The 271,541-nt window shown below is 40.2% G+C and overlaps 9 protein-coding genes and 1 long non-coding RNA gene across 19 annotated transcripts; 7 read left to right on the top strand and 3 right to left on the bottom strand.

The window, feature by feature from the left end:
• The first annotated feature begins 7,042 nt into the window (after nt 1-7,042).
• ccdc15 (coiled-coil domain containing 15) lies at nt 7,043-21,849 on the top strand. 2 transcript variants are annotated; one of them, XM_020047743.3, is made up of 10 exons: nt 7,043-7,555; nt 7,655-7,804; nt 9,129-9,332; nt 10,267-10,383; nt 11,295-11,447; nt 11,711-11,830; nt 13,241-13,344; nt 13,791-13,985; nt 16,390-16,538; nt 21,026-21,849. In XM_020047743.3, exons 1-10 carry the CDS (start codon nt 7,379-7,381, stop codon nt 21,148-21,150), a joined length of 1,494 nt encoding a protein of 497 aa, XP_019903302.2. In that variant the 5' UTR covers nt 7,043-7,378; the 3' UTR covers nt 21,151-21,849. The 2 variants fall into 2 exon arrangements, with proteins under 2 accessions (XP_019903302.2, XP_010868612.2); XM_010870310.4 differs by having other exon boundaries at nt 7,045-7,555; nt 9,129-9,320.
• Nucleotides 21,850-22,286: 437 nt separating this feature from the next.
• slc37a2 (solute carrier family 37 member 2) lies at nt 22,287-33,859 on the top strand. The gene is made up of 18 exons (XM_010870312.5): nt 22,287-22,941; nt 24,178-24,259; nt 24,530-24,620; nt 24,814-24,892; nt 24,987-25,122; nt 25,711-25,787; nt 26,170-26,336; nt 26,656-26,693; nt 27,004-27,150; nt 27,276-27,366; nt 27,527-27,589; nt 29,616-29,701; nt 30,239-30,287; nt 30,621-30,694; nt 31,302-31,380; nt 31,714-31,811; nt 31,918-31,982; nt 33,470-33,859. Exons 1-18 carry the CDS (start codon nt 22,883-22,885, stop codon nt 33,483-33,485), a joined length of 1,497 nt encoding a protein of 498 aa, XP_010868614.1. The 5' UTR covers nt 22,287-22,882; the 3' UTR covers nt 33,486-33,859.
• Nucleotides 33,860-44,269: 10,410 nt separating this feature from the next.
• Nucleotides 44,270-55,491, top strand: oafb (OAF homolog b (Drosophila)). 3 transcript variants are annotated; one of them, XM_010870315.4, is made up of 5 exons: nt 44,270-44,642; nt 44,942-45,039; nt 52,994-53,128; nt 54,164-54,335; nt 54,507-55,491. In XM_010870315.4, the coding sequence occupies exons 1-5, from the start codon at nt 44,567-44,569 to the stop codon at nt 54,776-54,778; spliced, it is 753 nt and encodes a 250-aa protein (XP_010868617.1). In that variant the 5' UTR covers nt 44,270-44,566; the 3' UTR covers nt 54,779-55,491. The 3 variants fall into 3 exon arrangements, with proteins under 3 accessions (XP_010868617.1, XP_019903500.1, XP_010868616.1); XM_020047941.3 differs by having other exon boundaries at nt 44,553-45,039; nt 52,994-53,056; XM_010870314.5 differs by having other exon boundaries at nt 44,553-45,039.
• A 5,341-nt stretch (nt 55,492-60,832) lies between these two features.
• Nucleotides 60,833-78,993, top strand: pou2f3 (POU class 2 homeobox 3). 4 transcript variants are annotated; one of them, XM_010870317.3, is made up of 13 exons: nt 60,833-60,954; nt 61,311-61,367; nt 67,429-67,463; nt 68,252-68,353; nt 69,825-69,936; nt 70,141-70,229; nt 71,068-71,244; nt 72,892-73,033; nt 73,734-73,867; nt 77,158-77,322; nt 77,523-77,589; nt 78,014-78,125; nt 78,322-78,993. In XM_010870317.3, the coding sequence occupies exons 2-13, from the start codon at nt 61,319-61,321 to the stop codon at nt 78,362-78,364; spliced, it is 1,227 nt and encodes a 408-aa protein (XP_010868619.1). In that variant the 5' UTR covers nt 60,833-60,954; nt 61,311-61,318; the 3' UTR covers nt 78,365-78,993. The 4 variants fall into 4 exon arrangements, with proteins under 4 accessions (XP_010868619.1, XP_010868620.1, XP_010868622.1 ...); XM_010870318.3 differs by having other exon boundaries at nt 61,296-61,367; XM_010870320.3 differs by lacking the exon at nt 60,833-60,954 and having other exon boundaries at nt 61,249-61,367; nt 77,547-77,589.
• Nucleotides 78,994-79,311: 318 nt separating this feature from the next.
• Nucleotides 79,312-86,380, bottom strand: LOC117594719. Its single transcript, XR_004575954.1, has 3 exons — nt 85,987-86,380; nt 79,496-79,647; nt 79,312-79,400 (listed from the first exon to the last, which is right to left on the bottom strand). It is a non-coding gene; the product is annotated as an uncharacterized LOC117594719 (long non-coding RNA).
• tlcd5b (TLC domain containing 5b) lies at nt 81,130-83,316 on the top strand. The gene is made up of 3 exons (XM_010870323.3): nt 81,130-81,421; nt 81,803-82,033; nt 82,120-83,316. Exons 2-3 carry the CDS (start codon nt 81,844-81,846, stop codon nt 82,662-82,664), a joined length of 735 nt encoding a protein of 244 aa, XP_010868625.1. The 5' UTR covers nt 81,130-81,421; nt 81,803-81,843; the 3' UTR covers nt 82,665-83,316.
• arhgef12b (Rho guanine nucleotide exchange factor (GEF) 12b) lies at nt 84,495-175,152 on the top strand. 2 transcript variants are annotated; one of them, XM_013134593.4, is made up of 40 exons: nt 84,495-85,428; nt 123,712-123,732; nt 127,252-127,346; nt 138,591-138,689; nt 141,089-141,138; nt 145,774-145,831; nt 146,173-146,387; nt 147,243-147,320; nt 149,436-149,555; nt 149,657-149,782; nt 150,049-150,174; nt 150,327-150,425; nt 150,563-150,673; nt 151,295-151,393; nt 151,774-151,816; nt 152,047-152,152; nt 152,286-152,423; nt 154,389-154,421; nt 155,014-155,128; nt 156,895-156,997; nt 157,474-157,710; nt 158,626-158,779; nt 160,153-160,188; nt 162,180-162,337; nt 162,689-162,835; nt 163,087-163,172; nt 163,319-163,444; nt 163,603-163,717; nt 164,299-164,399; nt 167,072-167,149; nt 169,079-169,154; nt 169,433-169,600; nt 170,014-170,101; nt 170,571-170,648; nt 170,798-170,859; nt 170,955-171,272; nt 171,404-171,766; nt 172,640-172,875; nt 174,375-174,447; nt 174,927-175,152. In XM_013134593.4, exons 1-40 carry the CDS (start codon nt 85,397-85,399, stop codon nt 174,935-174,937), a joined length of 4,578 nt encoding a protein of 1,525 aa, XP_012990047.3. In that variant the 5' UTR covers nt 84,495-85,396; the 3' UTR covers nt 174,938-175,152. The 2 variants fall into 2 exon arrangements, with proteins under 2 accessions (XP_012990047.3, XP_028976757.2); XM_029120924.2 differs by having other exon boundaries at nt 150,545-150,673.
• An 18,574-nt stretch (nt 175,153-193,726) lies between these two features.
• On the top strand, nt 193,727-249,712 carry LOC105010755 (glutamate receptor ionotropic, kainate 4). 2 transcript variants are annotated; one of them, XM_010870324.2, is made up of 20 exons: nt 193,727-194,275; nt 201,507-201,640; nt 203,426-203,590; nt 205,118-205,215; nt 207,792-207,957; nt 209,380-209,558; nt 211,803-211,856; nt 215,530-215,694; nt 219,760-219,912; nt 220,775-220,879; nt 222,712-222,819; nt 225,296-225,499; nt 227,992-228,105; nt 231,934-232,043; nt 232,959-233,132; nt 235,375-235,540; nt 241,952-242,177; nt 245,283-245,411; nt 247,662-247,780; nt 248,691-249,712. In XM_010870324.2, the coding sequence occupies exons 2-20, from the start codon at nt 201,559-201,561 to the stop codon at nt 249,051-249,053; spliced, it is 2,880 nt and encodes a 959-aa protein (XP_010868626.1). In that variant the 5' UTR covers nt 193,727-194,275; nt 201,507-201,558; the 3' UTR covers nt 249,054-249,712. The 2 variants fall into 2 exon arrangements, with proteins under 2 accessions (XP_010868626.1, XP_019904207.1); XM_020048648.1 differs by lacking the exons at nt 193,727-194,275; nt 201,507-201,640 and having other exon boundaries at nt 203,435-203,505.
• On the bottom strand, nt 249,676-258,098 carry ccdc84 (coiled-coil domain containing 84). The gene is made up of 11 exons (XM_010870325.4): nt 257,673-258,098; nt 256,817-256,983; nt 256,351-256,449; nt 256,207-256,273; nt 255,742-255,804; nt 254,710-254,774; nt 253,812-253,926; nt 253,557-253,587; nt 251,211-251,309; nt 250,760-250,892; nt 249,676-250,213 (listed from the first exon to the last, which is right to left on the bottom strand). Exons 1-11 carry the CDS (start codon nt 257,787-257,789, stop codon nt 250,105-250,107), a joined length of 1,065 nt encoding a protein of 354 aa, XP_010868627.2. The 5' UTR covers nt 257,790-258,098; the 3' UTR covers nt 249,676-250,104.
• Nucleotides 258,099-259,692: 1,594 nt separating this feature from the next.
• On the bottom strand, nt 259,693-262,478 carry foxr1 (forkhead box R1). Of its 2 annotated transcripts, none has more exons than XM_010870326.5 (6): nt 262,238-262,478; nt 261,959-262,057; nt 261,624-261,868; nt 261,285-261,553; nt 260,406-260,638; nt 259,693-259,887 (listed from the first exon to the last, which is right to left on the bottom strand). In XM_010870326.5, exons 1-6 carry the CDS (start codon nt 262,356-262,358, stop codon nt 259,859-259,861), a joined length of 996 nt encoding a protein of 331 aa, XP_010868628.2. In that variant the 5' UTR covers nt 262,359-262,478; the 3' UTR covers nt 259,693-259,858. The 2 variants fall into 2 exon arrangements, with proteins under 2 accessions (XP_010868628.2, XP_019904158.2); XM_020048599.3 differs by having other exon boundaries at nt 261,959-262,054; nt 262,238-262,474.
• Between the last annotated feature and the right edge of the window lie 9,063 nt (nt 262,479-271,541).

Raw genomic sequence — 271,541 nt, 5'->3', positions numbered from 1 at the left:
CCGGAAATGACTCCATGTGCTGTCAAATAGCTAGCTTTACACTAACACAGTTACATTCTTTAGGCCAGTCACAGGTGTTTGAGAAGAGGTCCATTCTTTGAGCCAATTCAAAAATCAGTACTCGCTAAGGAAGCAGCATGATATCCTTAACATTAACTTGTTGTAGGCTGCACCCATCAATCAATCCATAAATAAATCTAATGTATTTACAGTTGCATAGCATCATCTTCCGCTTATCCGGGGCCGGGTCGCGGGGGCAGCAGTCTAAGCTTTTTACAGTTGTGCTCATAAATTTGCTTACCCTGGTAGAAATTGCGAAATCTTGGCCCTGATTTTGAAAATACAAATGTTTATTTTAACTGATCGTGCAAAACAAATGTATTTTATTTAAGGATAGTGACCATATGAAGCCATTTATTATCACATAGTTGTTTGACTCCTTTTTAAATCATAATGATAACAGAAATCACCCAAATGGCCCTGATCAAAAGTTTACATACCCCTGAATGTTTGGCCTCTTTACAGACACACAAGGTGACACACACAGGTGAAAATGGCAATTAAATGTGAATTTCCCACACCTGTGGCTTTTAAAATTGCAATTAGTGTCTGTGTATTAATAGTCAATGAGTTATACAGGCTGCTCAGGAAAAAGATTGTGTGGTTGTTTCAAGGAGCACAATACGACGATACTTGAACAAAAACGAGCTGCATGGTTGAGTTGCCAGAAAGAAGCCTTTACTGCGCCAACACCACAAAAAAGCCTGGTTACAATATGCCTGACAACACCTTGACACGCCTCACAGAATCTGGCACGCTGTAATTTGGAGTGACGAGACCAAATTGAGCTTTATAGTCACAACCATAAGCGTAATGTTTAGAAAGGGGTCAACAAGGCCTGTAGTGGTCAACAAGGCATTGATGCTAAAGGGGGCAATACACAGTATTAAGAACTAAGGGTATGCAGACTTTTGAACAGGGGTCAGTTCATATTTTTCTTTGTTGCCATATATATTTTTGTGATTGTGCCATTCTGTTATGACCTGTAGTTGAATGTGAATCCCAAAATAAATAAAAGACGTGTTTTGCTTTCTCTCTCATGTTTTCTTTAAAAATGGTACATATATTACCAATTCTCCAAGGGTCTGCAAACTTTTGAGCACAACTGTATAAAGCCCTTTTTCATCAGCAGTTGTCACAAAGTGCTTCTATGTCTTCATCTCTGTGAACAGAGAATGTTTGTGCCCTGCAATAAAATAAAGGGGACATGGTTTCAACAAAGTACAGTACAAGCTTGTCTTTTTTTTTGTAAATGGTCAGAATTTGTGTGCTGATACAGCCACAGGACACAAGCGTGCTTGTTTAGTGACCACTACAGCTGTCTAATTGAGTAAAAAAGTACATATATTGATTAATTCATCTGTCGGTCCCAACACACAGATTCATTCATCTGCCTATGCCAACATAGACATTCATGTGTAATTTGGAAAGCTACTGTATAACTGTATACTTTTCATTATTTACATGTAGCCAGTGGCACCTAGTGGCTGGAATGAGATGAAATTTACGCCCTGAATTGATCGCAGGGAAGGGTTGGAATTGTGAGGCATACTCCAGGCTCTAACTGATGTTGTGAGGTAGAGTCCAGGCTCTTACTGATGTTGTAAGGTAGAGTCCAGGCTCTAACTGATGTTGTAAGGTAGAGTCCAGGCTCTTACTGATGTTGTAAGGTAGAGTCCAGGCTCTTACTGATGTTGTAAGATAGAGTCCAGGCTCTTGCTGATGTTGTGAAGCACAGTCCTGACTCTAATTGAGGTTGTGAGGAACACTCCAGACTCCTATTTATGTTGTGAGGCACACTCCAGACTCTTATTGATGTTGTGAGGCACACTCCAGACTCTAACTGGTGTTGTGAGGCACACTCCACACTCTAACTGATTTTGTGAGGCACACTCCAGACTCTTATTGATGTTGTGAGGCACACTCCAGACTCTAACTGATTTTGTGAGGCACACTCCAGACTCTTATTGATGTTGTGAGGCACACTCCAGACTCTTATTGATGTTGTGAGGCACACTCCAGACTCTTATTGATGTTGTGAGGCACACTCCAGACTCTTATTGATGTTGTGAGGCACACTCCAGACTCTTATTGATGTTGTGAGGCACACTCCAGACTCTTATTGATGTTGTGAGGCACACTCCAGACTCTTATTGATGTTGTGAGGCACACTCCAGACTCTTATTGATGTTGTGAGGTACAGTCCAGAATCTTATTGATGTTGTGAAGCACAGTCCAGTCTATGGGGTCAGTCTATTGTGAAGCTAATGTCATAAAGAACATTTTACAAACAATACAGTGCCTTTTAGGTATTCTCATTCTGACCGGAATAAGAAAATACAGAGGAGAAATCATATTTATTAACAAAGGAAAAATAAGACAGCAAAGCCTACCTGTGGGGTTAGAGGCACTCCACATGTCAAAAAAGAAACATTTGTGAATGGTAAGCATTCAGCATTCAGGAATTTTCTTGAGTTAGAGGTGGTTGATCTATTCAAGTACTAGTCTACTACAAAGTTCAGATCTCTCTGACAGGGCTGGAACCTTCCTGAAGAATTATCGACGTTAAGACAAATCAGGATTTGAGTGGATATCTCTGATGAACAGATAGCAGCCATCCATACCAGCAATAGAGGTAACGTGCTGAATTCCCTTCTATATCAGAATCACCAAACATATTGCCCTGACCGCGAAGATATAGTGACAGTGAAGGTATGACTTGACCTACAAATCAACATCTCAGCCTGATATGGGAGTCCTTCTTCAGGTGGATTTCTTACATATACCTTTAAGCCATTTAACAGAAGCTCTTTTCCAGTCTGACGCTGAGTTTCTGAACAATGTGACCAGCAGAATTTTAATTCAGAACCTGTTGGACATGTTTGAAATGTAATGGAAACATACTGTATAATACAGAAGCCCTGAAGCCCAAGGGAGTAAAAATGTTTTGGGCCCAATGACTTAGTTTCTCATTTGAATGACTTAGTATCTCATTTGAACGACTTAGTATCTCATTTTAATAACTTTGAATAACAAAATCTGCCCTTTTTAGGGAGTTTTTCCTAGTCACTGTGCTTCAAGATTGTTGTTGCTTGCACCTTGGGGTTTGAGGTTGGGTGTTTTGTATAAGCACTTTGTGACAACTGCTGATATAAAAAGGGCTTTATAAAACACATTTGATTGATTGATTGACTGTCAAAACCCTGGCTATGCTGGGGGCCACCTCTTTCTTGCCGTCCTGCGTGGTTTAAACCATCGCCTCAAATTGTGCGTGCCTTATTCACAACATCCCAGCCCCATTAATACCGACCCAGAAAACAATTTGGATTGGACATGGTTTGAGTTAACAAGGAAATGGCCCCTGATACCTTGTGGACCTCCATGCCTTTGTTGGCTGTAGTAGGCCAGTGATCTTTATACTAGCCCTTGCTGCACATGCAACACTAGACTAACTGGTACCAAATGACCTTAGTCCCATGGCAACCACGCAGTAACAGAATCAAACTAACATGTTCAAATTTGCATCTTGCTCATCTGCAGTGTTGCTCTGGGCGCAGTCATTTTGCTGCTCTACCTTAAAGGTGAATAATGCAGCATTTTCCATAAAAAAAATATGATAATAACCTTTACATATCGTCAGTTAACGTTAAAAACGAGTCTCTGGCAGAGTGTCAGGACTAACACTTTCCCCACTGTTATGGTTGCAAGTTGAACGTTGAAGGACTGGACGTTCGTAGGCATGTACTTTCTTGAAGGTGTGTTAAGTGAGGGCTTACGACAGGCTTGGTTTGAGTTCATGTACACTGAAGGCTCCTGAAATGAAAATAAATGGAACAAAAGCAAAGTGAGCATCAGACAAAGTATGGAGTAAGTTGGTGACAGATGATTAATATACTGTTAATATTGTTAATATTGTGGTGTTTTGTGCAAAAGATAAAGAATGCATGCATTGTGGGTTGTTTGACCAAACCTAATGCATATGAGACTATTGCTCTTAAGAAGCAATAATTTCCTTTTAGCTAGGGTTAATCTTTGGCAATCTGGTCAAAACAAGCATATTATGTTTTCCCATCTAGAGTTATGTAGCTGGCGCAAGCTAGCCATCAACGAGTCTGGCAATGCATCTAAAGCAATAGATAGCTCAGATGACGTTTTGATTGGTTTAGCTGTTTACTTTGTTTATTCTGTACGTAGTTATGGAAAGGGCCCATCAATTTCAATCCAATCTAATATGAAAGTCTCTGTTCATTGCTCCAGCATCAACTGTTAGAGGTGACACCTTCAGACCAGTCAGTATGCTCATAGTAATACTAATGTCAGATCTTAATGGAGTTATAGAACTGATATTCAACTCACTGCCGATAGGTGACGCAAACTTGCAAAGTGCATCTTTAAGTCTTTATTCTTCAGTAGGTCCTGTGATTTAAGTATAAGCTGGCCCAGGGACGTTAAGGTGGCAAAGCCCTGGATTGACAAACCACCATTGTTTTCTGCATGGCGGGCCCCTCTCTCTCCATTGCGATATCTTGAAATTTAATTGATTTCAGTTTTTTAGATTAGATTCAACTTTGTCACTGAACAGTACAAGTACAGTACAACAAAATGTAGTTAGCATCTAACCAGAAGTGCAAATAGAGCGCAGAAAATGTGCAAGCATTAAGTATAATGTATATTACAAGTGGAATGTGCAGATGTGCAATGAAGGCAATTGCACTTGCCAATGGCAATAATAAATTGATGCCAATTGCAAATGGCAATACCTAATGTGCAATTAAGGTAAACTGAGAAGAGCAGAAGGTTTACAAGTATTAGGTATAGTGTGTGTTACAAGTGGGATAATACAAACCCGATTCCAAAAAAGTTGGGACACTACAATTGTGAATAAAAACTGAATGCAATGATGTGGAAGTTTCAAATTTCAATATTTTATTCAGAATACAACATAGATGACATGTTTAAACTGAGAAAATGTATCACTTTAAGGGAAAAATAAGTTGATTTTAAATTTCATGGCATCAACACATCTCAAAAAAGTTGGGACAAGGCCATGTTTACCACTGTGTGGCATTCCCTCTTCTTTTTATAACATACTGCAAACGTCTGGGGACTGAGGAGACAAGTTGCTCAAGTTTATGAATAGGAATGTTGTCCCATTCTTGTCTAATAAAGGCTTCTAGTTGCCCAACTGTCTTAGGTCTTCTTTGTCGCACCTTCCTCTTTATGATGCGCCAAATGTTTTCTATGGGTGAAAGATCTGGACTGCAGGCTGGCCATTTCAGTACCTGGATCCTTCTTCTATGCAGCCATGACATTGTAATTGATGCAGTATGTGGTCTGGCATTGTCATGTTGGAAAATGCAAGAGAAAGAGATGACGTCTGGATGGGAGCATATGTTGTTCTAGAACTTGGATATAACTGTCAGCATTGATGGTGCCTTTCCAGATGTGTAGGCTGCCCATGCCACACGCACTCATGCAACCCCATAACATCAGAGATGCAGGCTTCTGAACTGAGCACTGATAACAACTTGGGTTGTCCTTGTCCTCTTTAGTCCGGATGACATGGCGTCCCAGTTTTCCAAAATGAACTTCAAATTTGGATTCGTCTGACCCCAGAACACTTTTCCACAGTTCATTTTAAATTATCCTTGGCCCAGAGAAAACGCCTGCGCTTCTGGATCCTGTTTAGATACGGCATCTTTTTTGACCTATAGAGTTTCAGCTGGCAACGGCGAATGGCACAGTGGATTGTGTTCACCGACAAAGTTTTCTGGAAGTATTCTTGAGCCCATGTTGTGATTTCCATTACAGTATCATTCCTGTATGTGATGCAGTGCCGTCTGAGGGCCTGAAGATCACAATGTTTGTACTTGGGAATGGCACAATGTTTGTACTTGGGAAAAGGGGTAGTGACAAATGTGACAACTGTAAAGTTAAAGAAAACACAGAACACATCATGTTGCATTGTCCTAGGTATGAAGAGGAAAGAGAGAAGTTGTGTTATGAAGTAAAAGGGGTGGGAAGTGAGTGGAATGTGTTAGGAATTCTGGGAACAGAGGGAGAGGGAGTGAGAGTCGACAGGGAGGCACTTTTTACTTTCTTAAAAAGCGCTGGACCATAGACTGTAAAAAAAATGGACGACGCCCTTTCGCTCTTTTCCATTGGTGAAAACTGAAGCCACCAGTGTCCCGATACGGCGCTGACATCTTGGACTTGCGCCTGCGCAGATAGCGATCTTGGGACCAGTTCTGCGCAGTAGTTATGCGCAGTAGCGAGCAGGAAGTAAAGCCCTAAAGCCGCGAAATCAACGGCCCCACCCCTGTGCCCCGCCCTCACTCTCCCTCGCAGAATGCGCATACCGTAATCAATCGCAAGTCCAAGTACAGTACAACCTTTGCTTGTTAAACCTAGACGATGTGTTATAGCCTAACTTACATCATGTTTAACCTTAATTTACTGCAGAACAACCCATTATGTCCGTGTGAAATTATATCTATTATAGAAATTTAGAGATTAAATGTAAAGCTCCAATCTCCTCAGTCCTCCGAAGATTGCGAAAAAAGCCTGATCCTCGGCTCAGATAGCTGTCAATCACAGCTGTCAATCACAGCTGTGAATCACGACGTCACACCACCGTATTTAGAGCATTAAATAACTAACTAAAAACCAACTTATTTTAAAAACAAACTCTTGAATTTACATTAGCGTGATACAAACTACAGTAAATGACAGAAACCAGCTTCGGAAAAAATATATTTGAAGGGTAATTTAATTGTTTAGTTGGTCTCGCGTCCCATTGAATAACATGGGGAGGGCGGGGTTTATGACCTATACTGGGACCACTCACCAGGGGGCGATCGAGACTTTTTGGCTTCACTTTTCAGGGCTTGTGCGGCACGCTTGCGCTGGACAAATGAAATTATGTTACACACTCTTGTACAGTAGGTGGCGGTATGCACCTAATAGGTTGATTGCGATCCGCTATTATCCCCAGGGAAGCAGAAGATCGGTCGCTTTGTTAAACCGTCACCAACAACAACAACAAATCTGCGGTAAACTGGCAGTTGCGAGGCTGAACGCCATTCTAATTTCAGAACAGTTGTGGTTTTATTCACGGATGTAATATTTGCACGCGACGTAGACTCCCTCTGAACATATGATATTAATGTCAACAGCCTGTCGCTGATCGTCAAAAGTATTGTGTTGGGTCAGTTGTTAGCAAATTAGCTAGGCACAGTCAGTATTCAGTGATTACCTAGAGTAGCGCTCACTGAATGTAATTGTTCGCTAACACCGCGTAAGCAATTTAGCAAGCAAAATGGTCCCCAGACATCTTAAAGGAACCGACACAACCTGCCGCGCGGCTGTTAGCGGGAAATATGCTCAAACTAAACGTAGTCGAAATAAAGTATTGGCCGAGAGGAATCAGGCAGTTGCACCTGTGGGCGTCTGGGTGGAGAGTGTACAGGAATACTACAAGGACGAGCATCCAACTGTATGTGCTACTCTATTTAGGCTACATCTACTGTATTATACTGGAATAACAGTATGTAGATATCAAATTTAGTTTAACGCATACTTTCTTTTGAGCCAGGTTCGTGCCTTGCTGACTGAGGAGTTGCAGTTGGGGATTCAAAGGGAGAAAGAGGATAATCTTCGCCGGTTTCAGGACAAAGTGCGCCACCGCGTGGCACAACAGGCTCAAGTCCTGAAAAGGCGGCAGCTTCAGAAGTCGTACGAGATGGTGACTATTAAAAGAATAATCCATCCAAAATCACACATTTTTTGATGTACATAGTTAAATAATCCTAATATGAGAGCAATATATACTGTGACTTTTTTCTGCATGTAATTGTAAATTAGCAACCAAGATCTACACGTTGTTAAAGAAATCTGCTGATATTCATATTGACTACAAAACCCACACTGCAAAGCTCACTCTAGCATGCTCTGTCTGGTTAAGTACATTTTACATTAGTGGCTAGTTAAGTCTTAAAAAAAAAAAACGTTTCAACCAGGTAAAGCAACGCCTATACTAGCATGGGAGGTAGGAATGTTTAATACTTCCGCCAAGCAGACGGTCAACCAATCACATTCTCGTTGTCATGTGGCGTCACCAGATGTTAATCCATGTTTCCCATAATGCATTTCCGATCCCAATTGTCAGCGTCTGTTACCTCGGTCGCAGTTTGTGATTGTGTACCCTCAGCATGCATGTACCAACGGGAAAAAAGGGGTCAAAAATAGTTGTAAAATGCCCCCAAAATGGAAATATATTTTTGTAATCTATCTGTCAAACTTCTGTATTTTCTTATGAGACATTAGTCTGTTTCATGCCTCTGTCAGTGGATGTAGACCCCCTGCCTCCACAATGTCACAGTCTTAACACTAGGTCCAAGAAATACCTACGCCAATTGGCATTTGAATGTGTAATTAAAATAAGTCTTGCCATTTTGAAATCTACACCTCCTTCCATGACTTTTCCTTTGTAGGTATATTTCACGTTGTTCTCTTGTCAGAATTCTAAAATCACAAACTGAAAACTATTTAGAGACACTACCTTTTTCATCGAATGGAAACGCTACAGCCTGTGTGGTTTGAAGTCATATTTTTCTTTGTACGCTAATAAGTATGACCTTCGATACAAACACAGACTATTTAGTTTGAGAACAACACAGATTAACTGATGCTGTGGCTGGCTGGTGATGCAGCGGAGGGGAATATGCATGTTAGGGACGGTTGGTGGGCTAATGACGCTAAACAGCGTTAGCTCTAGCGCATACTGGTCTGAAAGGCCTGGTGGTTTTAGTGTTAAAATAAGGGGATAGTCCCAATACAGTTTTGATCAGTACTCCTTATGTGTTACTTAATTAATGTAATACATAATTTAATGTCTTGTCTTTATCCTCTCTTCTAATGTTAGTTCGCCCTATGTGTTTTGTTCGCAACCAAAATCCTGGTCTCCTTGACGATCAGAATCACAATGTCAAAGGCTTGTAACACAAACCAGGGTACCATGCAAGGTCCTCAATCTGTACATTAAATGACAGTGTAATTTCTCTTTACAGGCAGAGCAGGAGAGGAGAGTGCTCCAGCAGTCCAGCGATGCAGCCCAGAGATTGACCCCGAGGAAGAACCTTTTCCCCTCTTCACTACAGGGGGAACATGCCATTTACAGCCCTGACTCCCACTGGATCCAAGCACCGGGTCACAAGAGCAGCTATGAAGGAAAGAACACGACAGATCAGCAAACGCATCAGGTGGCTAAACCTGTATGGGATCATCTACATTGACATTTACTGTACATTTAGAAGTCGTTTAGAAGTGTCTAAATGTCTGACTATTCAGTATGAATACTGACCACACGTCACATTGCAAGTTATAAAAAAGCTGTACCGATAGCTCGGGCCAATGTAAGGTAGAGTATTGCAGTGGTCTCTTTTAAATATCTTGGAAATAAATGTTTTCAAGAACTTCCAAATACCTTTTAAATAACTTCCTTCGGGCTGAATTGGGCCACTGCCTGATTGGACATATCTTTGTGTCCCATTTTGAAACAATGTCAATAAGGCCAGATGAAAACATTAATGTAGTTCTTGTTTTTTTACAAATGTTTCTGATACCATAAAGCAGGGGTATTCAAATCTGGCCCTCGAAGCCAGTTCCACTCAATCTTTTCATTGCAACCCTCTAATCAGGTACAAATTCAGGGTTAAGACACCAGGTCCAATTAATGATGAGGTAGAACAGAAAACCAGCAGGCTCCAGCCCTTGTAGGGTAAGATTTGAATACCCCTGCAATAAAGTGTCCTAAAATAGAAAACAGCTTAACACTCCGTGTTAATAGAATCTTAAATATCTATGAATCCATTTGACCTCTTGACCTTATCCCCGCTTTTTTCTCCATTCCGGTCTAATGCCAGTTGTGGTGTAAAAGAAAAAGTGGTCAGCCAGTGTACATGCATCCTTGGTCTGTCAGTAATCTCCTCAACTAAGACTGCGCAGGAACCTAATTCAGATATTTTTTTCAGAAAAAAGTATTGACTAGTCAGTAATATGCCTGTGTAAAGACAACCATGCAGCTCTAGCCCAACTATACCTTGGATGGGTTTATTCCGCACATATTAAGTCAGTGTCACTGTATTATGTCTGTCATTGGCTCTATAGATAAGCTAATAATTGTATGGGTTGGTTCTGGTATTTCAGCACAGTAAAGTCATGAAGCAGGTCCGACACAGACTGGCAGCCTGTCAGACTGTCCGAAACGCGGAAGTGATGTCAGAGCTCCCTGGGGGAAGATGGAAGGTTTCTCCACCCGGAGATGTGAGTTTGCAGTGCCCTTTTCTAACTGGACAATTTAGAAAAACTGATAATCCTGGAAAATGAAATAATTCTACCTCAATGGAATTCTTATTCTGTTTCTAGGGATGTAACTGGGGAAATCTATTTGAATTCAGCCACTTTTGGATAGCGCTCCATTTATTTTAACAGAACCTTTCATAGATTTATAAATTGCTCAGAATGTGACTTCTTGGGTGTGAATATCAAAACAGCAATTTTCTGATATTTGGGCAGAACGTATACTATTCAAGAATTGTCTAATATTTTCCTTATTCAAATTATTTTTAATATATTGCCAAAGTCCATGCAATGATCAAACGTGCAACCCTGTAGATCTGAAATAATTGAAACTTGCATACAGCTGAACGGAAAAACAAGGCAGAGCTGTTCAGGCATTCTTCAAAGTGAAGTCAATCCATGTCATTATTTTTAGAGTTGGAAAAATAGATAGTTCTGCATTCCTTATGTATTCATAATGTGTTAAAGTTTGTTGCAAAAAAAATGCACCCCATCAAACAGATGAAGAGGGACATAATCCTTAGAGAATTAATACATTTTAATTTAGCTGCCATTTCCATTATAAATGTCGCAGTGTACATTTTTTGCAGCACTGCTTTTGTTTAGTTAACCAGGTCTACCTAGCAATATCGAATCAAGCATACTTTTTCCCAGTGATAAATTCATGTCTTCTGTACATTGGTTATGCCAGATATCTCCTGAATGTCTGGCATTTAACACTTCATCCAAGGACAAAGCTTGACTTATAACAAATGGCACTGTAAAATAGTGTTTGATTTTCAATTGGATTGGCCAGCTTTATAATTCTGAGCTTTCAATTATAGTAATACTGTAGTTACTATAATATTTTTATTTTGCTTTTCTACTCCAAACAGAAACCTGTAACCCGGGGGTCAAGAGTGGGGAAGGTAGAAGAAAATGTTGGTGATGAAGATATTCCTTTGATCGGGCAACATGAATTTCCTCTTCCTCAATTTGGTCCTGACGAGGGTCACGGGACCAAGACTGTCACCTTTGACAACGATCCAGTCAGTCACCACCAGGGTTCTCTTTTTAACACTTCCCCATTTTCTCAATATTCCCATTTCCCCAAAACACCAGACAGTCAACAGTCCTGTGAGGCACATGCCTGCTGATCATAACATTCCTTTAGTCAGGATATAGCGAGTTGCGTTTATATATCAGTCTATATAGTTTATTTTGCTTTCTATTGAGTAAACAAAATGCACATGTTGGAACTGCTCAAAAGAAATAAAATGTTATTCACACACCTGCGCTTATTTTGTTGCAGGTATGTGGCAGGCTATTGAGCGATCCTTATACAGCAGGTCATAGTGTTGGGATTAGTACTGACTATAGAGCTACTAAAGTGCTCTGGCCAAAAGAAGACCAGGAGGAACTGAAGAGACAGGTAGGTAATTAAGGACAGTTGGAACTACAGATAACTGCCAAAATAAACTGCCGTTAATAAGGAATTAATGCTGGTGTCATTGCGAGACCTGGGGTCCTGCAAAGCACAATGAAGTTGGCTTGCACCATCCAGATTTGGGGGTTTAGTAATCAGATATAGTTGCCTTGCCTAATTGCGCTCTACCAACTTCATTTGACTTGGGCGTCTGTGAGCTCTCATTAAGGAAGATGGCCCGAGGGTTTGTTCCTTCTGGAATGCAAAGATTCTGGAATAGACTTGAATGAACAGCGTGATGAGAATTAGAAAGAGTTTGTAATGTGTTATTCTGTTTCCTTGGGATCACGTTGAAGCAAGGTAATTACCTGTGAATATGCAATTTTCTGTGAATAAGTCCCAATAAATACCAGCAACACTATTCAGCTTTGGTGAAGCATTACTATCCAAATGACAGTGGTTTCTTCCACGATGACATTGCCCTCATACGCAGGGTAGAACTAGTCACGGAAATGGCTTCTAAAAGCTGGGCTTTAAGTGGCTTGTGAAATGGCATATTAAACCACAATCCACACAATTTGGAATTTGCAATGCAAGAATTGGTCACAGTCCTCCAACAAGAATTGGTCACATTGCTGTTCTGGTCTGTAGCCTTATTGTTATAGTTGAATATATTTTATGAGTTACCTCGAAGGTTCCTAGAGTTCAGTAACGTGTCTAGGCCCTTCCCAGATTGATTTACACATGGCCCCTCACTAATTAACCTTTATCAGTGACTTACACACCACCAAATAACCTTTATCATTGACTTGGGCACCACCAAATAACCTTTTTCAATGACTTGGGCACCACCAAATAACCTTTATAATTGACTTGGGCACCACCAAATAACCTTTATCATTGACTTGGGCACCACCAAATAACCTTTATCATTGACTTGGGCACCACCAAATAACCTTTATCATTGACTTGGGCACCACCAAATAACCTTTATTAGTGACTTCCATTCAGCCCCCAACCAAAAAACCTTTATCTGTGACTTCCATTCAGCCCCCCACCAAATAACCTTTCTCTGTTACTTCCATTCAGCCCCCCCACCAAATAACTTATCAGTAACCACCCACCACATGCACCTTGAGATAATATACTACTGTTTGACACAGATGTCAATGTATTTTTAGCAAAAATCTACATAAATTAAATAATTAGACACACAATTGGCATTTAGCAAGATTGTTTTGAAACGTCTGTCTTTATAATGCATAAAAAAATCTCCATATGCACATATTACACAAGTCACATATTTGAATCAATGTATTGCCAGACAGTGAGAATCAGAGAGAGCCATTCCCACTCCACCACAGTTCTGTGCCTTAAAAACAATGTTAAATTAACTCTAAAAATGCTTATTTGTAGCGTCAGGCTCAGTTTCTGATGTACCGGCGCCTATTCATGGACATTGAGAGGGAACAAGTGAAGGAGCATCAGAGACACAGGAAGCACCTGAGGAGAATCGCAAGGTGACTCGCCATAATTACAAGAACCTGAATCAGAACCACTTCTTGATATGCTCTGTTCATGCTTGAGCCATACATGGTCTACAGTATGAAATGCAAAGGGTGGCTACTTTGAAGAATCTAATATATAAATGTATTTGTTTTCTTTGGTTATTACATGATTCCATATGTGTTTTTTTTCATGGTTTTGATGTATTCACTATTATTTTACAACTTGGGAAATGGTAAAAAGTAAAGAAATACCCTTGAAGTATTAGGTGTGTCCAAACCTTTGACTGGTACTGTACGTACATGCATGCATACATAGATACACACATCATCAACTTCTCTTTAATAGAATTAGATTTTTTTTAAATGAAACAGTATGGCACTCAGTCGCATTATAATCCATTGTATAATAAGCACACTTCAGTTAATAAGAACCTTTTGAATTTCTTTTTCCATTCTAGGATTAAAGCTGAAAAAGAACAGAAGAGGACTGAGGAGGAGAGGAAGATGGAGAGACTACAGCGGCTGGAAGAGGACCGAGTGGAAGCGGCTCAGAGGGAGTGTCTGATTCTGGAGCGACTGCAGCTGGAGGATGATGAGAGGGCTGAGGGTTTGGAGAAGAAAGAGAGAGCACGGAAAGATAAAGAAGCCAGCAGGTAACTCCATTAAACAATCCAAATGAATAAAGAGAAGGCCCACAAGGCAATAGAAAGTGTTACTCTTCTTAGAATCAGATATGTCACTCCTGAAAACATGGCAAACAATATTTTTTGAAGAGCGAATGTCCCTTACTGAGCGAGTGACTGACTGACTGACTGAATATACCTTGTTAAATAGCGTAGTGGTTAGAGCAGTGGACTTGTAAACTATAGGTCCCGAGTTCGTATCTCATCGCAGGCGAAGCAGAGTACGCATTATGATTTATTCCGTATAGATAATAACTGACACTTTCGGCTTGCTAAAGCCTTCAGTCTCTACGTTATAGTAATCCTGAAATAAAACAGTTTACGGAGACTGTTTCTGGTGGATTTTTGAAGTACCCATCCGTGCATGCGTTTTGGGTCAGGATAGACAAACACATTTGCTGGCTTAACATACAGTAGTTACGTTATAGTAAGCCTTGTACGGTTATATTGCGACCCTTTCTGGCATGGAAAAGTTCATCTTCAGTCTTCCTAGCAGTTGTTATGATTATTCATAGGAAGATAGTTGATACTAGTAACCCTATTAATGGCTAATAAGCTGTAAAAACGGCCAGTGGAAAAAGCAATACAGTTCATAGACGCTATGGTGGAGTTAAACTGACTAATGTTTCTTAAGTTTAACACGATCCTCAATGGAGTCTAGTAACTGCTGAAACATGTAATGCCGTGGCATAGTGGTTAAATATAGTGCCTCTCATGTGCCTGTCAAGTTCAAATCTATTGAGAGCAACCACATTTATTAATTATTTCTGGTAGATTCCACGATTCTCGTTTTCATCAAGTCTTTTCACTTATTGATAGTTATTAGATAAATGTAATTCACAAATTTAAGAAAGAAGTATGTTGTTTTGCCATGAAAGAAAAAAATACGTTCTTATGCCATGAAATGAAATAGCTTTGTCAGACTCGCTAGCAATTGCTCAATTCTTATGACTATTCCTGTAAGTTAGTAGATACCGGTAAAGCTTATTACTGGCTAATACGCTGTTAAAACGGCCAGTGGCAAACACAGTACATAGACGCTATTTGTGGTGGAGGTAAACTTAGTAAGAAACTTTTAACTATAGTTTAACTATATCAGTGTCATTTATGAATGGCCAATTAACTATTAAAACGGCCAGTGGCAAAAGAGGATTTGTTCAGGATGGAGACAAGAGGCTATACTGACAGCCAACAGATGTACAGCTCCGGGGTATAGTGGTTAACGACACAGCCTTTCACGTGGGTGACCCAGGTTTGATTCTCGTCATGGCAACACTTTCTATTGCGGACTTGCTGAACCAGGCTTGTCTGGTTTCTTGTTTTTATCAGTGGTTCTCCATGGTTATCAGTAGATTTAGCAGGAACTATTTATTTGGGTGGGCCTGCCCCTTTGGAACACCACAGCTGCATCCTTGATTGACGGTTTACACAGCCACTCTGAGAGAGCCTCCACCATACGTTGTTTTTGACATGTAACCATGAAGAAAGTTGTTTCACAGCAGGTCAGCAGCAATCTACATCCATCACTGTTTTGGAGAGTCCTGGGCATTCTGCAATTGACAGCCAGAGTTGGAGGTGATATGCCTTATTAATGATAAAGCAAGCCAGTCCATACTGGAGGAACTCTTCTAGATATTTCCAAGCTTAGATGGTTGGTCAGACTGATGTTGGGCATTATCCTTGAGTTTGTAATTTACCATAGAAACCATTTTGTCAGCTGTTTCAGATGGACTCTTCTCACTTGTTTTTTTTAATGCCTTTTCTTTATCTTGTAGAGTTATAGATTAGTCAACGGTCCATTTGGAAGATTAGTTATCTAGCCAAAATTGTGTGCACAGCCAGAGCACAGTAGGGCTGAACTTTTGTGGGCTACAAAAGGCCCAGAAACGTTACCAACGAATTGTCTTCGTCAATGGAAAGTATGTACATGCTTGAAAAGTAGGTGCTGGGCTAAAAGAATAGTACATGACAAAAGAAATCATGTATACACAAAAGATTGTGTAAATGCTTCTAATTAATTGATCTATTGATAAGAGCTGGGTCTTTTTCAGGTCAAAACCAAAATAAGACTTACAAATTCATTGCATGCCTATTCTTTATATACATTGTAATGGGGCACAGCGAGGACATGGAAGCTAGAGCAGGAACCAGTGTAGTAGTAAATGCAGGAACCAGGACTGGGGCAGAGATCTTGGCTGGCGGTGAGGCAGGCCACTCGGTGTCTTCTGGAAGGAAGAGAGAGAAACATACTTATTAGTCAGGTCTCTCCCCTACCGCACTCTCTCTCTCTGTGCATGTTACCGTTTGACAGATTCGCTGCTGAGACAGGAAGTGGATCTTCTACGTAAAGTTATTGTTTTGTTTCCTGTGGCAGGTACATTGAGGCTTTGAGAGCTCAGATGAAAGAGAAGATGGCTATCGAGAAGACAGAACTCCCTCCTCTTTGTTGCTGCGGAGACAGTTTCTGGGACTCCCATCCTGACACATGCGCAAACAACTGTGTTTTCTACAACAACCATAAAGGTACCTACAGCAGCAAATGTCTCAAGCTGTCTCATACAACAAGGTTATGGTTTCAGCAAATGGTTGTCAAACTTTTTTAACATTTAACATGTTAAAACTTTTTGAATAATTTAATCTGATACTTTCACATAAAATAAACATTATATGGCCTTAGAAAACTATCACCTTAACATGAACTGCAGGATGTTACAATGTATCTGCCAGACAATACAGTGGGGAGAACAAGTATTTGATACATTGCCGATTTTGCAGGTTTTCCCACGTACAAAGCATGTAGAGGTCTGTAATTTTTATCATAGGTACTCTTCAACTGTGAGAGACGGAATCTAATTATTTGATACATCAGAAATGCAGAACTTAATATTTGGTACAGAAACCTTTGTTTGCAATTACAGAGATACTACATTTCCTGTAGTTCTTGACCAGGTTTGCACACACTGCAGCAGGGATTTTGGCCCACTCCTCCATACAGACCTTCTCCAGATACTTCAGGTTTCGGGGCTGTCGCTGGGCAATACAGACTTTTAGTTCCCTCCAAAGATTTTCTATTGGGTTCAGGTCTGGAGACTGGCTAGGCCACTCCAGGACCTTGAGATGCTTCTAACGGAGCCACTCCTTAATTGCCCTGGCTGTGTGTTTCAGTTCGTTGTCATCCTGGAAGACCTAGCCACGACCCATCTTCAATGCTCTTACTGAGGGAAGGAGGTTGTTGTCCAAGATCTCGTGATACATGGCCTCATCCATCCTCCCCTCAATACGGTGCAGTGGTCCTGTCCCCTTTGCAGAAAAGCATCCCCAAAGAATGACGTTGCCACCTCCATGCTTCACAGTTGGGATGGTGTTCTTGGGGTTGTACTCATCCTTCTTCTTCTTCTTCTTCCTCCAAACACAGCAAGTGGAGTTTAGACCAAAAAGCTACATTTTTGTCTCATCAGCCCACATGTGATTTTCTGGATTTTTGTTTTAGATTCCATCTCTCGCAGCTGAAGTGTACCTATGATTAAAAATTACAGACCTCTACATGCTTTGTAAGTAGGAAAACCTGCAAAATCGGCAGTGAATCAAATACTTGTTCTCCCCACTGTAAATGAAATCAAAAACATTGTCACTGGCCTCCGAAGTGGCAAGCAAATTAGCAAACTCAACAGAACTAACTAGTAGTTTAGAAATCCCATTCCTTTCCTGGATCATTGTGAAAGGCAACCTATCTGTCTCTAGAAAGACATCCTAGCTACCTAAATGGCCACACCCAGTAATCCTTGCTGAATTCCATCGTATATAGGATCAACAAGCTTGTTCCTTACCCGTCCTATTCAATATTCCGGTCTGTATATTTCAAACACAATAGATACAAGCTACCAGACTACTGTAGTAAGTAAAGCTTTGTACATGCTAGAGCATGCCTGTACTTAAGGAAGACTTGCAGGACAGGTTTGTTACAGTTCGTTTTAAGAGTTTCATTACATCATGGTCCAGCTTTTGTATGGAATGTTGCAAGCCAGTACTTTTTGAATCCGGGTTTATGAGTTAGATATGGAATATGAATGTCTTGCCTCATTGTGCAATATTGAATCCTTGTAGTGGCTTGGGCGTCTGTAAGCTCAATCAAGATTGAAGAAACAAAAAGGGATCAGATATGCAGACACATCTCAGCATCAACTATCCTGAGTCCACTGAGTTGCTGTGGTGAAGCAGGGCCTTGATCACATATTGGATATTGGGAAAATTGGGAGATAAACAGGGTAACATTTGTAGACTGACAAGCTCTTGAACGATAGACATCCACATAGTGGGAGTTGTAGTTCGTGTTAAGTTCCAATTGAAGCCATGATAACTTACCGGCTTCATGCTTCTTGGCCTTTGAAAGTTGCACTCCATTCACATGATTACCCATTTGAAATTGCAATGATTCTCGAATATCACACTTAAAACATCTTGTCTAAAACATGATCTCCCTCTGTCTCAAATATTTTCCCACCAATCCCATTCTACATAAAAGGTTCAGGTGAGGGGGGGGATGCACCATGTCAGAGCACCATGTCAGAGTTCACTTTTTGCCGGACCGCGTAAGCGGAGTCGGCCTAGAAGAGCGATTGTCTCTTACTGACTGAGTGAGTGAGTGAGTCCGTCCCTGACTGTCTGACTGCCCCTTGTTAAATAGCATAGTGGTTAGAGAAGCGGGCTACGGAACAACAGGTCACGTGTTCGACTCCCGTAACAGTCTGAACACATTATGCCCGAGGTTCAGGACAGACTAAAACTTCACTGGCTATAACCTTATGTTGCTACGTAATAGGAAGCCTAAAATAAAACCGTTCTGTTGGATATTATATTGGGTTTGTTCAGGATAGACAAACACTTTGCTGCCTACACTGTTCTCTCGTCTTTTCACTTGACAAAAGTCAGTTATAAATATATCGTCACCTATATAGATAGATACTCTGTTAAAACGGCCAGTGGTAAAAGAGGATTTGTTCAGAATAGACAAACTTTGCTGGTTACAACCTTCTGTAGCTACGGGAAGGCTAAAATGAAACTGTTTACTGTAGTGATGGCCAAACAAGGCTTCAATAGCGTTATTTTAGCAGCAGGATATTATGCTGGCAGCACTCAGATTTTCATTATCACACCATAATTGAAATGTATAAGGCCATATAGTTAGTAATCTAGTATGTAAAAAAACAACAGACAAGAACAACATTAGAATGGACATTAAACATAAAATGACAGACTAGATTGACAGACTAGATCAGGGCTGGCCAACCCTGTTCCTGGAGAGCCACAGTCCTGTAGGTTTTCTCTTCAGCCTCATTTGTGACTAACCTGAGTCTGCTTTTCATCCAACTACTAATTAGAATCAGGTGTGCTGAATAAGAGTTGGAGAGAACCTACAGGACTGTGGCTCTTCGGGAACAGGGTTGGCCAGCTCTGGACTAGACTAACTATATCGCCTTATATAGTTCAATGATGGCTTTTATTTTGAAAAAGAAGTTAGCGCTACTAGCATAATATCCTGGTGCTAGAAGAACGCCCATCACTAGTCTACTGTTATATTGCGACTATTTGTGGTGGAATTTCGAAGGATGTCTTAGGATTTCTTCAGGATAGTCAAACACTTCGCTGGCTACACGATACTCTCGTCTTTTCACTTGATGAAAAAGTCTGTTATCGTCACCTATATTGATACAGTAGTTATTGTATCAATGTCATTCACGAATGGCAAATAAGCTGTTAAAACGGCCAGTGGCAAAAGCCATACAGTTAATAGATGCTATTTGTGGTGGAGGTAAACTTAATAAGAAAGGTTACTAAGTTTAACACAATGCGCAATGGCATCTAGTGACATATTACTGGCTAATAAGCTTTTAAAATGGCCAGTTGCAAAAGTCATGCAGTTCATAGATACTATTTCTGGTGGAGGTAAACTTAATAAGAAACGTTACTAAGTTTAACACAATGCGTAATGGCATCTAGCGACATAGTACTGGCTAATAAGCTTTTAAAATGGCCAGTTGCAAAAGTCATGCAGTTCATAGATACTATTTCTGGTGGAGGTAAACTTAAGAAACGTTACTCAGTTTAACACAATGGTTAAAGGTGTCTAACGAAATATTCAAACTTGACGTGATGTTAATGCATGGTAATATTACATAATGTCAATATGCTATACTGACACCCAGCATGCTTCACTGACTCCCAGCAAATGGTCAGCTCTGTAGCGTAGTGGTTAAAGACACAGCCTTTCACAAGGGCGATCTGGGTTTGAATCTTGAGAGGGCAGCCACAATCAACATTTTCTATTCCGGGCTGGCTGAACTAGACTTGCCTGGTTTCTTGTTTTAAACTGTTTTTGGAGGAAGTTGGGAATTTCAAAGGGGTGACCCTGTGACCGAAGTGCACTTTAAAGCCTAATACTATTGTAATTTACTAATCTTCCACATGGGGAATAAATCCCACTTAGCACATGACAGTCTTTAGACTACTAGTGAACTTTTCATTTTGCTATTGTTTAATAAAAATGTTTTTACATTAATTGAAAACATCATTAAAAAAGACAGATGTGCAATTAAAAGTTATCCTGTCTCTGTAATCTAATTACATATTGTGCTGGTAACATAACGGGCCCCAACCTTGTTCCTGACACACCAATGTTAGGATTGTTTCATTATCAGTTGCTGGTAGTAACATCCTGCAACGAGTAATTAACACAACTAAGTTCAAGGTCCCAGTGAAACTGTGACCTCTATCAGTAACTTGTCAGTGACTTCCTGTTTAAGTATAAGCTTCCATATTATCCTTATTTTGATTGTTTTCCATTACATTTGGGTCATGTTCATTAGGGTACACAGCAGATTTTTATTTTGTAACTTTGCAACAAGAAATTATTAAATTATAGTCCTATGTAAGATTCGTTCAATTTGGTTCCTGATTAACATAATATTTAGGTTCACTATGATGTGTTAATGACTGTTTTGTCTGTCGTCTAGCTTATGTCCAGGCTCTGCAGTCTGCTCTGTTAAGCTGTGATCTGAGGGATGGGCGCCACTCCACTTGTCAGCGGGTATCTGCTCGCCGGATTGCGTCGATCCATGCTCTTTCACCTAGGAAATAAACCCGGACGAAGTCTGCCACCTCCTAAAGGAACCAAAAAAGAGGACGTTAGAATTTCTGCCCTCTTTGTTTTGTAAAATCAATATTGAACTTTAAACTGTACCATGAACTTTAATGGACATGTCGTTTGGTCATGCTATTGATTTTGAATCAAACTTCCATCTTTCACTCTTGAATACTTATCAGTTGTAATTCCTTGAAACATGATATGTATGATATGAATGTGGGTTTTATTTGAATGAAATCTGTAATTAGCTCTGGCAGTCATGAAAACTTGGTTTACTGTGTCAAATTGCTGCTTTGAGAAAACACTTGACATTTCCTTTTTTTATCTCAGTATGTTCTTTCAGTGTTGTGTAAGTTTGTGGTAATGGGCATAATGAATGTTCCTTTCTTTCACAGTATACTGTATAATTATTCAATTTCTATGGAAAATGAGTGACTGAAAAAAGCAGCTGGCTTAATTTCAAATAAAATAGGGAAAGAATGACTTGTCCTAGACCTCTGATCTATTATTAAATTAGTGCTATTTATGTTAAAGTATTATTCAAGTCTCACTCACAGCATTGTGAGGGTGACTTACAATGTTTCCTGTCATGTTCAGATGAGTGAATTTGTGTTATTGGTTCAACTAAAGAATGTTAAAGATCTACCATATGTTAATGCTTGTATACTGATTAAAACCTTTTTTGAGGCTAAACTTGTAGAATGTTTATTTTGTGTATTAACCCACAGTATTTATGCACTTACTAGAGAATATTGGAATATTCTTTCATTAAAACTTCAGTTTATATTCAGGAACATTGAAAGTAATGATTGTCTTAGTCGTGGAAATTCACAGGACTTTATAAAATAAACTAGTGTTACTAGTGTTTGCACAAATGTGGAGACACCTTATGAAGATTGTTAGGATTTCTTAACAATTAACATTCTGGAGATTTTCCTCACTGTAAGTGCAACATTTCCGTCATAGAACCTGTGATGATATGTGTTCCTTCATCGCTTTTGTTCTGTGTTGAAAAAACATGCCTGCAACATGTAGGAATCGCAACTGTTGTACAGCGTTTTCTTAATTAACATGGCCCTGTCATCGCTCTGTTAATGTGGTTACGTCAGACGTGGGAATCACATGTCCACACACTTCGGAAGTCTTCGGTTAGTTTTGTTGCGGCGGTTTGGCTTGGAAAACATTATGGAATGGCTGCCTTCAAACAATTATGGACACAGTCCGTCAATTTATGCATACATAGTGTCCATGTGACACGGTGTGTATAAAGTATTTATAGGAAACGGCTTTAAATGCTATCAGTAGACTCGAGCAAGCATGGAAATTAATGGAAATTCTACGTTTGCCGAGATTCAACTCCAGCATCAGGAAGTAGGAATTGCCAAGCGGCTGAAGCTTTTTTGATCAGTTCGCGGAGTGTTTTTATTTTATTTTTTACTTATGCAGTTTAAACTAAAGCAAGAAAACAATGTTTTTAATGAAATGAGAAAAAATATGCGCTAATTTAAAGTAACCTAAGCTTGAACCTATGTGAAAAGAAGTCGTCCCATGTATCGATTTTATTTTTTTGTGTGCGCTAATTTTAGAGATTTCTGATGTCCTAGCAATTATTTACCTAGTATTCATGCACCGAAGGCACACGAAATAACGTTTTTGAAACCATGACTGTAGAGAATTTTAATCATTTAAAAAAATAATACGAAGATATATCTACACTACCAAAGACATGAGGTCTTCTTTGGCTCCCGGCATTAGACTGATCACGTCCTTCTCAAGAGACAGCTGGTAGGTTTTCACTATCTTTTAATTCTATTGTGTGATCCATGCAAACAGGAGTATTTGCAGTGCTATAATACAGGCTGATGATGGGGGAGGCCAAACGGCTGTTTTGTACCTAATCAGCTAGACTTCAGTGATTAAGTCACTTTGGATTAAAGTGTGATAAATGGCATGACCGTATTATATTGTAATGATTTGGAGAACATGAGGCCTAAATGCACTACCGATATTCTGCTTTAAAAGTTAGAGAAGCTTTTTAAAAGTCTAGACGTAGGCCAACTATGTTTCCCTATTTATATATCTGTAAACGTAATCTGGTGTAAAACGCCATCTATCTACCATGTTAGATTTCTACAATTCCACCATCTACATTTTAAAACGAAGTTTCTTGGCTGGTCTTATAGGGGTTCTTCACGTTTAAATGTGGGGGCACATTGTATAAGTTATTCCAATAGATCTTTAAAACTTGTTATTACGTCCTGTAAGAACCATTTGGGGTAGATTTTTGAGCCAGTAGGTTCATATTTTGAGTAACAAGAATAAAGGGCTCTTTAAAATACCCTCTGACATTTTTCTTTTAATAACTCCTAAGGCTGCCCCTACAGTTTCTAAGTAAAGCTCTCGCTGATACAGTTTTTTCCATGAAGATAAGTCACACTCTTTCCTAGATTTTATAGTCAGTTGGACTGTAATGGTCAAAGCAGGGTTTGTCCTGAACACTAGCGTTCACTCTCTCCCAAATGTTTGGGTCTGAAATGGCATCCTATTTTAAATTGTAGTGCCCTAATCTTGACCATGGTCCATGATGCTCTGGTAAAAAGTAGTTCTCTAACGTGTCGTTTTGGACACATTATGTTTTGTGCACCATTTGCCTGAGGAAAAGGTTACACTAGATTGCAGAGGTACCTTTTAAGCCTATGAATCTAACTCTGAGGTAAAACCTGCCTTTCCACTCCAGGAAATGTAAACAAGCCAGTACAGAGTATTCCCTGTGTGCGGTGTAGCTAGCTACCTTCGTGCGTAGTGTGCCCCTAACATCATAAGGCCCCTAGATTCCTGTCCTACTCAAAGCAGCAAAGACCGTTTCATACTGTTTGTCAGATTTCTGCAAAAAAAAAAACAGTCAAAATAAAATGTGTATGTGCAAAGTGTCCTGAGAGGGTGTGTTTTGTAAAAAGTTAGGTTATGGTATTTGCTTTGGATGACATTAGAATGAGCTGTTCTACTCTACTTTCTGTCTAGGTACCGAGGTTTCACTCTCTTTCTCACCTTCCTCTTCTATACCAGCTATCATCTCTCCCGGAAACCCATCAGCATTGTCAAGGTGATACAGTGACTTCTCAAACCTGTATTAAACATTGTCATTTAAGTCACACCTTGTCAGTTTTCTATTGTAACACTACCTGTTACTAGCACCAAAAATGCTCTGGTGTTTTTGTCCACATGCACCACTGCACTCAAGCCTCATTAGACTTTTTACCAATATCATTTTTGATTATGTTTTTAGTTAGAGATGTAGATGCCAGTTGTGTCTTGAAGGCTGAGTGTTTGGTGCCCATTTGTATAATCCCTGGTTATTGTCATGTGTATACAGAGTGAACTGCACAGAAATTGCTCCACTGTCATTCGACCGCCAAACCTCAATGGAACTAACAATGAAACCTGGTGTGACTGGGCCCCTTTTGGTTAGTTTTTTACTTTACTTGACTTCTTTGTACATTTAAAAAAAAATATGTCCCTAAACTTTGTCCAAAGAGTTTTTTTATAACCTATATATTGATAGCACATAATGTCAGATTAATTATTCGGATGTTGCTTGTAAAGCATTGGGACAGCACATTGCACTATTAACATTTTCTGTGATCATGTTTTCTGCAGATCAGGACAACTATCAGACACTGTTTGGAGCAGTGGACAATTCCTTCCTGGTTGCTTATGCCATTGGCATGTTTATCAGGTAAGCCGAAATATGTACCTTATTTGTGTTGTTTTGTGTGTGTGTTAGACCCTACTTCAAGATGTTCACAGGTTGACGTGTTATATTTTGATAGCGGTATATTTGGCGAGCGCGTTCCCTTGCGCTACTACCTGACAACTGGGATGCTTCTCAGTGGTGTGTTTACATGTCTGTTTGGCCTGGGCTTCTACTGGAACATCCACTCAATATGGTACTACGCCTTTGTCCAGGTACCGGTTAAAACTCCTTCAATACCATTCAATCTCACTCTACAACTTAGCTACCTTAGGTAGTCTCTCTGTTTTAATCAGTTTTCTTGGACTTTGTGCATAACAGACAACATTTATATGGGGGGGGGAAACAAGAGTAGGAAGTTCATGAATAACCTTTGCATATGCATGCACATTTAGAATTTTCCAATCTGAGTTTATGCATCAACTAAACTAAACTTGAGTTGTAAGCAGAAAACCTGGTAAATGTTGCTATTTGAGCTTTAGGAACTATCACATGACAGGTCAGCATATCATATGACGATGAGCAGGAGGGAGGTGGAGAGATTATTTCCATGCCAATGCTTTTCTCAAGGCTGTTTTAAAAATGTAATGATTTGGGCAGCTCTCCCAAACATCCCTTTATCAGTGTCTTTGTATCTCTTTCAAGTTCTTTCTTGTTCTCTCTTGTCCTTGGTCTTTATTGCTCTCTTGTTGGGATACATAGTGTGTCTCTATTCCTCTCTGTCTCTCATATGGTTCAGCATAAGTGTATAGTTTATGCTAAAATCAAAAGCATTTCAAAATCTCAGTCTCTTCCTTCCCTAGGCGATGAACGGATTGGTGCAGACGACAGGCTGGCCTGCAGTGGTGGCCTGTGTTGGGAACTGGTTTGGAAAGGGGAAGTGAGTGACATACAGCCTTACTCTAGACCTGTTCAGCTCTGCTGACTACAGGCAGTATCAGTTCCTTATTTTATATTTTATTTCGGTTACTCACGGTCAGTCTTCTCCAGTTTGCACTTTTCAGCTGCTTTGATTGAAACAAACAACAAAGTTGTCTTCAGCATTTATGCTGAGTTCTTCTAATGTCTCAATCAAAGCATATAAAATCCACTGAAATAAATTCCAAAAAATGTTGAATGAATGTCGCTATTAGTCAGAGTATGTGGATTGTCTTCCTGTTCATAGCAAATTCACGTTTTTCTCAAATGAAATCCACCTCTCATTTCTGTCGTGTGTGTGTGTGTGTGTGTGTGTGTGTGTGTGCACGTCCCTCTACCTGCAGACGAGGTTTCATCATGGGTGTGTGGAACTCCCACACCTCTGTAGGCAACATCCTGGGTTCGCTGATCGCTGGCCTCTTCGTGTCCTCGGCTTGGGGCATGTCCTTCATTGTGCCCGGAGTCATCATTGCCTCTACGGGTGTGCTCTGCTTCTTTTTCCTGGTGGAGAGTGAGTGAGCCTTTATTAATTACGTTTGATAAAGCAGAGTGTGGTCGATGATCTATGATCACTTCTGCCTTTTTAGGTTTTAATGAATCGACAGAAGGATCCTGAAGTGGGCCAGTGTAATTGCTTTGAAACGCTCAAACCTTATTTAAAACTCGCCACAGCTTGTCCATAGTGCTCGATTTTATATAATCCATTAAGACCCATTGAGGCTGGGTGGGTCATAGTGTCAAAATGTAAACCGTATTAAATATTAGTGGTTTTTCGAATTAATACACTCATGTTCTGGGCAAGTTTGTAAGTGCAAGCTCTTATGTCACAGGGCCGGAAGATGTTGGTTGCAGCCCTCCACAGCATCATGTGAGTACAACCAAGAAACACCTGAGGTTAATTGTGGGGGTGCATGGAGCAGGGCTGCAATGTATGTGTCGTGGCTACCTGAGGTATGATTCTAGGGCCAGTGGCCGTCCCACTTTTCCAACCACATGGCCAACCGCCAGCCTCCGATTGGACCTGATGACTCATGATTAGTAATGACCATGGTTTTGTCATTACATTATTTCCCCATGTCTTCCAAATACTTAATATGTTAAAAGAACAGGGGGAAAAAAACATAACACAATTGACGGCCCTATGTAGAACCGCTATGCTTGTTGCTCTGTATCAACAGGAGGACGACGAGAAGGAGCCTCTCTTACAGAACTCGTCCAGTAACGAGGAGATCTTCAGCAGTCCTGACCAGTACAACTCCATCTCCTCTGAGCCAGACCTGGAGCAAACGCAGGCCATCAGCTTTTGTGGGGCCCTCCGGATACCCGTAAGTGGACGTCACCAACGACTTTCCATTTAAGCCTGGGCAACACCATGACAATGGAGGCTACGTCATGAATTCCTGTTTCAACTCTTCCAAAATGTTGTCATTTGTGTGTTATTATTGTACAGGGTGTGGTGGAGTTTTCCCTCTGTCTGCTGTTCGCTAAGCTTGTTAGCTACACCTTCCTCTATTGGCTCCCTCTCTATATCTCTAATGTTGGTATGTACTCAGTTTAGCACCTTCTGTTTGTTAAAACTTGTACTTTAAATGGATGGTTAAAATACTTATAAACTGACAATGATTTGCTTTCTGTGGAAGATGCATTGGTTTTTATTTGATTTGTTGCGTCACTCAACTTATTCAATGGTTGTTTCCTCAGCCCATTTTGACCCCAAAGCAGCTGGGGACATGTCAACACTATTTGATGTTGGAGGAATTGTGGGTAAGTCTTCAGCATAATGTTATTGACTTATGCAACCTGTTTTATGGTCCAGTAATCTGTGAGATAATTTTAGACATAAGGAAGCTCTTCTGAGTGGCCTGGATGTTTTGTGTGTACTCTGTAGTCATAACAAGGCCTACACCAAACCAAACATGCAAGGCCTACACAAAAGACATAGGAATTCTCTGTTCATGATACAGTGGATAGTGAAGGTTCACATAACACTTAAGTCTTCACATTTTGAGCGTGATGGTGTTTTTGTCAGATCTGCCCCCACTGAAAGATGTTAGTGGATGCCTTAATCTGGAGTGAGGAGCTTACACTCACCTAAAGGATTATTAGGAACACCTGTTCAATTTCTCATTAATGCAATTATCTAATCAACCAATCACATGGCAGTTGCTTCAATGCATTTAGGGGTGTGGTCCTGGTCAAGACAATCTCCTGAACTCCAAACTGAATGTCAGAATGGGAAAGAAAGGTGATTTAAGCAATTTTGAGCGTGGCATGGTTGTTGGTGCCAGGCGGGCCGGTCTGAGTATTTCACAATCTGCTCAGTTACTGGGAGGTATGCAGCAAAGCATTTGTGAAGCCACAACACGCACAAACTTGAGGCTCATGGGTTAAAACAGCAGAAGACCCCACCGGGTACCACTCATCACCACTACAAATAGGAAAAAGAGGCTACAATTTGCACGAGCTCACCAAAATTGGACAGTTGAAGACTGGAAGAATGTTGCCTGGTCTGATGAGTCTCGATTTCTGTTGAGACATTCAGATGGTAGAGTCAGAATTTGGTGTAAACAGAATGAGAACATGGATCCATCATGCCTTGTTACCACTGTGCATGCTGGTGGTGGTGGTGTAATGGTGTGGGGGATGTTTTCTTGGCACACTTAAAGGCCCCTTAGTGCCAATTGGGCATCGTTTAAATTCCACGACCTACCTGAGCATTGTTTCTGACCATGTCCATCCCTTTATGACCACCATGTACCCATCCTCTGATGGCTACTTCCAGCAGGATAATGCACCATGTCACAAAGCTTGAATAATTTCAAATTGGTTTCTTGAACATGACAATGAGTTCACTGTTCTGAAATGGCCCCCACAGTCACCAGATCTCAACCCAATAGAGCATCTTTGGGATGTGGTGGAACGGGAGCTTCGTGCTCTTGATATGCATCCCACAAATCTCCATCAACTGCAAGATGCTATCCTATCAATATGGGCCAACATTTCTAAAGAATGCTTTCAGCACCTTGTTGAATCAATGCCACGTAGAATTGAGGCAGTTCTGAAGGCGAAAGGGGGTCAAACACAGTATTAGTATGGTGTTCCTAATAATCCTTTAGGTGAGTGTACATTTAAAATTATCTGCATAGACTAATTGGGCATTTGACCAGGGTTAGTGCCTGTTCCTAACATACTGCTACAAAAGCTACCATTATACCAACCTTAAATCTTCCCTGACCATTTCATATGGTTACAATTATTGGGTCAGAGTTGGGACATAAGTCATTTGAGTCATCCTGCCTTCAGGTTAAAACATCCTATAGAACACAATTGATGCCCTGAAAAGGCTAACCTACAGTTTTTGCTGCTCTAAAGTTACATATTATTTCCTAAGGTCTACACAATTTACTTCACTTATTCAAAGTGATATAATGTCATAGAACATTAAAGAAGTTATGATTGCTGGTGTTTTGGCGACCTGATAGGGATAAGCGGATGAAGATGAGATGATCATCTGGATTTGTCGTCATGAAAGTCATTAAAAAGTCATTAAAGTTTACACTGAAAGTCTTTTACCATCACCAAATTAATTGTAAGCATGTTCTAACGTGTGCGGCGTCATTAAGCAATGGTGGCCGGCTGCAATTACATTTGTATTGGGGAAATGCTGTACAGACAGAAGTGGTCCTTAACAAAACAGACCATGGTCTTGATTGTCAGTGTAGCTTTCCAAATGCCATGGGAGAACATTTTCAGAGCGTGTGTATGTTAAATGTGGGTTGTGTGTCTGCAGGGGGTATTGTGGCTGGACTAGTGTCTGACCAAATTGGAGGCAGAGCCTTTACCTGCTGTGTCATGTTAATCGTGGCTGCTCCTATGGTAAGTATGTATACACACATAATATCAAGTTAAACTCTGGATTGTGTGGAAAAGTATATGGCCAGTGAAGGTGATTCTGATAAAGACAGGACTTTTCATTTTTAACCATGTGTAACTCTATGGGCATTTCTAGCATATCTTTAGTTTTTATAGTACTCTTACCACTTCTCTTTGACAATTTGAGGGTATTAAATACACTTTAGTTTAAGAAAGGACAAAGGCCTGTAAATTGGACACATATTCACCTGCAAATAGGGGAAATTCTCAGTCAGAGTTTTGATTCCGTAATCACTACCCAGTGTAAATATGACTTCGTAATGTATGAAATGAGGCTGCGCTTGCAACTCAGCCCAGGCCAGAGAAACATTTAGTGATAGGTTGTGAGCTCTTTGGCAGTAGTGTGTTAATCTGTTTTTCAGCATAGCTCAATGTTTTCCTTTGGTTCTGTATGTGGCTTAGAACATCATGTGAAAGTTCTTCTGAATGCCACGTTCTACCCTCAATCCAGTCTTAACGTTTGTTTTGTTGCCATTCTAGCTGTTCCTGTACAACTACATTGGACAGTATAGCCTAGCAACCACTATCGGTAAGATGAATTAAATGTGAATTTCTAGCCATAGAGACATTTTGGCGTCATTCCCTCCTGCTGACTACAGTACATCAATGCTCCAATTGTACACATTTTACAATGTTATACACTGTAATTTTTTTCCTGTGGGTTTAGCATTTGCACTTAGTCATTTTGCAGACTCCCTAATCTAGCGTGACTTAAAATCGATGCATTCAGCTTAAATAAGGCTACCATCATAACTGCATATCACAATGAAACGCTTCTACAGAAATCGCCTTAATCTGCTAACTGGCGTGCTTCACATGCCTGATTTCCCTCACAGTGCTGGGTTGTGCCTCTGCCCTGTAGGAATGCTGTTGGTGTGTGGAGCCCTGGTGAACGGCCCTTACGCCCTCATCACCACCGCTGTGTCTGCTGACCTGGTAAGCACATCAGTCCCAGACTGCACTGCAGCGTGCCTCTCACATGGGGTCCTCAGCTCTCCCAAAGTCAAACAAAGGAGGTAATCTCCTCATTGCCACATCTCACCCACAGCTCAACATGCTCTGCAAGTCCACGGTTCCTGGGGTAGTTAGGTTTGTGTTGTACTGTATGTTGAAGCAACAGTTCAGTGCTGATGAACTTCATGGACTTGCTATTGTGGCATATTGCTTGTATATATTTATATTTTATTAACAATTTGAACAACGCTGGTGTTTTGGTGTTACCAAAAAAGACTTGATACGCCCTAGTTAATGAGGTACACAGCAGGTAGTAGAAACGTACTAATTAAAATATATAATGTAAAAGGTATTAAGTCAAGATTATGAAGTTATGAAGAGTATTTCCCATGTATGCTTTTCAAAATATGTTTGGGGGGGAAGTGGGGTACAGTACTTATTGAAGATGGGACAAATGTTTTACATCCAAACCATCCGTTCTTAAATTATGTTGGAGCAGATTTAAGGGCCCTCCTGTTGGGAAAGAGCCCAAGTCTTTCATGTTTAATGACTGAATTCTGTTTCATAATGACAACTGTTCTGTTTGTAGGGGACGCATGAGAGCCTGAAAGGGAATTCTAGGGCCCTGTCAACGGTTACAGCTATTATTGACGGAACCGGGTCTATAGGTATGTGGGGAATGTCTGGGCCACTCAGAGATTGCTGTTTCTCATCTGGTTTTTGTCTTGATGCTTGAAATAGTAACTCGTGATGGAGTTCCGTGCATATGAGTCATTGCATGAAGGAACGTTTGTATTTTTTGTCACCTGTTTTGGCATTTATATTAATGCTTAATAATGGCTTTGCTAATACACTTATTAATATTGTTTTATACATTTCATGGCTTATAGCAATATAAAATAACTTTCCATTGTAAATCATATAGTTTTCTAAAGGCAGAGTTTTGATGATTGTTGTTGCAAATGTAAGGATCTGCTCTTGGTATTCTGTAACTCCTGTAGGTGCCGCACTAGGTCCCCTGTTAGCAGGACTCATCTCTCCAACTGGATGGAACAATGTCTTCTTCATGCTGATCACCGCTGATATCCTTGCGTGCTTGGTTTGTTTTTACGTTTATATTGTTGTTTTTATGTTTTGTCCTATCTATTTCATGTATGCATTTTGTTTACTTTACTTGGCTTAAAATTTCTCCCATGTGTCTCCAGCTCCTGTCCAGGCTGGTGTATAAGGAGGTGAGGGGCTGGTGTGGCCACAGCCCCAGACAAAGAGGGTGAGCAACTACACCACTGGCACCCATATTAGCAGGCAGGAAACCCAACACTGTTTATTTTCCGGATGAATATGCCCATGAAACATCCCAATAATTATATTTTTCCCAGTTATAGAGCTGATCTGATTCTTTCGTAGATCAGTTGGTGAAAAATAGATTGGAATTGGGCTGCCTGATTAAAAATGACATTACCCAGGGGTAGAGAAATGACTGGCTACTTTAGAGGCAACCTGCAATTTTACTGGAAAAATATATAGCTTTCCAGCAGGGCTTTAAATTAGCCTGACCTAAAGGTTAGTCATTCATTGTTTAATTCTAAAGTTGCTTCCAGACTAAAAATTGTCAGTTGCTGACAATTTGTTCAATCGCAGTCAGTTTTCAATCACAATCAACCTGTGACTTTGCTTCTGTCCTCTGACATGCAGTATATTCCCATAGTTCAATATAGTTGAATAATGAGTTCCATTGCTCATGATTGTCTTGAATGTTTGACTTCAGTTTTTAGCACAATTTCATGATCATGCAGATATTAATCTTCAGCAGCTACATTGAAGGGTTGGTTCATCATAATTACAAACAACATTGATTTTCTTTAATATGTTAGCAGTTTATGCTAAAGTTTGACAGCAAGCAATGTTTTGGTTTAATTTCCTTGACATAGTTTTGGCATGCTAATGCTTTAGCATTTTGGACACCCATTCAAATAATTCAACTGAAATATTTTGCAGATAATTTCATGCAAGGTGTAATTGAACATCAGAATTTTTAACTGTTTGATAATTTGGACAAAATACTAATATCTGACATTAATGGGATGTGTTCAACAAATGCTAAATGTTAGGAAATATCACATTACCCCTAATGCACTGTAAGATTTCCGGTTTTCTCATAACGCAGTATCACTAGTATCCAAGGTGTCCATCTGTTTGACCTACAAAACAGTGTTGAAGGTAAAATTAAGCTGTATCCACCCCCATATTTACAACTATGCATGTCCCCAAGCACTCTCATGCAGCACCTCTTTCTTCCAAGTCCCAAACTAACTCACACTTTGTCATACAGTACCAGTCAAAGGTTTAGACACACTTACTGTACACACTTGTGTACCAAATGGGTAAGTGTGTCCAGATTTTTGACTGGTTCTGTATATTGGTGCTTTCAAATAATTATGTCAATTATAGCAAGGCTGTATGCCCAAAACAGTGCTGCCCCCCATTTATCCCACTTCCCAAACTAACCCAATATCGTCAGCATCTCTTTGAACAAAAAAGTAGCGAAGAGCTGGAGACTCTGTTACTTTGCAAAACTTTTCAAAGTGGATATTCAATTGAAGGTTCAGTTGTGGTTTCGTTGCTTAACCGTAAGTCCTCGAATATGAAATTACATTAAATGAATCAGATGCAATGATCTGGTTCCTATCTTAATGACTGGAATGTGTTTGCATTTGGTCAATTTTTAAACAGGGTTCATCTCAACTTTTATTGCAGGTTTAAAGAAATCTGACAGGCCGTCCGGGACAGTATCTCAACTGATGCCAGGAAGGACAGGAAAAAGGAGGAAGGACTAGTCCCTAAGGCTGACCTTAATTCATATGGTGATCTTTCATCCTTTAGCATTAATGGACCCAGACCTTGTTACCAGCTAATGAAAGGAGCTGAAACAAAAGGAAGGGGACATTGCTCTTCTGGGATTGAATGAAGGAGAGAGAATTTCCCTTCTTCAAGTAGCCACAAAGCTCTTTCTTAATGTATTTTCTTTTTTTTTCTTTTTTTTTTTTTTTACTGTTATAATGCCTCTTATGGCCCCTCTTGGGGCTATGTGCATCTTTAGTCTTTTATCATTAAAATCATGTGTACACTGCATTTCCCCAATATCAACTCTGCCTCCATGATTTCTAACCGTTAAGGATTCACACCGGGATTTTTGGCCACTGGTCGTAAAAGTCTACACAGAAGCCTCTGTCAGGGTGGATGAGAAATTGTTACTTTTTTAATTGATGGACAATTGAAGAATACATTTTTATTAGATATTATACTCACTGGGTTAATACACGTGAGACCTTGGGCAGCAGCTGTAGCTGTGAGCTATTTTGGGGTACTTGCACTTACATCTGGATTGTGCACTATTTGCCCGTTATTCATAAAATAATGGGCTAAGCTCTATAGTAGATTTTAGTTAGATTTTCTTGTCATACATTTTCAAGTAGATCACTTTTACATTCAATGCAGACTGAACTATAATATAATCTTTAAAAGGATGAAATCCTTGAGTAAAATAAAAATGATTAATCAATTTCTTTAAATGAATGATGAAAAATAAATACAATTAAGATATCATGTTTGCATAATGTCTTTACACTCCATAGTACCTGGTGGAAGCAACTTTGGCAGCCATTATCTGTGAACATTTCTTAATACGGTTATACCAAGCACAACTCTTACAAAAAGTACAGTGCTCAAAAAAATTAAGGGAAGCAAGTTGATTAAACTTCAGGAATATGCATCTGTCCAGTTAAGAAGCATAAGTGATTGTGAATCAATGTCAGCTGTTGTGATGCAAATGAACATGAGAACAGGTGCAGTGGAGCGGCAACTCCCAAAAGGGGAATAGTTTTGCTGGTGGTGGCCACAGGCAATTGCGCTCTCCTTATCCTTCCTTCCTGATTCTTCTCTAGTTTTGCTAGTGTCCTTGAGGTGGTACCTGCAGCCCATTCCAGTCGCACAGGTAGTCCAACTCCTCCAGGATGGCACATCCATAATTGCCGTCGCAAGGTTTGCTGTGTCTCCCAATAGGCTACTGGTGTGCATGTTTCTGACCAAACTGTCAGAAACAGACTCCATGAGGGTGGTATGAGCCCGACGTCCTCTAGTGGGACCTGTGCTCACAGCCCAGCACCATGCAGCTTGACTGGCATTTGCCAGTGAACACCAGATTTAGCAGGTCTGCCACTGGCACCCCATTCTCTTCACAGATGAGAGCAGGTTCACACTGAGCACGTGACAGAGTCTGGAGACGCCATGGTGAATGAAATATTGCCTGCAGAAATCATCCAGCTTGACCAGTTTGGCGGTGGGTCAGTCGTGGTGTGGGGAGGCATAACCTTGGAAGGTCACCAACGGCACCCTGACTGCTGTAAGGTACCTGGATGAAATCCTCAGACCCATCGTCAGAACATTGACTGGCCCTCACATTCCTCAGACCTGAATCCAACTGAGAACCTCTTGGATGTTATGTGTTGGTGCATCCGATGCCACCAAGTAGACTGTCCAGGAGCTCACTGATGCCCTGAACCAGGTCTGGGAGGAGATCCCCAATGACACCATCCGCTGTCTAAACAGCACTGATTAATTTGTAAATCGGGGGGTCCCGGAACACACTGGGGCGTGCGAGAGACATGGATCCGGTTGGTAAATCGATGCGAATAAAGCACATCGGTAGCAAAAAGCGGGAAACAGAAAGCTAAAGCTTTCACAATCTTGTCAGGCAGTGCTGAGGCTAAAAGAGGCTGCAGGCATAGGCACATTTATGAACTCTGATCGCTTTTAGTAGAATGTTTACAGTGCATAGCGAACACAGTGATGGTCTGCGCAAACTGAGGAAAATATGAGAGGTGCTTAATCCTGTTCCGTCAGGATCTGGCTCAAATTAACCAATACTCATCAGGAGCATGCCCAGATGTTGTGGGGAGTGCTGTCATACAAGTCCTGAAATTTGTGTAGTGGAATATTGCACCAAATATTTGAGGGATGAAGGAGGTGGAAATTGAGCTTTGTGCTCCGGAACCTCCCATAAAGTTTCAATGATGTTCAGATCTGGTGATTGGGGAGGCCATGGAAGGTGTTTGAATGCAATGATGTGCAAATAATTTATCCCTATATTTAATTGAAAATATTACAAAGAGAACATATTAATTGTTGAAACTGAGAAATGTTATTGTTTTTGGAAAAATACATGCCCATTTAGAATTTGATGCCAGCAAAACTTCCTGTATTTGACATTTCATAATATGCCAAATGTTTTCAGTGGGCGACAGGTCTGAACTGCTGGGCAGATCAGTTTAGCACCCGGACTCTTATTACAGAGCCATGCTGTTGCTATATGTGCTGAATGTGGTTTGGCACTGTTTTGCTAAAATATGCAAACCCATCCCTGAAAAATACATTGTCTGGATGGCAGCACATATTGCTCCTTTACCTGTATATATTGTTCAGCATTAATGGTGCCTTCACAGATGTGTAAGTCACCCATCCCATGTGCACTAATGCACCCCCATAACATCACAGATGCTGGCTTTTGAAATGTGCACTGATAACAAGCCAGATGGTCCCTCTCCTCTTTAGCTCAGAGAATGCAGCGTTAATGATTCCCAAAAATTATCAGAATTTTGTTGACAGATGACAGTTTTCCACATTGTCTCAGTCCATCAAAAAATAGTTTAACAGGATCACAGTGATACGATTTTGGTTTTGGGGATTTATTTTCAGGGATTACTCCCAATTCTCTGAATCTTTTAATAATTTTGTGTACCGTAGATGAAAGTGATCCCCAAATTCACGTGTTACATTATTCTTGAATTGTGGCACTCTTTGCCTGCACAGAATGGTGAACCATCCTCGCTCATGACCGGCCCATTCTCTCTGGAATTATCTTTTAATACCTGTTGTCAGTTGACGTAATTAGTAGCGTGATATTCCACCAGGTTTCTTTTTATTAGCATTACACCACATTTCCTGTTTTTGATGCCTCTGTCCCAACCAGGCATCAAATTCAAAGTGAGCATGTATTTTCCAAGAAACAATAACATTTCTCAGTTTCAACATTTTCTAAGTTGTCTTGGAACAATTTTCGATTTAATACTGGGTTTAAACACATCCTTGGTCTCTGTTGCTCTTTACATTTTGCACAGCACCCAACCTTTTTGGTGGTTGTACAACCAAGGCAAATAGGGCAGGGCAGAAAATACACATGTGTATATGTATGTAAGGGTGGGAAATTAATAGTTGTGCGATGAGGCAAATGAAAGTACAAATGGCAATTCTGAATGTGTAATCGAGCCATCTGGAGGTGCCAGGTGACTTGTGCAACTGAAATGCAGGGATAGGAGCAATGATGTTCCCGAGGTAGACAGGTACATGTAACAACTGAGAACTTGTCATATTTTGCAAGGCAGTATCAGAGTCCAGTAGTTCAAGGGCGTAGTGCAGCAAGCTTTTCAAATCAAACAAGTAGAAACAAAATGTTGAAATCATCTCCAATGAAGTGCCCTCCTCTTCCACTCTTCCCAACAAATGCTATCCCTCAAATATGTGGTTTGTGTTTGTTCCAGTAGGAACTACAGGATATGTAGGGACCTGATCCTAAATCAGCACTTCTACTCTGAGACTCTTGATACATTCAACACATCTGGTCCAATTCAGTAAACACAAAACCGGCTTTAATAGCAGGTGTCCAGCCCTCTTGTGGTCATAGGTGTTATACAGCTTTATATATATATAGATAGATATATAGCTATAGATAGATATATAGATATATATGGATATCAGATACCATCAGTATTTCTGATTATCATAATTCTTAATAAGGAATTTTTTTAAACAAATGTTTATGCAAATTGTCTTTCCAAAATAAAGCAGTCCTAACAGCTGAGTCCCTAACCCGTGTTGACTCTTTTAACTTGTTGTTTTGGGCAGGCAGTGTAGAGAAAAGCAGATGGGTTGGAGAATGGTTTGCCACAATGCAGAAATTCCCAAAGCCTGCTGGGAGTGCTTGCAATGAGATAGGGCCCTAAAAAACATTGTGATTTTGCAAAATTGGGGAATGTAGAACAAAAGGGTTCCAAAGGGGGTTTCCACTGTAAGATGGAGGCCTGAGGTGTCCCAGTCATCTCTGCCAATGCCTCAGGTGCATTAATATTGCTGGAGCATGCATTTGAGTCTGCCACACAGCTGTAGAAGTTTGTATTTTATTTCTATCTTTCCTACTAATATTCCGTAGGGTACCTGTATACAACATATGAGGGGAAATGATTGTAACGTATATATGTGGGAAGCATTTCTCTGGCAAAAACCCAAAGGACCTTTAAACTAAAGATATGCAGTCTTTTGATCAGGAACACATCCAAAGAATGCTTCTCCAACCTGCTTCTGTCAATACTACTATCAAATTTATTACAATCCTTTCACACTGGATAAGCCGTGTCTGTCCGTCATTTTGTCATAGATTTATTCACCCGTCTCTTTTGAAACCTGCTTCTGTGACCTTTGATTCTATCTGATTCTATTGTGTTCCTGTTCTCATTTGACCTTTGACCTGATGTAGAAAATGTCCAGGATCACAAATTTGGAAGGTCGGATCTGTCATGTCCAAGTACTTCCCTTTGATTTGCATTTGTTGAGAGTAAGCAGGCGCTGTTGTGACAGGCTCACTGTAACATCCCTCATTGCATTCAACCAATTTCTTTGTCCAGTCATCCCTTTACTAGCCTCCATTCTTAAATGTATTTTTTTTTAATCTTTATTGATTTTAAATAAAATCCTATTAAATCCTCTGATATACTATTGTAAAAGTGTTGTAACACTTTTTACCAGCTACAGTCAGTGACAAGAAATAAAATGAAATTGAAACACACTTTGAACATTGAAAAATTATTGATGTTAACCCCAAATTCCCAACAAACTGGTAATGCCCACCTCTAGAGATGTTTGATGGTGTTTCCATTTCAAAGAAGTAAAGCGTATGGCTGAGTCTGAGCAACCATCTTGGGAGATTCCCCATTTGTGTAATCCTCGTGTACACTCTTCTCTACACGTCTCCTTCTCTAAAGCTATTGGAGGTAAAGATCTAAGGGGAGGGACAGCTGGCTTTGTCATCCAATGGGTTTTGAGAAGGAGACAAGGAGATAGGGTGCAAGGAGCAAACAACAGAGATCTTCCCCTTGCTTTGGCCATGCACCTACCAAAAAAAAAGTTAAACTTCTATTCGAATGCAACTTCCTGTGGCTATGTCCACAAGTTACTGTGTCCAGCCAAGACGAGCAGGGTGAGGAAAAGATTCATTAACCAATCAGCACCTTCTCCCCACATTCTTTGGACTTAGTCATTAATTAATTAGCATCTACCAGTGCCATTCCTATGTGAGAAAGGTTCAATTATAATGCTTGTTGTATTTACAGTACATAATGCTTTCCATTGTATGGGGATCAGGACCACTAGATTTTATGGGAATTTCAAAGCAAAGCGGAAGTTGGGGATTAGGGACACATAGCAGGTCATATAGCAGCTAGTACTTATTGAAGGATGGATATTGCAGAGAATTCTTTATGCTGAGTCTGTGTCCATATGGTAAAAAGATCAGACAATCCAGACAGTACTGAACAACTCTTGAGTTTTCTCCCTGATCAGAAGTCATACTCCACAGTGAGCAGGAGGATAAGCTTGATGACTTGTCTTCAGCAGTTTCTCCACCCATCCGGCTAATCTTGGATTGAAGGTATGTCAGTACTCCGGGCCGCTGTGGGGTCTGTCTGTACTGAAGGGCAGCTGTAAGGCCTGTCAGTACTGAGGGCAGTTGATAGGTATGTCCATGCTGTGGGCAGATGGAAGGTCTGTCTGTACTGAAGGCAGCTGTAAGATCTGTCTTTACCATGTGCAGCTGAAAGGTCTGTCAGTACTGAGGGCAGCTGTAAGGTCTGTCACTGCTTTACTGTGGGTCGATATAAGGTCTGTCGTAGCTGTGGGTAGCAGTAAGGTCTGTCTGTTCTATGGGCCACTATAGAGATCCACTGTTTCTTAGAATCTCGCTAAATGTTAACACAATTGCTGAAAATAAAATAACTGTTAACAAAAACACAGAGAATAGCCCCAGTATTTTTCAGGGGATTCAAGCAGATTATACAACTCATTAATCTACATATTATTGTTGCCATTTAAGTGCTCACACTAAAACGTATGCCTGAGTGTGTATTACTTTAATTTATTTTTCACCTTTGTTTTACAAGAAATGTATGTTAACAAAAATGTTGACAAACAATGATGGCTTGGCAAGAGGCAAAAAGACTACTGTAAAACATAACATTGGACAGGATCTAAAATAAATGTTCTCTAGAAGTAGATACTCCACTAAACCCGTAAACTAATTGTGTGTACTACACGGTACCCATGAAGTAATTGTGTGTGTAGGGATGTGCATGACAAAGACATTCACTATTAATAATTTGTTTAATATTTTATAACAATACATTCATTTTAAATTATTGTTAAAAGCTTTTCCATCAATTATAGTTGCAAATGAAATATAAACGTCGTCAAACGCGCACTGTCTCCCATGAATTAGCGCAGAGATATATATGAATTGGTTTATAGCTAACGTGTTTGTGTCAATGTTGTCTGGCCATAAAAACAAAATACAAAATGTATTATACCATCTAGCCAGCTAATTATTTGTATATACAATCCCTTAAAAGTATACTTTCCAAACGAAACGACACTTAATATATAGACTAACAATCTATAGTTACGTTACAGTCTGCATTAAGTCCAACAAACCTACCGATGCGTTCAAGTTCCAGTGAATAAAAAAATATCCTAGGAAGCTTAATAGGAATAAATTATATAAAATGAATGAAAGCCTAAACAAAATCTGACTAGCGCGTCCATAGATTCAAGAGCTTAAAAAAAATGTAAAGAATCATTAGGCAATGTCCATATCATTATGATAATTTATTCTTGTATAGAAAAACAAGCATGTGCTCCGGGACTAGATGAGTAGGCTTACGTCGTCTGTAGACTATCAGGCCCGCAGCCGAGAAAACCCTTTCAGTCCGTACAAATTTTTCCAGAATTCGCTGGTATGCTTTCGCTATAATTTCTTGAAATTGTCCGTTAACCAGATTTGTTTAGTCTATAAATGATAATCATTACTGCCGTCAAGTGACTCATCAATCGGTAGTACAGATTTTTTTGGTAACTTTCGAAAATTAGTTGAACTTGTCCATAAATCCCATCCTTGTCGAAATGTCAACTCTTTGTTCTCACCCCAACACTGTACTCGTAAACTGACAGCGTGTAGGCTACTACTCTACTTGTAAACTAATTTAGTATTTTTAGCTGTAAACAAATTGTGTTTACTAATTGTGCATATTCTACTAAAGATATTGCAGCAGTCTGATTGTTTTTAGATGAGTATTAAGTATATGTACATTAGAAGTGGAATATGCAGATGTGCAATATAAGCAAATGCAGTGCAATTGCAATACTAGATGTACAATTAAGGCAATAGAGAGACAAAACATTAGAATTAAGTATAGTGCAGGCTACATTACAAGTGAAATAGTAAATAGTTGAGTTACAAGTAAATAGTTGAGCGGGTACAAATGGCAGTTCTAGGTAAGGTAGCATGTGCAACCTTAATGCAGAAATAGCAGCAATGAGGTCCCCAAGTACATGAACCAACAAAAATACTAGTACGATGGCAATTCTAAATGTGCAATGAAGGCAAATTGAAGGTGCAAAGTGACATATGCAACTGCAATGCAGGGACAGCAGCAGTGAGGTTTCCAAGGTAGACAAATACCTGTAAGAACTGAGTCCCGTAGTACAAAAGGAGTAGTGCAACAAGGTCCCTGAGAGGCGGGGTGTGGTATGGTTAGTGATGGGTCACAAAATAGGCAGAGTTACAGCCTGCTGGTGCGGAAACACATTTTGCTTGACCGTGACTAGATCTTAAGAATTTAGCTGTCAAATTATTTCTTGTGCTCTTCCAAAACCTTAACTTTCTGTCAAAGTACATTGGAGGACAGGATCCAGTGTACCTCTCAACAGGAACTCCTCGGTAACAGTGGGTTTTAGCAGCTAGTATTAATGTTTTACCAACCCATGTAAATTCCAGGAGCTTTTGACAGAAACAGATGCTAGTCTGTTACCTTTGTTAGCCTCATTTAGAGGTTATCAATCGTCCACTAATGGAGGGTATCACACTCATCAGGCTAACAAGGGCCGAATGGATATCTTTACTCATTTCAGTGGAATGTTCAAGCAAAGACAAGGAATGGTGAATGCTTGCTATACTTGCAAAATAATTGTAGCAATTGTCTGAAGGCTTGGTGGACAATCACAAGAATGAGCTCATGCATTAAAACCTTAACTAACCATAGAGGGAAAGAAAGTATGGTATTACGATCCAATTTTAATTGACTTTAAACATCAGTCTGGTCTAGAGCAAAGATGAGGTCATCTAGTTTTCCCACTTGGTTTCCTTTTACAGAAGCTAAAGATTCACTGGGTGGTTTTGGACCAAAACCAGAGAAAAATAAAGGATATGGTTAAAGGATATCTTCAACTTAAAATGTAACCAGACCTAGCTAAACTGGTATATGGTCTTGGATGAGTGAACAGTAACATGCTTTGAACGCTGTTTCTTGATTTAAGGCCTGGGCCATGTGAACTACTACTGCTTTCAGATTCCATATTCTGTTACTACAAACACAGCAAAATATTCCCTCTGGGACTGGTTCATAGGTATTATGAACCCTTTGTACCTACACCACAAACATATGGACGAGAGATTTTGAATGATCATTGATACCACCATAACCAATTGACCTGCTGAGCTAAGGAATATGGGAACACTGACAGACGTGTGTATTGTGCAGAATGCCCAGACTTTGTGTCTGCTCACTATATGATGGGCCCCACGTACCCTGTTCCTGTCATAAGGGGTGTGGAGGGAGGTTGGGGGTAGACAGACTGCTGATCTAACCGTCCATGTTGGTATGTCTCCTCTCTGATGGGAAGTGTATTTGTAGAGACTCCGCTGAGTCTGCGACACTAAGTAGACAAATGGGATCACCAACCAGGAATGAGAAACCCTGATGTCAGCAGAGTATAGTCCCCATTAAGGAACCGTAATCAGGTGAAGATGCAACAGTTTGTTAATTTAGCTTCTGTGAAATTAAATTATATTTGGCAATCTTGGTTCAATGGTAAAATATCACTTTTAAATGTAAAGAATCTCAATTTAAGTTTTAAGCTTTCGAAAGGTCCATTAAAAAAAATGTTGTTAAGATTTTAGTGACTAAAAGCTCAGCTATTAAATTGACAATGCGCATTGACCTTGTCTGTGCAAAGATTTATTTTCATTTAGCATTGTTTTTTGTCTCTTGCACCTCAGCTAAATTTGGGTTTGCAACCAGTCCTCTAAAAAACATGTCTACACTGTTGGGTTGTATATAAAGCAGACCTAAATGAAGAGGTTTTGTTGACATTTTCTTTTTCAGATTATGCATACAATGGAAAGTATCGGTCACTGTTATACATACAGATACAAAAAAAAATATTATAAGAGATTTGGCAACAGGCTTCTCTTTTTGGCAAGACTTATTTTCAAGGTAGTTAAAACATGTAGCAGTGTCATTATATAACTGTATCACGGAAAAACCTAAGGAAGAAAGCAAACTATGCACATTCCTACAAACGTTGTTTTTCCTTTCAATTTGTGACTGATGTCATGTAGATAACCACTAAACAACACTTACATCCTGTATACTAACGTATCAGTAAGGCAATAAGGGGTGCGGTATATGAACAGTATGCCAAAGCTAAGCTCTGAGTGCATGAACACAGCGCATAGCCATAGTATATTGGCAATATATCACATACCACTTAAATGCTCCTATAACCCAGCGCAAATAGAGCAGTAAAAAGTGATGTTATATCATAACTGTGGTGCACATTCTCATATACCACGGCTATCGGCCAATCAGCATTTAGGACTTGAAGGACCCGGTTTATTTATAAGTCTATCAATAAAAACAGGTTTAAGAAAAGCACATTGAGGTTTATACTGTATATCAAACAGATTGTTGTTCACGGGAGTTTGGTGTTATGAAATTTGACAAAGGTTTTGTAATGGTCTAATCAGATTAGCATCCTTAAGTATTTTTTCGCTGCGGTTTATGTTGGAAAACCATGGCCAAAACCTTAAACCTAAACATCTGTCCAATGTTGGGTTGAAACAATCCAGGAAATTAACTAGCCTACCTGTTTACTTGAATTTTAATGTTATAGTTACGTTCAATAAAATTGTTAACAGTCTTAGCCATTCATGTACACATTTTTATTGAGTAATTTAATGTTCCTCTAATTTTTTTTGTATGATCTGCGTGGCCAATAGGTTAATCTCAATATTTACTTTTGAAAAATGTAGCATTTTGGTCAAACAGATCAGTGGTCATTATAATTAAACAGATACTTTATAGAATGTTTGCTGCACGCCCACCAATGACGTGACATGTATCGTTGTGCAAAATGTTAGATCAATGGGTAATTTAAGTGGTAATGTATTCCGCAACATTTGTCTTTGGCGCCTCTTGGGTAGCATTGTTTGGAGCGTGATAGGCCGTTTTCTTTTTTTATTGCTTTGAGAGTCTGCAATTGTCCTCATGCAAGCTACATTGCAGCAGCAAGCTTTGAGTCGTCGGAGGAAGTGACGGGGACGGGTAGCAAACTTACCAGAGAGGGATTTAACTTTTCATCAACAAGCATCGTGGTATAATTGAAATGGTCTGAAAGAAGATACATTTTACAGTAATGGTTGTGCCCAAAGAACGATACCCTCACAAAATGCAGAGGACATCAGAAAGGCTGGATTTGAACACTCCCTGCGGTATGGTAGCCCACCCACCTTTGCAGAGATTTTACGATAGGGATTTCAGTCTGTAATAGATTGAACTTTATGCAGCATTTTTGGGACTTTTTACAGACTTGCCAATTAAAGATAATTTAAACCTAGAGTAGTCAACACATTTATTAGTTGAAGTTCCATCAGTTTGGGAATGTATGCGAGGGAGATTTCTTCCGTGGCACCAGTTCTGAGTTGTCTACTAATGATAAGTGTTTTTGGGACGCTCGGGATTTGTTCAGTATTAAAAGTACGAGTGCGTTTAAGTGATGGACTAATTGCAGAGGAGATTTTGGAAGCCAACAGTGAGAAGGATACCATAACAGTCGAGTACAAGCAAGGAGATGGTACTCATAATACGGTGGTGTTTGATTTCAAACGGGTGAGTTAAATCAATATTGTGTACACTCTCACTCTTTCACACACTATCAGGCGGCCAACTATGGCTTTGACATCATTTCCAGGCCTACCGCCTTCTGTTAAGTCTTCGGTTTCTCAATTAGGAATTATGGTTTACCTTGTATTCCAACATTGCATTGATTAATGAACTCTCCCCATTACAAACACAATAAAACATTTATTAAATTGACGAGAAATTAGGATAACTGTAGCCTTTACATAACTGAATGAGTAGATATTTTATCTGCAATTGAAAAACGTAGTTATACGTACATATGACTGGAGCAAACGACGCTTTTCTGTGTTTGCATTGTGTAGCGGCCTTTATGGGCAGGGGAAACGGCAACTTTCTGAGTCCGTATTATGCCCTCTCTCTCGCCATGCATTTCCTTCAAATTCTTATAGCAGAATTTCACATTGATATTAGATGGTTCCTCAAAATGAACTAAGTCTGTGGGCCAAAAGAAACACAGATAGGGACATTTAGGGCTAAATTCCTTCCTCAAAGGCACAATTAACAACAGTTGTAAATAAGGAGCACTCAAGTGAGATCCTCACCGTGTGTGTCCAACCTGATCTCAGGGGACTACATACACTGTTTTACGTAAATACATGGCACTCGATTTCGTATATGTTAAAGGGGCCTTATGCAACTTAACGACACCTATTGGCAGTGAGTTGTATATCGGTTCTATAACTCCATTAGGATCTGATTAGGATTCTTCCGAGCAATATTCGCTTATGTGTAAGGTTTAGTCAAACAACCCTCAAAGCATGTTAAAAAAAAATAATACATATTGCTGATAACACCAGGTTGTAACACTATTTTCCAGCAAGAAATGGAATCAAGGAGTGTCTGCTCGGACACAACTTCGCTCATTAGCTTATTTTCTCAACCAAAGACTTGGGAGAAACTTTCCCAAAATGTATCTGCGCTCATACAAATAGAATAAACAAGAACACTTAATTATTTTCTATGTGGTATTATTGTTTCGCCGTCATCATGAAGTAATGTACACATAGATTTCCTTGACTATCTAGCCAACTAGCTAAATGAGACAATGTAACCTACTTGTCAAGTTGAAAGGTAGCCAACTCTGCATCACTGTTCACCCAAACTTCAGCTCTAGCCATCAAATGCAAAATGTACCCTCTTTTGTCTTGTGCTCGCGTTCCTTCCATATATTGTTGTTTCTGGAGCATTCAGTGTTGGCTGTATGAACCCAAACAAGGCTTGTCATTGGCCTTCACCTCACACACCTTCAAAGAAGTACACGCCTCCAAACGTCCCGGCCTTCTAGTTTTACTTGCAACCATGGCACTGGGCATAGTGTCAGTCCTGATACTCTGCCAGTGACTGTTTTTTTAAGGTTAACTGATGGTATGTAACGGTTATTATCGGATATTTTAAATGTTAAAAGCTGCATAAGGCACCTTTAAGTTACGTTAGGTTACATTACAATGCGCTCCCAAAACGTGTACTACATTATGATTTGGCTAAAACATAACATGTTACTAACGCAATTAAAACGTATATGTTACGAACACCAGACAAACATATCATGTTTCGAACAGTACAAAAACATATATGTTACAAATTTGCACAAAACATCCAAGCCGTGTTTCAAACCAGTAACATTTGGCTCTGAAGGCAGGTGCCCTACCCTTTGCTCCAAACAGGGATTATAGGTTTCCAGGGACAAGTAATGGCCTTACCAAGGTCACTACAATATGTAATACATGCATTTTAATGTTACAGTTAGATTAACGTTAGGCATCACAGCACTGGGGTTAAGGTTAGAGTTTGGGTTAAGGTTAGGTATCACAGTGCTGGCGTTACGGTTAGGGATAAGGTTTGGGTTAGGGTAAGAAAGCAAATCATTTGTAACATATTGATGTTGTAACACCACTACTCGATGCCTCTATCAGGAAGTTCCTATTTAGCGCAGTGGGTAGAGCACCCGTCTGTGGAGCGAAAGGACCTGGATTTGAAATTATTTGATATTATTATATTCTAATAGTTACATTTTGTACTTGTGTGTATTGCATTTCACATTACATTGCAAATTAAAGTAATTTAGCTGACACTCTTATCCAGAGCGATGCACAGTTATTGCATACATTTTAAGAACCTAGAATGGACAACCGCACAACTCAGTACGTACACAATTTTACACAATTAATTAGTTATCTGCAAAAGTTAAGGCTAGAAAGAAGACAGTGATTGAGTAGTTTTAGATTATCTTTGAAACAAAGTTTTTGATGTTTTCTGAAAATAGACAGATTCTCTGCTATCCTAGCCTCAACGGAAGGCTGGTTTGAAGGTTCAACACAATGCCGGTTGACACATTCTGGTTTGAGATATAGTGGGCCAGATGTGAGATGACATGCTGATTCCTGTGTGTGGTGTGGACTTTGCATTTTATCTACAAATGTTGTGGAGCGTGAACCTGCAGGAGAAGTCACCACCTTGATTTATGAGAAGAAAGACAAGGTGTTGTCTAGAGTTATGCCACGGTTCTTGGCAATCTAGTGCACATTTTGGAGTTCTTAACATTAATATACATGTCTTGGAGTAGACAGGCCTTCCTGGGGAAGAGTTGCTCCATCTTGTCTAGGTTGAGCTTGAGACAGAGTGCCGAGATCCAGGCAGAGATGTCAGCAGGGCATGCAGAGATGTCGCCACCTGGGTGTTAGAAGGGGAGAAAAACATATGAGAAAAACAATCATAGCAATGATAGGAGAGACCATGTGGGGATATGACAGAGCCAATGAAAGATTAGTCTTATACTATTTGTAAGAGAAATCCAAGATGTATTGATTTTGACAACCAAAAAGTTGAGCAAATTTAGTGGGGACTCCTTATTCAGGAAAAATGGGGCAAATCCCTACCAGTTATTCTGGCATTTATTTGTGTGGCCTTCTTATACACTGCTCAAAAAGATTAAGGAAACACTTAAATCACACATCGGGTCTCGATGAATGAAATATATTAAATATATCAGATTTTTACTGTACATTGTGTAATTGGTTGAGAACAAAGTGATGTAACAATGGTCAATGGAAGCCTAAATCGCCAACCAATTGAGGACTGGATTCAAAATCACACCTAAAATCCAAGTAAACAATTGAAATCACAGGCTGTTTCAACTTGTGTGAATTTCATCACGGCAACTCATAATGTGACTTAGTAGTGTGTATGGCCCCCACGTGCCTGTATGCAATCCCGACAACATCTGAGCATGCTCCTGATGAGATGACGGATGGTGTCCTGGGGGATCTCATCCCAGACCTGGATCAGGGCATGAATGAGCTCCTGTACAGTCTGTGGCGCTACTTGGTGGCGTCGGATGCACCAATACATTATGTCCCAAAGGTTCCCAATTGGATTAAGATTTGGGAATGGGAGGGCCAGTCAATGGCATCAGTGCCTTCGTCATCCAGGAACTACCTAAACACTCTGGCCACATGAGGCTGGAAATTGTCCTTCACCAGGAGGAACCCAGGGCCCACTGCACCAGCATAAGGTCTGACAATGGGTCTGAGGATTTCATCCCGGTACCTAACAGCAGTTTGTTGGCTAGCACGTGGAGGTCTGTGCAACCCTCCACGGATAAGCCTCCCCAGACCATCACTGACCCACTGCCAAACCGGTCATGCTGGATGTTGCAGGCAGCATAACATTTACCACGGCATCTCCAGACATCTGTCACATGCTCAGTGTGAATCTGCTTTTATCTGTGAAGAGAATGGGGTGCCAGTGGCGTACTTGACAATTCTGGTGTTCTCTGGCGAATACTGGGCTGTGAGCACAGGTCCTACTAGAGGATGTTGGGCCCTCTTGGCACCCTCATGGAGTCTGTTTCTGACAGTTTGGCCATCTCCTGGTATCTCCTCCATGTTCTTGAGACTGCAAACCTTGCGATGACATGTATGGATGTGCCATCATGGAGAAGCTGGACTACCTGTCCAATCTGAATGGGCTTCAGATGCCGCCTTATGGTACCAGTAGCAAAACACAAAACTAGAGAAGAATCAGTCAGGAAGGATAAGGAGAGAGCAATTGTTTGTGGCCACCACCAGCAAAACCATTCCCTTTTCGGGAGGTTGTCCTGCTGTTGCCTCTCCAGTGCACCTGTTGTCACTTTCATTTGCACCAAAACAGGTGGCACTGCTTCACAATCGCTAATGCTTTCTAAGTGGACAGACAGATATCCTTGAAGTTTAATTGACTAGGTGTTTTACTGTGATGATTACATGTTCCCTTTATTTTTAAGAGATCTATGTTAATAGCTAAAGACAATATCTCTATTTTGTTAATAGCAGTATATTTGCTCTCTTTCCCTTCACATTATTGGTTTGGTTCATTTAATTTCAGTAAATGGCCACATAGTATTATTTATAATTTCAGTAAATAACTTTTAGTATTTATTAGGATCCCCTTTAGCTTCTACCAAAGGCACCAGCTACTCCTCCTAGTATCAACACAAAACATCAAAATAATAGTGTGTGTGACTTTTTTCTATGAGGATAATGTAAATATGAGGGGCCATGGCATAATCTCTTCCCATTCAACATTATGGCTTAAATTCCAGTAAATTAGCCTGAACTGTGTCGCTGCCAGAACAGGCTTGTGGTCCGGCAACTCCACGGCTTTGCTGCCAACCAAGCTTTATGTCTGGCCTTTTTGTCCCTGTTATAGTGCATTTTATGTATGTGTGCAGTGGCTTAGCTGGCTTGCATTAAAAAAAGTCATGTTTCCCTGTCCAAGAATTACATGTTAACATTGCCACTGATCAAATAAAATCCACAATACCTTAATTATTTAAACAGAAGGTTAAGTCAATAATACATATTTTCTCTGTGTTAAGAGTGTCACTGTTGACGACTGTGGAAGGTTCTCATGTAAAAATTCTCATACATAATTTGATGTTTTCAGATGGAGAGCCAATTGCAGCACCATATGTGAATGTTTAGAGATTAGTTCTCAACTGGAGTGTCAAATGACCATCCAGAATTACTGAGTATTGACGAGACTTTCCAGTGTTGATGACCATCAGTAGTTGAACTATTGCAACCCCAACCCTCAAACTCCTAATCTTGCGTGTGTTTGTGGAATTCCATCTGTACTCCGATTGTGTTCTAGGGCAGTGGTTCCCAACCAGGGGTACTAGGACCACTGGGAGTACTTGGCCTCTCCACTGGGGATTCTTGAAAACGCTCATGACACCATAGGTTTACTAGTGAAATTCACATGTGGGGGAACAAAAATCTGTCTGTGGTACAATAAATGAAAAAGTTTGGTAACCACTGTGAGGAGTCAACTACTGTACGCATCCATCCCAAACCCTCACCTCCGGCTTTAGGCTGCCACATGGAAACTTCTTGGATTTTAGTTTTCCTTTCTTGAGCATCCATTGCAGTGTCGTTAATGGTAAAGTGCAGTCACTTAAAAAAACTACTTTTTTCATCGGATAGTGATTTTATCAGTGTTGGTGATCAGTTAACTGTTTTAATATAATACAATGCATCTGTAGTAGAGTACTTTGCTCAGAGATTTCAGTGACGAAACAATGATTTCTTTCATAATCTGGTGGTGGTATCCTCAAGGTCAAATCCCTTCTAGCTTGTCGCTCAACCCTTAAATCATGTTACACTTTCGCTATCCATTGAAGTAGTGGTCATTCTAGTCAGTAGACAGTCACGAGTCGTCCTTTGGAATGGTTATGTAGCCTGCATCTTGACCTTAAGAAACCTGCCGGAAGTCTAGTCATACACTGGACTGCTGCTGTCCCCTCCCCCACTCTGTGTACCTCCTCTGCTTTTGGTTGTTTTGCCCCCATGATGGAGGAAGTCCCTCCTCCTTGTCTTTGTTAACCCGACCCTTCCAGTTCACCTAACCTTATTATGTGCATGTCCACCATGAGGACCAGAGTGTTGTTTAAATCGTGGTACTTTGTTTACTGAGACGGCATTCAGCCCAACAGGAAGGGTAAACAGAGGAATGGACTTGTCTTCCTTTGTCTGCTCAGTCAACTGGGAGGTTGCCTCAGCTCTGAGTTTTACTGGGGGATTCAACTATGAGTATATTTCTATGCACAATCATTGTGACATTAACCTGATTATAAAATATGGCACTTTTTAATTAAAAAAAAAACCTATCTTTTTCACAATTAAATAATTAGTGAAATAAACCTAAATGGATAAAAACACCAAGTTAAAAAAATAATATTATTATTTAGAAATTATCCAGATATAAGGGAGGGACTGGGAAAAGGGAAATTTGTCCATTTGCTTGTAAGGTCCAAAGGAGATTTGGCTTCCATAATCAACATCACTTTGGTCATGCTATATTTTAATGTCCTTTTTAAGGTCAACAGCTTCAGGAACTTGCACTTTAGCACCCTACACAAGGAAACTGAGCTGCAAGTGGATTTTTCAGCAAGTCAATAACTCCAAGCACACACCAAACTCTACAAATTATCGATTTAACCAAAAAAAATCTACTTTTTCCAGTGGCAATCTTCTGTCAGGACATAAAGCGGAAGTCTACAAGCACAAAAAGAAGATATCAAAGATCTGCAAATACTCTATATCAAGGCCCTCTCATGCTATGACTATATATGGAATACCTTTCCAAGTGTGTTCTCCATCATGAAACATTTTATAAAATGTACAATTCCTGAGTTGAACATTGAACCCAAAAGTGTCTGGAATCAATGGTTCTTCCAGGAAACAAAAAAAGGGATATCCTACAGGCACAGCTAAAAAGCCCTTTTGGAACATTCTTCTCAGTATGTATCATTATCTTTGCAAGGTGATGTATTAATGAAAATAATGATGAAATAATTTCCCATTTTTATGATAATGCAGTATAAAGCAATGTAGCTCAATATTTGTAGTGTTATTACAGTATTGTTTTGCTTATCTATATCAGGTGTGCCAATAATGTTATACTTGCATTCAGTGGCGAACCATGGCTATTGGACCTAGGCCTTCTGTGGGGGGATTTCTTTTTTTTTTTAAACACTGTATCGAACTGAATAATCTAGAAAAATCACAATCACAGCATCACTAATTTATTTAATGCGCTCAATTTAAAATCCCTGACGCATGAGAAAAAAAATATTTGACACTAATCTTTAGTTTACCTTCTCTCACATAATGTGGCTTTCACTTTGGTCAGCAAGATCCCAATAGCCAACTGGATTAGACTAGCAGCAGTACCCACCAGTGCCACAAGTTCAACACACAAGTTAAATGTTAGCTATTCACTCTGTTAGTGTCCAGATCCTGAAGGCCTAGCTTGACTTTGTCTACCCAGAGACCACCAAATACAATTTCTGATTGGATATTCATTTCTCTTTGGTTTTAACTCTTTCCAACACAAAATGAAGAAATATAATAAGACCATTGAAATGAAGACAAAGATTAAATAACTACAAAAGTAATAAAATAATATAAAATGATAATATATCCAAAATATATAAATTTGTATCAATCCTTAGGCCTTCCCTGAAGGCTCTGAATGTTCCCCACTGGTAACATGATGTTACTCTTGTAGTAACTTTGTAATAACAGTATTGCACTTGAATGAGTTGGTATTTCAATCCCATTTGTTTAAGCTTTGTTACATTTATTGCTGAAATGGATGCAGCTGTGAACAAGCAATGCCAATTTTGTGATTTAAGTGGATAATTGAACATTATAACAACCAGACTTCCTGTATGTGAAATTTCTCACAGGACAAATACAGGACTACAATATCTTCAAAGCTTTCTAACTAGCTGGCGAAACTAGTTAGACCAGCCTAGCTAGCATTGTGTACTGTTGATACAATTGTAGGTAGTTTAGCAACAACCTAGCTAGCTTTGACGGTTAGTATACTAAAATATTCTAGCCTGTTTATATTTTATATTTCTCCAATCTTTTTTCAGGATGTGAGGATCGTCCGAGCTTTGATCCTGGGGGAGCCAGAGCGTGGCCAGACCCAGTACCAGGTGCTGTGCTTCGTCTCGCGCCTAAATCACCACGAGATCATTCCCACGGAATCCATGGTCCACCTTAGACAGGTGCACGTTTATAACAAAATACCTCCTTCCTTCATAATCAGGGCCTTTACTTCCATCTATTGCGTAGGGAGAGGTAGTGTACGTAAAGTACCAATGGTATTATAAAAGATGTGTCATAATAATGTAATTAGGGCTGTGTGATAACGGGACAGATACAACAGTGTGCCCTCTATGCATCTCAATGCAACAACATGACAGAGTGAGGAACTGGGTATAGTGTTTTTTCGTTTGCTAATCAGTCAAATTTAAACAGCCTTAAAATACTGATTAGTATGTATAGCTTTAAGACTGTTAAGGGCCAACCATCCAGCTTTGGAGTTGGTATTACGTTAATTTGCTTTTGAGAGGAACTGGCTAAAGCTCTGGGAAGTGTACAGTAATTGTACTATGTTAATGATGTTCTAACTTAAATGATCTCAAAACTACACAAAGAGACATAAAAATTCAGTCCATCTGACTCTGAATAAGTAGAAAAATTACCTAAATATCAAAATCTCTAATATTGCTTATAACTGCTTGACTTTCAGAGGAGATTCCCTTTTTAAAATGTTTTTCTACCCAATTGTCCTGATATTCAATTTTTGTCCTTAAGGCTCTAGCTCATTGTTTCAACTCCCAGTGGACTTGGGACAATCAATATTGAGATAAGCACATCCAGTGCTGTTCTGGTTCTTATCATGCTGCTCGCTCAAACAAGAAGTCAAGACCGCAATCCTTATGTACCAGATGGAAAGCACTCTCCAATCTTCTATCATTGTGGCATCCACTCCACCACAAATAATCAAAACAATCAAGGCCCTTCAAATGAAAATTATTATTAACCATGCTTTTTTTTTTAAGTCTACTTTTGTGTTGAAGGCCCATAGTGTTGAAATCTTGTTAGAGTTGTCTAATTTCATTGCACTTGTTGCACAATTTACACATAAAACTAACGGAGGTTTCTTCCATTACTCATTTATTTTACGAGAAATATTAATCCTCATTAGAATTTTGTCATGTTTTAAAATTACACTGTTCTGTGTTGGGGTTCTACAGAAGAACCCCCACTTGGTCCGCACAGCGGAAGAGAGGCGTGGCCTGGAACACCTCCACATGGACATGGCGGTGAATGTGAGTCATGCAGGGCACCTCAACACCCTCATCCACAATGTGTGTCAGGGGGCCCACGAGGGTTTTTATATCCGCAAATCCGACTGGCTGGATAAAGGTACGTTTGGCTTCCATTCAGATACTATTTTAGTGGTATTTGGCTATGTCAAAGGGACATCTTTATTTTAGTCTACACCTTTGGACACCTATTTCAGCCAGAGTTCATTACCATACAGTTCAACAGACATTCCTTGACTGAAAGTTAACATTCAAATCTCTCCCGGTATAGAGACCACTGAATTCGAGCCCCTGCTCCAGATAGCAGATGCCATTGGTCTGCGTCGATGCCCCTCCACTCTGGATCTGTGGCAACCCTGCATGTGCAGCTATCGCCTGCATCTAGAGTGGATTCCCTGCCTACTTAAATACTGCCACAGCCGCCGGGACACAGCGGGAAGGGCCAACCCATACAAGTGTGGAATCAGGAGCTGTAGCCAGGGCTACCGCTTTGACTACCATGTCCCCCATAGACTGCTCTGCCCATGGGACGAGGAGACATAAAGCAGTCGGTTTTTACTTCTGGTCTTTTCGTGGAAGGTGTTCAATCTAGTGTCCATGTGTAGAATGAGCACGGCAGGAAATTAACATAAGAGGCCTTATTGTGAGGAAACTGACCCTTAAGTGTAACCATGGAGTTAGACACGGCACCGTGATGCTTTTGGACAGTCTGCACAGTGTGTTTGGGTTCAACCAGACAATAGTGTATATACTGTAACAGTACAGCTAGACAGGGTTTAATGTTGGGCATTGTTACAATGTTATTGTATGCCCATGATCCCTTAGATAGATTAGCATGAGATTGTCAACTTCCTTTCAATCGCCAACCTGAAAAGGCTGGTGGTGTGAAATGTTCATCAGGCAGCTAACATGTTGGAATTCTTTATTTCCGTCTTGTTAAGATTTGTTTTTGTTTCTCTTTGATTCACAAGATTTTTCTCAGGTTTACTATCTTAATGATGTTGGATTGAATAAAGAATGTAGTGGACTGAACTTTCTGTATCCTTTATGGGCTCTTATATATTTATTTGAAGTGCCAGTCAATAGCTTATACTAGAGATTGCTGTTCTGCATGTCATTGTTGCTGTATGCTAATTGCTTGTGTTATGTATTGCCTCAAATATCTGTGATCGGGGAGCTTTTATCAATAAATGTGATCTATTGTGCATATGCACCAAAAGAAAATCTAAACCTGATGTTATTTACAATAAAACCATGTAAACCATTAGGTGATGGTAAGTGCCTTAATGTTTCACTTTGTTGTATAATTTTAATGTAATGTTTTAAAAAGAAAATAAGTTAATATCGTGCAATGTTTTCTAAAATGTGTTTAACTTTTAAATTCATACTTGCCTCCACACATGCTTCTTCCATTGGTTATCATATTACAAAGCTCATTTGGTTTGTGGAAATGTTAACACAGTGAATCACTGTGTTAACAGTTAAAAACGTGCTTTGAAAAACATTTTCAATCCTTCTAACCAACAAGTTTGACTGCCCTCTGGTGACGGCTGGACTGAAGGTTCTTTAATAAAAGCGCAATTCACTCGATTTGCTTACGAAGGCATGTTCTGGTCTACATACAGAAATACACATTATATTAAGTCCTTCGTACATCAGCAGTTATCAGAAAGTGTGTGTATATGGATACCCAGCTTAAAACCCCAAAGAGTAAGCAACAACAAGAATTCGAATCAGAACTATGATGTGTGCCTAAAAACAACTCTTAGCCGCTCTGGAAATAACCCTACCATGTTGTAACACTTACATTTACTTGACTAGTTGTTGCAGCAACTAAGGGATGGGATAACGGACTGTACAGTACTGTCTGTTTCCTAAATACTGCTTCCTTTCCTACCTATATACTGGGTATTCAGACCCTTGACCGATTCTAAAGTTTTATTGAAATACAAATAGTACATAGACATTTTGTAGTTTGACATTTTATTTGAAATCGCTGACACAAAATCAATGACTGTAAGGTGACATTGGTTTTATGTTTAGAAAAAATACACTGATCCAAAGAATTAAATCTCGATGAATTAAATATATTTAAGATCAAAATCTTTACAAAATGATGCAACACTGGTCAAATGGAAACCAAAATCACCAACCGATTGAGGGCCGGATTCAAACTCACAATGAAAATCAAAGTAAAGGCTGTTCCAACGTGCGTGAATTCAGGGGTGCTCCGATGCATAACATCACAGGGGTCCTCAATGGGATGCCAAATATGGTGTTCTCTGGCAAATGCCAGTTGAGCTGCATGGTGCCGGGCTGTGAGCACAGGTCCCACTAGAGGATGTCGGGCCCTCATCCTAGCTTCATGGAGTCTATTTCTGACAGTTTGGTCAGACAAATGCACACCAGTAGCCTGCTGGAGGTCATTTTGTAGGGCTCTGGCAGTGCTCCTCCTGTTCCTTCTCGCACAAAGGAGCAGATACTGGTCCTGCTGCTGGATTGATGCCCTTCTACGGCCCTGTCCAGCTCTCCTAATGTAACGGCCCGTCTCCTGGTATCTCTTCCATGCTCTTGAGACTGTACTGGGAGGCACAGCAAACCTTCTTGAGACAGCACGTATGGAGCTGGAAAGCCTGTGCACTCTGAATGGGCTGCAAGTACCACCTCATGCTATCAGTAGTGACAAGGACACTAGCAAAATGCAAAACTAGAGAATAATCAGTCAGGAAGAATAAGGAGAGAACAATTGTCTGTGGGTACCACATGCAAAACCATTCCCTTTTTGGGGGTTGTCTTGCTGTTGCCCCTCCAGTGTACCTGTTGTCACTTTCATTTGCACCAAAATAGGTGATATTGATTCGCAATCGCTTATGCATCCTAACTGAACAGATTGATATCCCAGAAGTTAACTGACTTACTGTGATGATTTACATTTTGCCTTAATTTGTTTCAGCAGTGTACATTTCACTGCAATAACATATTTAAGTGTTTAGATAAGTATGTACCAGCTTTGCCATGTCTCATCTAACCACAAAACTGTTTCTCACATTGCAGCTGGGTCAGTCTCATGCTTTCAGTGTAAAAAATGAATGTAATTTCATTGTAATTTACTTAAAATCTTACATGTACTTTTTTGTATTTCACATAACTTAGACATAAAACCTTCACTTAACAATAGTCCTGTAAAATAACTGGAAAAGTCTTTTTATGAGGAAACACAAGAATTATCAATTATCCATATCCCAGCATGCTTCTGCAGTATTTCATTTAGTTCATGTTTATGTTTGTTGGAATTGGTAAGAATGGTGACAGAACTTTGTTTTTGTGTCATCTTGTTATTTATGTACAGTGTTAATCTTTGGAATGTTTTTGGGGATTGTGGTTGTGTTTGGATGCCAACCACAGAAATGAAGACGATTCTGTTTGGTTTGCTTCGCTGCTTTATAACATGTTCTGTGATTTCTGACAAAGCAGAGCTTTACATATTTCTGCTTACCTTGTGCCTGGTAGACATTTGTATGTAGTCTAAATAGTAATAACTGATGTATAAACACAATTAACTTGAAAGATGAAACATATATAAAAGCGATAAATGAAAGCAACAAAAGGGAGAATTTGGGAGAGAAAATTGGTTTTTGCTGTGAAATTACAGGAATTTACTTAATTTATATTATTTATAAGTAAATTACATTTAGATAAAAATTCTACTGATTATTAATGTATTTTGTTTTACAATATAAATCGGCATCCCAGCTGCCAGAAATGTACTGTAAATGTACAGATTTGTTTTTTTACAGTGTGACAACATTTTTCTTGTCTCCTCTGTGGCATCTCTCACAATTCTCCTTGTTTGTGTGCTTTGTTTTGGCTGTGTCTGGGTGGTGTGATGCATCTTCCACTTCCTGACCTTCTATGTGTATCTGTTTGTGCACATGTCATGTGTGTTTATCTTGAAGGATCATATCCAGTGGCATTTAAGATGAAATACTGTTTCAACAAGCAAACCAAAGAGAAAGGAAAGGCAGCTGTTTACTTAGTACTCACTGCCATTTTCCCTCTGGACATATATGTACTCCTGATGTTTCTTAACTCCAGCCAACTTACTTTTCATTAAGAAATATTGTATCTAATGCTTTGGAAATTATTTTGTACCCTTACCTGACTGATATCTTTCAACAATGAGATCCCTCATATGCTTTGGAAGCTCTCTGCGGACCATGGCTTTTGCTCTGAAATGCTACTAAGAAAATGTCAGGAAAATCCTACAGGAACAGCTGAACATTGTTTGTGATTAATCAGTCACTTAAATGATGGCAGGTGTGTAATGACTTCTATTTAACATGAGTTTGAATGTGATGTTGAATGTTAATTCTGAACACAGCCGCATCCCCAGTTATAAGAGGGTGTGTACACATTTTAAATTGAATTGTTCATGTTATAGGTCACATTAAAAGTTGAAAAAGTTCTGTCATGATTTATCCTTGTCTCATTCTTTTACATCACAAGAACCTGGCATTTTAACAGGGGTGTGTAGACTTTTTATATCCACTATATGTACCAGATTTAGGAAAACGATTAGATGGAAAACAATCGTCAGCTAGTGGTGACAAAGTCAGACAGACTACTACAGGTTGGTCCACAGTGTTAAAAGTGAAACCAAAAGGGTTATGGATTGGATAAAGGGTTTGACCCTGCATTTTAGACTATGAGGACATTTGTTTTAAGAGTTACTTTGTAAATGAACAACTGATCAAAAGCACACAAAGGGCCAACGTCCATTCCTTAGAGGCTTGATTTCCTAAAGGGTCTTTGAAGGACTAAAGGATGTTTTGTGAAGGACTTTTTTCCTTTGCTTACTCACATAGTGCAGTTACAAACTATTGGCTATTTGAGTTATTGAACTATGCATTGAAATAACCCATTAGATCACTAACTATTGTCAAATTATTGGACTACACCCATTTAACCTTTAGTTTTGAGGAAGCTCCGCCATTCCCATTAGCACTGTTGACTGGCCAGTACCTAAGATACAGTATTTCATAGGTGTAATAAGAATTATAGATCTAGATTAACATTCATTGCATCTTCTGCAGTGGAAATTAGCCTGTATATGCCCTTTCTATTGAACTACTGCGTTTGTCTGTATTTTATCATCAAGTGGAGAGGCTGAGCTCACCTTTAACACTATAGACCAACCTGCAGTAATTCTACCACACCTTCTATCATTGTCACTACTTGCTGATGATCCTTTTCAACCTAACTGTTTTCCTTATAACCTTAAAATACTTGAACATTCTCCTTATGTAAGTAATCCATTTAGGAGAGCATTTTACATTTTAACGTTTAAGTCTGCACCTTAAATCCACCAACCCCATTCAACACATACTTGGACAGCCATCCTCCCCCTAGTGGATGATACATCTCACACATGTTGTCAAATCTAATCTGGAACCTGCAGAATTGTCATGTCCTTGCGAATTCTGCAAAAGAATGGTGGTGTTACATGTTGATGCACGTTTACTCGGCCAGGTATCAGAAGCTGGGCCTTTCCCCAGTGTTTAATAGCTGCTGTGACTATGTCCAGGCCAATACCGAGGAGGTGACCTTGGCTTGATGGGTTCCGGTTCTGTGCCGTTAGGAGCAGGGAGGTCTTCACGCAGGTAGAATGTTTGTCTGTCCTTGATCCATGCTGACAACATGCTTCATAGCTGTTACAGCTCTCTCCATTAGGTCAGTGAACACTAATTCCTCCCAGGGTGTTACCGTAAATGACCATGTGTCCTCAGAAAATGTACCAGGGCAAAATAAGTGTAAAAAAGAAATAACATTGGCTTCAGTTTTTGTTTGAGATGTCAACGTTACCGTGGTAACACATCTGTGGCCTTACTTTGAGATAACAGTCATGAAAGTTTTCTGTAAACATAGAAAGTGTGCATGGTCAAGATAGCATGCAAAGTTTGCAGGTCTGTGGAGATCATCACAGTTATTACCGTAATATGAGCAGAATCTCAAACAGTCTTGATCACTTTTGCTATTTACTTTAAATATAATCTTATTTTTCTAATGTTTATACTTTAACACCAGCAGACAGAACAATACAATAATTATTTTGATCACACGCTTTAGATCTCCATAAACCTCTAGACCATAAAAAAACACAACATAAAATGAGGACCCCGTTCCATAAATGGTAAACCGAATATTACCTGATTCACTGCTGAAATTGCCTGGTGTACCCAGTGGGCAAGGGCTACACCCATTTTGGCAGTCGGCCCATTTTCTCTCTCTGCTGGTAGATTTCAATCTTGTTCACAGTGACAAATTAACGTTTAATATTCCCACCACAACCTTCCCTTCTCTGGCACTATTGCAAAATTTTTAATTGCAGAAAGAATTCCACTTATTCACTCCTCTATACAAACACGTTCACACACAGGCTGAAGAGCAACTTTTGAAAGTCCGCAGTCGACCCATTGTTGTTTTATGCAAAAAAACGGAGACTGGATAGGACACACCAAGATACTTATGCAAATGACTCTGTAGCTGCCTGTGCGGGGTACTGAAAAAGGTGAATGTTCCTCCACCAACCCACTTAGGTAAATGCAGATGAGCACTAGTGGATCTTAGACAATTCTATCCCAACAGCAGAATAATTTAGAAAGATAAGGGACCTATTCACATAGTGTGATCTAATCCATTGGAACAATTCTTCAATTCAGGTAAATAATGAATGCTATTTGTTTTTAATGAAATAGATGTTTAAGTTTTACATTCCTATAATCAACATAATATAATATGTTAAAAAAGTAAGCAATTTCAGCTCTGTCTATTGACTTGATTCATTTGGTTTTGACTGAGTTCAGATAGGGAGGAGAAATGAATCAACTGTGGTGAATACTGAATGAGGATACCCTCCAACTTATGAATATTATAACAGCAATCACATGTGGGAGAAAATTTGAAAGTACACCGCATTAGAATAACCTCAAGATCATTTTACTGGTAGAGTTGAGTGCTGCATTGTCCCAGCTAAATTACAATCCTTTAGGAAAATCAGCAGTATTTATCATTACAGATATTAAGATGAGCACAGATGGAGTGGAACACTCAGAGGCTCACCATGAACAAGCAGGTAAGGATTACCTGACATTTAATGTTTATTGACTTTTTTTGGACTTTATGCTATTATCTTGTCTAGCCTATCTGACAAATTATGTGAACATATACCTTGGAAAATGATGATGTAACATGACTTCTCCATTGCACCTGCTAAACAGAGTACATTTCTTTATATTTATATTTTCATAGCCAACATTCATTTACTTCAAGATATCGTTATTGGGTTGCTTTAGGTAGCAATATTATTTGGACATGACAAAAGGAAAGATGGTGTTACTTTTATTATGTATTAATTTGTACTTTTGACTATATAATACATCTGATAAATCCTTTAGTGTTTAGTGCCCCTAGATGTGTGATAGATACTTGTACACAGACTGATTCTGTACAGCCTTTGTGCTGAGTGAGAAACTTTTAAATTGCTATGGTTGTTTTAATCCTAAAGCCTTATTTCTGTAGTTATGGTGTATCTGAACATTAATTTTGTTATCTTTAGGCTACATATCAAAAACACTGTAAATGTGTCTTAGCATTTCTTGTACAATCCTTTACTGAACTGTGGCGTCATGGTGTGTAAGCTGCCACACTGTAAATATTTCCTGGTATAATCTTTGTGGATGAAAGTATCTTGTCAACAGCCTACATCTTCCCCTGATAACACTAGGAACATGCATTTCTAAAATTGAATGTGTTGGTTTTGTCAGTTGGAGGCTCTACCAGGATGTGCTATATGTACCTCAATCTGTTTGCAGAGAAGCCGCCACAGCCCCAGGCTGTTAGGTGACATGGATGAGGTGGTGAAATACGGAACTTACCGAAAATGTGGAACTTGGATTCAGAGAGAGAGAGCAGTCTAGTGTATTGAAGCAAAGTCATTGTTTGGATTTTGTTTTAACAAAAGTTGACAAAAAAAAGCTTTTGAAGTTCCATCATGATGTTACCTCAGCTATCATTCAAGCAATACGTTGTAAATCTTGCAGGTAACTCTTTATTTTAAAGTATCTTAACAGAATCCAGACAAGTTACTCATCATTAATTAATCATTGTTCCTACCTTTGTAAATGTCAAGAAGCAATTATAAAATTATGCATTTTCTTTAGCATGCTAGGCTAATTAATTAGAAAAGCAAACAATTGGATTCCACAAGTCTGTTGACACTTGCTAAGCATTTACCCAAATGTTAGTCCTTGCAAATTCATGGAATCCAATAGGCTGTGTAAGCATTTACTAGGCTACTGTACCATGCTGGTGGAAAATATTGTTTCATTAAAATTGTGTTAGTAAATGCTTGAATTAATATTTCAACATTGTCACTGAAAACTGTAAGAATAATGATTAACATAGGGTAGAAAAAGACAGAAAACTCTTAAAAAAAAACAAAACATTAGGCTACTGTATTGTAATGACGTATACATTCTGAAAACAAAAAATTGGCATATGTTTTGAAAGTGTTAATGCATTCCTGCCCCATCTTTGAGAAAACTTGAAATCAGAGTGCAGCAGCAGTTAGTTGCATTTATCTTTCAAGTTCAATAGATATCATTCCAAAGCATATAACGATATATTACTGTATATTGTGTAAGACTAATTACCATAACACTATTTAAGACCATCATGTTTGAGAAAGAAATATCACAATTTACCAAGTAATATTATTACGCATCCTCTGACAGAGCATGCAGTTCACTGTTTTACTGTGTAATTTTTCCAAAAGACCACCAGCATGACATTTTGTTTGTTAACAAAAGTTAACAAAGACAATGTTCACTGAAAAAATATGAATAGTAATAGAATCATTATTTTATAGTATGAATTACAAGAAGAGCTTCATTTGTTGGTAAAACATAATTAAATCTATCTATTTCCTAACTAGTCAATATATTGTTATTGTGTAATTACATTATATTGATACTTGATTTAAAAACTCTCCTCACATTCAATTCTGACTGCAAAACTGGTTGAGTAGTCATCCAGTGCATGCAACAGACTATTCTAAATGTGCACCCACTCCCTACCTCAAAAACTCTTACAAAAGCAATACTCGGAATGTCACTAAAGGGTTGTAGTGCCTTCCGTACAAGGTTTAGAGTAATGCAGGAGGTGGCACTGGGCAATGACATTTGCACATACATAATAAGTACAGCCACTGTTTTTACAGTACCAGTCAAAAGTTTGAAAACACATTCTCATTCATGGGTATTCCTTAATTTTTTACTATTTTCCCCATTCTATAATAATTGTGTAGACATCAAAACTATGAAATGACACATATGGAATTGTGTAGCAGCCAAAAAGTGTTAAACGGATGAAAATACATATCATATTCTAGAATCTCCATAGTAGCCACCCTTTGCAATAATGACTGCTTTGCACACTCTTTGATTTCTCTCAGCCATCTTCATGAGGTAATCATCTGGAATGCATTTTAATTAATAGGTACAACTTGTTCAAAGTTAATTATGGAATTTATTTCCTTCTTAATGTGTTAGGGGGGTGACAAGGTAGGATGGGTATACAGATGACCATCATTATGTCTAAACTGTAGAATCCATATTACAGCTAGAACTGGTCAAATATTCAAAGAGAAAAGATTGACCATCATTACTTTAAGACATGAAGGTCAGACAATCTGGAAAATGATAATGAAACAATAATGAAACTGGCTCCCATGAGGACTGCCAAAGAAAGGAGCCAAAGTTACCTCTGCTGCCAAGAATAAGTTAATTAGAGTTACCAGCCTCAGAAATTATCTGTACCTGACATTGGAGCATAAATACATGCTTCACAGCGTTCAAGTAACAGACACATATCAGCATCAACTGTTCAGGGGAGACTGCGTGAATCAGGCCTTTATGGTTGAATTGCTGAAAAGAAACCACAACTGAAGGTCACCAATAAGAAGAGACTTGCTTTGGCAAAGGAACATGAGATATGGACATTAAACAGGTGGAAATTTTCCTTTGGTCTAATCAGTCCAAATATGCAATTTTGGGTTCCAACCAAGGTGTCTTTGTGAGACAGAGTGGGTGAATGGATGATCTCTGCATGTGTGGTTCCCACCATGAAGCATGGAGGATGAGGTGTGATGCTGTGAGGGTGCTTTGCTGTTGGATTTTATTTAGAATTCAATGCACACACAACCAGCATGGCTACCACAGCTTTCTGCAGCAATACACCATTCCAAAGGGGTTTCTGCTTAGTGGGACTATAATTTGTTTTTGAACAGGACAATGGCCCAAAACACACCTCCAGGATGTGTAAGGGCTATTTGACTATGAAGGAGAGTTATGGTGCGGATGACTTGGCGTCGACAATCCCCCGACCTCAATACAGATGAGATGGTTTGAGATGAGTTGGACTGCAGAGTGGAGAAAATGCAGTCAACAAGTACTCAGCATATGTGGGAACGCCTCCAAAGCTCTTGAAAAAGCATTCCTGGTGACTACCTCATAAAGTTGGTTGAGAAAATGCCTAAGCTGTCATCAAGACAAAGGGTGACTAATTAGAATAATCTAAAATGTAAATGATTTAGATTTCTCATGGTTCCATGTGTTATTTCATAGTTTTGATGTCTTTACTATTGTTCTAGAATGTAAAAAATTTAACAAAGAAATACCCCTGAATGAGTAGGTGTGTGCAAACTTTTGATTGGTACTCTAGGTAAATTAGTAATGCATCCTTCCTTATCATTTAATTCGGGCTGGCCTATGTGTTGGCTTTTCTTGTTGACCACCACCACCCCAGCTGCTGTTTGTACGCCCATACCTGACAGTATGGACATACTTGCCTATACACATCCATCTGTACAATATTTCAAATATTGTTGCCGTATTTGTCATTATTCAACATTGTATATCATAGAAATGTGTGGAGTGAGTGGATAACCCATTTAAGGAACACATAAAGTATTCTTTAGACAAAATAGTCTAGAGGCAGTTATAACAATGGAAAGACTTGTATTCAGTAATAGAAAAGAGAAGGAAGAGGCAGATCATATGGGAGCATTATAGTCAATGAGAGGGAGAGGGCATAGAAATGTCAACAACAGGTACAACAAAGTTGTTTTTCTGCCAGAATGCCAGAAGCACCCACTTACAGTGGATATAAAAGTCTACACACCCCTGTTAAAATGCCAGGTTCTTGTGATGTAAAAGAATGGGGCAAAGATAAATCCTGTCTGGCCCAGCCAGAGCCCAGACCTGAATCCAATTGAACATCTGTGGGGTGTTCTGAAGAGTGCTGTGCACAGGAGATGTCCTCGCAATCTGACAGATTTGGAGCGCTTTTGCAAAGAGTGGGCAAATATTGCCATGTCAAAATGTGGCATGCTAATAAACTCCTACCCAAAAATACTGAGTGCTGTAATAAAAGCAAAAGGTGCTTCAACAAAGTATTAGTTTAACGGTGTGCACACTTATGCAACCAGGTTATTGTGCGTTTTTTATTTTTTATTCTTCCCCTCAAAGATTTCAGTTTGTTTTTCAATTGAATCGTTCATGTTATAGGTCACATTAAAGGTGGAAAAAGTTCTGACATGATATCTTTGTCTCATTCTTTTACATCACAAGAACCTAGCATTTTAACAGGGGTGTGTAGACTTTTTATATACACTGTATATCAGTACATTTGCAACCTAAATATAAAAAAAAACTATTTTTAATTTAATAAGGCTGTAATTTGGAACTCTCAGAGACCTTCATCCAAACTAAATCCCCAGTTTTCTTATTTTGCGTTTAAAGATTTTGGGTGGAATAAACCCTGTCAGTTTGCTTCACTTTTTCTTTTCAACTTTGATTTGGTTTGTTAAGGAGCATGAGGTCAAGTCAGATGACATTATTCTAATGCATTGTATTACCAATAAGTTGAGGCATTCTTGAAGAAATCTTTAATGAATTACTTAACCATAGCCATTACCAACCATGGCACTTTGCATTATGTGAAGCAAATTATAATACAATTTCTTCAGAGTTGTTTTACAATGGAGGGTAATTGGGATACTACCATTATACAGGAGTTAAAGTAAATTTTCATAAATGAAAAATTGTAACGTGCTTCGGATGCATAATGTGATCAACTCCGGTCTTGGCCAAATGTAATAAAACTATGAATTAAGAGAAATTGGATGCTGCCAGACAATCTTGAATCTTGAATAATAATGGAGTATTAATACAGCAGTACAATAACGTTTTGTTCGATCCTATGTGGCCAATTCCATCACGGTTCCATGATGGGTATAATCTGAGTAATACCCCTGGGGGATGTAAACATTACAACAGAAGGTCCTCAAAAGGTTGCCACAGCTACGCAGCTGATTTGCATGGCTCCATGATTTCCATACTGGAAGTTAGGCCTGAGACGGTTGGTGGTTGGGGGGGGGGGGGGATATTTCCATACTGTGGGTCTAGCAGGCATAGTGCTTGCCACAAACTCCCAGAGGATCCATTTGAATTTCAAATGATGGAAGATTACCTGGCACAGACGACCTTTGAACTGTCTGTCTATCTCTTATGGTATCATGGCTTTGTAGAGAGTGTGCCAGTGTCATAAATTGGGTCAGATCACATGGTGGTGTATCATCCACATGGGTGCTTGGATTTTCTTTTACATTGTACCCCCAATGAAGACGTACAAAAGTGTGTTCTATTCCTGAATATTGAGAATTATTTCAGTTGCATTTATTCTATATATTTTGAAGATGCACTTTGATTTCAGTGGGAATAATGTCCCTACATGTGGTTTGCTTGTAGCACGAACTTTTAAAATATTTGAATAAAGGAGTATTTCCTCATTTGTTTACGTGCATAAACCCTTAAATATGTTATGAGCATTACAACTTATACAAATTGTACATTACAATTGTAAAATGTAAGAGTATAAAAATGTACAAGTATTTATGCCTTGTTCATAAGTCATTATGAAGTCTTAGCAATATGCTTATAATTCCCTTTTATAGCTTGATTATTTTCAAACATCTAGACCTTGACCAATAGTGTCAAACTACTAACATGCTTGGGGATGGGTGAGACATTGTAATATTTGACTGTCTAGTAATGTGTATTTACTTTCTCCTGCAGACATTGAACAACATGGAATTGACTTTAACAGACAAGTGAGTATTGAAAACATAATATACTCAGTTCAGATGAGCTCTCCATGAATGAGATTTGTTTATAGTGGGTGCAACATTCTGTCTGAAAATGAATGTATAGGTGTAGAAAGCTATGCTTATAATTTATATGGTATGGATAAACTTGAAATGTGTTTACTTCATACAATATGTCTTTACAATTGATCTTGTCCATGTAAGATTGAAAAATATTAGATTGATCTGAACTGTAGTCTGTATAAATAATGTTACAACTTCTAATATTACATTACACAAACTGAATACAACTGCTGATCAGCTGATATTCTTCCAAATTGTAACTGAGCTCCTCAGTTCTATTAAGAGAATCATATTTTCACCATTTACATACCTCAAAATATACACCAATGACTACTAATTCTGTATATTATTATTCCTAAATGATGTCTGTCCATTTGGCATTGGAATAATGTTAAAGGGCAGTTTATTGTTTTAGTCCTGGGGGTTACAGGAACTGCTGTGAGCCCTGGTGAGATATTTGCATACTGCACTGCCAGAGGGGAGGGTGTTCATCACAGTTTGTACCATGTTTAACAAGTCTGGTAGCCTAACCCAACCGGTCCAGACACACACACACACACACACACACACACTCACACTCTCTCTCTTTCCCTCTCTCTCTGTATAACAACATACGCCAAATATCAGCCTGGACTTTCAATGGGAAAACAACAAGACAGTGTAGATGTATTGTTATCTTTTGAATCATCCTATAGTGTTGTGCATAATGCCACATTGTGACTGGTTCCCAGATCAAGACAGAGGACCTCAATGATTCTCCCCATTCTGTCTCATCACACAAGACATGTCACCTGACACAAGGATCCCCAATCCCTGGCGGACAGCTGTCAGGGGTAAGTCTCTCATCATGTCTCAATAGACCGGATATCAAATGTTTCAAGTGAGTTAATGTAAAAGTGCTGATCAAGGATCAGTTTCACCTTGACAAAACAAAACAAATGTGAGTATATGGTCAGGGACTACTTGATCAGTACTACTTGATATTATGGTGATTGAAAAATAAGGTTCAAGGTTAGTCTGTCATTGCAAGTTATATTGTTCTGTTTACCTGGCTATGGAAATAAGCTGACATACTGTATATTCATTATTGTCATGAGGCAGTGTTTTGAAATATTCATATACACCTTAATCTATAACAATTTATATATGTATACAAATATACATTTTATAGGTAAAAATATATAAATTTAAATCTTGATTTATGATACATTTTCATTGTTACAAACATAGTAGAGTTGTAGAATTGTACAGCAAGATATTTTTAAATGTAAATTACTGATCAGAATGTACATTGATCAGAAAAACATTGTAGACATTGTTAATGTTGTAAATGACTAATGTAGCTAGAACCGGCTGATTTTCAATGGAATATCTACATAGGTGTACAGAGGCCTCTTATCAGCAACCATCAGTCCTGTGTTCCAATGGCATCAGTCCTATGTTCCATTGTTTGTTAATCCATGTTTATAATGTTAGAAGGCTAATTGATCATTTGAAAACAATTTTGCAATTATGTTAGCATAGCTGAAAACACTTTTGCGGATTAAAGAAGCGATAGAACTGGCCTTCTTTAGACAAGTTGAGTATCTGGAGCATCAGCAATTGTGGGTTCGATTACAGGCTTAAAATGTCCAGAAACAAGAACTTTCTTCTGAAAGTCATCAGTCTGTTCTTGTTCTGAGAAAGTTTGAGGTGTTCGGATCACAAAGAAGAACATTTGTGAAATGCAAACCAAATGAATGATACTAGAGGAGTGCTTAACACCATCTGTCAAGCAAGGTGGAGGCAATGTGATGTTCTGGGGGTGCTTTGGCAATGGAAAGATTACCTCAACAAATTGACAACTAGAATGCCAAAGGTCTGTAGTTGCTGCAAATGGAGGATTCTTTGACAAAAGCAAAGCTTGAAGTGCACAATTATTATTTAAATTAACAATCATTATTTCTAACCTTGTCAATGACCATATTTCGTATTCATTTTGTTATATTTTCTATTCAACCTCATTTCATGTATGTTGTCATGGAAAGCAAGTACATTTCAAACGTAATTATTATAATCAAATGACCCCAAACGTTTGAACGGTAGTGTATTTACAGAATTTTCGATGAAATATTTCCGTTTGACACATGAATTACCCATCACATCAATTACCCAGATTTGGCCCCAGCCTCGTTAATGACACTTGATTATAGAAATTATTTTCTTTGTGAAAGGATTAGGTCTCTCTCTTGCCGAAAACCCATCTGGCTAAATAATGGTGAAGCACACAAAGAAACGTAAAATGTAATGTTTCTCTTTCCACAGGATCTCTCCTCACTCCACACCATGCAGCAACTAGTGCTCATGCCAGGCTCTCACCACCTTACATCCCCTTCTTCCTTCCTCCTCTCACAGACACAGAATACTGGGCACCAAGGTACATAAGTGACAGGGCTGCAATAAAGATGTGTAAACATGTTTTTGTTCATATTAGTTTTAAATGAGTACATTTAGAAAAAATCTAAGATTTGCCTTTTTGTTAGATAAACCTTTTTGAAAATCGGGAAAGAATAAGATGGAACGAAACCTGTAATGTTCAGGAAAGAGAAAGAAATTTAGTTTTTTTTTCTCTCCTGTGTAGCACTTCTGCAGCAGAACATCCTCAGCTTTCCAACCCAGAGTCAGTCAGGCCTTCTCCAGCACCAGCCTGGTTTAGCACTGACGCCGCAGGTGAAAAGAAATTTCACCAGCTGACAGCACTTTCCTGATAATGCATTTCTTCATGTTTACTGAGATTACACAGTACAATACAGGTCACGCATCCGGGTCCTTGAACTTCATGACAGTATTAACCCTTTATAGGAAAACTATCTTAGGGATAAACACTGCTGTTGTGTACATTACCTTGGAAATAATGGATTACATTAACACAGAGTAAAATTTTCCAAGGTAATGTACAGAACCAAGGTGTTTCTGCTAGTACAACAGTATACAGCTCCAGAAAAAACTAATATACCACACACCTTTTTCTTTCCTTTCCAAAAAATTTGAAAAAGAAGGTTTTGAGTGAGGAACAGAAGGGTTAAAATTAAGAGACCACACGCTTCTGTTCTTCTCTCGAAACTTTCCTTTTCAACTTTTTTAGAGAGGAAAGAAAAATGTGCAGTGGTCTCTTAAATTTTTCCGGAGCTGTATAAACAACAACATGAGCAATCATTTGCTAGAAGAAACAAAGTGTTTCCATTTTTATTTACACGTTTTAGTTAATAATTAATACTTTCTAATGTTTTGTTTGCTACATTCGCAATCCGGTTATTCATTCAATTAAGTTCTAAAGTTCTATGTAAATACAGAACTAATCAAATGAAAGACTGGGTCACATCTCGAGCAATGAAATTATGAAAAAGCATACTTTCACTACTAAGAGAGAGATGACGAGTCATATGACAAATTAAATATACTATGAATATAAGAACTACAACACCCAAATGTTCAGTTTCAGTTTCTAATGTTATTTGTTTTTTATCATCCATTAAAACAAATTTCTCCTCACATCCGTCCTCTAAAGGCCATGAGTAGGTCGGGCCTAACGTCCTCATCCATGGAAGGCCATCTAGACATGTCCCACCTGCAGGTCCCAAAACACTTAGGGGCCCCCCAGCCAGATGAGCCTAATGACCTGGAAGAGCTGGAACAGTTTGCTAAGGCCTTCAAACAAAGACGCATCAAATTGGGTTTCACCCAGGTAAAAACTGAGGGCCAGTGGCATAAAATACAACTCTGTCTGTTTGTTTTTCCCAACCTGCCAGACGTACTGGTACCATACATATATGAACTACAATCCATACAAGTGTGCCCCTGGAGCAGGTTAGGGGTTAATATCTTGCTCAAGGGCACAAGGTCAGTATGAACTGACTATGAAGGAAATGCCTGAAAAGGGTAACTGAGGAAACATCTCAAATGCAGGAGTCAGATGACTTATCATTTGGTTAGTCAACAGTGGTGGCAGGTACTGTAGCCTAGCGATTAGAGCATCAGACCATTAACATTGAGGTTATTAGATCTAATCTCTGAGCTGGCTAGATAAAATGTTTGTCATTCTGTTCCTGAGCAAGGCAGTTAACCCTAATTTCTTTAAAATATACAACATTGAATACAGAAATGTAATGGTGTGTGTTTGTGTTTGTGTCTGTGTGTACTTGTGTTCAGGACATTTCAAAATGCTTTTGTAGGCTAATGGGTTAGGTTTAGGTTTGGGGATTAGTTTAGGGTTAGATGTTAAGATTAGGATTAGATATATGCATAGAATTTTGGTTATTGAATTTAGGGTTAGGTAAAGTCAGTGTTAAAAAGATTGCCCCAAAAAGTCATGGTGTGTGTGAGTGGGTATGAGTCTTTAAATGCCCTTCAGCACAGCTGTCTAACCGATTCCACAGAGGGCCTAGTGTATGCATTTTTTTGTTTTTTTCTATTGGTGTCCAACTAATCTAAACAATCTAAACAATCAGGTGAGGGGAAATCTTAAGTACTTAGTGACCTAATTCATCTTTCAAGTACAAGGTAAGAGCAAAAACCTGCAGATACCTGGCCCTCCATGGAACACCTGTTCTGTCCAGTAAGTTGCCAGTGCTGAAGATAATGTGTTTTTTAGAATACAGAACGAGCCAAATGTGCTTATAGTGGGGGAGTTGCTGATTTTAAAAGTGGGATGCTCATTGACTGCAATATGGAGTTTAGTAGGCCTTTTGCAATATGGAGTTTAGTAGGCCTTTGTTTAGTAGGCATTTGCTGTTTAGTAGGCCTTTTCTATCATTTCAAGCTTTTAATACTGATTTTTGGGAGTCTTGACAATGTTCTTCTGATTGGATTTTGATGTGGTCACTGTATCCACTACTTTAGGTTCATTGGGTTCTCCCAGAAACTTGAAACATAATAAACATAATAGACTATAAACTATTCAGGAAACCAATTATTTACTCAAGCTTGTAGGTGATACAACAGCTGCACAGTGTTCAGCAACGTGTGACATCAGTGTACGACCTCAGTGTAAGGCTAAAGTGTATGAACATGAAATTCAGTAGGAATCCTTTAGTAATGAAACATGAACCAACTCCAAGTTACCTCCACCTGACTTCACCGCAGACCATTAGTGTGTCTGTTCTTGGCTTATGGCCTATCAGACCAGTCGAATTCAGCTCCTCCGTACCTACTTATCTGGCAGGTTGCTGGTCCATGTAGGCCTTCAGGGGAAGCCTTTCTTTGTGGAGGAGGAGGTGCTCTCTTTAATCTTGAGCGTCCACACATGCATAGACTATGAGAAATATTCAAAGTCCTTGAATGAACAGTATGTTTTTTGTGGGCTTGGATTAAGTGTTTATAATGTTTGATCCAGGGTGATGTAGGCCTTGCTATGGGGAAGCTGTATGGAAATGACTTCAGCCAGACAACCATTTCCCGCTTTGAGGCCCTCAACCTAAGCTTCAAGAACATGTGCAAGCTGAAACCACTACTGGAGAAGTGGCTGAGTGACGCAGGTACAATAGAGTATTATGTGTTTTTTAATTTTAATTTTAAAGGATCGTTTTATAATGTCATTTCAGTAGTTAGAGTAAAAGACCTCCTGTTAATGAGGCACCAAGCACATGTGAAACTTGTAATTTTCCAAAAGTGTAAACATTCCTAGATAGCAAATAATGTGTCTCATAGTTAGCACAGAACAGTGTGAAGAAGTGTGCTAGTAGCTGTCGTTTGTGTCTTTCCCTAGCGCAATTCCACCGTCCGGAGTTACCATTTAACCATCTTTATTTCAAAGTATTGGCATACGGGAGAGGTATCCCAGAGCTAGCACTACTGATTAGATTTTTCAGCTAATCATCAAGCCCTTGATTAGTGTTTGGGTTCTCTGGTACAGTATACAGGACTCTCACTTTCATTAATTTGCCTTGTTGTGGCACAAAGTTGCTAAATTGGCAACACTTTGAAGTTGACTTAATATCCTGTTTAAAAAAGGGTATTGTAGTGGAAATATGGCTGTTTGTAACAACCATGCTAACATGCATTTGTTGTTACTCTTACAGTTGTTACAGACTGCAATTACCGTTAAGTTACATGTCATCACTGGTGTTGTTGTGTGTTTTTACTCTCTGCTGTCAATAGGATTTATACATATTCTACATAATTTATTTACTGCCAGGCAAATTGGTGAATCATGTCTGCTATCTCTTTCCACTTCAGAGAACTCTCCCTCTGACTCTATGACCAGTGCGGCCTCTTTACCCCCACTGATGGAAGGCTATGGAAGGAAAAGAAAAAAGAGAACAAGCATCGAAACCAACATCAAGCTCACCCTGGAGAAACGCTTTCTTGACGTGAGTGTCTGGCCACTAACATTGTGACCTGCACATCGCACCATAAATGCATTGCTTAGGAACCGAACATTTAAGACCTATTTAAATCAATGAAAGCTGATCTGACGTGTGTCTGACCTTTGAAAAAATGTATACTGTATATCTGGTGCTATCAATCCAGAATCTACAGCATAAGTGAAGAAAGCATTTGGCCGTAACTAGCAGACTATCCAAACAACATCGCAGATTATGCTAACGTGAAATCACTTGTAATGAGTAGTAAGAGATCTCTGTGGACTGCATGTTTATTGAATCCAATTAGGATACAGCGAGGAGAACAAGTATTTTGCAGGTTTTCCCACTTACAAAGCATGTAGAATTTCTATCATTGGTACTCTTCAACTACGAGTGACGGAATCTAAAACAAAAATACAGAACATCACATTGTATGATTTTTAAGTAATTAATTTGCATTTTATTGCATGACATAAGTATTTGATACATCAGAAAAGCCAAACTTAATATTTGGTACAAAAACCTTTGTTTGCAATTGCAGAGATGATATGTTTCCTGAAGTTCTTGACCAGGTTTGCACACACTGCAGCAGGGATTTTGGCCCACTCCTCCATACAGACCTTCTCCAGATTTCGGGGCTGTCGCTGGGCAACACAGACTTTCAGCTCCCTCCATCCATCCATCCATCCATCTTCTTCCGCTTATCCGGGGCTGGGTCGCGGGGGCAGCAGTCTAAGCAGGGATGCCCAGACTTCCCTCTCCCCAGACACTTCCTCTAGCTCTTCCGGGGAACACCGAGGCGTTCCCAGGCCAGCCGGGAGACATAGTCCCTCCAGCGTGTCCTAGGTCTTCCCCGGGGTCTCCTCCCGGTGGGACGGGCCCTGAACACCTTCCCAGGAAGGCGTTCCGGAGGCATCCGAAACAGATGCCCAAGCCACCTCAGCTGACCCCTCTCGATGTGGAGGAGCAGCGGCTCTACTCTGAGCTCCTCCCGGGTGACCGAGCTTCTCACCCTATCTCTAAGGGATCGCCCAGCCACCCTGCGGAGAAAGCTCATTTCGGCCGCCTGTATCCGGGATCTTGTCCTTTCGGTCATGACCCAAAGCTCATGACCATAGGTGAGAGTAGGAACGTAGATTGACTGGTGACTCCCTCCAAAGATTTTCTATTGGTTTCAGGTCTGGAGACTGGCTAGGCCACTCCAGGACCTTGAGATGCTTCTTACGGAGCCACTCCTTAGTTGCCCTGGCTGTGCGTTTCGGGTCGTTGTCATGCTGGAAGACCCAGCCACGACCCATCTTCAATGCTCTTACTGAGGGAAGGAGGTTGTTGGCCAAGATCTTGTGATACATGGCCCCATCCATCCTTCCCTCAATACGGTGCAGTCGTCCTGTCCCCTTTGCAGAAAAGCATCCCCAAAGAATGACATTTCCACCTCCATGCTTCACGGGATGGTGTTTTTGGGGTTGTACTCATCCTTCTTCTTCCTCCAAACACGGCGAGTGGAGTTTAGACCAAAAAGCTCAATTTTGTCTCATCAGACCTCATGACCTTCTCCCATTCCTCCTTTGGATCATCCAGATGGTCTTTTGGCAAACTTCAGACGGGCCTGGACATGCGCTGGCTGAGCAGGGGGGACCTTGCGTGCACTGTCGGATTTTAATCCAATGTCTTGGCCATTGTTGAGAGGTTGGAGTCTGTTTGATTAAGTGTGTGGACAGGTGTCTTTTATACAGGTAACAAGTTCAAACAGGTGCAGTTAATACAGGTAATGAGTGGAAAACAGGAGGGCTTCTTAAAGAAAAACTAACAGGTCTGTGAGAGCCGGAATTCTTACTGGTTGGTAGGTGATCAAATACTCATGTCATGCAATAAAATGCAAATTAATTATTTAAAAATTATACAATGTGATTTTCTGGATTTTTGTTTTAGATTCCGTCTCTCACAGTTGAAGAGTACCTATGATAAAAATTACAGACCTCTACATGCTTTGTAAGTAGGAAAACCTGCAAAATCGGCAGTGTATCAAATACTTGTTCTCCCCACTGTAGATTTTGATATCATAATGCAAACACCATAAACCCAAATTTGACATCACAAAAGTGTGACAGTAGTCAGGTGCAGACACAAGTATCTACTGCCTTGAAACAACTGGCCTGTGTATTTTTGTTCGCACCATAGGAGGCTGAGAAAAGATATGTACAAGACTCTGCCCTAGCAAGGGTGTGGGCATGTGAAGGATTTGCCCATTCTCTTCAGGTTAATGACTTTGTTCTAAGGACCATTACCCAGTTGTTTCATTGATCAACACATGGTTATTCGCTTAATAGAAAAAGATTGGCCTTACTGTAATCAGTAAATGATTACCACACAGCGAAGGCACGTCTATAGGAGGTTGTTGGATATTAATCACAGCTTCAGAAAGGTAAAGTTCAAAAAACAGATCCGCAAAGGCCACAGGGGGAGAACTCCACCACTAAGGTTCAGAGACACCAGAACCTTAGTGGTAGACACCAAAAGCAATAAAACAGATCAAATACCACTCCATTCTGAAAATGTTTTGTTCCTGCAGACAAAGAGCAGTCTGTCCCATTGTCCGAGATGACATAGTTTTGCGGTAGTAAAAATACCAGAGAAAAAAAAATGTTGATCTGATTGATTTGTCCACAAGGTCCATTTTGTACAAGATAGATGTTATTGGCTTTTCATTTTTCTCAGCACAGAGAACATGTGCTGATGTGTGATAACATCACAGTTATGCAGGGCATTATCCTAACTAGACGTGACAAACCTTGCAGAGTAGGGTAAGATTTTTAAATTATATAGTTGCATGGTAATTTCGAACTTTATGAGTTGCCTGCCTGGTCTCCATTATGATAAACTTCCGACTCTACAAAGTATTGTACTGATCACATGGAACAACCTTCCATCCGCAAATATTTCAAACAAACAGTTAAATGACCTTTGAAAAACTGGTAAAACAACATTTTGTGGCACAATGTAAAGACAATCACTCACACACTAACACACACAGACAATCCCCAAAAGTTTTTTTTTAGTTGTGTGGTTGTGTTTTCATTTGTGAGACTGTTGGGTCCATGTGTACATTTATCTGTGTAATGTTAGTAGTTATGTTTCATGTTTTCTATCAACCCCAGGAAGAGTAGCTGCTGCTTTAACAGAAGCTGATGGGGATGCAAATAAATAAACAATGACATTGATTTAACTTGCATATTATACCTTATTATAAAGGCTCATGCATCTGTAGAGCCCTTAATGCCTACATTTCTATTCAGAACCCAAAGCCTAACTCAGAGGAGATCACGCTGATCTCAGAGCAGCTGTCTATGGAGAAGGAAGTAGTGCGGGTCTGGTTCTGCAACCGAAGACAGAAGGAGAAAAGGATCTACTGCCCTGTGTCCACCTCACCCATTAAAACACACAGCTTCAACTCCAGAATGGTTAGGCTTATATCTCATTATAATGTTGTGGAAAAAAGTTTGAACAGTCTGACTAGCTCTAAGATTGAAATGTATTGCTGGTTATGAAATGAATACCGTTCATTGGTATATGTGATAGAATGTGTGCAATGGAAGAGTGGTGCTATAGCAATGCACTACAACACATGTTCAGTACAGTGTCTCGTGTTTTGTCTCACCAGCCTTCATGTAACACCCTGTTTCAGGCCTCTACATCCAGGCCGTACAGCCCTCTTGCTTCAGGAGGAGGCAAGTAAAACCACGTGTTCTTACATTTAGTGTGGATTTATTAAAGATGCGCACTGAGACATTAAAACCTACCATTTTGTGCTGGATGTGTATTATGTGGTTTATATGTGAATCATTCATAATTTGATTTAATACTATAGTACTTAATACTATAATACTTCAGTTAGCCAACATATTTTGTGTTGCGAAGCGAGTGGTGTTGCTGACATGGGACAAACAGTGCCACTTTTACAACCAGTGGACAAAAATCATAGACTGCATCTTCAAGACCTGTATCTAAGAGAAGTTAAAGGGCATAGAGATGTGTGTATGGAATCCACAATGTGAAGTCAAACCTTCCATCCAATAGGAATCTTTGTGTGTGTCTCAAGCTACCTTGTTTTGAGTGTGTGTTTTAACATAAGTGCATTTATCTGCTATCCAGTGTCATCGAGTTCCTCTCCCAATAGTCCTAGTCGTGACCCTTCACCTGGCACACTCTCATCGGGCTCCGCTGCCCTGACTTCCCAGGTCAACCAGTCCTTCAGTTCACCAGGGTAATGAACTCTCACCCATCACAGTCAACGGCATCTCAGCTGGATTAGTTGACCCTATTGTAGAGGGTGCTAAACATTTGACCAGAGCCCTATTGGCCCAGAAGTATTGTACTACATGGGGAATACGCCCAAAGGATTGGTCATGCAAATTGTCTACATGGTATTATACAAAAATGAAACTTTGTTTGTGTTTCAGGTCGTGGTATCGCACGTGGAACCCTACGCCCTATCACCACTGAAACATCTCGCCTGCTATGGGGGAGAACTCGGATGTTCTGTGTCAATGAAGAGCAACAGAAATAGATTCAAACCTTCCGACACACATGAAGGCCTTTAAAAATGCTGTTGAGAAACACAATGCATTTGGAATCAAATGTCATACACAATATGTATATGAGGCAGCACAAACATAAGTTGAGCCTTGTATTACATGCTGTACAGTCACCAACCAAATTTGGTTAAGCCATTTCTAGGGTAGCCATACTTCCAACGTATCTCATGCCACCTGTGTCTTTCAGCGGGGGTAGGTTAACCTTTACAGTTAGGTCTATGCAGCAATTTTTGAACTACTGTTCATACAAAAGCAATTAGCTGGTATTTAACAGTAAAGTACTATGCATCAACCTAAATGCCTGGAATTCTATTTCAGCATTATAAAATGAAATACCTGTGTCTGCATTGCACTATGCAGCTGTATGTGTTGGATTTATTTGAGATTCATTTGGAAATGCCCTTTGTTATTTATCAGGTGTTTGAGTGTGAGAATAAAATATGTGAAGGTGTACATATTAAAATGCCAGACAGCAACTTTACATAATTATGTTGTCTAATGTTTGTATTTTTATATATAATGTTTGCTTAAATGAATAAAAATGATAGAGGTGATAGAGCTTTGGAAAAATAAAGAAATAATTTGTAAATCAGCACGTTTTCTTTTATGATTCATAATATCATATTTTGTCACCAACAATGTGTATCTATGTGATCTATCAGTGGTCCAGTGGTAGTCCTTTTGGCCTGAGTACCCCGTTTCGAAATTCTACGGTGGGCCAGTGTCACGGTAAGTCTTGCGCAGGAACCCAAAAGCAGACCAGGACGAGGTAAGTAGAAGGTGAGTATTTATTTGGATTTTGAATGTGGGAAAACGATTAGGTTCCGTTGGTCGGCAGGGAGTGAGGCAGGAAGACGGGAGGCTTGTGTGCTGATCCAAAATGTGCTGCAGTGAGGTAGATGGCCAGGCAGGTATGAGTGACGATCCAGTTGAGTAACTGTAGACTGAGGTACAGGCGGCAGATTAGCGACAGGCAACAAAACAAAAACAGCAAAAGGACTTTCCAAAATTAGCAGCTTGATACGGGAGCTAAACGTACGCTAACGAACCGGCAGGGAATGGATGTCTGGTCGTGGCTTATAATGGTGCAGGGAATGGTAATCAGGACCAGGTATGCAGATCGCAGCAGGTGTAGTGGTTGGAGACTCAGCCGGGATGAGTTCAGGAAACTCAGGAAAAACGAACTTCAGACTAGAGACAAAAACAAAACACTGGCAAAACAGGCTCAAGATGCTGGTACCATGACAGCCAGAGTGATTTTATTTAAAGATATCTGCAGGCTCAACAAATAAAACTTAAGTCATGCCTGTGCTTCACATCAGGAGTGAACACAGCAAGGAAAATTGACTTGTAGTTGGGGTTAAATCCAGTATTCTTCACCAGAGAATACTGGATTTTGTGTGATTCAGGGCCTTCGAAGCTTGTATTGTTCCTATATCCTGTTCTATTCCGCCTACTCATTTGCGCTGCTCGTTAGGTCATCTCAGTTTTTGAATGTGGATTACTGCCATCTACTGGATCAAATAAATATTTCTGCTGTGATACTTAGTCTTTAGCATCCTTATTGGGGGTAGAATTTGGTCCTTTTTGTCTCAGACCTGCCTATTTAGCGGTAGCAGAGACTAAACAGTGAATGACTTGGCTGGCTGAAGTCCTCAGCAATTATTTTTACCTTTTTCTGACACTGCATGGTATAGAGGTTTGGGATGGCCTTTAAGTATTTGAATAATAAATAAGTTATTGATGGCTGTAATTTAAAATACTACGGTTCTAACACTGACTGGCTTGGGAATGTTGAGCCAACGTCTCTGTATCTATCTGCACATTCTAAAGTATCAAGCACTAATTCCCCTGTTATCCTGGTAATTAATAATCTATTGTGACCATGGGACATTTGGGTCAGCATAACATATGTGTTGGGTGAAGACGTGAAGGAAAGCTTGAGGCACAGGACTAATCATTCAAATTCAGTAGTGCAGCATTCTAACACAGAGACTACAAGAAAATAGCCGGATGTGAATTCCAGCTCAGAGGCAAAGTTTGTCCACAGGTAATTCCCACCCAAATCAAAAAGACACTCGCCAGGAGGGGTGAAGAAGGTGCTATCTGCAAGTTAACCTCCCTCATCTCGCCTGAACATCAATTTGACATCATCAGTTCTGTTGCATATAGCTCAGAATATGTCGGTGATTTAGACTACTTGTGTTTCTACATCATACTCATATTTTCCAGTATGAAGCAAGTGAGAATCATCGATATAGCCTTTGTAAAACAATTGACAACCAATGCTACCCATCATATGAATGCAGGGAGTGTAGACCACTTGTGTTATTCGCATTAGTCTGTGACTTTCACAGAGATTAGATTTCATTAAATTGTTATAAAACCAATGGTTACACTTGAATTATCTTTCCTTTAAATGCCAAGCCTGTCAATTGGAAATCCACACTGAATTTTACTTTAAAGTTAAACTAGAGAAAATGAGGTAAACTCAGTTTACTTTAAAGCTAAACTGAAACTGGATTTTAAGGCTACCTGTTTTCCAAGACTAGCCTATTCATGACAATGTATTATCTTATCCTAAAAGTTCCTGCTATAAAAACTGTTGCATGTAGTCTGCTGAAGAGACTATATGACTATAGGACCTTATGTTACTTGCTTGGTCAATAGCCAGGGTATCTGGAGAGAATGGACTAATCTGATAAGCAGACTAAAGCTGCTTGAGAACCAGGGGGAAGGGATGTAGACTAGCTAGGGGACTAATTGATTCTAGTAAGCGTCCTTGTCATTTTATTTGCAGTAAAAAAGTCAACATGAAATGCGTTTCAATTGTGCAAGGCCTTTTTGGACTTACTTCAAAAGAAAGGTCACAGCAACACCAATGGAGGCTGAAGGTGGCAGACATGTTTGAGTTGAGGTTTCTGAACTGGATTCCATGTTAGGATGCATGTGGAGTAAAAATAAGGTATGTAGACTGATATGCATTCTGGCCATATTATTATGACCACTATGTCCATGTATTAAGTGTTTTTTCTGTTTAATCCTGTTCCTAAAACTGGTTTTGGTCCAAATAAGATATAAGGTAACATATGTTACATTTCTTTCAAAGGATTGCATTGCGAATGCTACAAGTCCTAAGCCAGCTTTCCTGTACTACAACTGACACAACATAGCCATAGCTCCTGAACAAAACGTTAACACTGACTTTAAATAACAACACTACCAACAGGAATTCCAAAGATTTCAAATAAATAAAATGTAGCTTAGGCTGCAGCTGAATACAGGGCACAGAGCAGAGATGATTCCAGTGTCAGCCGGGATATTACATTGCCTCTTTTTGACACAGTACGTGAAGCTGTCCCTGGTTGCCCCTGTACGGTTACGACAATGCTACCACTGGAGGTGTGCTGCTGCCTGCTGGGCTGGATTTCACTCTACTTTGTGTTCTGTTACCTGAATGGCCAGCGGGACCAGGAATGGAACTGCCGGCTGGTGACCCTAACACACGGGGTCATCATCGTGTGCCTTACTGCATACATTTGCTTTATCGACGGTCCCTGGCCATTAACACATGCAGGTGAGGTTCATTAGCGGGCCGCAGAGCGTGGATGTATATTAAGCTTTGTCTTTATTGCTGACTGACCGTGTCCTGTTTGAACTCAGGTACGGAGAACACCCCGCTCCAGACCCAGGCCTTGGTTATTAGTCTGGGCTACTTCCTATTTGACTTTGGCTGGTGTATCTGCGTGCGCACCGAGGGCCCCATCATGCTGGCCCACCACACCATGAGCATTCTGGGCATCCTATTGACCCTGGGGCTGGGTGTGTCCGCAGTGGAGACATGTGCCGTGGTTTTCGGCAGCGAAATCACCAACCCCTTGCTCCAGGCCCGTTGGTTCCTAAGGCAGACGGGCCGTTACGACAGCCTGTGGGGGGACGTGGTGGACTTGCTGTTTATCCTACTCTTCGCAGTGGTGCGTGTCGGCGTGGGTGGTGTGATGCTCTACACTGAGCTCACCTCCCCCCGACCCAGTATCATCATCAAGGGAGGGGGCTTGGCCATGTATACCCTGGCCTGGGTGTTCATGGTGGACATTGCCAAGTTTGCCTGCAAGAAAAGCAGGACAAAGTATAAAAGGTGGCGTGAGAGATGTCATGAAAGGTGCGCGTTGAGAAAGGCGAATGGACACTCAGGGAAATCAGAATGAAGACTGGGGCGACAGAGGTGGAGGTATTTCCTGAGACACTTTGGGTGACTCTGAGCTGCAGTCATGATAACGTGATCCAGGGATCAGCCTGCAGGGTGAATGTGTGCAGTTGGCATTTTCCCCTTGTTTACATTTGATTGTTCAGTAACCTTTCAGAACTAAGCCCTGATTCAAGCTTATGCCTACAAATAAAACTATAAATTAATATGTTAACAACATGGAGTTGAGATAATAGAGGGAGGATTTTATATTCTTATTATTACTTTTATTATATTATTATAAATGTTGTACATCTTAAATATATTAATAAGCTTTTCTACATTTTAAATTATAGAATACCGTGCTTCAAAAGGTATGTGTAGCAGTTGCTTTTGACTACTTTGTAATCTACAATAACTTAAATACACAGAAAGTTACTATTTAATTCCCTGTACCTCATACCTTGAATCATTTTCTAGTATTATCCATTTACTGTTATCTAATCCAAAATGGTACTGCAATACATGATATGTCCTCTGTGTGACAGTGTATTCAAATACTATGTTTCCACTAGCGTCAACACGGTGGGTGCATCAAGTGTTCACCCCTGGATACTGTTGTTTTCGTCTACAGATAATGTACATTTGTTTTATTAAACACATTGATGTCAGAATCACTTTTGTATGGATGATTACATGTATCATAGATCTAAAGTGGTATCTATGGAGTTATTCGACCTCTGTATATTGTTAGCAAAACCTAACTAACAATTTGAATTACAGTAATGAGGCACCATTTTGTGGTTATTGAATTACAAAATAAATTAAATTGCAACATCCAATAACTAATACTGATTATATAAAAGGTATTATGTTCCCAGACAATATGCATTCATATAAAATGCATGTGAACATTCCAGGATGTAAACTCATACTGAACGCAGCTCTGATCCCAGAAGGCCACACAAAAAGCTGCATTTGGATTTATTCAACCTGGAAGAACAGGTATGTTGTCCATCACTGAACTAACTAACTGAGCTAATGATAGGCACAGCAACTGATTAAACTGAACACTTTCGGCCAAGTGTTTCAAATGGTTCTTAGTGGAACCATTAAATATATATAGTTAACCCTTCTACATTTTTCCTTGATGACTCTTTTGAGAACCACTAGCCTAAGCTGTACCATCATTATTTTAGTGTTTAGATTGTTATGCTATGATGCTATGGGCTAAATATTTGGTGAGAGATATGAGGAGACAAAGTAGGAAACGCCAGTATTTAAACACTGTTAGGCAGAATGTAGGCTACTATGTTCACAGAATTCAATTTTTGGCTCAAATAATTTGATCTGAAGCCTATAGCATTTCAGACATAAGGACATTTTATTTAACTATACAGTATAGCCTGCATAATGGTAGACAATATTTGGTAAATCATGTGCTCTGCTGAATCATAATGGCAGAGCTTGTTGATAGAATTCTATGTTGATGGCAAAATAAACACTATACAAGTTCCAGATACCTTCAGGAATGTTCAATAATTATCTAAATGGGCCATCTGGTTTGTCTTTAAAAATATATATATTCAATGTACTGGAGCTCTAGAATCATGACCACCGCAATGGCTGGCCAGCCAAACTTACATAAAGTTTTTGAAAGTTCGAGGCCAACTCTGGCGTTTTGGTTTCAACTAATTTCATTTGAAAAAAAACATCATAATTGAAACTGGGCCACAGGAACAAAATGTATAGTGACCGTGTTTCCTTTAACAGTTTTTGTTACGAATTGTGTCCTGACAGTGAGGAAAGGTGTCCCCCCCCTAGTTTTGGGGGTAGGGGTGGGAAAGCATTTCCTTTTTCCATCTGCACTCAAGTACAGTAGACTAGAGCAAAGAAGAGGCCTGTGCGAAAGTGAGGGTCATTCGTAAACTAACGGGGAGATTTGGTAGTGCTGTAACAATGTTTCACATTTTGTGAAAACATTTAGAACAGAGTGAGGATCACTTTTATTGTCAAAGTTGAAGAAATTCTTGCAGGCATGAAGGACCTAACGCGTAAAGGATCGGGAATACTACCATGAAAACATTTTGGAAGGGAAAATAAAGTTCCTACTTCGAGAGAAACCAAGCTTCAAATGATAGAACTTAACGAAAATAAAACAATGACAGTGATTATTCTGATCGATTAAGAACTAGTAAAGAAATCTGTAAATGAGCAACTTTGTGCCGTGTTATTTCACGTGGAAATAAATTAAATATATAGGTTAGCCAGTCTGCTAATAGTTCCCGGTGGTCTATTGACGAAGACGGATGCAGACAGCGGCAGGCGATGCCCATGCTACAATGCGTTCGCATTTAAGGTTTCACTTAAAGATATTGAGGGGTTAACGTTTGTTTTATTTTCTCGTAACATTTCACCATACTTAAAAGTATCTGTATAACATGCGTTGTTTCATAAACGTCCCCGTAATGGTTTTAAAGAAGAATATGTTTACAGTCATCTCAGACTTCTCTCTGGACATATTTTTTACATCAATAGCTGGAAAAACTAAAGAAACCGAATAAGCGAATTCAGATATACACTGGAATAGTCGATCTATTTTCTTCCTTTAATGGATTGAATATTTGTTCTCGTTGTGGAACGCCCTTGGACGGACATTGAAAGCTAATACGAAGTCGTTCCAAAATACAGAGTTTGTCTATTTGGTAAAAATGGTAGTTGGATAAAATCCGTGGGGAAAACAACGGAAGCCCAATGAGCAGCACACAGTCAACACTCACTGACAGGTAGGCTAATATCTTATTCCCACGATGCTTGTTATGGTAGCACAAGTCCTATATGGCTTTTCATTCAGTTGTGTTTCACCTATACCCCATTGTGTTGTTGCAATACAATGAAGTAGGCTATGGTTTCTAATGTTTCTCTATACAAAGAATGCAAAAGTAATGCAGTTGCAATTGTCCCTCTGTTGCCAAGGCTTTTGAAATTTTTATGTAGCCAGCAACATATTTTTATGTAAAATATATGCATATAATGGGATCTGTCCATGACGTTTTGATGCCCGGGAACCAAGTAATTTTTTGCTAGTTGATAAACTCCATGATGATTTGTTTGTTAAGTAATGCGATATACCATTTGTAGGGCATCTACCTATTCAAATGTCACTGCCTTACTGTGCCAGGACCATTGCATATCTTGTTCATCATAGAAAATTGGATAGCAGAGTACATACATTTTTGTGGAGGCAGTAACTTGCATTTGTTTGACCTGGGAAGTATGTGTTTGTACATGTGTGTGTGTGTGTGTGTGTGTAATGTATGTAGTTAAAGATTGAAACACAGTACCTCCGGTTTCATGCAGACCTTAACTTGGTTTTGAGAAGTTGTGAACCAGCTAAATTCTTCATGTTGAGTCTTGTACTGGATTGAATTAAGTCATCTGTTTGTTGAGGAGGGGAGGGGAGATGACAGGTGCTACTGTGGTTAGAGTGCGAAATATAGTGACATGGACAAAACAAGCTACACTAACATGGCAGAAGACTCTTGCAATGCTGTCTGATTTAACAGTATCACCAATTAAATAAATCCACCATACGACATATTTGGACAACAACAAAATACTTTGATAGTAGACTGCCATGCCCCCTTTACTTTTTTAAATTGTATGTGTCTAAGCAAGATCTTGTGGGACTGAGTCCTATTGAATCCAAAAGCATTTGTATTTTGCAGAACTGTTGTTAAATTTTCCATTGGTGCCAGTCTTGAATGCATCACCAGGCTTTCCGTTCATTGCACTTCACCAACCTAAATGTCAGGGAATGGAAAGTACATTTCTATCAGAAGTTTCCAGGACATTCACAGTACTTAATGCATTTTTACAGTTAAGAAACGACAGCATGTTTACACTATTCTATGAAAAAGATAGAAATTAGAGGCACTCAAAATTCTTCTTGCAAAGTCAGTCATTTGATGTGCTTAACCTCTGTAATCCTAACCAGATTAAGTAATAATATTTTTCCAGTTGTTATATTTAACTACAATTACCATAATCTATTCAGCCCCAGGTCAAGAAACAAGAATGGACTTTGGAAACAGAAAAGAGATTGACGGAATAAGGTTGTACTATTGATAGTTGTTGGAGTTAATAATCAGTCTTAATGTATGCCATATCTACTTTAAATAAATTGGTTGCTGAAATAATTTTGCCAGACACTTCTGCTGCAGAATAGCTAGCCTGCTTACTTACTAGTACAACTAAGAGAAGAATAGACAAACAGCATTAAATGGTTGTCTGGCTACGAGTGGGGCAGGGATGAGAGAATGATGACTGAAATTATTATGCAATTATACAAATATTCTGCATTTTAGTGGTTTAGCATGTTTGTGTGATGTACAGGAGCAATTCATTTTAAGATCCTTGCTCCAGGGCACAGTGCCATATTATCCAAATTGTGGGCTCTGTGTCACATCAACGTTTATTTTATTGTTGTCTTAGCCAACCGCTAACCCTGACAGTAAAGCTAGCTAAGCTAAACATAATACCTATGTCACTGTTTGTTTATTGTTAGCTTTTTCGCCCATTTGCAAATATTTTCACTAACAACAATGTTGTAACTGAATCTATTAATAACAGCTATTTTTTTTGGTGATAATTTAAGGTTAGACAAAAGTTTTAGCTGTCTATTTAAGGATGAAAATCTGATTTTAAGAAAATTTGTAAAAATGTGCTAGGTAATGACAAACACTAATGCTAGCTTACGATTAAGTGCTTCAAACACATACATTTAACATCTTTTTGGTGTATAGAACAAAATTAAGACATTTGTCTTTCCTAGTCCATGTGGAGATGATGAAATGTCATTTACATGTATTTTATTCTGCTATTGTTTAAACAAAACAGTGCAAGAAGAGCTGTTTGGTATTTTAACCAGGTTAGCTAGCTGGCTGAAGAATGTAATCATGATGTACATTCTATACAATGGTCTGTTTATGTTAACATTTTCAAACGAAACTGTTTCATGTGCAGTAGTTTATGAATAAAGTAGTTAGGAGAATATAGGGAGTCAAATAAAATGGTGACAGAGTTAGGTCATAGCATTCAACAAGGGATGGGTAATAATAATGTAATTATAAAATAAGAATTTCTATCCGGTTAGAAAAATACAGTATGGTTTAAAGACATTTATCTAAGCAATAAGTGTCCTTTTATTTTTGTACCCCACTATATAACATTGAAGTAAACACAAAGAAACATTAATCTGATTAAAAGAAACAAAAAGTATTGTGTTTTTTAAACAAGCCAGGATTTTGTGTGGGCTCCTTAGAATACAAAACGGAAGCAATACAAAACTGAAGCAATTCGCTTTGGTAGGCAGTGATCCTGCACAGCTTCAATTATTTTGAGATCAGGGCGCTGAGGTAGTCAGTCCAGCCTAATACTGTGAGTGTTCCATCAACAGACTTCTTATCCAAGTAGGTCTTATTAATCTTTACAGAGTTTTAGGGGTTATCGTGAAAGATAATGTTTTTGCTAGTCAGTCAAAGATGGCCAATTATTATAAGATCGTAAGGCATCCATGGCTTTGTGTCAACCGTACCTCCCAGGAATTATGTTCGTATGGAACTATTTTATGAATGGCGATTACATTAGTTCTGAACATAAATCTGTGCAATTACATTCATTTACTATCAACATATCCCAAGTGCTATCGGTTGTTAATGACTTGCTAATACGTTTCTCATTATCTCATTAACATTTTGCTATTTTGTTGGTCCTTAACATAGTGATGGCCATTCGAGGCTTCATTACCATTCTTCTAGCTGCAGGATAATATGCTAGAAGGGCTAACTCAGATTTTCTATTCAAAATAAAAGCCATCATTGAAATACAGTGGGGAGAACAAGTATTTGATACACTGCCGATTTTGCAGGTTTTCCCACTTACAAAGCATGTAGAGGTCTGTAATTTTTATCATAGGTACACTTCAATTCTGAGAGACGGAATCTAAAACAAAAATCCAGAAAATCACATTGTATGATTTTTAATTAATTCATTTGGATTTTATTGCATGACATAAGTATTTGATACATACATATTTGGTACAGAAACCTTTGTTTGCAATTACAGAGATGATACGTTTCCTGTAGTTCTTGACCAGGTTTGCACACACTGCAGCAGGGATTTTGGCCCACTCCTCCATACAGACCTTCTCCAGATCCTTCAGGTTTCGGGGCTGTCGCTGGGCAACACAGACTTTCAGCTCCCTCCAAAGATTTTCTATTGGGTTCAGGTCTGGAGACTGGCTAGGCCACTCCACGACCTTGAGGTGCTTCTCATCAGACCACATGACTCCCATTCCTCCTCTGGATCATCCAGGTGGTCATTGGCAAACTTCAGACGGGCCTGGGCATGCGCTGGCTGAGCAGGGGGACCTTGCATGCACTGCAGGATTTTAATTCATGACGGCGTAGTGTGTTACTAATGGTTTTCTTTGAGACTGTGGTCCCAGCTCTCTTCAGGTCATTGACCAGTTCCTGCTGTGTAGTTCTGGGCTGATCCCTCACCTTCCTCATGATCATTGATGCCCCACGAGGTGAGATCTTGCATGGAGCCCCAGACAGAGGGAGATTGACCGTTATCTTGAACTTCTTCCATGTTCTAATAATTGCGCCAACAGTTGTTGCCTTCTCACCAAGCTGCTTGCCTATTGTCCTGTAGCCCATCCCAGCCTTGTGCATGTCTAAAATTTTATCCCTGATGTCCTTACACATCTCTTTGGTCTTGGCCATTGTGGTGAGGTTGGAGTCTGTTTGATTGTGTGTGTGGACAGGTGTCTTTTATACAGGTAACAAGTTCAAACAGGTGGCGGTAATACAGGTAATAAGTGGAGAACAGGGGGGCTTCTTAAAGAAAAACTAACAGGTCTGTGAGAGCCGGAATTCTTACTGGTTGGTAGGTGATCAAATGCTTATGTCATGCAATAAAATTATTATTTTTTGCTATTACCAGGTTGTTTATTGCACTCATCTGGCATACAAGTTCTGAATTACTCCCTTATTAGAAAGGGAATAGGATAACCAGAAGTGCTTGGGTCCTCTAGGACCGGAGTTAAATAGCGCTGAGCTAAGGCTTGACAATTTCATCACATCTCGCTCCTTTGAAAATAAAATTAACAATGGTTTCAGCCAGGTCATCATTAAAATTTGACTGGTTAAATAACATTTAAATAAAATATTTTAATGAAACAATGCTGCCTTGCAAAGTGTAATTCCTATTGTCATCTAGGTAGAGTTAGGATATTCTGTACGTTTTTAACTATAACTACTGTTTCAGTAATGGCTGCAATAGATTTATTTTGTAAATTATTTATGTTTGTGTAGTATAGTCAATCGATTGAAAATGTTTTAATATCCCCAGCATAAGACAATACTCTTTGGTTATTAACTCCTACATTTGGTTAATGTTGTGTTCAGACAAGACTTATTTTGTTTATTAATATTGAAAAATGTGTGCATGAAAATGTAACATCCATAATGCTGGAGTTGTCCACATGCATTAAGCTATCACTGGAGGAATGTTATCGACAGTCTAAATTCTCTACACCCTACAAAATGCTGAAGACCTTCACCAATGCCTTTTATGGCTGTAGGTTCACCTTTTTTTTGCTGTTTGCCTATAACTAAAGCCCTTTGTGTTGGCACTGGCTCCAGTATGTATATATCTGGTGCATACAGAAAGGCATGATAGTGTTTGTAACTATCATGTTGTAAAAGCACTTTGTGACAACTGCTGATGTAAAACCGTCTTTATAAAATACATTTGATTTGAAGGTCCTTAACAGTGTTCAAGGAGATAAGCTCCTCCACATCCCAGCACAATCCTGCTAATTTAAAATACACTTTTGAAGGCTTCTACGGAAACAAGCACTAATCAGTCCTGAATGCTACTATGAGCTGATAGGATCTGACATACAGGCAGATTGACAAATGAGTTGTCATCCAAAAGTAAGCACCATTAACATGCATAGTTAAATTCATGGCCAACCAAGAAAACCCTTTTTAATTGCTCTTATGTCTCTGAACTCATACACTGACTTCCACAGGAGGGCCAGTACCTTCAGGGCCAATTGGACGTATCATGCAGATGAATGCCTCATGAAGGCTGGGACATTCGACTGTCTCTCTTTGCTCTTTGTCAACATTTTTAGCTGATCTGGGTATTTCTCACTCTCTACCCACTCCTCCCCTCCCTGCGGGAAGTGGTGACATCACTGATAAACAATGTCAGGCCGGCCAGGCCACCAGCCCTTCCTCACACGGCCGCTGGCCAGAGCGCTACAGGGTGGGAATGAGCCGAGTTTTGCTGTCGTTCTGTGCCTTTTATCACAGGACTTCGGAGATAGTCAGTTGTGTCCTCTCCTTGTGTCTTCAAAACCCATTGGAGGAGAGGTTCCCGAGGGGAACGTCTTTTTAATCCAAATGGTTTTGAGAAGAACTTGACATCGACTATGTGGAGTATGACTTAGTTTCTTGACTGTTAAGCATGTTTAGCTCTGTTGCAGTGTTTGATTTTGTTAGATGTTTCAAAGATGATCTTAACTACAACAAAAAATACAGGAAAAAGAGGTTGGAATAATAGAATAATAAAAATACACTAAAATAATGATTCTTTTAATTCTTGGTCGTCCTTTATGTTGCCAGTCCCAATGTACTTGGAATATATTTCTTTAGATCACTTAAATATGAGCTATTCCATGTGAGAAATTGACAAGAAACTGAAGATTAACAGAACAGCCCTAACTGTCTCTACCCAGAATAGAAAGAGGAGTGGTAGGCCCCGGTGCACAACTGAGCAAGAGGACAAATACATTAGTGTTTAGTTTGAGAAACAGATGCCTCACAGTTCCTCAACTGGCAGCTTCATTAAATAGTACCCACAAAACACCAGTGTCAATGTCAACAATGAAGCGGTGACTCCGGGATGCTGGCCTTCTAGGCAGATTTGCAAAGAAAAAGACATATCTCAGTCTGGCCAATAGAAAGAAAATGTTAAGAAGAGCAAAAGAACACACACTGGACAGAGGAAGATTGGTAAAGTGTTATGGACAGACAGATCTATTTAGGGAGGGTCATGTGAAAATACTCCTATTTTGATGGTGTGCCATCCAATTTCATATCAGAGAAGTCTGTCTGCATGTGTCTCTCATTATAAGTAATTTACATTGTTGTGTACATTTTATTTTCTGCCTGTCTGACCATTTGAAAATTTGTTGTTTAACCATTCTGATATAGACTTGCTTGTTTCAGATTGTTCATCCAGGAGCATTCATTTTCTTCTTAGCGAGCAATTGTTTCCTCCTTGCTTCTATGCCCAGTGTCTTATTGATGATCATGAACACTGACCTTTGCTGCGGCAAGAGAGTCCTGCAGATTTCTAGATGTTCTTGGGTTCTTTGTGATGTCATCCAGGACAATTTTATGTGCTGCTCTCTTAGAGATTTTGGCAGGACAGGCAGTTGTGGGAAGATTTACTACTTTCTCAAAATGTCTTTGTTTGGACAATATGGCTCTGACTGTAGTTTGGTCAATACCGAGAGCCTTCAAAATGGCGTTGTAACTCATTTTCGAAGGTGTTCAGGAACCTTTGATTTGGAGTGTTCTGACAACTTCAATCTGATGCCAGGGGTCTAAATACGATTTATATTGGGCAAGGCTGGACCAAATCAGGACTCATTATTTACCTAGGTATTCAAAAAGACATAAGTGGTGCAGAAAACAATGCTGATCTTTAAAAGTGACTCCTTATTTAGGGGCTACATGTCTACAATGCTGTGGTAAATGAATCAATCTACGAAAGCTGTTAATGTCAGAAGTGTAGAGTTAACTTGCTAGATTAACTTAGTATAGATTTGTTGTTATGGTTTATTGCATTGATGGTTCTTCAACTATGAAATGTATGGTTTGTATAATGCAAACCTATAGGACAACCTCAGTAATGTTTTATTTTGTGGTCTGCACGGGTTGGCATTTCTTCTGTGCAGCACGCCTAGGAGCTGCTCGGCCATTAACACATAGACTAAACCTTAGAGAGAACATTGCTAGGATGGCATTGTTTTCTGATTAAAGTAGTGTGTAAAGTAGTGTGATTGCTAAATAATTTATTAATCTCAATGGTTGTGCCAGATTGCTCATTCCTAAACCCTGTGGACACAACATATTCAGACACGATTTAACACAAACATGATGTAACTTAAGTACACTTAGACCTGTCAACGTTATTGCTATGTCTACAGGTAGCCCAATTCAGAGAATTTGGCATGTATTAGTCTAATTAAACTTTCTCTAATGTTTAAATGGGCAAAATATTTACACACAAACACATTATAATTTTACTATTGATTTCTTCCATATGCGGATCAGAATCCTCCATTTGCAACCTGTGCATAGATGCTCGGAACAGATTATTTGAATGAGGTTTCTTAAGTTATGTTTTGCACTTGGCCTGCCATTGAAAACCACCTTCAAATGAATACACAGATTGACTAGTCTTGCTGGGCTACACTTAGCATGCTAACACATACAGTTACATACTCAGTCATGTTTGTTTGATTGCTGCTAGTTTATTGTGAAACTATAGTGTCAGTTGCATTAATTACTTTCTTACACTTGTTAGGAGTCAGTATTCTTCCAGTTATGCATAGGGACAAGACCTTCCTTAATGGGGAATTCAAATAAATCATAGAATAAAAATGTCTACCAAGAAGGCTAACTGAAAGGTTTTTCTTTTGAAGAGTATACATGAACAGCTACAACCCTAAGTAATTATGTCCCTAGGTTATTGTTTTCCCTTTTAATAATGTGACCAGCTGTCTCCTTTACTCTCTCCCCTGCTGTCTATTTTCTCACTTCATGTCTCTACTTCCAGCATGTCTTGGCTTGAAACATAGACAAGAGCCTTTTACAGATGGGAACTGCACTCAAATCAGGAATGAATAATCAGATAGATAGTCCATTTTGGACTAAAATGGGCATTGCCATGGTCTCATCCACATAACCAACGCAGTATTATGCAGAAAGAAACATACTTATTCTAATGCACCTGGAAGCCTTACTTATAGAATATTGTGGCATAAGCCACATTTTTGCTTGAGCCAGGAGCCATTTTCAACATGCCTTCCAACAGCGAGCTGTGGTAAACAACTTTCAGTCAATCTCTCTCTCCCTCTGTATCTCTTGCTGCAATTTGCATCATGAATATAAACTGCAGTACATATGGTACTTATTTATTGTGTGTGTGTGTGTAATATCTTCAAGGGAAAAACATTAACTTTTTTGCAATATTGTATTGGACATGTTACATCATTGCGATTTCAGCTTTAATAAAGAAATGACTCAAACAAAAGTCAAGAAATGTAATCATAGTAAAATGTTAATAATACTATGCATTAAAATTCCTTATTAATCAAACGACTGTAATAACTTTTACTAAGGCAATATTCGAATGATCCTGTGTCTTCTAGTTCAGAGGCAGTAAGGATGAAAGCGTGTTATATTGATAGGTATGTCCTGCCTGAATATTGAAGTACTTTTGAGGTAATATTTATGTGCAGATGCCTGAAAAAACTACTTAAAGAGTTTCTCCATAACTATATACAGTACTAGTCAGAAGTATGAACATCTACTCATTCAAGAGTATTTCTTAATTTTTACTATTTGTGGAATAATTGTGAAGATATGAAACCTCTGAAATCATGTAGTAACCTAAAAAGTGTTAAATCAAAATACATTTATATTTTATATTCTTCAAAGTAGCTTCCCTTTGCCTTGATGACAGCTTTGCACACTCTTGACATTCTCTCAACCAGCTTCATGAGGTAGTCAATTGGAAGTAGTACCAGGTGGGGTTGTGTGCAACTACATCCTTACTTAATTGCTTGAGCCCCTGCAGCTATGCACAAAGACATGTACATGCTTGGACTCTGCTCAGAACCACATTGAACAATACTTTGCCAGTGTGACCCCCTCTATTTTAACCTGGCAACCTCTTTGCTCATCATTCCACTTGCCCTTGTAAACCTTGTCCCCTCAAAGTTTGGGTGTGGTATATGGTAAGGTAGGGTCTGTTTCAATGGAAATGTATGCAATGTGAAAGTGTTGGATCATTGTCCTGTTGACAGATTGGTTCAAATCCAGCTTCAACTTTATTTGACAGATAGCCTCACATAATACGGAATTATTCTCTGGGACAATGTGGACTTCATGGTTTTGTGGCCATCTGGCCTGGCCCTTCGGCAGCAATATAGGTTACAGGTGGTATGGGTTTTTTGTGATCAAAGATAGAGTTTTGTTATCACCAAACATGATGTTTGATATTTTAGCCAAACAGTTCTGCCTTTAACTTCTGTCTAGAAAGGTGTCCTTTCATTGAAGCTTATCGCAGAAGGCTAATTCTTTGTGCCATATACTATTACTTCTAAATATTGCAATTCTTTTGGTTTTAGTGTACTTATCAAAGCATCTCTTTCCCACCCCTATAATAAAATACTGGTATTATCATGTTGCAGCCACCACCATGCTTGAACATAAAGCATGGTGCTTTGCTTTTTGCCAAGAAGTGTATTCCTGTGCCGAGTATTTGATTATATTTATATTTTATATATTTGTATTCTTATTTTCACTCTATCATTTAGGTCATTATTGTGGAGTCACTACAATTATTTTTCATCCAGTCATTTTACCAAAGAGTGTCTGTTTTTAAATCACCGTTGCCATAATAGCAACACCCAAAGCAGTTTCATTCATGTCCTGCAGCTCAGTTCAGAAGGACTACTACCTTTGATGGGTAGTTTAATACATAACACACTGCATAATTACAGTATCAACTTGACCGTGCTTAAATGTTCCTTATCTGGCCTGTTATTGTTACCCATCTACCAATCACTGTCCTTCTTTATGAGACTGTTAATAAGCTCCTCTGTCTCTGAAGTTGAATCTGTGCTTGAAATTTGATAGTTAACTGATGAACCAAACAGATATTGATATTGTATGGTGGATAGAAGTCATAATAAAAAAAAAAACTTGTCAATGCCTGTTATTTCACACAGAGTAAGTATGTGTAATGTATTATATGAATTAAGGCCCATCCTAATCCTGAACTAATTTAGGCTTGCATAAACACAGGTTAAATATTTTGTAGTTCTTTAAAAATGAATGCATGAATGTTTCTTTACTGATAAATTATTTTGTGTAGACACAAAAAACTTTCCATCAGTTTGAATCCCTGAAAACCTTTGCAAGGCACTCTACACCAGTCCTGGGGTGCATGCTATTAAATGGGATTCTCCAGAATGAAGTAGTTTGCAGTTTCAACCTGTTTCAACATGCGCCCAAATGAATATTTACCATTTGTCTTAAAAAAACAAAAAATGTACATCAATATATTAACAAAAACGTGTAAAAAAAAAAAAAGTTCAGTTAAGAAAAAAACTATTACAAACAACATCATGACCTTCCAATAAAAATTTTTTGAAACAGGTAAGGGGCACCAACGTGTCCAGCTGCATTTTCAAGCTGCATGTCCTGATCAAGGCTAATGCATCAGCACCGACAGACATTCTGGGGAGCATGACACACAGAAACACACACGTTTTTCACTCACATAGCCCTGCCCAGCTGTTTAACACACTGCAGTCCAGTTGCCTCACGTGATCTAGCAGTAAGTCACATGGCTCCAGACTAGTTCTCAGGGAATATTATGCTTCTGTCCTGACTTTTCATCATGTCTGTGGGATTTTGCGTTGACAGTTGCATTACTTTCTTGTGCTTTTGGTCAATGCCTCAGAAACCAGTGCATCTTCTTATTGCAGAAGAAGCGACATGGGCACAGAGTATTAAACTCTTCCTGATTAACGACAAAGAAAGTCTACTTCCCTCCCCTTCCTATGTATCCTTCTTTGTGAGTCCTCTAAAACAACAGAAGAAGACTTTTAATATGTTAACATAACACACACAAGATGCCACCTTATTGAATGTAGCCAATGACTGAACAAAAATCCAGCTACTTGATGTGTGCTACTCCATTAGAAGACAGACAGGCTGCGGACCAACAACAACAGGCCAAAAGGCACTTGTATATGTGGTCAGTGGGAGCCATGAGGGTGTGTGTGTGTGTCTGTGTGTGTGTTGGTGCTCAGTTCCCACAGGAAGTGGCAGGGAGAGAAACAGAAAGAGAGAGAAAGACCCCTCTTGAAAAGCAAGGAAACGGGCTCCTCTGTCTCTCCTCTCGCCTGTGTATTTGTCTATGTGTGTAACAGCAGTGCAGTCCTCGTGCCCAAGACACGTGACAGAGTCCTCAACTTCCCCAGCTGTGTCAGGCAACATGGAAACTGCCAGTAATGTGCGGCTGCCTTCCCACCCCCCATTCTTCCCTCTTTCTCCCCTTCTTCCCTCCGTCTCTCCCTCTTTCTTCCGTCTATCACTCTACCAGCAGCAAAGAGGGAGGAAGATGACTTCCTGAGAATAGCCTGACTGGCGACTTTCAAAATGACCCCCACCAGCTCACAGCTCAAATAATCCTAAAAGCTATGCGTGCTACCACTAAACAGGTCTCTGAAATGTTTTCACTTTTTACCACAAGATCCATTCACGTATGGATGACTTTGTTTTCATGACAGGCGGTGACATGTGAGAGAGAACATTTTTGTAATGTTACTCATAATGTTCCCCTGAAGTTTGAGTGTCCAATTTTCCATTAGTTACGGGGTCTTAAACTCCTGAGAACCTACTTTTTTATTTTTTAGAACTTTTTGGGGCTTTTTATACTTTGTCTAGTCTGTTGCCTACTACAAAACTAAATGTTTTTTTTTCCAAAATGGAGCTGCCTTCTCAGAACATAAATAAGATAATCAAATCAATATGATAACATCAACTTTACAAATACATTACAGAAACATTGCTATATGCAAAAAGTATTTTATAAAACATTTCCTATGCAGTCACTAATTCATATTGCTGAAAATTGGACATAACTATCATAAGGTGCATATTTATTTGAAACAACTGTACTTTTATGTAACCCTGTTTCCAAACAATTTGCGATGCTGTGTAAAATGCTAATAAAAACAGAATGCAGTGATGTGCAAATCATTTATCCTTATATTTAATTGAAAATAGTACTAAGACATCATATCAAATGTGGAAACTGAGAAATTTTATTGTTTCTTGAAAAATAAGGTTTTGGCTTTGATGCCAGCAACACAATTGCATCACCCCTTCATTTAACAATACTCTGTAAGTGTTTGGGACCTGAGGAGACCAAGTGTAGTTTTGAAAGTGAAATGTATTCCCATTTTTGCTTAATATATGATTGCAGGTGCGCAACAGTTCAGGGTCCCCTTTGTCATATTTTATTTGTTTCATATCGCCCCAAATATTTTCAATTGGTGACAGGGCTGGACTGCAGGTAGGCCAGTTTAGCACCCAGACTCTTTTACTATGGAACCATGCTGTTGTAATACGTGCAGAATGTGGTTTGTCTTGCTGAAATAAGCAAGACCTTGTCTGGACGGCAGCATGTGTTGCTCCAAAACCTGTATATATTGTTCAGCATTAATGGTGTCTTCACAGATGTGCAAATGGGTTACCCATTTGCACTAATGCACCCCCATACCATAACGGATGCTGACTTTTGAACTGTGCGCTGATAACAAGCCAGATGGTCCCTCTTCCCTTTAGTCTGGAGGATGCAGTGTCCATAATTCCCAAAATTAATTTCAAATTTGTATTTGTCAGACCACAGGACAGTTTTTCACTTTGCCTCAGTCCATCTTAAATTAGCTCAGGCCAAGAGAAGGTGACAGTGGTTCTGGATCTTGTTTATATGTTTTTTTCTTTGCATGTTAGTTTTAATGAACTTGCATTTGTGGATGCAGCGACATACTGTGTTCACAGACCATGGTTTTAAGAAGTGTTCCTGAGCCCATGCAGAGATGTCCACTACAGAATCATGTCTGTTTTAATGAAGTGCCTCCTGAGGGCCCGAAGATCACAGCCATCCAATATTGGTTTTCGGGCCTTGTCCTCTCCCTCTGAATCTTTTAATGATATTATGTACCATAGATGATGAGATCCCCAAACTCTTTGCAATTTTATGTTGACAAACGTTATTCTTAAATACCCTGCACAATCTTTCACAGAGTGGTGAACCCCTCACCATCCTCACTTCTGACAGACCCATCCTCTCTGGAATGATCTTTTAATACCCAATCATGTTATTGACCTGTTGCCAATTGACCTAATTAATTGTGTGGTCAGTTGGCAACAGGTTTAGTTTTTTAGCATTACACAACTTTCCAGTCTTTTGTTGCCTCTGTCTCAACTTTTTTGTTGAGACAAGTGGGTATATATTCTTTTAGAAACAATAAAATGTCTCAGTTTCAACATCTGATATGTTGTCTTTGTACTATTTTCTGTTGAATATAGGGTTTAAATGATTTGCACATCATTGCATTCTGTTTTTATTTACATTTTATGCTACATCCCAACATTTTTGGAAACAGGGTTGTACATATGTCACCAGAACACCCCTCTACCAGAGGGCCTTTCTAACCCATTTGATGGACCAGTTGTATGGTCACTGAGGAAGTTGAGTGTACCCCTTGAACAAACGGGCATTCCTGTTTTCAGGGAAAGTGGAGAGGGCTTCTGCCCACAAATGGAAGGTGAAAGTCTGCTCTTTAATCTCATAGTCATGGTATGAAATTCAAAATGCTGGAAAACCTAGCCAAAACATTGTGCCACTGATTGCAGCCCATCTCGAAAAACAGCTTCTCTGAAGTGAATCCAGGCTCAGTCTATTTCCTTTTTCAGACGTACTGTATGGATTGTGATTCCTCAAAAGTGCTTCTGTTAAGATAGTTCCAACAGTTATATTGGAGATTTGAAGTGCCACTGGACAAGCATTTACTTGCTATGAAAAGATATACGTCTAAATAGAGAGAATAAGACCCAGACAGTATGCCCCTATAAACATTCCAGAGATTAGTTTTTGCTATTGGATTCACCTGGACTTGTGAGTTGGGAAAGACCCATCCTAAGAGACTCACTGCTACAATTTGCTTCTACCAGTATTACCTAAGTGTGATAGAGATTAGAGTATGATAATTATGATATTTCAATTTGGCTAGTTAGCCTGTCCAAAGTCTACTAATTCTAAAATCCAGGTTCAGCATGAGGTGTCCGCAACTGTTAATGTATAGGAATTTAGCAAATTAAAGCTAGCTAGGTTTGATCTGTTTGTTGGGTCCTCATTATTATGATGTTAAAAGTTGTACATGCATTTTGACAGTAGTGCATGCATTGTGTAAATATGTTTGCAGTTACAGGGTATATATATATATATATATATATATATATATAATATTTTATGAAGACTTAAATGTTCTTTTGGCTTATGTTCACCTCACATTGTCTTACTGAAGACAACGGGGTGCCTGTATCACAGTACCACTCATCTGCTGCTCCAGGGTAAATGTTATGAGCTGTTGCTGTTAATTTAATTTCTAAATTGGGGTTTTCTTATGTAGAGGCAAGTTTCTACCTGTTTGTTGATCTGCAGGCAAGAGGACATTTGAGCACATTTGAATTGCTATTTTTGTTGGGTAATGGCAACATGTGACCGCCATTCATGTACTCCCAAGTCTCTGTTCATCCAATGCTGTTGTAAGCTGATCTGCAGTGAAGCCAAAATGTTTCCATAGAGATTTAAATGATGGAGGATCTTCAAAATTCTGCTTAATTGACCCCAACATTTCATATCATTCACCCCTATACTAGGGGTGAAGCGGTTTACAAAACTCACGGTTCGATACGTTACAGTGCAGTGGTATCATAGTTCCTGTACAGTTTCGATTCACTGACAAAAATATATGCCTGAGAAATATTTAATTTGTCTTTAGTAACTTTTTTTATAATACTAAAAATGTGGATAGCTTGAATTCCTAGGAGCATATGGAAATAAAGGGACAATAAAAAAAACTGCAGTGCTTGCCTTATAACATGAAATAAAATAATAATTTTAAACAAAACACAACTGCATAATCCAGCAGCATATATCAAAATAAAAACTCATTGCAGTGCCTTAAGCAAAATAGGGCACTTGAAACACGTAACTTTTTTTATTTTGGAAAAAGATAATTTGTACCTGAGAATTTTAAATTTTATTTTCCATGTATAACAAATGAGTGAGTAGTCATTTTACTCATTGCCACTCAAATAGGTTATCGTCAATGAACAGAGCATGCTGTGGAGGTTTTATCCACCACTCGTTGACAATCCCCATTATAGTTTACAGAGAAACCAAAATGCTCCCAGATGGCAGACCCGAATAGTACTGCGGCTTCTTCTAGTTCTAACTTGCCAATGCTTGCCATGTTGCTCCTTTGTATTTAGCTAACTGCTAATTCCCTCATAACCTAATTGCTGCTATGACGGCCTTTCAGCTCTGTTCTCTCTGGAGTGAGATAACTAATGAGCGGAGCTGCATACAGCTATGAGACGAAACAACTTTCTTTTTTGCCGGACTGCGTAAGTGGAGCCTGCTAAGAACCACAACTATCTCTTACTGAGTGCCTGACTGACTGACTACCCATTTTTAAATAGCATAGTGATTAGAGACGTGGACTGACGTGGGTGACTGGAGTTCAATCCTGGCCTCCAACAGAACAAAGGATGCATTAGGATTTTTTCAAGCTTCAATTGCTATGTTATAGTAAGCCTAAAATAAAACTGTTTACTGCGACTATTTCTGGTGGGTATTCGAGGTAGGCATCCGTGCATGCTTTTTGCGGTAATATAGACCACGACCCCTTGCGCAGTAAAAGAGAAAGGGATTTCCATGATTCTCTCATCTTTTCATTAGATGAAAAAGTCTGTTATCGTCACCTATATGGGTCGTTCTTGTATCAATGTCATTCACGAATGAAAGAAAAAAGGACGTTGTTGTGCCATAAAAGGAAATAGCTTTGGCAGTGTAAAGTTCATCTTCAGTCTCACTAGTTATTGCTCAATTCTTCATAACAAATTATGCATTAGGATTTGTTCACGATAGACAAAAACCTTGCTGGCATCAAGCTTCAGTAGGTACTTTATATAGTAAGCCTCATATAAAACTGTTTATGGTTATTTTGCAACTTTTTGGTGGATTTTCAAAGTACGCTTCTGTGCATGTGTTGGGATATAGAACAAAACCCCTTGTTCAGTAAAAGAGGATGGTTTCCATGATTCTCTTGTCTTTTCACTTGATGAAAAAGTCAGTTATCACCTATATTGATAGTCACCTATATTGATAGTTGTATCAATGTCATTCAAGAATGGAAGAAAAACTAACGTTGTTGTGCCATGAAATGAAATAGCTTTGGCACTGTAAAGTTCATCTTACACTGGCAAAGTTCATCTTACACCGTCTCGCTAGCAATTGATCAATTCTTATGACTATTCCAAGTAGTAAGTAGATAGGCCTATTACTGGCTAATAAGCTGTTAGAACAGCCAGTGGCAAAAGCCATACAGTTCATAGATGCTATTTGTGGTGAAAGTAAACTTAATAAGAAACGTTAGTCAGTTTAACACAATGCTTAATGGTGTTTAGATAAGTATTCAAACTTGGCATGATGTTTATGCGTGACAAAATGATCTAATGCAGAGACGCAATTTTATGACGCATTCTTTTTATGTCCCAATCGGTCCCTATAGAAAGAACTTTCTAATTTAACACGTTGAATGTAGTGTATCAACCCTGTTATACCTGTTGTATGTTTGGCTATTAACTAATGTAGGGAACTAGTTTAGAGAACCGTGGACTAATTGGTTTAACAATGCAGAACACTCTGCAGACGTATAGCTTAGTGGTGTAGTGGTTAAAGACAGCCTGTCACACAGGAGACTCCGGTTCAAATCCAGCAAGGGCAAAAACATTAATTACGTCTAGGGATGCACCGATATGGCCGATACTGGGATCATGTACTTGTACTCATACTCATAGAAACATGCCGATACCACGTCATGGAAACATTAAGGGATACTCAACGCTTGTGTTGTCTCTGGACGCATAGATATAGGCCTTTCATCAATCTGTTTTTGTCTGTACTTCTGTTATTGTGAACTCGTTTGACGTCATCTTTCATAGCCCAAGTACGGTTCCAATCCAAAGAACGCAAGTTACCAAGAACACCTAAAATGCCCAGATGTGTACTTGATCCGCCTCTTTTATCGAGGATGCATGGGTTGGTGACTTGTTCAGCGAGAACGCATCTGATATCCCAGAAGTCATTGCAAGATGTCAGGAGAGCACAATTTTAATAAGTTTGAACTTTTCTTATTTCAGGTAAGCGGTACCTGTAAATCAGCATCTGAAAAAAACGAGATGAGAAATGGGCATTGTAGTTGCTGAATATTTGTTTATTTTATTTAAGAAATGGCTAATTTATAAATTTGCTCAGACTTTTCGATCAGCTAGCTAAAGTTATTCAGTGCAGTGGAAAGACTAGTTAACGTTAGCTAAGTTAAGTAATTACAGTACCGGTAGAGCGGCGGCTTTTTTAGATTTGCAGTTGATTTTCACTTAATCATATACAAATATCATATCATATGATTATGGCTATAGTCTCCATACAACCTTCTGCCGTTCATATTCACATTAATATTTTATTCAGGGACTATGAGGAGGTTACACCCCTCATAGAGTGGGTATTGCGCAATAGCCAAGTACACATGCATCTCAATCCAGATAGGCGCGTTCTCTGTCCTCGCGATCTTGCGAGACCATTCTCGCAAGGACGCTTGGCATGAACGTTCTTCTCAAGGACGCAAGTATGTTCTTAGCGTACTTGGAATTGATAAACAGCAATAGAATCGAACTATTTGTAGAGCGGGAAGGCGGGGATGTCAGTAATGACATAAGTAGAATTCAGACTCTGTTCTGCTAAATTTTCAAAGGAAAAACACTTTGCTCCAATGTAAATTAGTGAGTTTACAGCTTGTATAACAGTGTACATTTGCTGTCCCCTCAAAATAACACTTTTGTTGCCAGCGGTTTAGACATTTAAGGCTGTGTGTTATTTTGAGGGGACAGCAAATTTACACTGTTATACAAGCTGTACCCTCACTACTTTACATTGTAGCAAAGTGTCATTTCCTCAGTGTTGTCACATGAAAAGATATAATCAAATATTTGCAAAAATGTGAGGGGTGTACTCACTTTTGTGATATTCTGTATACCCATATATGGGTCCACTGTGCAGATCAAACAGATGTCCCATACCAGTTTGTTACGAATGTGTACCATCACACACAGGCTGCATGAAACAGACACTGATTTATATACCTACTTATTAGATCAACACATCATTAGCACAGACATAAACCAAGAGAGATAGTTAAGCTTACCCGGTCTGGTTCTAGCTGTCCGCAGCTGCCATTCAATGGTCTTTCTGTAGATAAGAAAGGTGGGGTTGCTAGCTACACCCGTCATGGCTTTATCGCTGCCACTGAATCAACGTCTGCCAACTTCCTGCAGTAACGGACCATTACCATAGTGTGCGTGTGTGCATGCGTGTTGGCATTTGTGAAAATGTGTGTGCTTTACTTTTTTGTTTGACTTATATTGCTTTTTGGACTTATGAGGTAAATGTTTCAGTGGGCTGAGATGGGGACTGAGACAACCGTGGCATATTGTGAAACATCAGCAAGTTGTGTAGACTTCTTCACAGAAACTCCTGCCCAACATAACATGTTAATGGAACATCTCAAAATAGATCCTCCACAGACTGGTCTCGGCAAGATGGAGAAAAATAACTGCTCTGTGAGGTTCTCTTCTGCACTGTCCAATGAATCCGGTAAATGTGGACGAGTTTAGAGTTGTCATCATATCAACTTCCAAAAGTGGTAGTCGCTTTACTGGTTATCTTTTTCAAATTCACCTGAACTAGAACTTCTGTTTGTTCAGGACCCGACACACTCTGGGTCCCGGCAAATGTTCCCCAACAATCACCCCTCTTTCAAAGTACATGAGATTCTAGCCATGATAACCAAAATATTGGGCAACTGGGTCTGCCTAGGTTTTTTTGAATAGGATTGTTTTCATTGTAATATTAATTCCACGCCAGGTGTGGAAGCACCTGCTTTGAATACATTTGTATCCCTCTTTTAATCATTTATTTTATTTTGGTTACGAATATGTAAGAATATGTAAATGTTCTATTATAATGTTTTATTATTACCTTTAGTAGAATAATGTGCAAAACCTAAATGCTGATAATGGCACCATTCTTTGCATTTGCTATTTTCCCACTATTTGTGTAGTGAGTAACTCTCACACCCTAGCAATCCCTTATATTTGATCAGTTTCATGTTTTGACAAATGCAGGATACAGTTCAAAGTGTATTCACGTATTTTTGGTGTTGTGTTTCGGCCTAGGTGTTGTTTTCTCCCACAGATGCATAGACAGCAGTTGTGTCAAGGACCATTGAAACGTTTGTGCTACCACAATGACAACTGCTGAGCAAAGGACTTTTGGTTTTGTTCTCTCTAAACAAAGTAGGAAAACATTTAGTGCCTCTCTAGTTTTAGTGAGCATGTTTGTGCTGAAATGGAGTCAAAAGAGATTATGTATCTTTTTCAGGCCAAGGCCAAACTTAAAAGAAAATGTAATCATAGCTCACCTACTCAGTATACTAATTATTAATGTTATACATTTGTGTGATTAAAAATTAGGGGTGTCCAAATGAAGGCATTAACACATGCAATTAAAAAATGCTTAACGGCATACATTTTTGGTCGCCGTTAACACACATTTTTTTGAGCCTCAGAACCATAGTTAGTGTTTGACTTGAGTGGAGGCTGTCACTTATTTATTTGCAGTATAAGGGTACATTTATATGGCACTATACTTGTGCCGGAGTGGTCCAGAGCATTTCACATGAGCTTTTTACAATATAACAATGTGGGGTAGCCTACGCACTCATGTCGTGAATCATGTTTACTCAACATTTGTCTGTGAATCCTGCCATTAAACGGAGCGCTTACGCTTTCAACGATGGCATGCCATCTATGTGTGAATGGGGTGTAACAGCACATGGATACTCATACGTTAGGACACAGTCTGATCTGATCCCTAGACGTTGTGTGGGCACACATCCGCCTGTTAACCTTGCTTTTAGTAAGTTTTTTTTTATGTTGTTGCTAGCCTAAACTGGACATTTTGTTGCCATTTCCACTAAAATATATTGTAATCGCATAACTAACAACTTCTATGCTGAGCATAACTAAATTACGTATCTGATCCTGATTAATATTTGTGGCTAAACGTCTCTGGCCACCATTCCAGTGTCTGTTAAATTCCAACACAGGCACACCTCATTTTACTTAATGAGGTACTGATTAGGTGATTACCTGAACCAAATCTAATTTAATGAGGAAAAGTATAAAAACCACTGCTGTGGTCATCACTATCCTAGGACCAGCTGGACGGCAAAAACAGTGCAAGTAGTATCTCAAAGGTAGTTTGAATAAAAAAATAACTATTCAGCATGGCAAAAGAGTTGAAAAGAAAAGCTTTGAGTGAGGAAAAGAAGGGTTAAATTCTGGCTTTACTGGCAGAGGGATACAATGATCCCCAACTCTGAAAATTGGTTTTTCCAGCAGGACAATGCTCCATGCCACACAGCCAGGTCAGTCAAGGTGTGGATGGAGGACCACCAGATCAAGACTCTGTCATGGCCAGCCCAATCTCCAGACCTGAATCCCATTGAAAACCTCTGGAATTTGATCAAGAGGAAGATGGATGGTCATAAGCCATCAAACAAAGCCGAGCTACTTGAATTTTTGTGACAGGAGTGGCATAAAGTCACCCAACAGCAATGTGACAGACTGGTAGAGAGCATGCCAAGACACATGAAAGCTGTGATTAATTCCACCAATTATTGATTTCTGAACTCTTCTTAAGTTAAAACATTAATATTTTGTTGTTGAATAATGAATATAATTTTTTTTCCCTTGCATTATTTGAGTTTTAAAAACAATGCATCTTTTTTTGGTTATTTTGACCCGTTGTTATTTTCTACAAATAACTCGAAATGACAATATTTTATTTGAAATTTGGGAGTAATGTTGTCAGTAGTTTATAGTATAAAACAAAACTGTTAGTTTTACACAAACACATACCTATGAATAGTAAAACCAGAGAAACTGATAATTTTGCAGTGGTCTCTTAATTCTTTCAAGGGCTGTAGGTGTGATTCAGTATTGGATAACACCTAGTTTTCCAGAGAGAGGGGCTGATGGGTGATTTAAGCAGAATCCTAACATAATTGTTATTGTACTTGGTGCCTTGATCAAGAGAACAATGGTAGAAGATGGTAGAACTATTGGATTCAGAGACCAGCAACTTTCTATTGAATTTACATGGGATACCAATAGATTCTGCCAGTTGTGATAATTTGAGGTAAGGCATTTAAGGACCATGACATACCCTGTGCTAATGGACCTACTTGGAAAAAGACAGCTACTGCACTTATTTAATTTAAACTCAAGCAATGTCCATAGTTTACAATAAAACAATATAATGCACTGATTTTAAACACAAATGTTTTATTAATTGTGATTAACCTCAGACATTTATGCGATTAATCACAAAAAATATTGTAATCGTTTGACCTCACTAATAAAAATATCTCCAATACACTAAATTAGAATTTTTCGTTTCTTCCGTATTCGTTTGCTCAAAAACATTCGTATCATACAAAGATACCACCCACCTAACAATATGGTGGTCATGGAATACAGTAGAAATACTATTTAGAAGATTTTAAAACAACATTTATGTTCTGTTCCTAGCTGTACTAATTAGAAGCAAGCGCAAAAAGTGTTTTGTTTACCTGTGTGAACTGTTCTAGCTACCATGATGTGCATTTTTTATTTGCATCTCCACCAGGCAAACACCACATATTGGATATTACAGATGTGTTTAAACTCCTCTTATACCATGCCAACAAACATTACATTAACACGCATTTACCAGTAGAAATCATTTTCCCAAGAGAATTCAAGATGTTTACCATTTCATAGCGGCTACAAATACACTGACGATTTACATGCGAGTAGGCTGTACCTACACGGTTATATTGCTACAGTTGCCAAAAACACCAACATTAACACATTTAGCTATATGCAAGAGACAAATCAATGAATTAGCTTATTTGCCATCTTGGACCTGATAAAACCGCAAATCCAATTAGTTAATACATTCTTCAGTCCATATTTCAAAGCTTCACCTACATCGGCAGAAAAAACAAGTTAGTACATCCATTTTGCAGACAAATTATCCAGCTCCCACTGTCTCAAATTCCTCTTCTTTATACAGTCACAATAGTGATAAATCTCTCAAACATGATACAAACCACCTAAGGGTACCCCAGGGTAAAATCTGCTTTACATTCCTACAGATTTCTAATTGACTGGTGTGTACAATAAAAAAAACTCTTCAAACCTCTGTTCTCTAGCAGGTGTGATGTCATGAACGTTTTCAACATTTGAGACGTTTTCAACATCTTCTGTCATAGTTCCAAAAAAACTGCCATCTTAGATTTTTTTTCCCTGGCCAACTTAATAAGATTTTGGAGGGAAACCATAAGTCACTTGGGTTAAATATGTATTATTAGCTAGTATTACTTTTATTTCTCTGTCTAGACCTACCTGTATTTCTTTAAACTTTTAACACATATCTGCTTGATGTTTTGAGGCTTTCTAATTGTTAACATGAATCAATAGGTTCTTACACTGAAAATACCAAGGTGGAGTATGCCTATGTTTTCTCTTAACTAGGGCAGTGGTGGCTGGAACCTAGGCCTCTTGCTATCACCAGCCCACTGTGTAGTCCAGTCTGTAATCTGCTGTTATCATCCCAAAGGAATTGTCTGGTATTTTTGGTATCCCAGACATGAGTGTATTGTTGTTGTTTAGTTTTTTTGTCCGCTCAACCGTGTGGCTATGAATAGCCTAGAGAGGAGACACTCCCTGACCACTGATAAAGGGGCAGTCAGCAGACATACCAAGCTTAATAGACAGGTTTAAGCGATGATGTTTTTTACAGTCATACAGTGACTGAACTCAATCAATTTAATGGTTGCTATGTAATAAACAGATCTGGCCCATTTGTTGTTTAGCCTGGTTGTTAGGTTACTCAACCTGATCTAACCACTTCATGTTCATGAACTTGGCAAGGTTAGGTACAGTACTAGACCGCAATGATTACACAGTTGTCTTTCATTACTCATTCTGTATTTAATTCTGGGATTTTGTTCTGTCCATACATTTATTTTCTTTACTTTTCTTCCTAGTTGAAACCACAGTTCTTATTCTCCTCAAGCACAGCTTTTTTGTTTTTGGAAACTATTCTTCACAAGCTACATTGGGCACACTGAACGCACATTTTAATGTAGATATTCCAATATTATTGTGTGTAGTCTCATGGCTTCAAATGCTGCGAAAGGTGCCTCTACCAAACATTGACCAAAGGCTAGGAATACAATCAATTATCTTCTGTTTTATATTTCTAACCAATGTACCACAATTCGCTGATTTTATTTTTCACTGTGACTTTATGGAGTTTTTTGTTGATCAATTGCAAAACTATTTATTTAATAAATGTTGCTTTTAATGTTGTAACACAATAAAATTTGGAAAAGTCTAAAGGGGTGAATAATTTTGAGATCCACTGCATGTTGTATAGTATTTCTTATTAATGAATGAATGTGAACGGCTATGGCATGGTACATACAGTGTTTGGGCTGTGTACAGTTTAGGAACATTTGTAGAAGAACAATTACCTCTTTAACATGGGTCTTGCTTCGTCTGTATTTTCTCAATACTAGGTTGTCTTCTGTTGAAGGCACTTTCAGAAACATGGCCCTTACTGCTTAGCCACCACAGAGGTCCTGCAGACAATAACGACCCAGTGTTTTGTGTTTGGCAAGAGCTCTCCAGAGCAGGGATTATGTCCCTGTGCTGTTTATAATAAATCTGCAATTAACTGGGCGCTAAGTACCACAGAGCAGAGTTACTGTTTAAAAAGCTTTGGGTTGCACTGCACCCTTCACTTGCAGAGCAGTCAAGAAATTACACGCACACATCCACATGCCTTTTCCTGGGCTAGTGGCAAATATTTTTCAGTTGTGTGTGTGCTTGTTGTAAAGAAGTATATCCCAGTATTTGAAATTACATATGAATGTTAATATCTGGTGGATTTTTTGTGAGCCTTGGAATAATTGTAAGTTAAATTTGCCTCATTAACATTGTGTGAAAATCCAACAAATCAAGGTATTTTTGTGAACAATTTAAAATATGTACTTAAACATAGGCTAGTATGTGCTTGGTAACACACTGACAACTCTGGAAAGAAACATACCTGGCATGGCAACAATCATTTTACAGTACTTCAACCTATCAAAGTTGGTTGTCTTTTGTACTCTTCACAGGAGACAAAAAATATTAGACCATGTCTGGGGTATTGATTTGTGTAGTGACATGGAGAATCATCCCCTCAGCTGCTAGAGCTGTGACACTGGCTGCTCTGTGGAACATTCTGGGATCTCTTGATACTGGGCCATGGTCAGGTAGACCAAGAAAGATTTCAGCCAAAAGTGCCAGAATAATATTTCGGGATACAAAAGAAACCCATTAGGTAACCTCAGGAGAAAGTCAGGCTGATCTGGAAAAAGATGGTGTGGTTGTTTCAAGGAACAAAATATGACGATAGTTGAACAAAAATGAGCCGCTTGGTCGAGCTGTCAGAAAGAAGCCTTTACTGCACCAACGTCACAAAAAAGCCTGGTTACTATATGCCCAACAACACCTTGACATGTCTCGCAGTTTCTGGCACACTGTAATATAAAGTGACGAGACAAAAATAGAGCTTTATGGTCACAACCATAAGCGTTATGTTTGGAGAGTGTGTGAGCTGAGAATCTTCTGAAACTTGATGGCAAGATGAATGCAGCATGTAATCAGAAAATACTGGCAACCAATTTGCATTCTTCTGCACGAAAGCTGCGCATGGGACGCTCTTGGACTTTCCAGCACGACAATGACTTTAAGCACCAAGCCAAGTTGACCCTCCAGTGGTTACAGCAGAAAAAGATGAAGGTTCTGGAGTGGCCATCACAGTCTCCTGACCTTAATATCATCGAAGACCAAAGATTTTGCATGACCTGGAGGCATTTTACCAAGACAAATGGGCAGCTATACCATCCTGAAAGAATTCGGGGCCTCATAGACTACTATTACAAAAGAATGCATGCTGTAATTGATGCTAAAGAGGGCAATACACAGTATTAAGAACTAAGGGGGTCATGAACAGGGGTTAGTTCATATTTTTCTTTGTTGCCATGTTTCATGTGTGTGCCATTCTGTAACAAGGCCAAACATTCAAGGGTATGTAAACTTTTGATCAGGGCCATTTGGGTGATGTCTGTCATCATTATGATTTAAAAAGGAGCCAAACAACTGTAGATAATAAATGGCTTCATATGATCACTATCCTTAAATAAGTCATATTTTCAATATCAATGCCAAAATGTCAGAATTTCTGCCAGGATAGTCAAATGTATGAGCACAACTATATAACAATCCCACAAACAAACAATAGGGTTAGATAGTCAGCTTTTTTATTTTCACAGTCCTCCGTTCCCATAAGATTTAGTTCTATCAGTCTTTTAAAGGTAATTCTGCGGTTTGCTTGAGTAACTGAGGATGGAAGGGAGGTCCATGTGATCATAGTTCACGTTGCCGTGACATTGTTTTAGACTTGGGGACTGTAAAGTGACCTCTGGTGGTCTTGTTTAATTCTTATGTAAAAAAGGCTTCTTTACCGGTGTAGTGGAGTGAATCAAGGAGGTTGATAGAGAACGTATGCAGGGCCTAAAGGGCCCTAAGCCCAAAGTCTACAATAGAGAGAGAGGGAGAAAGGGAAGGAGAGAGGGGGGAGAGGGCGAGAGGGTGGGAGGAGTGTGTGGTCACCACAACCAGGAACAGGAACCAAGAAACATTATGAAGTGGGCCACTCTTGCTATTATAGTCATCTGGAAACTGTTTGAATTTGAACTGGGTTGTCTGATTAATCAAGTAACTTTCCTATCAGATGTCCTGATCTGATAAGTTATGCATGTCCCACATCACTACTGAGGTGGGGGATAGGCGGGTATAACCAGTAACTGACACCACAAATTAAATCCTTGGATACAGTGTTGATATGAGTCAAGGGGTTCATTCCCGCTAATACACTGGTATATCTTATGAAAACACAAACAGAATAAGTCGGTCTATCATGACTGAATGTCAAATGTATTTTATAAATAATTTTTAACAATAGGAGCGGTCACTAAGTGCTTCCTTACAAACCTAGCCTAAATCCCACAGAGCAAGTAATGAAGGCGTAGAAGCACAATGGCAAAAATTCCCCAGGAATGCACATCAAGAATACATGTCTGGCTTTTCGTAGTTAAGCATTCACAGATCATGACAGCAGGTCCTGTAGAGGGAAGGAGAGGCAGGTGCCATAGATGCAGGCAGAACTGTAGAAACTTGAATCAGCTGGATTGGGGACAGAGACGGCCAGGACACATTAGGTAGTCCTAGTGCTCATTTCCTTCTGTAGACGGAGTGAGAAACTCCAACTTGAAGTTGATGCATGCTTGGAGTGAAAGCCAGCGGAGTGTTTGCAGGAGGGGTGTCATGGGAGAACTTAGGAAAGATAAACACTAGAAGGGTTTTGGCATTCTGGATAGGTTGCAGCAGGTTTAATAGCGTGAAGCCCGGCCAGCAGAGAGTTGCAATAGGACCTACATTTCCTGTGTAAGGAAAGGTCATACTTTAGAGCATTAACCTGCAGGACCAAGTCACTCATGCCAAGGTTCTCTGGGAGGAAGACACTACGGAGTTGTCAGTCTTAATGGAGAGCTCTTAGAGCTGATTAGCTTTCCCTGGGAGGAAGAACAGCACCTTTGAGACTGTTGAGACTGAGCTTGTGATGGTGGGCTGACGCCCAAACTGAGATATCCACCAGGCACTCTGAGATGTGTGTTGCCACCTGGGTGTCAGAAGGAGGGATGGAGAATAGTAGTTGAGTTTCATCTGTCTAGAAATTATAGGATAAACAAGGTGGTGTGAAGAGAACTGAGCACAGGGCTCACTAGTTAAAATGCATTCTGTTCAGAAGTGTTTCTCAGAAGTGTTTCTTTGAGGACACTTTGACAAACTTTGACCTAAACAATTATATATATACTTTTTGTGTGTGCAGTAAATCCCAAAATATTTGGACAGCGATGCATTGTTTGACTTTTTGGGTCTATATTCCAGCAATTGAAATTAGAAATGTTACCATGACTATAGGGTTTAAGTAAATATGGTCTTAATTTGAGACTGTTTTTATCCATATCCGATGAATAAGTTACAGTATGTTTTGTATGCAGTCCCACCTTTTACAAATTATTTTGACAATAGGTTTCACAGCTGTTTCTTATTGGGCAGATGTTTATTTTGCATCATTAATGTATGCGTAAGAGAGCTGTCAATATCTAGTCTTTGTTATCTGCTTTGTATTTCCATTTGACATCTGTTGTAGGTGGCAGACAACATGAGGACTGAAGAAGAGTGAATAGTAGTCAAGCTGGCTGTTATGAGGACTGAAGAAGAGTGAATAGTAGTCAAGCTGGCTGTTATGAGGATTGAAGAAGAGTGAATAGTAGTCAAGCTGGCTGTTATGAGGCAAATGTATTGGAATAGATCAGAGACATAGCCAGAACATTAGACATACCAAAATTAACTGTTCTGTGTGTTCTGTGTTTTGGGTTGTTGTCAAGCTGAAAGGTGAACCTTTGCCCCAGCCTGTGGTCCAGTGCGCTGTGCATCAGGTTGTCTTCAAGGCTCTCTCTGTAATTTTCCCTGCTGATTATAGACATCCCCTTAGCTTGATGCGACCACCACCATGCTTCATGGTTGGGATGGTTTTCTCAGGATGATGTGTGGTGTTCGGCTTGTGCCAAACAAAGCGCTTGGCGTTGAAGCCAAAATGCTCTATTTTGGTCTCATCAGACCATAGAATCTTCTACTTGGTCTCAGACTCTCCCATACAATTGGTAAATTACCCAAGATTTTTCCTGTATCTACAGTGTTTTCAAGCTCAACCATAGAAGACTGCCCTAGTTGTCTTGGTGGCCTCCGTAACTAGTGTCCTTCCCAGATACCCAGTTTCTGAGGATGCCTTGTTCTAGTCAGATTCACAAAAGTCATTTTCTTTCAATTTCTTAATTATGGACTTTACTTTGCTCTGGGGGATATTCAATGCCTGTTCTTATATTCCACCTCTTATTCTTGCTTTTGAAGAACCTTATCCCGGGTTTGCTTTGAATGTGCCTTCCTTCATCTTCATGATGTAGTTATTGTTAGAAATTGTACTAAATGACTAGGACCTCCAAGAGGCCAGTGTATTTAACTTACAATGCCCATGGGTGGTCTCCATTCAACTAATTTAATGACTTCTAAAGACAAGTGATTGTACAAAAGCTCATTCAGGTGTGTCATAGTGAAGGGGGTGAATACAAACACAATCAATTATTTTCTGCTTTATACTACTGACAGATTTTATGCACTTTATTATTTTCTAATTTAAACTACTGACAGATTTTATGCACTTTGACATTATGAACTGTTTGTGTTAATCAGTGGCAAAAGCTACAAATTAAATATGTTATTTTGTTACAATACAGTAAAACTGGGAAAAGTCAAATAGGGGTGAATATTCTTGAGGCACTAGTGTTTTTTCAATTAACTTGATGAACAGTGAGCATGGTCTAGTGGTGTAGCCTTTCTGTTGCATTGCTTTTAGTTGCCTCAGAAAACTAGCATGCACATAATGCCATGGATTCTGCACATTATGTCATTTGATAATACAGAAGCTGAATGCATAGCTGTTTTCACATATTGTTAGGTTCACAAAAGAAAAAGAACATGCATTGAAAAAGGCACCTCTGTGTATTATCTCTGAACACTGTTGCTAAGTAAACCATGTAGTTATGTAGATATTTCCGGAGACGTTTAAATTAATGAGATTATTTTGCTTACTTTAGCATTATACCTAGCAGGTTAACGAGACTAATCAGTCAAATGTCAACTTAACCATCTGTTTTGTGGTCATAACTCAGTACTCTAACGTTAAAGGTTGTATTATCAGTGTTAGCTAGACTGCCACATAGTCTTTTAAAGCTGGGTTGCATGGGCATTTCTTATACACCGATCAGCCATAACATTATGACCACCTGCCTAATATTGTGTAGGTCCCGTTTGGCTGCCAAAACAACCCTAACCCGTCGAGGCATGGACTCCACTAGACCTCTGAAGGTGTGCTGTGGTATCTGGCACCAAGACGTTAGCAGCAGATCCTTTAAGTCATGTAAGTTCCAAGGTGGGGCCTCCATGGGTCGAACTTGTTGGTCCAGCACATCCCACAGATGATCGATTGGATTGAGATCTGGGGAATTTGGAGGCCAAGTCAACACCTTGAGCTCGTTGTTGTGTTCCACAAACCATTCGTGAACCATTTTAACTTTGTGGCAGGGCACATTATCCTGCTGAAAGAGGCCAATGTTATCAGGGAATAACGTTGCCATGAAAGGTTGCACGTGGTCTGCAACAATGCTTAGGTAGGTGGTATGGGTCACGAATGGCAGGACCCAAGGTTTCCCAGCAGAACATTGCCCAAAGCATCACACTGCCTCTGCCGGCGTCCCTCCTTCCCATGGTGCATCCTGGTCCCATGTGTTCTCCAGTTAAGCGACACATACACCCAGCCATCCGGGTGATATAAAAGGAAACATGATTAATCAGACCAGGCCACCTTCTTCCATTGCTCCGTGGTCCAGTTCTGATGCTCACGTGCCCTTTGTAGGCACTTTTGGCAGGGGTCACAGAGTCAGCATGGGAACCCTGACTGGTCTGTGGCTACGCAGCCCCATACACAAGAAACTGCGATGCACTGTGTGTTCTGACACCTTTCTATCAGTACCAGCATTAACTTTTTCAACAATTTCAGCTACAGTAGCTCGTCTGTTTGGACCACACGGGCCAGCCTTTGCTCCCTACGTGCATCAATGATCCTTGGTCGCAGTGAACCCTGTCGCCGGTTCACTGCTTTTCCTTCCTTGGACCACTTTTAATAGGTACTGACCACTGCAGACCGGGAACGCCCCACAAGGGCTGTAGGTTTGGAGATGCTCTGACCCTGTCGTCTAACCATCATAATTTTGACCCTATCAAAGTCGCTCAGAACCTTACGCTTGCCCATTATTCCTGCTTCTAACACATTAATTTTGAGGACAGAATGTTCACTTGCTGCCTAATATATCCCACCCACTAACAGATGCCATGATGATGAGATAATCAGTGTTATTCACTTCACCTGTCAGTGGTCATAATGATATGGCTGATCGGTACATGTTTATGTTTCGAGATGTATAGTTTGTTTAGCTTTTTTTCCCTGTTTGGTGCTGTTTGCGTTATGATATTACCATGAAATGATCCTAATGTCAGGCAACAAGGACATGGCGAGCCTCGTCTCCCACGGTTATGTCGCGAGCGGCCAGCACTATGCATGTCTCTCTAAAGGCATTCAATATCAGCACATATGGTTGGATGCATCTTAAATACATTTCGTCTCGACAAGGTTTGGTTAAAGTGCAATTTCATCTATATAATCATGAAATGTTTTCCAATTTCAGTCATCAGACACTGCATATCGTTTCTAAAACAGACAATCAAATGCGAAGGACTATTTTTTGTCGGATATGGGTCCCATTATGGGAAAGGCCGTTCAACCCTTTTATGTATTCACAATCCAGGCTAATGGACTGTTAAAGAACAAAATTCTCACTGAGCTGGCGTAAGCTTGGACGTTATTAATAAGCTGTTATTACAAACCTCCAACTAATCACTGCAATCTGAGGCTTGTGTTTCATTCCCTTCTGCGTTTGGGCTGGCGTGACTCTGTGTCTGTCTCTGTGCTGGATACTTGACATAAATGGGGGTATACTGTATTTTGTGTTTGAGAAGCAGGATGTACATGTCCATATGGGTGACCTAGGAAATTAAACCTGTGGAATGTTGCACCAAAGCCTAGTCTATGTCAGACACAATGGGGGGCCTTCACGCGATAAGGGCTTATACAAGCTTACATCACCACATATATAGCATGTAGATTAATGTTCACTGTAAGTGAGTTGCATGTACCAAGATAAGATTTGGTTGAAATTCTTTCTAAACAAAGAAGCTGATTCCACTCAGCCTTATCCTTTCCCAGACTTGTGGTCAACTGATTGTAGTTGACTGAAATGAATGTCATTTTTTTGTTTAGTTTTTTCTGGATTATTTAATCAGTTATCGTCTTGTCAGTTGCAAATGAATAATAGCTGTTTGACGAATATTTTCGTCACTGTTTTCATTGACGAAATGAATTCTGACTTGAAAAAAAAGTTGGTTTAGCAGAAACAGCACCATCTGCTGGTCAGAACCTTTTAAAGTCAGTTTGGAGGTTGGCCTTTAATTGCATATCATGGGTGCATTCTCATGCTAGAAAAGCTCCAAGGCCTAAGGTACTGGGGATGTAGGTACACATCAGGTTTGAGGTATGGTATCATAATTTATGGGGTCAAATGTATGTCTCTGAGGTGTGGGTATCTTTGCTTGTTTTCAGCCCCATCATCGCCTCTGAAGCCTGGGAGATTAAGTCACAGGGGAATTGTAACTCAGACATGATACTTGCTGACACACAATTTCTGTCTCACACACACAGCCAATGTCAGTTCACCCCTGCTGCTACCCCACAGAAGATGGGTGTGTGCGTGTGCGGGTGTGTGTGTTTTTCCTTTTAGGGTTTTTTACGGGAGCTTTGAACATTATAGCTGTTGCATTTACATGTCAAATAACTTTACTGTCTCACACATTAGGGAAAATATTAAGTGGTCTTCTAAATATTGACATGTTGAAAAGATGCATATAATACAAAGTGTTATGGATGTTACATGGCAAGGAAAAGGCTTAGGTCATTGGATGGAAAGTTTCTGCTGAACACAAAGTCTAAAAGATTCTCATATTATTATTATCTTTAAGAAGATCTGACCATAGATGTTCTGCACTCACACATGCAAGTTACATGCATTCAATATTGAAAATGTCTTAATACTGCATCTTAATATAGATATTTCCAAGAAAAAATTTAAGTTTCAAAATATCAACAGTAGCTACAGGAGAAATCTGAAAATCACATCCTTCACTACTCATTTGTCAAATTAAAGTGTCATAAAGTGGTGAAATAACCTGCCCCTCATCCTACTGTCTCTGTCCCACTCCTGCCCGTTATCCTACTGTCTCTGTCCCACTCCTGCCCGTCATCCTACTGTCTCTGTCCCACTCCTGCCCGTCATCCTACTGTCTCTGTCCCACTCCTGCCCGTCATCCTACTGTCTCTGTCCCACTCCTGCCCATCATCCTACTGTCTCTGTCCCACTCCTGCCCGTTATCCTACTGTCTCTGTCCCACTCCTGCCCCTCATCCTACTGTCTCTGTCCCACTAATGCCCCTCATCCTACTGTCTCTGTCCCACTAATGCCCCTCATCCTAATGTCTCTGTCCCACTAATGCCCCTCATCCTAATGTCTCTGTCCCACTAATGCCCCTCATCCTAATGTCTCTGTCCCACTCCTGCCCCTCATCCTAATGTCTCTGTCCCACTCCTGCCCCTCATCCTACTGTCTCTGTCCCACTCCTGCCCCTCATCCTACTGTCTCTGTCCCCCTCAATGCTCTCCTAGTAACTATCTCCTGCAACCTCTCTTCCTATTTCCTCAATCTCCTCTAAAGCCTCTTAGCTCTCACTGGCTATGTCCCCCTCTAAACACTTTTCCTACTACAGTATCTCTCTCTCTTCCACCATCTTAACTGGTTTTCTGTTAAGGATAATACAAGTTTTTCCAGATGATGAGATGTTGAGCTCTCTGCCCCTTTCTCCAGTTTGTCCCACAGATTCTCATGTGACATTTGGCAGTGGTTTAAAATGATCAATGCATTATTCACCACAGAGTCTCTGATTTCACTTCTTCCCCTAATCTTATGACCGGCTCTTAACAATGGACAAATAATACATTCATTCATTTAGAGAAGCAAAGTTTTGATATTCTGGCACTCTGATAGCCTGGCTACGTGGAATCAAGACTGTGCTTAGGCCTTGCCTTCAGTGCTTGCATAAAGTGGTCTTATCTGGTCTATATGAAGGTGCTGGCTGGTCTATCTGGGTCTGGCTAGTTGGCTGTTCTTCTAGTGGCTGTATTGTTCCCTGTCTCTATGCACACCCACCTCATCCTCGCTCCACCCGTCCTTCGCCACGCTAATAAAACGTGAACAGACAGTGTAGCGTGAAGAAATGTACGTCCCCGAGCCGTGTCAGGATGCACACACTGATCAGGCTTATTGGGGCAGAAAGAGACAGGAGTGCCCCCCCCTTCAGGCTCTGGAGAATGAGGGATGGCCAAAGAGAGGGAGCAAGGGAGGACCAAAAAGTGTGTGTGTGTGGGGGGTCTGTTGAGCAAGAATGAGTAAAGGGTCTTCAGATACCCTTTCGAGGTCTATTACTTGGGTCTCCTTAGCTACAGTAAGCATTCCTCTGCATGCCACACAATGATGTTTTGAGGAAGAATATGGCCCCCATTAAAGAGGTGACGTCACAGTATTCCACTGCATTTGTTGTTTCTGAAAGCCTATTTGATTCTTCGAGTGTATTATCTCAGCACTGTGCATGCAGCATGGGATTTAGAAACAATGAAGTACCACCAATGGAGCAGTAGTGAGCTATGGCATAGTCTCTCTTTTCATCTGGCAATGTATATTATCCTTACAGACTGTCCTCTTTGATGTTTAAAGAACAGTAATGAATGTTAAGCAAATCATTAACAATATTACCAGCCTTGAGTTGAAACTTTTGTTTGTGTCGCAGACATAATGAACAAAACATTTGTATACATTCAGTACTGTGCCAAAGTTTTAGGCTACCTGAGAAAATTGCTCATTTAACTGAGCTGTATTTATTTATTTGTTTGAAAAAACATTATTTAATTAAACACAAAGAATCATAAATGCAATAAAACAATATAAACATGGGGTTATTAAGTTAAGCTTTTTTCTATTTCCCGTCCAAGTGATCCTGTCAGCTTCTATTATGTTGGCTCTCATTATTATGCTTTAAAAGGTTTTGGCAATCAGTCAAAGATGGGTATTTTGTTAAAGACACATTTTTACAGTGAAAGCTTTTACTTTGGTGCCAGATGACTCTGCCAGATGCTAAACAAGCACTTAATTTGATTTCCTTCTGTCTCACAAGGAATTGATCTTCAAATACTGTTTGTCAGTCAGAAAGTTGTTTGAGTTTTCCACTGATTTCAATTACCCTTCGGGCTACACAACAAAATACTTGTTTCTGTGTTATCTATTATAATGTGTTAGTGTTTCTTCAAATGAATTTATAAAAACTTCCCAGATAAATGGTGTTAAACAACTTTCTCATGTGACCTAAACCTTTTGTACTGTACTTTTGTTCAACATTTTCTTTATGTATATACATGGCAGTTAAAAAATTTATAAATCATTGAATTGTGATTTATTGGTTAGGAACTTTTAGAGAGGGTGTTGGATGACGATCAGGGAGAAGCAGAACGGTGCAGTGGTCACGTTTCTGTGGATGAGGGGGCCAGTCAGGAAAGCAATCAGGTCTGTAGCCTCAGCAGTTCACGTCCCTGTCCTCTCATGTCCTTTGGCTGTAGTCTTTGAAATCATTATATGAGGGACTCCACTGTCACCATGTAGTGCCCCTGCATATTGCAGGTAGATCAAAGCACTACCTGATACTGAGTGCTACATTCTAGCAGTTGTTACATCAGTGGGAAAATTGCATCATAACTCCTCAGTAAATGGATTGATGGAAACATGCAGGAAAGAAAATAATCAGTTTTTTTTTTTTCTTGGCACGATAGAATATACTGAACACCTGCTATGTTACAGTGAACCCAATGAGTATTGGCACCTGAAATTAAATTGTGCAGAAGTTAATGTAAAAAATAAATGCAAACAATGTGTCATTTTGGGCTCAAACATAAGGGCGAGCTGTATACTTTCATGACAACATGATAATTTGTCAAATACAAAATATTTCAGTAGTAAAATATCTTCAGCAAAAAATAGGTTTCAAAAGCATTGTCAGCCCTACAGTCAATATGTTGTGAAGTCTCCCCTGGAGTGGATAACAGCAGTGTGCCTCTTTCTGTAGAGTCTGTTTGGTGTGTACTTATGGAGGGATCTTGGACCAGTCCTCCATTCAGAACATTTCAAGATCCTCAATAAACTTAGGTCTGGGCTTGTGGACCGCCCACTTCAAACCAGTTGTATGCAAGTCTGGGGATTGAGTTGGCCTTTGTGAAACATTGATTTTGTAGTTCCGTAACCATTTCTGTGTTGATTTTGATATCTATGTTTGGCCATGGTGGTCAGAGTTTGACAGTTCATTCTGAATGCAACGGTACCTTAAATGGCCTTCCCCATTCAAACCTCTGCACCCACCCATATGAAGAGGTTTGACACAAACATTGGATCATTTTCTGTGCTTTATGGTGTTATACAGTTTAGTAATCTCCATCAAATATATTGAATCTAGTCAGTGGGACAATTCCCAAATTTGGAGTATATAGCCAAAAGAAAGGGAAAAAACATAGTTGTCCCAATATTTACGGAGGGCATTGGAAGAGTCTTTGGCTCAAATGAGAAATGTACACATGGAATTAGGAAGGAGGTAATTACAGCACAAATCCTTGTGGAGGCTAATAAGTAATTAGAACGGTTAGAAATGCTGGTCATACCCATGGCATTCAGTCTAATAAAACATTCATCCAATCAACATTTGAAGGTCTAAGATTGCTTTTCAATATACCTGTTAGGCATATTCTTCTCCATTCTGAAGGAGACTGCATATAATGTCTGAATGTCAGCTAAATCCCCTACTTATCCATTGCTAGCTGCTGAGTCACCACCCAGAGGGACACATTTCTGTACTCACCTAGACATCTCCTGGCCTGCTTACTAATCTCTTCAGGGCCCCGAGGAGGGACAGTAATAACACCTCATTTTCTCAGGCAGTGTAGCAGTGAATTCCATGTCTCTCTTCTTTTGGCAATGGTTCAATGTGATTGCGTTGATGTGATCAGCCTTGTATTGTATGGATAGGTCAGGATTTTGGCAAGGAGGCCCTTTATCTATTCAGACTTGGATGAACTTCTGGATACCTCTGTATCTCTACATACAGTTTCAAAGGAAGTTACATTTCTAGCGTTAGTGCAATAATAAGGTTTGTGTGAACCCCTAACATGCTAGTTGTTCCTGTAAGCCTCCAGTCATTGTGTTAATGCTTGTTAGTATTGCCTCTTGAAACTACCTCTGACATACTCCATACTGGATTTAAATTTAAATTTCATCAGACGGGGAAGTGCCTTTAAATGACATTACTTTTACATGTCAAGCAATTTTGTTGAAAAATATTTTGCATTACTAACTGAATGCTGGGCTGAAAAGGTCCAAATTAAAACAGATTTTAAACAAAGAAGGGTTCCTGATTCCTAGACCATATCAGTGGGGAGGTTTATCACAGTGTAAGCACCCAGTAAATGTTGGTGTACATTAGGACTCCCATCCATGGTTTGACTGTGTGACGGTTGTTAAGCATCAACAGAGGCTTCCAAGTAATGCTTTGCATTCTGGGTACTAGCACGGGACTCTCCAAATCCTGCCCCCTCCTGCCTTCTGTGAAAGATACCCAGTCAGTCCATCTCACCCCCTCTTCTTCTCCCCTCCTTCATGTCTCATCATCCCCTCTCCCACATGCAGTAAATGGGAGGCCTGCCAGAAGCCCTCTCTGTTTCCGGGAATCTGCGCCACAATGCTGCAGTGTAGCAAGTTGGCTTTGACGTGAACACCATTGTTCAAAGTGCAGGCTCCATTGTCTGAGGGAAGGAACAGCAACAAAAACAAAAACCACTTGCGGAAGAAAGGATGGGTGGGGGGGTGTCTGTGCTATTTATGTAATAAAAAATAAAAAATCCCAGCCTCTTCCCATGTTTTAAACTCTCTGGGGAGAGTAGGATTCTGCTTGTTTGATATGCCAAACAGTTTAACAAGTTGGAGCCAGTTGTGCCTGAAGACATAGTCCTTAGGTTGGCAGCATCACGCTACCACTGTTTTCATTGTATAAAGTGGGCATGATGTTGTGATCATTTTAGATCATCTGCCAGTTAAGGTTTTATAATCCTTTGTTGTGAAAGAAAATATGGAAAATATGTTAGTAGCATGTCAGGAGATGGTCGGCGAGGTGGTTTTAGAGCTTGGTTAATTAAAGATACCCAGGTTAGGACAACCTAATAATTCCATGTGGATTAAAAACTGGCAGCCGCTCTCTGATGATGTCACTGCACCATTTCAGAAACACAAAACTCAGTACATAGAAAGATGGAGAGGACGAGTGGCGATGAGTGGCCTGTATATGTAAAACTGGCTATCCTGAAAAAGATTATTTGTGATTTGAAAAATGTGTGTTCACTGTAATGTCCGTTATGTAACATACAATGGCCAGCAAAATGTTGTACCAAGCATTTAAATAGGTTAGTAAATAAAAAATGTCAAGGTGAATTTTGACTGGCTTTTAGACCCAACTTGAGCAAATCCTGGACTAAGTCCCAGTTTTAATAGATTCTCTGTTCAACATGTTATAGCCCAGGAAAGGTCGTAATTCTATTCTTAGAAACCACTTTATTTGTGCTTGAACAAGTTTCAAGATCATGTTTCTTGATCTAACAACCCTGAATCAAAACAGGGCTTCACCGATAACAAATAGCAAGCAGTATAATAGTATTCTAATGATTTCTCATCTTTGTATTCACAGGTTTCCCAAAAAAGCACCCAGGTAAGAGTTTTTTCCTTATTTACTATATCTTTGTACATACTAATAGGAACATCAAAATAATCCACTGCCCCCATAAGTTGAGACACCTCATAAGTATTATTTGATAAGGTCCAGTCACCCGAATGTCCTATGTGGCGTAAGTCTGAATGATTTTGTCATTCTTGGTGTTGAAACAACCCCCCACCTCACAAACTAGGCAGTTCTATAGTTTACACGTTCTTGTTTTTGCCAAAATGCTTTCAGTTTTATTACCGATGTCCTAACAATCCCAAAGAATAGTCATTTTGACTCAAATGTTACAATAACTTTGTTAAATATATGCAGGAGTAAATATTATTATTTGGCTGTGTCCATTTATAACTTTCCAGAAAAGTGAAATTCTAACAACGTTTAATACATGTATTAAATATACATACAGTGCATTCTGAAATTTTTCAGATACCCCTTCACTTAATCCATATTTAATCTCCATTTATTTTTTGAGCCATTGTGTTGTAGCTTTGCTTGTGTGCTTTGGACCATTGTCTTTTTGCATGATCCATGTTTGATCCAGCTTCAGATTTTGTATTCTCTGGTACAATATGGATTTCATGGTTGAGCCATTGATGGCAAATTGTGGCATCTGAGCAGCACCAAACCATAATGTCAACGCTTCTATGCTTCACAGTTGGTACAAGGCAATGTTTTGTTTTCACCCAACTTGCAGTGCAGCCCACCAGCTCTGTCCTTAACTCCTCTGTCCTGAATACATAGTTCCAGTAGTTTTGGCCAAACGTCGGTCATGTCTTGATATGCTTTTTTCAGAGCTGATTGTTTCCTTCCTGATCTCCCATGTAAGACAAGTCTGTGCAGTATGGTTTTCCAAACATAGCTTCTAGCATTGCAGCCAAACAACTCCACATTTGGGTCATCTATCCAGAGCACATTGTTCCAGTACTTTTGGTCTTTACGCAGGTAATGTCTGGCAAATGTCAGTCATGTCTTGATATTCTTTATTGAGAGCAGAGTCTCCTTCCTTCCTGACCTCCCAAGTAGGCCAAGTCTCTTTCTGACAGTTGACTCATGTACTTTAACATTGATTCTTGCAAAGGAGCTCTGTAGATTGCTTGATTATACCCTGGTCTTCTCAGAGACTTTCTGAAAATCTTTTGGTCGGCCATGTCCTGAATTTGTTGGGACAGATTTTGATAATTCATTGGACAGTGGAATTATGTTCTTTATATTGCTTGGAAATCTCTTTAACCCCTCCCAGACTCATGGGCATCAATAATCTTTTTTCTCAGGTGCCTCAGATAGGTATTTTAATCTTGAAATTTGATTTTCTGGGATCATTTGACATTGTTTGGTGCACCTTTCTTTTATTGCATAACTGGTCTCCAAATGTAATTTTCTTGGTGTGGTTTGTTAAAATGGCTTACCTTTATCAATGAATATGGAATTTAGCTCTGTACAAAAAGAGGCTGTGTACCTCATTCTGTATTATGCATCAACATCCCATATCAGGCATCAAAGATCCTGTAGCATACCTGATTATGTTCATCATGTTAACACTAATGTTTCTGGAATCGGATGATGCAGATTTTTCAGTAATAAGCATTATGCTTTCTAATTCCTCATTTAAATTGATTGTGTTGTAAATCCCTGGTTTCTAATTAATAGTGTTTGAGTGTTGTAACAGCAGATAATAACATTTGAAATAATGTCCACAAAGTTCCTTGAATCTTTAATGTAGACATTGTATATTGGACCAATTTACAGTACAGGCCAAAAGTTTGGACACACCTTCTCATTCAATGCGTTTCCTTTATTTTCATGACTATTTACATTGTAGATTCTCACTGAAGGCATCAAAACTATGAATGAACACATGTGGAATTATGTACTTAACAAAAAAGTCTGAAATAACTGAAAATATGTCTTGTATTCTAGTTTCTTCAAAGTAGCCACCCTTTGCTCTGATCACTGCTTTGCACACTCTTGGTATTCTCTTGATGAGCTTCAAGAGGTAGTCTCCTGAAATGGTTTTCCAACAGTCTTGAAGGAGTTCCCAGAGATGCTTAGCACTTGTTGGCCCTTTTGCCTTCACTCTGCGGTCCAGCTCACCCCAAACCATCTCGATTGGGTTCAGGTCCGGTGACTGTGGAGGCCAGGTCATCTGGCACAGCACTCCATCACTCTCCTTCTTGTTCAAATAGCCCTTACACAGCGTGGAGGTGTGTTTGGGGTCATTGTCCTGTTGAAAAAGAAATGATGGTCCAACTAAACGCAAACCGGATGGGATGGCATGCTACTGCAGGATGCTGTGGTAGCCATGCTGGTTCAGTATGCCTTAAATTTTGAATAAATCCCCAACAGTGTCACGAGCAAAGCACCCCCACACCATCACACCTCCTCCTCCATGCTTCACGGTGGGAACAAGGCATGTAGAATCCATCCGTTCACCTTTTCTGCGTCGCACAAAGACACAGCGGTTGGAACCAAAGATCTCAAATTTGGACTCATCATACCAAAGCACAGATTTCCACTGGTCTAATGTCCATTCCTTGTGTTTCTTGGTCCAAACAAATCTCTTCTGCCTGTTGCCTCTCCTTAGCAGTGGTTTCCTAGCAGCTACTTGACCATGAAGGCCTGATCTCCTCTTAACAGTCTCCTCTTAACAGTTGTTCTAGAGATGTGTCTACTGCTAGAACTCTGTGTGGCATTCAGCTGGTCTCTAATCTGAGCTGCTGTTAACCTGCAATTCCTGAGGCTGGTGACTCGGATGAACTTATCCTCAGCAGCTGAGGTGACTCTTGGTCTTCCTTTCCTGGGGCGGTCCTCATGTGAGCCAGTTTCGTTGTAGCGCTTGATGGTTTTTGTGACTGCACTTGGGGACACATTCAAAGTGTTTTCCAGAATTTTCTGGACTGACTGACCTTCATTTGTTAAAGTAATAATGGCCACTCGTTTCTCTTTACTTAGCTGATTGGTTCTTGCCATAATATGAATTCTAACAGTTGTCCAATAGGGCTGTCGGCTGTGTATCAACCTGACTTCTGCACAACACAACTGATGGTCCCAAAAATTCCAATAATTAACCCTAACAAGGCACACCTGTGAAGTGAAAACCATTTCAGGTGACTGCCTCATGAAGCCCATTGAGAGAACACCAAGGGTTTGCAGTGCTATCAAAAAAGCAAAGGGTGGCTACTTTGAGGAATCTAAAATATAAGACATGTTTTCAGTTATTTCACACTTTTTTGTACATAATTCCATATGTGTTCATTCATAGTTTTGATGCCTTCAGTGAGAATCTACAATGTAAATAGTCATAAAAATAAAGAAAACGCATTGAAGGAGGTGTGTCCAAACTTTTGGCCTGCACTGTATATTTTGAAAACCTATTTAGAACCTGCTTGGACTCGTCAGGTCTGGTTGTCTGTAAGAAAGCCTGCAAAGACAGGCTTGGATGTCCTGTATCGGTGGTCTGTATGTGTGTCCTGTTTTTTTGTGTTTATTTGAGTTTGTTTGTGTTCCCAGGACCCCTCACATTCTCAGCAAAGACCACCCCCCAGACAAGAAACCCAAGAGTGACAAAAACACATTCTTACCTGTGCATGAGTTTGACCCAACAGGTAGGTGTGCATAAATGAACAGAAACACACTCACAGACAGACACACACACACACACATACCGTAAGGACATATTCCACAGACTGTAATTGTTCATCAAACAATGCATTTGTAAACACCCCACTTTTAGTGCTTTACTAATACTAATAGCCTAACCATTGATCTCTGTCACTTTCATCGGGGTATGTATTTAGAACTTCCTGAGTTGTACAGCGTTGCTTTGACCACAAAGCAAAGCAAGGTTTTAATAGCTTAATAGCATTGTGTAACAAATACCATCACCACAGTAGCATTTTGTAACAAATACCATCACCACAGTAGCATTGTGTAACAAATACCATCACCACACTATAACAAAAAAAATCTAATGTTCTCTGAATTAGCTGAGTAACCATTTCATATCAATCAAATTCATGTGGAAATTAATTTTGATGTTCTTGAATTATAGAGAATATTCAGAGGTAAACCATGGTGTGGTTTTGAATGAGAAGGCACATTTAGACAAAAATTCATAGTTTATCCCAATCTCGATGGACTAATCTTAATGGGTTAAAGAGTGGGCGTTGTTTCAGCAAAGCAGATATGGCAACGAGACATGATGTCAAGGACCGACTATGCTATTGAGAACTGTTAAAAAGACATATAGCTCTCTGTCACATTCACAATGCCAAATGTTTGCATGTAATGCGCGAGAGAATAGAGAAGACATTTTTTCGTCACTATTTTGGCACATATTTCAGCATCACAGATAGAGAGCAGAGGTCTAATTATCATTAGCCATTAGTTTAAACTTCACAGAAATAAAGAAATGTATTTATTTACATGCTCATTTCTAGTAGGTAATCAAGGGGTGTTCAGAACACAGCAAAAGAAATGGCACATTTGGCACAAAGTAGGCGTATGTCTTGTACTATTTATTGTAAGTAATACCTGAACATGCAGTCTGATTTCAGTCTTCAATAACAGGAAAATCCATTATCAATCAAGGCACAAGCCCCGTACCCATCTCCGGCACTTGTTGATGCCTCTCCAAAGTGTTGGCAAGTGCACACGTGTTAATGGGTTAATATTAGGGATGACAAATATTTGCCAGCGATTGTTTTAAAATGGTTGATTATTTCTGACGATTTTTTCTATTGTACATTTTAGCCTGTCGTGTCCTATAGTTTTTTTTATTCTCTTTTGCGGTTTTATTGATGAAGACTAGTACGTATTTACTAAACCTATATTGTGTGATGTACATTAATACAAAAAGAGAATGTATTCATTTCACCATATAAAGATTTCATTATGCTTATTTTCTGAGTCTGTTGTTATTAGAACATAGTAAGATCCCTTTGTATGACTGAATTTACATTTGTTAAAATTTGAAGCCTTATGACAAGCTACATTTTTATTTATTTCATGCCAGGTACAAAAATGACAGTACCTCGGGCGATTGTGTGAAAGGAATATAGTTGTTCTCAAAATTTTGCATACCCTTGGAGAATTGGTCATATATGTACCATTTGTAAAGAAAACATGAGTGAGCAAGCAAAACATGTCTTTTATTTCTTATGGGATTCACGTTCAACTGTAGGTCATAACAGAATGGCACAATCATAAAACAAAACATGGCAACAAAGAAAAAAATTAACTGACCCCTGTTCAAAAGTCTGCATACCCTTAGTTATTTTTTCCCCAAAAAGTCGAAAATGAAAGTTTTGAGTGAGGAACAGAAGCGTTCCATTTGCAGTGGTCTCTTAATTTTAACCCTTCTGTTCCTCACTCAAACCCTTCCTTTTCAACCTTTTCAAGCTGTGTAATTGATCTAGCCACAGGTAGAACTCCACTGTTCACTCAGTCACATAAGATAATTGAATGTAAATTATGCAGTACGTACACACGAGAAAGTGCTTGGCTTACATGCACTAGTCTACGTGGGAGCTGTACAGCTTGAAATTCAGATTTTGATAATGAGGCCCTTATCTACTTTGTCAGTCAGATGAACTCATGGGTACAATTTGTGTCTCCGTTTAGTTTTGAGGAAGTTGCTATCTAAAGTATATGCAATTGCTAATTAGTGTTAGCACAATGACAAATCAGCTAGCATGCTAGCTATTACTGTAGACATCTCACTGTGCTAAAGTTAGTTAGCAATTGGATGAACTTTTGATAGTAAAATACTTTAAACATCCTTTAAACTTTATGTGACTGTTTTGTTGCTTTTTGGTGTCCAGTGAGTAGTATACTGGTACTAAAGCTTAACTGGAGTCTAGGACCTAATGTTTTGTCTAGAATGACAGTGAAATGGAAGCACTGTGTCTCCCTAGCTGACAGCCAGATAAACAGACAACTCCAGGCTGATGCTTATCTTGTGTTAGGCTGGGGGAATAGTAGCTGCTGGAGGAAACACTGTAACACATGAAATACTGTTTTATGTGGGTACAGTAGTAAATTTATTCACCTTTTCTACTGAGACCAAATATATGAGTGTATTTTAACAGAAATGTTGCTATAGATTGAATCACAGACAGTCAACATAGATGTTTTAATATTGGTGACAGTTTATTGAAGTTGCATGTACAACCTGGCTTATAAAAATGACCAACCACAAAGAATTGCTTGAAATTGTTAGGTAATCCTCTGGAGAAAGTGGTTTATAATAAAGTGGCTCTTATAGAAGTACTCCTGAAATTCAGGGAAGTGGAACTAAAGGCAAAGTTTGAGCAAACAAGTTTAGAATTTGACCACTGGGGAAAGGGATGTACTGTAAATGTGAGCATACAGATAAAACAACAAGATGCATTAGAATAAAAGAGATCTGGTATCACCCCAGAGAAAAATTTAGATCTGGTAGCACACCAAAGAAAATGAGAGATCTGGAAGCACTTTGAATCCAGTCACCCCTAAGAATTTCACCTTGGTCAGCACAGCCAGCTTGTACCACCTTTCAATGAAAAGTTGGTGGAGATATAGTGTTGACTGCGTTTGAGCAGTTTACCCCATCCGTAATGGCGAAATCTGGTCAATGCATCTCCAAAGTGTTCTCGTGGGAAAAGCTCAAACTGTAGCAAGCAAGCAAGTTTATTTATATTGCACAATTCATACATAGAAGCAATTCAATGTGCTTTACAAAGAAAAAATATAAAAATAATAAAAACAAATACTCAAATGAAAACATCAAAACAACATCATACTAATGAAAGATAGAATAAGAAAATAGAAATAGATTAACAACGGGATAAAAACATAGGAAGCTATAAAAGCTGTAAGGCTAAACAGTGCAGTTAAGTTTAAGTGCTTAGTCTTAGGTGTGTGAAAAGAGAAGTGTTTTTAACCTGGATTTAAAAATGTATATGTTTGGAGCATGTCTAAGATCTGGTAGTTTATTCCAGTTGTGTGCAGCATAACTGCTAAACGCAGCTTGACCTTGTTTAGTTTGGACTACTAGCTGACCTGTGTTCATGGATCTAAGAGCCCTGCTCGGTTTGTATTCTTAAAATATATCAGAAGTGTGTTCAGGGCCTAAACCATTCAGTGATTCTTAAACTAAAAGCACCACTTTAAAATATATTCTGTAACTGACCAGAAGCCTGTGCAAAGATTTAAGAATCAGAGTAATGTGCTCTGTTCTCTTGGTCCTGGTTAACATTCAAGCAGCAAAATTCTGAATGAGCTGCAGCTGTTCTACAGTATTTTTGGGGAGTCCAGTTAAGAAGCCATTACAGTAGTCAACACTTCTAGAGACATAAGCATGGATGAGCTTCTCTTGGTCTTTTTGGGACACCAAGTCCTTGATTCTGGCAATATTTTTAAGATGATAGAATGCTGTTTTGGTGACCACTTTGATATGATTGTTAAATGTGAAATCTGAGTCTATCAGAACACCAAGATTATGCACTTGCACTGGTTTTTAGGGCCCATGAATCTAGCTCTTTACTCGTACTAGTTATTTTTCTTTTTGTTGCCAAACACAATAATCTCTGTTTTATCTTGGTTTAATTGTAGACAATTTTTGGTTCATCCAGACATGTATGTGCTCTTTACAGTGACACAGTGACTCTATTGATCTGTTTTCCAACGGTTTGAGAGCCATATATACAGCTCCGGAAAAGTTGGAAAGGAAAGTTTTGAGTGAGGAACCGAAGCGTTCAATTTGCAGTGGTCTCTTAATTTTAATCCTTCTGTTCCTCACTCAAAACCTTCCTTTTCAACTTTTTGTATTCATAGTTACTGTATATATGTCATTCACGAATGAAAGAAAAAAGTATGTTGTTTTGCCATGAAAGAAAAAAATATGTTCTTATGCCATGAAATGAAATAGCTTTGGCAGACTCGCTAGCAATTGTTCAATTCTTATGACTCTTCCAGTAAGTTAGTAGATACCGATAAAGCTTATTACTGGCTAATACTCTGTTAAATGCCAGTGGAAAACAGCATACATAGATGCTATTTGTGGTGGAGGTAAACTTAGTAAGAAACGTTAGTCAGTTTAACTATATCAATGTCATTCACAAATGGCCAGTTAACAATTAGAACGGCCAGTGGCAAAAAGGATTTGTGGAGGAAATACAGATGCCAGGTGTCCGTATAGATAAGAGGCTAGACTGACACCCGGCAAATGTACAGGCAACCCGGGTTTGAATCTCGGAATGGCAACACTTTCTGTTGTGGGCTGGCTGAACTAGGTCTGCCTGGTTTCTTGTTTTTGTATCATCTTAATTGTATTTGAGTATCATCTGCATAGCTATGGTTGTTAATGTTGTTCTGTAGAATTTGGCCCAGAGGTAGCATATAGACATTGAACAGAAGCGGTCTGAGAACTGATCCCTGGGGGACTCTGCATGTCCTAGCCACCCTATCAGATTCATGATTACCAATGGTGACAAAGTAACTCGGGCCATCAAGATAAGTTCTGAACCAATTAAGGACTGTCCTGGAGAATCCTACCCAATTTTCCAGCTAGAAGTGTTCTATGATCTACAGTGTCAAATGCTGTACTGAGATCTAATAGAACCAGAACTGTTATTATATCAGTATTCAGCCAAATATCATTTAAAACTTTTATCAGGGTTTCAGTACTGTGGTGAGGCCAGAAGTCTGACTGAAATTTGTCTAAGAGACTACTTGAGTTCATAACATTTCTGAGTTGATTGAAGACAACCTTCTCAATATAAAAGGGAGATTTGATACAGGTCTATAATTGTTCAATATATATGTTCAGTATGCTGCTTCATCTCTTGATCAGAGTTCCACAAGATAGATTTGTCAGTCTCAAGTATGTTATAAATCAAGTGTTGTAATGTAGTGCATAATACAATGTACTGCCTAGCCTGTCAACAACTGATCTATCTAATCTTTTACAGACTTTGCCAGAAACATAAAATGTAATCATTGTAAATCCTCTGTCTATAGAAAATTGCCCTGGCTTTAATGTGAAGGAGATCTAAGATGAATAAAGATGTTACATATTAATGAGATAGAAAGAAGGCCTAACCACATGGCAACAGGGTGCAAAAATAACATCATTTTCATCTGATCCTAATACCTCTTCTGCAGGGCCATGTGATCCTGCTAGTTTTGGACTGCAGATAAGTGACATGATATCCCTCGATAATACACAGTAAGCTGCTTAACATGGTCCAGGTCTAAAACACATTGTACCTTATGAAAATGGATTGCTGTTGATGGCTGCCTAATCACAAGATAGATTTGTGCAACAATTCCGTGTTTGTGTGTGACAAATGGTAACTTCCGGAGCATAACGGCAGAATCTGATTAAAATAATGTCTGGTTATCTTGTTGTCTGGCTCATGTAATAATGTAAAATGTCATTGGACAAAACCCTATTGTTTTGACATCAGTGTCTCGTCTTTTGACAACTTTGAAGAAGGCACATTCATTCTTTAATGTTGCTATCCCTTGGAGCATACCCTTTACCCTTTGAAATTGAGTTGTGTAGTTCATCTTGAGTCATTTGCAATATGTCATCATTTAGCATACTTTTGAAGCATCAGACAAACTCACTGAATATCATTTAAAATTGCCAAGCAAGGGCAGTTATCTTTAATATTTGATCTCTGTACTGTATGTTGTACAATCCAACCACAATTTATTTGTATTTCAAATATCTCCCAGCAGCTGCTACAGCAGTTGGGAGTGTCTCATGGTGCTCTTGAGAGATTTCATCAGACTTGGAAGTCTATGTAGAAAAAGACTGGGGGTTAGGGGTGCTTCTAGTCCTGTTTGCATCATGAGAAGTCATTCAGGAGTCTTTAGGTTTCAATCCAAATGAGCTTGTGTTTAGACATCCTGTTAGAGGTCATTTGAGGTTGTTTAGAGAGAGTCCTGCTGTTGCTGGGCAACCCCACAAAAAGGAAAAAAATTAATCTCTTCAAGCATCTCTTGGAGATGTCCAGTTCCATGCACCATAGAAAACTTTTTTTTTTTTGTTCTGGAATACCTATTTGCCACACCAAAGAGTTGGGATTAAAAATGTCTGGGTCATCTTAACATGCTTGTTTCGTTGTGATCGGATAGAGACTGCCGGCTGTCAGTGTTAACCAGTAGTGATTATTTGCATGTGGCCACAGCTGTCATAATTAACTTCAGATTTCTCAATAGAGTATGAATAGACTGTTGTGCCCTGTTTCTATAGTATGCTTGACTGAATTTTCTTTGGCATCAGAGAAAAGGAGTCATTGCTCCACTATTGAATCAGATCAGGTTTGTTGCTCAGATGTGCCAACTTCAAAAACCTACTGGAGCATGACATCGATGTTTGGGCCAAAACCAAATCACTTGCCAACAGGGTTCAACCTCAATCCTCAACTTTCTGAACCTTTGATCCATTGTCCTCTGCTGGTCCATCACATGTTCCTGGTAGGTCCTGAGTACCAAAACATTTTACAGAGCTACTTTTTAATGTGTACTGACCCACAAGGAGGGAAAACAAGCTTGCTGTTAAAACCAGAAAAGGAACTAGGCAAGCCTAGTTAAACCAGCCCGCAATTAAAAGTAGGATATGTTAAGTATTATGTTAAACTGACTAACGTTTTCTTATCATCTAGGAACTGTATTGCTTTTGTCACTGGCCATTTTAACAGCTTATTAGCCATTAATAGGCTTAATATTATCTACTAACTTTCAAATTGGAATAGACATAAGAATTGTGCAAATGCTAGTGAGACTGAATATGAACTTTACATTGCCAAAGCTATCTCATTTCATGGCACAACACTGTTCGTTTTTCTTTCATTCATGAATGACATTGATAAAATACATATCAATATAGGTGACGATAACTGACTTTTTTGTCAAACGAAAAGACGAGGGAATTGTGGAAACCTCTACTGCCCAAGGGGGGTGATCTAGCCTATACTACCCCAAAAAGCATGCACGGATGCCTATCTCCAATATCCACCTGAAGCAGTTGCAATATAACCGTAAACAGATTTATTTTAGACTTACTATAACGTAGCTACTGAAGGTTGTAGCCAGAAAAGTTTTTGTCTATCCCGACCCAAAAAGCATGCATGGATGCGTTCTTCGAAGATGCACCGGAAATAGTCGCAATATAACCGTTTTATTTTAGGCTTACTATAATGTAGCTACTGAAGGTTGTAGCTAGCAACGTTTTTGTCTATCCTGAACAAATCCTAATGCATAATTTGTTTGGACTCATAATTTGTGATGAGGCTTGAACACAGAACATATTGGTTGCAGGTCCACGTCTCTAACCACTACGCTATTTAACAAGAGTCAGTCCATCGGTCAGTCGGTCATTCTTCTTGGCCGGCTCCGCTTATGCGGTCAGGCAAAACCAGGTTGTGAAACATTTAACTTGAATGTGTTTTTTTTCCTTTATCTGAGCAGTATTTTGGGCTTAACCTTGCTTAGAATCCTTCTTCTGAATACTGAACATCTAACACGCTATTACTTTTCAATTCCCTAATAGGGAATAATCTAATTCTCCAAACATACATTAATTAAAATACAGACTGACTGCCAACACAGTAAGGTGCATAGTCACACTTGTCTCTCATCTTCCTTCGCCCAATATTTCCTTTTTTATGTTCTTGTCTTTTGCTGTATTTTCTCATATGTGTGTGTCCTGGTTACCTCATTACATTACCCTGGGTACTGTCTGTGGTGCCATAAAGCAAACTGGCTGCGTATAAAATGGTATAAATGTCTCAATAGTCTGTGTTTTCCTTTTCTTGTCCCCTTCCCTTCGTCTAACCTCTGTGAACTGGACATCGGAGAAGTGTAAGCAAAATTCACCAGCACCTTCAACAGGCTTTCCCTCCCCACTGTTGCCGATCCCCTATGCCTTCTATGACGTTCCATGCAAACAAAGGGAAGTGGTCACTTTTGACCTGATACTCTTACCCCACAAGGTATGGAGTCAGCTGTTTTATCTGATAATCAACTGCAGACACCTGGTATCCCAGGTCTAAATCAGTCCCACATTAGAGAGGAACCATTAAAAAGGAGTCAGCTGTTTTATCTGATAATCAACTGCAGACACCTGGTATACCAGTTCTAAATCAGTCCCACATGAACCATTAAAAAGGAGTTAGCTGTTTTATCTGATAATCAACTCCAGACACCTGGTAACCCAGGTCTAAATCAGTCCCACATGAACCATTAAAAAGGAGTCAGCTGATTTATCTGATAATCAACTGCAGACACCTGGTAACCCAGGTCTAAATCAGTCCCACATTAGAGAGGAACCCCCAGTATCTGCCAGAGCCGAACTATGTAATCATGAATTACATTTTTTTTTTGTTTAACAATGTTTATGAATTTGATGAATACCAGAATGTGTTTGTGTTTGTATTGAAGGTCTTATCATACGAAAAAAAACAAATAAGAAAATAATACAAAGAACGATTATTTCTAAGAACACAGGCTATAATATTTTCAATCGTTTATTAGGCCCTCCAAATGTACAAAATGAAAATGACACAGCCAATCTATAGGTGACAAGTTATTGAAAAACCAAGAGGAGTTATTAGAAAAAGACAAGGTCCAAAACGAATAGGCTATGTGAACATTATGTCTTTGCAGGTCTCCTATGGGGGTTGTAGTGGGGCTATCCAGTTCATTTTAATGCCAATAGCTCTAGTGGTAAAGAATATCATTGGTATTTCGTTTCGTGAATGATTATTTAGCCTAATACATTTGTAGAATCTTAATCTTCAGTAAAATAAGCAGAGAAAATTCAAAGAGACATGATAGGATGTGTGTGCGATTTAGTTTCTGTTTCTCTACTAATATAAAAACAGTAACATGTAATACCTTTGTTGAATTGGTAATAGGCGACTGGTGAACAATAGCCTTGGTATTTTGTTTTGTGAATATTCTTTAGCATAATCCATTTGTAGATTTACATTTGATGAATTAGCCTACACAATAAGCTGAATCTCCTTTTGAAAAATGGTAACGTGTGATGCGTAGCCTATGTCGTTTGTATTATTTTTCAATAATAGCCTCATTAAGTTTTGAATGGTCATGAAAATATTGTATTTCAATTGTAAGTTAATTCAAACTCTGATCATTCCTCTCTGAGTATCACACATGTATCCATTAACGTCATGCATTCTGTGAGGGGTGATCAGTGCCTGGGTACCAACGCTAAGTGCCGTGGGCTGTTGGCGGATTAAGTTGGAAAACGGGGTAAAAAAACAAGTAAATAGTTTTCTGTTTGTCTGTTTAGAATTTTAACAACAGGACAAAGTAATATACGCCTATCTTGGAAAAATCACGTTTTAATTACAAACTCAAACACCGACTGGCGTACGCATTTGATGGTTCTAGTGTTAGTTAATGGTGGCAAGTCAGCTAGTCCCTGCTGCACCAAAGCATACCCAAACCATGACACTGCAAACAACCATGGTTGGCCATTGGCATGAAGTTCTTAATGTGGAGTGAAGTGTATGGTTTTCCCCATATATTAAAAGGCCTATGTTGCCCACAAATTTCAATTTGTTTCTTATCTGTAATGTTCTTTTAAGTGAACAGTGGTTTGACTTTCTTCTCTGCCGTTAATCTATAATTTTAGCCCAGCGTCTTTCTGGTGGTGGAGTTATGAACAGTGACCTTAGTTGAGGCGAGAGGGGGCTGCAGATCTCTGAATGATGTTCTAAAAGGCCACATCTGAGAAGATTCACTACAGTCCAAAATATTCTCATTGAAATTGTGTTGTTAGGTAGAACATTTGTAACCCTTTCCAGACTAACATGCCTCAACAACTGTTTTCCTGAGGTTTTCAAGAATTTGTATTGATCATGGCATAATGCGGTTTTGTAACCTATGTGCTGACCACTTCCCATCTTATGGCAAGGGCATAAGTTAGTCAGGTTTATGTTGGACCGGGCCCAAATCAGGCATGGTGTTTTAAAAAGATATTTGAACAAATGACTCATACCTAATGAATTACCTGGTGGGCAAACGTGGTGTAATAATTGACATTGGTTTGATAGAAAATATGGCTTTAAAAAATTCATTCACTTTAATCTAAGGAGAATCAGTTATAGTTGCTCTGCTATAATGAAAACAGCAGCCTTCAAACTCTGACCTTTTCATTAGAAAAACTCTAGGTGGGTGGGAGGTTGTTTGTTAAAGTAATGCTTGCTACCTCGAAAGGTGATGTGTCAAGCTAGTGATATCCGAAAGTTAACACCACAAGTATTATTTGGGTATTTATTCTCATATGCCTGACGGAGGTCTTTGACTGAAATGTTGCAGTCTTTTAATAAATTCTAACACTTTTTTAACACGTTTTTTTTGTTTTGTTTTTACTTTTTTTCTCCCAACTGGTCATTTAATTTCAGGTGTGCGATATTTAGCAGATCAAGTGACGATATTGGTTATGTTACCTTGAAACATTGTTTGGACATAGAGTGACTGCAATATACACTATGGTTTCTGCACACACTGCTTTCATGTTCAGGGAACAAATTGTTGTCAAAAGAGTCAGGCTTTGACTGTCTTTTCTGCCCAGATTTGAAGTACTTGAAACTAGGTAATACCCTGAGATATAAATAATTAGTTGGTTTCACTCAGTGAAAGCTTAGAAGGAAGTTTTCATCAGGCCTCATCAGCATTTTAGGAAAAGGACAAGCCAAAAACACTCCTCTACATGTATATGAGACACCAGTTTGACACCTGTCACAAACCACTTCAACATCCTTGGTTTCTATCACTGTCCCAACCTGTCTATGTTTCAGATGTTTGTAACCTTTTGTCTGTCTGTGTAGGGCTTGTCCAGCGTTGTGTTATCATCCAGAAAGATGAGAATGGCTTCGGGCTGACAGTGAGCGGAGACAACCCTGTGTTTGTGCAGTTGGTCAAAGAGGGTGAGGCCTTTTCCATCTATTCTTATCTACTTGGAAATACTCAGCCTCAGTGCATGAGTGTTTTCTAACGATGTTATTAATTATGTTCGCAGCCCAAATATGGTCCAGCAAGGCAATTTCATCCTCGATTTTATGACTCATAACGGCACTTGTTTTTGAAAAAAAATAACCTGTCTTTTACATTACTCCTATTATGTTAATAAATATGTAAAATATTCTATGTGTTGTAGTGGCTGTCATGCATCAGAATAGTTTTTTCTGTAGTAAGTTCATGAAAATGTCAGGGAAGATCATCAAGTAATATTTCACTGTTGAAAAGAAGACATGCATTGGTTTGAATCACGATTTGGCCGCAATCCGTTATAACATCTACTACACAGCTTGTGAGCAGAACTTAATGGATACAAGCTAATAGCTCAAAGCATTCTAAAGCTGGAGTCACATTTGTTGAAGTGAAATAGAAAGCACCCTGTATCTGCCAACCTCAAAATAGCGGATATCAGTGGGTACTTGCGTAACACTGGCTCTTTGAAAAAATCATTAACGTAATCAGTGGGACTTTTTATGAAGTTATGCCAGAGACCAGCAGGTATTCCTGTAAAAACTGGGGCCAGAAAATATATATTATACTGCATTATGTCTCATCGGAGTTGAAGTGCATATCTAGTTGATGAAAACCAATGATGTAAGAGCGGTATGTTTTAATGTGAATATCTATTCTACAACCCCGTTTCCAAAATAGTTGGGATGCTATGTAAAATGTAAAGAAAAACAGAATTCAATGATGTCCAAATCATTTAAACCGTAAATTCATTAGAAAATGGTACAAAGACAACATATCAAATGTTGAAACTAAAAGAATGTTATAGTTTCTTGAAAAATATATGCCCACATTGAATTTGATGCCACCAACACATAAAAAAAAGCTGGGACAATAGCAACAAAAGACTAGAAACTGGAACATCTCACAATTAATTTTGTTAATTGGCAACAAGTCAATAACATGATTGGGTATAAAAAGAGCATCTCAGAGAGGATGAGTCTTTCAGAATTAAAGATGGGTAAGGGTTCACCACTCTGTGAAAGACTATGCAGGCAAATAGTGCAACAATTTAAGAACAAGGTTTCTTGTAGAACAAGGTTTCAAGTAAAATTGCAAAGAGTTTGGGGATCTCATCATCTATGGTACATAATATCATTAAGAGATTAAAAGAATCCGGAGAAAAGTCTGTACATAAGGGACAAGGCCAAAAACCATTATTGGATGGCTGTGAACTTTGGGGCCCTCAGGCCGCACTGCATTAAAAACAGACACGATTCTGTAGTGGAAATCATGAGCTCAGAAACACTTCCGAAAACCATAGTCTGTGAACACAGTAAGTCGATGCATCCAGAAATGCCAGTGACAACTCTACCATGCAAGACTAAACCATATATAAACAAGATCCAGAAACGCTGCCACCTTCTCTGGGACTGAGCTCATAACAGGCGAAGTGGTCTGACAAATCTAAATATGAAATTATTTTTGGGAATCATAGTCCTCTGGGCTAAAGAGGTGAGGGACCATTCGACTTATCAGCACACAGTTCAAAAGCCAGCATCCGTGATGGTATTGGGGTGCATTAGTGCACATGGCACGGGTGATGGCATGACATCTGTGAAGGCACCATTAATGCTGAACAATAAATACTGGTTTTGGAGTAACATGTGCTGCCATCCAGACAACATCTTTCTCAGGGAAGGTCTTGCTTATTTCAGCAAGACAATAACAAACCACATTACGCACGTATTACAAGAGCATGTTTCTGTAGTAAAAGAGTCCGGTTGCTAAACTGGTCTGCCTGCAATCCAGGCCTGTCACCTATTAAATTTGGTGCATTATATAAAATGAAAAATACGACAAAGACCCCGAACTGTTGAGCAGCTGAAATCCTATATCAAGCAAGAATGGGAATACATTTAACTTTCAAAACTACAACAATTGTTCTCCTCAGTTCCCAAATGCTTCCAGACTGTTGTTAAAAGAAGAGGTTAAGTGACACAGTGGTAAACAGGCACCTGTCCCAACTTTTTTGAAATGTCTTGCTAGCATCAATTTCAAAATGAGCATGTATATTTATAAAAACAATAACATTTCTCAGTTTCTACATTTGATACATTGTCTTTGTACTATTTTCAATTAAATCTAGGGCTATACGATTTGCACGTCATTGCATTCTGTTTTTATTTTCATTTTACGCCGCGTCCCAAGCTTTTTGGAAACAGGGTTTAACATGACAGTGTTGATAGGGTACTTTTGCCTTTTGTATCAACAATGTAATGGATGGATTGATCTGTAGATGTTATCTGTGACTGTTTAAAATGCTCTCTCCCATTGTCTGCCCCGTCTTGTCCTGCAGATGGCGCAGCCATGCGAGCAGGTGTCCAAACGGGTGATAGGATCATTAAGGTGAGGCTCATTACATCTCTGGGGCACATAACACTATTCGTAGACGCTACCATAGCCTCACAATGGTTGACAGGCTGTGGGAATGGGACAAGGAGCTTTGCTTCAGGTGGAGACTTTGCTTCAGTATGGGGTGGAGACTTTGCTTCAGTATGGGGGTGGAGACTGCATCAGTACTGGAGTGGAAACTTGGCTTCTGTACGGAGTGGAGACTTTGCTTACTTAACTTTAATTGGTGCATGTAGCATATTGTTGTTTCTGTTCAATCACAATGTCATCTAGAACTATACTATATTAATGCCACAGTCTCTCTGTGTCACCTTATTATGAGATATCAGGATAATCAGTAGGGGTTGAGGACATACAGTCGAATTGTTGACATTTCGACAAGGATGGCATTTATCGACAATTTAATCGAAAAAAATTTTTACTACAAATTGACTCACTTGGCGGCAGTAATGACGGTTTATTTCTTATAGACTAAACAAATCTGGTTAATGGCGAAGTACAGGAAATGATCACGCTATCGAAAGCATACCAGCGCACAGCTAGTGAAAGCATACCAGCGCAAAATTTGTACTGACTGAAAGTTTTTTTTCCGTCTGCGAGCCTGATGTAAGCCTACCCGTCTACTCCCGGAGCATACATATCTCTGCGCTGATTCATGTGAGACAATGCAAGTTTTTTGATAATGTTTGTAGTTCATTTACAGTTGTAATTAATGGAAAAGCTTGAAAAAGCTTGAAATAAATATAATTGTTATAAAATACTAACGACTAGGCCTATGCATTAGGTTGTTTGCTGGTGTTTTCTGAATGTGAATTTCTGAATGTGAATGTCCCTTGAGTAAAAGTATATTTGGCCTAATTGTTTGTACTAATACGTGACTGAGTAAACTACAAACTACATTTTTGAATAAAGCGTTGATTTTATTGCATAACATATTACAAATTACATTAATTTTTTCGTTTTTGGCACGAGTGTGTGGGGTTGATTATTCGACGACAAATACTGAGGAATTATCGATAGTGAAATTAAATGTCACCCACATCCCTAATAATCAGTGGATGATATAATAGCAAATTTAAAACTAAAAGTTAAAGTAAGAAGGGCAGGCTACAGCACCAAACTGGTGTGCTTCATATTTAGCTAATAATCTCAGCGGTGTGTAGACTTTATATCCACTGTGTATATATATGTGTGTATGTACACAGTGGATATAAAAAGTTTACACACACCTGTTAAAATGCCAGGTTTTTGTGATGTAAAAGAATGAGACAAAAATAAATAATGTCAGAACTTTTTCCACTTTTAATGTGACCTCTAATGTGAACAATTCAATTGAAAAACAAACTGAAATCTTCGAATGGGTAAAATGAAAAATAAAAACCTTACAATAACCTGGTTGCATAAGTATGCACACCATCTTATAACTGGGGATGTGGCTATGTTCAGAATTAACCAATCACATTCAAACTCATGTTAAATAGAAGTCATTACAAACCTGCCATCATTTGAAGTGACTCTGATTAATCACAAATAAAGTTCAGCTGTAGGATTTTCCTGACATTTTCTTAGTTGCATCTCAGAGCAAACGCCATGGTCCGCAGAGAGCTTCCAAAGCATCAGAGGGATCTCATTGTTGAAAGAAACAAAATTTCCAAAGCATTAGATATACCATGGAACGCAGTGAAGACAGTCCTCATCAAGTGGAGAAAATATGGCACAAGAGAGACATTACCAAGAACTGGACGTCCCTCCAAAATTGATGGAATGACGAGAAGAAAACTTGTCAGGGAGGCTTTCAAGAGGCCTACAGCAACATTAAAGGAACTGCAGTAATTTCTGGCAAGTACTGGCTGTGTGCTACATGTGACAACAATCTCCCATATTCTTCATATGAATGAGCTATGGGGTAGGGTGGCAAGACGGAAGCCTTTTCTTACTGAAAAAGTGAATGCTGGTACTGATAGAAAGGTGTCAGAACACACAGTCCATCGCAGTTTGTTGCATATGGGGCTGTGTAGCCGCAGACCAGTCAGGGTGCCCATGCTAACCCCTGTCCACAGCCGAAAGTGCCTACAATTGACACGTGAGCATCAGAACTGGACAAGGCAGCAATGTAAGAAAGTTGCCAGATACCACAGCACACCTTCAGAGGTCTAGTGGAGTCCACGTCTCGACGGGTCAGGGCTGTTTTGGTGGCAAAAGTGGGACCTACACAATATTAGTCAGGTGGTCACAATGTTATGGCTGATCAGTGAATGTGTGAATGTAGGCTATTTTGCCAATTGCAATGTTTCTGTTCTAGTTTATGTGTAATGGTCCAGGTTTGGCACCTCTTTCTGCACCTCGTCCACAAGTACCTACTGGCTGAAATGATGAAAAAAATGATATGGTCATTGGCTAATCACCCCACATGTTTTTTCACAGTCACCCCTGCTGGGCCTACAGTTGTGCTCAAAAGTTTGCATACCCTTGGAGAATTTGTCATATATTTACCATTTATAAAGAAAACATGAGTGAGCAGGCAAAATCATTCTTTTATTTCTCATGAGAATCACATTCAACTGTAGGTCATAACAGAATGGCACAATAATAAAACAAAACATGTCAACAAAGAAGAAAACAAAGAAGACCCCTGTTCAAAAATCTGCATACCCTTAGTTCTTAATACTGTGTATTGCCCCGTTTAGCATCAAAGACAGCGTGCAGTCTTTTGTATTATTTGTCCTTCTCAAGGCTTTGGATTATTTTTATTATTTTCCATCTTTATTAAGTTCCATTACCTTGTTACACAGGTTTTATGACAGTTCTTTTCTGCTCACCGTGGCTCAGTATCTATCTTGCTCAGTGCATTCATGTGAGAGATAACAAACTCATTGACTATTTAGACAGACACTAATTGCAATTTAAAAAGCCACAGATTTTGAATTGCCATTTTTACCAGTGTTTCACCTTGTGTGTCTGTAACAAGGCCAGACATTCAAGGGTATGTAATCTTTTGATCATGGCCATTTGGGTGATTTCTGTTATCATTTTGATTTAAAAAGGAGCCAAACAACTTTGTGATAATAAATAGCTCCATATGATCACTATACGTAAACAAAAGACAAAAGACAAAACATGATCAGTCATATTTTCTACATCAATGACAAGATTTTACAATATCCGCCCGGGTATGCAAACTTATGAGCACAACTGTATACCATAACAATGGCACACATTCAACCAGGTCATTGGGAAGAGCACAATGCAAATAATAGCACAATACGATCGCAAGATGCAGGCCTTTTAATTGTACCTAGAATTTCTAAACAAACAGCCGGAGGCAGGGCTTTTTTCATAGAGGTCCACTACTGTGGAATGATCTGCCAATTAAGGTTAGAAATGCAAACTCAGTACAAACTTTAAAGTGTCTACTACAGTCTCATCTCTACAGCATGGTTTATAATTAGGTGTAGCCTGGCCCAGGGGCGTGAAGGTGACCAGTAGGCTTGATTCTGTCCACCCTTGCTGTCTTGCCAGGTGGGCTCTCGTCGCCACTGGGATGCCCTCCCTCCAATGCCTTTCGGGGGAAGAGTCACTGGCTTGTTGTTGACTCTCTGTTGCGCACTTGTGCAATTGGGCTGTACGCCGCTAGCAATACTCGGCCCTCATTCAGGGGGGTTGCGGTTGGTGGGTGTCCCTTTGGTTGATGCCTGGCAGTGTGGGTGGATTGATTTCCTGCCTGTTGGGCCCCATCCGGGGCCTCCCCCAGGTAGGGCCACAGTGTCGCCGGACCCCCCGTCTCAGTTCCTAGGTCTTAAGCTGCTATACTATTGTGCAAGTAGATTGGGTCAGTTCCCCTTCCCCACAAAGTTCTCCTTCTCCACTATAAATCGTTGTTGATATGATGAATGCATTTTCTGAATTTTCCCGTTTTAAACTTTAGGAGGACATGAGGTCCTGGTCCACACCTGCGGAGTACCTGGTTTGGAGGGCCCATTGCTGTCCCCGTCCTTGTCCATCTGGTCATACTTCTGACCCAGTCTAATTTTAAATAGACTCTGGATTTAGCCCAGATAAATTAATTAACTATTCCAATTGGACTCTTAATATCTCACCCGGCACAGCCAGAAGAGGACTGGTCACCCATCTGAGCCTGAGTCCTCTCTAGGCTTCTTCCTAAAATGCTGCCTTCTTAGGGAGTTTTTCCTAACCACTGAAATTCAACACTACTGTTGTTTGCTCCTTGGGGTTTAAGGCCGGGTGTCTCTGTAAAAGCACTTTGTGACAACTGCTGTTGTAAAAAGGGCTTTACAAATAAAATGGATTGATTGATTGATATTGCTGTTTGTGACGAAAAGGACAAGTTAGTCAGGGGTGAATCTACAGTTAAGTACATTTTTTATTTAGTCATGAGTTCATTCTAGGTTTGATGTTAGGAACAGGGGATTCACTTCTAAGTTAATATTTTGAAATAATGTGTTTCTTGGCATGGACAACTTTTGTTTGCATCCCTTTTGCATTTCCATGAACTCTTGTAATGGCATTGTTCTTTTTTTAAAATGTTTTTTTCTGGCCGTGTTCAGGACAGAGCTGGGTTTTCCCATAGAAAGAGTTGTATTTTATTTTAATAATGTATTTTTGTTGCAGGTTAACGGGACTTTAGTAACACATTCAAACCATGTAGAAGTTGTCAAGCTCATAAAATGTAAGTTAAAGTTTCATTTTCCTTATGCAATAAATGTTTTGTTCACATGATAAATCACAGGCTTTAAGAGACAACACGCGTATAGGAGCAGGTATTGCTTTATAAGGCTATGTTATAAGCATGTGGGATGTTGTCTTGTTCTTTCTAAGTATCCTGATCATAAAATCTGCTTGCTATTGTGAGTCAATTATAAGTCAATTTCAGTTGAAAGTTAGCTTCATAGCTAGGCAAAACATAGTACTATAACATTACAAAACATAATAGGGTCTTTAAATGCTTGGTTAAGCTAATAGCAAGTTATAAAGCTGTTGTAACTGTGACCACTCTCGTCTCTTTGTCAGCGGGCTCCTATGTGGCCCTCACAGTGCTGGGCAGGCCACCTGGGCTGCCCCAGATCACCTTGTCTGAAGGTGAGGGAGGAGACCCGGGCAGCCTGTCCTCATCCCTGTCCTCATCCCTATCCTCACCCCAGTCTCCTGGTCCAACGGGAGGACCAGGGGAGCGCTGCTCCACCTCCACCAGCCCCCTGGACCTCATCACCTCTCCGGTGCTCTGGGTATGACTGACAGCCAAGTGGCTGTTTGAACGCTGCTGAAATGGCGTCCTGTTTCCTAAGCTGCAGAACTCAGTGGGGAAACGTGCTGCTCTTTCTGACACAGCATCTCTTATTCTTTATTTTTTTCTCTCTGCCTGTCGCTTTCTGTTTTTCTCACTCTCCATGTCTCTCTGTCATTCTGTTCTTGAGCTAGAAAGTTAACCCCTTTAATTTCTCCAACTGTATGAACACGTTTAAATCCACAGTTTTTACGTGAGAAAAAGTGTTAAAAATATGGAAATCGGTCATGTTGGTAAAATGTCGTTCATGCAGAAATGTTTTAATTCTCGCACCTTTTTCTTTCTATATTATCAGGATTACTTTGATTCTGTAAAATTCTTGTTAGAGAAGAAGCAGTGGGAATGCCTTTTTTATGTGCAATGCCGTAATATGACAGTAAAATTTAGCCTGTTGTCTGTTTAATGTTCCTTTCCAGTACCCACCGTATTCTGGGGATCAGGGTAGCCTACCCACACTGTATTTGAGAGCAGCTGGCCAAAGCTCCAAGTTCTGATTGTAAGATCATAATGGGCCCATTTGCTATTGAAGCAACAGTATGACAAAACTATCATAGTTGATAATACAAAGTTTCTTTTATTTTCAGTTGCGCACTACTACGAATCCGCGAAAGGTCATTCTCTGTTCCCACAGTTCCACATCCCTTTTCCCTTTCCAACCCAGCCTCTTCCTCCCTCACTCTGCCTTTCACTTTCTATGTGGATGTATGTTCGCACTTGCTCTGTAAAACCTGTCGCTCCCACTCTGTTCCTAGTATACACACTGCATTGTTTCTTTCTAATTTGGTTGGTCCTTCAGGAGGAGAAACACTCTGTACACAGCCAGAAGGTGGACATCTTACAGAAGATGCTGACCAAGGAGCAGCAGGACTTACAGGCAAGACACACTCGGGGTTACTCATATTCTCTGAGCTTTTTAATGGAGTTCAATGGAGAAAAATTCCTGAAGCATGTCACAATATGTAGTGTCATATCTCCCCACTGTACATGATCTCATTAATTCAAGTTTAAACTGATCCTAGATCAGCACTCCAACTCTGAAACGCTGTATGCGTATGGACATGATTAAATCAAGTCCTTCACACATTGATTTGCCACTGTGACTTAAATAGGGTAATAGGTTAAATGTCCGTTGCAGTGGGATCTTTATCTTGTAGTCTGCCTGTCTGTCTTTCTGCCGGTCTGTCTTTCTGCCGGTCTGTCTTTCTGCCGGTCTGTCTTTCTGCCGGTCTGTCTTCCTGCCGGTCTGTCTTTGTGTCTGCCTCTCTGAATATCGGTCTGTCTTTCTGGCGGTCTGTCTTTCTGGCGGTCTGTCTTTCTGCCGGTCTGTCTTTCTGCCTGGCTGTTGTTGTGTCTTCCTCTCTGAATATCTGTCTGTCTTTCTGCCGGTCTGTCTTTCTACCGGTCTGTCTTTGTGTCTGCCTCTCTGACTATCTGTCTGTCTCTCTGTCGATCTGTCTTTCTGCCTCTCTGACTATCTGTCTGTCTCTCTGTCGGTCTGTCTTTCTGTCGGTCTGTCTTTCTGCCTCTCTGACTATCTGTCTGTCTCTCTGTCGGTCTGTCTTTCTGCCGGTCTGTCTTTCTGCCTTTCTGACTATCTGTCTGTCTCTCTGTCGGTCTGTCTGCTTCCCTGTCTTTTTGCCGTTATTCCTGTATTAGAGCACACCGTGGACCAGTCTGTGTAGTTCATCACTGATATTAAAGATGTTTTATTATTAATAAACACAGCCTAATGTGGTGGTCCTTATGTATCCACAAAAGGCAAGTGTTCTTGCCTTGGTTGTGCGAGGCACTAGTTTGTAGACGTGTATCCAATAGGGCAACACATATTGGCTAGGAGCATCTGGAGTGGGGAGGCATCCTGGACAAGGACTTTCTTGATTCATTGCACTCTATCAACTCTCTCAGGCGGGTGGGACAGAAGAAAAGTTTTAATATGAATGAATTACAGCCATAGTAATGGAAGCCTTTCATTACAATCAGAAAACTGATGCAGTTATAATGGTAACCACTGATAAACCATGGTAACCACTGATAAACTAGATAAAACTAGTACTCAGAATACAACACCTTCCTCTGACTCTGCCTGTCATGACATTAATACAGCACCTCCCTCTGTCTCTTCTTCCTGTCCTCACGTTAATACAGCACCTCCCTCTGACTCCTCTTCCTGTGCAGACGTTAATACAGCACCTCCCTCTGTTTCTTCCTGTCCTGACATTAATACAGCACCTCCCTCTGGCTCTTCTACCTGTCCTGACATTAATACAGCACCTCCCTCTGTCTCTTCCTGTCCAGACGTTAATACAGCACCTCCCCATGACTCTTCTACCTGTCCTGATGTTAATACAGCACCTCCCTCTGGCTCTTCTTCCTGTCCTGATGTTAATACAGCACCTCCCTCTGTCTCTTCTTCCTGTCCTGATGTTAATACAGCACCTCCCTCTGACTCCTCTTCCTGTCCAGACGTTAATACAGCACCTCCCTCTGTCTCTTCTTCCTGTCCTCACGTTAATACAGCACCTCCCTCTGACTCCTGTTCCTGTCCTGATGTTAATACAGCACCTCCCTCTGTCTCTTCCTGTCCTGACATTAATACAGCACCTCCCTCTGGCTCTTCTACCTGTCCTGACATTAATACAGCACCTCCCTCTGTCTCTTCCTGTCCAGACGTTAATACAGCAGCTCCCTCTGTCTCTTCTTCCTGTCCTGATGTTAATACAGCACCTCCCTCTGTCTCTTCTTCCTGTCCTGATGTTAATACAGCACCTCCCTCTGTCTCTTCCTGTCCTGACATTAATACAGCACCTCCCTCTGTCTCTTCTTCCTGTCCAGACGTTAATACAGCAGCTCCCTCTGTCTCTTCTTCCTGTCCTGATGTTAATACAGCACCTCCCTCTGTCTCTTCTTCCTGTCCTAACATTAATACAGAACCTCCCTCTCTTTTCTTTCTGTGCTGATGTGTCTGTGTGTTCTACCATGATGTATCCAGGCTATGAAGGAGGAGTACAGCAGGAACCCCAGAGCCAAACTACTGAAGGACATCCAGGAGGCCAAGAAACACATCCCTCTTCTGCAGGGTCAGCTCAGCAAGGCAACAGGCACACCTCAGGTATACACACAAACACTCTCAGGAACAGTCTCATTACTGTCTGTCACATTATTCTAGGCGTGTGTGAAACATCTCAGACTGTTGTTTGTGTTTTTTTTCAGGATGGCTCCCTCTCCCCACGGGACTTTGAGGAGGAGGAGGGGGGCGTCGGGGCCGCTGATGGGGAGCTAAGTCCTTTCTCAAGGGGAGAGAGCAGCAGCAGCGATGGGCCCTGGAACAATAACACTGTGAGTCAACCTGACGACACCAACACCAGACCTCCTTTACTCCGCCATGTGAACTGGCCTTCTGGACACAATCCCATTACAGGATCCAGAGTTGGATACCACTATAATTCATTCTAATCAGGAAATATTTGACTCAATGCTTCTCTGTGAGCCAATGTAATTGGAAAATTCTGTTATCGGTACCAATCTTGCCCAGTGTTACTGGATAGTTATGTTATCATAACCAGTACTGATCAATGACGTGTGTGTGTGTCTCCTTATTTCAGGGGTCTCCCATCTCCCTCCCTGAGAGTCCTGGTCAAAGAGAGTACCCTTGCAACAGCCCAAAGACCACACCCCGAGACAGCCTCAACTCCTGCCCCTCACCTGACACCGAGGACATGCCAGACATGGTGAGACACACACACTCCGCACATTCATAGTTGACTTCCAAGACTACATTTAGAGGAAGATAATGTTCTGTAAACAGCCCCGCTAGTTATAGTGTGTATGAGTCCCGTTGTAACACCGGGTGTGTGTGTGTGTGTGTGTGTGTGTGTGTCAGGACTGTAACTTCCAGTCCAGTCTGGGCAGCCCCTTCTCTCGCCTCAAACCCCAGATCATCGGAGCAGAGGACGACTACTTTGACACTGAGCAGGAACAGGTCGGTACTGGTGTTCTATTGTTAGAAATCTGTTTGGATGGATGACCGTGTCCTTACATCCCTCCGTCTGTCCGACTGGCTGTTGAAGTTGCCTGTCTGCCTGTCCCTTTCTATGCCAGTCTCTTTCTGCCCCCCAGGTGAACGGTCAGTGTAGCTGTTTCCAGAGTGTAGAGATTCTCAAGTCTCGACCTGCTCACCTGGCAGCCTTCCTCCATCACGTGGTCTCTCAGTTCGACCCTGCCCCTCTGGTAAGACTGGCAAACACACACACACACATACATACAAACACATACACGTGCACACGCGCGCACACACACATACATACATACACTCACAGCCACACACATACATACATACACACACACACATACAGACACACACACATGCACACACACATGCACACACACACACACACAGACACACACATGCGCACACACACACACACACCCATAACAAATCTCATGTCTAACACACACTCAGTAGCACACACATACTGTTATACTCACTTACACAGCAGGGAACCTAGAGATCAGAGTTTTGGGCCAGTACCTACAAGGTTTCTGCTTCAAATCCTTGAGCCAACAAAATGAAACAATCTATTGTGGTTTTGAGCATTAAAGGCAATAAAGCTGATTACTCCTGTAAGTCTTTCTGTATTATGACTAATATGTAAATGTTCCTCACATACCATTGACCTGCAGTGTTCAGGCGGACCGTTTGGGGGGAACTTTGGACGTATTTGGGGCTATTTCACCCAATCAACTGTAATATTTTCATATTTCAGCTGATACTCTGTAGCCCTTTTGGGGATTGAACCCGTGATGTTTTAGTCCATAGTTCAGAGCTAACGAGCCCTGGTCCTCCCCCAGCTGTGCTACCTCTACGCTGACCTCTACAAGCAGACCAACTCCAAAGAGACCCGACGGATCTTCATGGATTTCCATGCTTTCTTCATGGACCGGGCAGCGGTAAGACACACACACGAACACACACGATCATGCGCTCACAAAATGCATTCGCTCACACACACACACACACACGTGTGGGGTTTTACTGGTCCAAGGGGGTGTATAGAATAGATGCGTCTCCATCTCTCTCAGCAATTGAGTTCCAACTTTGTGAAACACCAGTAGGTCAGGTCAGATCCTCTTTCAGCCTCCTGTTTTCTCCTGCCAGCGTCTGCTTTGTTCCCTCAACAGCTTCTACCGGACAAAGTCTGTCTGTCTTGTGATGGTCTTCTGTAACATACTCGGTATCCTCTCAAAGGTGCCGTGCTTCTCCACTGTGGAGGGTGTTGTACTGGTGTTGCTAAAGGTTTCTCTCTTTCATTTTTTTTATCTCCTTTCAGAACCTGAGAGTAGCTGTCCCAGAGTTCATTGCCTCTGAACTAGGTACGTTTCAACTGTATTTGTTATGCCACAATCCTTTAGCAATATATTGTAGTGGATCATCTAGTGGAGTTGACTAGGAGGCTTCCAAAATAGAAACTCCATGAAAGTGTTTATATAAGATTGTGCAAGTGTGTGTGTCTGTGTTCACCCATGGCCCAGCGTCTATGCCTGCGTGGTCATGCATCTGTGTGTATGTGTGTGTTGGCTAACCGACTGTTGTGTGTTCCCAGAGCGGAGAAGACCTGAGCTGATCCCAGAGGAGCTACACAGACAGTATACACAGCTGTTGCAGGAAACACTGCTACCAGACATCCAGAAGAACCTGGAGGACTTCAGGTCACACACTAACACATTCTCACACACACGCATTTACAGTAACATATTCAGATATAGGCACACGAACAACCTGTGAGTGTACATTTTCTATGTTCTCTTTCTTGTTCTCACCCAGCGTTGCGTGTGTCTGCAGGCAGAAGCGCAGCATGGGTTTGACCCTGGCAGAGGGCGAGTTGGCCAAGCTGGACGTGGAGAGGGTGAGAGATCGCGTGGCCATGGAGAGAGAACGCTCCTGTGCTGAACACATCATCTCCAAGATAGAGGAGGTTCTGTAAGTGCCTGTGAAACACCAATGCATCGACAGACACAGTTCGTTCCCGGAATCATCACAGTCCTCTAGTGGTAACCTGGCACCAAGTCAGAAACAACGATTGTCTCTGTGTTCCACTTACTCTTTGAAAGTCAAGTGTAGTTTACGATTGTACTTTTCAGACACAAACACTCTTTAATATAGTGGACATTCTTTGATGTGTTTTTTATACGAATACAGGTACATGATGTTATCAATGCCTAATCTGATAATGGCTTGGGTTCCTGTAGATTGGATGAAAAATAGGGTTATTTCTAATTATTGTGTGTAGAAAAAAATCACACACCGACTGCCAAACTGGACAGATTACAGGGATTAAGATAGAAGTTAGATGTTCTTTCTCACACAAAGACACAGATGTTTTTGACAGAAGTCTAAAGGTTTAAGTCATTTCAGTGCTAGTTAGATTGGGGCTTTTTGGGCCCTGGGAATATTTCCAACTTTCAAAACCTATGCAGTATGTTTCAGAGATTATTATTTGTTGTAGAAGCAAATCTGTGTGAATTGGCCACATGATGGCACTATTCAGACAATTGAAAATGGGAAGGTTGCACAATTTAGTATTTGGTGCAGTGTCTTTTCCGTCTCATCACAAAGAAACACATTTGCTTCAAGGACAGGACAAATACACTCCACTAAGATGGATTTCCTACAATTTTGAATTACCTGTGCCACCAAAAGACCAGTGCGAAAACGTGATATGTAATCTTTGAACCACAATTTTCTTGAAGTTACGTAAACTCATGCAGCTAGATACCAGCTATGGGAGGTTTCTTCCAATAATGTTTGAAAAACAAACAATCTTAATCACCTTCATTTGAAAGGTTTTATTAATTTACCTATGTGGTGAAATAAGTGGTGAGCAAAATATGCTAATGTAATAACTATAGTAAATGTATGTCAGTGATGATTCGCTATTTATGTGCAGGGTTTTGAGTGGAGTATAGTGCATCTGTGTCATTAAATGTAACTGTTTTGAGCTGGCTAAATGGGGTACGCTATTGTTAGTCACTGAGGGACAGAGGGCCTTCTGCTGAGGACAACGGTAGAGGGGAAGATTTGTTTTGGTCATGCTGACCTGTACTGGCTGCCTGCCTTTGCCCGCCAGAGGATCATTTCTGGAAGAGTGAGTGACCGGGATTGGGATGGACCCTCTAATTGATGCGGAAAGCTAGATCGGGGTTGACAAGGATATTTTTAGCTAGAACAAGCAGTACGTCTGCTTTGTGTGCTGCCTTTATGATCGCAGTGATTTTATCCTCCCACCTGAGATTGATGGTTCCTGGACTTTTAAATAATTCAGCAAAACTGAGCTCCACCTCGGAAGTTTTGTCTGCACTTAAAACAGTTTTGTTCATTGGTTGACATAAAAACATAAACCACAGATGTATTGCATTGTTCCATGTTGCGATCCGTGTCTTACTGCTGAAATCAGGGTAATTCCACAGCAGCGCTGGGAATGGAGCTGTTTAGTCATGAATCATTAAAGCAGAGACGAGAGAGAAGTACTTTTTGTTTAGCTAGATTCACAAGTTGTAGGTCTTCCATTTACTTTTGAATGAGCATACGTTTGAACGGAAACCTGGCGGTACATACAGCTTGCTTGCAAGAAACTGCAACAACACAATCGCAACCCACCTGTAATGTGTTTAATATTCAGTCACTAATTTCAGGTGATAGAAATCCACATTTTTGTTACGTCACGGAAAGTAACAAACACATAAAAACAATAAACAGCAACCATCACCAGGCAACAAACATGACCCATAGGCTAATAGAAATGCATTACTATACAGTACATTTGCCTCTTTGGAAGTGGAAGGATGTGGTTTTGTGTGTGCGTGTGTGTGTGTGTGTGTGTGTGTGTGTGTGAAGGAGGGAGATAGTGACTGCCAGTTCACCCAATGTGTGTTTTGCTCTTTCTAGGATGACATCACAGCCCACAGAAGAGGAGAAGTGGTAAGAGGCCGGACTTTTCTGTTTTCATTTCCATGTGTCTTACTAACTCAGAATGAGACTAGAATAGATATTGAGGAAATATGGCCCGGTTCCACTATGTTCAGTCGCATGTACATAGCACACAAAAGCCCATATAGCTGACAGTGGTAGTGTTTTGTAGGGTCAGTGTGCCAGGAAAGATGGTGTGTGTGTGTGTAAATATTAGGTATATAAATATTTTTCAGGTTAGGAATAGGATTTATTTAAGAGAAATCCGTTTTGATGTCACTGTGCGTATGCGCAGTAGAGTTTTCTGAGGAAGGTTGCCTGGTCTATTAAAGGAATGCATATTGCTGATTTGTATTCCATCAGCATGTTGCGTATCCATCCTGTGAGACGAGCTGTTGGAGTGGCACAGGTTACTGAGCCTGTGTCTCAAATAAAATCCTGATAAATTACCTTTATCATTTGCTACTTTTTCCCAAACTTCAGCACTGTAAAGTGAATAGGGTGCCTGCAGGGTGCTTTCCCAGATTATGACATAATGTCAACACACTCCATCTGCTGGACATCTGTGGTATTACACATGTTGAGTTAGGCTCTTGTGTTCCAGCACCACTATGCAGTATGTTATTCTCACCTACATGAAGCACCTTGGAGTCAAAGTGAAGGAACCCCGTGGCTTAGAGCCCAAACGAGTCCGCATCAACTTCCTCCCCAAGATCAAGGTAGTGCATACACCTTTACACACATACACCCTTACACCCATACACACATATACCCTTACACCCATACACACATATACCCTTACACCCATACACACATATACCCTTACACCCATACACACATATACCCTTACACCCATACACACATATACCCTAACACCCATACACACATATACCCTTACACCCATACACACATATACCCTTACACCCATACACACATATACCCTAACACCCATACACACATATACCCTTACACCCATACACACATATACCCTTACACCCATATACCCTTACACCCATACACACATATACCCTTACACCCATACACACATATACCCTTACACCCATATACCCTTACACCCATACACACATATACCCTTACACCCATACACACATATACCCTTACACCCATACACATATACCCTTACACCCATACACACATATACCCAATACACACATATACCCATACACACATATACCCTTACACCCATACACACATATTCCCTTACACCCATACACACATATACCCATACACACATATACCCTTACACCCATACACACATATACCCTTACACCCATACACACATATACCCTTACACCCATACACACATATACCCATATACCCTTACACACATATACCCTTACACCCATACACACATATACCCTTACACCCATACACACATATACCCATACACACATATACCCATACACACATATACCCTTACACACATATACCCATACACCCTTACACACATATACCCATACACACATATACCCTTACACCCATACACACATACACCCATACACACATATACCCATACACACATATACCCTTACACCCATACACCCTTACACCCTTACACACATATACCCTTACACCCATACACACATACACCCATACACACATACACCCATACACGCATACACCCATACACCCTTACACACATATACCCTTACACACATACACACATATAACCTTACATCCATACACACATATACCCATACACCCATACACACATATACCCTAACACCCATACACACATATACCCTTACACCCATACACACACATACCCATACACCCATACACACATATACCCTAACACCCTTACACGCATATACCCATACACCCTTACACACACACACATACACACTTACACCCTTACATACATACACCATACACACATATACCCTTACACACATGCAACCATACACCCTTACACACATACAGGCACTCACACAAACACACAATTAAACATGTTGTTATCACGATATTTGTGACCTTTAAGATATCCCATATACCTTAATTCCTAACCCTTACCCAACCCTTAATCCTAAGCTTAACAAAACCACTAACCCTAAACACCTAATCCTAACCCCTACAGCAATCCAAAAACGGTTTGTAAATGTCCTCACTTTACCTCATATTCCAAGGTTTACTATATGTGGGAGTACTTTTCGTTCTTACTAGTAAACAAGTGCACACATCCATTATGTATGTGACCATAGTGTTTTATACTTAGTGGCACAGTTTTCCTCACACATTTTGGGGTGAGTTGTTGCTTGATTCCAGCACCATGCTGTTCAGTGTCCCATCTGATATAACACAGGACAAACATGCCTCTTTGAACTGTAGGATAAGGAATCACAGCAGCTCTACTCGTGTTGATGTTTACCTGTTTATCTGTAACTTCCCACGGTGTTTACCAACTGCAAGTGTTCCAGCTTTAAATTCTCTGACTGGGCTGTTTTTTTTTTCTTCTGTGGAGCAGAAGAGCAAACCTGAGAAAGAGGGTGAGGAGAAGGTGAAGAAGCCTCGTTTTCACGGCATCCTGGGCCCTCCTCGGCGGCCTAGCCGTGTGGACTCCACTTCCAGTAAGTCTAAAAGACTGCAGATTCTACATGCTGCACACTTAATGATTCAATCAGTCAATCACATTTATTTTATAAGGCCCTTTTTACAACAGTTGTCACATAGTGCTTTTACAAAACACCTAGCCTGAAACCCCAAAGAGCAAGCAACAGGGTTGATTCACAGTGGCTAGGGAACACTCCCCAAAAGAGCCTTGTGATGATTCCCTCCCTGTGTGAAGCAACAGTGTGGAACAGAATCTTTCAGATGTTCAATACATTCAATACCGTGAATTCCAGGGGAAGATTTGTAACCTGTCTGTCTGTATTTTATCAGCCAAGTCAGTCATTGTGGTTAATGTGGAGTCCCATCCCCCTTTTACATTGCTCCTCCTTTCTCCCTGAGCTGTGGGGCTGTGCGTCGCTGTGAGAGCTACTTGCTCTAGTTTATCTAAACTGTGTGTGTGTGTGTGTGTGTGTGTGTGTGTGTGTGTGTGTAGTCTCTAAAGCCATGGAGATGAACAAGCAGCGGGGCCCCCAGAAGCAGATCTCCCAGCCCGCCCTTAGCGTTCCAGAGCACCCAGAGCCCACGGTGGGTGGCGTCCGTGCTCGCGGCAGCCAATCCAGTGATCCAGGCTCAGACCTGGCTGCCCACCCCTCAGCCTACATGGCCTCACCCCCTAACAGTGCCCCGGTCATCCAGGGACCGGACCCCACAGGACGCGACTCTGACCCGGGTTAGGACCCCTCGTCTCTCCCATCTGCCGCCACGCCTTGTTGTTCTGCTGTAGCCCGCGTTCTCTCTCTCTGCTGACTTCACCCTCTCTCTTATTCCTCTCTCTTGTTTTTGTCTTTTTGTCTCTCCTCCTTTTCCTCCGTCTCTCTCTCTCTCTCTCCACCCCTCTCTCTCCTTTTCTCCCTGTCGTCCCTCTAAACTGGCTTCCTCTGCCCCCCCGCCCCGACTCCCCAGACTCTCTGTTTGTTTGTTCTGTGGTCCACTTCCCTCCTCTCTGACCTGTTTTTTCCCTGGCCTTTGTAGTCAGGACTCTGCTCCACTGGCTGAGCCCTTGCACACAGTGGTCTAGTCTTTGGGACAGTAATCGGCTTCTTCCACGTTGTTCTTAATTGGGGGGTTTGCCGTATCGTCTGAATGTCGATTAGTCTTTGTCTGAACGCGATGTCGAAACAACTGGTCACTGTTTTCTGAGCGATGTGTTTAATGTCAAATATATATTTTTTATTTTTAAAAATGAGACTAGAAAATCTCTATTTTTGGGTTTCACTGCTCGATAGGACAATGGACGCGGCATAACTGTGGAATGATGCTCTTCTTTTCAACGTTGATCTCGTATGACCCAAGGTGGACCCTTGTCATGGGACCATATCACCCCTGTTGGACTGGCACTGAGTTTAGTAAAGAAGAATTGTATTGATTAGCATGGAGAGCGCCATTAGCCTTGGTAAAATTACATGGAACTTCATTCATCCACACGAAGACGTCGGCCCACTACAGTTGGAGGAGTTGGTGTCGTGTCTTTTTGATCGCATTTAAAAATAAGATGACATGGACAGTTGGGACCTGGTGATCTCATTCTTACTATGAGATCATATTTTCCACGCCCCCCTGACTTCTCCCCTTCTTGGTTCTCCAGGTCTCACTCCCTGCTCTGCCCTGCCCAGGCTGAGTACAGACGGGCTCTACTTGGGTGACGGCCAGGAAGGGATGGCCCAACCAACCGTTACGCACTTTGACTTTAGCCCCTGCACACTTGACCAATTACAAGAGGAGGAGCGTGAGAGTGACAGGTAAGGGAGATAACCGGGTTTGGATTCAAACTGCATTCCCATGACATCTCAGAGGTGCTGACTATTAGACCACAAACGACACACAAAATGCAGTTTGCATAGGGTCCCTCCTGTTATACCACAATACAGTGGAAAACATAGCAGCAGTTATGAAGTACGTGTACAGACATGGGCAAAACATTGCACAAAGCATATGTCTTGTCTTATGAGTGGAAATGTGAACAGGCGTTTCCAGCTAACTCCACTGAGTACTTGCACCTGTTCCAGTGCTGCACTTCTGATATTGAACATTAGTTGTCTTTCAGTGAGTCAAAATGTTCATAGTCGTAAAGAGAGCTAGAAATGAATCACATTCTTTTTCAAAAACCTAATAAAATGTATAGTCCTGTCATGTAAAAATTGACTGCCCTTGTTTGCCGATGATACAGAATTGCAAAGATCTTATCAAGTCATCACAAAGTCCACCAAATCCAGGTGTTTTGCATTTTTTATTTTTTTTTAACTGAATGATGCCCATGGACCCCCGTAATAGTTTTGTTTCTAGGCCCCCAGAATCCTCAAAATGACACTGACATACTAATGAGATGTTTTGTGACAGCAAGTTGCCATATGTAAGGGCTAGGTACATTATATGTACAGTAAATTGGTTGTTAAGATATATAAAGCATAGAAATATAAAAGAACACAATCTGCTAGAATCAAATCTGATTGTTGCAGCCGTACATAGTAAATGTTGTAATCTGCTCAAGGGTTAAGAAACTCTGATCTATGCCATCCTTTCATCCGTGAGCGGCTTATCTAATCTGAGTCAGGACTGTAGAGTCGGGTCTACACAAATCCACGCTGTGACCCAAATGGAACCCTCTTCCCTTTGGTCGTGGTCAAAATGAGTCTCTTGAATGAGATCATAAGACCAATGAAATGTTGGTCAGAGAGTGCAGAACACTTTACTAACATGTTGGTTCACAGCCAAGCTAATTCATTCTCATCCAAGCATACAAAGTCATAAAGTCTGCTGTCTCACAGTCTCATATGGCCACACTGCTGGGACACACAGCCGGTCCATTCCCAGCCATCATGCTCAAGGCCACGGAGCAACATCGGTTGTAGCGATGCGAGGGCTCTCAGCAGAACATACAGTAGTGAAAGTGGAGCTACTGAAAACCTGTATTCATCTCGACGATCAGTCATGAACATATTGCAAATCACTCAGAGAGATGTCTTATGTGTGCTTTGTTGAGGCTGGGAGACCTCCGCTCTACAGTATGCCTTATGACGTCTGCTCAGATAGATGGGGGGAGGTTGGATTCAGATGAGGTATTTGGTGGCCGGCAGAAAGTGTGTTAACAGGGAGTGTGATCGTCTCTCTCCAGGGCTCAAGAGGGAGTCACGCCCAAACCAGCCCGGAGGTGAGTATATTTCCACAATTTTTTTGACAAGGACAGGGAAAACCCGGGTGGAGGAGTGGTCTGTGGAGTGGCAACTGGAATTGTCAGATGTCGTATTGATCTGCAACACAACTATGAGGACTTTGGACAGGGACAGCTACAAGTATTTTGAGCCTGGTACTCCTGAGGGCATCCCAGTGGAGATGAGAGCACACCTGGCAAGGGTGGACACAGCAGTTGCGGCTGCTGGTCTTTAAGAGAGGGGAAGCTAATTTTAGGCCTACATTATAACCCTCTGATGGTCTTCATTTGTAGTGACACTCTGGGTCTTTGGGGTCTTTTGGACCCCAGACAATAACATTTAATTTTGATACAGAACAATATATATTTTTGATTTTTTTTTACAAATATAATTTACCTCTGTTTATTAATGGCTTTGCTAAAATCAGGTCGACAATATTAGCACTGTCTGCCATCGTGTGCAGTTTCACCCGCGTACGATGCTAGCCTAGCCTATATGAATGAATGAATGAAAGAAAAAAATATACCCATACACAAAAAAAAATATATTAAACTTTGTAAAACTGAAACAAGGATTGTGGTGTAGCCTATAATTGTGTGAAATGTATGATGCAAATCGGCTAGCAATTTCACCAAACAAATATCAAGAAATATTGCAGCAGTTTGTCTTTCGAATACACTTGAGAAGTCCGCGATGGGACCGCGATGGGACCTCATAGCTTCAGTGACTTCTTATAGTACAGACCGCTGTCAGTCAAAAGGAGATGCAGTTTGACAGATCGTCAGATCCTCCAATCATCACGCGGAAGCCCGGAGTCTGGGCCTGTCCACTCCTCATTCACCCCTAGAGAAGCTGAGCGTCCGTGGGCGGGACATAATCGCAGCATTTATCCAATCACTGTCTACTTTCAGAGCACTGAAATAAACTGTTCTAAGACGAGCGTTTCTGTTTTTTACAAGCAAGTTTACAAGCAAAAAGTTCTGTGTCATCCATTTCCTAATATAATGAAACACCTGCTTCTAAAGTAGATCATTTTGGGGCTTCTCCATGTTTCATCGAAATATACAACTGTGTGTCATCAGTATAACAGTGAAGAAGTACATTGTCCTGGATGACATCCCCCCGAGACAGCATACATAGTGAAAACAATGGTGGTCCCAAAACCGAGCTTTGAGGAACACCAAAACATACCTTTGATTTGTCAGAGAAACGGCCATCCAAACATACTAACTGATATCTTTCTGATAAATAAGATCTAAACCAGGCTATTTTATAATATGATTATACTGTATTTACAGACTTTGGTTCAAATATTATTTTGAAACTTTAAAATACGAGTACCAGATGCGTGGGATTTGCAATAATGTAGGTGGCAAACCCTAAAGAACAAATTTTGTTTTAAGTAATATTTGATCTCCGGACTGGTTGTTGAGTTGTTTTTGCTCTGTAGTCATTTGAATGTTTGTAACAATTTTTGTATTTGTTTTTTTGGCAACATTTATTCTGAGGGTATATGTAGGCAAATAAATTGAGCTTGATTAATGATGATTTTACTTAACTCATACAGAACCTTGAAATATAAATGTTTCAGTTATTGCTTTCCATCTACCCATAAACAAAAATCCTTGATATCTGCTTTCCAAATTGTTAATGCATTGAGTTTAATGCAAGTAGTAGTTTAGGTGGTTTACACAGCCCCCTAAGAACCTAATTCAGATTTGTTTCATGCAATGTGTTCTAATTATGCAAAACCCTAAAACAGAAATGTTTTAAATAATCAGATTGTGAGTAAGTTACTAAGTCTATATAAAAAATAAATAAATTACCAAACAGAAGAAAACTAGCTGAAACTGGGAGGGACTACTACTGTACCTGTACTCAATTAGAAAGGCTTTTTTTCGTTGTGTGTTTAAAAACACTATGGCGATGCGTGCCCTAAAGATCACAATCCAGATGTCTTGACCAGACATGCATGTTGTTCTAATATCAGGATGGACGGGCTAGGCGCTGTGGATGTGCAGAGTGAGGATGACCAGGGGAATGAGATCGAGTGCGAGCAGGACCCTCCCAACTGGCAGACGCTGGTCAGCCAAGAGGTCCTGGCAGGTCTGACACCACAGGAGATCAAGAGACAGGAAGTCATCAACGGTGTGTCGGGTTCCCATTTCTGTTTCCATATACAGATGCTGTAGTTATCTGTTGAATATTCAATGCCGCTTCATGCTAGCTGTTCGCCCTTTAATGTATGCGTTTTGATTGAGATGGCAAGTATTATATACGGTTTCAGAATTTGTCCTTTTGATTTGTATGCATGGCCTGATATCCTATCTGTCCCAAACTTACCTGAACCTGTGTCAATGGCTGAGTCTACTGTGTTAAGTTTGACATTATTGGTTTCATAGTAAATCCTATAGATGCTGTTATACCAGGTATTAGCTGATGTAATCTGCTGTCGTTCTTACTAATTCTGTGAGTCTGACTGTGTACATGTCTCCACAGAGCTGTTCTACACAGAGCGTGCTCACCTCAGGATGTTGAAGGTGCTGGATAACGTGTTCTACCAGAAACTGACCCGAGACAGCATTCTGCCTCCTGGAGACATTAAAAACATCTTCACTAACCTAGAGGAGATTGTTCAGCTACACGGTACTCTGCCTGTCTTCATCACTGTGTCCGTGTGGCGTTGTCCGTGTGGCGTTGTCCGTGTGGCGTTGTCCGTGTGGCGTTGTCCGTGTGGCGTTGTCCGTGTGGCGTTGTCCGTGTGGCGTTGTCCGTGTGGCGTTGTCCGTGTGGTGGATGTGAATCAATATCTAAACAAATGTCCACTTTTCCCTAAATGTCTATTTTGTGCAGATCACATCTCCTATTCAATCACCCTGTTCTCTTCCTCCCTACAGTGTCAATAACAGAACAGATGACAGCGATTAGGAAGAAGAATGAGACGTCAGTGATAGACCTCATAGGAGACGATCTACTAGTTTGGGTAAGAAGTGAAAGCACATTCCCTATATAATGCAATACATAATGAATAGGACAGGGGGATGGGTGTTCCCAAAGCCACTGGGATAACATTACTGTGTGTGTGTGTGTTGTGTGTTGTGTGTGTGTGTGTTTGGGGGGGGGGGGTAGTTTAGTGATGGTGAGGAGGAGAAGATTAAGCTGGCAGTGGGCACCTTCTGCAGTAACCAGCCCTTCGCCTTAGAACTCATTAAAACTCGTCAAAAGAAAGACCAGCGCTTCACATCCTTTATGCAGGTATGACAGAATATACTATGGTATTTTTTCATTTCATGTTGCTTCATAATATAGTTGTGGTGGTACATTTATTTATCAAGTTAACAGGCTTAATTTGTGCCAAACAAGATTTAAGAAGTGGATGAACTGAGGTGACTTGTAGCTCTGTGTTCCCACAGGAGGCTGAGAGTAACCGTCTGTGTCGCAGACTGCAGCTTAAGGACATCATTCCAGTGGAGATGCAGAGGCTGACCAAGTATCCACTACTGCTGGAGAGCATTGCCAAGTACACAGGTACATTAGACCAACACCACTAGAACATGTACACAGGTACATTAGACCAACACCACTAGAACATGTACACAGGGACATTAGACGAACACCACTAGAACATGTACACAGGTACATTAGACCAACACCACTAGAACATGTACACAGGTACATTAGACCAACACCACTAGAACATGTACGCAGGTACATTAGACCAACACCACAAGAACATGTACGCAGGTACATTAGACCAACACCACTAGAACATGTACGCAGGTACATTAGACCAACACCACTAGAACATGTACACAGGTACATTAGACCAACACCACTAGAACATGTACGCAGGTACATTAGACCAACACCACTAGAACATGTACGCAGGTACATTAGACCAACACCACTAGAACATGTACGCAGGTACATTAGACCAACACCACTAGAACATGTACGCAGGTACATTAGACCAACACCACTAGAACATTAGGCTATAAGTAAGGACTTCCTATCCCTACATATTCAGGCAGACATCATTTTTTTGTTGTGTGAATACTTTGCCCCGTCCATAACACTGATGTCATGAGATCATGTTTTTGGTCTGTTAGAGGATGAAGAGGAAAGGGACAAGGTTAAAAGGGCTGGGGAATGCTGCAGGAATATCCTCAACTATGTCAACCAGGCAGTGAAAGAGGCGGAGAACAAACAGGTACCTGACTATGGAGAGGGAAACCAGTGGGACTAGAGCAATTTCTCTCTAAGGGCTTTAAGCACCGATATCCAGAACCTCAGTTTCGGATCATTCATTAATCTATGTATGGGCAGAAGATAGCCTAGTGTTCAAGACTGTTGGGCCACTAACTGAACGTTTGCTGGTTCTAATCCCCTACCTGACAAGGCACAATAAATAACACTATGTACACAGTTTTTGTTCCTGGGTAGTCAGTGTTATTTTGTAATTGCTTATGCCTAAAAAGTATAGAACATTGCTATTATTCCCCACAAACCTTGCTTTTGTGACCAGGACAGTGATATTTTCCAATGAGTGAACCGGTGAATTTGTTTCTTTTCTTTCACAGAAAGACAGAAAAAAAAACATATGAATCCAAATTAACATGTATTTATACGGAAGTAATAGAAAAATTACTACATAAGATTTAGAAGTGAGTAGTTTTTCGAGATGCACGATTATACTGTAAATCACTTTCAAAAATCAGCACCCAAATGTAGTCTCCCATCCTGTTCTCATTATACTGTCCTTGGTAGTGTTAGAGCGTGATTCAAATTTGGTGTTGAGGACAAAATATATCCTAGAGACAAAGGCTATTTTACTAGGTCTTTAATAAGTATAACAAGTGCAATCTTCATGTACATGTGTTCACCACAACACCACACAGGGTCAGTAGAGAACTAAATATTGTTGACAAAGATCTTCTTATATACATTCTGACAGTGGTAGTTCTGCAGGCCTATCAGAATGGGGCTGAACACCTTGTTCAGCCTATCTCTGACGCACAGGCTGGTGCCAGCCTCTAGGTGCGTCCCATTGTCAGGCGTGTCCGACGAGTCTGTTTTCTTGAAGATGATCTATTCTTACACCCCTATACTCAGAAACTGAAGTTTCTGTTCTTGTTATCTTAATTCAGACCTGATCAGTTCCTCATACTCATGTCTAAATTAAAAAGAACATAACACCCTTAATATGTGTTTGACAGTCTAGTACCATCCATGCAAGCTTAACCACAGCTGGTCTGTTATTTTCCACTACTTGCAATATAGTTTCAGCTTAAGCACAAATTAAAGTAAGGCACATGTAATGGGTATAATGTTTCAACACGCAACACTCAATGGTAAAAAGTATACCAGCATTTAATAGTAAAAAGTAAATTCCCACAGTAGCGGCGTTCGAAGTCCAGTATATCCTGGTGGAAGCACTCGCCTTGCTCCTCCGAGTACGCTCCCATGTTCTTCTTGATTTTTTTTTAAATGAGCATCAATGATATGGACATCCAACAGCCCACTGTGTCATAGTGCCAGCTCCACATACATAGTTTTCAGCCTTGTGATTGCCCAGGAAGCCCCGAACCACTGTGACCAAGCTGTTCCAAGCCGCTTTCTCCTTACTAGTGAGCTTCTTGGGGAATTCATTGCACTCCAGGATCTTCTTTATATCCAGGCTGACAAAGACACCGGCTTTGACCTTTGCCTCAGTCAGCTTAGGGAAGAAGTCTTGAAGGTACTTAAAGCCTGCCGACAACTTATCTAGAGATCTGACAAATTGTTTCATAAGGCCCAATTTGATGTGCAGTGGTGGCATCAGCATCTTCCGGGGGTCCACCAGTGGCTCCCACTTGACGTTCCTCCCCACTGTGAACTCTGTCTGCTGTGGCCAGTCCCACCTGTGGTAGTGCACCTTGGTGTCCCAGCTGTCCCAAAGGCAATGATAGCAGGAAAACTTGGTAAAACCGCTTTGGAAGTCTCCTATGACCTCCCAGCTGTACTCATCATACTTCAAGGCATCCAGCAAGGTCTTGATGCTGTTGTAATCCTGTATTTATACTACTATTTGTATTACTGGAAAGTTCTAGAAGTTACTCTAAGTTCTGAATCTCAATACTCAGCACTGAATATATCTGGAATGTTCAGGAAATGTTTTTGTGGGGAATAGCCATTTTCCATACTTTTGAGGCATAAGCACTTAGGAAATAACACTTACTACCCAAGAACAAAAAAAGATTTGTTACACAGTGTAATCTGTCAATGTGCTCCTGAACAAGGCACTAAACCCTACTTGATCCTATAAGTCTTTCTGGATAGTCTGCTAAATCACTAAAATGTCAGATGTATGTGATATGTTACTTGGGCTAGCGTGATAAAACACTCACATCATTATTCAGAATAATACTAGCGAAGGGAATACACAGAACAATATGGATCATAAATGTATACTTTAAAAAAACATATGAGCCTAATTAGATTGATCTGACGCATTTAATCATGGCAACAAAATATTAAATATACTATTAACAACTTATTCATTAGAAATGGACATATAATAATAATGTACATATATTCAGAAATTATATCCTATAGGATTTCCGCTGCCTAATGCTGTAATAAATTATTAAAATGAGTTTTTAGGATAAGTAACATTTTCTTTGGGTCACAGCTTTCATTGTCCCCCACTATGATAGTGGGGAGGGAATTATGGATCTGTTTTTACAAAATGGAGGGGAGTGATGCATTTTCTCATAGAGATCTGTAAACTAAATAACTATGGGATAGAAAGCCCATAAAATGTTGTGTTGTGGTTGCTAATTCTATGCTGAATAGGTGCTGTCTAGCCAGTGCTAATGAGTGTTTGTGCTCCTGTTCCAATAGAGGTTAGAGGACTACCAGAGACGCCTGGACCTGTCCTCACTTAAACAGAGCGAAAACCCCATGATCTCAGAGTTCAAGGTGAGGCTAATTTTCTCTTTTTATCCATTTAGCAATCTGTGTATTTTTTACCTTTATTTGACCACTTAATTGAAAACAACAACCTGGTACATTTACAACCTGGTAAAACAACAACCTGGTGCCAGTTCTGTGTGTGTTTCTGACTACAGTGAGGGAAAAAATTATTTTATCCCCTGCTGATTTTGTACGTTTGCCCACTGACCAATAAATGATCAGTCTATAATTTTAATGGTAGGTTTATTTGAACAGTGAGAGACAGAATAACAACAAAAATATCTAGAAAAACACTGTAACAAAAATGTTATAAATTGATTTGCATTTTAATGAGTGAAATAAGTATTTGATCCCCTCTCAATCAGAAAGATTTCTGGCTCCCAGGTGTCTTTTATACAGGTAACGAGCTGAGATTAGGAGCACACTCTTTATCTCATCTTGTTACCTGTAAAAAAGACACCTGTCCACAGAAGCAATCAATCAGATTCCAAACTCTCCACCATGGCCAAGACCAAAGAGCTGTCCAAGATTGTAGACCTACACAAGGCTGGAATGGGCTACAAAACCATCGCCAAGCAGCTTGGTGAGAAAGTGACAATAGTTGGTGCGATTATTTGCAAATGGAAGAAACACAAAAGAACTGTCAATCTCCCTCGGTCTGGGGCTCCATGCAAGGTCTCACCTCATGGAGTTGCAATGATCGTGAGAACGGTGAGGAATCAGCCCAGAACTACACGGGATGATCTTGTCAATGATCTCAAGGCAGCTGGGACCACAGTCATGAAGAAAACCCCACTACGCCGTGAAGGACTGAAATCCTGCAGCGCCCCCAAGGTCCCCCTGCTCCAGAAAGCACATGTACAGGCCTGTTTGAAGTTTGCCAATGAACATCTGAATGATTCAAAGGAGAATTGGTTGAAAGTCTTGTGGTCAGATGAGACCAAAATGGAGCTCTTTGGCATCAACTCAACTCGCCGTGTTTGGAGGAGGAGGAATGCTGCCTATGACCCCAAGAACACTATCCCCACCATCAAACATGGAGGTGGAAACATTATGCTTTGGGGGTGTTTTTCTGCTAAGGGGACAGGACAACTTCACTGCATCAAAGGGACGATGGATGGGGCCATGTACCATCAAATCTTGGGTGAGAACCTCCTTCCCTCAGCTAGGGCATTGAAAATGGGTCGTGGATGGGTATTCCAGCATGAAAATGACCCAAAACACATAGCCAAGGCAGCAAAGGAGTGGCTCAAGAAGAAGCACATTAAGGTCCTGGAGTGGCCTATCCAGTCTCCAGATCTTAATCCCATAGAACTCTGTGTAGGGAGCTGAAGGTTCGAGTTGCCAAACGTCAGCCTCGAAACCTTAATGATCTGCAAAGAGGAGTGGGACAAAATCCCTCCTGAGATGTGTGTGAACCTGGTGGCCAGCTACAAGAAACGTCTGACCTCTGTGATTGCCAACAAGGGTTTTGCCACCAAGTACTAAGTCATGTTTTGCAGAGGGGTCGAATACTTATTTCACTCAATTTATTATATTTGCGTTTTTCTGGTCTCTCACTGTTCAAATAAACCTACCATTAAAATTATAGACTGATCATTTATTTGTCAGTGGGCAAATGTACAAAATTAGCAGGGGATCAAATAATAATAATAATGTTTTCGCTCACTGTATATAATGTGGAGAGTCCCCTGACTATCATTAAATCTGAAAGATTGGACTACAGGAGACTTTTTTTCCTATCCCAATTTCAAAAATATATATTTTTTGCTTAAGTAATAGATTAATGGGCAAAAGTTACATTTTAGTTACTGCTAGAATTAGGGTTAGACTGAGAAGGTTGAGGTTGGATTATTAAGAGTAGAATTTTTAAGGCAATCAACATTGGTGTCCCTATTTAGATTTAAACGTGTGTGTGTGTGTGTGTGTGTTTAGAACCTTGACCTGACGAAGAGGAAGATGGTGCATGAAGGACCTCTGTCTTGGAAAGTTAACAAAGACAAGACAATTGGTAGGTGCCTCCAATTCAAAATATTGAAAATACAATGTTGATCATGTAGAATAATAGTAATAATTAGTGTTAATCTCGTTGGTGTTTCTTACCCTTATTGTTACCACGACGTTGTTAGGATAGTCCAAATTATTTCATCAAGCTGCCATAGTAGTTGATTTAGAATGGAAGGAAATCTGGATGAAGCCATTATAATTAAAGAATGATCCAGTGTAGTGTTTTGTGACTGCTATATAAATACATGGACATTAACTATTAATGTGAACTGGTGCCCACAGAGCTGTACACACTGCTCCTAGAGGACATCCTGGTGTTGCTGCAGAAGCAAGACGAGCGTTTGGTCCTCAAATGCCATAGCAAGAATCTGGCGGGCACGGCCGACACTAAGCACATCTTTAGCCCTATCATAAAGCTTAACACGGTGCTGGTGCGCTCGGTGGCCACTGGTGAGTCCGTTAAATTCAAACTTTTACTTATTGCCTTTTTAAGAGAGGTTGATTAGGAAATGAATATTGTGCTCTCTCTCTCTCTTTCTTTGGTGTCTGCGTGTTATGTTCTTTCCCCCCTGAAAAGGCTCCCCAAGTCAGACCAATCAAATGTCTTCAAGCAGCATATGTTAGCCTGGTCCCAGAACAGTTTGTGCAGTCTGTAGAATCACTTTGTGATGCTTTATGAAATAAACTTGATTTGGTTTATCAACCACCTTGTTTGGCATGTCAGCAACCATTGAAGGAAGCTTGCTGGATCCCTCCTGATCTTCCAAAAAGCTCACATTCTGTCTATCTAGTGGACTATGGAAAGACAACATAGGAGACTAGCATAATAAATGTTTAAATGATGCTGTCTCTTACTCTGACAGACAACAAGTCCTTCTTCGTGCTGTCTATGTCCGACAATGGAGCCCAGATTTATGAGCTGATGGCCCAGACCGTGTCTGAACAAAGAACGTAAGACTGTTTTCATCTCAAAGTCACTTCATCCATGTCTTCCATTCAGTTGTTACCTGCTGGGGCTAGGATTACAAAATTAATAGTTTGCGGGTTTTCCGGAAATTCCGGCTAAAGGATTCCTGTGGGAATAAGATGGGAAGAGATAGATGTTATAGAGATAGATACAGCCTTTTAGTGCATTTCTGGGTCTTTAAACCAAAAGATATGGAGTTTCCTTAAGTTTTTGCTCATGGACAGCTAATACCATGTAACCATGCAGCATCTTTTTACAAACTGTTGTTGATCCAACTTTAAACTTGGAATATGCATTTAAATGGTATCTAGTTAGGTCTTTCAAATTGGTCTACAGTGTTGTTTTGAATAATGCACAATATTGTTAATACATTTTCCAACCTTTGTATTTTTCCTAGTGACAGCCACTCAATTATTTCTCTATTGTTTCTCATTAACTTCTTCCATCCACTAGGTGGCAGTGTCTGATAACACAAAGGGCAGAAAACATGAAAACGAAACGGCACAATATCATACGTTTACCTCAAAATGAGTGAGTTCAGTCACCTATCTGGCAACATATTACATATGCACTTATATACTCTAAATATACTCTGCTGTCTTATGAAAAAGACTACCTTGCCATTTGACCCTGGGTAATCGTTTGTGTTTGCGTGCACGCCTCTTCTGTGTGTGTTGCAGTGCGGAGCAAGACTCAGTGGAGATTATGCCCAAACTGAGCACAGGAAGTATCCAGTCCCCAGGTATTATTAACACGACATTCTACCTTTTTCTTAACCCTATGAAAATGTATTTTCCAGCTGTGTTTAATATCCATTTATATGTTTGTGTCCTTTAGAAAAGGACCTTATTACCTCACCGACTCTGCAACTCACAACCAAATCCACAAACCCATTTGATGCAAGAAAATCAGACAACGAGGAAGAAGAGGAGTCACCGCTACCAGTCGTAGGAAAAGAGGAGGATGGGGAGGAGGAGGAGGAAGAAGTGGGAGATATAGACGAGGAGGAAGTTGAAGCATTTCTGCATGGAGAGCTGACAGACAGGCTGCCATTCCTCAAGGAGAGGTCACGCCAGGGCATCGCCATCGATGACCAGGAGCCTGACGACACCTTCGGCATGCCCGCCTCCAGAGCCGAGGAGGCCCTAAGAACCTGTGAGTTCACTGCTTCGCACCACTCTGTCAAATAGGATAGCACTCTGTATCAAACACTCCAAAAACATTTTGCAGAAAAGAAAAGGAACATTTGTTTGTAACTGCCTGATCTCTCCTTTGCCTTCTCCAAGTGGCAGCCCTGAGGCACGTCCTTCTGAATCACATGACAAGCAGAGAAGGAAGGGACAAGCTTAATGAGAAGGACATAGAGAAGGAGCTGAGGAAGGGCCGGGCCCCTAGGGGCCGTGTGCTGAGGACCACATCTCTGAGAGGCCCCGAGGACAACAGCAGCAGCACTTCGGGCCCAATGAGCACCGCATCAGACTTTAATGGCCCTTCGGGAAACGGCGCTTCAGAGAGGACTGAGTCAGTAAGGGAGGAAAGGGCCCGGGTGTCCTCAGAGAGGATCGAGGCCATAAGGGAGGAGGGGGCTGGGATGTCTACAGAAGTCTCATCTGGGGATACAGGTTTCTTCGAGACGTCTGAGGACTACGGTGAGTAGACGAGGACATTTAATGCAGGAAACCTGCTGCGATTGTAGACCTAGCAACCACCTGGGTGTGCATGTTTCCACCAGTAGCTGTTGTGATTTGATGACCACCCACTAATAGTGTCTAATGCTTAGATCCTTGTTGAATCGCTAGTTGCTTGATGCCAGCTCTGAGCCAATCCAAAAACAAGAGTAGAAATCGCTCGTAAAAGTCAACGAGAGCAGGAAGTAGTTGGTGTTTCGTGCGTGTGCACAAAACTGATCGTCTACACAGCATTCTCGGCTGAGTGCGAATGGGACAATAGCTAATGAGGACGAGGTGGTCATTTCTTTCGTGGCTGAGCGCAAATCAAGCACCTATATGTGCCAGAGCCTTAAGAGGTACATTTCCATTGGCGTAACTTGAATTTCACTCAGTCACTACGAGCCGTTGCTCCAGTTGTTCATACGTCCGTTGGAACTTCACGTCCAACAAGAATTTGATCTAAGCTGGAGCTTAAAATTTTACCTGTTGCCCCTGCTGGGCGTGAGCTCTTAATTAGATTCCCCACCCAGCAGTGAGCAGGCGCAACCAGGGCGCAGTGTACATTAGTTAACATTGTTGTAAGAACCGGCGTGGCTTTAGGAGGGTGTGAATTATAGAGATAATAACAACCCTCAGGAAGGGTGGACAAGCAGTGTTTTGAGAGGTGCCGCTCATCTGCCACAGCAGAGAGAAACCCTGGTCTTTCCTCAGCGTCACAGACCCTGATTTTATGAAGATTTCATGGAAAGTGGCACAACACAGTGTAGAAATGGGCAGTGTTAGTAGATCCTCCTGAAGACCTACCTGTTTTAAACCCTCTCCCTCCTTTTCTATCTCTCCTCCCGTCTTCAGGCGGCTACATGTTCCTGGAGGGCTACGGAGGCTCTGGGGAGAGCAGCACGGATGACGACGGTCAGGCCAGTGGCGAGGGTGGCGGCGGGGGGGGGGACAAGTGGGGTTCAGACTCAGGCATCGACCTGAAGAAGCTGCTGTCCTCATCCTCGCAGTCTGGGGGTGCCGGCCCGAACCTCAGCCGTCAGGTCATGACCCACATCCGCCTCCTCCAGGCCAACCTGCAACACCTGAAGGTCAGCGACAGCATCAACCCTTTCAGTGATACGAAGACGGCGGCCCCCTAATTGAGAACTTCCTCATAATCTTGTTTGATATCATTTCAAAATACTTGTATCCGTGCTTAACTCAAAGCAAATGGTATTTTTATGTTCTGTAAACAACAGCTGTTAACTGCTCACTTACCGGACTCAACAATGCATTAAAGACAAAAAAAAGATTGAAAAGTTCTAAAATATCAACAGTGACTAAGGAATAATGACAGATAATAGGTTGGATATACTAAGGGAGTACCAGTACTGAGTTGATGTGCAGAAAAGAAAGGCCCTATAAATAGTCAGTCCCCAGTCACCCAAGCCAGACTGTTCTCTCTACTACCACATGGCAGGCATTACATTCGGTACCAATGCCTAAAGTCTATCTGACTATCAGGACCTTAGAATGCTTCTGCATCCAGGCCATAAGACTATAAAAACCCTGAATCCCAAGGCAAAATGTAGGTTTTTGCCTACAAACTGAGTTTCTTGATTAAATTACTTAGTATCTTGTTTGAACGACTTGTTTGGGGCAGCATGAAAAAATATAATTGTTAGTTCGTCTGATTAAGCCTAATTTATTATGCAACACCATAAAAAGACAGTTTAATGGTTTCTGCAGAGATGAATTAGTTGATTCCATCCATTGATTTGCCTATGATTGTGACATTAATAGTTCTTTAACAGCCTAAAGAAAGGCTGCTTTTGAATTCCAGAGCATAATGTGGGTGCTTGTAGAGTGAGGAGTAGAGCTATTGACTGAAGACTGTCTACAATTAATGAACTGCCGTGGCACACTAGTGTGCCCTGGGGAAAACATTACTTTTTGCTCAAGTAATGAAAATGTAAATCATGTTAAACATGATTGTCAACTTCATAAATATTCAAATCAGTCAAACTTACAACTATTGAAAATCAATCTTTTAGCATTCTAAATGGAGAAGTGGTTGCACACAGGTTGTGCCTAAGAGCAGCTAGTCTACAAATCCACAGCATAAAAAAATCACAAATAAATCTACATTGTTTTGTTTATGTTAGGATACCCAAATCAGACTGTCTATACATGGCCTATTATATAGCAGGCACTCGTGTTTTCATGGCCTTGCTAAAATTACATGACGGCTCAAATCATTCCACGTTTGAGTTTAGGCTACTTTTTTGTTCAAATGTGTTAAATTTTTTCACCACCATGTTTGTTCTGTAAAATATGGGAACATTTTCAAATAGTATTTCCAGGTCGGGGCTAAGGTCGGTTTTGTTTTTGTGTTAAGTAAATGTAGGAGAAGCACTACATATTTTAATTTATTCAAAGCCTATTATTCAGTCTCCCATCCAGCCTCATCCATCTGCTTTCCAGTCTGCCTTTTGGACAATTCTATATTTTCTCATTCGTCCGTCCACACACTTATTTTATCCATCTCACCATATGTCCGGTCATCTGTCCTACCAGAGCTGAGTTTGTGTCCTCAATCTGCTTTCAGGACGTGGAGACAAAGTATAATGAACTGCGCCAAAGGCTGAGTGACACGGCTGCTGACACAGAAGAAAACAAAGGTACTATGAATTACCGAATGGGCTTCACCAATGGCATCCTATACCGTCTATAGTGCAGCGGTTCTGACCAAAGTAATCAATAGTAGTTATTTTGTGGGACGTGCATGGATAATTTATTGATCCTGAGCAGATATAACAGTTGGTTGCATGAACAGGAGACTCCAAAGGGAATTGGCATATGAGTATTGATACATTTTGTGTTACACTGATAAATAGCAATATTTGCAACCATTTTGTGTAAACCATGCACACAGGATAAATAACAGAATACGTAAATTCAAATCAGATTTGTTGTTGTGGTCATCTTTAGTATGTATATACGCTACCAGTCAACATTTGATCGTCTATTCACATGATTGGGTAACTGTGTCCAAAATGTTGACTGTTACTGTACATTCAGTGGTCAGATATCAAAGAGCAAAACACAATGATGAAAGCAAAATCAGAATGTTTTTATGGGACTTTCTCTCTCTCTCCAGATAAGAGTTAGTGATGTCAGAACTGCTTCCTCCCACCACAACAGTGACAAGGAGGAGGACATCTGGTCACACCTCTCTGTCCTCTGTATGCACCCCGTTCTACTCACCCTGACTTGGGTTGCTCACAGTGAAGACTGGAATGAGCAAGCCCCAGCACTCCAACTCCACCCCCCATCCCCACCCAGTGCTCCAACCCCACCCCCACATCCCCACCCACCCAGCCCTCCAACCCCACCCCCCCATCCCCACCCAGCCCTCCAAACCCACCCCCCCATCCCCACCACGCCCCCCAAAACCACCCCCCCATCCCCACCCAGCCCTCCAACCCCACATCCCCACCCAGCCCTCCAACCCCCCCAACCAGCCTTCCAGCCCCACCCCCCCATCCCCACTGGCACTCATGCCAATCAGGGAAAGAATGACACAACTCTCAGAAGCCTCCATACAAGGACCAGTCCACTGTCTATACCCCTGAACACCATAGCAAAGACATAGCAAAGACAAGAGAAACGTGCAGAAAACGGGGGTCAAGTGGAAAAGATGTACCTTCCGTGATGGATCAAATTCCACTAGAAAAAACATCAGCTTTGCACAATAGGCAATAATATTGTAATCCGAAATGTACAGCATTTTCTCTTCTATTTTGGTGTGGCGGTATCTCTTCTGGTTTGTATTAGTGGCACTTGGAAAGAACGTGTAATATATCAAAATATGAGAAGGACAGTCTATCATTCCTTTTATTGACTTTCCCCTTAAGTGATGTAGTATTCATCCATTCCTGATGGACATGGACTCTTAGATCTGGGAACATCACCACCAGTTCTGTGGCCTGTTTCTGTACCTTCTCTTTTTAAATTTTTTGAACTCACAATTCTCCACATTGCTGTATATCATCCTTCGGAGATGAGCTACTGAGGAAGGCTTCACTCACAAATAAGCTTCTGGGGTGAGAGCACAAGACCACCAATTTCATGGATGGATTGAGAAAAGACTGCAAGGCAAATCAAATATTACTTTCATTCCAATGAAGACTGTCAATGCTTGGATTCTTGAATATAAAAAAGTAAACTATGTTGAACTGTTAAGTTGAAAAAATGACTTCTGTGAACTATTTTACATGTATAAAAAAAAAAATCTGTACAATTATGACCAACACAGCTAGTAAAAGCAATCTTCACATTTCCTTTATTTTTTACTTACATTTTTGCTTTCTATAATATACAATCATGTATTATTTTAACAGAAACTACTAAAACATGGAGAAAGTATGACTGCAAGATATCCCTAAAATATTAAATGTAATCTGTATTTTTTTCATTTTTGTCTAGTCGTTTATTTTATTATATTATTATGAGCACTATTATTAATATGGTCTCTGGCTCTGTTGAAAATGCAAATAGTTGTTTTAGGTTAGACATTTTAATTTGACAGATTTAATGTTTAAAATGAATTGAAAGATTGCTACATTTCTTTTTGGTTATCTATGGAATATTTGCCAAAACTATACACAAAACTACAAATATTCAAATATAATTAAAGATGCTTGCTGGAAAAATGTATTATGGTCGAGTATTATTTCTGTGCTGGGTGTGAAAATACTGCAGCATTTGTTATTATGGTACCTTCTTATTGTACATCTTTTTTTATTTTATGGCCATTGTAATGAGACCACATGCTGTACAGTCCAGTCAAGTCAAAAGTTCTTTGTACCCTTAATAAAGGTGATAAAGGCGCTATACTACAAAAGTTTGGAATTTGAGTTACACTATAACTTCTTAGGTGAAAGGATAGTTTCTCAACTTATATTTGAGATTGTTTCCAATGTGAAACACACTGTGAAAGTGAAAAGGTGATAAGTGCAACAGCCCCTTTGATGTCGTTTTCATTCCTACAGCGATTCTCAAAAGTATTACCCACCTGGACTGAACATGAGTCATTATTTCTAACATTGTCAATTATTATATTTCCTATTGATACAGTATGTACACATATACTAGTGATCAAACATTTGGGGTCACAAATTTGTCCTTATTTTCCATGAAAACTTATATGAAATGAGTTTGAATAGGAAATATAGGAATTAATTAAGGCAAAAAATTATGATTTTTAATTTAAATAATAATTGTGTGCTTGAAACTTTGCTATCATCATAGAATCTTCCATTTGCAATTAGCAATTACAGCCTTACAGACTTATGGCATTCTAGTTGTCAATTTGTTGAGGTAATCTGAAGAGATTTCACCCCATGCCTTCTCCAGCATCTTTTCACTTGCGGTCTGCTGCTCTGCTACAGGACACAAGTCCCTCAGGATGGTGGTAAAGTCTGCGGAGCACATGATCAGCTGCCATCTCCCCTCCGTGTGAGGGATCTACCATACACGATGCCTGAGTAAAGCACGGAACATCATCAAAGATCACAGCCATCCAGGCTATGGTCTATTCACACTGCTGCCGTCTGGTAGATGCTACCGGAGAATCGGGCACACACTTCCAGACTCACACATTTTTTTCCCCCTGAGGCCATAAGGCTCCTCAACCTGCAACACTGATCCATGATCATACTGGTGTCACACAAACATTCCAGATGCTCTGATGTCTTTTCAGGTACATTTAATGGGCATTATAATATTGCTTTGAATGTACCATTCATAAGCATATTACACTCACATGTATCTATAATACTCAATAGTTCTACCATACTATTCCTACTCGTTCTAAAATAGCTAATATTCAATAATTATGAATATTATTGCCATATCGACAATATTCGTACTACAACCCAGATTGCTGCTAGTTTACAGTACTCTTTTGAAACTACTGCTAGAGTACAGTTTTATGTATATTATTGCTTTATTTTTGGCTATATTTTTGCTTATGTATTTTCTTAATACTCACTACGTAGTTGTGTGGTTCAGTGCTGATGCTGTGTTGACGCTGTGTTGCTCAGTGCTTTTGACAAATAAACCTTCACTGTTGATTTTGAGACTGGTGTTTTGCAGGTACTATTTAATGAAGCTACCAGTTGAGGACCTGTGAGCCGTCAGTTTCTCAATCTAGATACTAATGTATTTCTGCTCTGGTTCAGTTGTGCACCAGGGCCTCCCACTCCTCTTTCTATTCTGGTTAGAGCCAGTTTGTACTGTTCTGTGAGTAGTATACAACGTTGTACAAGATCTTCAGTTTCTTGGCAATTTTTCACATGGAATTGCCTTAATTTCTCAGATGAAAGTTATTTGTTTCTGGACAGTTTGAGCCTGTATTCAAAGCAACAATTGCTGATGCTCCAGTTACTGAAATAGTCTATTTTTTTTTATTGCTTCTTTAATCAACACAACAGTTTTCAGCTGTGCTAACATAATTGTAAAAGGGTTATCTAATGATCAATTAGCCTTTTAAAATGATTAACTTGGATTAGCAAACACACCGTTCCATTGGAGCACAGGACTGTTGGTTGCTGGTAATTGGCCTCTGTATGCCTACGTATATATTCCATTAAAAATCGGATGTCTCCAGTTACAATAGTCATTTACCACATAAAGAATATCTACACTGTGTTTCTGATCTATTTGATGTTATTTTAATGGACAGAATATTTGCTTTTCCTTCGAAAACAAATACATTTGTAATTGACCCCAAACTACTGAACAGTAGTGTACATACATGCATACATACAAATGTCTAATAAAGCTGAGAGCAAGCAAGAAGGTAGGTAGAAAGTTGGTATGAGTTTTTGTGTAATGTCATTCGTCTTCACTTGTTTCTCCATCACCGACGATGAACACCTGAGGGGTCTGACGCAGACTAGAGCAGTAGGGGACAGTTGGGGAATCAATAGCCCTGGTTCCCAGCACAGCAACTGAAAAGTTGTTTGAGAAAGAAACACCACATTACTGAAAATCCCTGCAGGGCCATCAAATCTGTTGTAAACAGTGATTCAATTCACAAAAACTATAAACAATGATTTCTAATGTATTGTGTGTGAAAGTAAGCATGCATGCGTGGAATTTTTATATTTTATGTATATGAGGGCTCAAGATTAATAATTAAAAAACAACATTAGTGATAGCTCATTGTTAATGGCTGGTGTTCATTTATACTGTTAACTGTTACAAAGAGAGATCAAGCAGGTGTGTGATCATTGTCCACGTTTAAATGTTATATGGTAATAAATAAAACCTTTCTTAGAACAATGTCTGAACAGACCCTTTTCATTACCTTCAAAATGGAGTAAATGAAGCCGCTCTCTATGTGGCTATAGCTCAAATTACCCTGCTCAATTGCATGGATCAGCCAATGGTTGCGTACCACGTCATCCACTGACAGATTTCTATAATATGGCAATGGGTACATAGAAGTAAAATACCTATCCAGGAATTATAATATCTGTCAGGCATCAGTAATGTCTAGGCAGAGGAGCAAGCCCAAACTTACTTTAACATTCATTAAAGTTTTTGCCTTTTCCTCTGGTTCTGCAGGTGTGTGCAGTGTTCTCTATCTATCTGACTTCTGCTCATAATGCTGCTGCCACGGCATCCTCCCTGGCAATGCAAACAGCCAGACACCAATCCATATTCACAGAGAAATGGGAAATTGACCATGAAATCAACATTCGGGACTTGAATCCCACTGAAACATGTGGTTTGAATGAAAACCGGGCATACAAAGGATGTTAGACATCAAGAAAGATATTGTATAAAGGAATGGTAGAATATGTGTGATAAATCAGAGTCAATTTAAATGATGGCAGGTGTGGAATGACTATTTAACATGCGTTTTAATGTGATTGGTTAATTCTGAACTCAGCCAAATCCCCAGTTATAAGAAGGTGTGCACACTTATGCAACCAGGTTATTGTGAGTTTTTATTTTTCCCCCTCAAAGATTTCTGTTTGTTTTCAATTTGATTGTTCATGTTATATGTCACATTAAAGGTAGATAAAGTTCTGACATGATTTATCTTTGTCAAATTTTTTTACATCACAAGAACATGGCATTTTAACTGGGGTGTGTAGACTTTTTATATCCACTGTACATTACCCCCTCATGCCTTATTGCTTACACATACAATTTACCTAATTGTTTATTTATATAGTCCTTAAGATTATTTGCAGTTTATCTTTATCAAATATGCCAGTAAATATGGACCTGGCTATGCATGCAATAGGATTGTAATCACAGATATCTGTGTCAGAGGACATCATGCCAGTTTGAACCTGTTCAAGTTGTTTTATTCCTGAAAATGTTTTCCTCTACTCTTACAGGATCCTGCCATGAAAACAACAGGAGGTAAGATTTTCAATTAAAACAGCAGAAGTCTAGTTGACTTGAGGCCACTCTCGTCCCACTCCATTCTCCTACACCTTATTTATACGCAAACATTAAATTAATTCCCCAGACATGAGATTGATAAGGAGGCCGTTTGAAAACGAATGCTTAGGAAATTTAATGAGCTGCTAGACGGAGAGAGGGGCTTCGTCATAAATGACACCTTTTTCCCTTTGGTGCCCTGGAAAAGCTTAATTTATAACCACTTGAAAGTGGTTGGACGGTAACCATTTCTGCGTGGATTGTATACATTTGGGTCATGTGGGGGGGTTGTGCTTAGACGGGGGATTTCGGCAGTTCATGCACACGATTTATTTTCTAGCTTTTTTCATTTCAAACAGTGTGATTTGTCAGAAAGGTATTATTACCGCTCTCTCTACGTCCCCTTCCTTTAAAAAAAAAAAAAGGCAAGATTAGACTTATGCAAGCTCACCACGCTCGACTTCACAAGGCAAATGGTTCAATGCACCATTCAATCCAGGTCTATTGGGGCCTTACGGCTCTGGTGAAAGTAGTGCACTACGTTAGGAATAGGATACCATTTGGGATGTAACCTAGAAGTCATTGTTGGTAACTATCTACATGATGACCATTGAATCAGAGGACCATTTTTGCACCACAGCAAATCCGATTGAGGGAGGGAATGAGGTCTTGGCTACAGCCTATGTTGGAATCCTGCCCATGGCCTCCCAGTTGGCACACTGGTCTAAGTCACTGCGGGGCAGAATAGCTGCAGCAGTGTGGCCATGTGTTTGAGTCCTGGATGCGGCATTCTGACAGGGAACAGGGATAATGCAGTGGTTGGGCACCATTTGAGTAAAACTCATGTCAAACGTGCTGATGCTAACAGCTAAGCTTCTTCCCTGACTGTTCATCTGGCCCTACAGTTAAGCTTCTTCCCTGACTGTTTGCCTGGCCCCAAACTGAGTGCAAACCCATGGTTCTCTGCTTTATAATACACATGGTCACCCTCCTTGAAAACATTCCAACCATTTGAGCTATACAAAAGTTACCTATTTAAAATTGTGATATTTCAAGCTAGCCATGGAGTGAGCCTAAGGTATGTTCTTGACTCTAGCTCAATCATGGTTGATGGCCGAACTCCTGGCCACAATACCTGCAGATGTTTACTTTGGCCAAACAATCAAATGTAAACAGAGGACCAGCCATAAAAATGTAAGACTGCCTCAATGCAGTAGTGGCCGTTATCATTTGGTCTCATGTCCTCTTCAAATGGTTTGGCAAGGAGATTGAGATTGGTACAATATTCTTGTGAACTATGATACGTAAATTGCCTAGTTCAATTAAACATTGGAGAGATCATCCCTTTAAGGGAATGTCCATTCCAGTTTTATCAGACCTCTCACCTTTAAGGGCACCTATCACTGCAGGAGTGGTTCGGGTCTTCTTGACTGGATATGATCCCCGCTAAGTCATCATGGCCTGTTGGGGACTGGCTGTTACCAGATTAAATTTTCACTCGCACCTAAGACATCCTCTCTTCTACTAGGTACACTCATCATTTTACATGGTAGAATGGTGCCGCTAGTGGTGGACAACATTAACAAACGGAATAAACTAAATCTAATGTACAGGAGAATGTGAGAGATAATGAGAAATAAGCACTGAATGTATAATCTAAAATGATTACAGTGCATGTCTATTAGTGGCCTTCACCCCATTATATGAGATCATCCCAAGGTTCAGTGGAACATTGCCCCAGAGAGGGACCATCAGAGCCATGATCATGAAGGGTACTGTTCAGAACTGCAGCCAATCAAAGTACAATTTTGAAGAAATGGGGGGAAGAAATGTTTTGCCTCGAAATGGGGTCAATTCTGTCTCCAAACTCCTAAATGGCTTAAGTTGGTTAGAATACTTCACTGCAACATAGTCACTTACACTAAGTTTAATCAGAGCTCTCATTCACATATTTTGTATCTACAGTGCAACTCGGGCCTCAGTGGATACGAGTATGCACTGTCAGTACAATCTATCATGCACCAGAGAAGATTCTAATTTGATAATGTATTTACTAAACAGTGTATTTGGTTTTACTTCTGTAAAACTAACACCTGCTCCGTGTGGCACAGCAGCTCCCCTTCCTCTCCGGGGCTCCGTCTCACCGGTGTACTAACAACCAGCTGGAGATTGGTGGCAGCTGCTCATCCCGACGACACACCTGTTCCCAATGATCATTTAGGTGTGTATATTTGTGTTGCTTTCTCCCTGCACCTGACGAATTATTGTTTGTCACTCGCTACCGTGAGGTGCTGTCAGTTTTTTTCAATTCATAAAAGACCAAATCTTATATTGCTGTCTTCTCTTCTGTTTTCCTTTCTTTGGCCTCACTACGCATTTGCTATCCTTGCACCTTCAGAGAATAATCCATCACAACCGAGAAATATTGTATTTTTTGATCAGTTTTTTCGCCTTGAGCTTCTGTTGTTTGTTTTCTCATTGTTTTCTCCTAACTCCTCGTCTCTGGATGACCCAGGGTGGGCAAGAAGGAGTGTCCGGGGTCCAGGGAAGAGCTCCAGAGCTAGATGATAGACTCTGCACCATGGAAGGACAGAATGCCAGGTTAGTAACAGCTTTCGGCAAGATGATGTTTCACCTGGCAGCACGGTCGGGAGGGAAGAGCCCTGTTGAGTTTAGTGGTGCCTAGATGAGGGAACTCCAGAGAGCCCTCCCGGAGAAATATGATGGCAATCCAGGGGGATGTTGCAGTTTCTTTCTCCAGTGTGAGTTGTACTTTGGTGAGCAGCCGGTCTCTGACTATGAGAAGGTAACCGCGATCATCTCTCTCCTCACTGAGCACACACTCGAATGGGCAATGGCGCTGTGGGACAGTGGGTCTGGGGAACTGAGGGTGTTTCCCAGGTTCATTACACAAATCTGAGCCGTCTTTGATCATCACATAGAGGGTTGGAATGGGTGCAAGCAGCTTTTGCGCCTGAAGCATGGCAACAACATGGCCTCGGTGTATGCCCTGCCCTGTCCTGGTGGTGGCGGCGTCCAGCAGGTGGAATGAGCTGTCCCTGAGGACTGCTTTTGGCAAGAGTTTCCGGCCTGACGTCCAAATATAGTGAGCAGTTCCATGTTGCTGGACACCTTCTTCACCCAGCTCCGTTGGCACAGTTTGTGCTGTCCTGCAGTGTCTCTAGGAGCACCACCTCTACGCCAATGGGTAGAAGTTTGTGTTCTATACATCCTCGGTCTCCTTCCTGGGATACCGGACTTCCCAACTGACATTCTGCCAGCAGAGGGAAAACGACCATTGCCATGGTGGTGGACATGTTCTCAAAAATGGTTAGATTCATCCTACTACCCGGCCTCCCCTCTACTCTCCAGGTCGCTGAGGTGCTGTTTCAGCAGGTGTTCTGGCTGTATGGACATCCGGAGGACATCGTGACCGACCACGGTCCCCACTTTACATCTCCTGTCTGGAAAGACTTGTCCAGGCTGGGAGTGGCGGTCAGCCTCAAGACCAGGTATCACCTGCATGCCAGGTATCACGGGCAGGCGGAGCGTACGAACCAAGAGCTGGGAAGGTTCCTCTGGTCCTACTGCATGGACCGTCCAGGTGAGTGGACACGCTTTCTCCCCTGGGCGGAGTACGCTCAAACCTCCCTGCGCCATCCCACCACAGGTCTGACCCCCTTCCAGGTGGGGCTCGGATTCCAGCCTTCGTTGTGCCCCTGGGTGGGGAGCTCGAGCAATATCCAAGCCGTGGAGGAGTGGTTAACGAAGTTGAATGGGGTCTGGCCCACCGCCCATGTCCACCTGCAGGAGGGAAGCGAAGCCCCCGAGGACCACCCGAGGAACAAAGTGTGGTTGTCCACAAGGGATCTTTCCTTCCGTTTGCCCTGCTGTAAGCTTGGGCCCCGGAAAGTGGGGCCGTTCCGTGTTCCCTGGAAGGTAAATGACGTATCATACACAGTCCAGTTTACCTCTCCTTAAAATAACATCTCAGTAAGATGGCAGCGCGTGTGAATTGCGTAGCTCAGTGTCTACCCAGTTGTTGCAAATTAGCAGTAATTTACTTAATAGTTCTTAGCTTATTCACTCAGTACAGCCTAGTATACACTCTATATAGCCGACAAGAACTGCTGGACATCAGAGAACAATGTACATGAAGAGATTTAACTTTCACCACCCACTGGAGATTGTGAGGACGCCCCGGGAGACGTTGCCAACTGGTGGTGCCTGGAGGCGACGTCGAAATGGGAAACCGAAGCGTGGAGGTATCCGGGCTAGGCTAATGCTAGCCCCTCATCGGCCTTCACTACCTAGTCTTTTCCTCTCTAACGTACGGTCACTGGCAAACAAGATGTACAAAATACAACTGAGAATCATCTCACAAAAATTGATTATGGATTGCAGCGTCATGATTTCCACAGAAACGTGGCTTAATAATAACATACCCAACAATGTAATTGAGCTGGATGGCCGACATGTCTTCAGAGCGCATCAGACTGAAATAGATTCCGGTAAGATTAGAGGTGGTGGACTGTGCATTTATGTAAACAAAACATGGTTTACAAACACTAACTTAACCGGGAGTCACTGCACTACCAATCTGGAATACCTGATGATTAAATGCAGGCCTTTGTACTTGCCTTGGGAGTTTACATCTATTGTTGTTATGGAAGTTTACATACCCCCGGATGTTAATGCTAAGCTAAGAATGAAAGAACTGCAGGCTGCCATTAGCAAACAGCAGACAGAACACTCAGATGGTGTTTTGGGGATTGCAGGGGATTTCAATCATTCAAATCTGAAAACAGTTTTTTCCAAATTCCACCAAAATATCTCCTGCCCCACCAGAGGAGACAATACACTAGACCATGTGTACACAAACATTCCAGAGGCTTACAAAGCCATTCCCCTCCCGCACATGAGGCAGTCAGACCATTTTTCACTCCCCAAGTATTTACCCCTCATTAAACATGTGAAATCATCAGTGAGTACAGTTAAAGTGTGGCCAGAAGGGTCTGACTCACCTCTACATTTTCAACACACAGACTGGAGTTCATTTACCACTCAAGCCACCCTTGACTCCCATATGGACATTGAAACACATGCTTCCTCCATTCTGGATGACATTAACATCTGCTCCAACAATGTCACCACCCATAAACTTATAAAGACATTCTCCAATCAGAAGCCATGGATGAAATGAGAGGTCCAACTTATGACACATGACGCGGCTTTCAGATCCGGCGACGCGGAGGCCTACTGCTTATCCAGGGCATCAAGATGGCTAAAAATGACCATAAACTGCGTATTGAGGAACAGTTCCACAACAATTCCGAACCCTGACGCAAGTGACAGGGCATCCAAGCCATCACTGACTACCGGCCAAAGAACCCTACCCCCACAGCCAGCGACGTCTCCTTCACTGATGAGTTAAACAGGTTCTACACTTGCTTTGGCTGGTCCTGATGGTGTCCCTGGGCGTGTGCTCAACAAACTCCATGACCTGGGGATCAGCCCCTCTCTCTGCAACCGGACTTTGGACTTCCTAACCAACAGATCCCGGTCTGTCAGTTTTGCCATCTTCACCTTCTCCAGCCTGATCCCGAACACTGGAGTTCCACAAGGCTTTGTACTGAGCCCTTTCCTGTACTCCCTCTTCACCCACGACTGTGCTCCTGTACACGGTTCCAACATCATCAAGTTCACAGAAAACACCACGGTGGTAGGCCTGATCAGTGACAATGACGAGTCAACCTACAGGGAAGAGGTCAAGTGCCTGGTGTCATGGTGCACTGACAACAACCTGGCCCTCAACGCAAAGTAAACCAAGAAGCTCATTGTGGATTACAGGAAGTCTAAAGGCTGCAGCCACGCCCCAGTCCTCATCAATGGTACTGAGGTGGAGTGTGTATCCAGCTTCAAATTCCTGGGTGTCCACATTGCAGAGGACCTCTGCTGCACTCTCAACACCTCAGCCATGGTAAAAAGGTGCAGCAGGGTCTGTACTTTCTGAGGAGGCCGAAGAAAGCCCGCCTGTCCACGAGGAACTTTTACCGCTGCACAATCGAGAACATTCTGACAAACTGTGCCACAGTGTGGTTTAGCAGCTGCTCCATGTTTCTTCCCAGGCTCAGTTTTTTCCCATCTATCGTAACCCCGCTTAATTCACCCCGCTCTGTGAATTCTGTGACCCATCATCACTCACCATACCCCATACCCTACTCCCTTGTACTACTCAGACACTGACATGCTATGCTTGATAATGGACGTTTTTAGTTGTTAAAGGTATATGTCTACTTCAGGAACCAGACCGCTGCTATCTCTGCATTTCAGTTGCACATACACTGTGTACATTCAATTTGCCTCTTTGCACATTTAGAATTGCCATTGTGCTTGTATTCTTCAGTTGTTACACATCCATGTCTATCTTGGGACCTCACTGCTGCTAGCTCTGCATCCCGGGTGCACATGCTACCTTAATCACTCCTTCATTTGCCTCATTTACACATTTTGAAATTGCCATTCGCACCCAAACAACTATTATCCCACTTGTAACATACACTATACCTAATACTGTAAAATGTTCTGCCCTCTTCTATTTGCCTTATTGCACATTTAGTATTTGTACTGCATTTGCCTCATTGCACATCTACACATTCCACTGGTAATATATATACTTAATATTTGTAAAAACATGTATATTTTCTGCCCTACACTATTCGCACTTCTGGTTAGATTGAACTGCATTTCGTTGTATTGTACTAGTACTGTTCAATGACAATAAAGTTGAATCTAATCTAATCTCACCCACGTTCCATGTCTCCTCAGGTCGGTGGTTCCTGGTCCGTTGTGGGGATCCGGCCCTGTAGGGCTACAGTGTGGAGTCGATCTTGGACTCCCGGGTACGGCAGGGTGAACCAGTACCTGGTGAACTGGGCGGGTTAAGGCCACAAAGAACGCTGGTGGGTCCGGGTGGTGGACATCTGTGACCCCTCCCTGACCTCGGATTTCCATGCTCGCCATCCGGATCGGTCTGCTCCTCGACCTTGGGGTTGCCCGGGGTGCCGGCAGGAGGCGGCGTCCGGAGCTGTGTCTTGGGGTGTAACACCTGGTCCGCGTGGCACAGCCACTCCCCTTCCTCTCCGGGGCTCCGTCTCACCGGTGTACTAACAACCAGCTGGAGATTGGTGGCAGCTGCTCATCCCGACGACACACCTGTTCCCAATGATCATTTAGCTGTGTATATCTGTGTTGTTTTCTCCCTGCGCCGGACGAATTATTGTTTGTCCATCGCTACCGTGAGGAATTGTCTGTTTTTTTATTTATAAAAGAACAAATGTTATATTGCTGTCTTTTTTGTTTGCCTTTTTTTTGCCTCACTTTACGCACTCGCTACCCACAACCCTTCATAGCATCTTCTCACCAAAACATGGCTGTTTTTGAAAAGTATATCTTTTTTCATCTGGCTGAGAACACATTCTCATTTACATCAATAACTTGGGTTTCATGCGTCAATACATCTGTTTTACAGTTGGCACATCTTTCTTAATCTCACTTCCATCCTTTGCCAAGTGTGGGCCACGTATTTGGCTTTTGTCCCAACATCGTCAAACTCAATAATGCACAATTAGAAGATCTTCATTGACTGAATTGCTGTGTCCTATTGACTGTTTAGATAGGAGCAGGTGCACATTAAATACAACAGCAAAAAGTGGTAGGCAAGTCTTGAAGCTGAATTCTAAATCAATCAAATCAATCAAATTAATTTATAAAGCCCTTTTTACATCAGCAGTTGTCACAAAGTGCTTTTACAAATCACCCATCCTGTAACCCCAAAGAGCAAGCAACAACAATGTTGAAGCACAGCAAGCTGCTGCCCAATGAACTGACTATCTATAAGCATTATTAACCATACCTTAATGAGTTACACACACAGCCTTCCTGGCTCGCATCTATAACCCATCTGCTAATACTGGATAATTAGGTTGGCATTTTTATTGGACAGGTGACTAACGAGACATGCAAAAGGACGTTTAGATTCATATCATATGGATCATAGGTCAAATTAATTAATTAGATATTATATAAATTATTTATAACTATTAACAACAATTCCTGGGATTCATTCAGATAATGTGGTCTGTCTTCCAGTGTAGAGATTTGGAGCAAAATGTAAGAACTGATAAGCATAATATCTTAGCAGTATTGAGAGTTCAATAATACATTTAGTATGTATTATTTATTAGGATTCCTATTAGCCCCTGCTACGTAGCAGCTATTAGAGCCTGCAATGTAGAAGCTTGCTGTGTTCTTAACATAAATCAAAATGACACACAGTACATAATAATACAATATACACTGATCAGCCATAACATTATGACCACAATGACAGGTGAAGTGAATAACACTGATAATCTCGTTATCATGGCACCTGTCAGTGGGCAAGACATATTAGGCAGCAAGTGAACATTCTGTCCTCAAAGTTGAAGTGTTAGAAGCAGGAATAATGGGCAAGCATAAGGATCTGAGCAACTTTGACAAGGGACAAATTATGATGGCTATACGACTGGGTCAGAGCATTTCCAAAACTACAGCCCTCGAGGGGTATTCCCAGTATGCAGTGGTCAGTACCTATCAAAAGTGTTCCTAGGAAGGAAAAGCGGCGAACCGGCGACAGGGTCATGGCCGGGCCAAGGCTCATTAATGCACGTGGGGAGCGATGGCTGGGCCGTGTGGTCCAATCCAACAGACGAGCTGTTGAAAACGTTAATGTGGGTACTGATAGAAAGGTGTGGAGCAATGGAAGAAGGTGGCCTGGTCTGATGAGTCACGTTTCCTTTTACATCATTTGGTTGGCTGGGTGCGTGTGCATCGCCTACCTGGAGAACACATGGCACCAGGATACACTATGGGTAGGAGGCAAGCCGACAGAGGCAGTGTGATGCTTTGGGCAATGTTCTGCTGGGAAACCTGTGTGAAACATGTGGATGTTACTTTGACACGTACCACCTACCTAAGCATTGTTGCAGACCATGAGCACCCTTTCTTGGCAACGGTACTCCCTGATGGCATTGGCCTCTTTCAGCAGGATAATGCGCCCTGCCAAAGCAAACACGGTTTAAGGAACACAACAACAAGTTCAAGGTGTTGACTTGGCCTCCAAATTCCCCAGATCTCAATCCAATCGAGCATCTGTGGGATGTGCTGAACAAACAAGGCCAATCCATGGAGGCCCCACCTCACAACTTACAGGACTTAAAGGATCTGCTGCTAATGTCTTGGGGCCAGAAACCTCAGCACACCTTCAGAGGTCTAGTGGAGTCCATGCCTCCATGCCTCTCATTATATAATAAAAAATGGAAATAGAAATGTTGTTCTAATTTCTATTTTGTTTTAAAACACTGACCCTCAAAATTAAAATGATAGCATTGGTTTTAGCTTGATAAATATGTGTGAGAAAACTGAAATATTTTGCTGGCATAAGTGTTCTACCCCTGTGCTGAAGAAGCTCCCCGATTCCACAAACTGAGATTGCCCTGACAAGAACACAATTACCTTACCATTGGCCTCCACCAGTGAACCGTGAAAGTTGCTCTCACATTTTATGGATTAAAAGCTCACTGTTGAAGGGTTCTTGGTCAAGCTGAACTTATATTAAAACCAAAGAGCACTCTACAGAAGTTCGAGAAAGTATTACAAAGGCATACACTGGGTGCACAATTATTAGGCAAATCGTTTTCCTCAAAATGTATTTCGTTGTTATAACAAACACAATGCTCTCAGTCAATCCAAAATATAATTGAACCTCAAACCTGAATGTTTAACAAAGGAAAAATGAGTTTTGATCTTTCTCAGGGGAATACATAAGTGTGCACAATTATTAGGCAACAATTAGTGTGCACAATTATTAGGCAACTAAATTACAAAAATGTATCCAACTTACTTGTTTATTCAACAAAAACAAAGTGTGTGCAACAAATAAGTAGCACAAAATGAAAATTAAATAACATTTCTGCCCTTAAAAAATATTCAGTGACCGATATAGCCACCCTTCTTTTCAATAAATGCCATGAGCCTTCCATCCATGCAGTCTGTCAGTTTCTTGATCTGTTCACAATCAACTTTCGCTGAAGCAGCAACCACAGCCTCCCAAATGCTGTTCAAAGAGGTGTATTGTCTTTCCTGAGTGTAAAACTCATGTTTGAGAAGGGTCCACAAGTTCTCAATAGGATTTAAGTCAGGTAAGGAAGGGGGCCAGGTCATTATTCGGGCATCTTTGTGGCCCTTACTTGCTAGCCGAGCAGTGGAGTACTTTGATGTATGTGATGGAGCATTGTCCTGCATAAAGAACATGGCCTTCTTGAATGCTGAGGACTTTTTCCTGTACCACTGCTTGAAGAAAGTATCTTCCAGAAACTGGCAATAGATATGAGAGTTGAGTTTCAGTCCTTCTTCAACATGAAAAGGTCCAACTTCTTCATCCTTAATGATAGCAGCCCATACCAGTACCCCTCCTCCACCTTGCTGGCGCCTGACTCGAAGTTGTGCCGTATCCATTAATGATGGCCACAGGCCCGTTCATCAAGAGTCTCTCTCATTTCATCTGTCCATAAAACCTTTGAAAAATCTGTCTTCAGGTATTTCTTTGAACCAATCTATACGCTTTAACGTGTGAATCTTATTCAGTGGTGGTCTTTTTTCAGCCTTCTTGACCTTGGCCATGTCTCTGAGCACTTGACTTCTTGTACTTCTGGACACTCCAGGTAGGTTGCAGTTCTGGAATATGGTGGCACTGGAGGAAAATGGGTTCCTGGTAGCTTCACATTTAATAATTCTCAAGTCATTTGCGTATTCTCCAAGTTTTCTTTGCACCGCAGTTGACTATTCTCAGCAAAACGTTTGTGTCCGGTGGTCCGGTGGTTGCATCTGTCTGAAAGGCATTTTACAATTCATGATTTTTCAGTGTCAGTTAAATCTCTTTTTTATCTGAGGTCATGAAGCTGTCTAGTAATTATGCACACCGTGATATAAGGTGTTATTCACTGTTGCCACACCCTCCCTCAGTACACAAATACATATCACCTGAAAATTATTCAATCCAATGAGCATTCAAGTTTATATGGTTTGGAGCTGGAAAATATGCATAGAAATAATAATACAATCAGAATACTCACTTGCTTAATAATTGTGCACACAGTCTAGATTCAGGAAACGGTACAAAATAATATACATGTTTGGAAATCCCAGCGAGTACAAGTGGATCAAAATCAGGAATCAAGCTGCATCTCACGAAGGAAGAATGGATGGAGCGAAATACAGGAAAACACAGCAAGAAAACCTGCTTCAGTCTGTTTAAAAACGTTACCCTTTCAGCAAGACAATGATCCCAAGCACAAGGCTAAAGCAACATTGGAGTGAAACAAAAAGGTGAATGTCCTTCAGTAGCCCAGTCAAAGATCTCAATATCATTGCAAATCTGCAGCACAATTTGGTTTGCAAGCTTCATTCAACAAACCTGAACAACCTAGTCTAAATCTGCAGATAAACTCAGTTCGAAGCTAGTAAAACAAACCAAAAGACTTGAAGATGTAATTGTATTATGATATAATTGCTCCGGGTTTTAAATACTTTGGCAAGGCACAATAGTATACGTCTGCAAGTCTGTAATAGCTACGGCATCAAGGACGTTTGTGTTTACATATTGTACCAAACACATTATCCAGGCACTCAGCAATGTGTTGTGCCTAAGAACATCACTTAACCATGGATATAGTGTCTATACCACACTCCTTCATTACTTTTTGCTTAAATTTGCCGCCATGAACACAACAAAATACATAATGTGTAATTATGTGTCTTGCTGTGTGTTTTATCTTTTATTAGACTTCCAGGTGTCTGTGGCTCTATGTTTGCCTCCCAGCTTTTTTTCCTGGATTTTGGGAATTTGAAAAGACACACAGACATTATTATGCATTATGCATTTTGTTATTATGTAATTCATTATGAGGTACATGTCTGCATATTAGGCTGTATTGTTTTGTGTTAATTTATGTTATTATGCAGTATTTTTCCATTCGGACCACAGGAATAGTATTTTCTGCCTGGAAGGGGCTAATAGGGATCCTACAAATACTTAGTACATTCTTGTGCACTCATTAATGCATTGTTAAACTCTCAGTATGTGTTTCTAATGTTAATACAAAATGCATGCTAACTGCCTACTCAAACAGCCTGAAGCAACAAATCTATACCCTGTACAAAGACCAAGTGATGCACTCAACCTCTCCTCCAGTCTTTAGCCAGGAAAGACTGACATGTATATCACTTACATTCACCCTCAATGTACAACTAAGTACATTTTTCCTTCCTTGCCTCACTAGACCAAACACCTGGGCAGTACTTCAGATGAGACAAATCAGAAAGGAGAGTCCAACGTCACAATGGATATCCTCTTACCATCTTAGCAACCATTGAATCTATGTTTTGATCATTAAAATGTATTTGGTAACAAGACTTCTTGAATGTTGACAATGGATTCTGTGCAGGCAAAACATAACATACGGTCATTATGTTGTTTAACAATGTTTGGCATGTATCATTTCAAAGGAGAATGTTTTATTGAATGACATTCAACTGAATGACTAAAGACCAATCACAGTGTCTGATTATATTGACTTTCTCTCTCTCACAATGCCATTTCTTATATCCTATAATCCAGTAAATAATTGATGGATTTAAAAAAAAATCTGCATTATATACATGGCTTTTCCGTGTTGACAACATTGCAAATACAAGTTTAATCAATAGTGGCACAAGGGACATACAAGAGATGTTTAGTTATCTACATGTAAATCCATGTGGATAGCAGTGGTAGTTCCCCAGAATGAGTGCCTTTTGAGTTCCTTTGATACCTTAAGTAGTGTGCACCAAAACTGAAATGGGAATGCTTTTTATATTACATAAAATGCTGTTCAATATACACTGCATGGCGAATTCAATAAATATATTTTTTTATAAAAACATTTATTTTAAGAAATAAATTCAACCCTGCATCATTTCTATTTCAGGGCTTTCCAACCCTGTTCATGTACAGTTTTAGTGCAAACCCCAGTGTCACATACTTGATTCTAATACTTAGCAGGTTGATCATATAAACCAAGTTAGGTACATCTGGGGTTGGAGCAAAAACCTACAGGAACTTCCAGATCAGGCTTGCAGTGTATACTATTTAAACTAATTCCAAAATGTCTACAAGTTTCATCATCATTGTAAAACCCGAAAGGTAGTTATTTTTAAGACTAAAGATCCAGAATAATTAAGAACCAGAAAACGACTCATCTTTTTTTCCCCACAAGTTGAACGGCATGTTTTTTTCCAAGTTCAAAATACACCAAATTTGTGGAACGACCCCTGTAGGCTACACAATGAAATGAATAATATTCGGGAATAGGCTGCACCATGCCAAGACTTGACTAGATCCATTTGTAAGACGAGACAGACAACTAACGGCATAATTCACACACTCCTTCGCAAATATTTCTCAGCAAGGAACACGGCTATTTCATCAGTCAATGGCTAAGTCTGAGCGTCTTCTCCTCAGGGCAAACGGGCTATTTGTCAGTGGCATTCACTCTTATAATCCGCAATGACAACGAGAGGAAGACGAATGTATATCCTACCCATATTACTGAGACGGAGTATCCTAGTTCCCTCTTGGATATTTCATAGGATTCGGGTTTAACTACATTTTAGATGTTCAACATTGCCTATAGTAAATAATCAACAACTTCTTGCTTTGATGCGAAGATTTTCTGGCGTTGTCTCAGGAAACCTACTTACAGATACCTTCAAATAACAGTCTTACTGAACCTAGCAGCATTGGACCTGCATAGATTTTTGCACACAGACTGCACCGGGTATTAGTATGGGAATGTAAACATTTCCATCACTCAACAGCAGCAGGTGCTAGCCATCCAGACAAATAGCCTATACCCAAACCAGAACTAAGCCATAAAACAAGCGGGAAATCTGATGAATGGTCGGGTAAGCAGCCGTTAAATACATTTTGTTCATTTTAACTTTGGCCATAGGCTATGGGTGATTATTAGATCTATTATCGTGCGTTTTATTATATTTTTTGCGATAATAACTGTTCGGTTTATACGTACATTAAACAAAGGAATATATTATCAATTGGTTATGTTACAACATAATTTAGGCTAAATTCATTGGCACCGAAAGTAAAATTGTATGTCATCTTTTGCCTTATATGTAGGTTATACATGTATTATACATGTACAGTATTGAAGCTAAAAAAAATTAAATACGGAATGTTGTATTTTAGGGTATTTTCATTTCTATTTAAATGTTCTGTTTCTATGCACTTTATAAGTAATGTGTCAAAAGTATTTGGACAAATTCACTTTGGTGTGCATGGTCAAATCACTACATTTTCATGTCATCCTAATGTACAGTACAAATATGTAGTCTGCTAAACAGTATGAGAACTTGGATTGAAATTGGTGCTTTGGTCATATAAAATTGACAGAGCTCTTGAGCCAATCAGACCAGTAAGGATTTTATCTGGTGGTGAAATTGAAATGCATTAGAAGAATAAAAAACGTACCTACTGTAAAACGTTGCGGTGGATCTTTGATTTTATGAGATATTTTACTCACACTGGTGCCAGGTACCAGGATATATTTGCCAAAAATCTGGTTGCCTCTGCCAGGAATCTGACAGTTGTCTTTTTCTAGCAAGAATATAACCCCAAGCACGCCTCAACATAAAATACATATTTAGTTACCCATGTAAATCAAGATCTTTGTTTATAACCCATAGGAAACTTGTGGTTTGTTTTGAAACAATCATTTCTGGAACTCAAATACTTTTTGAATAATGGCAAGTGCACTAATCCTTGCAAAAGTGATGTGTTGAAAGTTTAGTAATACCTCACTTTTGCAATATTGTAAAAATAGGTGTTAATCATTTTAATCCTTACCTTTTAGAAAAATGCATTATTACTTATTAAGCAAAATTGTTTTGTCTGATCAGTTGTATCAATAAGTATAAAATAATATATCCCCCATTTTGCATAAAATATTGCTTGGTATTTTGACTCTATATTTTATGCACCAAATCCTGGGAACACATTACTCCCTGCAACACCCTTATTGGCTCCCTATCAAGTACCACATACATTATAAGATTCTGCTTACCTACATGGCCCTCCATGGCCTTGCCCCCTCTTACCTCTCCAACCTCATTCACTAACATGCCTCATCTTGTAGTCTCCGCTCCTCCAACTCTGGACTTCTCACTGTCCCAAAAACTAGACTTTGTACCATGGGGGACCAGGCTTTCAGTGTCGCTGCCCACATATTGTTGAACTCTCTCCCTTCAGCAACACACAAATTAGATTCTATCATTACATTTAGAAACTGACTCAAAACTGACTTGTACAGGCTAGCTTCTCCCATGCTTAGCCTGGTCTTATTTAGCCCTGGTTTTATTCATGGTGTTTTCTCTGTGATTACTGTATTTCTTAAATTGTTTTGTTCACTGTCCTTGAGTTTCTGGAAATGCACTTGGAAATGTCATGTATTATTATTATTATTATTATTATACATTCTTTGTTGCTCATCTTTATCATGGGTGTCAACAGTTTTCCCGTAAATCGGTTTTAAAATATTGCTGCCAAAAGTTAGCCACTCCTGTCCTGTCAAGCATGTCCTGTCTAAAAGGGTATCTTCAGCTATGCATTTGTGCTGCAAAATACAGAGACAAACAAGTCATTTTAGTGTTACCAATTACTGCGTATTATGGATCTTTCAGAATTAGTTATTTTGTCAATCCTCATCTGTTACCAGTAAATCAGTACATTGATGCAAGTTCAAAGAGTTCATGACTGCCACAGACCCACAATAAGGAAGGATGTGGAACCACTGCTCTTTCTGTTTATTTGAAGCTCAACAATCTGTAACTATATGAATGAAGACAAGAAGAAATTCTGTGCACCGATATTCACTGTTTTCTGTGTCTTTCAGAGAGATCTGCTTAACATTCCTTCAATATCTCAAGAGACACGCAGGTGAATCTCATGTTCTGTACTAAAAACAGATGTTTTTTATTAGGGCCATTTAAGTTTGATGAAATAATCAAATAGATATACTGAATGCTGATTGGCTGAAAGCCAAATTACATCAGAGCGTGTACCATGGTAATAACCCCATCAATACACTCAGTGGGCACTTCATTAGGTACACCTATCTAGTATCTGGTAAGACCCCTGTTGCCTTGAAAACAGCCTGAATTCTTCACGGCACAGATTCAAAAAAGTGCTGGAAATATTCCTTATGGATTTTGTTCCATGTTGACTTGACAGCAACAGATTCTTGAGGCACACAAGCAGCAAATCTTCTGTTTCACCTCACCCCATTCCATGCACCTCAACACGTTCCATGCAGATTTAATCCACCACCAGCCTGTAGAGTTGACACAAGACTGGATGGATCCATGGATTCATAGGATTTACTCCAAATTCTGACCCTACCATCATGTCACTGCAGACAATTTTCAGAATTTTTTTCCAGTCTTCAATCATCCAGTTTTGGTGTTCATTTTCCTACTGTTGCCTGATCTTCATGTTATTAGCTGACAGGAGTAGAACCTGGCATGGTCTACTGCTGCTTCAAGATTCAATGGATGACCGTTAAGAATATATATAAAAAAAATATATAAAGATATATTATAGAGATATATTAAAAAGATATATCAAACTTGACACGTAAACAGTTTTGTGGGGTGCTTATAATTTAATATTTCCTTGATCACAAATGTGTTTTTTTTGCTGAACACTTTTACCTCAATTTAAAATTAGATTTCTATAATGTTTATGAGAGCGGATAAACAACATTGACGTTTTGTATAGCCTATATTGCTAATCTTGACCAAGGGTGCCAATAATTTTGGAGGCCACAGTACACGGGACTAGTATTGTGAAGTAATGACGCCATGTGACATTAGTCAATGACCTGCAAGTAGATGCTCTTTTCAGACCACAAGCTCAGATCAGAGTTGTCCATGCAGCACTTTAAATATTCTTTACCTTTGCGAGTTAGTGAGTGATTAGCCCAGGTATCGGTCGGGTTTTGTTCCACAGTACGCTAGGTTAATGCATTAATGAATGAATGCCCACTACAACAACAACAAAGGCCTATATTTCAATCTGTCTTACTAAAAATGACTTTTTCATGAAAAGGGAGGCATTGTTATATTGTGAGGCATGCTTGAATATGCAAGTAATTAAAGACAGAAGGTAGCCTACTTTGTCTTTACTCTATAGGCCATACACTAATAAAATAATAAAGCATTTTATAATGTAATAATACACAAGATAATGCCATTTACAATCAACTATTTAGCCTGTGGTTTTACAAACCACGTAAAACTCCTTAAGGTCAAGCCCTGAAGTATAAGCATTTTTTAAATGTTGATGGACATTAGGTTTGATGTTACTTGAACCAAAGAAGTTGCTGAGGCTAAGATAAAAAGCATTGTGTCAAGGACTAGCATGCTGTCGTGCCTAAGGGATATAGCAGGTAGGAATATTGGAACCTGAAATGGAGGACATCACTTGCTTAACAGTGGATTGCCGGTTGGGAGGATTGTAAATATACAACATCTAAATATACAACATCTAAAAGCTAACACATGAACCTTAGACCAAAAGAAAATGTTAGAATTGTTTCATAGAACTACATTACATATAACATGGCATTTTGCAATCATCATTCCCTCATTACCTAGTTATATTATTTGTTGTCAATGGCAACATTGGTATTATGGACCTATAGGAAATAATGGCTGGATAATTTACATAATGCAGTGGTATGGAAACCATAATAAACTTTTAGAATGAGTCTTTGAATATTTTTACCTGAGTTGCAATTGTGAATAGTCTGCATCTCAGGAAGGTAATCTTAGAGGAACTTAAGTGACCTTCTGAACTCCAGCAATGTCATTAGTTATCTTTTGAATACTAATACTTTGAAACAATGGCGGTGTCATCTTGAATATCAGGCTAGTTCCACTTTGTTTCATGTTCTTGGCGATATTATAAAAGGCTTAGTATTGCATAAATCATTGACTATTCATACCAATAAATCCATGTTATGTTTATCCTTTTTCATTGTTAAGCTTGCAGCTAGGATGTTTTTGTTGACTGTGGTAATGCAGCGGCTTTTCTGGGGCTATAATGTTAATCGTCCTGGCCTGGCCATGCCCTGAAGATTTGAATCGATGACGTGGGTTGACTGTTCCACATTTCAATCACGTTTTCAGCTGCCAAAGAGAGTAGTGCTGTTGCCATTCTGTTCCTCAGTCTAAAGCCTCATTTCTGGTTTCACATTTCTGTTTCTGTGTATTGGCTAGTGCTGAGACCCCGTTCATCAGGCACTTTGCAACTGTAAAATACAGATCAATACATGTAAATCAATGAACATATTGAAACTGAGTCTTGTAAATTATTATCCCTGTATTTGTGGTTTCACTTGGTTTTGTATGAATATTTTAGTACTAGGTATAATATTTGCTCTTGTCGAATTCACATTGTAGTTACATGTGGCTTATCTTATTACACTTACATTATGACTGATTCTTTCAACGAATCAAAGTTGGAGGTACAGAGGAGGATTTAACTGTGAAGTGAAAGAGGATATGAAACCTCAAACGTTCATTTGTTAGTAATTTACCTCACAGTAAATTAATGTACAATTACATATGACAATTAGCTGGTTGGTGGAAGAGCACATAGATTGTGCTCTGATCAAACTTGTAGATTGGTTTTGACTTATGTTATAGAACTTTTCAGCTAGTGCCGCAGCACAATTTGACATATTTACAAAGGGGAAATTCTATTTTCCTTTTGTAACATTCTTAGCGATTTTGTGGTGGGGAATGGATAAATATGCAGTTTCAGTAAGTGAAAGCTAAGCCACTTTGCTCTGCAGGGCTGTCACCTGGGTTATCCTGTTATCCTGGGCCCCATGAGAAGATATATGCCCCATCACTTAGGGCTTATTTATATTACCATACGTTTTCCAAGACATATCATACAAGACTCGAGACGCTAGGTTATGTTGCTGTGAAAACTTGCAGGTATAGATAGCTTGATTAGCCACCTTCCAACAAACAGAGCAGAACATTTACGATCGAGCCCCCCTGATGTTTGCAAGTGTGAAAACAATTGTGTGGGAACTGTGTCAAGTTTCTGTGCAGTGCACAGACATATCGCTTGATGATTTGTGTCCACAATCCTGCGTGGTACGTCTCGAAATTATCGCTAACATAAGTCTATCCAGGAATTATAATCTCTCGTAATTTGAATAATAATAATAATATAATCACACATTTCCATTTTCCCAATTCAAGAAAGTATCCTTACCCAATAATAAATTAATTATTCATTAGGAATTTCATTGTGTACACATTTTTAGTTTAAAATATTTTAGTTTCAACGAGTCATTTATTTGAATATGATTTCTATGTACTGTACAGTTGCCCCTTGTAACTTTGGGAAACCACTCAGAGGTCAACCAATTCTTCTTCAAAGGTTCTGAAAATGAACATAGTCTTAAGATCCTTGGGAAACCGGGCTTTGACCAGTAGAGTTGCAAGCTCCCCACAGTTATGTGTTAAATGCTGGAGAAGTGCACTAAGTTAACTAACCGTACTGTTTGGCTAAGTAGCTGCTAGCTGCCAGCCGTGTGTTTTGTTTTGTTTCTGTGTCACCACACCACATAAAGGCATTGCCAAAGAGGATCACGTTTAGTCATACATCAATATTGACAATGCCTCTTGGTCCTTCACACTCACCCATAAATGCAACTTTGTCAGGAAAAGGTGACACCAAAAGGAGTTTAAGTTCTGACATTTTAATATCCACCTGATCAGCCTCATCCTTATCTAAATTCCACCACCACCTGTCTTGTTTTTGTTTATACAGTCTGCATAGGTGATCACAAAAGGGATTTTTCTCACCACCATATTCTTAAGGAGAGTCAAACACCACAGATGGAGATGAGCCCATAGATTTATCAGCTTTATCTGTCCCCTGCAGCTTGCTCCGGATTTTCTCACCATGTTTTCATTCTCCTGTGGATATTATTTGATGTGCCTCTTCAGGGTCACAGCTTGGGCCCAATGTGGACGATATTCACTTCACTTGAATACATCCACTGGTTCAGCCTAATGCTGTTGTGATTCACACTCTCACCAGTCTTACATACATTTTGAACTCGGTAGGTTATTTTCTGTCTGCTGAGTGGCTGAAAGCAGTGGTATATGAGGCTATATGATTATGTGTGGAACAGGTTTATAAAAGCAATAAGGCACCTTCAAGGTTTGCTTTCTACAGAAGTAATTTGGCAGAGGATTTTATCCAGAGCAATTTACATTAGTGCATACAACTGACATTTTATGTGATACATACAGTAGTCAGTATACCATGGCTATAGATGCTTTAAGCTTACGAACAGCTCTTAGTCATAACAGCTCTTGGTGCCGATATATCACATTCCTTTGTGCCTTAGTTCTTAATATAGTACTTCAGTTAATTAATTAGTAATATATTACTACACACACACAATCAAATTCTTATGACATGGCACCCAACAAATCCAATGACAAACACACTTTCTGAATTTAAAATGTATTCCGAGAACAAATCACTTACTTTTTCCAAAGTTTTTCTGTAATCTGTATTGGTGCAGGTGGTCTTGCAGTCAGTCGCTACCCTGTTCGTAGTTGTTATTGTTGCTGCTGTCTGCATCTTCACTGTCTGTTGGGCAGAGCAACAACAAGTGCACGATTAAGCTTTACACTTGTTTCCCTACCATTCTCTACCCTGTTGTTCTCTTCAGGGACCCTTCTATGCTTGCCCTGATGAGGCTGAAGTGTTTACAGGTGTGCCATGTCAGGCTTTCACGGCCACGCTCCGTTCAGCGGTCTTCCCTCTTGGCAGCCTTCCCAGAGTTCGACAATGCTGTCTGTGGTCCTATACCTACTGGAATCTTTGGCAGGACATTGGTGCGACGTTGATCCTGGTGCAGATGTGGTTGCGTCACACACACTATATATTTATGCAGATTATGTAGTTTTTCTTCTTTTGTTCTATATTGTAACGACTCCATTGCTTCTCAGGTGGACCTTGGATCCCGCAGAATGAATTAGACGGGTCAATCTATACTCAGTGTTTTCTTACTGTCGTGTGCAGGTGGGTATGAGAGGGGCGCCCCCAAGGTAAGCCCCATGAGGAGTCATAGAAGATGCACCCAGTGTGGGCCACTCTGCTGCTCTCTGCCTTGTGCGCATACAGCATATCCAGCAACCCATTCACCTTGAGACTTGGTAAGTAATTTGCCATACAAATCATGCTAACAGTCCTTTGGCATTTAGTGAATTTTGGGATACACTGAATTGCTTTAAGCTCTATCTTTGCTTATAACACCTCTTAGGTGAATTGTCCATATTTCTATGAATGATTGCATTTGCATGCATCTGAAATAATCCTTTTTGAAGATGTGAAACTGGCTTAAAGGAGCAGTCCTAACCGTTTTTAGACATAGAAAATGATCACACAGTATGCACCCATTGATTCTTGAAGAATATAATGGACACATGCCTGATGAGCTTATTTCAGCTGTTGTGCCCCATTAGAACTAGGGACTTGTGCTTGAAAACCCCATCAATCCCAGGATTGCGCCGGCGAGTCATTTCACTTGAAGCATTAATAATGAAAAGTCATGACAAAACCACCAATTGCACTGATAATCTTGGCGATGATAGCGCTGGTGATTGGAGGTATGTTGTTTTAGGCTGTGTTCTACTCCTGCCTATACCTAGACTCGTTCAAACAATGAGAGTGCCAAATCCTCCATTTACTATCACTGAGTGAACATGGCTGGCAGAGATTTTACAGATAGTTCTGTGATAAACAAATAGTTCATCTATCAAGGCTTGAGAGACATACCACCTGAACCATCTTCTTTAAAGGGGAGTTTGACATATCATGTAAATGGTTGTCACACAGAGTAAGTATAGTTTGCTACGGATATTATTATTTATTTTAGTCTATTTCGCCTAGGACTTATTGTCTATAATACTGGAATATTCTCTGAACATTGCTGGGACAAAGAAAAAAATTGCCCCAGTTTTTAAAGACTAGTTCAATATTCACTTTCAATTAAATCAACCATTTTTGTACTTTCAGCTTTCTATCATTTCATCTTTTATGAAGCTATTACTTGGCAGACCTTTTTTTAACTGACATTTATCAAACCAAATAAAGAGAAGTTAATGGGAAATGTTTTTATGGTCTATTGGCTACTGGGCTGTATTTCATATCACAGCCTGTGATGGTCACAGAGGACTTGTCACTTGTAGCCGCATTAAGGCTTGTGTTGCATTTCTATTAGCAGTTTAATCAAAAGGAGCTATTGCTGGGAAAACCTTCTGACAGGCAAAGTGACATTTGGGGCAGTTTGTTTACATCTTGATGAAGAAAGTTGTTTGTTTCAGGAATAAGATTTAGCCACCTGGCTTCTTAAATCAGCAATAAGTGTTACCGCTCACTAGTCTACAATACACACCACATGATACAATGAACTGTGGGCCTACTGTGTGCCACAGATCAATAGTGTTATTCACTTCTAGCCCAATTTCATTGATCTACCTATTTCTGAACACTTCCATTATTTTACACCAATTTGTATTTTGATCTATGCATAGCCAAGTAGGCAGGCTACAAAGAAATTGCTAAGCAAAAAACTGTCAACAAACTGGACGACCAGTCAAATGACTGAGACTACTGACAGTTATAGTCGACAAGTGGAAGGAACCAGCGCAGTCGACCGAATAGCAAACAACAAATGGTACCCCATTATGATCACAATGGAAGAGAGGGAGAGTGCAGCTTTTCCAGTTGACTGGCTTCTGCTGACCAATAGCAATTAATGACATCGTTAGGGATTTAAAATTCTATTAGGTGGTTGGAGGATTCCAGATTTTGTGGTTAATCTCTTGTGATTCTCTATTAAATCTAAGAAAATAGGGAATTTGGGAAATGTAACCAGAGCTTATCAACCTTATCAACCCTGGATGTAGTGCTCACAACAACACACCTGTGTCTCATAGCTGCGGTTCTGGATGACCCGATGGAGTGCAGTCGTGGTGAACGCCTGGCTATCACCCTGGCAAAAGAGGGCATCAACCACGTTAGTAACCTCTCTGTGATGGGCAAAGTGGAGGTGGACATCTTTGAACTCCTGAGGGACAGCGAGTATGAGACAGGGGACACCAGTAAGTCAGTATAATAACAAAAAGTGCAAAAAGCTTTATAACGTCCAAATTATGTGGCAGAATATCTCATCACTGACAAATTAGGGGCTCGATAAAGAGGGAAAGCTGCTGTCTTAATTAAAAACAGTCGCAGTACAGTTGTGCCATTGTGGCTAGGCATTTGAATCCTGGTCATAACATGCCAATTATGTTTTGCACCACAATTCTCTACATGCTGGGGTTACATTTTTTATTTAACTTTGTAAAAGTAAAATTTTCTTTTAAATGACTTGACGTCAGAACATAACATGAATATAATTAAGAAATGTTGTTAATTGACAACTGGTGAAATAGAAGGGGGAAAACAGTTGGAAGAGGACTCAGGGGTGGAGCCCTTGTCATTAGTTAGGAGGTATACCACTAGTCCAGTATTTCAGGACATAATGATCCAATTTGCTAATAATTGAATAGTGGCAGATATATTGATACACCACTGGCTCAGCAAAGGGTTATGCATTTGAATGTGCTATCTTTCAAAGTGTCCCTCCTATTTGGGTTGTTATAGCAGCCCAAACATTGTGTTTGCTATGGCAGGAAGAGGCATTGTTGGGTGTGGGATACCTAAGGCTGTGGACTTATACCTGGACTAATATGCTAAGAAAAAAAACATTCCACAAGGTGTTATATTTCTCAGTGTGGTTGGGATTTTAATGTTGTGGTATCCCTCCATATTGTGTAGCTGGAATATATTTGCTGTTATTTAAATTAGTGTCCTTCCATGAGGGAGCATGGGTTCACACGCTGTATATTCACACAATAACCTTGACACCAATTCAGTCACACATTTAAAAGGTAAATGTGTTAAGCCCCACCATCCAGGGTACAAGAAACCCGTTCACAGCTGATTCCACTGAATCAGGCCCGCTTCTTCACTGAATCAGGTCTGCTTCTTCATTGAATCAGGCCCACTCTTCACTGAATCAGGCCCGCTCATCATTGAATCAGGCCCGCTTCTTCACTGAATCAGGCCCACTCTTCACTGAATCAGGCCCACTCTTCACTGAATCAGGCCTGCTTCTTCACTAAACCAGGCCTGCTATTTCACTGAATCAGACGCGCTCTTCACTGAATCAGGCCGGCTTCTTCACTGAATCAGGCGTGGAATCCAGTGTGAGCTGGGTTCGCCTGGATAGCTCGATGCGTTGGGCCTTGAAAGGAGTGATTGAAATGGTGTTCAGGTTGTTGTGCACACGCATGTGTGCCCCGACTCATGTTGTACCTAGTGATCGACTTAAAGGGAGCTGTCATTGTGCCCTTGAGTCTTCAATGTAAATCAATGATAGCTCACAAACAACAGTAACCTGAAAAAGCAAATATTCACATTTTGTGGGGAAACAAAACATTTATATTGTATTGTACTGTATTAAATTATTTTGTGATTTCTTCTGGTATATCAGTTTGCCTCCTGTGTGCAATTCTATTCTGTTGTGTATTCTATGTGCGTGCTCATTTGGTACCCTCAGTGTTCACTCTTCTCCCATCCAACAGTGTGCCAGATCATCTCTAAGGGAGTGTTGGCAGTCCTGGGACCCTTTGCCAGTCCTGCTTCAGACTCTGTCATCAGCAATATCTGTGGAGAGAAAGAGGTGTGTGTGTGTGTATGTGTGTGTATGTGGACAACAATAGACTTTAATGTTTATATGTGAATCAATTATTCAAATATATTTTGAAAATTCCTTCTTATATCAGCAATTAGGATGTATATAGGATAGGATTGATAATGACTGTGGTGTTTGGTGTGGAAGTGATGGATGCAGACGACAAGCAAACAAATTCTATATTTATAAGGTCTAGACACAAAGACAATATGCAAACAGGGGACTGTAATTACCATGTTGAAAGTCAAAACTATCTGCCCTTCTTGGAGCAGGTAAACTGTAAGAACATTCCCTTATCAGTCAGTCCTCATAGAGTTTGCAGCTTTGTGGAAAAGTTAATCAGGCTGTTATTGCAACTGTAAACAGCCCTTGTACTTTAAGTTGAGGAGTGCTAGGTAGAATAATGTCAGTGACCTGGCTAGCAGCACCATCTAGATTGCATCAGATGACCTTACAAACACATTTACAGATACCTGTGTACCTGGCCCAAAATTGACAGTTGAAGATGTTGTCAAAACAGATACTACAATGCTCTGCCTTAAAAAAAAGTCCTCTTAGCCACGCTAGCATTGCCTAGAGCTGGTTGCGTATGGTTGTGCCAGGAGGATTGTACTACATAGCATGGAAGCGTTTATTAAATGGCTAACAATGATTACTGTGAAAAAGGTGTTTATAAAATCTATGAAATGTATTCACACATGTAAATACTAATTTAGTCTTTATTTTACTATGATTTTATTTATTATCTCCTTATCACCATTGTAATGTGTAGTAATAAAAATGCAGGGTAGGGAAAAGATTAATTGGTCTTATCTAATTAATAAAACTGTACTGGTATAACCTTCTTTTGTTTATGTGAAAAGAAAAACCCCTGAACAGTATAACAATCAATAAATTATCATAACTATGAAAAATGGTGAATCATTCCATACTAATTGTACCATTAATAATATCTGTGCATAATTAATACCTATCAAGAGGTAAAATCAACCTAAATTCCACACAATCAAGTTTTGTACTTTTGAGATGGGTATGTTAATCTTAGTCATTTCTATAAAACATGTTCTAGTGAGAATATCCCTACCTCCTCCTCAATCCTGTCACTCAATTTTCTGACACATTTTCCATTTGTAATGAAGATCTCATTTAAGCCACTACAACCAATGCACAAGATTTGAATCTCTGCAATCACTCCATGCTCTGCTTTATGCAGAAATTCTGAGTGAGAAAATGCATTTTTAATTGTATTCACTTTAAAGTGTGTAATTACAAAACATTAGTTAATAGTGGAACAAGAGAATGTGTAATAACATTGGTTCATGCAGTAGTGGTTTAACACTAAACAAGTGAATGTTTAATTAATTAATCATTCTGTTTTCCATCAACTTATTGGCAGACATCCTCAAGTGCTTTTCAGAAACTGTACTTTCTTGAGCTGTACTTTAAAGTCCCACAATTAGAGATCCACTTCTTCAACATTAAATACAACAGAGTGATTTTACTCACAATTTACAACAGTAGTTCATTCTTTTTGGTCAAAGTATGATATATTTAGTTGCAAATAAAAATGAATCATTGATCTCCCTGGAAGATGCTGTCTGTTGTACAATGAGATGACGTGAATATTCTTTTCCATCTAAATTTCAGGGCCGGGTTTTTTTTTAATGTTACCACACACCACCATGGCAAAGTAAATGTAGCCTTTTGTTTTAGCTTACTTGTCAGCCCTACCATGGAGTTTAATAAAAATTTTAGAAGATGATCCTGCATTTGCCCTTTGTTACGAATATGTAGTAGATATTCTGTTATTCAGCTAGTCTGTATACAAATATAAATGTATATATTTTATAACTTACAATTACGTTCTCCGCTGTCGCTCCAGGTGTTTTACTAGTTTTGAATGCCTCTGGTGCCCTAAGAATACAGTTTTGCTTTTCAACCACCTGTATTGGTCCTAAAGACACCTTCTGGAGTATCATAACATGCTAAACAAACTCCCCAAACGCTTAACTGCCAAACCAGCAACGCAGGAAACCTGCTTACATTTGGTATGAACATATCAGCAGTGGTTTTACATTCAGTACCAACATATCCCAGTGCTTTTAGAGCTTAATGACCCATGATTAAGTTCAGTGTCAACATATTGGAAGTGCCATTTACCTACCACTGGAAACCAGCTGCCAGGGGCTGTTATGAACGCAATCGTAAAGAATTGTTTTGTGTTTGTAAATTTACCCTTAACCTTCATCCTAACCCTAATCTCAGTGCTGTGATGCCTAACCTTTACCATAACCTAACCTTAACCGTTAACCATAAATATTATTCGTAATGAGGCGTTTTTCATTTTCAGTCGATTACGTTAAGGTCTTCAGTTGTTAATTTGCAAATCCACATTTTTGACACTTAGAAATTAGCACACAGCCCACAGCGTTTACAACCACACCAAGTGTGGTTCACTGGTTCATTTCGTATTCGATATGATCTAAAATGTTAAACTGATCCAAGCATTCTACTCTAAGAAGCTTCACGTGCAGCCACTGTCCATGCTTTCATTACAACCCTAGGTGCCCTATGTGAGGGTGGCCCCTGAAGACATGCTGAGGGCCCGCTTCCCACGCTTCTCACCCCTGGATCTGCACCCTACCAACACACACATCAGCCTGGCTGTGGTGGCGCTGCTGTCCTTCTTCAACAGCACCAGCGCCTGTCTGCTTTGCGCCAGGGTTGACTGTAAGTTACTAACCTGAAATAATTACTAGATAGCTGATCCCATTTAAGACACTGTTTGTTTCTATGTTGTCAACCACTGGGCTTTTTTCATGATACATGATTTATCAATGTAATGATGATTTGCCAATAAGCAAACAAGCTAGCAAGCTGCCTAGCTACCAGAGCTGGCGTGGGAGTTTTGTTTTTCCAAACAGCAACTTTTCAAGGACACGTCTGGTGGGAAGCTTGATGCAATTATGCCTGATCAATGCAAATTGGGAAACATTGCCTAGGTATCAGGGAGGCATTGTAAGCAGGGATTTCTCATCTTGCTCTAGAGACTCTCTCAGGCTGTGCGGTCAGGTGATTGAGCATGCTCTCATAAATTTTGACCCACATGATTTCCTGGTTGGAAGAGCAGTGTGGAAATAAGTGGAATCTCTTGTCATAAAAACTTTACAGAAAAGCTTGCCTTGATCTTCAACTCTCCCAAATCCATTGGGTATTGTGATGAGAGGACATAAGACACAATTGGAAATTATGAAAGATGGCAAAAAAAAAAGAGGATATGCATATAAAACATTGTTATAATCTAATTTTGAATTATTATCAGTGAACAAAAAATGTCATGTGTGTTGATGGATTTGTTACTTGAGAGTTGGTAAACAAATAACATTTGCTGGGTAACTCACAAGGTGGCAGTATTTTTATAACATAATGTACTGTAGATATCTCGCTGCCCTTTATTGCTTCCCACATATACATTTGAAATAATCTGATATATTATGGAAAGAAATCCCTGAATGTTTTTATTCCCATCAACTGAACAAACATTCAGTGGCCAGGTTATTAGGTACACCTGCTTGTTAAGTCATGTTGTGGCAACTCAATATATAAACCATGCAGGCATGGTCAAGAGATTCAGTTCTTGTTCAACCAAATATTGGAATGGAGAAGACGTGATCTAATTGACTTGGTGTGATTGTTGGTACAAGACATGGTGGTTCCAGCATCTAAGAAACAGCTGACCTATTATTTTCAAAGACTACAGTCTCTAGAGTTTTCGAAAATGGTTTTCATTAAAGTTTTCATTAAACCCCATTAAAGAAAACAGTGAACGGTGGTTCAATTAGTGAAAATGTCTTGTTTCCCCTAGAAGTAAAGCCACCAAGGGAGTGATACCTGATTTGTAAAATGTTGGACTTGTTGGACAGTATTGTCATTATAACAACGCCATTCCTTCCAATACTCCAACCAGCTGTTTTTCAAAGAAGTTAATATTAGACATTCACAGATGATGTTCAGATAATATTGTAGCACCTCAACAATGATGAGCAGGTTTATCGACTCCCCCCAAGCGATCTAGCGTTTTTTTTTGGAGACATTGACAGTCCACAGGTCCCCGGAAACAAGCCATTTACCTAATTGTTGCTATGGCCCCAGGTTTAATGAACCTCGAGCAGTTATTGCGTCAGTTCCTCATCTCCAAGGAGACGCTGACTGTGCGTATGCTGGATGACAGTCAGGACCCCACGCCTGTCCTGAAGGAGATCCGCAATGACCAGGCCGACACCATTATAGTGGACGCCAGTGTCACTGTGTCCCACCTCATCCTGGAAAGGGTAAGTAGATCACGTTCCAAATAGCCATATCTAGGGAACCACTTTGTAAAAATGTAATTGCACTTTAAAAGGAATTGGGTTTTCGCTTTGGACACTGCCATAAACCAAAAGCTCAGATGATGAGGACATGTTTTTATTCACTGTTTATTACATTAATAAAAGTGTAAATAAATTCATTTATATTCACATGAAAAGTAAGCACTAATTAGATATGTTTCAGTTACTCAGCTAATTAAATGTAGTTTCAAAGATCCATGTAAAAGACACATTTAAAAGACACATTTATTAGATGGCCTCTGTGATTGGATTGCAAAAGTAAAACGTTGTTTCAATACTGCCAGATTGTTTTTCTTTAATTATTGCTCTTCTTTCTCAAGGGAAAGGAGGTAATGAAATATGTATGAATTCCCCAACCCTCGTATATATTATCTGCTAACAACATAGAATACAGATATGTTTCTGACCATGTTCTGGAGTAGTCAAGTCGAGAGTTAGCCAACTACATTCAACTGTCTGCCTATTTCAGCTGGAGAGGTTGGAGGAACATAATTACAATAATTGGTATTATGTGCTTTTACAGGATCTACTTTAGTTATTTTCTTCGGAAATATATATATTTGGATTGTCCTATTTTATTAGAGAGAGAGACCTTGCGATTTCACAGCATTTGAGCTCCAAAAGCAGCGGGAGTTACCACAAGACATTTATCATTTAAGTTATTCAACTTCGGCACCGATCAGGGAGATGTTTTACAGCCAGCTACTTTATATCATGTATAGAAATATAGTTGATCTCTCAGGCAGTATATAGAAAATAAAACATGTTAATTCTGATAATTGATTATTCATTATTAAATGTATCAATGGACACAGCTATGTAGAATCAAAAATATACACAACCAACCTCTTCTCAACACTTGAACTCGAGAAGAAAACGTTTGAGCTTGCTGCCTCAGTTTGTGAAGAACATTGGGATTACCTTTGCAGTTGCAGTGCTCAAGAAATGTAATTGTAGCTATGTAATATTTAATATAACCTTTATTGAGAGGAGTGTTTAAATAAAAATACACATTTCAAAATGTTAAACCAGTTCATTTTGTTTATGATTATATTAGCATTATTTATAGCATCCCCAAAGTTAGTTTTTTACATTTAGAGGTGTCATCTCTTAACCTGGGACTCTAAAATAAGGCGAATATTTCAGTAACCTTTACAACACTTAAAGATATTTATAGAATATGGGAAAAAAATGTAGGGTAATGTAAAAAACAAAAACAAGAGGCTTTGTAACTGGAACAGAGCATAAATGTCATATATATTGTACAGACACAATTTATTGGCAGAATATTCAGACATTGGACTGCTAGAAAAACATAATGCAGAAGAAACGTATTGATCAAAAATGCACTTTCCCCCTCCCCTATTCCAATCTGCGTCTGAAATGCTACTCAATTGCTTATATAGTGCACAGCCTTCAACTAGGACCAGTGACCAGCGTCCTATGGACCCTTGTGAACAATAGGGTACTCAATGTAGGGAAAAGTGTGCCATTTTGGACACTTGCCTTATCTGCCGGTACCAAAGGTTGCCTTGAAGTTCCGGTTTGCCTCAGTGTTGACAGCATGAAATGATACAGAGCAAACTTGGCAATCCTTTTTTTGGCGAAGTCTGTAAGAAGACCTTGCCAACTGACTTGACTGTTCTTCTCCTAGTGCTCCTATAGTGTCTTAATTTTAGCCACGATAGCCCAGCAGGAAAAATAAACCTGCAGCAACAGGAATTGCGAGGTGTTATGTGGATCATTATTTGACATTTGTTAAGGGTTGATCGTTTTCTAGGTAAATCAAAGTCTGACATTTTCATGAACGTTTTAAACCTGCAATACTTTTGGCATTTTACTGTGCAGGCAGATTTGCGTTAATTCTGATCACATACACTCAATTATTTCTTTATACTTTTACATCCATTTGTAAATAGAAATTCAACAACAGACTGTGCTGTCAAATCAATGCTGAAAAATATAAATCAAAGAGATTTAGGGAGGTGTTTTTCCCAACATGAACCAAAATAGAACTCTCCTTTTTTATCTTTGTCCATCAAAGGATGTGTTGCTCAGGAATATCAATGAAAGATGTTGTTCATACACTAACCCACTGGTCTCCACTGTGTGGGTTACTGCTGCTGAAAGACTGAATCCTTTGAGTTAAAAAAGGCCTGATCTCTGATTTTTCCCTTCCTCTATCAGGCATCAGAGTTGGGGATGCTGTCTGTCTACTATACCTACATCTTCACTACAATGGTAAGATGCCTTTTTTTAACCCTTTATGTTAAATGGATAGAAGTTCAGTTCTGCTCTATACATATGTCTTATTATTCAAAGTAAAACATGTTTCACAGAACCTACAAAAACTGTATATTGATGTGTAAGTCCCGGAAGGTATCCACGGTATTGTTCTGTGTTGTACCGTGACATCCACGGTATTGTTCCATGTTGTACCGTGACATCTACGGTATTGTTCCATGTTGTACCGTGACATCTACGGTATTGTTCCATGTTGTACCGTGACGTCCACGGTATTTTTCTGTGTTGTACCGTGACATCCACGGTATTGTTCTGTGTTGTACCGTGACATCCACGGTATTGTTCTGTGTTGTGCTGTGACATCCGTGGTATTGTTCCATGTTGTACCGTGACATCCATGGTATTTTTCTGTGTTGTACCGTGACATCCACGGTATTGTTCTGTGTTGTACCGTGACATCCACGGTATTGTTCTGTGTTGTGCCGTGACATCCACGGTATTGTTCTGTGTTGTGCCGTGACATCCACGGTATTGTTCTGTGTTGTACCGTGACATCCACGGTATTGTTCTGTGTTGTACCGTGACATCCACGGTATTGTTCTGTGTTGTGCTTTGACATCCGTGGTATTGTTCTGTGTTGTGCCGTGACATCCACGGTATTGTTCTGTGTTGTGCCGTGACATCCACGGTATTGTTCTGTGTTGTATCGTGACATCCAAGGTATTGTTCTGTGTTGTGCCGTGACATCCACGGTATTGTTCTGTGTTGTGCCGTGACATCCACGGTATTGTTCTGTGTTGTATCGTGACATCCACGGTATTGTTCTGTGTTGTATCGTGACATCCACGGTATTGTTCTGTGTTGTATCGTGACATCCAAGGTATTGTTCTGTGTTGTATCGTGACATCCACGGTATTGTTCTGTGTTGTACCGTGACGTCCACGGTATTGTTCTGTGTTGTGCCGTGACATCCACGGTATTGTTCTGTGTTGTGCCGTGACATCCACGGTATTGTTCTGTGTTGTACCATGACGTCCACGGTATTGTTCTGTGTTGTGCTGTGACATCCGTGGTATTGTTCTGTGTTGTGCCGTAACGTCCACGGTATTGTTCTGTGTTGTGCCGTGACATCCACAGTATTGTTCTGTGTTGTATTGTGACATCCAAGGTATTGTTCTGTGTTGTATCGTGACATCCAAGGTATTGTTCTGTGTTGTATCGTGACATCCAAGGTATTGTTCTGTGTTGTATCGTGACATCCAAGGTATTGTTCTGTGTTGTACCGTGACGTCCACGGTATTGTTCTGTGTTGCGCCGTGGCATCCATGGTCTTATCCAGCACTGTGACATCAAAAGAGTGTAAATGAATGAGAAAACGAGAGAAGGAAAGCTGATTAAAGAAAAAATTGTGGCCTTTCATTTAGTCAGTGCTCATGAGCCAAAACGGATACTTTCTCATGTACCACGTCATTTGTAAGTTATGTTACAAATTGCAAATGATGTTACGTATTTTTTGGCATTTTGTATGATGTGTTAAAACTGTGCTCATGATTCTGGGGATCTTTAAGTCAGTTGTGATGCACCCATAGAGATGGAAAGGTATTGGTATATGTAAGCATTAAAGCACAAATTGTGTGGTATATGGCCAGTACTGCGCGGCAAAAGCCTTAGGCACAACACATCTTGGAGTTCCTGGACACAGCACTTCACCATGGTGAAATAATATGAATGGTCATCGTTACAATGTCCTGCTGGTGACTCTTATCGGCACATAAAATCCCTGTCAGCCTGCACATTCTACTCCCCATCATCACAGACAGAATTTCAGAGTTTAGGGGAACCAAACAACTGCCCCTCACACTATTTTTGACCTACGTGACCTGGGCCCTTACTGGTTTATGGGGCAGTTGCTATGCTGATTGTTAGCATTCTGGACATTTGCCCATCCTTCAGAGTCAATAGGTCATACTTTCAGTCTGCTTCAAGCAGCTGAATACAGAGTAGTAAGCTCATATTTTTCCTGCTCAACAACTGAAGAATTCATATTTTTCATTGTCTTGGTGGATTCGTTTGGTTCTTGTAGGTATGTGTTGGCTTTGTTCTCATCTGTGACAGACCCACTAGCCAGGTCAAAAATCCAGCCTGCAGAAATATCATCAAATAGGAGTGAAAACATTGTAAATTTGTGTTGGCTCGTAATATGTGAAAACAATATCAGTGCCTTGCTTGGGCACAGCTCTAAATGTGTTTACTGGATTAGAGTAGTATGTACAACAGGGATTAAGAATGGTTGTGAGATTTCATTACAAATATGTTAATGTATGGTGTTTTTGTTTATTAGTCCACATTATTGGAACACGAAATTCACATTTTCTGTCATTTTCTGAGATGATGTGCATAGAATAACCCTCAGCGAAATGTGACCTAACTGGACTAAAAACAGTGATAAAACATAAACATGTAACACCTACAACCTCCCCGATTTAAAGAGTGCAGCTACACTCTTTGATGCTATCTAAAATGATTGACTCCCTTGATGAAGATGAACAAAGATGTGTAGTTTTTTTGCTTCCTTAATGATTCAAGGGAAACAACCAAAATTACATATTTCTGTAATTATAGGTACACCCCCAAAGACTAAAAACTTACAGTAATAATGTGTAGATCTTATTGGCACCTAACTGGTAATGACATTGAGATGTTTATTTGTATATATTTATTTGATTAAAGCTGTGTTTTTCAACCCTGCTCCTGTGCGCCTGCCCTGCATGTTTTAGATCTCTGCTCTGTTACACCTGATTCAAATGTTCAGCTCATTATCAAGTCCTTCATGAGCTACATCAGGTATGTTTGGGCAGGGAGAGATCTAAAACATGCAGGGCGGGATGCCTCCAGGAGCAGGGTTGAGAAACACTGGATTAGAGAACCCCCTGGAAGGTATCTTGGACCATACAGAATCTTTCCAGATCCATGAGACATCCACAGGATTTCAATGCGATTGAATTCCAGAGACTGAGATGGCCATTGCAAAATGTTGATATTGTGGTCAGTTTAAATATTTCGATTTCAATGTGTGCTCAGTGTGGGTTATCATTTGGATCCACTTGCTGCCAAGTTTCAATTTCATGGGAGATGTGACAAGGTTTCTGTCTAAAATAATCTGGAACTTGGTAAAGTTTATTACGCTAATAGCCTTAACAAGGGCCCCAGGACCAGTATATGCAAAACAGGCTCATAACATCAAAGAACCGACACCGTATTTTACAATAGGTATGATGACCTTTTCCACGTGTTGCCAAAGAGCTCTACTTTTCAGCTGGTGTTTGTTGCCAAAGAGCTATATTTTTCAATCTACTGTCAGGGCCAATGCAGTTTTACTCCAGGTAAATGCATGTCATGGTTTCTCTCAAAAGTTTATTTTTGGCAACCTTTCAAAATAGTCTATTCAGGTGAAATAGATGTCTGGGAAAGGTAGGTTTACCACTGACACTGGTTTTGAGCTACCTAGTTTTGCTCTAAAAATAATTCTAGATTCTGTGCAGTATGTTGGTCTTTTTTATATCCATTGCCTGATTTATTAAGATCAACAACAATTTTGATTTGCCGAAAATTGAATTACTTGTGCTGTTTACTTTACACAGGTTTTTTCTTTGTCTCCTATTCTAAACAGGAGTTCTCTTTACTGCAGTTGGATGACATCCTGGTGGAGCGTTATGTCAACATACTGGGGTTTTCTGTCCTGAACCACAGCCATCCTTACTTCTCTGACCTCCTCCTCAGTCTTAACCGCTCCTGGCAGGAAAACTGTGAACATGCCCCTTTTCCTGGGGTCCCGGTGAGCAAGGTTCCATTTGTGTTGTATATTTATATACAGGACTGTATGAGTTAATCAGTTATTACTGTAACTCATGTTAACATTTTTATCCTGCTTATTTGTCTGAAAGCGTTCAAAATCCACTGAATTATTTCTTAAGCACATTTCATACACAGGGCAATTCTAATTTATTTATATAAGAAAATATAATAGAAATATATTTAGCATAAAAGACAAAACATAGAAATAAAAATATCACATTTAAGATAGCTTAAAGATTAATAAAAGAGGAAAACAAAGGTTTTTAGCCTAGATTTAAAAGTGGTTAATGTTGGAGCAAGTCTAAGATTTTCTGGCAGTTTGTTCCAACTCTGTGTAAAACATGTCTAAATGCTGCCTCACCAGCCTGTCTTTACTCTGGGAATGGATATCAGACCAGACCCTGATGACCTGAGTGATCTAGAGGGTTCATACTAAGAGAGAAGGTCTGAGATGAGATACATGGAGCCAGTGCAGAGACCTAAGTATTGTTTTAATGTGTTCTGCTTTCTTAGATTTTGTTAGAACTTGAGCAGCAGCAGTTTGAGTTGTCATTTCCTGATAATTCTTTTAGAGAGACCTGAAAACAGGCCATTACAGTAGTCTAACCTACTGGAGATGAAAGCGTGGATACGTTTTTCTAGATCTTGTCTGGATATGAATCCTCTAATTCTAGCAATGTTTTTAAAGTGGTAATAGGCTGATTTTCTTATTCACTGTATGTGGCTATTGAAATTCCAATCAGAATCCATTATTACCACCACATTTATAACTTAGGGTTTAGCCTTAAGGGACTGTGTGTCAAGAGTATTACTGACTGTCAGTCTCTTGTCAGTCTCTCAGTTTTATCTTTATTTAGCTGTAGAAAGGTCTGGCACATCCATATCATTGATTTGTTCAAGGATCTGGCAGAGTGAGTATATGGAACCATAGTCACTACATCTGAGAGCTATATAAACTCTCCTAAAGGATTATTAGGAACACCATACTAATACTGTGTTTGACCCCCTTTTGCCTTCAGAACTGCCTTAATCCTACGTGGCATTGATTCAACAAGGTGCTGAAAGCATTCTTTAGAAATGTTGGCCCATATTGATAGGATAGCATCTTGCAGTTGATGGAGATTCGTGGGATGCACATCCAGGGCACGAAGCTCCGTTCCACCACATCCCAAAGATGCTCTATTGGGTTGAGATCTGGTGACTGTGGGGGCCATTTCAGTACAGTGAACTCATTGTCATGTTCAAGAAACCAATTTGAAATGATTCAAGCTTTGTGACATGGTGCATTATCCTGCTGGAAGTAGCCATCAGAGGATGGGTACATGGTGGTCATAAAGGGATGGACATGGTCAGAAACAATGCTCAGGTAGGCCGTGGCATTTAAACGATGCCCAATTGGCACTAAGGGGCCTAAAGTGTGCCAAGACAACATCCCCCACACCATTACACCACCACCACCAGCCTGCACAGTGGTAACAAGGCATGATGGATCTATGTTCTCATTCTGTTTACGCCAAATTCTGACTCTACCATCTGAATGTCTCAATAGAAATCGAGACTCATCAGACCAGGTAACATTCTTCCAGTCTTCAACTGTCCAATTTTGGTGAGCTTGTGCAAATTGTAGCCTCTTTTCCTATTTGTAGTGGAGATGAGTGGTACCCGGTGGGGTCTTCTGCTGTTGTAGCCCATCCGCCTCAAGGTTGTGCGTGTTGTGGCTTCACAAATGCTTTGCTGCATACCTCGGTTGTAACGAGTGGTTATTTCAGTCAAAGTTGCTCTTCTATCAGCTTGAATCAGTCGGCCCATTCTCCTCTGACCTCTAGCATCAACATGGCATTTTCGCCCACAGGACTGCCGCATACTGGATGTTTTTCCCTTTTCACACCATTCTTTGTAAACCCCAGAAATGGTTGTGCGTGAAAATCCCAGTAACTGAGCAGATTGTGAAATACTCAGACCAGCCAGTCTGGCACCAACAATCATGCCACGCTCAAAATTGCTTAAATCACCTTTCTTTCCCATTCTAACATTCAGTTTGGAGTTCAGGAGATTGTCTTGACCAGGACCACACCCCTAAATGCATTGAAGCAACTGCCATGTGATTGGTTGATTAGATAATTGCATTAATGAGAAATTGAACAGGTGTTCCTAATAATCCTTTAGGTGAGTGTACATTTGGGTGTTTTATGATGACCAATTTTGTTGCTTTGCATGATTTGGGTTAACGGTAGCATGTACATGTTGAATAAAAGAGGCCCCAGGATTGAGCTAAATAATACCATGATTTACAAGTTATACATTTACATGATTTTGCTAACCGTTATTTTGGACAATTCCAAGAATATAATTTACTTTGTATAAACAGATTAATCATGATTAACAGCAAATAATTTCATTAAAGAGGATATCCCAAATTTGCTCCCATCTTGTGGTAAAAACAAAAAACAAAATTTTATTTTAAAAATGTGAAAAAAGCTATTAAGATGGCAGAATGATTTCCTACACTATTCAGTGCTTGTTTCTGAGGCGAACATAAATTGAGTGAGCTTTGTAGAAATGTAGCAACCTAGAAATCACAGTGAGATTTTGCTTGCCTCTGTCTGCTATTGCTTGTTTGAGAAGCAATCATTGCGTGTCTTAGTAACTCTCGTGGAAGAGGAGAGTCACACTTTTCCATTTGACAAAAGAAGCCAGTGGTTTCTTCTGTTGACCAATGGTTATTCATTTTGAAAGCAAGTCATTTCTGATGAGTAAATGTTGTATAAGACTACAGTATTAATTTTCCCATTATTCCAAATGTATTTTGACAATTTTGAATTTATGCAACAATTCTACCTAATGCCCTTTTAAGTAAATTAGCTTTTTTAACTATATGACATGGCAACCCACATTTTAAATCAAACATTATTTAATCATGCAGGTCAATTAAGAACATTATTATTCATAATGCAAGCCTGGTAAGTAGAACATTTATAAAAGTAAAGGCACAGTAAGAGACAAAAAGGAAAGCATAATGTAAAGTCTGAAAGAAATGTTGCCCATGAAAATGTCTGTGATTGTCTAGTTATTGTTTTAAAACAAAAACTCTGTGATTGTATTTCAGTGGAATAACAAATGATTCACTCATAATTGAGTTTTTTTCTGGCTGTGTGACCTTCCTGGTAATGCAATAAAAAGTTTTCCCTCAGCCATATATTTATATTATCTATATATTTACATATATTAGTAAGATATTGGACCAAGAAGATTCAGTATTATAAACACTGCATATAGAAATGTAATGTATAGAGCAGACATGATGATTGCCTAGCCCACTATATCAACAGATGGAAACATCTATTATTATTATTATGGCTGTGAAGCTATCAGAATGAACTCTATCCAACATAATTGTGTGTTTACAGCACTAGTCACATAAGGCACAACAACACTCTTCCAATTCATCCAGAATAAGCATCTGCATTGTAATGTATTTATACCCTGGGGGTTTGCTCAAAACATTTTGATTAATTAAGTAATTCCAGATGCTCTTCAAGCCTATTCACTGTGTGGAAAGACTGGTTTTGCACTGTCTGCACCAACATCAAGCAGACACAATTAATCCACATTGTGGACAGATTGGGTTTTCTTAATCATATTTGTTTAATTAAGGACTATGGGTGTTTTTGACACCGCCAGAGAATACATACTCTGATTTATGGAACAGGACACATTCTCTCTGCTATGACACTGACTGTGGATGCTTACTCTGTATTCACTACCACCTTCCCTCATTCTAGTGAGTATTGTTTTATCTATCTGGAAACCTGCCATTCTGAATTGCATTTGAGGACAGTTCTTCCCTTAGTCTTTCTCTATGTCTGAACCCGCTTCATTTTAGGAGGGGAAAGTGCTCACATCTGTCACTGCATGGAATATAGAAATATCTGGTGAAGTATCCTGAATCTAAAATTCCCTGTGTGTTGCTCATTTGTCTTTCTCAACCCTTCATCTTGTCATTTCTTACTACTGCCCATCTCCACGTCTTTCTCTGTGCCCCCAGCTCTCTCCAGCCCTGCTGTATGATGCTGTCCATGTTGTGGTGTCGGCTGTGAGGGAGCTCAACTGCAGTCAGAGCGTAGGCGCCACACAGCTTACCTGTCAATCACCCAAGATATGGGAGCACGGCACCAGCCTGATGAACTACCTGCGGATGGTGAGCACTGACATGGGAATGTGTGTGGCCATCGCCCCTGTGCCCCCCCCCCCCCCCCCCTCCCTCCCAAAACAAACTACGCCTGTAGGGTGTGCCTTTGGCTACACACTTCTTCAAGAGCCACTCAGCTGAAAAGTACCACCTTGGAACTGACAACCAATTCTGACCTGTTGAAATGGTCAGTATTCTCTCCAAACGACCTGGTGCCCACCTGAACCTCATTTTGATTGGCTATAATGTCTGACATAAGATTATGAGATCCCTTTTGGAGAACTTAGTGTTTTTGGAGGAGCTTAGCCATTTCAGATTGGTGATTGTGTGACTGGAACGCACCTCAAAAGACAGGATTGTCCTCAACACCCTATCAGATGCCCCCCATTCTTGAACTGCAGAGGCAATTCTGATCTCAGGTCAGATGGGGCTGCGCGCACGTGTTGCTCCTATAGTTAGCCCAATCTGTTAGCCCGATCTGTTAGCCCGATATGTTCCCATTGCAAATGTGATATTATCATTATTATTACAATTTAAAGTGCCTCGAACAGGCGTTAAATGTTTGTGGGTATGTGTTTCTGAGTGTGTGTTTGTGCGCGTGTGTGTGTGTTTGTGTACGTACAGAGTATGCATCCTATCAGTCCTTTTATCCAAGCCTGTCATCTGTCACTCAACACTCTACTCATCTGAGATGAGACACAATTAAGAAATGTTCCTTGTGGGAATTTAACACACATTGACATTGTTAGCGCCACACTCTTAACCCACCAGGCCGCACAAAAGAGCGCTATAAAACCTACTATGTGATTTATTGCATTCCAATTTGTAGCATTTGGGTTTGTAACGTACCTTCTCTTTCTGCCTCCGCCAGGTTGAATTGGAAGGTCTGACAGGACACATAGAGTTCAACAGCAAAGGGCGCCGCTTCAATTACACCCTGAGGGTGTTGCACAGCAGCTCAGAGGGGCTAAAGCAGGTATCACTGCACCTCACAAGCACAATAGCGAATTACTTTGTGACTGACTTGGAGAATGGTGCTATGATTCATCGTGTATTAAAGCACTGTATTACTGCAAGAGGATCAGGTGCCATCTAGAATGTAGGCATCCTGTTAATAAGTGATACTGTTTTGATTCAGGTTGGCACCCTCTGGTGTAATTACATTAGTCAGTGTATGCTTGACCTCTTTACTTTATTATGGTTGTTTATTAGGGATTGTAGAAGTATAATATAATAAAACGGCATGGCATGGAGTTGCAATACTCTGGTCAAATTATGCATTTCATAGGTAATTTTTAACTTATGAGACATCCAACAGTGTCTTTATTTAGATTAGATTAAACTTTGTCATTGAACAGTACGGGTACAGTACAATGAGATGAAGTTAGCATCCAGCCAGAAGTGCAAATAAAAGAGGCAGGAAATGTACAAGTATTAAGTATAGTGTATGGTGGAATGTATCGATGTGCAAATAGAGTTAATGGGAATTCTAAATGGCAATTCTGAATGTGCAATGATGGAAAATGGGGGGGGGGGGGGGGGCAGAAAATGTACAAGCATAAAGTATGATGTATGTACAAGTGGGAAATTAATAGTTGTATGATGAGACAAATGCAAGTGAAAATGGCAATTCTGACTGTGCAATCAAGCAAATTAGAGGTTGCATGTGCAACTGAAATACAGGGATAGCAGCAATGAGGTTCCCAAGGTAGAGATGTACATGTAAAAACTGAAAAATGCATGTACAAAGCCAATTCTAAATGTGCACTGCAGGCAGGTTGAAGGTGCAAGGTACATGTAACAACTGAAAACTTCCTTATCATACTTTGCAAGGCAGTGTCAGAGTCCAGTAGTACAAGGGAGTGGTGCACCAAGGTCACTGAGAGGGAGTACTAAGTGGTGGGCGGGTGGGTAAGGTTAGTTATGGGTCACAGAGTTTAGCAAGGTTACAGTAGATGGAAAGAAACTGTAGATGGAAAGAAACCTGGGCCTGCTAGTGCAGGAACGAAAAGTCCTGTACCGCCTGCCTGATGGCAGGAGGGCAAACAGATTGTGGCATGGATGTGAAGGGTCTCTGGAGGTCCCTTGCGCTGGAGGTCTATGATGGCTGGGAGCCGGGTACCAGTGATGTGCTGGTGGTTTTCACCACCCGTAGCAGGGCACGTCTGCCAACGTGTTGGAATTGTGTTGTTAAGTTGGGCCAGAACTAGTCTTTCAAAGCACTTCATGATCATGGAGGTGAGTGTGACTGGTCGGAGGTCATTCAGGCTAGACGCAGTTGACTGCTTCAGGACTGGCACAAGGGATGCGGTCTTCAAGCACTTTTCAGATTGGTCCTGGATGAGCTGCAGGCCTCCGCATCGCCTGATCTGAAAGCAGCGTTGCGTGCCTTTAGTAGTTGTCGGACCTCTCTGTTCATCCATGGCTTCTGGTTGGGGTAGATCTTTATAAGTTTATGGGTGGTGACATTGTTGGAGCAGATGTTAATGTCAACCAGAATGGAGGAAGCATGTGTTTCAATGTCCATATGGGAATCAAGGGTGGCTTGAGTGGCAAATAAACTTCAGTCTGTGTGTTGAAACTGATGCTGTAGAACTGAGTCTGAACCCCTCTGGCCACAATTTGACTGTCCTCACTGATGGTTTTGCACGTTTAATGAGGGGTAAATACTTGGGGAGCAGGAACAGTGAACAGTGGTCAGACTGATTCAAGTCAGTTAGTGACTCTGCTTTTTCCAGTGACTCGTGAAGCCCTCCAAACATCTTGTTTTTTTTTTTACATCTCTTTTTCTCCCGCCTTTTTTCCCAGCTTGGTGAGTGGCATTCTGAGCATGGTCTGTCCATGGAGAGCGACGTCCACCTCCTTAATGTGGCTGGTTCAGTCTTCAATGCCACCCTCACCATCACTACAATTTTGGTGAGCGCATCTTTCAGAAACAGTAGTTTACTGTGTCCAGAGGCATGTGCATCAGTGCATGCTTTAGCTAATGCAGACAACTTATAAAGGCATTTGGCATTTCCTATTGAAAAAATTTGGGTAGGGCCTCCTTTTGCTGCATTATTTTCAATGCTAGCTTATACAGGTGCTGGTCATAAAATTAGAATATCATCAAAATTATTTATTTCAGTAATTCCTTTCAAAAAGTGAAACTTGTGTATTATAGTCATTCATTACACACAGACTGATTTATTTCCAATGTTTATTTCTTTTAATTGGTATGATTATAACTGACAACTAATGAAAATCCCAAATTCAGTATCTCCGAAAATTTGAATAATACTTAAGACCAATACAAAAAAAATATTTTTAGAAATGTTGGCCAACTGAAAAGTATGAACATGAAAAGTATGAGCATGTACAGCACTCAATACTTAGTTGGGGCTCCTTTTGCCTGAATTACTGCAGCAATGCGGCGTGGCATGGAGTCGATCAGTCTGTGGCACTGCTCAGGTGTTATGAGAGCCCAGGTTGCTCTGATAGTGGCCTTCAGCTCTTCTGCATTGTTGGGTCTGGCGTATCGCATCTTCCTCTTCACAATACCCCATAGATTTTCTATAGGGTTATGGTCAGGCGACTTTGCTGGCCAATTAAGAACAGGGACACCATGGACCTTAAACCAGGTACTGGTAGCTTTGGCACTGTGTGCAGGTGCCAAGGCCTGTTGGAAAATGAAATCTGCATCTCCATAAAGTTGGTCAGCAGCAGGAAGCATGAAGTGCTCTAAAACGTCCTGGTAGACGGCTGCGTTGACCTTGGACCTCAGAAAACACAGTGGACCAACACCATGACATGGCACCCCAAACCATCACTGACTGTGGAAACATTAAACTGGACTTCAAGCAACGTGGATTCTGTGCCTCTCCTCTTCCTCCAGACTCTGGGACCTTGATTTCCAAAGGAAATGCAAAATGTACTTTCATCAGAGAACATAACTCAGCAGCAGTCCAGTCCTTTTTGTCTTTAGCCCAGGCGAGACACTTCTGACGCTGTGTCTTGTTCAAGAGTGACTTGACACAAGGAATGCAACAGCTGAGTGTGGCACCAGGTGTCTTCAACATTGAATCTTTTCACAATATTCTAATTTTCTGAGATACTGAATTTGGGTTTTTCATTAGTTGTCAGATAAAAACAAAAAAAATAAAAGAAATAAACACTTGAAATATATCAGTCTGTGTGGAATAAATGTATACATTATACAAGTTTCACTTTTTGAATGGAATTACTGAAATAAATCAACTTTTTGATGATATTCTAATTTTATGACCAGCACCTGTATAGTCCTATATATGGTAGTTTAATCTGGGGTTCCTTAGTCCACCTGCCAACTCAATAAAGCACAAGCATAGCAAGTGTTGCAGAATCTGTTACTATTGACCCTATTTGTAGATGATGATTTGCGTTTTTCGTTTGAGGTACATTCTAATTGGTACCCTTGGAGAAAAGAAATGAGTATTTTGAGGCTTTTTCTACATGTACAGTCTCCTTTATTTGATTGATAGGTCTTGTGTCTCTTCCTAATTTGTGTTTGCCTAATCTGGTCCGCCGGGTGTGACATAGCCACGCATGACTAGAATTATCTAATTATTAGCTACATGGAGAAAGTTGAAGTGATCAAATGAGACTTTTCCCTCCAATCAATTAGCCTTGGCATTCCACTCCCATGGGCTTTTACTTTTCTGTCCTGTTTATGTTTGTTATTTGTCACAACTGTCTTTTGCTTCATTTTATAGATTTTTTGGTTGTTATATGTTCATTTGTTTAAAACAATCTGTTTTTCTATTTGTATGTTCAATAAAAAATATGTTTGTAACAAAAATATAGATTTTTTTTTTAGAAATACTTTAGTGGGGCTTCTCTGAGATTGAGTGGCACCATGGAACCGATAGCCAGAAAACCTCTGAGCCTGCCTGTTGTCCCTGATAGGATGTTACTTGGACCAGGAGTAATGAACACAGACATTCACCTTGCCTTATGCTACTTCCTGAAGCCAAACCGCCTAATTAATTCAGCTGTTCCTTTTTCTTTGCAACCATGGTTATTTTAGCTCAGAGTTCCGTGTAATCTCTCATTAGTAGCATGTTAAGAAATCCAGCGGTAGTCTGCAGATGCGTGCTCCTCGTTTCAATGCACCCGGTGGCCCAGAGCCTTAATAAAGCATCAAGCAAAGAAAAAAAACAAGACCTGAGGGAGGGAATGAGTCATGGAGAGAAACAGGCAAATCACCCTGGCAGACATTCTCACTGTCAGATTCTTTTACAGGCACACAAACACACCCCCACTCTCTCACACTGCCAGACACACAGTCGCGCGCGCGCACACACCCTCATCCCACATACACACCCTACTCCCACACACGTCTCAGGTTGTGCCAGTCTGATGCCTGTTCATGCAGGAGAACCCCTATGTGATGCTGAGGCCCGATCACCAAGCCCTGGCAGGCAACGAGCGCTACGAGGGCTTTTGCGTGGACATGCTGAGAGAGCTAGCCCAGCACCTGCACTTCAGCTACCGTCTGCAGCTGGTGGCAGACGGCATGTACGGGACGCCGGGCCCCAACGGCACGTGGACAGGCATGGTGGGCGAGCTCATCTCCAGGGTAAGCACTGGCTGACTGCGTGTTGCTGAGTTTCAGGGTGGCCAGACGTTTCTGGTAGCAGCTAAATTGATCAACGTGCAGCGCATTCCATGTTCTCTGTGTCATTTTGTCACCCCCCCCCCCCCATCCCAGTTTGCCTCGCACTCTAGCGATGCATTTGAGTAGATGTCAAGTGTGAGCACCTTGTGAGTATTGCATGGGTACTCCCTTCTTGAAGTGACTACCTGATCGTTTTACCAATCTTTGTTGGGAAATTCCATTTGGGAGGCAATGTTAATTAGCTTAGGTCACCCGGTGTTGAAATTGTGATTGAGGATGAGGATTAAGGGGAGATGGCAGAGAATTTTAAGCACTTGTCTCTGTAATATCACTAAAGTCTTCTTTATTAACACCTGTTCCTTACTGAACAGACCTTGAATCATATAGTATCTCACAGAATTTAGTACGCCCCTCACAATTTTGTAAATATTTTATTATACCTTTTCATATGACAACACTGAAGAAATGACACTTTGCTACAATGTAAAGTAGTGAGTGTACAGCTTGTATAACAGTGTAAATTTGCTGTCCTCTCAAAATAACTCAACACACAGAGATTCATGTCTAAACTGCTGGCAACAAAAGTGAGTACACCCCTAAGTGAAAGTTTCCAAATTGGGCCCAATTATCATTTTCCCTCCCCTGTGTCAAGGTCTCAGATGTGAATGGGTAGCAGGTGTGTTAAATTTGGTGTTTTCGCTCTTACACTCCCTCATACTGGTCACTGGAAGTTCAACATGGCACCTCATGGCAAAGAACTCTCTGAGGATCTGAAAAAAAGAATTGTTGTTCCACATAAAGAGGGCCTAAGCTATAAGAAGATTGCCAAGACCCTGAAACTGAGCTGCAGCATGATTGGTCTGCATGGATGTCATCCCAGAAGGAAGCCTCTTCTAAAGATGATGCACAAGAAAGCTTGCAAACAGTTTGCTGAAGACAAGCAGACTAAGGACCTGGATTACTGAAACCATGTCCTGTGGTCTGATGAGACCAATATAAACAATTTGGTTCAGATGGTGTCAAGCGTGTGTGGCAGCAACCAGGTGAGGAGCACAAAGACAAGTGTGTCTTGCCTACAGTCAAGCATGGTGGTGGGAGTGTCATGGTCTGGGGCTGAGTGCTGCCGTCACTGAGGAGCTACAGTTCATTGAGGGAACCATGAATGCCAACACTGTGACATAATGAGGCTGAGCATGATCCCCTCCCTTCGGAGACTGGGCCACAGGGACTGCCAACATATTTCCAACATGATAATGACCCCAAACACGCCTCCAAGGTGACCACTGCCTTGCTAAAGAAGCTGTGGGTAAAGGTGATGGACTGGCCAAGCATGTCTACAGACCTAAACCCTATTGAACATCTGTGGGGCATCCTCAAACGGAAGAGTGCAAGGTCTCTAAGATCTACCAGCTCCGTGATTTTGTCAAGGAGGAGTGGAAGAGGACTCCAGTGGCAACCTGTGAAGCTCTGGTGAACTCCATGCCCAAGAGGGTTTAGGCAGTGCTGGAAAATAATGGTGGCCACAGAAAATATCGACACTTTGGGCACAATTTAGACATTTTCACTTAGGGCTGTACTCACTTTTGTTGCCAGTGGTTTAGACATTATTGGCTGTGTGTTGTGTTATTCTGAGGGGACAGCATATTTACACTGTTATACAAGCTGTACACTCACTGCTTTACATTGTAGCAAAGTGTCATTTCTTCAGTGTTGTCACATGAAAAGATAAAATCTAATATTTACAAAAATGTGAGGGGTGTACTCACTTCTGTGAGATACTGTATTTATGGCCAGTGGAAACTCAATAGAGTTTCAAATGAAATAAATTATATGAAAGTGTAGAAATAATAATGGCCCTACATTTCTAGAGTTGTGTGCAGCTCATTAATTATCTCTGAAATGAAAGCTAGACAGCTGGAAAAATTCCAAAACGGTGAAGAGAGAACTATTTTCAGCTAATTTTGACAGCGAATGTGGTTGTGCATTAGCACTTTTCTATCTGACATTCACTCATTTGGTCATTAGTCTGGCCAGCTATTTAAACTGAAAACCAAGTAGAAATTCTGGGCACATAACCAGATCCTGACCTATTTACACCAACCAAACTGTGCAAATGTCATTAAACATAAACCTATGCCAAATGTCATTAAACATAAACCTATGCCAAATGACATTAAACCTGTGTCATTCTAGATAGGGCCTTCTCAGTATTACATTTCCTATACGATACTGAATGCTAATGCCCCTGTAATCATGGCCTAAATCAAAAGTGGAAAACCATATGAACCAATACTCTACCCAATCAATGACATCAATAAACCACGCGAAAAACCTGCACAAAAAGGATCTAGCGGATGTTTTTATCCATGGCAATTCACAAAATGCTACTGTACCATTTGTACGTGTTGCTATCAGGAGGTAGGCTAAATGCAGTAGGCTGTTATCTCTTCCAGAAAGCTGACCTGGCTATAGCAGGGCTCACCATCACCTCAGAGAGGGAGAAGGTCATTGACTTCTCCAAACCCTTCATGACCCTGGGCATCAGCATCATGTACACAGCACACATGGTGAGACCCATGCATGCACACATTTCTTTACTGACAAAAGGTATCTAGATAAGGAAGTGTTGTCTCTATAATCTAACAGAAGGGCCATGTACAGTTGTGCTCATAAGTTTGCATCCCTGGCTGAAATTGTGAAATTCTAGTATTGATTTTGAAAATATGACTGAAAAACTGTATTTTATATAAGGATAGTGATCATATGAAGCCATATATTATCAGTTTTTTGACTCCTTTTTCAATTATAATGATAACAGAAATCACCCAAATGGCCCTGATCAAAAGTTTACATACCCTTGAATGTTTGGCCTTGTTACAGACACACAAGCTGACACACATAGGTGACAATGGCTAGATACTGAGCCATGGGGAGCAGAAAAGAACTGTCAAAAGACCTGTGTAACCAGGTAATGGAACTTTATAAAGTTGGAAAAGGATATAAAAATATCTCAAAATCCTTTCAAATGCCAGTCAGTACTGTTCAATGACTAAGAAGTGGAAATTCGGGGATCTCTTGATACCAAGCCAAGGTCAGGTAGACCAAAAAATAGTTCAGCCAAAACTGCCTGAAGAATTATACGGGATACAAAGAAAAACCCACAGGTAACCTCAGGAGAAATACAGGCTGCTCAGGAAAAAGACGGTGTGGTTGTTTCAAGGAGCACAATACGACAATAGTTGAACAAAAATTAGCTGCATGGTCGAGTTTCCAGAAAGAAACTGCGGCAATGCCTCAAATAAGCCCGGTTAGAATATTCCTGACACCACCTTGACACGCCTCACAGCTTCTGGAACACTGTAATTTGGAGTGACAAGACCAAAATAGAGCTTTATGGTCACAACCATAAGTGGTTTGTTTGGAGAGGGGTCAACAAATCCTATAGTGAACAGAATACCATCCCCACTGTGAAGCATGGTGGTGGTTCACTGATGTTTTGAAGGTGTGTGAGCTCTAAAGGCTTGGGAATCCTGTGAAAATGTATGGCAAGGTGAATGCAGCATGTTATCAGAAAATACTGGCAGACAATTTTCATTCTTCTGCATGAAAGCTGCGCATGGGACACTCTTGGTCTTTCCAGCATCACAATGACCCTAAGCACAAGGCCAAGTTGACCCTCCAGTGGTTACAGCAGAAAAAGGTGAAGGTTCTGGAGTGGCCATCACAGTCTCCTGAACGTAATATCATCGAGCCACTCTGGGGAGATCTCAAATGTGCGGTTCATATCAAACGACCAAATTGGCAACTATACCACCTGCAAGAATAGACAACTATTACAAAAGACTGCACGGTGTCATTGATGCTGAAGGTGGCAATACACAGTATTAAGAACTAAGGATAGGCAGACTATTGAACAGGTTAATTTTTTTCTTTGTTGCCATGTTTTGTTTTATGATTGTGCCATTCTGTTATGACCTACAGTTGAATGTGAATCCCATAAGAAAGAAAAGTTGTGTTTTCTTTACAATTGGTACATACACTCACCTAAAGGATTATTAGGAACACCTGTTCAATTTCTCATTAATGCAATTATCTAATCAACCAATCACATGGCAGTTGCTTCAATGCATTTAGGGGTGTAGTCCTGGTCAAGACAATCTCCTGAACTCCAAACTGAATGTCAGAATGGGAAAGAAAGGTGATTTAAGCAATTTTGAGCGTGGCATGTTTGTTGGTGCCAGGCGGGCCGGTCTGAGTATTTCACAATCTGCTCAGTTACTGGGATTTTCACGCACAACCATTTCTAGGGTTTACAAAGAATGGTGTGAAATGGGAAAAACTTCAGAATGCGGCAGTCCTGTGGGCGAAAATGCCTTGTTGATGCTAGAGGTCAGAGAAGAATGGGCCGACTGATTCAAGCTGATAGAAGAGCAACTTTGACTGAAATAACCACTCGTTACAACCGAGGTATGCAGCAAAGCATTTGTGAAGCCACAACACGCACAACCTTGAGGTGGATGGGCTACAACAGCAGAAGACCCCACCGGGTACCACTCATCTCCACTACAAATAGGAAAAGAGGCTACAATTTGCACAAGCTCACCAAAATTGGACAGTTGAAGACTGGAAGAATGTTGTCTGGTCTGATGAGTCTCGATTTCTGTTGAGACATTCAGATGGTAGTGTCAGAATTTGGCTTAAACAGAATGAGAACATGGATCCATCATGTCTTGTTACCACTGTGCAGGCTGGTGGTGGTGGTGTAATGGTGTGGGTGATGTTTTTTTGGCACACTTTAGGCCCCTTAGTGCCAATTGGGCATCGTTTAAATGCCACGGCCTACCTGAGCATTGTTTCTGACCATGTCCATCCCTTTATGACCACCATGTACCCATCCTCTGATTGCTACTTCCAGCAGGATAATGCACCATGTCACAAAGCTCAAATCATTTCTAATTGGTTTCTTGAACATGACAATGAGTTCCCTGTACTGAAATGGCTCCCACAGTCACCAGATCTCAACCCAATAGAGCATCTTTGGGATGTGGTGGAACGGGAGCTTCATGCCCTGGATGTGCATCCCACATATCTCCATCAACTGCAAGATGCTATCCTATAAATATGGGCCAACATTTCTGAAGAATGCTTTCAGCACCTTGTTGAATCAATGCCACATAGAATTAAGGCAGTTCTGAAGGCGAAAGGGGGTCAAACACAGTATTAGTATGGTGTTCCTAATACTCCTTTAGGTGAGTGTATATTATCAATTCTCAAAGGGTATGCAAACTTTTGAGCACAATTGTATAACGTAGGCCTATGTTAACTCTTAAGTGTGGACCACAGGTTGCGATCAGTTATTTGGGTTAATTACGTCCAGATACGGAATTGGTTATTATTTGGGGAAAGAGGTTATTTTTTATGTGTTCTGTATTGAAAACAAACTGAATGCTTTTAGAGTAAATAATATGGTCCCACCCTGAGCATTAACCAATTGGACAAAAATATTTTTTAAATGTATCAGTGATTACCATGATCCCAGTCTTTTACGATTAATTAAGTTATTAAGTTATCCTGGGTGTTTCCGATCACTAGTCTGCACTATTCTTTGAGAAAAATTGCCCTATTTGACATTATACAGTATGAATGCATTACTGGTTGATCACATATTGCCAATCCAATGTGTTTCAAACATATGTTGATGCAACATCACCATGCATTGATAACTTGTATGAAATAACATTGATTGAGCCAGTTTTTGTCCTGTGGGTGATGTGAGAGATGCATCATTATGGATTGATTCATACAGTGAATATATGGCAATGCCGACATTTTATGAGAAGGAGTCAGTGATTTTCCATCATCTGACCTGCACTTACTGCCATGGCATCTCTGAGTTTATACCACAAGGGTAACCCAACAAAGGGTCCTTTTCGTTAAATCTGAAATCTTCACTGACAGGAATATTTCCCTTCTGATCTGTATCCAACTACGGTAATATGGTGACTTGACTGCACAGTTCTTTGGTGAAACCTGACAGCAGAACATGTTTTGCATTTTACTGTGCAGATGCTTGCACACCAGAAATAGTTTAAAATAATTTTTATCCATCTTGTGGATTTAAGATTTCTAAGGGTCTTTATTTCACTATGGTAGATTAGTACTGAAAGGCCTCAATAGACACATCAGTGTACCCCAATTATTCTTATCAAACATCAATAAATTAGTAACATTGTCCTGGCAGCAACTGAGTCTCCATGGTCATTATTTATAGCCTGGTGAAACCCCCAATTTATTCCCTCCGCTTATCAGTGTGGCTTCAACCAATAAAGCAAAGTAAAACAACAGTGGGTCTAGGTAGAATCCGAGCTGCATTCTTTATGCTCTTGCCTTTTTAGACCCGTCAGCCGAGCTACTGGTCCTTCCTAGACCCCTTCTCTCCAGGTGTCTGGCTGTTCATGCTCCTGGCCTATCTGATGGTCAGCTGTGTGCTCTTCCTAGTGGCCAGGTAAGTGTGCAGCTCAACACTGACGCCTAAAGATTCAGTCAAACATTTACACCCTTGGATGATTCAGTATTTCTTCAGTGAGTTGAAATGGAAAACAAAATGTTGGTGTTTACATGTGTTTCTATGATTTACCACTGCACATAGGTTTTATTAAAAAAATAAATAATCTAAACAGAAATGGAAAATCGTGGCGTGGACTACTGTGATTGGAGGCACTGATTATTGTTCGCTGTGTTCCAGCAAATCCATTCCGGCTCATCCATTAGCCGACTGCTTTGTCAAACTGTCTGATTTCGCAGCGCCTTGCTGGAATGATGCGGTACAGCACGCTAAACACGACCAATATGAACTGGTTGTTCTCTCAGTCCATCATGTTACACACCCCTACATCTGCCAAACATTGTAGAATTGTAGCAAAATAACAATTTGAGTTTGGGAAATCCTCAAGGTTAAGCATGTTCACATGATCACCTATTCAAATTGTTAAGCTCCTCCAAAAACGTGTGATCTCGGCGTGTCTAAAAGTGACCACACCCTAAACACAATTCCCAGTCAAGAAGAGGTTTGGTGGTCTAGGATGGTACAACAGTACAAGCCACTGCGTTCCATGTGCATGTGCTTCTGCAGCATGGGTTTGAATCAAGCTCACAGCTCTTTCAGCAAAAAAAATTCACCTCAGTCTTTCACCACTTTAATATCCAGTAAAGAAAAAAGTACATGCATGAAAAAAGAGGTCAGGTGTGCAGCAGGTTGTTGGGGGTGCGGGATTCGTTGCTCACTCTGTGTCAATAAGCAAGAAACAGTTCTTGATCAAATTATTGATTTGTAAGGCGACATTTTTTAGAGATTCAGATTGTCACTGAATTAGGGACTGCCACGTCTCGCTTCCTCTGAAGTCTCTGTTTATTTCCTCAGGCTAACTCCTTATGAGTGGTGCAGTTCCGAGCCTTGCCTGCAGGGGCGCTGTAAGCTGGTGCTGAACCAGTACACACTGGGGAACAGTCTTTGGTTTCCTGTAGGGGGGATCATGCAGCAAGGCACTGCTATCTCCCCCCATGCCCTGTCCACACGCTGCCTCAGTACTGTCTGGTGAGTACACTACAGGGCTGTACCCATATCTGGACGTCTTACTATACATGCCAATTGAACTGAACAATAAAATGTCAGCTGATTTCCTGAGTAACACTAAAAATGACACATTGTTGAACACAGTGAGAATTACATGAGTTACGACCTAGCAGGTCCATAATATATATGCTTGAAGGAGACTGGCATCCAGGGAAAGGTTATAAAGGCATACACTTGATGGTATACATTTGTAGTAGATGTTCAACTGTTGTAAATATAGATCAATGTATAACTAAGGTTTCATCCAACACAGTAAAAATCTATAAGGGTAACTAAGAACAAATTGGAGTGCACTGCCACTTTTGGAAGTTCATTTCCTACCACCTACTTCAGGGGTGTCAAAATGGTTCAGCAGGGGGCCGAGCGTCTGCAGGTTTTAGTTCTTTCCTATAAATTGGTTCCCAGTTCAGACCTTAACAACCAGGTGAGGGTAGAAACTAACCAATTAGTGACCTAATTAATCATTCAAGTACAAGGTGAGAGCGAAAACCTGAAGACACTCGGCCATCCATGGAACCGTTTTGATAACCTCTGATCTGCTTGATCAAAAGGCCTTTTATATGGATGATTTTGTAGAAGCTCAATGATGAGCCTCTGTAGATGTGTTTTTAGAATGGAAGTCTGTATGTACAGAATAATAGATTTGATCTCTTAACTATATTTGAAAGGTTGACCATTTGAGAAAAATAAAGCAGATGGGACATGAAAGACTGGACAGCTGCATCCAACAAACTTCAAAGGACAGAGGGACTTCCTTCGGATGTGATATTCAAATGTTTTACCTAAATGAAACAAATGGAACCAAGCTGGCAGTCGAGGAATTACACAAAACTCTGGACAAACTGGAAACATTATGCTCTGAGGCCACTTTGTGTTCAGAGACTTTTAGAAGGGAAATTTGAGGAAGGTGCTCCCCAAATTTCATGAACAGTTTTTCTTGTGTGACACGTGAAGTGGATTTGGCTACAATACATTTTGCCCTTTCGGAGAGTCAGACACAGGTCCATTGCGCTTATTCCTGCCTATTGGCAAAACCTAAAGCAGAGGGCACATGGTACGGACTGTTCAATATTGGTCTGAGCCGTCCAAATCTATGCTACATTTAGTACCGTGTACAGACCTTCCAAGGAGCATCTGAATCTGACACAGTTGACAGAGTTTTTGGCTCACATCGCTCACAGAGCTGGATCTGAACGCCATCATCCAGAAGATGCATGTCATCGCCACCATGTCTGATCTCTGCCATGCCCACACGGAAAACTAATGCAAAACATGTATGTACATATGTGTACAATACGAATTATGGAAATATATCAGTTAGATGTAAATGAGAAATGCATATTAACAACTATAATTTTGTCATTTATGTGAATATATTTACATATATTTAAGACATGAAAAATCAAATATGTAAATACGTGTATGACATGACCATACATTAGTAATACATATAATACATATATTAGAATATGTTGAAAAAATATATAGGCACATATTAAAAATATATGTTTTCGAAAGATATGTCAATATATAATACTTCCGTGTGGGACCTCTTGGTAGAGCTAAATGCTGTTCATTCTCTGTTGGGCTTACTCAGCCACAAGAACATCGATATTGCATGTTCATCTATTGGACTGACGCACGTCTATTGATGACGCATGCCCATTGATGACGCATGCCCATTGGGGTGAGTGACGCGCATACAAAAGATGGACGACGCACGGCCGTCGTTATGCGCCACGGATGTCACTAAGCCGGATGGGCACATGTCAAGTGGAAAGGGGATAGATGGCAAAGGGGCATGTGCTCTGCAAAGGTCGAGCCTTACCTGTCCACGTGCCTGGCTACAGTACAGTTGTGGCCAGGCATACCAGGAAATGTTTAGGGAGGCCTCTGGTGAGAACAAAAAGACTACAGAGAACTTGTCACTGGGTTTATCAAAAAGTGAATTGAGGATTTTGTCTCTACAGTGACTAATAGAGCATATTCAAATCAAAAACAGTGGACTATTGGCAAAACCAAAAGGTTGAAGTATTGCATGTATCAATTATTTGACATGACTGAGTAGACACACACACAAACACGTTTTTCACCATGCTGTAATAAAGCGGTTTGACTGTCTTGCTCTGAATAAGACTCATGACATAGTATGTAACTGGGGATTTCCTGTGTGCTGAGACTGTCCTGTTCATCCTGGCTGCAGGTGGTTCTTCACCCTGATCATAGTGTCCTCCTACACAGCCAACATGGCAGCCTTCCTCACCATCCAGAGGATGGAGGTGCCCATTGACTCTGTGGACGACCTGGCCGACCAGACAACCATAGAATATGGCACCATGCAGGGAGGCTCTACCATGAACTTCTTCCAGGTAGAGAAAGATTGACAGAGAGCAGTTGAGAAACTGCTTTTCAGGTAGTTAGCTAGCTGTAGACAATGTCTTTTTTTTCAGAACTTCTGTTTGTGCCACTGTAAAGTAAAGCAGTGCACAAGTTGAAAACACTGAATACATGCGGGGCACCAAAGCATACCAAAGCCAACATAAACTCTGAAGCAGAATGCTCCACTGACAATGACTTCAGCCATAATAGAAAGAGTTTGACGCATCTGGTGGACATCAGGCATTATACCTGCAGATTCGCAGACACAAACACATTTCATCTGTAATAAACAGGCACAGTTATTTCTATCTGTCACGTTTATAGAAGGCAGGACACAGGCGCCGAGGTAGCGAACAAATTTACAAATTGACTTTAATTGCCAGACTCAGAAACATCAAACGTCACGCAGAACAGGAAAGGTCTACATAAAACTGTGACAGACAAGAAACACTTCTTCGTTAAGTTTATTGGCCGATTGCAGCCAACTGAAAGGTGTGTTTATCCCTAATAAATTGTAACACCGCCCCCGACCCCAGTCCGTCACCCCTCCCACCCCCTAATACCCCAGCCATGCCCCATCACCTACCTTCCCGTCTCCCCCGTTCATACAACCTTTCTCTTTTCCTATCATACCTCTCACAATAAAACACATGCTCCACTGTTTCCTCCTCCATACACCACTCACACAAACCAGTCTTGTGTTTCCCTATCTACTTCAGTGTTGCATTCAACCCTGTATGCCCAAACCTCAACCTAGACCACATCACCTCTTCTCTCCTATAACCCCAAGTCTGCACTTCCACCCTAACTCTACTCTGTACCCCATAATACCCTCTCCTGCTCTCATCCCACTCTTTCTGCCAGCAGCCCAACCCCACCCTCTTTATCAGCTCTTTAATTTCATCAAGGCCATTTTCCTGCTTGTCGAAATTACCTGCCCTGCAACGTCTGCCACATTCCATAATCATTTTGGTAGCTCATGTTGACCACTTGAGTATCCCACAAAAAATAATTTGACTCTAGTCACAATGATATAGACATTTCAGAGCAATGATGACTGAATTATTATCCTTACACTTTAGAAAACACTAGTCGATTACGAAATGGGAGATATGACATCGATTTGTTTATAGTAATACACTTGAAACAAACAGCCAAACCGAAAACTGCAGACAGTGCCTTCCCACGCGATCAACCTGCCTTAAAGATTCTAATGAAACGCAGCCTAACGTGGTCATCGATTGCTGCCTTGACGTACACAATTGAATGAAAGCTTTTTGCGACAGTGAGATATGCAGGCGAATACCTCCTCCACCCAACGCAGACCCCAAATCCTCCCAGCCATCTCAGCTGTACAAACTGACATGTGATCAGTCAACCTTTCACCCACCCTTACACTAAACTCTGGGACACACGCCTGCCCCCACCGTACCACTATCTGGATCCTTCAACACGTCCATAACACACTCACAAAGTTACAATACTCCTCGCTAACAAACATCTCCACACTAATTCTCATGCTGTTCGTCTCCCACATTTTCCTACTCTCTATCATCATCCTCATGTCAACCTGGGCCGACATCCTGCCCCTGTTGACCATATTCCACCATATCTCACCTCAATGCCAGTTTATCTCTCCTCACTGCCAGCTTATCTCTCCCCAAAGCCAGCTTATCTCTCCTCACTGCCAGCTTATCTCTCCTCACTGCCAGCTTATTTCTCCTCAAAGCCAGCTTCTCTCCTCACTGCCAGCTTATCTCTCCTCAAAGCCAACTTATCTCTCCTCACTGCCAGTTTATCTATCCTCACTGCTAGCTTATCTCCTCACAGCCAGCTTATCTCTCCTCACTGCCAGTTTATCTCCTCACTGCCAGCTTATCTCTCCTCACTGCCAGTTTATCTCTCCTCAAAGCCAGCTTATCTGCCCTCACTGCCAGCTTATCTCTCCTCGCTGCCAGTTTATCTCTCCTCACTGCCAGCGTATCTCTCCTCACAGCCAGTTTATCTCTCCTCACTGCCAGCTTATCTCCTCACTGCCAGCTTATCTCTCCTCACTGCCAGTTTATCTCTCCTCAAAGCCAGCTTATCTCTCCTCAAAGCCAGCTTATCTCCCCTCGCTGCCAGCTTATCTCTCCTCGCTGCCAGTTTATCTCTCCTCGCTGCCAGCTTATCTCTCCTCGCTGCCAGTTTATCTCTCCTCACTGCCAGCTTATCTCTCCTCACTGCCAACTTATCTCTCCTCACTGCCAGTTTCTCTCTCCTCGCTGCCAGCTTATCTCCTCACTGCCAGCTTATCTCTCCTCACTGCCATCTTATCTCTCCTCAAAGCCAGCTTATCTGCCCTCACTGCCAGCTTATCTCTCCTCGCTGCCAGTTTATCTCTCCTCACTGCCAGCTTATCTCTCCTCATAGCCAGTTTATCTCTCCTCACTGCCAGATTATCTCCTCACTACCAGCTTATCTCTCCTCACTGCCAGTTTATCTCTCCTCAAAGCCATCTTATCTCTCCTCAAAGCCAGCTTATCTCCCCTCGCTGCCAGCTTATCTCTCCTCGCTGCCAGTTTATCTCTCCTTGCTGCCAGCTTATCTCCCCTCGCTGCCAGCTTATCTCTCCTCGCTGCCAGTTTATCTCTCCTCGCTGCCAGCTTATCTCTCCTCGCTGCCAGCTTATCCCTCCTCACTGCCAGCTTATCTCTCCTCGCTGCCAGTTTCTCTCTCCTCGCTGCCAGCTTATCTCTCCTCGCTGCCAATTTATCTCTTCTCGCTGCCAGTTTGTCTCTCCTCGCTGCCAACAGCATCTCCCCTGTCTCCACCTGCACCGCTGCCGTTGGAGTCATGACAAGAAACACTGGGACAGGAGGAACTTAAATAGGGACTAAACAAGAGGTTCACGAGACCCAGGTGAAAGCAATACACTGACGAGACTGAACATAGGAACAGGAAAACTAGAACCAAAACACACAGACAGAACATAGCACTACAACGACCGGCACAGCACAGGCCGTGACTGGCCGTTACCATAACAGATGAAGGGGTCAGTGTGGTTCGCAGGTGAGACACGGGAGATCATTGAGAAAAGAAAACATGGCATCCTTATTTATTTTTCACCTTAGTTGTGCTATTACATTTAATAGCACAACTAAGAACGGAGTGTCTTTTGTGTTTTTGGGAACTAATCTCTTGTAGTTTGCCCAAACTATTCCCACAACCTTTCCTGTAAACCTTGAAAGAACCCAAAAAGGCTGTTCTTTCAACATTCTTGCAAAGTTAAAGGAGTTTTGTGTACCCTGATTGTCAGTACAACTGTAGAGTTGGCATATTTCCAAAATCTCCTGGCACATTATCAAAATGTTCCCACAACCAAAATACTATTGTAGGGCATACACAAAATCTGGGAAAATGTTTGCAACATCAGATTAATTTTCCTTTATAACATTAACGATGCACAGTGCTTATGTTAGAACAGACGTTGCCTTGCAAAAGTATTCAAACCCCTGACTAATTCTTACATTTTCAATCTGTTTGATACTAATTATTGAAAGGTGAAACCCCTATTATTGACAGATCAATATTCAGGCTGTGAGGCTGAAGGAAAATGTTTACCTAAGAGCATTTTAAAGAAATGGTACAAAATAATATCCAAGTGTTTGGATGTCCCAGTGAACACAGCTGGATCAATAATCAGAAAGTGGAAGCTGGAACACACCACTAAGGCACCACCAAGAAAAGGTTACCAAAGTTCAAAGCTCAAACATAGAGGAGAATTTTGATGAAAGCCATAGAGATGCACAAAATCACTTTATAAGAGCTCAAGAGTTCAGTGGCTGGGAGTGGAGTAATGTTGCACCTGTCTACCATATAAGAGTTTGCATGAAACTGCATGAAACCAGCTGATACTCAAAAAAGACCATCTGGAAGCACGAGTGGGACCCAGCTGTAATGTGGAAAATATTTAGTGATTAAATCAGATCAAGATAGTTTTTTGGCCAAATCTCAAAGTGCTATGTGTGGCACAAACCTAACATTGCCCATGCCTCAAGATACAGTATACCATCACTACAGTGAAGTATGGTGGAGGCAGCATCATGCTGTGTTGTTTGTTAAAATGTTTGGAAAATGGATGGAGAAAACCTACTTTTCATGCAGTATGAAATCTGCTAAAATTCTGAAACTTGAGAGGAAATTAACATTTTAGCTGGACAATGATCCCAAGCACAAGGCTAAAGCAACATTAGAGTGGCTCAAAAACAAAACTGTGGATGTCCTAGAGTGGCCAAATTCCTGATCTCAGTCCCAACAACTAGAACAAACCAAAGCAAATCTGCCAACAAGGTGTTTCTTACAAATATTTCCCTACATAAAACCAATATCTCCTTAAAATAATTAATTTTGAAAATCACTGTTTTAAAATAAAAGATCAAACAGAAAGACATTTAAATGTAGCATTTACTAATATCACAAAAGTTACAAATACTTTTGCAAGGCTTTGTATCTTTTGTGATATTGACACAAAGTATTAAAACAAAATTATGCAACATTTTGTTAATGATTGTCTTTATTTGCAATGTTTAAGCTTACCTTTTGTTACTGTAATGATATAGTACTGGTACTATATACAAACAATTTATAATCATCACCACGAATGGACAGTTTTTGGATTTTGAGAAATATATGTTTTGTCCCTAGTAAAGACTGTTCCAAAAACCTAATGAGAATCTCTAAAGGAGTGATTAACCTTAAGGGGGTTTCACACTTAGAACCCTGTTCCCAGAAATGTTCGAATGCTGCATAAAATAAAATGAAAACGGAATACAATTATGTGCAAATCATTTATCCCTGTATAGCACAAATAGTACAAAGACAAATGTTAAAACTGGGAAAGGTTATTGTTTATAGGGTTTCAGCTGCTGAACAGTGAACAGTTTGGGGTCTCCTTTATTGTATTTTTCTGTTTGGGTGACAGGTCTGGACTGCAGGCAGGCCCGTTTAGCAGCCAGATTATTTTACTATTGAGCTATGCTGTTGTAATATGTGTAGAATGTGGTTTGGCATTGTCTTGCTTAAATAAGCAAGGCCTTCCCTAAAAAATATGTTGTCTGGATGGCAGCATATGTTGCTCCTAAACCTTTAGATATTGTTCAGCATTAATGGTGCCTTCACAGATGTGCAAGTCACCCCATACCGTCACGTATGCTGGCTTTTGAACTGAGTGCTGATAACAAGCCGGATGGTCCCTCTCCTCTTTAGTCTGGAGGACATGGTGTACATGATTCCCAAAAATAATTGCACATTTTGATTCGTCAGACCACAGGATAGTTTTGCACTTTGCCTCAGTCCATCTTAAATGAGCTCTGGCCCAGAGAAGGCGGCGGTGATTCTAGATGTTGTTTATACATAGCAGAGGTGTCCATGGAGGGCTGAGTGTCTGCAGGTTTTCGCTCTCAACTTGTACTTGATTGATTAATTAGGTAACTAATTGGTTAGTTTCTACCCTCACCTGGTTATTTAGGTCTGAACTGGGAACAAATTTATAGGGAAAAACCAAATACTCTGCTCTGCGTGGAACCGTTTTGACACCGCTGATATATGGTCTCTTCTTTGCATGGCAAAGTTTTAACCTGCATTTGTGGCTGCAGCAATGTACTGTGTGCACAGACAATGGTTTTCTGAAGTGTTTCTGAGCCAATGATTCCACTACAGAATCGTGTCTGTTTTTAAAGGTCACGGCCATCCTATATTGGTTTTCGGACTTGTACCTTGCATACAGAGATTTCTCCGGGTTTTCTGAATATTTTAATGGTATTATGTACCATAGATGATAAGATCCCAAAATTCTTAGCAATTTTACATTGAGAAACATTATACTAAAATTGTTGCACTAGACTGTGGTGAACCCCTCCCCATCCTCCCTTCTGACTGACCCATCCTCCCTGGAATGATCATTTAACACCCAATCATGTTACTTACCTGTTGCCAATTGACCTAATTAGTTGTGTGATATTCCAACAGGTTTAGTTTTTTTAGCATTACACACATTTTCCACTCTTTTGTTGCCTCTGTCCCAACTTTTCTGAAACGTGCTGCTGGCATAATATTCAAACTAGGCATATATTTTTTAAGAAACAATAAAATGTCTCAGTTTCAAGGATTATATGTATTTGTACTATTTTCTATTGAATATGGGATTTAAATGATTTGCACATCATTGCATTCTCTTTTTATTTACATTTTACGCAGCATCCCAACCTTTTTTTGGAAACAGGGTTGTACATTCTATGATAATCAAAACAACTAGTCAGTTTTTGTGTTATGAGAATGTTTGCCGCAAGCTAAGAAATGTTATTGGAATGTTAACAAAATCATTGGTGGTTTGTTAGTTGTCTTTTTTTGCTTGCCCACAGAACTCGCAGTACGAGACCTACCAGCGTATGTGGAACTTTATGCATGCCAAGCAAAACAGTGTGTTTGTGACGAGCACAGAGGAAGGCATCAACCGTGTGCTCAACTCTAACTATGCCTACTTGCTGGAGAGCACCATGAGCGAGTACTACCGCCAGCGCAACTGTAACCTTACACAGATAGGAGGCCTGCTGGACACCAAGGGCTACGGCATCGGCATGCCACTGGGTAAGACCCACAATGTAGCTTTTTGGTATGGAAAACAAAGGAAAGGTACCTGTAATGTTTAGGATTTTATTAAGATTCCTTTTAGATACTCTTTCTGGGGTCCACACAAAGCAATTTAACATAACTTAATTCAGGATATCAACAAATGGGGCCCTGGAATATCACAGAGGTATGGTCAATGCCTCACATTCAGCTGTGTCATTGCGAGACCAGGTTTTGAATGCTGCTCACAGATTTGCCCAGGGTTACTGTATTTTTTACTGTATAATCTCATTCCCACCTTGCAAACAGACCATTGGTTTAGAAGACAAAGTAAGATTGACATCTAATTAGAACCTGTTAAAACAAAGAGAAGTGTATCCCCCTCACCCAATGACATCACTGCACACATGAATTTGTCTTTGAAGGTGACATTCACTTTTTTAAATTGTGTTTCTGGAGGAGTTGATCATGTGACTGGTGTGCACCTTAAAACCCACATTGGATATCACAAAATGTAGGAGATAAATTGCATAGAGGGGGAAAAGGAGAAAATTATAGAAATAGATAAGTACAGTGCAAAGACAGAAATACTTTACATCCATTTAAAATGACAACAATAATAGCATAAATACAGTTGTTATCATACGTTTGCCAACCCTGGCAGAAAAGGACTGATACTAAATACTAAAATAATAATTTTTATTTAAGGAGCCATTTATTATCACATAGTTGTGTGGCTCCTTTTCAAATCATAATGATAACTGAAATAACCCAAATGGCCCTGATCAAAAGTTTACATACCCTTGAATGTTTGGCCTTGTTACAGACACACAAGGTGACACACACATGTAAAAATGGCAATTAAAGGTGAATTTCCCACACCTGTGGCTTTTTAAATTGCAATTAGTGTCTGTGTATAAATAGTCAATGAGTTTGTTAGCTCTCATATGGCTGCACTGAGCAGGCAATAAACTGAGCCATGGGGAGCAGAAAAGAACTGTAAAATGACCTGCGTAACAAGGTAATGGAACTAAAGATGGAAAAGGATATAAAAAGATATCCAAAGCCTTGCAAATGCCAGTCAGTACTGTTCAACACTTATTAAGAAGTAGAAAAATCGGTACCAAGCCAAGGTCAGGTAGACCAAGAAAGATTTTGGCTAAAACTGCCAGAAGAATTGTTCGGGATTAAACAGAAAACCTCATAGGTAACCTCAGGAGAAATACAGGCTGCTCTGGAAAAAGACGGTTCTGGTTGTTTCAAGGCGCACAATACGACAATACTTGAACAGAATTTAGCTACTTGGTCGAGTTGCCAGAAAGAAGCCTTTACTGTGCCAGTGCCACAAAGAAGCCTGGTTATCATATGCCCGACAACACCTTGACACACCTCACAGCTTCTGGCACACTGTAATTTGGACTGACGAGACCAAAATAGAGCTTTATGGTCACAACCATAAGCGCTATGTTTGGAGAGGGGTCAACAAGGTCTATAGTGAACAGAATACCATCCCCGCTGTGAAGCATGGTGGTGGCTAACTGATGTTTTGGGGATATGTGAGCTCTAAAGGCTTGGGAATCTTGTGAAAATTAATGGCAAGATGAATGCAGCATGTTATCAGAAAATACTGGCAGACAATTTGTATTCTTCTGCATGAAAGCTGCGCATGGGACACTCTTGGTCTTTCCAGCATGACAATGACCCTAAGCACAAGGCCAAGTTGACCCTCCATTGGTTACAGCAGAAAAAGGTGAAGGTTCTGGAGTGGCCATCACAGTCTCCTGACCTTAATATCATCAAGCCACTCTGGGGAGATCTCAAATGTGCGATTCATATCAGATGACCAAATTGGCAGCTATACCACCTGCAAGAATAGACAACTATTACAAAAGACTGCACGCTGTTATTGATGCTGAAGGTGGCAATACACAGTATTAAGAACTAAGGATAGGCAGACTATTGAACAGGTTCATTTTTTTCTTTGTTGCCATGTTTTGTTTTATGATTGTGCCATTCTGTTATGACCTACAGTTGAATGTGAATCCCATAAGAAATAAAAGACATGTTTTGCCTGCTCACTCGTGTTTTCTTTACAATTGGTACATACACTCACCTAAAGGATTATTAGGAACACCTGTTAAATTTCTCATTAATGCAATTATCTAATCAACCAATCACATGACAATTGCTTCAATGCATTTAGGGGTGTGGTCCTGGTCAAGACAATCTCCTGAACTCCAAACTGAATGTCAGAATGGGAAAGAAAGGTGATTTAAGCAATTTTGAGCGTGGCATGGTTGTTGGTGCCAGACGGGCCGCTCTGAGTATTTCACAATCTGCTCAGTTACAGGGATTTTCAAGCACAACCATTTCTAGGGTTTACAAAGAATGGTGTGAAAAGGGAAAAACAAGTTGACCTTTCAGTGGTTATAGCAGTAAAAGGTGAAGGTTCTGGAGTGGCCGTCACAGTCTCCTGACCTTAATATCATGGAGCCACTCTGGGGAGATCTCAAACATGCGGTTCATGCAAGACGACCAAAGACTCTGCATGACCTGGAGGCATTTTGCCAAGACGAATGGGCAGCTATACCACCTGCAAGAGGACTGCACGCTGTCATTGATGCTAAAGGGGGCAATACACAGTATTAAGATCTAAGGGTATGCAGACTTTTTAACAGGGGTAATTTTTTTCTTTGTTGCCAAGTTTTGTTTTATGATTGTGCAATTATGTTATGACCTACAGTTGAAAGTGAATCCCATAAGAAATAAAAGACTGCTTTTGTTTTGTCTGTTCATGTTTTCTTTACAAATGGTACATGTATTACCAATTCTCCAAGGGTATGCACATTTTTTAGCACAACTGTACATATAAAAAGCCAATCCATGAAAAGGCAAGTTCAGTACAGACACAATTTCAAATTATTTAGAAGATAATCTTGCAATCCAATACTCTGCTTAGATAAACACATTTCAGAAAAAAAACTACAACTGTCTCATAGAATTTCTAGATATAATTAGGTTATCTGAAAACTTTTCAGACCATTTTATTGAATGGCTTAGTGTTTACTGCATGTTTAGAGCTAAATGTACTAAACTGTATTGTAAAGTGAACTCTATTAACAGGCTCAGTGTACCGGGATGAGATAGATATGGCCATCCTCAAACTCCAAGAGGACAACCGGCTGGAGATGCTCAAGAGGAAGTGGTGGCTGGAGGACAAGTGTTCTAAAGAGGAGGCCCATCCAACGCAGGGTAAGCTTTCATTCATTTCCTTAACAGCTGTCCATAGACAGAAATATACAGTATTTGTTGCTCTTGCTTTTAAAACAAGAATACCAGGCAAGCATAGTTCAGCCGGCCCGCAATAGAAAATGTTACCACCTTGCAATTTGAACCCAGGTCACCAGCGAGTAAGGCTGTATTGTTAACCACTACACCACAGAGCTGTACATCTGTTGGCTGTCAGTATAGCCTCTTGTCTCTATCCTGAAAAAAATCTCTCTTGCCACTGGTCGTATTAATAGTTAATTGGCCATTCATGAATGACATTGATACAGTTAAACTGACTAACGTTTCTTAACATGTATTGCGTTTGCCACTGGTTGTTTTAACAGCGTATTAGCCAGTAATAAGCGTATTACCGGTATCTACTAACTTACTGGAATAGTCATAAGAATTGAGCAATTGCTAGCGAGTCTGCCAAAGCTATTTCATTTCATGGCATAAGAACGTCTTTTTTTCTTTCATGGCAAAACAACATACCTTTTTCTTTCATTCGTGAATGACATTTATACAATAACTATCAATCAAGGCAACGATAACTAACTTTTTCATCAAGTGAAAAGATGAGAGAATCATGGAATCTACCAGAAATAATTAATAAATGTCATTGCTCTCAATTGATTCAAACTCAGGTCTTCCACATGAGAGGCACTGTCTTTAAACACTACGCCGCGGCTTTACACATTTCAGCAGTCGCTAGACTCCATTGAGGATTGTGTTAAACTGACTAACATTTCTTATTAAGTTTACCTCCAACACAAATCACGTCTTTGAACCGTATTGCTTTTGCCACTGGCCGTTTTAACAGCTTATTAGCCAGTAATAGGATTACTAGCATCTACTTACTTCCTAGGAATAATCATAAGAATTGTCTCAATTATCCGTATACATTTTCCAGTATTAGCCAGCAAAGGTTTTGCCAATACGGAATAATTCATAATGCGTACTTCGCTTCACCTGTGAAGAGATACGAACTCGGGACCTATAGTCCACAAGTTTGCTTCTCTAACCACTACACTATTTGTCAGCCATAACATTATGACCACTGACAGGTTAAGTGAATAACACTAATAACCTTGTCATCATTGCACCTGTCAGTGGGTGGGATATATTAGGCAGCAATTGAACAGTCTGTCTTCAAAGTTGATGTGTTAGAAGCAGGACAAATGGGCAAGCATAACGATCTGAGCGACTTTGCCAAGGGCCCCTTGTGGGGTGTTCCTGGTCTGCAGTGGTTAGTACCTATCAAAAGTGGTCAAAGGAAGGAAAAGCGGTGAACCAGTGACAGGGTCATGGGCAGCCAAGGCTCACTGATGCACGTGGGAAGAGAAGGCGTAGCCGCAGACCAGTCAGGGTGCCCATGCTGACATTTTCTTTTACATCACATGGATGGCCGGGTGCGTGTGCGTCACTTACCTGAACAACACATGGCACCAGGATGCACTATGGGAAGGAGGCAAGCCGGCAGAGACAGTGTGATGCTTTGGGCAATGTTCTTCTGGGGATCCTTGGGTTCTGCCATTCATGTGGATGTTACTTTGACCCATACCACCTACCTAAGCATTGTTGCAGACCATGTGCACCCTTTCATGGCAACGGTATTCTCTGATAACATTGGCGTCTTTCAGCAGGATAATGCGCCCTGCCACAAAGCAAAAATGGTCCAGGAATGGTTTGAAGAGCACAACAAGTTGTTGACTTGGCCTCCAAATTCCCCAGATCTCAATTCAATCAAGCAACTGTGGGATGTGCTAGACAAACAGGTCTGATCCATGGAGGCCCCACCTTGCAACTTACAGGACTTAAAGGATCTACTGCTAACATTTTGGTGCCAGATACCACTGTTTTTGTTGTAAAAGAGGGACCTACACAGTATTAGACAGGTGGTCATAATGTTATGGCTGATCGATGTACATTTACATTAATTACAACAGAAGACAACTCTGTTAAAAGATCTCCAGATATTCAACAATATTCTATACACAGCAATGCAAAACCAGTGGTGAAACAGGCTGGAATTCAATCTGCGTTATACTCATAGCAGCTCTTTAAACCAATGTTCCTGTGTTTACTGAGCTCCCATTAATGTTAAATACAGCATACACAGGATCACTTGGCAGTTGCCTTTAACCCACAATTGAATCCTTGCGGGAAAGTCAGGTTAATGTGTTGCTATAACATTAAGATGTGCTTTATTTATTTTCTCTCTCTTTGGGATAGGGCTGGGCATGGAGAATATAGGTGGGGTCTTCGTTGTCCTGCTGTCTGGTTTACTGTTGGCTGTGTTCATGGCGGGGCTGGAGTTTGCCTGGGTCCAGCAACACACCAGGGGATTACGGGTGAGGAATTATTTGTAGTAACACCAGGAGATAAAGGGTGAGGGGTCATCTAGTAACACCAGGGGATTACAGGTGAGGGGTCATCTGCAGTAAAATCAGGGGATTATTGGTGAGGGGTCATCTGTAGTAACATCAGGGGATTACAGGTGAGGGGTCATCTGTAGTAACATCAGGGGATTACAGGTGAGGGGTCATCTGTAGTAAAATCGGGATTATTGGTGAAGGGTCATCTGTAGTAACATGTAACATCAGGGGATTATTGGTGAAGGGTCATCTGTAGTAACATCAGGGGATTACAGGTGAGGGGTCATCTGTAGTAACACCAGGGGATTATTGGTGAAGGGTCATCTGTAGTAACATGTAACATCAGGGGATTATTGGTGAAGGGTCATCTGTAGTAACGTAACATCAGGGGATTATTGGTGCGGGGTCATCTGTAGGAACATGTAACATCGGGATTATTGGTGAGGGGTCATCTGTAGGAACATGTAACATCGGGATTATTGGTGAAGGGTCATCTGTAGTAACATGTAACATCAGGGGATTATTGGTGAAGGGTCATCTGTAGTAACATGTAACATCAGGGGATTACAGAATTAGGTGCATAAGGATTTCCGTATAGACTTCCTGGTTGAGTAAGCAGGGTGATAGAAACAAGAACTCTCTCCGCTGTGCTTTGGAATATCTTAACAATGACGATCCCAAGTCCGCTGGGAGTTGCTGCGATGAAGCAAGGTTTTAATCACAAATTGGAAATCACCAAATTGGGGTGAAAATAAATTTAAATAAAATTTGGAAAAATAATGCAAACCAAAGCACTAGAATGCAAAGCAGAGGGGAAAAAACAATGAATTTATTTCTAAACAAAAAAACAAACCATATGATTGTGCCCTTTCCCATTGTTTCCTAGCTCTCCATGTTTACAGATATGCTGAGGGCTCTCCATTGGATTCTGCTGTGTGAGAACAGTATTGCTCTGCAAGGTTTAAGAGGCCCAGGTACATTATTACAGGCACACCCTCCGCTCCCGGGGGAGTGCATGCCCGGGTCAGCCACTTGCTCCCTCAGTAACGGCATGGTGCGCAGGATGGAGAACAGTAGCAGTGATCCTATGGATCCACTGTCTCATAGACCCGAACAGGAAGCCATTTTGGCTCCACTCGGCTGCACTCATGTCCGCATCTGCCCGGAGTGCAGGGGATATAAAGGACTGCGAATGCGACCACCACCGACAAGAGAATACTTACCAGAACTGAGAGAAGAGAATGTTTAGCATATGTGTGTTTATTTAAATAGGGGAGAAGTGCCCATAGACTTCAACAGGGATTGATTTTTTCTTTTCTAAAATCACCTGCCTAAAAAAGCGGTCAGTAACAGGCAAATTTCTTGCTCCCAATTTTAAAAAATGCAGTTGTCTGTTTTATCTGAAAATTAATGTAATATTAAACTACGAACAAGAACGTTGGCCCCCCTAAATCAAGCAAATTACATTTAACTTAATAATGGGAGTACAGTTTCACATTGCCAAATGAACTATATAGCCTTAACAAAACCAGATGTACCTGCCACTCGTCTTTTGGAGAACAAATGCATATATTATTAGTTTCACTTAACAATTCAACATAAGCAGGCTGAATTTCCAGTAAAAGCCAACTCTCCTCAAATATGCAGTGGATGCATAAGGAGGCCATCATTTCATCACCTGCGGTGTTGGTTAGATGGTGAAGACAGCAGCAAGACGTGCTTGAGGGTACTATACTATGATCATTTCAACAACGTCATTGGGTGGTGGCTAAATGTTTTCTGTGCATGAAAAAAACATGTGGTTAGTGTGACATCAATGTAGTATGTGTGGTCAGGTTTTAAAACCCATGAAAAACTGCCAACAATCAATTATTTACAGATCAAGTCTATTAAAATGATTAAATTCCATTCCTGTAACAGTTGTCTTTTTTCCAAATGACTGCTAATATGATCCTGTTATGAAATAAGTTGGATATTTCCAGATAGAGGACAACACTGATATCATTGAGCGTACTTCCAGAATATATATATATATAAGTCTGTTAAATTATAAGCGGTCACAGCATCCAACTGCAGGTAAAAAAGAAATAGCATCTGGCTGATACTACAGCTGGTGTTGTAACCAGATGCAGTCACTAAAACTCAGCCCTACAACACCAGCTATAGTATCAGTCATGTTAATTTTTTAACATCTGAAATAAAAGCATTTCCAAACCAATAGTTTATTTTCATTAAACCACTCAAGCCATTAAATGATACAATTTCTCTAAGTACAATACATTCTATATTTACAATACAAATCAATTGTGTTCATTATTTGTCAATGTAGGTTTCTTCGTTTCATCAGACCTGTGATCCCTCTTTCTCTTTCTTTTGTTGGTTTGTCCCTCTTCCTCTCTGAACTGATGCCTAGTAGGGAAAAACAAAACATTTCATAATAAAAAGCCAATTTGCTTTCCATTATTATTATTATTATTATTATTATTATTATTATTACTACTACTACTACTACAGGTTTACTAATTTTGCAAACGCTGTAATAAAGAGCACCGTAGAAATATTAAAGATGAGTAAGAATAATAAAAAAAAGTGCCAAACACAAGAAAAACACTTGTTTGCTTTCTTCTAGAACCACCCTGAGTGCAGGAGCGTAGTGTAGTAACACGTAGTGTAGTAACACTGCAGAGTCACATGCACATGTACTGCATGTCTACCCCGCCCCCTGCTTCCTATACACAGTCAAATTACCCCCAGAAATATACAAACAGAAAGGACTGCCCTCATATGATATCTACAACAAATAGCCTCAATCTACAACACTCCTTCATAAATGATTTCACTGTTCTCAATTAGCGTGATGCAAATGACTGCTGTGCTGCAGGAGTAGTCTGGCTGAGACAACCAGCATGATGAAGAGCGGGTGTCAGCCAGATTACTGCAGGTCGAGAACCTCACCTGGACTGCCAGCGCCGTCCGCTGTTCCACACACGGCCAAATGAAGGCAGCCAGTTAGCGTCGGTCTGGGAGCTGTGGTCAAAGTTAGCCCCCACCCGATTAGGGGGAAGTTTCTTCAGCTTCTCCTGCTCCTCTGTGGGGAGAGATGGCAAGGTGAGTGTCGGGGGGGGGGGGGGGGACATTAATTAGGCAAGAAGCTAGAAGAGAACAAAAGACAAATGTGATTTGGTCAAAGCCAAACCTAGAATGGATTAATGGACTGAATTGAGATCCCTTTTTACACAGTGGTCTCAACATGGCTCTTAATTTGATCAATAATTTGGTCACGGACGTGGCAACAAGGGGTAGCAGATTAGTTTTCGACAGGAGTCTTCCTTTCCTGGATAATTGACCACAGAGATAATTACCACAACTTTCATGATTCAGTCTGTTTGAACCCTAAGGGACCTACTCTGTTTGAGGAAGTCCTGGAGCGATGGGCCGATCTCCTGCTCTGTTGCCCTGGAGCCACCTTCCTGGGGCTCCTCCTGTAGCCATGGAGGAATAGCTCCTAAAACACAAAGACCATCACAATCCATTACAGAGTTGGGCACCTACACATATAGATAACTAGATAATGGATGTTAATGCAGGGTTTCCGTTAGCCAGCAATTATTTGACCTTTATTTCAAAAAGGAACACAGACTGAGACCAAGGTCTCTTTTAGAGCTGGGATTTACTTTATCTGCATTCAGTGTCCACATTTATTCTAGCCTTGAGATAAAGGAAAGCATATTTACTAGATTCAATCATTTAAATATTCACCATAATGTGATCTATTAGCAGTTCTAAATCATGATCCATTTGGTATTTCAAGTTGGTAGTTAGTGCAAGTAAGAAAAAGTAAGAAAATAGCCTGTACCCCAGGCCTTTAAATACATTTAGTGAGGGAACAGCCTGCACTCCTGTAGTGGAATTCATCAAGTGAGAAAACAGACAGTTTTTTTGTTTAAATACAGAAAACCACTGTCAGAATAACCACAATGTACATTTTGCCATTTGGAGCAAATTCTACTGATATCTATATGTATTGTGGGTTGCTTACTCAATATATACAGGTGCTGGTCATATAATTAGAATATCATCAAAAAGTTTATTTTTTTCAGTAATTCCAGTCAAAAAGTGAAACCTGTATAATGTATACATTCATTCCACACAGACTGATATATTTCTCTCTTTTAATTTTGATGATTATAACTGACAACTAATGAAAACCCCAAATTCAGTTTCTCAGAAAATTAGAATATTGTGAAAAGGTTCAATATTGAAGACACCTGGTGCCACACTCTAACCAGCTAATTAACTCAAAACACCTGCAAAGGCCTTTAAATGGTCTTTCAGTCTAGTTATGTAGGCTACACAATCATGGGGAAGACTGCTGACTTGACATCTGTCCAAAAGACGACCATTGACACCTTGCACAAGGCGGGCAAGACACAAAAGGTCATTGCTAATGAGGCTGGCTGTTCACAGAGCTCTGTGTCCAAGCACATTAATAGAGAGGCAAAGGGAAGGAAAATATGTGGTAGAAAAAAAGTGTACAAGCAATAGGGATAACCGCACCCTGGAGAGGATTGTGAAACAAAAGCCATTCAAAAATGTGGGGGAGATTCACAAAGAGTGGACTGCATTGGAGTCAGTGATTCAAGAAACCACCATGCACAGATGTATGCAAGACATGGGTTTCAGCTGTCGCATTCCTTGTGTCAAGCCACTCTTGGATAAGACACAGCGTCAGAAGCGTCTCACCTGGGCTAAAGACAAAAAGGACTGGACTGCTACTGATTTATGTTCACTGATGAAAGTAAACTTTGCATTTCCTTTGGAAATCAAGGTCCCAGAGTCTGGAGGAAGAGAGGAGAGGCACAGAATCCACATTGCTTGTAGTCCAGTTTAAAGTTTCCACAGTCAGTGATGGTTTGGGGTGCCATGTCATCTGCTGGTGTAGGTCCACTGTGTTTTCTGAGGTCCAAGGTCAACGCAGACGTCTACCAGGAAGTTTTAGAGCACTTCATGCTTCCTGCTGCTGACCAACTTTATGGAGATACAGATTTCATTTTCCAACAGGACTTGGCACCTGCACACAGTGCCAAAGCTACCAGTACCTGGTTTAAGGACCATGGTATCCCTGTTCTAAATTGGTGAGCAAACTCGCCTGACCTTAACCCTATAGAAAATCTATGGGGTATTGTGAAGAGGAAGATGCGATACGCCAGACCCAACAATGCAGAAGAGCTGAAGGCCACTATCAGAGCAACCTGGGCTCTCATAACACCTGAGCAGTGCCACAGACTGATCGACTCCATGCCACGCCGCATTGCTGCAGTAATTCAGGCAAAAGGAGCCCCAACTAAGTATTGAGTGCTGTACATGCTCATACTTTTCATGTTCATACTTTTCAGTTGGCCAACATTTCTAAAAAAAAAAAAATGTATTGGTCTTAAGTAATATTAAAATTTTCTGATATACTGAATTTGGGATTTTCATTAGTTGTCAGTTATAATCATCAAAATTAAAAGAAATAAACATTTTAAATATCAGTCTGTGTGTAATGAATGAATATAATATAAAAGTTTAACTTTTTGAATGGAATTACTGAAATAAATCAACTTTTTGATGATATTCTAATTATATGACCAGCACCTGTATAGATCAGTAGAATTGTCTAGTAAACTAAAATGCTACCAGTCAAATGTCTGGTGTCACAAGCTCCTAACAGAAACACTGCATTGAAGTACTGTTATACATTTTCAATTACCTGTATGAACGTTTCCACTGTTAGAAAGATCCTGTTGTACACAAGCAAAAAGTATTTATATTACATATTGACATATTCATCACGTAAAAAAAGACATTGCATCAATCAACAAATGGTTGCATGCAACTTCCCATATTATCATACTACTATAATGTGGTTCATTCATACATAACCTTTCCAAGTGTTGTAAAATCTGACAGGTGTCACCAATGTTTGAGTAGGAGGAACACACCAATAGTAAATGTGCCAGTGTACCTGGTAGCCAATGAAGGTCAGGCCTTTTCCAGGCCCCGCCCACTGTGTTGCCACCATTCGGTCAACACGGCCATGCCCAGCTTGCTCATTGGATCCAGGAGTCCTAACGTGAGAGCTACAAATTCACATGAATGAGATCAAAGAAATGTATACCCACCACAGGTGATGATCTGAACACCACACACAAAGACAGATCACTTCCACAATACTACTTATGACATCTCCAAATGCAAGGAGAACCAGATAACATATCTACTGTGGTCCAAAATGTGTACTAACAGCAGCTAATTCACTTAACACTATTTCTGCAAATTATTCATGTTAAATAAGTTATACTAAGCCAGTAGGTCCATGCTAGGTTAGACATTAAAACACTGTATTCTGTAAAACATATAGGGGTGAATTTCAGCCTTTTGGAAAGACCATTGAGTATAGGGATTTACAGGTTGCCACTTTGGGAAGCCATCTGGGAACACATCCGGGTCCTGTTTATTAAGAACTATACAGAACAACACAGTCCAAACACAAATGAACCACTAGACATTTTTACAAACAAAAGCTTGCAGGAAGACATTTTTTGATGAATCTACTCAAACATCCTCAGTGATCTTCCTTATGATAGATACTGTTCCATGTTTTGGGGTGTGGGCAACAGGCCAACAAGGCATTGATTTAGGTAGTGATGAAGTTAGGGTAGCAAAAAAGCAGTAACTTTCCCAAACTTGCCCAGGTTGTCCAGACATCCCAGTTGGACAGTGTAACATTAACCTCTTATTCCTGTAATATTTCTAAATAGGTTTTCTGGAGAACATAGGAATTTGGGAATATTTTGAGCAGTAGTACACAGCGGGAAGTAATCAGTTTGTCCAGACAGTCTAACAGGAGTACAACTTCTCACCTGGAAGGCTCCTCCACTGAGCTGCATGGGTCCTGTGAGTTTGATGGCTCCAGCTCTGTCTCAGGCTGAAGTTGATTCAGGAAATGCCAACAGTGGTTCATATAGCAGTTCGTTCATTATCACACTTTGGGGCTCTGGCTCCCACACTATGAAGCTATGTTTTTCTTCATAACTTTCAATAAGGTGTGACTAAATGTGATCTTAAGAGCATCTATATTCAAAACATTCTATGTTAAACAAATAAAGAAAATAGTGAATTGTTTCTTTGTTCCAAATTTCACTTTAAAATAGTTAAAAACAGGTCCCTGTTCAGGTAGGGGTAGGCAACATGTTTGTGGAGCGCAGCAGGTGCTGCTGTACTTTAACCAACCTGGAAGACCAAATGGATGCACTACCAACTTAGTCATAACAGAGACTTTGAAATGACTTGCATGTAAATGTAAAATAATCTCAATTCTTAATCACAACACTTTAAGATACTGCAAATATAAAGATAACACACAGGGGAAATAATACAGTTGCATGCAAGTATCTAGAGGAGGACTGCCCAAACTTGTCCCTGGAGATCCTGGAGACATGCCTGTAGGTTCTCTCCAACCCCAATTTTTACTGCTAAATTAGGGTTAAATATAAAATATACAGGACAGTAGATCTCCAGGAACAGGATTGGGCAGCACTGCTCTAGATTATTTCAAAACATTCTTTAAACTACTACAAAGCCATTTCGAGTCAAGGCGCAGGAACCACTGACTGCCTTCCTTTTTCTATTATCAATTGAGGACAACCATTGTTGTCCTTTTGTTGTCCTCCATTGTTACCTGAGGACAACTCCTGAGATGTCAGAAATACCTGTTGACAAGGTGAATGTCAAAAACAAAATTTCTGGTCTAAGACATTTTGTGTATTTACTAAGGCTGGTATATGAATTGGGATGCAGCCTAAGATACCAGTCGCAAAAAAAATCTCACACCCGATCAAACTGGGCCAGTGGCAGTGATATGGATACTGTTGTTGCATCCTGGGTAAACAAACCTCTGTGAGGGACTGGAGGACCTCCTGGCGATGCTGCTCCCTGGCTCGGATAAGAGTGGCTTGCTAGAGGACAGACAATGTCCAGAGTCAGATGTCAGCCCAGGCTAGAATAGGGTTCTCACATTCACATGCTAGATGGATAGTATGTTTATAAAGCATCTCAGAGACACAAAAATAGTGTTACACTGCACATCTTCGAGAAGCCAATGTCAGTGCCTGTTTTCACTAAAGGATTTGGAGTGCTTATCTAGGATGGATTTTGCCTTTAAAATCAAAATGAAAAAGACACATGACACGATGGAGGAGTACATTTAAGCAAATGCTTAACAGGCCTCTGTTAATACTACTGAGTAACTGGACCAACAGGGCTCCTGTCAATCTGTGAAATACCTTAGCTCTCTGGCAAGGGCTGTTGGATCCTATTTAAACATGGGAAGACTTTTTACTTAGTTACTTTAGTCATACCTGCTTGATAAGCTCATCCTCTTTCTCTTCAAATGACTCCAATGCTTTGGCCACCTCTGTTTTAAACCTGAAGTGAAAACAGAAGGTTTAGGGACATTCCACAGCACAATTGTATGTAAAAAAATCTTCCAGTGAAGCTCTGACCTTTCACTTTCCTCTTCTGTGACTATAAACTTGCCCTTCAGTTTGGGGTCAGCTTTGTTCTCCCACCAGAATGCATGGGTGCCCTTCCTGTGCTCAGGCCTGAAAAATACAAATGATATTAATCCCTGAGAAATATACAGTGCTGAATCTAATGATATATAAAGTACAGTATTCCATTTTTCCCCCTCCAAGCAATAACTCTTCTGCTAGCTACTTCGTTGAGTACAATGTACTATTACTAGGTTGTTGTTCCACCTTAAGAGGAATGCACTACACTGTCTCTTTGGATCAGGCCTCCGCTAAGTGACAGTCAACTGAACCCCATTGGCTACACAGCTATTAAAAAAGAAAGCTGTCAGAGGTGACTGAACATAAAAATGGGAAAGTATCCCACAACATGAAAATGAATGACATTATGCCTGACTGCTTTCTCGTTAGTAAGGCATTAGTTACTACTATGTTTTACGTGGCCATGTGTTCCAGCAAGCCTCCGAACAGCACGGTGAGGTTGCCATCGGTGACGTCTCGCTCTACTTCGACCCCACAGCAGTAACACCAAAATCTGCGCTGGTGCTGAGTGCAGTCATACTTCTCCACCTGGGGAGTTTTTATCGTTCGACGGGCCTCTTTCACCTGTGAAACACAGCAGAACACTGGGCATGTCTTTCAGGACTGAAATATTGTTGAAAATGCAATCTAGGCCTTTCGAAAATAACAATACATATTTTTAAACCTCCCATTTTGGTCTGTATGTGTAACACATACTTAGAATCACTATTATACCTCAGCAAGTAATCTAATCCGAACTTTGAAAGCAAGTTGTTTTGATGAGATGGGGCACATAAATGACATAATAGTACACAACTTCAGGGGACCATTCAGTTTGACAGCACCACCTTTACAACTAGTGGACAAGAATCCTGGCATGCATCTTCAAGTGGCATAAAAACATTCCTTGAGTATAATATTCATTTTAGGCCTAGCAAGCAGTCTGTGGTTGACATGTATAAAGTACTGTAGTCAACCCTGTTCCTGAAATGGCTTCCTGTTTTTGATTATTGTGGGTTATTTTTTGGGGGGTTCAATTAACCTGAAATAATTAGCCAAACAAATTGTAACAACTGATCAATTAGGTCAGTTACTACTGTAGTACTGTACACAAGATGAATCTTTCCAGGCAGTTTTGAAACAGCAGAGAAATTGCAGAACTGCACAATGCAAAAAGAATTACATAGTAAAAAATATATTACAGACCCAGTATTTGCACATAATTAGTACTAGCTGGGGAACAGGGTAGCCTAGTCTGTGGTTGACACTTTTACCTTCTCAAGGAATTTCACAAGGACCACTTTGAGTTTGCTCTGGTGACTTTTTCCGAAGATGTGCGCTTTTCCAGAAAACGATGTTTGCCTACAAATCGCACAATAAAATGCACCCATTTTCAGCCGGACTCGTCGATTTTCTACACGTCAAACAGACCAACTCCAGGGTCAAACAACGCATTGATCCTACACTACAGACTGTCGATCCAGGGTTGTTTATTGGTCTGGCTCGTAAGATAGCCAGCTTGTTAACTTAGCTTCCGTTTCATGCTAGGTTTTGCGTCTATTTATCATGAATTAATAAGGTATCGTATGAATAAACTATCTGCTCATGCTAAAATAAATAACGTGGGCAATGTATTGCTCGGTAATGACTAGCTAAATAAAATCTATCCGCGTCTTGTGAGCAACATTGAAAAACACTTCCGCGTCACGAAAATTAGGAACATTTCAAAATAAAGGAGGCCAACGAATTACTTCAATAATAGTATTGGCCATAGGCTTCACTACCGTTCTTTTAGCACCAGGATATTATGCTAGTAGCGCTAACTGAGAATTTATTTTTCAAAATATAAGCCATCGTTGAAATATATAAGGCAATAACGTCAGCAATCTAGTCTGCACATTTTACAATTAATTTCCGTTCCAATATTGTTTGTGTCTGTTCTTTTTTACAGACTAGATCGTTAACTATATTGCCTTATAAATTTCAATGATGGCTTTTATTGTGATAAAGAAAATCCGATTGCTGCCAGCATAATATCATGCTAATAACGCTAATAACGCTAATGAAGCTATCACTATTCAATACTGATATACATTTTAAGAAAATGTACCTCTAAGACATTTTATATTTTATATTCATTTATTTTCATACTTTGCTGGCATTTTACTCCGCCAATGTTACATCAAGGATTCATCATCATTTTTATAATATGAAGTGTTTACAAAAATAGTTTACTCCATCTCCATTTCTCAATGTGCTCCACCTTAGAATATTATTCATCCCTTGTGAAGTATTATTTAAACAGCATTATTATTTCAACAGCATTATTTTGTTTTTATATGTAGATATTCCTTTTATCTATATCTTTACAATATACACTACGCAAAGCGGCTAAATATATGAATATTATTAATATCGCGTTTTACCGCGGACCTTAATTTTGAAGGCAAAAGCAGAAAACCGGATGTCTTATGGTTGCTACGGAATCTCTAACATTGCCAGCATGACGCTACTCTAAAAACCAAAACACTATCACGTACGTCATCCCTACGTCACTTAAGTCCTGTGAGTATTACAAAGCACTTCCGGGTTACGGACTTTCGACACATCAAACTAAAAGCTCTCGATGAGAGGAGTTGGAATATCGTGTCAAATCATGGTGCGCCTGAAGAAATGTCTCTACTTATGCTGTAGCCATTAGCGGCAAAGGGGTCAAAGTGACTTTAATCAATGGGTTTCTTTTTCAAATGTTATTTTGCTTATAAATTATGTAAGAATCACTTCACCTTTACATGCAAATAAAGAATAGTACAGAACTACATAAATGATAATGGTTAAAAAGTTGATTACAACTCCTAACATTAACTGCAGCATTATAAATGCTTATTTATTTTTTTTACATGGATTGCTGTTACCATAAATATATGCTAGACATTTTCCTTAGTTCTGTGTTATTTGTGCTTTAAATGTGATATACATCAACATTTTTATATTCTTCAATAATAATACAATAGGATTTGTATAGATCTAACTGAAATATATATATATATATATATATATATATATATATATATATATATATATATATATATATATATATATATATATATATATATATATATATATATATATATATATACACACACATTTTTTTATATTGATTTTACAGCACTTAAGGGCAAAACTAGAAAAAATTGGATAGGAGAGGGGCAAGTTCTGAGTCATTCGGCAAAATTATTTTATTGCTTATTCATACAAAAGTAAACATTAAAATAATACATTGAAATACAAATAAAATGTGGCTGAAAAACATATAAAGCCCAAAGGCCTGCCGAAAGAAAAGAAAATCATTGAGAAAAAAAATAGAATTGAAACACTCCTGTTCACTTATCCATTAACACCCCTTGCATTGCAGCCAGTGTGTCTTCCTACTTCATTTTGGGGATACATCTGGCATAGCTCATAGCTCAAACAATGTTTGAATCATCTCTGTCAAAAAGAAAAACATTTAATCCATGTAACAGCAACCGACATTTGAAATTTCTAGCGCAGCATGAAAGTCCTCCTGTTAATCCAAATCATTTCAATAGTAGCTGATTGACCAATAAATTAGTAAGGCTATTATGTAGTAATGGTTGACATTGGGCCTGCAACAATGCATACACAGCCCTACAAATGTAAATGACAAGAAAATAAGTGTCCCAGGGCAGCCTTCAATAGACAGCTGTAATCTTCCTTGCACTTGAATCTCCATCAAAGAGCCTTTCTGCACACTCATGCCAACATTCAATCCCATTTGCCAAAACTCAACCACATTGCATTGGCAGTGTTTCATCAGCGGTTTTACCATCTTTTTGAGACCCCAAAAATATTAACCTGAGCTTAAAATAGCAGTTTCTCATGGGGACTGGAATTGTGGCTATACAGGCAACATCTGCTATAATGTGTACACATCCGATAAACTTAAAGGGCTTAATATGCAATGATACTACTGCCCTGAAACTCACCAGGGTTATTCATGCTCCTCTTCAACACTTTGTATGAGTCTCCCGTTAAGGTGTGAATCTCATCTCTCAGCCTCCGGCGCCCATCTGGAGTAAGGTGCCACAGACAGGACTTCCTCTTCCCCTCACTGCACACCTGCTGGGCGGTCTTGCGAAAGCTGTTGCTGAAACACAGGTTGTGACGGATAGTGTTCTTCCAGCCATCGGGGGCAGTCTGGAAGAATGGGAAGTGCTCTCTGGGACAGGGAGTTGGGAAAACATCAAAACATTTTCCTATTACACTAACAAGCACTGTGACCTCAAAGGGGTTGCAACACAACATATTAGATAATCCAATCCCAATTCTCCAAAACTCTAATCTAAATGGCCATAGGGAGTTGTTTAAAAATGTACATGCACATTATAGCATATGTTGCAGGTGTAGCAAAATGCTTGTGTCTCAGCTTAAAAAAAACAATGCAATCGGTTAAGTAGTGTATGAGATGAGAGAATTTCATTGGTATAAGCAAAGTGGAGACTCTTCTACACCTAGCCTAACAGAAGGCAAGCTGGGTTCCTGTCCATACATTATACCAGTGACATCCTTTGAGATACCCAAGTGCATAGGAATGTGAAGGGTTAAGGGCTCAGTTGGGGATTAAGTCTTCTGCCACTTCACCAAACCTCTCCTCAGACCTCCCCAGAAAATGTCTATATTGGTTTTAATCCAAAACTGGCAAAAAGTCCTTTGACTAATTGAATCGGGTGTCCGTTTAGAATGAAAATTAAAATGTGATAAGTCTGGGGAGGCCCAAGGAGGTTAGGGAGGTAACAAAAGTAACAAATGAAAACACAGCCATCAGTTCATCAATCCATGATGGTACAGTGGTCTGTTGCCTGTACCTTGTGAAGTTATAGATCTGCTGGACATTGAGGCTGCCAGTACGGCTGCTGCTAAGCGCCATGGCGATTAAAATGCAGTAGTTGACAGGGGGGCGTGGCCAGGCTCCATTCTTCATGTTGTTATTATCCTGAAGGACCTGCTGGAGGCGCTTGCTGTGAGCCAGACTCAGCTTCCGTGGTTCGCGCTTAGAAGCCTTTGCCTTGCGAGCAGTTTTGAGTTTCCGACAAATGGGGAGATCTACTGAAGAGGTGTCATCCTCATCTGTAAGCTATGAAAGGCAAAAAAAATAAAATAACTGATAATAATGCTTGACAAACCCCTGATCAGAGTTGTCCTACCATGTACTCGCTGGATGAGGAGGCATCATGTAGAGATTCTTCCAAGCAGGTGCCCTCAATATGTGAAGCTGGGAACACATTTTGGGCAGACATGCGTTTGACATGGTTGACCGTGGGCTGTACAGGGGCCGGGTGTTCCAGTGGTGTTTTCGGACTCAATATCTTTGTTACTTTTTTTGGATACTTTATTGGGCAGGCTAGGTTGGGGTTGACCATCAACCATAGATTTGGCTCTACTGGAGATTCTGAAAGACAAGTACAATAACATTACAAGCACCAAAAGTAAAACATCATGGGGACAATAACAAATATTCACTTAATTTTTCACACATTACCCGTCTTTTCGCGATTTTGATAAGAAAGGTCCTCCTTTCTTCTTGATATTCTTGCATAATGCCACTGAACCAGATACTGATCATTCCGTTTATCGTCTGCTAACAAGATGCAGGCGAATTAAACGAAGTGTTGGACCACGGCCACATTCAATGGCAAAAATATTCAATTGCAAATAGAAATCCCATGAATAGTGCAGAGAGTGTTACTAATTCTACACTGACTGTGTAAATTGCGCGAAGGAGATTCCGTGAGATCAACAACGTTCGAAAATTCTGTACCTTGAAAAAACTGGTCAGTTGTTGTGGTCAGCTTGATTTCTTCCTCCATATCCCAGTCATAAAGTCTGGTTGAAAGATGGAGCTCAAGAAACCTGCTTCGAGTTTGAAAATGTAGAGACATTCTCGTTCCGTCGATAGGTAGGCCTATATTTGATGTGTACGTTAATTTATCATACGAGCTATCATATCCCACCCTCTCCGAAACTTATCTGTTCTGACGGAATTCACGATGCCAATTATAGTAATGGCAGGTGTGAAGAATTCGGATGGATTCACGTGCTCGTGGGAAATGGAAAACTACACCTGGTAAGTGGTAATTCCGAGATTGCTGTGCGTTTCAAAATAGAAGCAATTCTTCAACAAAAATAATTTTAGCTTGCATTTACATTTCTTATAATGAAGGTAGCTGTCTAGCTTGCTATGGTCAGATGGCTACAATAAACATACTAAAGTAATATTGAAATTGGCAAAATTTGCTCTGATCCACACAGTCGAAACTACAGGTGCTGGTCATAAAATTAGAATATCATCAAAAAGTTGATTTATTTCAGTAATTCCATTCAAAAAGTGAAACTTGTATATTATATTCATTCATTACACACAGGCTGATATATTTCAAATGTTTATTTCTTTTAATTGTGATTATAACTGACAACTAATGAAAATCCCAAATTCAGTATCTCCGAAAATGTGAATATTACAAAATTATTTTTAGAAATGTTGGCCAACTGAAAAGTATGAACATGAAAAGTATGAGCATGTACAGCACTCAATACTTAGTTGGGGCTCCTTTTGCCTGAATTACTGCAGCAATGCGGCGTGGCATGGAGTCAGTCTGTGGCACTGCTCAGGTGTTATGAGAGCCCAGGTTGCTCTGATAGTGGTCTTCAGTGGCCCTTAAACTGGACTTGAAGCAACGTGGATTCTGTGCCTCTCCTCTCTTCCTCTAGACTCTGGGACCTTGATTTGCAAAGGAAATGCAAAATTTACTTTCATCAGAGAACATAACTCAGCAGCAGTCCAGTCCTTTTTGTCTTTAGCCCAGGCGAGACACTTCTGACGCTGTCTTGTTCAAGAGTGGCTTGACACAAGGAATGCGACAGCTGAAACCCATGTCTTGCATACGTCTGTGCGTGGTCGTTCTTGAAGCACTGACTCCAGCTGCAGTCCACTCTTTGTGAATCTCCCCCACATTTTTGAATGGGTTTTGGGCTTATACACTTTTTTTCTACCACATCTTTTCCTTCACTTCGCCTCTCTATTAATATGCTTGGACACAGCTCTGTAAACAGCCAGCCTCTTTAGCTATGACCTTTTGTGTCTTGCCCTCCTTGTGCAAGGTGTCAATGGTCGTCTTTTGGACATGTCAAGTCAGCAGTCTTCCCCATGATTGTGTTGCCTACAGAACTAGACTGAGAGACCATTTAAAGGCCTTTGCAGGTGTTTTGGGTTAATTAGCTGATTAGAGTTTGGCACCAGGTGTCTTCAACATTGAACCTTTTCACAATATTCGAATTTTCTGAGATACTGAATTTGGGGTTTACATTAGTTGTCAGTTATAATCATCAAAATTAAAAGAAATAAATACTTCAAATATATCAGTCTGTGTGGAATGAATGTATACATTATACAAGTTTCACTTTTTGAATGGAATTACTGAAATAAGTCAACTTTTTGATGATATTGATATTTTTTGACCAGCACCTGTATACTCTGCCCGGGCACCTCAATGCCTGCTCTGCAAATTTTTTGAAAACATCTGAAATTCTACATTTTATAAAGTAACTAAAATAATTCCACTGCCACCAATGTTGTTTCTTATCTTTATTATTTTTATTATTATGGTCTTCTTTCACGCACTGACTTTTGCTGATAAGTAATTAATTACAATACATTCACTAATGAGCTGTGTGGTTGTTTCAAACACATTTTTATTTCATAAAGTCCTTTTTACATAAGCAGTTGTCACTAAGCGCTTTTACAGATACCCAGCCTGAATCCCCAAAGAGCAAGCATCAACAGATACACAGTGGCTAGGAAAAACTCCCAAGTGTGGCCGAAAAATAGGAAGAACCCTTGAGAGAGACCTGACTCTGAAGGATGCCCAGTCCTCTCCTGGGTGTGCTGGGTGAAGATTGTTATTGTACAGTACAAGTTTATAATAATAAATGCATGTGTGCTTTTTCCCGAGTCTACAAACAGAATACGTTTCTCTGGATAAGAGCAGTGGATATATTACTAAGATGTAATGTAAAAGGAAGAAAGCTGTGAAAGATAGCTGACAGATCAGTGTGCCAGATTCAAACCCATGGTAGTACATGTATAAGAGGCAATGGCTGAGACCGCTTGACCAGCCTATGCTACAAATTACAGTTTCCTGATTTGGTGTTACAAATGACAGCCATAATAACTTTTAGGGGAATGTCAAACTGTGATCATATTTATTTTAAATAGCCGAGGCACTTTTGAGTAACATCAAACCAAATATGCAGTTGATAATAGATTATTTTAAAATGTTTACAACACGTTCACCTTTTGCCAGAATTACTGAAATGTGTTTAGCCTACATAATGACATTATTCATGACAAGTGGGAAAAGTAAACAAATTACTTAAGCGAGCATGGTCAGTTTATTCACTGTGTAAAATGCAAGAATGTAGCCATGACAAACTGGGTGCTCGGCCACCCTTATTTGAGTGCCAACCAGCTAGCAAGTCAGTTTGGTAGTGGTTGAGAGTGGTAAGGGTTTATTAAATCTGACTCCGGTATCCAGCGAAAAGAATTGAAAAACTGTTATCAACCAATCCAGCAGGGGTTGGAAGATATGCTGTGCTTTGATTGGTAAATGATTTTAGGTGAGCATATGTAGAATGAGATTTATAGGAAATATCCTTGTAACATGAGTTTCCCTATGCAAAGGCGTAGTCCACACGTACCCAGGTATTTTTCTTTGCACCCAGGTATTTTTCAAGTGTTTTTCTTTGCATTTCGTCCATACGCTCGGTTACGACGACAAACTGCAGACCCCGATGAGGACAACAAGCATGCAGATGAGCTTCCCTGAGACAGTTTCTGACAGTTTGTGCAGAAATTCTTTGGTTATGCAAACCGATTGTTCCAGCACCTGTCCGGGTGACTGGTCTCAGATGATCTTACAGGTGAAGATCCTGGATGTGGAGGTCCTAGGCTGGTGTGGTTACACATGGTCTGCAGTTGTGAGGCCGGTTGGATGTGCTGCCAAATTCTCTGAAACGCCTTTGGAGACGGCTTATGGTAGAGAAATAAACATTCAATTCACGGGCAACAGCTCTGGTGGACATTCCTGCAGTCAGCATGCCAATTGCACGCTCCCTCAAAACTTGTGACATCTGTGGCATTGTGCTGTGTGATGGAACTGCACATTTTAGAGTGGCCTTTTATTGTGCCCAGCCTAAGGCACACCTGTGCAATAATCATGCTGTCTAATCAGCATCTTGATATGCCACACCTGTGAGGTGGATGGATTCTCTCGGCAAAGGAGAAGTGCTCACTAACACAGATTTAGACAGATTTGTGAACAATATTTGAGAGAAATAGGCCTTTTGTGTACGTAGAGAAAGTCTTAGATCTTTGAGTTCAGCTCATGATAAATGGGGGCAAAAACAAAAGTGTTGAATTTATAATTTTGTTCAGTGTAGAATACACCTAATAGTTTTTCTTAGGTATTGTCTATTCTTGTGGCAGAACAGATGTCCACAAGAATGCTCATCCATTAGTTGCAGTTTTTTGGGGATTTAAAGATCTTTGTATCCCTGTATTATGAAATACCCCGATCAGCCATAACATTATGACCACTGAGAGGTGAAGTGAATAACACTGATGATCTCATTATCATGGCACCTGTCAGTGGGTGGGAATATATTAGGCAGAAAGAGAACATTCTGTCCTCAAAGTTGATGTGTTAGAAGCAGGAAAAATGGGCAAGCATAAGGATCTGAGCGACTTTGACAAGGGCCAAATTGTGATGGCTAGACGACTGGGTCAGAGAATCTCCAAACCTGCAGCCCTTGTGGGGTGTTCCCGGTCTGCAGTGGTCAGTACCTATCAAATGTGGTCCAAGGAAGGAAAAGCAGTGAACCGGCGACAGGGTCATGGATGGCCAAGGCTCATTGATGTACATGAGGAGCAAAGGCTGGTCAGTACCTATCAAATGAGATGAACAAGAACATGGGACAAGTTTAAATGCAGTCTGTTTTGATACTTGCATCAGTGGTAATGATAGCGATGTTGTTGGAGTGATGTTGCATGGCCACCAGGGGGCATTGATTAAAAAGGCCTCCACACCAGAAATGGTCAAGAATGTTTTCAGTAATTCCATCTGTCTATATAGTAATTACAGAGATATATGTATGTATATGTACAACCTATACATATATTTTCTGTTTAAATACTCATTACAGATATTTAGATATGTGTGTGTGTTTTTATATATTTATGTGTGTGTGTATGTGTATGTATGTATGTATATGAGAGAGAGAGTTCTATCATATACTGCAGAGTACCCACAACACTGTTTGCATTGTGTTTTGTGTGTTGGACTAAGATTGAGGATTGCCAGGGACCTCAATAAATGATATCACTATACTTAGTGCTCAGTAGGAGATGCACTTCAATTCTTAGTATAATTTATGTATTATGATTCCGTACTGAATTGTGAATGCCATCTGATGATTAAAACATGTTGCTCACCGTATGTCCACTGCAGAGGGAAGAGAAAGTAATATGTTTCAAAGTTTGAAACAGTGATGAATAAAAGCAATGAAAACATACTGTCTCCCTATTTCAAGAGAACATGGATAATAAGCTATTAACAAAAAACTGCCACAGTAAAAAAAGATTGACATTTTCAAAACACTAAATGGATATTACAATAATCATCCACTGTGCCCTCCTGAATTATTGGCATCCTAGATAAATATGAACGAAAAAGGTTGTGAAAGGATTTAATCAGAGTTGTAAAAAGTACAAAGTAAAAATACTCTGCTGGGTTAGACTGTTTTCACTTTAGGGAAATTTGTAATTAAGATCTATATTACCAGGTAAAGGGAGTTCATAATTAAGTGGGTAATACAATAAAAAGGAAGTGTGAAAAATTATACATTTTGGTCACTGATTAGTTACGAACTACCTTTAACTGGTTATTTAAGTCTTAATTAGGAGCTTCCCAAAACTGGTGAACACAACCAAGTACGTTTGTATGTTTACGTCTCTGGATTTAATTGTTCATCAGCTTGATCTTACACTCAGAAAATCATATGAATGTAACATTTGAGTGAAAATTGTACAAAGAAATATATCAAGAGGTAATTCTATTCAAAAACATGCATGCCACAAATATTGGCACACTGCCATATCTTTTAGGATTCTCCCTTTGACAAGATAACTGTTCTGATCATCTACTCATATGTTTGCTTAAGTGGGAGAACTCATCCTGTAGGATGGGATTTCACACCATTCCTATTTACATTCCCACTCCAGGTCTTTTAGAGTTCATGGTCCTCAATGTCAAATTTCCTTGTCAGTGCAACCCATACATTTTCATAGGGTTTTAGGTCAGGGGACTGTAATGCCCATTGCGAAAGCTAGATTATATGGTCAGTAACCATTATCGTGTGCATTTAAGGGAGGCTTTGGATCATTGTTCTGCTGTAAGATACATCGACGACACAGTTTTACCCTCTTGGTTAAGGCAGACCGGTTTATTAGGCCTTAAGTCTAGTGAACGTTGCCATGTAACCTAACAAGTTTCCCAAGCCATTTGCAAATAAAACAACCCCACAACATATGTGATCCAACACCATACTTCATGTTTGCATGGAGGTGACGTTTAACCATTTGACTTGTATTGACCGTCTGACATGTGACGGTCAATAATTTCTTTTTGCGTGTTATCTGGCCTTTCACATGTTCATGGATATTAAGTGAGTTTACTCTTTGTCACCCCAGTGAGACAGGATGTCATGAATGACCACAGGAGATCCCAAAGACTCCAATGAACTTTAAAGATGCACTAGGTAGGATTTTTTCAGTAAGAAAACGTATTTTGTGAAAGCACTTTTTACCTGGATAATAAATATAGCATAAGAGAGCAAAGTGGAGAGCAAAATGGAGAGCAAAGTTTGCTTAATGTAAGAAACTATAATGGGAGTTAGAGACCAAGATGACAAACTGCCAATTCCTCCCTGGTCTACTACAGCATACACTACAAAAACTTCAAGGAGATGAAATAAGACTTAGTCTAGCCCTCTATAGCTAGCAACCAGGAGCCCTATGCTAACATTAACAAGGCTAAGAATAATGTCGAACTCTGAGTTAGCGATTTTATTATTAAAAAAATTTGGAACACAAGTCTATTCTTATATTATTATTCAGAACTTCATTCTCTATTGGGCATTTGGACGGAACTGCTTTCTGACTGGTGAGTCATTTCAAAATGCTGTAATAGGTTCTTTTTACTGAGAAAATCATACCTATTGCTTTAAAAAGCTTTAAGATGTATTTGATACATCAGAAAAGCAGAACTTAATATTTGGTACAGAAACCTTTGAGGTCATACGTTTCCTGTAGTTCTTGACCAGGTTTGCACACACTGCAGGATTTTGGCCCACTCCTTCATACAGACCTTCTCCAGATCCTACAGGTTTCGGGGCTATTGCTGGGCAATATGGACTTTCAGCTCCCTCCAAAGATTTTTTATTGGGTTCAGGTCTGGAGACTGGCTAGGCCACTCCAGGACCTTGAGATGCTTCTTACAGACCTACTCCTTAGTTGCTCTGGCTGTGTGTTTCGGGTCCTTGTCATGCTGTAAGCCCCAGCCACAACCCATCTTCAATGCTCTTACTGAGGGAAGGAGCTTGTTGGCCAAGATCTCGTGATACATGGCCCCATCCATCCTCCCCTCAATACGGTGCAGTCGTCCTATCCCCTTTGCAGAAAAGCATCCCCAAAGAATGATGTTTCCACCTCCATGCTTCACGGTTGGGATGGTGTTCTTGGGGTTGTACTCATCCTTCTTCTACCTCCAAACACAGCGAGTGGAGTTTAGAACAAAAAGCTCTATTTTTGTCTCATCGGACCACATGACCTTCTCCCATTCCTCCTCTGGATCATCCAGATGGTCACTGGCAAACTTCAGACGGGCCTGGACATGCACTGGCTTGAGCAGGTGGACCTTGCGTGCACTACAGGATTTTAATCTATGACGTCGTAGTGTGTTACTAATGGTTTTCTTTGAGACTGTGGTCCCAGCTCCTGCCGTGAAGTTCTGGGCTGATCCCTCACCTTCCTCATGATCATTGATGCCCAAGGAGGTGAGATCATGCATGGAGCCCCAGACCGAGAGAGATGGACCGTCATCTTGAACTTCTTCCAATTTCTAATAATTGCGCCAACAGTTGTTGCCTTCTCAATGAGTGGAGAACAGGAGTGCTTCTTAAAGAAAAACTAACAGGTCTGTGAGAGCCAGAATTCTTACTGGTTGGTAGGTGATCACATACTTATGTCATGCAATAAAATGCAAATTAATTATTTAAAAATCATACAATGTGATTTTCTGTATTTTTGTTTTAGATTCCGTCTCCCACAGTTGAAGTGTACCTATGATAAAAATTACAGCCCTCTACAAGCTTTGTAAGTAGGAAAACATGCATAATTGGCCGTGTATCAAATCCTTGTTCTCCCCACTGTAATTAACCACGGGTAACACATGGGTTCATAGAGATGGAGAAGTTTTTTTTTTTGTTTTTTTTTAATGGCTTTACAATATTGGGATCACATGAATGCAATGAGGCATGAGAGGTTTAATTTAGTGTTATTTATTTTTTGCCTCACCAACTTGCAGTCCTCATTGTCTGTGTGTGTGTTTTCCCCCGTTCTGTCAGAGGAAGTAAGCTCAATTAACATCCTGCTGCAACCTGTACCTTTAAATATTTTAAAGATTTAAAAACAAATTAGTTACTTGAAAGAGGAAGCACAAAGCCAGTGTGTGTTGGTTTGGGTCTGTTTTGTGTTCCTTTTTTTTCAATTATGAAATGTCGACATCACAAGCCATCTGTTGCAAAACTCCCAGTGAATTCCCGCATTGTGGGAAAGTTGTTGTGAGCAACATTAAGGAAAAGAAGAGGCGTCAGTGCCATGAACCTGTACAGTTCTAAAATAAATTAAAATACTTTTTTTTCCTTTCCAAAAATGTTGTAAGGGCCGTTTTTGAGTGAGGAATAGACAGGTTCAATTTGCAGTGGTCTCTTAATTTTAACCCTTCTGTTCCTCACTCAGAATTTTCCTTTTCGACTTTTTTGGAAAGGAAATAAAAGTTTTTAAGGGGGGTGGGGGGTGCCCAATCAGCCAGCCCCCCCCCCCTCCTCCCTGCAGCCAGTACCCTAGGCAAATGCCTAGGTTGCCTAGGGCACCTACTCATCACCCATAGCATCCATATCAACAGGGTCGTCTCGGACCAACATAAAGTGTGACCTGTAAATTCAATGTAGTGAAAATGAATGCTTGTGACGGTTAGATATGTGTTTTACTGTATTGAGTGGTAAAGAAATGTCTAACATATTCTTTGTTTGAACTACTTACTGAAATCCAACTGACTCTGTCAGATTCCCACCCACGCACTGTAGCTGTACGACATCTCACGGCTGAGGGCTAAGGGGCAGTGGATCAAACCATTGTGAGGCAAAGGGCGGGGGGGGGGGGCACAATTCAAAAAGCTATAATCAGCACAACTGCGTTCATTGCGTCTTATCAATATTATTGAAATTACATAGTTATGTTTACAGTGATATATTGGGGGGGACAAATCATGGTTTTCCCCAGGATGAGGGTGTTGGTTCCCCACTGTTCACCCCTGGGATTTCCACCTATGGGCACAATCATAAAACAAAAGATGGCAACAAAGGAAATAAATTAACTGACCCCTGTTCAAAAGTCTGCATACCCTTAGTTCTTAATACTGTGTATTGCCCCTTTAGCATCAGTGACAGCCTGCAGTCTTTTGTAATAGTTGTCTATGAGGCCCCAAATTCTTGCAGGTGGTAAAGCTGCCCATTCGACTTGGCAAAATGCCTCCAGGTCATGCAACTGTATCTCCTCAGCTTATAACACCCTATAGGAAGACATGTATGAGACACATGTATGCCGATTGCCATGTAAATCAGTTTAAACTTTAACTGTACAGAAAACCATAGCAATGGCTCTTTTTAGGATTGTACACCTCCCAGTACCAGTCAAAAGTCTGGACACCCTTAACCATTCATGATATGTT

This window comes from Esox lucius, chromosome 7 (assembly GCF_011004845.1).
Source record: "Esox lucius isolate fEsoLuc1 chromosome 7, fEsoLuc1.pri, whole genome shotgun sequence".
In the NCBI taxonomy this organism is placed as follows: domain Eukaryota; kingdom Metazoa; phylum Chordata; class Actinopteri; order Esociformes; family Esocidae; genus Esox; species Esox lucius.
The sequence above is the reverse complement of the archived record's forward strand: the minus strand, read 5'-3'. Positions and strand labels throughout refer to the sequence as shown.

Bases quoted from the DNA above. Each gene is read 5' to 3' on its own strand.
- pou2f3 (XM_010870317.3), top strand. From the start codon at position 61,319: ATGAGCACAGATGGAGTGGAACACTCAGAGGCTCACCATGAACAAGCA. The intron at 73,034-73,733 runs GTACAATAGAGT...TTTCCACTTCAG, and splicing joins GAAGTGGCTGAGTGACGCAG to AGAACTCTCCCTCTGACTCT. The intron at 77,590-78,013 runs GCAAGTAAAACC...TCTGCTATCCAG, and splicing joins CCCTCTTGCTTCAGGAGGAG to TGTCATCGAGTTCCTCTCCC.
- foxr1 (XM_010870326.5), bottom strand. From the start codon at position 262,358: ATGTCTCTACATTTTCAAACTCGAAGCAGGTTTCTTGAGCTCCATCTT. The intron at 261,869-261,958 runs GTAATGTGTGAA...CTTGTCTTTCAG, and splicing joins TCAAAATCGCGAAAAGACGG to AATCTCCAGTAGAGCCAAAT. The intron at 260,639-261,284 runs GTACAGGCAACA...TCCCTGTCCCAG, and splicing joins CAGATCTATAACTTCACAAG to AGAGCACTTCCCATTCTTCC.
- oafb (XM_010870314.5), top strand. From the start codon at position 44,812: ATGTATGCGAGGGAGATTTCTTCCGTGGCACCAGTTCTGAGTTGTCTA. The intron at 45,040-52,993 runs GTGAGTTAAATC...ATCTTTTTTCAG, and splicing joins TGGTGTTTGATTTCAAACGG to GATGTGAGGATCGTCCGAGC. The intron at 53,129-54,163 runs GTGCACGTTTAT...GGGGTTCTACAG, and splicing joins CCATGGTCCACCTTAGACAG to AAGAACCCCCACTTGGTCCG.
- slc37a2 (XM_010870312.5), top strand. From the start codon at position 22,883: ATGAGGTCTTCTTTGGCTCCCGGCATTAGACTGATCACGTCCTTCTCA. The intron at 24,893-24,986 runs GTAAGCCGAAAT...ATATTTTGATAG, and splicing joins GCCATTGGCATGTTTATCAG to CGGTATATTTGGCGAGCGCG. The intron at 26,694-27,003 runs GTGAGTACAACC...CTGTATCAACAG, and splicing joins GCAGCCCTCCACAGCATCAT to GAGGACGACGAGAAGGAGCC.
- ccdc15 (XM_020047743.3), top strand. From the start codon at position 7,379: ATGGTCCCCAGACATCTTAAAGGAACCGACACAACCTGCCGCGCGGCT. The intron at 9,333-10,266 runs GTATGGGATCAT...CTGGTATTTCAG, and splicing joins CGCATCAGGTGGCTAAACCT to CACAGTAAAGTCATGAAGCA. The intron at 13,345-13,790 runs GTGACTCGCCAT...TTTCCATTCTAG, and splicing joins CACCTGAGGAGAATCGCAAG to GATTAAAGCTGAAAAAGAAC.
- ccdc84 (XM_010870325.4), bottom strand. From the start codon at position 257,789: ATGGGTGCATTTTATTGTGCGATTTGTAGGCAAACATCGTTTTCTGGA. The intron at 256,984-257,672 runs GTAAAAGTGTCA...TGTGTTTCACAG, and splicing joins TTGTGAAATTCCTTGAGAAG to GTGAAAGAGGCCCGTCGAAC. The intron at 250,893-251,210 runs GTAGGTCCCTTA...CTCTCCCCACAG, and splicing joins CCAGGACTTCCTCAAACAGA to AGGAGCAGGAGAAGCTGAAG.
- tlcd5b (XM_010870323.3), top strand. From the start codon at position 81,844: ATGCTACCACTGGAGGTGTGCTGCTGCCTGCTGGGCTGGATTTCACTC. The intron at 82,034-82,119 runs GTGAGGTTCATT...GTTTGAACTCAG, and splicing joins CTGGCCATTAACACATGCAG to GTACGGAGAACACCCCGCTC.
- arhgef12b (XM_029120924.2), top strand. From the start codon at position 85,397: ATGAGCAGCACACAGTCAACACTCACTGACAG. The intron at 155,129-156,894 runs GTAGTGCATACA...TCTGTGGAGCAG, and splicing joins ACTTCCTCCCCAAGATCAAG to AAGAGCAAACCTGAGAAAGA. The intron at 171,767-172,639 runs GTGAGTAGACGA...TCCCGTCTTCAG, and splicing joins CGAGACGTCTGAGGACTACG to GCGGCTACATGTTCCTGGAG.
- LOC105010755 (XM_010870324.2), top strand. From the start codon at position 201,559: ATGCACCCAGTGTGGGCCACTCTGCTGCTCTCTGCCTTGTGCGCATAC. The intron at 215,695-219,759 runs GTGAGCAAGGTT...CTGTGCCCCCAG, and splicing joins CCCCTTTTCCTGGGGTCCCG to CTCTCTCCAGCCCTGCTGTA. The intron at 225,500-227,991 runs GTAAGCACTGGC...TATCTCTTCCAG, and splicing joins TGGGCGAGCTCATCTCCAGG to AAAGCTGACCTGGCTATAGC.